Source organism: Gambusia affinis, linkage group LG03 (genome assembly GCF_019740435.1).
Source record: "Gambusia affinis linkage group LG03, SWU_Gaff_1.0, whole genome shotgun sequence".
NCBI lineage: Eukaryota > Metazoa > Chordata > Actinopteri > Cyprinodontiformes > Poeciliidae > Gambusia > Gambusia affinis.
Window position 1 is genome coordinate 8,292,132 of NC_057870.1, and position 270,650 is coordinate 8,562,781.

At 39.9% G+C, this 270,650-nt stretch overlaps 8 protein-coding genes and 1 long non-coding RNA gene across 29 annotated transcripts; 3 read left to right on the plus strand and 6 right to left on the minus strand.

The window, feature by feature from the left end:
• Positions 1-16,503: 16,503 nt before the first annotated feature.
• On the minus strand, positions 16,504-47,596 carry ep400 (E1A binding protein p400). Of its 7 annotated transcripts, XM_044111363.1 has the most exons (55): positions 47,441-47,596; positions 44,292-45,643; positions 43,831-43,938; positions 43,632-43,716; positions 43,254-43,373; positions 41,232-41,611; positions 40,915-41,044; positions 40,751-40,827; positions 40,260-40,445; positions 40,027-40,167; positions 39,872-39,944; positions 39,747-39,766; positions 39,588-39,645; positions 39,415-39,504; positions 37,406-37,516; positions 37,118-37,305; positions 36,853-37,030; positions 36,644-36,780; positions 36,360-36,529; positions 36,097-36,271; positions 35,848-35,984; positions 35,265-35,451; positions 34,868-35,034; positions 34,584-34,771; positions 32,970-33,272; positions 30,266-30,439; positions 29,799-29,951; positions 29,607-29,677; positions 28,852-29,141; positions 28,515-28,717; positions 28,181-28,350; positions 27,707-27,903; positions 27,447-27,558; positions 27,045-27,320; positions 26,857-26,931; positions 26,626-26,766; positions 26,503-26,547; positions 25,548-25,701; positions 25,237-25,466; positions 24,957-25,130; positions 24,835-24,882; positions 24,614-24,750; positions 24,146-24,202; positions 23,987-24,065; positions 23,549-23,716; positions 23,417-23,462; positions 23,227-23,333; positions 22,882-23,083; positions 22,665-22,777; positions 21,258-21,458; positions 19,998-20,154; positions 19,720-19,871; positions 19,384-19,542; positions 19,209-19,286; positions 16,504-17,544 (listed from the first exon to the last, which is right to left on the minus strand). In XM_044111363.1, exons 2-55 carry the CDS (start codon positions 45,609-45,611, stop codon positions 17,236-17,238), a joined length of 9,207 nt encoding a protein of 3,068 aa, XP_043967298.1. In that variant the 5' UTR covers positions 45,612-45,643; positions 47,441-47,596; the 3' UTR covers positions 16,504-17,235. The 7 variants fall into 7 exon arrangements, with proteins under 7 accessions (XP_043967298.1, XP_043967297.1, XP_043967295.1 ...); XM_044111362.1 differs by having other exon boundaries at positions 30,275-30,439; positions 40,751-41,044; XM_044111360.1 differs by having other exon boundaries at positions 25,237-25,463; positions 40,751-41,044.
• Positions 47,597-47,816: 220 nt separating this feature from the next.
• On the plus strand, positions 47,817-49,770 carry LOC122828104. The gene is made up of 2 exons (XR_006370162.1): positions 47,817-48,666; positions 49,621-49,770. It is a non-coding gene; the product is annotated as an uncharacterized LOC122828104 (long non-coding RNA).
• A 70-nt stretch (positions 49,771-49,840) lies between these two features.
• Positions 49,841-64,359, minus strand: ulk1a (unc-51 like autophagy activating kinase 1a). 2 transcript variants are annotated; one of them, XM_044111371.1, is made up of 26 exons: positions 63,885-64,359; positions 63,700-63,792; positions 63,563-63,604; positions 61,896-61,928; positions 61,716-61,752; positions 60,284-60,457; positions 60,123-60,196; positions 59,936-60,037; positions 57,904-57,962; positions 56,703-56,785; positions 56,568-56,618; positions 56,381-56,469; positions 55,509-55,650; positions 55,338-55,398; positions 55,143-55,232; positions 54,813-55,030; positions 53,556-53,656; positions 53,108-53,232; positions 52,821-52,936; positions 52,579-52,677; positions 52,240-52,394; positions 51,970-52,142; positions 51,226-51,344; positions 50,642-50,799; positions 50,395-50,530; positions 49,841-50,294 (listed from the first exon to the last, which is right to left on the minus strand). In XM_044111371.1, exons 1-26 carry the CDS (start codon positions 63,984-63,986, stop codon positions 50,251-50,253), a joined length of 2,676 nt encoding a protein of 891 aa, XP_043967306.1. In that variant the 5' UTR covers positions 63,987-64,359; the 3' UTR covers positions 49,841-50,250. The 2 variants fall into 2 exon arrangements, with proteins under 2 accessions (XP_043967306.1, XP_043967305.1); XM_044111370.1 differs by having other exon boundaries at positions 49,842-50,294; positions 51,970-52,145.
• Positions 64,360-65,842: 1,483 nt separating this feature from the next.
• adgrd1 (adhesion G protein-coupled receptor D1) lies at positions 65,843-103,093 on the minus strand. Of its 4 annotated transcripts, none has more exons than XM_044111367.1 (26): positions 102,598-103,093; positions 102,484-102,520; positions 102,035-102,151; positions 100,858-100,956; positions 100,436-100,558; positions 99,889-100,065; positions 96,291-96,548; positions 95,060-95,127; positions 92,577-92,726; positions 92,408-92,458; positions 91,272-91,392; positions 91,009-91,116; positions 89,766-89,841; positions 88,090-88,231; positions 77,047-77,120; positions 76,332-76,455; positions 73,552-73,655; positions 73,265-73,376; positions 72,569-72,722; positions 70,074-70,140; positions 69,792-69,858; positions 69,595-69,686; positions 69,373-69,499; positions 69,240-69,281; positions 68,597-68,689; positions 65,843-68,504 (listed from the first exon to the last, which is right to left on the minus strand). In XM_044111367.1, the coding sequence occupies exons 1-26, from the start codon at positions 102,703-102,705 to the stop codon at positions 68,409-68,411; spliced, it is 2,787 nt and encodes a 928-aa protein (XP_043967302.1). In that variant the 5' UTR covers positions 102,706-103,093; the 3' UTR covers positions 65,843-68,408. The 4 variants fall into 4 exon arrangements, with proteins under 4 accessions (XP_043967302.1, XP_043967301.1, XP_043967304.1 ...); XM_044111366.1 differs by having other exon boundaries at positions 91,272-91,395; positions 102,598-103,092; XM_044111369.1 differs by lacking the exon at positions 100,858-100,956 and having other exon boundaries at positions 102,598-103,091.
• A 1,775-nt stretch (positions 103,094-104,868) lies between these two features.
• Positions 104,869-114,692, plus strand: stx2b (syntaxin 2b). Of its 3 annotated transcripts, XM_044111381.1 has the most exons (13): positions 105,113-105,286; positions 105,884-106,014; positions 106,179-106,340; positions 106,414-106,488; positions 106,571-106,670; positions 107,326-107,400; positions 107,481-107,554; positions 107,771-107,879; positions 109,561-109,634; positions 109,817-109,954; positions 110,035-110,145; positions 110,254-110,375; positions 114,561-114,692. In XM_044111381.1, exons 3-12 carry the CDS (start codon positions 106,311-106,313, stop codon positions 110,347-110,349), a joined length of 882 nt encoding a protein of 293 aa, XP_043967316.1. In that variant the 5' UTR covers positions 105,113-105,286; positions 105,884-106,014; positions 106,179-106,310; the 3' UTR covers positions 110,350-110,375; positions 114,561-114,692. The 3 variants fall into 3 exon arrangements, with proteins under 3 accessions (XP_043967318.1, XP_043967316.1, XP_043967315.1); XM_044111380.1 differs by lacking the exon at positions 114,561-114,692 and having other exon boundaries at positions 110,254-110,889; XM_044111383.1 differs by lacking the exons at positions 105,884-106,014; positions 114,561-114,692 and having other exon boundaries at positions 104,869-105,286; positions 110,254-110,889.
• rimbp2b (RIMS binding protein 2b) lies at positions 110,266-216,464 on the plus strand. 2 transcript variants are annotated; one of them, XM_044111373.1, is made up of 29 exons: positions 110,266-110,375; positions 114,561-114,689; positions 128,806-128,928; positions 163,764-163,847; positions 172,347-172,436; positions 174,719-174,841; positions 184,836-184,940; positions 187,597-187,647; positions 188,051-188,071; positions 190,764-190,968; positions 191,222-191,370; positions 192,610-192,689; positions 193,352-193,461; positions 193,544-194,416; positions 197,369-197,520; positions 198,563-199,237; positions 199,448-199,597; positions 200,473-200,634; positions 201,931-202,710; positions 205,079-205,187; positions 205,630-205,755; positions 207,104-207,285; positions 208,026-208,194; positions 208,366-208,428; positions 208,994-209,097; positions 209,528-209,554; positions 210,098-210,169; positions 211,165-211,299; positions 214,228-216,464. In XM_044111373.1, the coding sequence occupies exons 1-29, from the start codon at positions 110,346-110,348 to the stop codon at positions 214,423-214,425; spliced, it is 5,277 nt and encodes a 1,758-aa protein (XP_043967308.1). In that variant the 5' UTR covers positions 110,266-110,345; the 3' UTR covers positions 214,426-216,464. The 2 variants fall into 2 exon arrangements, with proteins under 2 accessions (XP_043967308.1, XP_043967309.1); XM_044111374.1 differs by lacking the exons at positions 110,266-110,375; positions 114,561-114,689 and adding an exon at positions 119,003-119,011.
• LOC122828106 (piwi-like protein 1) lies at positions 216,452-223,784 on the minus strand. 5 transcript variants are annotated; one of them, XM_044111375.1, is made up of 22 exons: positions 223,682-223,784; positions 223,379-223,447; positions 223,150-223,243; positions 222,449-222,551; positions 222,079-222,207; positions 221,770-221,984; positions 221,360-221,481; positions 221,199-221,279; positions 220,765-220,962; positions 220,526-220,634; positions 220,210-220,336; positions 219,857-219,974; positions 219,539-219,653; positions 219,271-219,458; positions 219,007-219,079; positions 218,464-218,664; positions 218,145-218,248; positions 217,929-217,999; positions 217,674-217,827; positions 217,333-217,458; positions 217,105-217,252; positions 216,452-216,687 (listed from the first exon to the last, which is right to left on the minus strand). In XM_044111375.1, exons 3-22 carry the CDS (start codon positions 223,216-223,218, stop codon positions 216,571-216,573), a joined length of 2,568 nt encoding a protein of 855 aa, XP_043967310.1. In that variant the 5' UTR covers positions 223,219-223,243; positions 223,379-223,447; positions 223,682-223,784; the 3' UTR covers positions 216,452-216,570. The 5 variants fall into 5 exon arrangements, with proteins under 5 accessions (XP_043967310.1, XP_043967311.1, XP_043967313.1 ...); XM_044111376.1 differs by having other exon boundaries at positions 223,366-223,447; XM_044111378.1 differs by having other exon boundaries at positions 223,349-223,447.
• Positions 223,785-229,566: 5,782 nt separating this feature from the next.
• LOC122828108 (piwi-like protein 1) lies at positions 229,567-240,465 on the minus strand. 4 transcript variants are annotated; one of them, XM_044111384.1, is made up of 22 exons: positions 240,427-240,465; positions 240,136-240,204; positions 239,907-240,000; positions 235,635-235,737; positions 235,273-235,401; positions 234,960-235,174; positions 234,550-234,671; positions 234,389-234,469; positions 233,991-234,188; positions 233,752-233,860; positions 233,435-233,561; positions 233,082-233,199; positions 232,765-232,879; positions 232,497-232,684; positions 232,233-232,305; positions 231,694-231,894; positions 231,375-231,478; positions 231,159-231,229; positions 230,904-231,057; positions 230,549-230,674; positions 230,321-230,468; positions 229,567-229,907 (listed from the first exon to the last, which is right to left on the minus strand). In XM_044111384.1, exons 3-22 carry the CDS (start codon positions 239,973-239,975, stop codon positions 229,791-229,793), a joined length of 2,568 nt encoding a protein of 855 aa, XP_043967319.1. In that variant the 5' UTR covers positions 239,976-240,000; positions 240,136-240,204; positions 240,427-240,465; the 3' UTR covers positions 229,567-229,790. The 4 variants fall into 4 exon arrangements, with proteins under 4 accessions (XP_043967319.1, XP_043967322.1, XP_043967321.1 ...); XM_044111387.1 differs by having other exon boundaries at positions 240,123-240,204; XM_044111386.1 differs by having other exon boundaries at positions 240,106-240,204.
• Positions 240,466-264,514: 24,049 nt separating this feature from the next.
• Positions 264,515-267,489, minus strand: fzd10 (frizzled class receptor 10). Its single transcript, XM_044111388.1, has one exon. The coding sequence runs from the start codon at positions 266,554-266,556 to the stop codon at positions 264,805-264,807; it is 1,752 nt and encodes a 583-aa protein (XP_043967323.1). The 5' UTR covers positions 266,557-267,489; the 3' UTR covers positions 264,515-264,804.
• Positions 267,490-270,650: the final 3,161 nt, after the last annotated feature.

The following is a 270,650-nucleotide window of genomic DNA, read 5'->3' on the forward strand; positions in this document are numbered from 1 at the left end:
CTGCTGCTGTACTGTTAGCTGAGGAAGCTATAGCATAGTTTCAGTGTCTTGAGTTGGCTCCTTAATTCTATTTGTCTCAGAGGGGAACCTCCCCCCTAAACCTCTGACACACATTTCTGAAGAGCTTTGTTGAGCAAGTGAGGGAGGATGGAAGAGCAGTGGAGGGGTGTATGGGCTTGTACTCCCAACTCTGAGTCTGGACAAGACACATAAATCACAGGAACATGTACAGACACACATATGTGCGCAAGTATTGCTATGTCAGTACTTGAGCCCAGTTGTCTGTTTTAGTCTTCCCTGGTTGGAAAACAAATGATAAAGAGAGTTATGGGGTGGATGAAAACAAACAGGAATGGACACAATTATTAAAGGAGAACCGTTTTTAAATGTAAACTGATGCTAGCGTTGTGGATGACTTTCTTATTTGCTTGTAAAACACTGTCAATCTAATGTAAATTACCATTTGTTTAATAAAGGCATTCTGTAACACAGCTGCCTTGCATTACTCTGGTGTAAAAAGAAAGCTTCCATAGTATTATATTAAAAATCCTTTGACTAAGGTGGCACGTTGAAAAATAAGTTCATAAGCTCTCAGAGTACATATATACACCATATGCTGAGTGACCCAACCATAACACCACTAATTTTCTAACAACGCTACAAAGAACTTCTGTCTCCACCAATGAAAATTCACTCTCCTCTGGATGCTGAATGCTTGAAGTGGCTCCAACTAATAGCAGTCCTACTACTTTTTGGTTAATTACACCTTTGAGGATTTTCTGCGAGGTCTGCCAATGATGTCGCAGAAACTCGACATCGTCATTCACAACTCCTTCTGATTGCTGATTGGCCAGGATGAAATACATCCTGAGAAATCAAGCTCAATGGGATAAATTCCAGACTGAGGACTGAAAGGAGATGAGAATCAAGTGGATTTCTAAAGGAATGTAAATCTCTTTTCAGACTTTACAATTCAAAACATGAGCCTTTATCCTAGATTTTCTTCAGTCTACTTTGCCCATGTCTTCTTTGTTGAATCGTTTTCGATTGGCTCATGTACAGCTTGTTTCTGCCACACGAGTTATCGCAGACATAGATTGAGCTTTAGCAAAACGTCCAAAAGTGGTCTGCTAAAGGAGGAGGGTGGCCGCTCTGCCAAGGGAGCCAGGACCAGAAAACTGGTGAAACAATATGAGGAACCACATGGATATAATCAAACTCTGTGGTTACTCTTGTCCTAGTGCAGTACAAATGTGTGAATTCTACACACTTCATCTCAATGCACACGCAAAACGCAAAACAGATCCGCAGCAAAAGAGACAAAGAAATGCATATTATTCCACCAAAATGCACTTTACTCACTCACACTTAGACCCAAGTCAAGTTTTTGGAATGGCCAAACTATGTGACATTTGGTAGCAGATTTTTCACGTCCCATGACCTAATTTTAGTTGCTTCTGCTGTCAGACAAATTGACTCTTGCAAGACTTAATGCTCAACTTTGTGACCAGTTGTCCCAGCCGGGCCTGCGGCTGTACACAACTCCAAATCATCAGCTCTCCACCTCGGTGCCTGATAGTGATCCATTATTGCTCTTGTTTGTTCAGATGAAGCTTCTGAAAATTTAACCATGTTGCCAAGTTGTTGTTTTTTATTGTTTCTTTACCTCCTCCACATCAATCCTCCTCCTCTTGTCAACTATCTCAGATGAGCACAAACGTTTTGAGTTTCAGAAATACTCTTTGGTTTGTTAGGGGGGGAGGGTGGCAATTTTTAGCATTGGATTGACCTCAGGCTGAACTACCTGGAATCTCCTCTCATGGGAATAATGGAAGTTGGAATGATGGATTCTGTAATGGATAGTCTTCTCCAGATTGATGAGATGCAGCAATTACAGATGTCATTTTCCCTCTGCCTCACATTCACAAGTACCTACATGCTGCAAGCCACCAACAATCTAGATTTTCTGTTATGTTAGAGGTACAGAAGCTTCCCAATGCTCATTTAATTTAGTACTGGAAGGCTTCAGGCTGCTACACACCTTCTTAATTCCCTTCAAAACACTCACGCTCTTGGTCATCTGAGGCTGCATGAATTTGATTTCAGGCGATTTTTTTCTTTTTGCGTGTATTCATACACAAAACCTCATAAATAACAGTATGTGTATTTGACATCATGACCAACATTAATGAAGATGATCTAATGGCAAAGCTTGACCATGGCACACTAGCATGCTATCTTCTATTTTATATGGATAGATAGATAGATAGATAGATAGATAGATAGATAGATAGATAGATAGATAGATAGATAGATAGATAGATAGATAGATAGATAGATAGATAGATAGATAGATAGATAGATAGATAGATAGATAGATAGATAGATAGATAGATAGATAGATAGATAGATAGATAGATAGATAGATAGATAGATAGATAGATATAGATAGATAGATAGATAGATAGATAGATAGATAGATAGATAGATAGATAGATAGATAGATAGATAGATAGATAGATAGATAGATAGATAGATAGATAGATAGATAGATAGATAGATAGATAGATAGATAGATAGATAGATGGAGGAGGTGAAGAGATATCCATGAGGGCAAATCTGGACAAGATCAATGGGAGTGACAGGGAGTGCAGGAGGCAGCAGGAGAGTCAAAGTAGGGCAATAAATAACATCCAAGTGAGGCAGCAACTGCCTCCCCCTCCTCCACAGCCACCCCATTCCACGTCAAACCCCCTCGCCCCCCACTGATGGGGTCCCCTTGATTGCTGGGCTATGAGCCGGGAGGGAGGGTGTTTGATGGCCCCCGGCTGTACAATACACTTCTCATACAGGGCCCTCGCTCACCCTTTACTTCCATTCGTCGAACATCCATCTTTCAGCATGTGCGTGAGTTTGTTTAGGGGGTGGGAGCTCGGCGGATGAAGGGTTGGGGGACGGGGAGCATGGGGTGTGTGCATTAACTGAAGGGAGGGGGTCCCCTATGTTTTTTACATCAGCTACCCTTCCAGCACAGACCCATCCCCCAGAACACCACACTATCTGCTGTCTTGCTCACATTTGCAGACCACCAAGCTAAGTCCACTGCTGGGTGGTTTGCACATCGGGCACCTTGGGTGTTTGCTCTACTGAAACAGTAAGACTTTCACATATTAAATATGCTTCAGTGTGGATGAAAATAATTATAAAGTGATACAGGAATAAAATCAATTTGTGTGTAATTTGATTTCAGTATAACTGGAGAGATTAGAGAGATTTGGCCTTAAGTTTTGGAGAATTTTAAAGTAGGGACATTACACCACGATAAACTTTGAGCATCTTATAGTGTCCAACATCAGAAAATGCAAAGAGCAAGGTACAACCATAAGCTCGCCTAAATTGACAGGTCAGACAAGGAGCGATTAAAACTGTGACCAACCAAGTGGCAAAAAGAAAATAAAAGGTCTCATTTTCAGTTTGCCACAACATGTGAAAGACAAATGTGGAAAAAACAGGTGCTCTAGTCAGATAAAGCCTAAATTAACAATGGAAAGCACTGAGAATACTTGGTAGGGGCAGCATCATGTGGAATAGATGCTTTTTGTTCTGCAAAACACTAGAAACTTGGATGGAAGCTCAAGACTTGAAAATTAATGTTCACAGAGTAATTCCACTAAGGGAAAAAAAAGAAAAACTTCACAATCTAGATGTGCAAAGCTGGCAAAAGTGGGCTGAATGCAAATACATGCCACACTTTTCAGATTACAATTTTGCAAATAAAAAATGTTTCTCCTGCTACCTCAGAAGCGTGCACCACATTTGTGTTGGTCTTACACGTGAAATCCTGACAAAATACATTGCGGTTTGTGGCTACAACATGAGAAAATTTGAAAGCTGAAAGGGAACGGATGCTATTGCAAAGAACTGCACCTCCTTTTTGAGCTCCCTGTTTGACAGTGAGGCTAAAGCCATGACTATGGGATATGCACTCATTTCTATCATTTCTCTTGGATGATTCTAATCAACGCCCCATAGAAACAGCAAAGTTCAACAAAGTTCTCCTAAGCTTCAAAACACCTCGCCCTTTAAGCGAGGGGTCAGGTCATGTATTTAAATCATGCGTAATGTGGTGGCGAGTAGCAAACTGAGTTGATTAAATTAAAATATGTCATTTTGTTTACAAAATCTCGTTAGTGGCAATGAGGCTCTTGTGGTTTTATGCTAGCAAATTGCTGCTTCTTATGAATTTTTCCTGTGCAGTCGTTTCCTCACTTCGTTTGACATGAAATGGGAACTAGATAAGTTGAGGGTGACCCTGAGGTCAGGGAATACCGGTGGCGGTTTTCTTTCATAAATTGAATCCTGGGTGACTCTCCCCCCACTACCACAACTCCAACAAAATTTGAGAAAACATAACTTCTTCAAATTTCCTGGTTTTGCCCAGCCAAAGGTAGAGTTCAGACTCAGGGTAACTTGTGATTGACAGCAAACAAAGCCTATCCTCTCTATTGTTTGCCGCAATCAGGGGTCCCTGTACATGAATAAAAGTAATATGAAACTTTCCTTACTTAAATATGGTGCTTTCTGCACCCCTTCTTGGTGCCACCCTGGGTAATTGCCCATATCAAAAAACGGCACTGGATCCAATTGTCTGGAACATCTACACTGTGTTCCAAATTATTATGCAAGTGATATTTTCTCAGATTTTATTAAATGGTCAAAGCAAATGATTTATACTGTAATAATTCAAGTCATGAATTATTACAATATAAATCAAATTTTACTGAACAAAGCTCCCCATGAGAACAGTATTTTTTTCAAAACTAAACTCAAAATGCACTGTTCCAAATTATTATGCACAGCAAATTTTCTAAACATTTTATGGATTATAAAGAACTGCAAACGATCATTTGGAACACGATGTACTCCGGGGAGTTTAGGGAAGATGGAATAATGGATTACAGACTCTTTAAAAATATCTTTTCCCAGATTGACACATTCACACAATATCTGAATGCTGGAAACCAACGACCTGCCAAAACATTCATACAGATATAGAGGTGCACACTCTTACTAATTATCAATTATGAACATCAGCATAGTGGATTTAACCAACATCTTAAATCTAGAAGAGTGTTGTTTTACTTTTTGTTCCCATAATATTATCATCTTCGGTTTTTACCTTTCTTATTACTTACATTCATATGTGAACTGCTATTCCTGTCTTGGAGCTGTTTTGGTGTGAGTCAATGATTGAAAGGAAAAAAAACAAAACTGTTATCACTGGTCATCAAAACTCCCACACACGTCTGACTCACATCGTGTAGTCACCAACCCTCCAGCATCTCCAAAGTTACGCTTCGTAAAAGTGGAAGGCAAATTTTCTCCCAGGGCGATTTGCATTTATTCATCTCCGACAACAAATGTACTGTATCCTCTCCACAGACATTTTGACTATATGTGGGTTTGAACAGTGTGTTTATTTCTCAGGCTCTGTTCAAGCTCTAAGTCTTTATGTCGTTTGACATATTTTACTAGCTTGTTGTGCATCCAGTGAACATCTCTTCAAATCTATCGCACTCTGCATACATAAATATTAAAGATCACTCTGAAGAACCTGCCTCGAGTTACGAAGTGAAGCTGGGTTTTAAATGCCCATTTTAAAAAAGTTACCAAAGTCCCCTTGAAATGTTTGATTTTTATTGCCAAAAATACTCCACACAGAGTATCATAGTTGACTTTTTCACCCTGAATTTGCATATATTTCCATAGAAATTGGTTTTAGAGGGTTGCATGAGATAAATCATTCGCCACCAACACTTTGATCAGTACAGCCCTTTGGTTTCCCATAGCTTGAATTGTTAACTAGGATACAGACTGCACTTCATATTTCTAAAATCATGTTGGCCATAAACTCTAAGAAACGGCACATTAAAAACACAATTTCACCAACTTACAAATTTCTACTTCCTCATGTGGAAAAGGGTCAGTAAGGTCTGATCCAGTTGTCAGACATTTCAATATGGCTGTCAGTGAAATATGATGAGACTCATTTTAGTCTCTTATTTAAAAAAAAAAAAAGGGTCACACTTTTATGGCCCAATGTTTGGCTAAAGCTACCCAATTACTGTTTTGACAACATAACACTAGAATTTGGGTTAAAGATCAGACCCCGTGGAATTTCAGCCTATGCATGTGTTGCATAGGCTGAACATGCCTGAGAGGCAAGTTTGCAAAAAAATAAAAAAATAAAAAAATAAAAAATACACATACCTAATCATCCTCAGGTTTTCCTCAGACAGTTGGCACTAATCCCCCTCCTAGTCACAGTGGTATTTGTTAAACTGAGTCATGCGGTGAGATGGTTTGGGTTGGGAAAATGCCACACCAGAGACAGAAGCTGAAATAAGACAACATCCAGCCTGCAGGTAACACATGACGCATAAAATTCTTCAGTTGTAAATTAGGTCCTTAAATCCTGGCGCTCATATTGGCTCCATCCCTTGTGGTGGAGCCAATAACTTCTGTCATTCAAGTCTGCAGTGTTTGCAGAGCCATGTTTTGTATAATCAGTTTTTCCACAAGATTATTTTTTGGAGTCACAAAACTGGAAAAACGTTTACAAAGAAAGAGAAAAAAAAAATTCCTATGCTAATGAAACAGCCTTTTTATAAATTCCCCAGGGAACATGACCTTGATTTCTTGAAAACACTCTTTAGTCATCAGGGGAGTCAAACTCCAGTCAGAGAGGAACTAGTGTAGTGCAGATTTTTTGATGTGTCCCTAATCCAACACACCTAACTAAAATTACTGGACTACTTTCTCATGCACTCAAGTGCTGCAGTCATGCTGATGACCTAATGATGTCATTCAGGTGAACTGACAGAGAGACACCTAAAAGTTGCAGGACACTGGTGTTTGAGTGAATGAAGGTATTGATTCAGTTTGTTCAGTTTTAAAGGGTGCAGGTTCAATTCTCACTTTTCCCTGTCACATGTGCCTCTAGGCAGCTACTTACCCCACGTTGCCCACCAGTCTGTGTGTTAGTGTGTGAATGTGTGCATATCTGAGAGTGTGACTTTCTCAAAGTGGTTCTAATGTACAGCAGTATGTGCAGTAGGTGTCACTGGAACAACGCTATATAAAGCCAGTACATTTTCCATCTCCATCCGTTTAAATGCAACAATTGAGATCTGGTCCATACATTTTCTATACCAACCTGTCCTTGCATAGGTGCAAAAAGAATAAGTGCATTTAAAAAAAAAAAGAAGTAATTAAGTTATTTGATATCTATTTGCCAAACATATAATGAAATAAAATTGAACTTTCTTGTCCACTGGATCCTGATCTTTCTTCAAATGTAGGAGAGCAGTAACCTGGGCAGGTAGCTGTCAGGTTCCATGTTTTTCTGTGTATTTATTTCTAGTTTCCCGTGTGCCTGAGTCTCTGTGTTGTCCTGTCTATCCCCTTGATTAGTTCCCAGGTGTGTCTCGTCCCCTGATTACCTCATGTGTATTTAGTGTCACCTGTGTCTCCTTGTCTTTGTTGGGTCCTCGTCTCATTTTGGCGTCAGTTCTGCACATGTCAGTTTGTCCATAGATGTTTTCCTGTTGCTACCTGTTATGAGCATAAACCTACGCTCAGCAGTGCTGCCAGGTCTGTGGACTGTGTTTCTGGATTATTGTCAGGATTAAACTCATCATCTACATCTCTTCTGGGTCTGCTGCGTCTACCTCACCTCACACCACACCAATTCTTGACAGTAGCAGCTGATTGCATAGATAGGAGTTATATTAGCCCACTGGTGTTCTAGGGTGACCCACTGTTGTACTAGTCAATAGCTGGTGATAGTATCCACAATAGAAAAACACCACTGATTTGCAGGGATTAGATAGCACGTCCGCCTACGAGTAGCAAAAATCTGCCAAAACTTGAGACCTCCCCTAAAAACAAACATGCATTAACATGCATTAATATGCACAGTGGAAACTGCCTAAGCGCCATCCTTTCCTTCCTTATCTCCACTCTTGGGGGAACAGCCAATCAGCACCAAGGAAACCAAATCGTATATGAAATAGCAATGTGTCTAGATATTTCAGCTTCCCAAGCTATGGTATCTTTTGAAAATTTTAGAAAACAATTGCACATAGGAAAAGTCTCCAAGAACAACTTAGATTTATGTTCCACAGATAAATTCACAAATGGGTGACTCCGGGAATACTGAACCGTGAATAGATGGAAGTCCATTACACTTTCATTACTGCACTGGATTTTATATCAGACATTCCTCACAGCATCAGGGCATTCTGCAGCAGAACCATAGCTTTTTCATCAGAAGCCCTCCCAAAACAGCTACCTGAATAACATGTTGCTAAGGAGATAGTCAAAAACCAAAGCACAGCAGCCTCTTTGTTCAAGCTGGATGTGTTCTGGTGGCTGTAAATAATCTGTCTTTCCAACCAATGGAGAAACACTAGTAGAAGAAAGCAGTGGTGTGTTTCTTTCTTGAATGGGGCGCTCTAAACACTCTACTGCGGTTCAGCTGGCATCCTTTTCAATCAACTCATATCCTCCATACTTTTGAAAAGCCTGCAATGCTACTGCTTCTTGTGTTCTCATTTGGCCTGCAGTCAACCACCCAGCTCCTTCTCTTTCACAAGTCATTTTCTACCATTGCATCATCAAGGGTAATCCTTATCTACATAAGAAAAACCTCTGCAGTAGTCTATTGAACCAATTTTAAACATATTTTTAGGGCACATGTGGACAAAGCCATTCTAATCTAAGGCTTGACTCATAAAAAAATATCATTGTACAAAGACTGATGACATTTATGTCTGTTCTTTGTTCTTGATTGGCCTCATTTGTGGAAGGCCAATGCCTCTCTATAAGCAAAAGAGCGATTCTAAAGAGTTTAGGTGGGCTTCCAGCATTCTGCATTACAGAGGAACATGACACATTCATTTAGATGTCAGAAAATGTTGGTTGAATTCAGCACATTGCATAACTGTGGCTATGTCACAGACAGAGTGCAGCTGAGGTGACATTTCACATTTTATCACGTTACTACAAATTTCATTGTCCACTTTTATGGGACAGACCATCACATGCAGTGATTGTGAGGTAGAAAAGAAATGAAACGTGACCTTTAGAAAGTTTTTCCCAAAGGTTTCTAAAAGGGTTTGCATTGAGGCTCCTTCTTTCTGATACCCCAAATGAAATCAAGTGCAACTAACACCCCTTCAGAAGTCACCCCACTTCATAGAGTTCCCCTCTGTGTTAGGTAAAGTCTCTCAGAAAGACCTAAGGCTGCAGCTGATGGGCAATTAAATTGTGTTTAGCCATTTCCCAAGAATACAGAAGAAGACAATGGGGCTGACAGGAAGAGAAGGGCCACACCTAAAGCAAGGTAATCACCAAGACTTAGAGAAAGAAAGAGAGGAAGAAAAAGATTGCCTATTTAGTCACATCACAAGGGAGCTTGCAGAGAGGAATTAAGCTGCTGAGTGTAGGGAGCTGACAGACGTAGACAGAGAAGAAGAAGCAGATGCAAAAGAGGGAGTAGAAGCAGAGAGAGGAGGCAGACTTCTACTGTAGATCTCCACGGTATGTTCTCAAAGTGCCGAGTGACACTTCCCATCACCGTGTCAAGGGAACTGAAGCGTGCCAGCTTTGGTTCTCTCTCACCCTATCTTGCATGCAGAGCAATTACCACAACTCCCCCCCCCCACCTTCTTCCTTGCAATTCAGTGAAATCAGCCAACAGACCTGTGACTCATCATTTGGAGTAATAGGCCTGTCCCACAACGGCCTCAGGCGCCTTCCGGCTCGTAGGAGGCTTGAGGAGCACAAGGAAATCCCTAAACGCAGCAAAGGGGTCTCATTATGTAAGGCTGGCCATCATATATAACGCCTCCATGTGTGTAATAATAATAATAATAATAAAAAGAGGCGACTTTATGGTGACTTGACGTGAAAGTCGTCGTTGCTTGCTTGAGGGCAGCATGTGGCAGCGAAAGAACAGCTGGCTCCTGATGTGATTTAGTCTTCAAGAGGAAAAAAAAACAAAGCAAAGCATACAAAAAGGACCAACATCTGAAAAGCTGCTTTGTCAATGTGAGCCACGTAAACCATTGTTCCAAGCAGCCTTGTGATGTGCACTAAAAAGGGGGTTGCAGTTGGTTGCTGTGGCAACCTTTCCACGAAGCCAGGCCTTCCTTTTTTGTCCTCTCTCTTTTTCTTTTTTGGGTATTTTACAGTAGTGAGGATCACACACGGGGTCGTCTGCACACTGAAGAGCAGCAAGGAAGATGGTGAGTTTGAGGTAATCGGAAAACTGGAACTTCAAGAGAAATTAGATTGGTCTTACTTGATTTGCAGGTTACTTCCACCCAGAAACTGGGGGGAAACTGTTGGTTTGTGGTTTCGGTATCTTTGTGGGTGTCCTTAAGGTGATCCAGGTTCCAGAGTGAGGTCTTGACTGAGTAAGTTCTGGGTAGATGACGTGGAGGCTGTGGCGGAAGGCGGACAGGTAAGTTCAGGCGTGGAGGAGAACAGAGGAGCGAGCCAACTGCCAGCTGGGTAATCCAGGAATGGTTCATGTTTAATCTGCAATCAGAACCATTAATCTCTGAGAAGCAGAACTATGGAGATAAAAAATATGTGTTCAAGTTAGACAGAAATTGTAGATATTTTTCAGTTTTCAACTAATGAAATAGGTCAGAAAAAGCAAAATACACAAACTGTATTCTTTGAGTTACTTTGAAACATTTTTACAAAACATTTTTGCCACAATTGATGCAAAACAAATGGCGCAAACTGTCCATGCAATAAATGACTTGTTTATAAATCACTGTGACAGACTCTGTTCTACAACCACAAAATAATATTTGTGTCCAACTCAGTCCTGAACATTCAAAGCAAAACTAATTTACACACATTTATGAACTAATTCACACACTCAGATTATCAGAAGAAATGAAAAAGACATGGCATTTGCTTTCACAGTAAAACCAACTATGTAGGCTTCTTTGCATTCGCTGGTGTTTTTCTGTCGGTTTTAAGGCTGAGCTGTCGCGTTTTTAAACGTTCATCTTGAGCCGATCAAGGATCAAGGTGCTGCGGCTTTTACACCTGACACATAGGTGAAGCATTCTACGAAAATTAGCCTTCATAGAGGGATAATATAAGTTCCGGTATAGACAAACCCTCTGGCAAAAGTAACGTCCAGATAGACCATTTTAAATAAAAGGTCCTGCAGGCGATCCTCGACTAGACATAAATAGAGAAATTGTAGATATTTTTCAGTTTATTTATTATTTTATATTTTTCAGTAGACCCTATATAAATAAATATATAAATAAATAAATAAATAAAAAATAGAAAAATTTTTTTAACCTGAGTGCGGCCAACGTTCGCCCCATTTCGCACCGTAAAACACGTAAACCTAGCCAACCTCCACTGATTTAATTTTGACCGTCACAAACTTTTCCGTCTATTCTCAGCTCTGCACACCAATGTGTCCAGGGTAGACTACTTCTTCTAACCTACCGGGTTGAACAGGCAGCCTGTTTTATTTGAGTTGTTTAAATTGTTCCTGCGTCTGCACCCATCCCCTACCGCCGCATATTTTTAAGTACATTATCAGTAAACAACAATAACAGCAAACTCGTAGAATAAAATAATCCTTAACTGATAAAACTTTGAGAAAATTGGGATAGCCAACGTAAATTGACAGCGAAAGGGACTTCAAACTTGGAAAGTGGCGGGCTCACGACTGTAATATTCGGATGAACATCCAGATTAATCCGGTTTAAGCCGGTTTTTCCTTTCGAGCAGTTTTATTGTTGCACTACTGCCCCCTTGTGGTCATGAGAGGTATCGATGTGCTAATTTACTTAACCATTTTATTGTGTTCACACAAAACAAAATGATTTATTTAGCTGAACATGTGACAAAATCATGTTATCTTTAATAAAATTAATTATTTAAACACAGCAAAAATATTGTGTATGTGTTAATTTGAAATTAAATATTAACACAATGAACAACTGCCCTGTTTCACTTTTTTGAGGGAGGGACCTAAAAAGGCTCAAAAACCTGATAAAGCAGTCTGGTTCTGTTCTGGGGATGACTGTGATGGAGGTGACGATGCAAAGAAGGATTCTTCATAAAATCAAGGAAATTATGGACTATTTAATCCCAACAAAGATGCTTTGTTATTAATAGGCAAATGAGTTTGAGTAATTTAGTAGTTCTTTTACTTAAAATTGTATTTTTATATTTATTTTATGTTAGAATTTAAAAAGAAAACAAGTTAAAATTGTGATGAATTAAACATTAATGCAATTTTTAACCGCACATAAAGAGAAACACCACACGTAATAATTGCATCATCCATGTTGCCAGAGACTGTTGTTGAAACGGTTCATCTACGTGATTCTTGGAAAATAAAAGGAGAACACACATTTGGCCCCTTTTAGTTTCTGCGAAGACCCTGCTGGGATAAACACATGCATGGTGGAACGTTTGTGTCACCTTGAATACCTCTCTGTGCAAGAACCTTTTCATTGTTACTGGAACTGTCTGCACTCCGAGGTACTGCTGTCGGTGCTTTCTGCACAAACACACACAAACACAGGTTTGTATTTCTACCCATATTAGGACTTTGCATTGACTTTTATTCATTTTGGTTAAGATTAATGATAAAGGCAGAGACTAAAATTATGCGTTTCCCCCATAGAACCTTTTCACTTCCGATACCGATACTGCCGCCTTGAGTTCTGGCTGATACCGACTTTGATCCGATCTGAAATCGAATCTTACATACTTTAATTACTTATTTGTAGCATGGTATGTTAGAAAAGGCTTGGTCAAGTGATATTATTCAAACAGAGAACAACAGGTATGAGAACAACTGACCTAATTATTATTAACCAGTGGGTCTGTGTGCGGGATACAAGCACTGCTCGCAAGAAATGCTTTCGATGTGCTTATATCGGAGATGCAGGGCGATATAGTAAGTCCAGTATGTGATTTTTGTTTGATCTCAGTCCAATTTCCTATATCAGTATCAGATTGGGACAACCCTAGCCATTACTAGCCTAATCCTAACCCTGACCTTAGCTAAAACCTAAATCACACCTTACCGCTAAACTTGACCCATGATCTTAAACAAAGGGGTCCTCCCATATCAGGACTGGAATTTGGTTCCCATAAGGCCTATTGGTCTTCAAAAAGTTAGCAAATATGCCAGAAATAGTCCTGAGAAGAATAGCTAAACAAGTATCCTTTTCATAAATTTCTATAGCCTGACTCTAACCCTTACATTAAAACCTAAATTTAACACACACTTTATTCCTAAGCCTAGCCCAAAACCAGCACCTTTTCTTCAGGGGCCCAGGCTTTGGATACCACGAGGAGCAGTGGGTCCTCACAATGTAGTATGTGTCGGGAAAAACAGGCCTGACAAGGTGAGAAATGCTAAAACACACACAGACACACACCCATACAGCTTTAAAAGTGTCACTCAGTTCCTTTGGTTTAAGATCAAAGTAAATACTCGGTGCGTCTGTTTGTTTTGTCAAGTGTGTGTGTAGGTGTGTGTATGTGTGTGTGTGAGTGATAGAAACAGTTACCTCCAGCGTTGTCTGCCGTTAGCTGATGTTTGCCTAAAAAAAGTGAGTAAAAGAGCTGAGACAGCGCTCCGATAGCTCTTTCAAGCAACTGCAGTTGCTGTCAGAAGATTTGTGAAGCTACCAGTGCAGAATGCGGTGGTGTTTTTGTACACAGCACCTCCACTCTGACTCTGCACTCAACGGGTAACCGTTTTTGCTTTACAGCGCTTTGCGAATGCATTATTCACAAGTCTTGAACTCTTCCCACATTCAGTCACAATGCAGCCACAGACTCCAGTGTGTTTTATTGGCCTCAGAGGTTTGTTAGAGAATATTAATGGACAAGCAGCATCAAGGAGTCCATGAAACTAGTAAGTCTTGGAGAATTTTGAACTCAAGACTGTTCAGTCTGTCATCTTGAAATGAAAAGCATGGCACAATTACAGACCTATCAGGATATGGCCATCGTCCTAAATTGATAGACCAGGCGAGGAGAGAATTAATAAGAAAAGCAGCCAGGAGGCCCCTGGAAACACTTGGAGACCTGGAGAAATTCATCTCTCAGGTGGGAGAAGCTGTCGACAGGGCTACTAGTACATGTGCACCACATTAAAACAGGTTTGTATGGAAAATAAAGAATGAAATAAAGACACGAGAATTCTCATTTGTAAATTACCACAAGGAGGGAAGGAAACACGGCAAAATGTGGACGAGTAACTCAAGTCAAATTCCAGAAGTTGCAAATTGATTGCAGAGCATGAAAAGTGCTGTTCATAGATACTGTCCATTTAATCTGACAGAGCTTTAGCTAATTAGTAAAAAAGAATATGCAAAATGTTTAGTGTCTATCCAAACCCGGTACAGACAGAAAGTCATATTCAATAAAATTAGAATATGGGTTCTGATGAGGCTGGTTTGTCAGATTAAAACTATCTTAAACATGTATTAAACATACTTTAATTTAAGCCTACATTTGTTTCAAAAATGTTTTTTATTTGGCCTTGTATAATGTTAGTTGTAAATGTCATGTTTTCATTATCTGTAAGCAGAAGTGCATCCTAATGAACAGAAATAAAGGTTTGAATACATCAGTCGGCGGACATAATGTGTTTAGTGAACTGAGTTACTAAAATAAATAAACTTTTCAATAACACTTTAATTTATTCAGTATCACTGTAGTTGCAGCTGAAGAGATGGTTTCCACAACTCTTGACAAATTGGGATTGAATACAAAGAGACAGCAAATTTGCAGTTTGTGCCTTTGGTGTAACAACATGACAAAAAGTTACTCCATACTTTTGGAAGCCACTGTATACAGAACCACTTATTAATCAAGACTAAAAATTGAATAAAAATCTCAAATCTGACCATAGACTTTAAACACACAATTAGTGCTTTTGTATTTAACAATTCAATGCCGTTCTAAAAAAACATACAAACAAACAAAAAAAAATTCAAGCAATTTCTCTGCTTCTGACTAATCTGTTGAAGTGAATGGGTGGAGTGACATCCTGGCCAAAGGAACCAGCTTTGCCCATCTGCTCATCTCTGAGCCCCTTCTTCCACCTGACCTCCCTTGTCTGACTCGTTTAGTTGTGATGGTGGAGCGGCTATGGCGCATCAGCAGAGAGAGAGAGAGAGAGAGGACTCAGGGTGTGCTCTAAGGAACAGATAGGAAATTCCAATGAGCTGGAAAATCAAGGGTAGCAAGGGCTTCTTCAGATAGCTGAAAAGCGGTGAAAGACTGACCCCATGTGGTCAAATACAGAACAGCGTGATCTTTTGCCAACATCATCAGATACGATAGGGTTTTAAAATAAAACTTTGTAAGGTGGCTCTCTTTCATTGAAGAATCTCGAGTCCATCCATACATTTTCTATTCACCCTTTGTCCCTAATGGGGTCAGGAGGGTTGCTGGTGTCTATCCCCAGCTAACGTTCCAGGCGAGAGGCGGGTTCACCCTGGACAGGTCGCCAGTCTGTCGCAGGGCAACACAGAAAACAGACAGGACAAACAACCATTCACATACACACTCACACCTAGGGAGAATTTAGAGAGACCAATTAACTTGACTGTCATGTTTTTGGACTGTGGGAGGAAGCCGGAGAACCCGGAGAGAACCCACGCATGCACAGGGAGAACATGCAAACTCCATGCAGAAAGACCCCGGGCCGGGAATCGAACCCAGGACCTTCTTGCTGCAAGGCAACAGCTCTACCAACTGCGCCACTGTGCAGCCCCCCGAATCTTGAGTCCTTAGGCAGAATAACAAATAAAATACAAAACATGTCCGTTACATAAAAATGACAAGTTGATGATTTTTGTTTATATCATTAAGTGAAATAAACACCATCGGGTGAAAAAAAAAACAGAATTCTTTGCCTGTTCTTCTCTTAATATTTGATCAGTTTTAAAAATTCAGATGATTTCAAGAATAAAACGATTCTACTCTTTAAAAATATTTTTTGTGACATATAATTAAAGAAAAATCTATGTCTGGTGAAGAATAAATTAAGACACCGCCACATCTATTTCCATTTTAAATAGCCATAATTATGCACAGGATGTCATATTACAAGGACATGATTAGGACATTGTTGCTAAGCATTTAGTTTAATTTAAACTCATTTTCTTTTCCTGAGAAGTTAAAGGCTAAAAATAAAGAGTTTTTATGAGTGACCTTTGATTTATAATAGCTGGGAAATTGGTCAATATAATGGATGCTTATTTGATTGCATTTGACAAAATGTAATGTTTATTGCCGTTTCATGTTTTATAGTGACTGACCTGAAATGTGCCGTACAAGATAAAGCCAATGTGTTGTTATAGAGTTTGAAGACTCACAAGACGTTTACATACTTTCAACACTTTAATGAAAGGAAAAGATGAATTTGTGTATAAAAACAAAACACTTTATTACAATTAGGCTGAAAAATCCAATGAAAACACAACTACTTTACAAGTACAAATGTTTTTTGTTGATATTTACAAGGTCTTTTTTTTTCCTTTTGACATCAATTAAAAAAAAAGTAGTGAGAAAACACAAAAACACTAAAGTACATGTTTACAGTGTATTTATGGACATAAAAAAAAAAAAAAAAAAAAAAAGATTAAAGGAGCGACCATTGTTGTCCACTCGATCATCTAGGTGACAACAGAATCGGGCGTACAGGGGACTAATAATGAATACTCTTCCACTAATGGCGAGCTCATTCCCAAACGCAGAATGACTTGATCCTCAGCCCCAGCTGTCTTGTTAGGTCACATATTCATTAAAAACAAGACCAGTGATGTTTGGTGGACTGAGCTGCTGATCGTAGGGTTCATACTGATGTAGTTGATAACAAATAATGTACATTTAAATTAAAAATAAGAACGGATCACTGTTTCATCACTGATCTTCCAGTGCTGATCAGCTATTAGCTCTGAAACAAACCCTAAATATTGATCAGAATTAAACAGGAGGGTAAACAAAGGGTTTGTTGTGATTAAGACAGTGGCTGGTTTTCAGGACTTAGATGTTGTGGGATCTGTAACGACCTCATGTGACCTGCAGAGGAAAAAAACAACAACAACAACAACAAAAAAAACATTTGGAGAGTGGCTTCATAACACGGCATGCCTAGCTGCTCCCCCCGCTGGGCTTGGCGGGCGTTTTGGCCCTCACGCCCCCTTGGCGAGCCTGATTCTTGGTGGGCTGCTGGGCCTGACCGGGCAGTTGTCCGGGGGACTCTGCAGCAGAGGGGGCAGTGGGCAGATGGGCGGGGCTGTGCGGATTCTGCGGCTGGATCTGCGTGGCGGGCGTCACCACCTGCTGTGGGATGATCTTCTGCTGCACCACCTGAGCTGTGGGCGTCCCTGTAGGAATCATCTGAACTTGACCAGACGCCGACGTAGCAGCCTGAGCCAGAGTCACTGTCTGAGGCTGACCCTGGGGTCATGAGACAAACAAAGAGAAGGTCATCGCCATGGTGATGCGGTTCGTAATGGAATTTAGATTAATGGGCCAGGCCAGAATTATTTTGCTGATGGTCGGGTCATAAGCCTGCAATACACACAGCACAGAGAAATCCAAACGAGAATGCACAACATAAAGTTGTGCTCATCTACTTATAGTCTACATGGAGGAGTAGACAGTTGAACCTAGTTGAGGAAATAAAAAAAGTAATAAATAAAACGTGCATGCTGCACCGATCCTTTCAATCACACATCCCACATGATTTGCCCTCGAGTCTCCCTGTGGTTACAAGCGACACGGTGGAGCTGGAAGAGTTTATTTCAATTTTGTCTTTTAACCTTTCTACCAGGATAAAAATCCATTAGGATTAAAAAGCTCTTCTCAAGGGAATCCTGGACAAGAAGCAGCAACAAATACAAAAACTAAAAATGGGAGAACTCACACTGTTTACATAATGGTGGTCTAAAAATGAAAGCAGTAAAATTGTAACTAAAATATGTCTGGTATACTGCAGGCTCAGGCCAATAATTAAAGTTAATTAGTCGGGTCAGTGCATATGGTTTGGATTGGATTTTTTGGGTCCCACCAACACTCTAGTCCACATATGTCAGAGTCAAGGCCCCTCGGGCCACATCCGGCCCGCGGGAAGAGTTTTTACGGCCCCTGGGATGATCTTGATTTATTATTAGAACCGGCCCGCAGACCGGCACCCCGTCTGAAAAAAAATATCTTCCTTATTTGAACTGTAAGTAGTTCTTTAAATGTTCTGTGAGATGATGTACTTACCCATGTATCCATAACAACCGGAACTTTCAATATCCACCAAGTTATTGCTGAAATATACCGTCTATTAAACGAGTGCCCCCCGGATTAATTACACTCTCTGCAGCTGCGAAGTTACCGTATTAACCCGATACTTTCTGGAAAGTGCAATGTCTCCCCTTTCAGAAATCGTTGGAATTTTTCCACTTAGCGCTACGTGTGGCGGAATTACGGTACTGCAAATTTAGATGTGTCGCCGGCGACACGTCCGGTCTAGAAGGATTATTACCACAGCAGTCGTCAGCATAACTGTAAAATTAACTTTCAGATACCCATCAAAAATGGCAAAAAGGAAGGTGGACACTGAGAACCGGCGGTTTCAAACAAGGTTTAGAGTTTATATTTAGAGTTTTTACTCAGTTCAAGTTTAAAAGTTAAAGTTTAATATTTGTTTTCACTGCATATTACTTCTCCTTGATGAAAGTGTTGTTTTTGATTAATAGAGTTTTGCACTTTATTTAATGTATTTCAATCCAATTATATTTTAAAAATATTTCAGTTGTGTCTGTTGAAAATTAAAGATTACTGACAGAGCCATAAGAAAATATTGCTTTATTTATCTGATCATATTGGAATATATTTGTTAGGTTTTCAGTAGGTTCAATTAGGTTCACTAGACTATATGCGTCATTTAAAAAAATTTCAATGAACATTCGATCAGTCTGGCCCTCGACTTGTAGCTAAATTTTTTATTTGGCCCTCCGTCCATTTGACTTTGACACCCCTGCTCTAGTCCGTACTTGTGCTGCTATTAACAGAATACTTCAGGTTTGGGGAAAGTTAGCAGCTTTCATTAACAGTCAGTACACCCTCACCTGCTGGGGAGACGACACAATCTGCTGAATGTTGGCCACAGCCGGCTGCTGCTGCACTATTTGTGGGAGCTTAGCCACCTATAATAAAAAGCAAACTCTTACATCAGCACACACACTGACTGCATACCTGCAAACCTCATGTTTTGTGTTTTATCATCAGACAGCACCAATCTACCTGGATTTGTTGGGCTCCGGCTGGTTTTTGGGTCTGGGCGATGGATGTGAAGAACTGGGTTTTGATTCCAGGCTGGAGTTGCTGCGTTGCTGCGTAGGTCACCTTCTGTTGCTGCTGCGCCGACTGGGCCGCCTGCATCGTTACCTGCTGGGCACCAATCTACCCCCAAAAAAGTCACAGTCAATAAAATACACAGAGTTTAGGTTGACTATTCTAGATGAAGATTTGTCGTACACATCACACTTCTGAATAATCTGACTTTGACGATGAAATAAACAAGACCCTGACAGCGCTGAAGACTGAGAATCCCCTAGTTTGTAGTTGTGGTGTCTTTACCTTCTGCTGAACAGCGGCCTGTCCTTGCTGAGGCTGCCCTGCTTTCTGCTGAGCTGAGGCGGCCTGGATGGCTGCCGGGTGCTGCTGTTTCTTCATCGGAATCAGCTGCTGGACTTGCATCTGGGGGAAGCCGGTCGTCAGCACTGGGGCCCCTAAAACGAGATAAAACCCCCCCCACACAAAACCAAGTGGAATTGATCATAGCAGCATATTTAAACAGAGAATAAAAGTGCTTTCCTGGGGAAAAAAAACAACAACAACAAAGTCTTACTACTCACCAGTTTTCTGTGCTTGATTAATAGCCACACTTAGTCCTGACATCGTCGTCACTGCAGAGACGACTGCTGGCACAGACACCACCGGAGGCTTGGTGAGGGTCACCTGAGCCGTCTGTCCTGCCTGGGCCTGAATCTGGCCCGGAGTGGGCACTCGAGTCTGCACAAGCACAACGGGTATAGCTGTAAAATGTCACCATTACTCTACCAGCTTGGCGTTCTCAATTGAGGAGTCAACATTCCTCAAATGAGAACGGATTGTGTGAAGTTTTTTTTTTTTTGAAAGTGACATGCTGCAGAGGAAAGTATTTGGATTAATTATGTGGATAGACGTGCTCGGGCAAAAAGTACACGTAGTTCTTCTCCCTGATTTTTGTTGCAGCCACTAAAACTTTTTGGCGTAAACATCCAGCACTAACTGAATTATGAACCTTTTATTTTTGTCGCGTTGTAGGCAAAGGAAAAGTAAAATATGATAATGCAAAATTTGATTTTTCTGTACCCCTCCCCTCTCTCTTTTTTTTCATATTTATTTATTTATTTTTCAATAATCAGATATTGACAACAACATTTTTGCATCGCATACCTCACAGACAGAATTTGTAGGTATAGCTTAACCAAAGCTATGCCAAGTAAGCATGGTTCATTTTCAAGTCTATGTGGCTTTACACAAGATCATTTCCTTCCATCTCTATCCAGGTTTTGTTTGTGGGAACATAAAAGGAATGCATAGAAAGAAGAGAGTAAAAAAAAACCCAAACTAACAGGGTCAGAGAGTGTAGCTATAACAGGTGTATCAATGTACAAAACTGTAAATCCACAAAACATTACTTTGAATCTATGAGTTTTGTTTATGAAGGCATCCTTAAACAAAAATCCTAGATTATTTCTGGCATATATTGTTTGAGATATTTTTCTCATTTATTCCGATGTTTAAAACAAAACAACAAAACATTAAATTACCTGTGAAGGTCATTTTTCCCCCCATTTTGTAAATATCTGCCACTATTTGAGCCCATTCTCTAGCAGTAGGTTCTTTCTGTACCATCCATTTTTTTGGGAATTGCCTTTTTTCTAGCCGCTACAAGTATATTTCCACAGGTATCCATCAATTGATTGCATTTTGGGGGTTTTGCATCCTAAAAACTTTGGTTTTTGAAATTTGATGGAATGTTGATTTGAAAAATTTGGTTAAATGCGACCTTCATAGCAGCCCAGTATCTTTGGAGAGTATAATCTCTCTCTTTTTTTAAATACTCTTACCAGTCTGGTCACTTGCAGCGTGTTTGCAGCGAGGACTGCTCCAGGTCTGGCTGCAGCCACGGTAGCTAGCTGAGGACTGGCTTGGCCAGCCTGACCTGGCTGCACCTGGCTGGGCTGCTGGGCCACGCCTGCTTGCGCTCCCTGCGTCACCGCCGCTACCTGCTGTCCTGGCCCCTTATGCTTCTGCATTTTTAATAACTCCTGCAAGCACAAACAGAAACAGACTTAGGAAAAGGCAAAGGATGCATTTGTTTTACACTGAAAATTTATATTTTCACAGAGAAATCTGTCGCACTGATTACAGTGTAGCCTCATGTTTATCTTACTTAATCACATTCATACCACTTTTTTTTTTTTTTCCCCCATTTTTACTAGATATTTCAATGTGTTTTCTTGGTATTGTGTGTAATGGACCATAAATGTGAAACGGAAGGAAGAAACAGTCAGTATATGCGTTTCATTACAGCCTCACGTCTTTCAAGGTTCGTCTCACAGCTAGAGACTGAAAGCTTTGCTCACTTTTCTTTGCAAAATTGATTCAAACAATTTAATTTTAGCTCCGCCGGTATGTTTAGTATCTTTATCCCGGTTAAATGTGTACTTCCATTACTTTTTTTTAGGGTTGTGAAGATATTTTCAAGGTACTGTTGCAACAAGATTCTGCTAAGATCTAAATACTGAATGTATTTCTTTAATATGGACAATACAATCAGAATCACTATATTTCCATTACTAGTAAATACATTCACATGCTAGAAAATTGCTTTGAGGTAATAGTGAAATAAAGAATAATAATAATAATAATAATAAATTAATACAAAAAAGAAAAATACACAATAAGTATGCAGTAGCATCCAAACACAATGATTTAATCTTCTGCATTACACTCCATATGGGTCTTTACAGCTTTAACCCCCAAAGTGCCAAGCTTAAAAGTTGTTTGTTTTTTTTAGCACATAATGGACCTAGCCTGGTGGCAAAAACAAACATTGTCCAGTCAACATACATTTTCACTTATCCATGACGCAAAAAAACTAGGTAGCTACCCGACAGTTGGCTTCAACCACCTCGAGTCAAAGAACAAAATCACAATGACTGCAAGCAACTCAAACGTTTGTCTGAGAAAAGTTCAGTGAGAGAATGAAACCACGTCGAATGAGATTATATAATCCTCCAACAACAAAATTTAAGAGTTGCGATTAACAAATTTGAGGCTAACTTAATTTTTTGCAAACAAATTTAAGATGTTTTGTAATTTCAGATTCACAAATTAAAGCAGACGCCCTGTAAATTTCAACACTTGTCCATATGAAGCTTTGCTTTACATGGAGATAAAAAGAAGTAACATTCAATAACATACATAAAAAAAAACTCAGAATAACCCATAGCATAATGAGGCTAGCGTACCTGAGGTTTGCCTACACCTTTGATCTGAGAAGGAGCTCCCAGGTGCTGCTGCTGTCGTAACATCTGCAGTTGGGCTGGAGTAAGGGACTTTGTTGCCATCGGAATACCTGCTGCTGGAAGGACAACAGTAGATGGGTAAATTCGGCGAAAAAAAAATAAATAAAAATAAAAATCATGCTATGATTACAAAAACTTGAGCACACATCTGTTTTCATACCTGGTGTCACCTGGGGGACCAGTGGGCGGGTCTGTGTCTGTACAGGGCTCAACGTAGTAGAAACTACAGCAGAAGCTGTCACCGGGGTCACGGCTCGCACACCTCCACCTGTAGCTATGGCGACCACTTCAGTCGGGGCAGCGGTAGCAGCGACGGCCCTCTGCTGCGCGTGAACCACCTGGGCTCCAGTCGTGCCTGCAGGCTGGATCGATAATGACAAGGCAGTGAAGAAAGCTCGTAAGGGGCCCCCGTCTATTGACAAAGGTTGGTTTCTGCCAGAATAAAGCCTGTTTGTGTTACAGTAAATTAATTCTGGCGCAGCGGGAACAAGTGATCATGACTCACAGACAGGGTGCCTGGTATGACTGGAGATGCCAGACGTTTACTGGCCTGGAAGGGACTCTGGGGAATCCCAGCTCCTGTGTTCACAATCACATTCCCTCCTACAGTTGCTTGGAGAAACACAGAGAAATTAATTAACTTCAGAAACAACAACAACTGCACTGTAATAAGAAGCATGTGTGTGCCAACATACCAGCCTGAATGGTGGTGCCCACAGTGGCGCTTTTAATCGCCCCGGCCTAAAAAAGGGGAAACATAATAGTGTTAAACCTTGGCTAGGAGTAGAATAATTTGTAGAATAATGTTGACAAAACATGTTTCTCACCAGTACAGCTGCATTGGGCACAGCAGTAGCTCCAGTTACCCCAGCAGCCTGTGGAACCTGAGCTTGGCCGACAGCAGGAGTCTGGGCCTGACCGGCGGCAGCCTGAGTCTGGGGAGCTCCGGCTTGTTGCTGGGCCAACTGCTGAGCTTTCTGCTGCTCTGCAAGGGCCTGCAAACACACACACACACACACACACAAAAACTAAACCAACTGCAAACATCTAAAAAAAACAAAAATAAAACATGGAAGCTAGAGGATGCAATACTCACATGAGAGCAGTGTGGAGGTCAAGAAAATTGGTAAACAAATGTAAACCAATCCTTTCTCCTATTTGTGACTAATAAAGTAGGCAATAGCTAAATCCAAGACTGCAGATTAGCAGTAGCTGATTCTAGCTAGTTTGGAAATAAATAAAAAAATCATTCTGTTGATATTCACCTTTTTCTCTTTGGCAATCCTTTCAGCCCGCTGAGAGGCCACCTGAATAGGAGGTAGGGGCTTATCGTAGCTAATCCCACTGAAAAGAAACATAAGTGTGGATTGGAACTTTTGTATATTCATTTAAAAATAATCTGAAAGCAGGAATATTAAACATACCTCTCTGCTAAGACCGACGCATGTTTGGGATTCTTCTGGAAGGGATTCATTCCAAGCCTTTTAATAATGTGAATAAAAGTACAAATACATTTCAGTATGAAGATTTATTAAAAAAAAAAAATCATCAGAGTTGCACTGTACACAAGTGCCACAACAACAGTAATTCATTCAACTTTACAAGACTACAGTGTACTGAACATAAGTACCTTCTAATCAATTTGAGGATGAAATCTTCTCTATTTTCCCTCAAATGAATTTCTTTAAATGTTGCTCATTACTAACTAATCTTAAAGATATTTACAAAACAAAAAGGTCTAATCCAAACAGAAAAATAAATAAATCATTCCAATTGTATATACAGATTTAAAATGAATTCCATACATGTGAATTGGACCTTATATTTCATAAAATACAGGTTAGATTTTTATGCCAACTGATAAAAAAACAGTCTAATCACTGAACACTTACAGCGGTTTGATAGGTGGGCTCCTCTTACTGGCGATTATTTTCATGAGTTCAAAGCGGCTGCTGTACAGCTGAATCTGTGAGCTGTTGTCATCCTGTGTGTAGATCTGGCAGGTCCGCAAAGGACGGCTGTTCTTAGACTGAAAGTATGCGGAAAGGACAAATGTTAACTCAAGTGAAACAATGACCTCGATTATTCACCCAAAATTCAAAAGAAAGGCTACCTTATATATGCTCTTGGATTTCTTCTTAGGGTTGGGCTCATACACCAACTGGAAAATTAGAGAAAGCGATCAGCAAATGTGAGCAGTCTAGTTTTAAAGCAGGGTGACCGTGCGTTCAGTACCTTGCCCTCCTCTCTAGGAATGATGACGTTCTCGTAGCGGTTACGACACTGTTTGGGTGAGCGGTAGATACGGCTGCAGGAGTTCACCACGTCGCTCACCAGATCCCAGTTAGGTGTGTGGGCAGGAGACACGATTGTCAGATTCAAAGGCAGCTCCAGCAGCTGTTTCACAGCCTGAAGAACAATAGCAGGAGGTTTCATCAGCGTCAAAAAAAGTTAACTTTTTTTTTTTTTCTTTTAAAGTGGAAGCAGATATGGGAGGATGGAGCGCAGCCGTTACCTGAAGCAGAGCCCAGTCCTCACTGATGAGCCACTCTGGGTTATCCTGACCGGCCTCCATGGCAGGTTTAGCCAGTGAAGGCAGCGGCTTGGCAAACGGCGGCTGTTTGATGGAAAAGTTCTTTTTCTGGTCTTTGCCTTCACGCCGAACTTTGAGCATGCTGGCCTTTTCGAAGAGGGAGCGTGGAGGAATGACCGTCTCCCCGTGACCCTTCTTCTTCTTTCTGGCTGCTGCGAGACAAAACGGGTACAGCTGAGATAAAGTGGAACAATTCCACCTATGACCAGCATCCTCTCTGACAGCTGTTTTACCTGAGGGATCCATCTTGAGTCTCTTGTGCTCCTTGCGAATGTAGATAGGAGGCAGCTTGGACTCCGGCATAGGTGTGGTGTCATACATCAGCATCATGACCGAATCGATGTAAATATCATTGTCATCCTGTGGTGGTGTGGGCGGAGTCCAAACCTATGTTGAAGAATAACAGAGAGGGAATAGCAAGGTCATTCTGCGCTACTTTTAAAATAAATGGAGTGAGGGATTTTTTTCTGCACCAATATGCTGAATTGTAAATAGTCTTTCTTATTTAATGTACAATGTACATTATGTCCAGTTCTGGAAGAGTTATCCGACTCTGTTGCACATCCCTTGGCTCATGAGTTTGCCATTTTTATTTCTATTAACTGCACAGTATTTTCTGAAATAGTCTTGTGCAGTATATTATTATTATTGTTGGCATTGTTAATGTTCTTCTTTACATGTTGTTTTTAATACTTTAATGATGATAATGTTTTGTGTGGACCTATACCTGATACAGATGTTACACCCGACATTAGAGGCAGTTTCTATTTTATGAATGCGAAAATAATCAGAATTTTGTGCAATATCTGCATATGATGCAATTCTCATAAGGTGTCATGTGAAAACTTCATTATCAAAGAGTTACAGCAGCCGAGTTTTCTGTCTGAAGTGTAAATATGGAAGTTGACTAAGGATTTACTGCTGATGTTTCTGTAGAGGTTAAAAACAAACACTGTAAAAACTGTGAACTGTAAGAATGGATGAAGGATAAATGTTGAGATGGTTAGAGGGATAGACGTTTTAGCCAACAGAATACTGAGTTAAGTCTAAAACAACAAATAATTTTCCAACAATCATTATGTTGCTTTATTTATTTCCAATTCCTATTTTACATTTTTGCAGAATGTGTGGAAATTCTGTTTTGTCACAGGAACAGTGACTTATATTCCAGAACATCTAGCGTCTTACCGGCATAATTTCTGTATGACCATCGTCTCCATCAAACACATATTCCTGTTAAACACACAGAAAAGATTAGAGTCTCCATGTAGTGCACCACTTCCTGTTTATCTGACAACAGCATCCACCCACCATGTTGTATGCATCTTCTCTGGTATAGGTGAAGAGGTCTTCCTCTCCCTCCATCAGCTGGCACTTCTCCTCCTCCTCCTCCTCTTTCAGTTTCTGCAGTTGCTGTAGCTCCCAGCCTCTCTTTGCACACTCCAACCTCTCCTAGAGGACATAAACAACGTCACACGTAGAAAACATGTCTGTACTAGGTGAACACAAATGTGAACTAAATCAACAAAACATGTCTCGTACCTTAAGAGCGGCTTCATCGTCACCAATGTGGAGGTACTCCAAGTAATGCAGAGCATATCTCTCAATAGGAGTAAGCTGACAGTTGGATAGAATTTTAAAAAATGTGAGAAAGGCAATTGTATTTTAGACAGTTTTATTTCACGGAGCTGAATTAGGTTCCCAAGAAACTTTGAAGACTTTAAAACTACCTGTTCCATGACTGCGTTCAACTCCTCTAGCAGGCCAGGTTCTTCTTTAGTTTGGATCTCTGCCTCTGATGACGATCTGCCTCCCAACTCCTTCTCTTGGGGCTCTCCCTCCTTTGATTGGGCATCCAGATTTATACTGTGCAGAGCCTGGATGTAGGGTCTCGCTACTTTGGGAGAAATAGATTCAGAGGCCGATGGTTCCTGATGAAGCACCACAAACTCCTCCACCTTCCCCCCTGAAGTTGCCTCTACTTCCAGCAGGTCTTGGATTGTCGACTACAGACACAGAATCAGGTCAGTTGTTAAAATTAAACGCTATTAATCACAGTTGCTTCTAAATGGCATTTTGCATTCATTTCTTAACAACAGACTATAAAATTTGAAGCTGAACGTTTGTCTTACCTGTGTGAGGAAAGCCAAACTGTAGTCAGTGCCCTGTGCAACTACTTCTCTTATAAGCTCCTTGGTCCCATTTTTTAATAGCTTCTCTTCAATTGAGTTGCCACTCTCCAACCTGACCAAACCAAAGCAGGAAATAAAAGCAGCCGTTACAAAAACAACGGAATCCTTAAATGCTGCATGTTTCAGCATTTAAATATGCAGCATTGCTGAAGTAAATAGAAAAGCATCATAAACAGATGTTGTTGTATTTGAAAAATCACCTGTATATGTGAATATCCTTGGAACGCCCCACTTTTTCGCACCATTCCTGAGTGCGGGCGTCCATGCTTGGGTTGAGATCCGTGTCGTAGAAAATGATTGTGTCTGCGTCAACAATGGTTCCGACTTCAAAGCAGCAGCAGTTGGTCAGGATGCTGCAGAACACCTGCTTGTTGGTGTTAAACGTCCTCATATTTTCCTGTGGAAACACACAAACAATGAAGGTAACTGGCTGAGAAAAAGCTGCAAGCAACACAACTTTTTCATTTCAAAATGTCAGAAATTTACACGTTTTTTTTATTTTATTTATATAACACATAACCTGTAGAGAGAAATCTGTGACTGATAATAAAGAAAAAGACATAGGTTTTCTCATCTTTGACACCAACCCAAAAAGATATTCATCACACTTAAGTGGTGTAGAAAAAAAACTAGATGCATTCCTTTATTTAGTTGAATGATTTGAGATGGTTTACCTGGGTTTCTTCAAATGTGAGGCTTTCATCAATGCGCACATATTTGAGCTGCCTGTAATCCAGGAAGGCCTCCAAGATGTCTAGCATCTTAAACATCTGAGTAAAGATGAGGACACGTCGACTCTCTGACCTAAGCTTCTGCAGCAGAATGGCAAGAGCCTCCAGTTTACCTTTGCAAAGAAAAATAGATTAATTAATGCTCTTCTTATTTCAGTTGTCAGGTGCATGGTTAAATAGGACTACACTCTCTAAGCAACTTTAAGACGGTTTTGTAATTCAAAAGCGACCCTTCGTGTTTAGACAGATGAACAAAGAGATGTGTGAGCAGACTTACCCGAGTCCATCTGCATTAACTGTAAGTCAGGATGGCCCAACAAATGTCTGGAGGCCAAATGGTGGATGTCTGCACTGTGAGGCTCAGAGGCCTCCAGCATCCGCTGCTGAAAGGATTTCTGCTGAACTCTGTAGGGAACTGAAGGATTGGCCGCATACAGATGAGGAGGCGGAGCTACAGCTGCGGGCACCACACATGTCAACCTACAAAATAATAAGCATGAAATAGTAATAATAATACTCAGAACTGATGTGTGAAAAAAATAAATCAATAAATCAATAAATTTAATCAGCAACAGACCAAAATTAGAAACAGGTTTTAATAAAAGTGGAAATACCTCTTGATCAGGCTTCCGGCAGCTTCATGATGGTTCTCCACGGTCAGCAAAGCAGACTGCAGCACAGACGTGGTACCCACACAGGTTCTCTGAGCCCTAGAACAGCTTTCTCTGCCAACCCACCTCCAGCCCCCAGCAGTCAGGGCGGTGTGAGCAGGTTCAGGACTCAAAGTGCATGTCTGCAGCAGATCGGATCCATACAGCACTCTGCGGTTACAGCGATGCTCATTTGCTTCAAACAAGCGGCTCAAGCGCTCCTTCAGCTGCGGAGTCTTTTCTTCTGACGCCTCCTAAAGATTGTAGTGGGACATGATAAAATAGAATTTATTTTTAAAAAATTAAGGCCATCACAAGAAATAGTTTCTTTGTTTTCTGACAACAGCTTACTTAATTATAATAAGCTAATCTTATAAATAAACCAACTCAACATGTTAGGGGAAACTAACGTGTTGCTAGTTTTGAGTAATACTCTACAAACAAGCAGAGTATTTTCCAGATCCATGTTCCACTTCATATACAAGTACAGACATAAAGGATTTCTTGATGTAAAGGAACAAAAAATTGCGATTACATTAAACATGTTTCCAAAATGCAGAAAATAAAGAGAAGGATTCCAATACTGCTGTCAGTGTTTATTTCATTGAAAGAAAAATTAACTTCATTTTTAACAAAATCCAGTTCCATAGTTTGATTGCGTCATTTATCAGGGCTTCAGCTCTTTTCTGTTATGTGTGACATTACCTCAACATACTCACCAGTGAAGCACTATGACCTCCAGTCGTAAGCTTGGATGGAGATGATGTTGCATTTGAAGTCACACCCAATGCTAATGAAAGAAAGAAAATAACCCAGTGCCATACATTCAGTGTTAATAAACAAAAGGTTTGGGGAAAAGTAGCACTTTTTATTCCACAGGAATGTCAAAACAATCAGAAGAGAAAAGTCACCTTGCTGAGCCGTTGAGAGGGCAGGATGAGGGGTTCCAGGTGTAGCTGCAGCACTAGAGGCAGGAACGGTTTGAGGCATCGTTTGCATCACCATGGAGCCCTGGGGTCGTATAATCGGCTGCCCCGGAGCGGACACAATCTGGAGAATGTTGCCTAAAACAACCACAAACATGGAGGCAATTAAAAAGTGCCCTCAAACCAACAGGAGAGACAAACTTTCAGCTACATTTTTAGCCACAGCTAACTGAATACCAAACAGAAATATTGAAGCATCAATTTAACAGTATTTAAGATAATTATTAAGGTTAATTACTAATATTTAAATGTATAACATTTTTGTGGTAAGATAAAAAAAAAAGAAAAGAAAACATACACACAATAAATGGAAATGGTAAACACAGATTTTTAAAGAAGAAAGCAAAAGAAAATGATGGAAAGATAACATATGACAATGGGATGTACATTACCGAGTGTACCTTGGAGCTGCAAGGGCTGTCCAGTGGTGAGTTGGCGGAGCTGGCTGTGGGACAGAGTGAACTTGTTCCCCTGAAACTGCAGGGTGACTGGAGTCTCTGGCTGCGAGATGCGGTTCTGACTTCCTGTCATGTTGGCCAGCTGGGCAATTTTCACCACATCTCCACCTTCATTGGAAAGAAAAGAACAAACAGTAAAAAAAAGATAATGGTAATAATAATAATAATAATAACAATAATAAAAATATTTCGCATCTACGGTCAGAAATATAAAACAATGTATTTAGTTAGTTGCAAGGTGAAAAGGAGGAAAGACATGCAGAACCAAGGTGAATTAATCAGATGGAAAAAGCACATCTCCTCTCAACAACAAAGCAGCTTGAGATAAAGACAGGGGGAGAAAGTTTGAAATATAACACACAAAACACTTTTTCAAGACAACGCACACCTCAGCACAAACTACAGTAAAATAAAATATCTCACTCTAACTACTGAATATGATGTATATGGATATTTCCATGAATGTTACCACATTTAAGTGTATAATTGTGTAGTTGTAACAAGAAGAAACAAAAAAAAAAAAAAACAAACAAACAAACTCAGAAGTTGTATTCTGAATAGTTCAATAGAAATCTGAAAAATCTATTTTTCATATATCTTAAAACCAGATAAAACCTTCCCTTTCCATACATGGCATTTTTAAGCTATTCTGTGTTTTTTCAAAATGAAAGAAAGAGAAAAGAAAACTGTGTTTTGTAAATTCTTCACCTTAGAGGTAAATAGAATCCATCTTAAAAGGGACTCTGGAGTAAAAACACACTGAAATGTTTTGTTGTTTGGAAGATGTCAGATAAACATGCGTTACCGTCTGACATCAGATGATGCATGCCAGGTTCCTACAGTTAGCTTAACTGGCAACATTTCTTTTTATTTATTTATTTATTTATTTTTACATCAGATGTGGAAGAAAATTCATTCCAAACAAAGATGAAAATCATATTTTGTTCTCCATGAAAATACATTCCCTACCTAGCAAAATAACTTTAGTAAGGTGCCCAAATTCTGACTTGCTGTCAACAATGCAGGCAGGTGCAACATCTTTTGTACTTTAAGTGTATTTTAGGTCCCAATATTATATTTACATTACACATTGAGCTTGCATTTTACCTTAAATGTTTTCTGACCTGTTCTGTGGTGAAATTATACTTTGACTCAGAAGCAAAATAATTGAAAACCTGAAGATTATATTCGCAGCAATCCAAAGGTTATCACATGTACAAATGCTGTGTGTCACTGAAAAAGTCGACAATTTAAAGTGTAAAGAGTTGGATAATCTGCACAGATGCTTACACATGCTCTGCTTTGACATTCAAAATTAGGCAAAAGAAGAGAGGGAAAAAAAACAAAAAGAGATAGCTTTGGGTCATTTCCTAATAGCTTGGTTGATGCAATACACAAAGATATATTAGTAAATAAACTGGGGTGTAAAATATTAAAAAGGAAAGGAGAACATAAAAGGAGTGAAGTGTTTCCTGGACTTTTCTACTTGAGTCATATTTTATTTCTCCTGTCATCGGGATGCAAAATGTTGATGTGTGGGTTCACAAATATAGCTGGACTCATACCGAGTAAGAACACAATGACAACACAGAACAGAAAAGTGTATATAGGAAAAACAAACCAAAAAAACAACTTCCAAGACTTTCAGTTATTAAAAGCCTTGTACTTATTTGCTGGCCATCTGCACTTAATTTTGCAAGAGTGTAGAGAATATTTTAAGATAAAAAAACTTGCTTTGAGATTTTATTCTTTAATTTTTGTCTTTAGTATATTTCTCTCACTATATTCCAAGTCTCATCTCCACTGGGGCAGCTGGACATTAGAAAATTATATGATGCTGTTGTCATTGTTAAATATTGTAATAATGACATCTGTTGCCATAAATGCATTTTCTTCAGTGATCATCATTATCCATTATAATTCTTCAAACTCTGTGTGAGACTTTTTTGTGTGTCAGGTTTGGGCATCTACTCTTATGAGTCCTTTGGAATATTAATGACAATATATTGTGTATTTCTGCAAAAGCCTCACTTTACAAGTCCTGAATTTTTAGTTTTCTTTACACAAAACTTTGCTAAACATTCTCATAACCTTAAAAATCCAAAATAAAGGCATCATACCAGATACGAATTTCAGAACTTCACCTCTAATTATGCCCAGTGTCATAAAATGTTTCCATTTTTTCCCCAGTCAGTGTTCTTTCTCAGTAGGAGTCCAAATGCAAAGATTTTTGTGCCTGTCAACAATTTAAGAAAAAATATAAAATCCTAAAATGATCTTTTAAAGTCAAGTAGCATAGTGACACCAGGTGTGACATACAGCAAGAGGGTCGTATGCAGCGTACATGCAGGTGTGAAGATAAGAAACTGGGTTTGCCAAGACAATGAGATGCTGCTGATATGGCTACAGATCTACAGAGACGCATCTCTTCCATCGGCCTGCTGATGTACGACATCTGAGAGCAATTTCTGCAACAGCGGCGCTGCTGCCGCCATGCTTACACAGAGCCACGTTCTCTGGACTGAACATATATCAGCAGTGCCTCAAGTAAAGGCCTTGGTGTACAGCAGCCAAAACGTTTGTGCTGGAGGTAGGAGGGGGGGGCGTGAATGCAGAGATGGGAGGGCAGGCCACTTACTAGGCAACCGTGCCTGGGCCTGAGATGTAAGAACCAACCTCTGGGACAAAAGACTGGGCTGGATGGCATGGCTGGGGGCTAAACCTGGCCTTGGAACCTGGGTTACTCCAGCCTGGCTGATGGAGGTCATCGAGCCTACGACTGTTCCAGCTAAGGTCTGACCCAAGGCCAACGGAGTAGCTCCCAAAACATGCTGCCCGTTGCCACTGTTCCCAGAGGAGGCAATGGAGGAAGATGCAGTGTTGTTGTTGTTGCTGCTGACAGTAGGAGTAGCCTGGGGTCTCTGAGTAGCTGTTCCAACGGCTGCGAAATACAAGGCAGTGGGTTGTGGGAGTCCATGTTAAGGCTAACCCGATATTTAGTCAAATCATTGAGATCAAAGTGTTTTGTTCTTATCTATACATACAGCAGTGGTGGGCCAACACAGGAAGTAGTACAAAAGATGTTTCTGACAGGCAGTGGAAGCGATTTTTAGTACTTTTTAAAAATATTTACATACATTTGTTGTATAGCATTATAATGCCGGGCACAATGGACACACTCATATTCTTTTGCCCATCTGTTGAGTGGAGCAGTTTCAAAACAAATTTCCCCAGCGGGATAATAAATTAGATCCTATATCATAATATTTAAAAAAAAAAATTTCTTTTCTTTTTCTGTTTTAGGAAATTCGTGCAGATCGAATCTGTCAATTTTTCAGTTAGCTTTGCAAACCGAATAAAAGCCATAAAGATTTTGGAGGCATCAGGAAAAAATACATTTTTATGTATACTGTCCACTCACCACTGCTGCAAGAAAGTTAAGGTTTAGACACAGAGAGGCTCTGTGAAAAGGACAGAAGCAGCTAATAATTTACCTGCAGCAGATAACTCTCTGGGCATCTTCATTTAATATTGATCCAGACTTGTTGGGCCCAAACACTGAAGTTAAGGGGACTTGTACCAGAAAATGCTTTACATGTTACCCACAATTATTCCTATGTAAGAAATCATTGTTTTTTTTTAAAGTTAATAAAATAGTGTCAACATAAACTGCTGATATATATACTTTGTTTTTTTTAGATGGTATAAGCCAACAATGGTCTTGGCCACTCCTGAATTAGCTTTTGTTTGAGCCTCAAGCACCCACTAATCTGAATTTAATCTTAATGAGGCTGCAAGAGAATTATCTGTAGCAGGAAGGACATAAACTGCTTATTCCTTCTACCAAGACCTTGCTTAAACACGCTGAACTATCCCTTTAATAACTTATAATCCATACCAACAGTAAGCCTTGAACTTTCAAACATGCAGCAAACTATGTAAATGCATACCATTGGGTACACATTCTAACGATCATGTATGACAATATCTGCATGGTGTAAGTTTTAATGCATGACACAGTAATCAGAGTAATTTCAATTTAAAACAGTGTGTCAATCATGCAGCATAACACTGCATAATGCACACATGACAAGCAGAGAAAGTTTTATTAGCAAATGGGGATAAAAGCAACGACCAAACATCCATAAGGAGTGAGATGTAGTCCAATTAAAACATGTACTGACAACCAGGGTTCCTCAAGCTGGCGGACTTTCTGTCATTTGACCAACGCTTTCCAAAACAAAAATCTTACCATGAGTAGTTGGCGTAGCTGTCGGGGCAGTAACAGGGGACTTGCCTCTAGCCTGGCCAGACTGGCTGATAGTGGAAACTAAGGTGCCTGTAGGCGGCGAGCTTGTTGGGGGGCGCTGACCCGCTGCATTCCCGATGGCAGCTAATCGACCTTCTGGCTTTGTACCATACTGCACTGGCTGGAACAACCTGAAAAGTGACCAAACCAACAACTATATAGCAATAAGATTACCACATTTTACGATTCCATCATGTCAATGTACTGTAGAAAAGTTTAGCTCGGACCTCATGGGTTTTATTGGACATGGTTTGGGTCTCGGTGGTGGCTCAGGAGCAGTGTAGATTTCCTCTATGAGCTGCTGAGTCACCTTTAGCTTAGGTACTGCTTCTTCTGTCTGGTAACGAGTCAGTCTGTTCTCGTTGATCAGATTGAACAAGGACAGGTTTGCAGTCTAGGATGACAGTGACAAGGCAGATTGAGACATGAAAGGTCAACATGTTGAACTGATTAAAAAATGATTTTTAACCATTAGAAAAGGAAAGAGAAAATTGAAAACAACACAGCAGATAATTAAGCCTGATGTGTTTACACTGAAAGACATTTTTACAGTTTGATAATAAATAACTTTTATAATTGTCAAAGAAGCACTTTTTGAGGATCAAAAGCGACACGAGGGCATACCTGGCTTGAGTCTTTCTCAGTAGCTCCAAGAACCAGTGATGGCACGTTGTACTGAAGAGAAGAGGAGAAGTAGGAGCTGCTGCTTTCTCTGGGCACCACCAACTCAGGGTGGTTACACACTCGCTGCAATTGCATCAAAACTTGAAGCACACTGACAAAATGACCCGACTTCAGTGCCTCTTGTGTCCTGGAGGAATACACAAAACAAGATTAGAAAAAAAAAAACCTCTCCAGAAATCAAAATTCACAAGATGTAGAGCTGGATACTTTCAATCATTAAGGGGAGGGTATTATGCATTTCCCAGAAACATAGAGTCAATGTCTAGGACAATCAAGTAACTATGTAACCTTTTAGTTGTTTTAAAAACGCTGTACATATCAAACGTAACTTAAAAAGAAATTTGACTTTGACTTTCCGTCAGCAAATAATCCCAACATTCCTCTATCAAGCTTTTTAGCAACCATTCTCAGACGTTTTGGCCTGAGAAAAGGTTTGTGTGACAAGCAGCAGCAGTAGCTCTACAATGTGTTTGCTAACTGGTGCTGCCACTATTCTGCAGGAGCTGACAGTCACATATCTCACCCAGGTTGTGTAAGGATGTCCTCGTAGAGAGTCTTCTGTCTATTTGAGAGACGGCACTTCAGAATGTGCTCGTACTTCTTGGGAAGCTGTTTCTCGACATCCCTTTTAGAGCGCCTCAAAATGAACGGCTGGATCATCTACAGAGTAACACAAGAGAGATTGTCATTAGTAATATGTACTCATGGAATATAGATCAAAATCCCATTTGACAGTTTTACAATCAGAAGAACATGCAGCGACATCACACACCCTATGCAGACGGATAACCAATTTGTGGCAGTAGTCCTGGTTCTCGTCTGAGTCAGCCTTGATAGGAAAGTCAGAGTATGGCCTGGTAATTCCTGGCAACAGGAAGTGGATCATGGTCCAAAACTCCTTCAGCGTATTTTGAAGTGGAGTATGGATGAGAAGTATCCTTTGCTCACTGGGAGTCACAGAAATATGTCAGTGATATTATGTAAAAATATCCTGCGAATATAATTTAAAAGAGACAATTTGAACACAGCTAGTACCTTCTGAGAGCAAAGATAGCTTGCCAGTGCTTTTCTGTCATGTTTTTGATGAGTTGCACCTCGTCTAGAACCAGATGTCTCCATCTTTTCTTCAGAAAATGTCTCTGGTCTTTCATCAGCAGCTTGTATGACGTCACACACACATGAAAGCTGTTGGAGTCCTCCCATAACTGGAATTAATCAAATGACATGTTACTATATGAACAGCCACTGGAGAAGGTGAAACTTTTTTTAAAATAATGAACAATGTCCACTATGAGCGTATGAAATACAAAAAGTCTCACCATTCTTTTGTATCTGCGCTCCCTTCTGTTACCCAGGTAGAGGAGAATCTTAAGACCAGGACACCAGCGCTTGAATTCCAGCTCCCAACTCAACAACTTGCAAGTTCTCACTACAATCAGATGGGGTCCCCAAATACCTGTGGAGACAAGTAGTGTTTAAAATGCAAAATAACAAAGAAGAACTACAGCAACTTTGAAGTGCCACATACCCTCCTGGCCAGCTAGGTGGGCCAAGTAAGCCACCGTCTGCACAGTCTTGCCAAGGCCCGTCTCATCAGCCAAGATGCCATTGAGCCGTTTCTTATGAAGGTTTACCAGCCAGTCCACTCCAATCTGCTGATATTCTCTCAACAACCCATGCAACAGAACAGGTGCTGGACTGCGGGTCTAGTGAGACGGAATAGCAACATCAGTTTAAAATAATAGAAACATTTATTTTATTTTTTTTTGAGTGCGGTATTTCCTTTTTCTTACAGGCGTAGTGATTCTGAGGCTGCCCTTTGGCAGGAGGAGCTCCGTAGCAGCTGCCACTTCAGCAATGTCTCTACCAGCCTTCCCATTTGAGTTAGAGGTAGATTTATCTGCACTGCGTTGTTGGTCCATGCTCAGCAGAGAGTCGATTACCACTGCTTCCGGTGGACTGCTTGGAAAACATTCCATTTCTGTAAAAAGAATGGATGTAGAATAGTAAAAAGGGACACCGCTCAGCAGTAAGAATGAAAGAAAATGACTGAAAACCCCAATTTAAGAACAAAAAGGCACCTTGAGTCTCCTCCACATCATCATCGGAGCAAGAACTAGGCTGAGGCCACTCAAAGTCATCAGCATAGGCACCGGCATACTGTTTCTTTAAAGCATCCAAAGACATCGCAGCTTAAAAAAGAAAGAAAGAATAAAATTAACAAAACAATATCAATTGGCTAACACATTTTTGGCATGAAAAATATTAGCATGGATAATACAGTGTAAGTATTGTTCGCTTTTTATCATTAGCATGTAGGCTATTATCTTAGCTTTAGACCAGTAGGGAGTGTAGGCATTAAAATGTTGCTTAATAGGTCTGTTACTTTAAGCCTAACTGGACTACAGCACAAACAAGAATCGCTTATGGCCTACTGTTAAAAAAAATTATTATATTAGGTAATATTACTGATAGCCTGGAATAAAAAAAAGAAACTGAACAGACAAAACCAGGAGGAAAATAAAGCAGGAAGTTGTGTTTCTAGGAGGAATCTAAATTCTGAGACACCCCATAAAAAAGAGGAATCTGATAAATAGATCTGAAATACCTGTGTGGCTCAGACACATAGATACCACTGATAAAACAAAATTACATTTTCTTTTATTATTTAATTTTAATGTGGTAAAGATGGATTATTAAAGTAAATCTGTTGCAAAAGTCGAAAATCTGAAAAATTATTTAAAACTTTGCTTTTGTTTAATTCACATTTAAATAAAGAATTCTTTTTGTTTTTGATTTTTTTAAAAGTCATGTTTATTTGAGGATTAGTAATGGGATTTTATTGAACTAAAATTTTAATTATTAGTATTGATAACATTTCACCAAGATTATTTTATACTCATCAAGGGGAGGAAAAATACATCAGTAAATGGGGTAATGTTTATGTTTTTAGATAAACCTAAAATTTCTTTTGGAAAATGTTTTAATTATTTTGTTAACCTGCTAATTTGGAAACATAAATAAAAACAGACAAAGTTTGATCACCATTTCCAAACCATTTCAGGGGTTGTTGGGATCCAGAGGAATGTCAACAGATTATGTTAGGGAAAAATGGGAGGAAGAGTTGAACACTGAAATACCACAAGAACAGAAATGTGTGAATCAGCGGCTTCAACCTCCTCCTCAAACTATTGGCGTGAATTCAGTTGGAAAAATTTGTTACGATTTTTTAGAGCACCAAAGCAGCAGCTTTATAGAAACCCAAATGCTTCTAAATGCTGGAGAGGATGCGGGGACACAGAGGCAAATCACGCCCATATTTTCTGGTCTTGCATAAAGATCAAGTCTTATTGGAAAGAAGTTTTGGAGAAGATTGAAACAATTTTGGATCTTAAACTTCAACAACCCACCATGTTATTGCTGCTTGCTGCCGTTCCTGAGAGTTGGAACATGTGTGACAAATATTTATTAAAAATCTTCAGTGCTACAGCCAAAAAATTTATCATTCGGAAATGGCTTCAACCTGACCCACCAACGCTAAAGAACTGGCTGGAACTGGTGGACGAAACCCACAAAAGGGAAAAATTAACGTTCATGCTGAGACTGCAAGCGGACCTTTACAAAAAGAGATGGAGCAAATGGACTAGATTTCTAGAAAACAATGACTGAATCAGGTCTCTTGTACTGTCACTTTAAATGCTGCTCAAAAAATCCAAAGATTGGGATGTAAATTTGTATGCTGTTTTTCATCCTTGTCAGAATGTAAGTAATTCTCCTTGTTGTTCCGCTCTGTGTTCTGTATGTCATTGTTTAATTGAAACATAATCAATAAACATATAGTTAAAAAAAAAAACAAAAACAAAGTTTGGTTTTCAACTTATATGGTTGATATAGGTGAATATAAATGTTCTCCATGTTAATCCCAATTCTGCTAAAATGCTTAAGAATATTAACCTCAATATTTAATGTGCAACCGTGGGTCTACCTCCCTCTAACTTTACGACTGACTGGAATTTTAGAAAAAATAAAAACATATATTGATTCAAACAGCACGTCAAAAAATGTTTAATGAGAAATTATAATCACGTACCATCTTTTGCAAGGTCAATCAACTCTGCTTTGTGGTCCGTTTCTCCTTCCATGACTTCCTGTTCCTCTATGGTGCGTTCTTCATCAGTGGCTAAAAGAAACCCAGACAGGTTGTGAATTGTTTATGGTTGTTCTGCTTTTATTTTATTTATTTAGATAACACTGAAAACTAACCCTCTTCGTCCACCAATGAAAAACTTGATTTTCTCTTTCTACCAGTGTTAGCCACCTCCTATAAAATGGAAAAGGAAACCATGAATTCATAATTCATTTTCACATAAAGTTTATCTAAGATGAGACCTACAATGTTCTAAACATCAGGACAGCACCTACCGTTTTATCAACTTTTTCTGCTGTTAATTGACCAGGAGAAAAGGAGAAGCACAGTGAATATAATAAAGAAAGTACACAACAAAACTATTAAATTATTTTACTATAAGTGTTTAAGTGGCTTGTACCTGTTGCTTTTTGTGGGCAAAGTGCTTTAAGCCTCTTCTCATTGATTTGAAACTGCAGCTTAATTTCCACCACCTTAAAAAGGAAAGTCTGTTATTTAGACTGGTATCAAAAGTATTCACAAATAAGAGCAATACATAAGTAAATAAACACCTACCTGCTCAAGGTTTGACCAGAAGAACTCCACCTCTCGGGCAATCGTACTGGCAATATGACGAAGATGAACTTCCCTTTGTTTCTGTGATCTTTCTTCATTTTTCTTCTGTTCTTGATGGTGACGAGCACATGTACGAACAAGCTAGAACAGAGCCACCAGAGGCAAGTTCAAAGAGGCATTTTCTGTAGTCGAATTAAATTATTCTTAGCTTCACATTTTGCTCGGTGTCAAACCTTCTTTGCAGCGGCTTCCTTCCACCTTCTCTCCTGAGCAAAGTCCGCTGCCATCCACTGCATCTCCTCCAGGAGGTAATCCCAGTGGGACTTTGGACGTGAAGCTTCCATAAGCTTCGGAAGCCTGCTGGCTGACCACTGACCCTCCTTCCTTAGCTCGGAAATGCGCTGGTGTACCTGACTCTCCTGAAATACAAAGAGCGCAGATTAAAAGTCAGGATCAGAACCAATGCATCCAGTCCAAAAATGACTGGAGGAAGACATTTGCTAAATAATTGTTTTTTCTTTTATTTGTTTCGAGAAAGAATGGAAATAGAAGTTTTCCAACACACCATCCTGCTTCACAATTACTTTCTAATTATTCTGAAAAATATTAAAAAATTCTTCCAGTAAGACTGCTTAAAAAACTGGAATAAAAAACAGGATATAATGAAGCTAGAGGTTCAAACAATATGAAAGACTTCATGATGCTACAACTTTCTGTAACTCACCAGTTTGTCCTGCTCAACTTGCCTATCCTGGGAGCCTTCTTGTGGGGTCTGAGCGGTCGTGTTTTGGCTGAAGCCGCCTATTTTGACAGAAGAAATTCCGTTGGTTCCCGTCAGTTTAGACGGGGTTCCTGGGTTGACGTTAGAGCCGAGAGGACGAAGAGAACCTGCTGTGTGTGGATTCGAATTAGCAGCAGATGCGGGAGAGGGGACCACGGATGTTATTGATACCGAGTTGGTCATAATTCTCTGAGCAGGCTGGTTCGGATCAGTACCAGGACGAGCAAGTGCCACCGTCTACGGAAATAAGAATATGAAAATGTTCAAATATCTAGAAAAACTTGCTGGCAGTATATTACAACTGAATTTGTCAAACAAATGTAAGTAAATAAAAGTAAATTATGACACAAATGTAAACCATGCAAGGTTTGATTAATCGATCTAGAAACACACACATCAGATTTGATCCTCTACACATACTGACCGCTTGTCCTGGTTGCAGATTTGTCTGGGATTGTTGTTGCTGGGACTGCAGCTGAATATGAACACCTGGTTGCATCTGCTGCAGCTGGGACTGAAGCTGTGTGTGGGGGTTCATGGCAGCCAGCACAGGCCCGCCCGCCTGCACATGGACTTGCACACCGGGATGAGTCGAATTCTCCACTAACTGAGCCTGCTGAGAGAGAGCCAGGGGTATGCTTGCCATCGGTAGGGTGCCTTGCGGCAGCCTGCTGGGTAACTGAGGAGGAGGGGTGTGCAGGCTGGCTGCATTCTGGACGGGCGGTCCTTTGGATGGGTCGTACTGCTGCTGGTTCTGCTTCTGTCCTGCAAGCTGGACTGCTTGAGGAGTAGGTGGCATACCGCCTGGATACATGGCAACCAAAGTATAGAACAAAAGAGTAGTAAAGAGAGCAAAACAAAGAAAGAACGTTTAAAATAAGCCAAAAAGGAAATGTTCACATTTTAGTCTTTTGGATTTTTTTTTTCCTGAAAGTAAAAAAAATAAAAAAAAAAAATAAAGTTTTTTAATAGTTTTCCCTTTAGAATTATTTGAGAGACCCTTAAATCAAAGTTAAATAATTTGAATCTAGTGACACCTGGTGCAATTACACTTTTACCTTTTAAATGGCTGTGTGCACTTTAGGATTCAGAGCTCTTTAAACCTCTGCTTAATGAACTAAACGTATTCATTAACAGTAGAGTAACTACTGCCTGATGATCAGAGCAGAACTAATGAAACTCATACAGCAAAATGATTACAGAAGAATGAAACCAATATGAAAATCTACATGTCTCTCAAATGAAACACTACTTTGATTAATGCAAAACCAAAACACTGCATTTCAAATGCGGAGAGAATGTGGTTAAAAAACTGAAATAAAACTACATGCAATAAGAGGTTTTTAGAGACAAAACAAACTTCAAAATAAACATGAAAAGAACTTCTAAAACATAAAGACAGCAAAAGGAGAGGCGAAATAAAATAAGGAGAGCAGACACTCACAAGTACAGCATATGTTTAGCATGCATGAAGCAATGTAAGTGCAGAAACCAAGGCATCTGGATGCCTCACACAAAGACAAAGCACAAAGGTGAGCAAAAAGGACACACATGGGGTTTTGCAGACAGCAGGCCTGAGCAGAGCTGTGCACACTAAAGCAGCACCTGCCTTACCTCCCTGCACGTCACATCACCTTGCCTAGACGCCATCAACACCTGGCCCTGACACACCCACATCACCACAATCGCAAAAACCTGCGCCGTGAACAAAACTCCTCCGAAATGATTCCCCTCTTACTTAGGCTGAGGGGAAAGAAGCCAAGTCAGAACAAAATGTCATGAGGATAATAAGGAAGGAAACCAACAAAAGACTAAGATGAGATAAAGACACTCCTCAGAGGCTGATGAAAGATGATTCGGAATCCGGTACAGATAAAGACGATGAGACGGGTTTGTGACAACATGGCAATGGGAAACCAAAAAGTGTCGGGTGGATTCTTACAATGGGAAAAAACTCGTGAAATCCCATTGCAAAGTGATAAAAAAACATCCCACAGGGTTGCCACTTTCTGTGATCCACCTCCAAATAAGATGTAAAGCCGTCAGCATGGGAAGGTCTGTCCAAACAAAAATGACAAACAGGAACAAACTTCGGAAAAGAAGAGATGATTTACGATCAGGTGATCAACAAGGAAACCCAAAAAAACAAGGGAAAAGAAATCTTAAGACATGGCATCTTCCCACTGAGTGGCTACTCTTCTTCAGAAATGGATTGTCTTCTTCCCCATTTATCCTGACAAAGACAGCTGGTGCTGGTACAGCTAAGCCTGAACTTCCTGTAGACTGCTGAGAAATCCAGCAGATGGATGAAGATCAATTTGATGATGCTGCCTGGTGTTTGTTTGTAGAAGATAATGTTGGGATTCACTTTTTTTAAGTCTGAGGAAGGGCTTAGGTCCAGCAGCATCGAACAGAACACACAACGGCCTGGTGGTGGCATTCCTACCTTGCGCGGTTGGCATTAGCTGCTGAAGTGGAACGCCAGGTGATCCTAAAGGAGCTACACCAGGATGTTGGAAAATCAGCCCATGGCGACCAACGTCAATCCGGGGCCTCTTAGCCTGATCTGGGATTTAAAACACACAATACCCTCATAACGCAAAAGAGGCACTCGGCACAGAGCAGTGACCTTCCGAAGACCTTACAGGTCACCTCTCCTTCCTCGGTTTAAGCCTTCAACACAGAAGCGCTAGTAGAAGATGCCAAATATCTAAAAGCAGAAGCAATCAGAAGGAGAAAAGAAAACAAACAAAAACAAAGCAAACGGGGGTGGGGGGAAACAAAGCAACATCAGAAAGACAGGAGGCTGCAACTCTTGCCCTACCTGTTTGCACCATAGCCTGTTGCCTCTTAAAGGCATCCATGTCTCCAGGGTTTGTAATGGAGCCTGAAGCTCCCCCTTGATGTACCTGAAAAATAACATCTTTAGGGAATAGGTTGTTTATATCTGATGTATGTGAATTTTAACAAAGTTGTAGAAAAACTATGTAACTAGTCATGAAAATAAATATTTCCTGTGTCACCTGAAACTGCTGCTGGGTAGAGAAAGCAGCAGAAACATTGGGAGGGAGCTGTGTTGCTATAGCAACCGGTGTCACTGCTTGACCATCCTTTCCTGTAACAACTTTTACCTTAAGAAGGAAAAGCAGTGAAAAATGTGTTACTGGGAAAAAATGTGCTTTGGGAACTTGTTCCTTGAAATCCAAAGGAAAGTAAAAGATTTATAAGATTACAAATATTCCAGATGTTTATCTGACTTAATAAACTAAAGAAAGTGCATGAACATAAAGGCTATTGGCTACTGTGTTTACACACCAAAATGGTGGGATTTCTTACATTAACAAAAAAACTAACAAAATCCCCCAGTATTAGACTTGCCGATCATAGAGGGGGGTACACACAAATTGGCTTATTCTGGTCTCTGGCCACCTGATTGGTGAATCTCTAGTGAACACAATCTAAAATTATAAACAACACATGATACCTCGTCATTAATAACCTCCGACTGTTCTTCTTCATCATCCTCGTCATCAAGATCCAAATCGTTCTGTCTCAGGTAAGTATTTAAGGGGTGACAATGTTTCTTCTTAAAGGCGTGATAGTCCATGATATTCCCCTGAAGATGCTGCAGAAAGAACAGTTCAACCATGTACTCTTTAAACACTTCCTTCAGGCTCTCCATCTTCTTGGTGTGGTGCTCCAAGCACTGCTTTCTCAGCTGTGCGACCTCAGGAGTAGCAGGAGCAATTTCCTCTAGCTTCTTGGGAGCCTGCTTCTTAATGGAAGCAGTGATCATACCGGTGGGCGTGAGAGGATTGCTGCTGATCCCAGGCGGTGGACTCGTGAGGGAAGGGCTAGAGGGTGGAATGGAGGAAGGTATGCTGAACGTCGCTGTAGCTGGGGTTCCCACTCCGGTAACCACACCTTGTGCAGTCTTCTCAAAGACGATGGGGCGCCCCAGCTTCCCTTGGATGATGTTGCTAATCTGTGGCGGTAGACTGGAAGTGGTGATGTGTCCAGGGCTGCCCAGAGTGGGGAGTGTCGTACCGGCGGCAACAGGACTTTGAGAGCCAAGATGGTGGATGGTGCCACCGGTCTGAGAATGAGTCTGAGAGAGCCTCCGTTCTCTCACTGAGCCTGGGGCTCCTGTAGAGGCAAGTTGGACCTGGCTGGGTGGGGGGGCGAGCTGGGCGAGTGCCGTCCCGTCCTGATAAACAAAGTGGCTTCCTCCCGCCTGGCTGCCTAAACTGATCTGTCGCACTATCATGCTAGCTTCAACAAACCGTGTGGGGCTTTGTCCACGGACTCCCAATGCTGTAGGAGGAGCCCCTGGCCTTGTGACACCTTGTAAAGAGACGGGGCTATGCTGTGTAGGACTTTGGGGCTGAATGGGCTGGGGCACGGGTGAGGTGACTTGAATGTAGGACGATGGAGCATGCTCAAACCTCCACTGAGATGCACTGTGCTGGAACCCAGGCGATGCTGGATTCTGGATGGGGAGCGGAGTTAGAGTGATCTGCTGATTAGCAGCCAGTCCCACGTTTTGCAATGTGATGTTCACGTTTTGTCCTGTTACTGGGCTACGACTCATGATGATCTGATAATTGGGTGACTGAGGCGCTGAAGGGCTGGCAGCAGAGGAAAAGGTGGTCACGGGAGACTGAGGGTGGCTAACTGTAGCTTGTTGTTGTGTAGCTGCCATAGACGGCTGCTGCTGCTGCTGCTCCTCAGCTTCTGACCCAGAGACAGACTTGGGTTTTTGGAGCTGTCGTTGAATATTCTGTGATCCACTTCCATGGTGCATTGCGTGACACTGTTGCTATTCGTGAACACAATCTATGGAAAAGAGACAACAAAAATTATTTTCACCTAAGGAACTGAAAACAAGGATTCCCAGACGTCTTATTCTGGTTTGCCAACCAAGTATTGACTTGTTTCAGAGTGCACTGCCTGTCTATACAATTAGAATTAAATGGACTTCTTAATTTGGCTAAATTAAACACAATAAGTTACAATTTAATTGTCCAATATATGATTTGCTTGGAAGCAATACAAACGTTTGATACTAATTTAGTGGCAGAGACTCTACAAAGTAAGGAAAATGTCAGTTAAACGTAACCAATATTGTCATCTTGACTTTTATCAATAGTATTGCAAATGGATTTTTTCCCAATATCTTAATGTATCCTCACTCACCAGAAATTATTCTTCAATTAGTTCCAGTCACTGAATTTTCAATTACTGTATGCAGAGTGTTGTCATCTCAAGAACCTATTATCGAGTGCTATTAAAATCAATTGTATGAGTAGCTTTTCAACAAAATAAGCAAATATATAAACTTTAATCTTTTGATTTAAACATGTCTGCCACATTATCCCATGAACAAGAGCACATTTATAGTACCTACTATTTTATTATCACTACTAAGGTAGTGATGATCAAATTTTCCTCTTCTTTATTGCTCAATTATTTTTCCTTCTGAAATATTTTGCCTTACTTTTTTAAGGTATTCTTCACAATGTCAGGCAATATATATATATATTACTGCAAAATCTATAGAAAGAAAAAATATGTCAATGTTCTGTGATAAGTGCTGTGCTGTGAGAGAAATTATAAATGAATAAAAATGCTACACATATACATGAGCTTGGAATAATTTGAAAAACCTTTTAATGATCTTTAAAATTAACAATCAAATCTTTGGAAAATTTTACTAATGTATTTAATATCATTGACTCATGTGACTCAATTATACCTCCAAGTGCTAAACGCAACTCTTAACGATGAAGGAATAATCCTTTTAAAAAATTAAGTGTCCTAGTTAAAGGGGTTATAGAGAATATTCATAACCATGTTGCAGTCAAGAAGAGGCCGCCAAAAACCATACATAATAATAAACACAAAAATAAGGACGTTAATCAAGATGTGATACAAATTATACAATTATAAACTGTATCTCTTTTAGGTTTCCGGAAACCTTTTGCAATGCAATTGTCTGACAATAATATTAGTATTATATGTTTGAGTTATAACCCGTCTTGACACGTTTGTACCATGAAAGAACGGTAGAAAACAACAGCATTCTATTATTCAAATACGGAAGGAAAAAAAACATCCAAACAAAGACGATGCACGTTAACGCATACGATACTACCGATAATGATTTGACTATAGATGCACATTGGGTTTAATTACCGTTATAACATATGCGCCTTGAATACCACTTTTTATAAGTATACAAAAAAGAATGCGCAATTACCAGGCAAGTTTTTTTTTATAGCTGAGGAAACTGACAACTTTAGCCAACAAATATTTTTTGATTGCTTTATACACCCATAACGCAAACATCACCCTCTCCTCTGGGGCGTATCGCTATCCTGCAGCGCTAAAATAAGGGATAAAACAGTCTACTCTAAAATAAAACTGCATACAAAAGTATTTTAGTTAGAACGTAATTAAGCACTTAAAATAAAATACAACTAGCTGCTATAGTTTTATATTTACAACATAAGCTGTCATTCAGCATTTAAAACGACCGTTTCTACGGAGCGCGTGCTAGCGGTTAGCTTGTTTTCGCTAGCAGGCCAGAAGCCATTGAATTAGTACATAAATCATTTAAACACTGCTACTTACACCGTGTGGGCCTTCTGTTTTAGTTTCATGAGGTCTAAGTCATGTTTGTAGTAGGTCAAAATCTTAAACGAGAATTATCCCATGAAATATTCCCAAATGGTCACGGTAGCCGCTTTATAATGTTTTGAAGCTAGGATAATTTCATTCAGCAATATGGCGGCGGCGGCGGCGGCGACCTTCTGTGACCCGGATGTGATAGCATTCTGACGTCAATGAAAATAAGTAGCAAAATAATCACAATTTCTTCAGTTTGAGAGGTTATGGTTAACTTTTAAATCTGACAGGAATTGAGGAAATGCTACTTTAACCGAAGTTAAAATGTTTATTTAAAATAATACAAAAAGCGCAAAAAGATTAAGAAGAAATGGCCTTTATTATCATAGATAATAAATGACATTTATTTTCATCACACAATGTTACAACTAATTTTTGAAATTCTTTCCAAACACTCTTGAAAATAGAAAAGGTAATTGGATAAATTCTTCCACTCCTCTGCTAAAATATCTTCACAAAATACTACATTTTTAAAATCTTATGTCCTTTAAAAGACAAAACCTTTAAGTCAAAATTTGCATTCATCCAATGAAACATCAAAAAGCAACATCAGCAAACATAAAATAATGTGCACATAGACATGAGCAATTTTATATGTAATAACCACGTAAATGACTGCATCGCTACCTGAGTAAACAGATTTGTTCTGGTCAAACAAAACTCATTTTAAAAAGACGTCTAGTGCATTTTATAATACAATGCAAAAATTAGTCTTTAAGACTGACAGTCATAAAACAATTACTCCATGAAATCAAAGCACTTTTTAGTTTCAGTTACATTCATTTTGCCTGTTATATACAGGTAAAAGCCAGTAAATTAGAATATTTTGAAAAACTTGATTTATTTCTGTAATTGTATTCAAAAGGTGTACCTTGTACATTATATTTATTAATTGCACACAGACTGATGCATTCAAATGTTTATTTCATTTAATTTTGATGATTTGAAGTGGCAACAAATGAAAATCCAAAATTCCGTGTGTCACAAAATTAGAATATTACTTAAGGCTAATACAAAAAAGGGATTTTTTAGAAATGTTGGCCAACTGAAAAGTATGAAAATGAAAAATATGAGCATGTACAATACTCAATACTTGGTTGGAGCTCCTTTTGCCTCAATTACTGCATTAATGCGGCGTGGCATGGAGTCGATGAGTTTCTGGCACTGCTCAGGTGTTATGAGAGTCCAGGTTGCTCTGATAGTGGTCTTCAACTCTTCTGCGTTTTTGGGTCTGGCATTCTGCATCTTCCTTTTCACAATACCCCACAGATTTTCTATGGGGCTAAGGTCAGGGGAGTTGGCTGGCTAATTTAGAACAGAAATACCATGGTCCGTAAACCAGGCACGGGAAGATTTTGCGCTGTGTGCAGGCGCCAAGTCCTGTTGGAACCTGAAATCTCCATCTACATAGAGCAGGTCAGCAGCAGGAAGCATGAAGTGCTCTAAAACTTGCTGGTAGATGGCTGCGTTGACCCTGGATCTCAGGAAACAGAGTGGACCGACACCAGCAGATGACATGGCACCCCAAACCATCACTGATGGTGGAAACTTTACACTAGACACTAGACTCTCCTGTCTTCCTCCAGACTCTGGGACCTTGATTTCCAAAGGAAATGCAAAATTTGCTCTCGTCAGAAAACATGACTTTGGACCACTCAGCAGCAGTCCAGCTCTTTTTTTCCTTAGCCCAGGTGAGACGCTTTTCGCGCTGTTTCTTGGTCAACAGTGGCTTGACACGAGGTATGTGGCAGTTGAAACCCATGTCTTTCAAGCGTCTCTTGGTGGTGGATCTTGAAGCACTGACTCCAGCAGCTGTCCACTCCTTGTGAATCTCCCCCACATTTTTGAATGGGTTTTTTTTCACAATCTTGACTAGGGCGCGGTGAGCCCTATCGCTTGTACACTTTTTCTGACCACAGTTTTTCCTTCCCTTTGCCTCTCTATTAATGTGTTTGGACACAGAGCTCTGAGAACAGCCAGCCTCTTCAGCAATAACCTTTTGTGTCTTTCCCTCCTTGTGCAATGTGTCGATGGTCGCCTTTTGGACAGCTGTCAAATCTGAAGTCTTCCCCATGTTTGTGTAGGCTTCAGAACTGGACTGAGAGACCATTTAAAGCCCTTTGCAGGTGTTTTGAGTTAATCAGCTGATTAGTTTGTGGCACCAGGTGTCTTCAAAATTTAACCCTTACACAATATTCTAATTTTGTGACACACGGAATTTTGGATTTTCATTTGTTGCCACTTCAAATCATCAAAATTAAATGAAATAAACATTTGAATGCATCAGTCTGTGTGCAATGAATAAATATAATGTACAAGTTACACCTTTTGAATGCAATTACTGAAATAAATCAAGTTTTTCAAAATATTCTAATTTACTGGCTTTTACCTGTACATACAGGCACATTTTCCTAATATTGCTACACACTCGTAATATTTGGTCATTTCATCCAAAAATATACACGCACCCAAGTGGACATGAAGAAAGATTTCAGACAAAGGCCCACTCTAAAGAACAAATTCGTCATCTGATCTACAAAAACAGAAGCACAATAAAAATAACAAATGGCCTAAAATCATTCACCCAATATGTGTTTAAGAACATAAAGCTGAAAAATTCTCTTTTTGGTGTGATGCTGCAATTACAGATGGGATGGTAGGATAACATTAGATGCTCTTGTGGTCATTTCTCCGACATGGGATCAAAGTGCTTGTGTGTTGAATGAACCGTTTAGATTGAGGGGAGATGGTTTCCATTATGTCTGCAAAGCTGAAAGGCGTCGCTCAATGCACTTCTTACCTGAAAAGATGTGAAACAAATGATGATCACATTTGAAATGCACTCATCTTAAGTCTAATTTAGCAATGTGATAAATATTGGTTTGCTACTGTCTACACACATTTTTCAATGCTGTCAATGTCCTTTTGCTCTGCGAGGATTCGGGATAGTCCCTCCATCAGCAGAAGAGCTTTATTGTAGCGCTGCACCGATGCTGCACCGTGGTGGAACATCTCATCCAAAGCAGCAGACTGAATCTAAATATTGCAAGTACACACATTTGAAGGACTGATATAGGCATCCCTTGATGATCTAGTAATGATCAAATCTGATGTGACATAAGCTTTGGCACTACAAGATGAGCTCACCATATGCACAGTGTGGCCATAGATGAGCTTCTCTGCTGTGAGACTATTGAAGCGGTCCATGAGTTTCTGTTTGTCAAGCAAGAAGGTCTGAAGCTGATCGTTCAGGGAGCGACAATAGGTCACACAGTTCTTGTACAAGTTGTTGAGCTTCCTGATCACTGACAAATAGAAAAAGAAAGTTCTTTTCAATGTTAACATCTTATGCATTGTTCAAAAACATAAAAATCTAATCCGTTTGATCAATTGGTGTGTGATTTAGAGTCTGCAGTCTCTGACCCCTGTGGCGTCTGAAGTAAAATATAAAAGTATAAAATACAACCAGAGATAGTCTATATGTATGCATAATTGATTGTTACGTGCTACAGGTGTAACACCCACAAAGTTTAAAACCAAATTTGACAAAAATCTTAAATATTTTATCCTGGACGATTCTGTCTGCTTTTCTCTTACTTCAACTTCTGAATAAGACAATACCATCCAAATACTGAGATTCTTCCTGATGGCCTTAATCAATCACACTCAAGTTGAAATTATTGGGGGGGAAAATGCATGTGTGACATTCTATTCCATGCCAATAATCTCACCTTGTTTGACTGACGAAGAGGTCTGGAGTTGGCCTTGTTTTATGTTTTCCTTTGCAGTATGCAGTGCAGAGGACAGAAACTCTTCAGCTTTCATGTACAACACCAACTGCTCTGCATAGCTGGCAGCAGACAAGAAATATTTTGTAAAGAGAAGGCTTACCAGCATCAAACCCCTGCATATGCTGAGAGAACATAAATTTTAACTAAGCCAACGTCTGAGACTTAGCTCACGTTGTAATGAAACAAAATGTGAAACTACAGCAAATGTTGTGTTTGGTATATTGTGCAAGTCAGGGCTGAGATACGGCAATGATGTCACACCTGAAGCTGATGCGTCTTAGTTTGCAATTACAACTTGAAATTTGGAAAAACTAACTTCCAAGGCTAAGCAGAACATGCCACGAGTTTTAAGCAACTCATCATATTACCAAGATGTTTGCCTAGAAATCTGGCTTTGAAACGTTACTGTTCGCAGATGGAATCACTAAAAATCTAGGTTGAAATGATCCATTTATGTCTGGCTTTATAGCATAGAAAACCACACATAAATGTGATTTTATGCAATAAGACTTAAAAATCCAAAGCTTCTCAATACTATCTTCTATCTAAACAATTTCCATTGAACAGTTTCCTATAACCTACTTAAAAAATGACTGACCCATCATTCTAACTTTGTACAAGCAGGGAATGGCATCATACAACTCAGGCAGTGACTCATATTTATTAATTTGACATGCTTCTTACCTCCACTCTCTGCTCAGAAGGCTGATCTGATCTGTCACAGTGCTCTGCTCTAAAAAGGAAATATCAGGACTGCCAAAGTCCTCCGGCGCTGGGCCTTTTGAGGAAGCCAACTCCATAACACAGGTGACAAAAGCCAAAGTGAAGCGTAAATCACTCAGAGCATCTGTATGAACCTGCTGAGAAAAGACAGTGGGTATGAAATTCCATGAATACCAAAAACCTCAGATGTCTAATTTGTCATTTTTGTAGACAGAATTTATTCATTTTTACCTCCATCAGTGTATCTTCAGGGAGCTCTGGAGGGTGGAAAATCAGACCGCTCTCTGGGATGGCATCCATTGCTTCAGTCTCACTTTTTCGTCGGCTTCCTCGTTGGAGAGGGCAAGCGTTCAGTATCCAACCGGAGTTAAAGTAGGTGGGAGAGCCTGCAAGTTAGGCAAAATGCAAGTTTCAACAGTGTTACTGCCATGAAGATGGCTGGCAAGAAATCTGAGATGCATATTGACAGTTGCAATGCATTACAACATCTGCTTCATTTACAAACTCCCCAAAGGAAAACTCAAAATAAATACAGTTACTCAGTTTTTAGGGAGGTGAAAAAGCCCCTACATGAGAGCAGGTTTCCCTGGGGTGGAGAACCCATGGCAAAAACTGCAGGAGGCGGACTGTCTGAAAACTGAAAAACTTTATGACATCCAGCAGGTGGAGCTGTGGAGGAAAAAAAAAAAAGAAAAGAAGTCAGATGACAGAAACCCTTAGGAAGGAAACAAGTGAATTGAACAGACAATAACTTAGTGAAATTGATTAGAAGTACATAAACTGGTAGTACTTGTGATATTTTGACATTTTACCTGTTGTATCAGTGCTGTTGTCCCAGCTGAAGCTCCGATCGCATCCTTCTTCAAACAGATTAGCTCCAAAGGCCGCTTTCAGCAGCATGTCGGAAAGCCTGCCGGTGCTGAGGGACCTGAAGATTGGAAGCAGACAGAAACATTGCAGTGCAACACACCAGACAACATGTCTTCAGATAAAAGACAGACTTCCTTCACATATCGACTATTCCAAATGGGTATTTAATTTGGCACAATGCTATTACATTATCATTTAAAATGATTTTTTCAAAATAAAATAAAGATACCTTTTACAGGGACCCTTTTTAATGGCCGGCTTCCTGCTGGTGTTGTTCTGGAAAGCAGGAGATTGATCGAGGCATTGCAGGTTTGACACTGTCCTGGTTCGGTTTGGCTTTCTGGGTTGAACATGCTGTTAGAAAAAAAAAAACAAAAAAAACATCCTAAGTTTTAAAATCAGCCAGATAAGACCTAAGAGCTTTCACTAACCAACTGGTTGCCTATTGATGCACTTTTTTGTTTTTATTGAACATGAGGTAGAGGTTAGATACATAGGCTTGGTTGCATAAATGGGGATGCACTTGTAAGTTCTTAATTTTCTGTGTTATTCAAAACTACTGCCTCTATCGAAGCAGCCGCATTTAGAATGGACCTTTGAGATCTAAAACAACTGCAAAGTTGCATTGGCCAAGGGGATCCTGATAAGTACATGTGTAGAAACACATCACAGCTGACCTTGTGGCTTGCAGTGACCTGTGCATCGGGAGAACCAGTCAGCAGTGCAGTTCTTGTGCTGAGCGGGAAAATCTGCTCAGAGGTCTTTGGGGTCATTCCAGCTGAAGCAGAGAGTATCACATAACTTATCATTATCATTCTGGTTATCAGATGACGAGTGTTTTTCCTCATATACCTCAGACATGACGAGTTGCAAAGCAAGTGCTGTGAAAATTGAATGCGTCAGACTGAACACATGGAGAAGGGAAGATTTTATCACTAAATAAACCTAAAAGTCCACTTAGTGCCATAAATTAGATCTGTCTCTGTGTGTCAGACACATTTGTTACCACCCAAAATGTGTGAACCAAGTTTTCATTTCTGATAAAGATGATCCACAAAACATCTAACAAAATTCCTTTTCAATTATGGAAATTAGTCAGTTATTGCGTCATTGTCTTTGCAACTAACCAGTTATGGTTACCCTTCCAATTACACAAATAATCTGACAACCAGTTGCTGCATTTTTTACAATCATACAAAAAAAAACAAAAAAAAGACAAAACAGCTCAACAAAAATAAATCTGTTTCTTATTAAGAGATAGGAATAATTATATTCCTTCTGCTCTGCTTTCCAAAGGTTTCCTCCAAAGTTCTGTGGGTCCTGTTTTGTTTCTATGCATATCCACATGCATATCCATTTGCTGTATGCCACATGGTTCAGTTCATTTAAAATACTTCTGTTAGCCGATAAATCACTGAACGGCTTAGAACCAAAGCATATTAAAGATCTGCTGTTGTATCAAAGTTCCAGACCACTCAGGTCTTCTGGTTCTAGTCTACTCTGCATCCCCAGAACTGGAGCCGAACATGAATTAGCAGCATTCAGCTTCTAGGCACCACAAATCTGGAACAAACTTCCAGAAAACGGCAAAACTGCTGAAACACAGAGTAACTTTAAATCGAGGCTAAAAAAAGTCACCTGTTTAGAGTTGCTTTTAATTTCAAGTTCCTGGAACATTGATCAGTATATTTGATTTATTTGCTTGCTGATTTTAATCATGTCATTTGACAAAATTGGTTACTGTATTATGTTTTTAATGGTGTAAAGCACTTTGAACTGCCTTATTGCTGAAATGTGCTACACTAATAAACCTGACTTGACAGGTGTCACTGTCGGGGCTTTATGTAACTAACAATATTATTTAGTATATACCAAGTTTGCATAGATCTTGTTACACACAAGAAGAAAAAAAAAATACACAACTGTTCGACTACCTGTTGGGGAGGACTGTTCTGGTTGCGCTCCTCCTTTTGCCAGTTTTGGGAAGTTAGCGACAACACCTGGACACGAAGCTCGACGCCGTCCACACTGCAGCGGGGTTACATTGACCGGTTGCAGATTCTGCGCCATGCGCTGGTAGTTGTGAATTTGAGTTGGGACGGGAATCGGTACAGACGGGCTGCATTTGCGGCCATTTAATGCAACTGGATTGCTGTGTGTGACACAAAGAAATGGGTGGCCAAGAGTGATTTAGGGTGAGATAACTAAGAAAACGAACTAAAAGAAAAACAATATAAATCTAGATCTTCGTAGTTTCCTTTTACCTAACGGGCTTGTTGGGAGAGTGCAGAAGAGAAGGATGTGCTGGTGTCCTTCTCAAAGGTTCAGAACCTCTCCTGGTCAGTGGACACCTCCTTAAGAAATTGGTAAGACTTGCTTAGAAAAAACTTGTGTAGTAATTTCTGACAGTGATAAACTAAATCTTAAATCAGATAACTGTACAATAAGGGGAAACTCACCCATTGATTGTTAGAAAAATTTCAGTGGGAGACCCATCTTCCAGCTCACTTGTGTACTCATCTAAAAAAAAAAAAAAGCAAAAAAGGCAACAAAACACACAAAACTCAGATGAGCAGGGGGGAAAAAAACGAGAAATTAAATAACCAAGATATCTGGTCAGGGATGCTCACGTGTCACACTGGACAGCTCAGCTGGCACCATGACATAATCTTCAGCACATGATGGGGGTCTTCTACAGCCTTTAGTGGCTTTCGCTTTGCTCTGTAAGCCGGTGGCGTCCTGTGTTGGCAGGTGCAGCTCTCCATCGGAATGCTGGGTAAAACAATTAGAGATACACAAAAATATTTGCCGATTTTTTTTTGCTTGATCAGGTTTGAGAAACAGCTGGTACGTCAGAAACCGTAAAGGCTGATCTCTTTATTTGCAGTCAATGAAGGCACCACTCCTAAACCCAATCTTCGGTGTGGAATTTGTTACTTAGGGAAGATTATTTTCTGCATCAGTGGAATGTTTAAAAATAAAATCAGAGAAAGCACAAACGTTGTTAGAAGCCATTTTCTATAAGGCATGTCAACTTTTCCTTCAGGCTGCTGCTTCTGAACATGAACGGCAAGAATCGGAACAGAACATGTTGGATTATGAAATACTGGAAGTGTTTTTGAAAATCTCACAGTTACATGTCTAGTTTCCCTTAATGTCATACATACAAACAATCATGTTTACGGTTTGGCTTAAGGTGGACTTAACTAATCACGCTAAATACAAAAATAAGATTCAAACAGCCAAAAATATCAACTTGAATTACTTGTCTTTGTTTTGAAAATATACTATTAGCCAACTCCTGTAGAGCTGTGCAACATTGCTACCTCTGACACGCTTAAATTGTTACATAGCATCTGTTCCTACTAGAAATAATCAATGACAGAAAGGATGCTTAAGGCTCCTGCATGCAGCTGATATGGCATACTTCCACAGAAAAACAAACAAATCATACGCATTTTTTATATTTTACAGAGAACTTTCTCTTCGTCGGAGAACATACTTGTGGTGAGGCGAGCTGAGATGTGGAGGAGCTGCAGGACGAGCTGCCTGATCCAGTGTTGGTGTAGGAGATTACAGAAGAAGGCGAACCTGTTGAAAAACACGCACCTGCTGTGTTAGGAGCTGAGGTACAGCAGCTCTACTGGCACTACAACAAGGGGTGACAAATCATAAGGCACAGTACGCACATGGTTTTGCTGGCGAACCTGACTCCAAGAAAGGATGGTGGAAAAACTCTTCTGCAAGTGAAAAGATTAACATGCTGTTTGCATAAGTCACGCTTAAAAAAAACAGATCTGGAAGATTAAAAGGAACGGACTTACCAAAACTCATCCGCTCCTTGTGGTTTCTCTGCAGAAGCCCCAGAAGCAGGTGCCTTAGGTTAGCTGAAGTCTCCTTTGGGATGCTAGAAGAAGTTGAAAGTCAAATTTGCTTATTTCATTTCACAATACACTAATAACAAAACAAGAACTGTAAAGCCAAGCCATTACAAAGACTTCATCTAAAGTAATTGAAGCCTTTCTTTTTAAACTGTGTTTTCTGAATATGTGCACTCAAACTCTGGTGCCGAACTGATGTGTGCCTTTGCCGCTTTCCTCATTAATTCAAATGCCCTCCAAAGTATAAATCATAAATATGGATACATTGAGCAATTTTCCTCTGTTCCATTTGTGCATGTTGCCTACACCGTGATAAATATATAAATATTTAGAAAATGCTGCTTCAGTGTGTGCACAAATATGGAAATTCTTAATCTAATTAGCGTCTTCAGCACCACAGCTCTTGGCGACATGGTGTGCACTGTCAGACTGCGTGTGTGTGTGTGTGAGCACGCCGAGCTATGTGAGCTGTGTGGAAAAAGATAGCTGCACAGACCATTAGCTGGCATCTCAGGGCAGGTTATATATAGAAAGAGAAGGAAACAAACTATGCCTCCTCATACAAAAACACAACCCATCTTATCACCCAGCTGTTTCATTGCATAAGATAAGCGTGGCTGTGGGCCATAGACCAGCCAGTAAAAAAAACAGCGTGAACAAAGTAGGCAAACAGCGCATAAATCTATCTGGATGCTTTCCCAGGCTGGAGTTCTTCAAATCCGAGTGTCAAAAAAATATGAGTTCCTGAAAACAGTTAATCAGATTAATGATTTCTAGGTTCAAAGGACACAAGATGTATCATTGTACATCTGTGGAATTTAATAGATCATGGAAAATAGCTGATGGATCCTGTCAGGTGTCTGTATCAGTTTCTTGCGCGTCAGGACTATTTTTAGTGTTGGTGGAGGACTTATTTACTGACCTCTAAATATAACGGTTGTAGCATGTGTCTGCCGACTTGAATGCATTTACACTTTGGTCACATATGCACAAATGTCTGTTATTTATTAGCAAATCGAGTGTGGGGTTCTCAGCGATGTCGGCTCCTATCGTCTTTTCCACTCATTGTGTGGGTGTGTGTGTGTGTGCAAGCACTGGACTGTACATCAGCGTAGGGGGAAAGATCAGGAAGCCACATAGTCACCTGGGTAGCAGAGTTTCGTTGCTTTCATAGAACAGACGGAGCTCTTGTGGCGAACTGGCCTGAACAAACAAGAAAAGTTTGAATTAAAACAAAGAATGAACTACCGTTGAAAAATATCTGTTTGGAATCTCAGGGTGCCTACGATGCAGTACATTCTGATTCTGTGTGTTTTATAACGTCAAGTTTCGATGCGGTTTGAAGAGATTGGAATTTCTTCCATTTTAAAATTGTCCCAGTTTTTCCAACATTATCAACATTTGAGTTTGAAATACTTACCCTGGCAATTTGTTAACATTTTTACAGTAAGGTTGTATCATCTATGCTTCATAAATCAAGGAAAAATAAAAGCTCCAGTTGGCTCCTAACTTGGCAGTATGATAACAGGCCATTCCACTGCGTTTTGGACAGTCAGACTATCTCAGATCTACCTAACAAAAAAAAGGGTCTAAATGCAGGTTCTTTAAAGCACAATTTGTGATGTTCAACACATTTTATTTCTGAAAAATGTATTTAAAAAAAAAAAGACAGTTTGAATGCTTTGTTTAGTGGGATCTGAATCAGATCTAGTTTCTAAACGGTCAACTCGTCCTGAACCTAAACAAGCAGAGAAATTGCCTTTCTGGTTTCTTCAGTGGGCTTTTGGCTCAATGCTTTCAATTGGTTAACGTAAACTCATTCAGGAATATGGCAAAACTGAGTCCAATTAAGACGCAAAAATTCTAATTTTTAGATTTTAGAATTATATAAATGTTTGTAAACCAAAACTTTTTTTTTTTCTAAACTCACGTTTTCTTTTTTCCATATGTATCCAAACATTTAAAGAGTTTGTAGAAACCCTAGACATAATACATTACAATAGAACAGAATAGGATGCTATAAGATTCAACACACTATTTTTGTTAGTCCTTTCAGATTAATTTGTGTTGGATTTAGAGATGGATAACAGTTTGAATTACATAAATAATCCATTACTGTACCTGTACTAATTCTAATAAAAGTATATTTCCAAGGATTTATGTTAGGCATAACAATGCTTATGCACCATCAGTTACACTAAAGTAAATCTGTTAATCGTTAAATATGACAAAACTGTGCACAACCTTCTTACTGAAAATAGCCATATTGGTCACTTGCTTATTATTTGTGAAGTACTAAACAAATATGTCACCGTACCTCATTCAGAATTCAACATAAAACGTTTCTAATCTGATATCTCCAACATAGCTTTGTTTAATTATTGTTACTTTCAATAACAATAATTATTGAATGTGTATACTGTGTACTGTGTATACTTCAAACACAGACATGACAAATTGGAAGGTCTCCCAAGCAAGTGAGCCATAAAAATATCAGAAGCAGCAGCTAGCTACAGACTAGTCCTTGAACTTAACACAACCCAATGACCTCAGAGGCAACCAGAGGGTATAAACTTCCCTATCGACCTCAGAAAGTGGAACAAAAATAGGCGTGGGTGCTAAAGCAAAACAAACAGCCTATTAAAGTGGCACGCATTAAGAATTGGATGATTTAGGCCTATACAGAAACAAAACAAAACTGAGGTTAAACCTGTGCCTGTGCCTAAGTTACATCTGAGTCAGTCTGTAAATAACAGTTTGACAGCATGACTACAGCAGCCACGTGAATAGAAGAAAGTAATAGGTGGGGTTACGAAACGCTGTTTATTCTGGCTTTCGAGAAGTGGCTCATGGCCATTTCCGCATGCCCCCCTCCATAAAGACGGCTCATTACTTGGAAGCAGTCAAGCTCCACCAGGATTTTCCATCTTACAACACTCATTCCGCAGACGTGTTGTTTGTCATGGCTGTGTTATGGATCATCTTGTTGTTGGTTGTGTTACGAAAGGGAGAGAGCAAGTTATGACAGCAGTTAGCACGCCCTCTCTCAAACCCAAAACAAAACAATGACAGGGACCTGAGCGAGGGTTAGTTACCACACACACACGTAAGGAAAGGAAAGGACATTTAAAAGCTGCCATTTCTCTTGTGCTTATGCATCCAGAGGTTTCACTCACATGAAAGGGGGCTTTTCCAGTCAGACACTGGTATACAATAGTGCCGATGCTCCACAGATCAGCCTTGGCATCATAGTTCTGGGACATGATGACCTCAGGAGCCTGTGATCACACAAACATCGTTTACATCTTAAGGGCACAGTGACATTACAACCTGCTGGCACAGGAAGGCCGAGTGAAAACTCACCATGTACATGGGAGAGCCACACAGTGTAGCAGCCATAGTGTTTAACTGCAGGTGCCGTGCAAATCCAAAATCAGCTGGAAGGACATACAGAGTTAGCATGAGTCTACAACCCATTATTGGAAAGACATTGTCAACGCAATGGTATGGGTTAAAGCTATTACCGATCTTAATGCTGGTATTTATGGAGCTGGACTTGCGCCCCTCTGGGTGGCAGAGCAAAATATTCTGGGGCTTCAGGTCTCTGTGGAGGATGCCTTTGCTCTGCATGACTTTCATGGCCTTAGCGATCTGCTGCAGGAATACCCGGATGGTATCCTCACTAAGTGTTCCTTTGGCTGTTAAAAAGAGAGAAATACACGATAGCGGTTCAAATGTGGAACATGCAGAATTTTATTTATTTTATGTACTTCACAGTATTTCATAGTACAGCTATAATTACTTTGCAAATAATAAAAAAAACAAAGGTATCTTATTCTTGAGCTCATACCCCATCTATGTGGTTCCACTGAGGCTCATGGGATAAGGTGGGTGAGGTCATATGGGTCACATGGGGGCTCCCTCAACCTTGCCAAAAGTGCTATGCTGTAAATAGCTATGTGCGCCTTTTCTTGGCATGAACTTAGGAGGTTTGCAGAATAAAGAAGACGAGCAGAATTAAACCAAGGCTGCACGTTAACACCGAGCAGGGAAATTCAACCTCCGTGGTAAAATCATGTTTAAAAGCTCCTGTTGAGAATGTAAAAGCTCAAAAGTCCCAACCTATTGACTAATAGGGAAGTAGCAACCTGATTTCTGTACACAGCCACAAATTTTGTTTTGATTGTCAAATAATTAGCAAAAGGTAGTCGAGATGCCACCAAAGTGTTGTGGCCAATTTAAAACCTCAGCTTTTTTTAAAGCTTTGACCGGCCTAAATAGACTTCCTCCAATTCTGATTCCTCTTTAAGAACCCTAACTAACAGCATTCAAGATGGTTTTTACTCTAGCCGTCCTCAGGCAAGCCATTAATAAATACTTTAATTATTAGCAGAGGTGACACCTCACCATTTCAGCCTGAATGAAACATGACCAATGAATTCACTGGTCAGTACAAAAAGATTGAAATTTTGAGTTTCTATCTTGTTGGATAATCATTCAACAAGGTCAAGGAAAAAAGAAAAATTGTCTAATTCTGGTCAACAACTAATTTCCAGAAAAAAAATAAGTCAAAACTCAAGAAATGCCTACTTAAGAGGCTCAATTTATCAAGGCTAGGTATTTCTTTAAAAAAAATAAAAAAATAAATTAAAAAAACCTGGTAAATTTTCCCCGTAATCATCTGAATCCAAAATATGTTTAATGGGGTCCCTGAATTAAAATTCTAACATTCTATTAAAATGTAAAAGAAAAAGAAATATTGCACATTATTTGCAACAATGAAATTCCCAAAAATCTCAGAAACATGTGACAGTGCTCTAACCTTTTAGTAAAACCCTTCAGAGTATGGAGTTAAAATCCTCCTTTTTTGCTTTGCATTGTAGAATGAAGGAAGACAAAGGGGGGAAAAAAGGTACGTGTGCTTGAGCGTTAAGCTCTGTGTTGGGGTACACTTACTTTGGAGATACTCTGCCAGATCGCCTCCATTGCAGTACTGAAATAATCAAGTCATAGACAAGTCTTAACAGAAGCCTAGGCCCATTTGCATGGTGAATGTAAAAAATAAAATAAAATAAAATTCTGTTTGCTTTTCAACATAAAGATAAATCAGTCTGCACCATTTCAATCTCCACTCACCTCCATTATGAGATAAATACATCCACCCATCTCCTGTTGACATGGAAAAATACAAATAATCAGCTGAATGTTTTATTAAATACAGCTGTAGCAACTTTAACCTGATCAGATGAGTGAACAAACAGACAGAATCCATGTTTGATTAATGGACTGAGATGGAAAATTGGAAATTATACAACAGTCCATCAGGTTCTTAGAAGGCACACTGACAGGTTAAACAACAAGTGACAACACCTCATGTATTAGATGGACCCCACGGGGGTTTTTTTTGGCCTGCCTTATAATAACTTCTTAAAATTCTCGACGGCCATAACAGAGAACTCAGGAGCCTGAAACTAGATCCAGCTAAAGCTGGCGTTCAGCACCGAGCCCTCGAATCATCCAGGACTCTTTCTCGATTCAGCACCCCTCTATATTGCCATTACAAGCAAAAAATAAATAAAAAATCCAGTGAGGCCAGTGAGGCAATATCAAGTGAGGTAGAAGGTGCGAGAAGTTTAGGGTGTCAGTACAACATGACCAGAGGGGAAAGCAACAAGTAGAAAAGCAAGTTACACAATCCAGTTAAAGATACTTTGCCCGGAGTCCCACTTTAACATATGTTAACCACTTGAGAAAAGGTTGAAAGCACCTTATGGTCACTATCTGTAAATAAAAGCACAAGTCTGCCGTTAACCTAGTGTGTCTTTGCTCCATAGATACACTCAGACTGTGTTTTCTAAGCCATTGTTTGACCTGCTGCACCCTGCCATCTGGCAGACATTGTAGGAGATCAGCTTAGCCGTGCCTACTGTCTGGCAGGTGTCAGTAAGGTGATAAGAGGAACGCGCGCAAACAGAGGGTACACTCACATCCAACACATGGTTTGTTGTGCTGTGTAATACGTGCGACCTGTCCAGTTAAATAAAACATGAGATTAGCTGTGCAATAGTCATTACAGACTAAACAATCAATGAAGATAAGGTAGCTTTGTACTTTTAGATGCCACTTAGATGATTAAGATTATAATAAGATTATTATTTTGTGGTGGTTGCACAAAATAAGCAACTAGCAGAACTGGCCAAAGGCATAAGCAAACAAAAAAACTGCTTAGAGCTCCACACACCAACAGAGGGCCCCCAAGAGCAACAAAACTACAAAAAAAGCCAGATTTATGAATGTACGATTAAGAAATCTGTATTATATAAAAGAAGAAAATATTATATCACAGCCTTCCTACACTATTTAGTATTAACGTCAATCAGAATTTCTTCATAAAAACAGATGCTCTCACATATCTAAACATGTAATTCCAGGTACTGTGAATCACGTGGCTTGTAAGATTTAAGCAATGCAGGTTTGGTTGTACAGTCAACCAATAGTCAAGCAATATTATTTTCTTCTTTTGTCTCTTTCCAGACACCATCATTATCTCAAAGGTGTGATGCTTAAAAGTTCACGTAAAGATGAGATAAAAAAATAAAAGGATGTTGAGTTGAGGTGGGTGATCACAGTTGGAAAGTTACCAAATCAATTTCTGTTTAGAGGCCGGTCTGGTGAGGGGCTGACTCTAGCATCTCACATGAAATGTTGCAGCAAGTTTCATCATCTGGGAGTCAAGACTCTAACACAACGTGTTTTTGGAGATGCATGTGAGACTGAGCAGTGATAAGAAACACCATCCTTACCTGATAATCAAGTAGTCTGACAATATTCTCATGTCTGAGTTCCTGGAAGAGGTTTAAAAGACACAACTGTTGTTAAAGGTGCTATAGAGAAGACAGTCACACAAATAAATACATAACATCAGAAAAAATTACATTACCTTTAATATTTTGATTTCTTTTCCAAGCAAAGCCTGCGATTTGGAAAAGTTTTTCTTGTTGATGCACTTTACAGCAACTTCCCAGTGACGTTTCTTAGAAAAAGAAAACCCAACAAAACATAAATAAAGTGAGCAATAACTACTTTCAAGGCTGATCTGAATTTGCCACAGATGGGGAAATTTACCTCTTTGTGTCTGCCTTTGAACACAACAGCAAAGGCACCGTGACCAACCAAGTCTTTCCTGTTGAACTCAAACTTCCCAACAGACTCCATGGATATAAACATGAAACTATGTACAGTACAGTATGTCAGAGAAGCTGGGAGAGAATGACTTTGCTACTGAAGCAGACACTCGCCGGAACACCGGGGAGTTCCATGTCAAGGAAGAAAGATGCCCCCTTCACGTTTCATGTTGGTGGAAATTGTCGACAAGATGACGAAGTAAAGCCGTCAACACAAAAAGTAGTAACAACGTGAAGTAGTAAGCAACAGCGCATGCGGGTAAAATGCAAGCGGTCCACCAACTAAGTTCCAGCCGCTTCTTTGAAACCGTCTCTCGATAAAAAGCCGTCTTAATGAAGCCTGTATGTATGGTCGTTTGTATTTAAACACTGAGCTCACACATTGTTGTGCCTCTCACCTCTCCAACCATCCGCAAGTTATTCTTGCCTCATGATGAGCATGCGCAAACAGCTGAAGATGTTTTTGTTGGTGGTGCTTTCATGGCCATCTCGTAAATTCAAACATTTACCGAAGCTACATTTAGCTGTAATTTAATTTATATGCGCTTTAACCCGTATGTCAAATGAAAACAGGTTCTTACTTAAGATTTAATATACGTTTTGAAAATGTATAGATGACAAGTATTAATTTCTAGTATTTGATTATAAGAAACCTTCAGGTTAAATGTTGTTGAGTCACCCCGGATTCACTTTTATACAGATAGTACCTCTCCAACCTTTTGACATTTTGGATTTTATATGATAAAAGTAGCACAAATATGTGAACTGGGAGGAAAAGGATTCATGCTTTTAAAAACATGAATTTCAAACAAATGAAAATCTGGAAAGTGCATCATGCCTTTGTGTTCAGTATTTTGTAGGAACACCATTGATTGCAGTTACAGCTGCAAGTCTTTGGGACAGTCTATAACAGCATTGTATGTCTATATACTAATACTATTGCTCAATTGTCTTTTCAAAATATCTTTATGTGAGCCAAATTGATGGGATAGGTTCTGCAAGAGTCACTTTTTAAGTCTTGTCACAAATTTTTAACTAAATTTAGGTGTGGCCTTTGACTGAGCCATTCTAATACAAGGTTGTGTCTAAACCATTTTATTGTTGCTTTGATTGTATGTATAGCTATCTTTGTGTCCTACGTGTTTTGCAGTCTCCAATAATCTGTTTTTTCAGGATTTCCCTGGATTTAGCTCCATCTATTTTCCCATCACTCTGACACAGAATGATCCTGCCACCGCCATGCTTAACCACGGGATGGTGTGCTCAGCATGAAGCACATTGCAGGCTCCATAACGCGTTACTCGTTGTCTCATCTAATCAGAACGCCTCGTCTGCGTTTCCTGTGTCCACTGTAAGGCTTGTGGGAAACTCAGAACAACTATCTTGATTTTCTTTTAGCAATAACTTTCTTCTTGTCGCTCCTCCCTGAAGAAGATTCATGGACTGAATAACTAATGGCTCTCCAGCAGTCTTTTTCTATATTTGTGCATCTGTGCAGCTCTTCCTCATCTGCTTTTCTGCTTTTGCACAGCCCATCAGTGATGAAAGGTGCTTTGTAAAATTGTGAAACTTGGATTATTGTTTCAGAAATGTCTTCACCTTAAAGCAAGAATGTGTCAAATTCATTTGCCCCTTTTTTTTCACTACAAAACTATGAACTACAGTGTTTGAAAATAACAGTTATAATCCTAAAAGAAAGAAATGTGTACTTACAGCTTTGCAAAATGCAAGGGATAATGTTAAACTTTTGAAAATCATTGTAAAAATTCTAAATTCAAGGAAAATGACAAATTCTTGACGTAAATATTTTTTTTGTTAAAATAAGATAGAACTGAATATACAAATTAAGTACCATTACAGAAAAATACTACAGGAAAAAACTACTCAAAATCACACAAATGCTAAAATATTTAATTTTATTCTGATATTAAAAAAGTGAGTGCTGATCCACTTACAGTAAATAAGAAATTTAATTTTGGCACAGTGTACATTAAAGGACATTTTAAACAAAGTAAGTATGTAGGAACAAAAACACCAACCCTAATCAGGCTCAACCCTATGCAGTAAAACACGATTCATACTTTCTGTACCATGAAAATCTAGCAAAATGTAGCAGAAATACATTAAAAAAACCACATATTTCACAGAATTTTGTAGGACACATTAAAAGTATTCACTGTTCTTTAAAAAGCATTTGCAATAATAACAATAATAATAATAATATTCCAGCAAGTATTTTTCAAGAAGAAAAACAATAATAAAAAAATAAACACTGTGAACAAAAGTAATTTTGCAGCTATAACAAAGCTCCAAGGCGACACAATACTCAGAATCACAGCAGAAATAAATACAGACTTTTAGGTTCTCTGTCATAGAATCTTCTGTAATGTCACTTTGTGCTGTCCACGAAACTATGTTAATACTGTGTCAACTACATAATTATGTAGATAATTTTTTCTTTGTGATGTAAAATAGATTAACAGCTGGTGTTGCGTTGTTTTAAAGGTATAAAATAACACTATATTTAAAACTAACACTATGTGTTCTTGGTCCTTTTGTCCATGATTATGCAAACAGTTCTGAGAACATTCTGAAAGTTAGTTTCTAAACACAATAAAGTGTGCTCAATTCCTGCCTGCAAATAACAGCATGTGTCATCATAACACCGTTTACTGTACAAACCAAAATCACTTTGATGAAAAGATTAATATTAATCCTGTCTTACCATTGAAAGAAATCTACATTTATTATATCCAACCAATTAAAAGAAAGACTTGATCTAGAAAACTAGTCACCTGATTATGTAGCTCATCATATCCATAAAAATGGTTCTTTTAGGTTCCATCTTGCTCAAGGTAAATGTCTCCTTTTCTTGTTATTTCAATAACACACGCGGCAGAGTTTCATCCCATCAAAATGGTCATTTTTTTGTGAAATTAAAAAAACTTTTCAAAGTTTTCATCCACTGTTAATTTGATTTATATGATTAAGAAAAATGGGAACAGTCTGGTTGCCTTAGTGTGCACATGCTCTGATTGTTTTGATTCAATATCACCATTCAGTCTTCTTTAGACAGATTTAGACAGCATCCCAGAATCTCATTTCTGATTCTGATTCTTTATGTGTTCCATAGCTAAAAAAAAAAAAAAAAAAGTTATTAAATGTTATTCTTCAAATGTAGCAGGAAACCATGTCACAGTGTTTTTGGCCTGTGCGGATGTAAGGTCGGACATCGGCAGCGGTGTGTGCTCCGGTGTCGGGTATTAATTTTTGTCTGGAGGATGTGCATAAGAGAGCAGCAAAAAGTCACACTGGCACCAGAAATCACCAACAATACATGTAAAGGAGAGAAGGAGCTTTTCTTTTAGACGTTTCTTCAGGGTTTTTACTCATTTCTGAACTTTTTCAGATTCTTAGGTCTTCTGAAAGATTAATCTTTTCGTTTGTTTCTCACTCCTTTTACAGTTGGTGAGATCAGTTCTAACACTTTTAAAACAGACAAGATTGATACATTCGCCCCTTTATGTCTTTAGATGTGGAGATCTAAAGACATAAAGGGCTTGTAAAGCTCTGTACACCATGTACCTACTATGGAAAGGGCAGCGCCTCCCATGGGGGCAGCAGCCTTTGGTACATGCCTCACGTTGTTCGTTTGTCTTTTCTTTTGTTCTTTGGGTGGGCTATACTGAAGCAGATTTCATTTCAGTACACTGACGAATAAAGGCTGATTCTAATTCAGATATTTTGTCTTCTGTACTTTAAAAAAATGTGATGAAATGTTATTCTTCAAATGTAGCCGGAAGCTTGTTTTACCTGAACTGACTGTCTTGTTTCTATGCTGCTTAGCAAAGATAATAAGGGTTAACCATTGAATGAATGGGGGCTTGATTGTCCCATTTATGCAGAGTCTGGGAAAACGCTTCACAGTCTGTTTAGGCTTTACCAATCACTTAGCTGTAACTTCACATAATGTAATAAAAAACATATCTGTACATAAGAAAGGAGTGTAGAGTTTAGGCCATTATTGTGAATTTAAACATTTGCAGCAGATGGAAAACATGCTTTTCTAAAATCTATTATTTTAGCAGAAACTAAGACAACACTGTCACAAACATCAGCCTAGTAGCTCATTCTGGTCTTGCTTCAGAAATTTGCAGATTCAGCTCATCTGCCAAACTCTCCACTAGCTACTGGTGTGTTTCCTGCATGTGCCGTGCTGTTTATCTGAGCATTTCGGTTTCTCTCATTAATCCCGTGGACCTCTCCTGAAAAATCAGATTTTTTTTTTCTTTTGCTTTGAGAGCAACACAGAACATTCTGTGTGGGAGAATATCAAGCACAGTCCAACAAGTCTGTTTGTCCTCAAGCGTGAACATATTATACAACTTCAAATTGACTGCAATGTAATGACAGAGTGGAAGAGTGTTTGCCTTTCCACCCAAGTGAGCCACACATTGTTCTCCTGTCACACAGCGGAGAGGTCAAAACGGTTGGCCGAGTTGGTGCTTTTGTCCCATGTGTTCATCTTAGTGGGAGTTACACCCTCCTTGTTTCCATTCATCTGTTTTGTGAGACAGGAAAAGGGAATATTAGGCTTTTAGGAGCAAAACAGTCCAGTTTTGTTGGCGCAAATGCATCAGTGTTGACACTCACAATGTCAGAGTTGAATGGTTTCGCATTGGCGTTTCTTATAGAGCTGCTGGTGAGAGACCAAACCTTGGTTTTGTGCTTGAATGCAGCTCTGACCTGGAGAAAGAATCAGAAACCATGAAGTCCAAGAATCAAAAGTATTAGAAGAAGAAGAAAAAAAAAAAATCAAACTGAGTAATGTTGTAAAAGAGAGACATTGCTGCTTCTTGCTAATAAAATCTTCTGTGATAAAGATATGTCAAAACTTTTCCCTCCTCCTACAAATTTCTTATGCTTTTGCTTTTTCTGTCACTGCTGAATGTTTCCGGTCATCTAACAAATTTTATTATTTTACTAGTGAATGGACAAATGTGCACATGTGTCAAAAAAGTAAAATCAAATTGCCCTTAAACCTAATAGCTGGTTGTGTCAACAATATTCCTGAGAGCTTTTTTAACAAATGCATGCCATTCTTATTTTTACATTTTCATGTATAAATAATATTGAAATGTGAGTATAATTTCCCCTATATTTTTACAATTACAGACTACTTTGTATTTGTCTATCACAGAAAATCCACGTGATTATTACAAGACAAAGTATGAAGGAGTTAAAATGTTATGAATTGCTTTAATATAATACATATACCAAGTGTTTTACCCCATACCTCAGAGTTGAGAAGACAGTGGAACAAGAAAACAAAGAACCCCTACAAAAAAGTTAACAATTAATTAAAATATGAAATTCAAATAGCTTGGCGCCTTTAAAATGAAAACAAGACTGAAAAGCGGAAAACTTACTTGTAATGAGTTAAATACAGCAAAAACATATAAAAACGCAGTCGTGTGTGTGTTGAAGGCAAGAACTCCAAAGATCCAGGAAATGCCGAGTATGGGCAGGAGCACTGCCACTGCTTTGGCTGTCAGCCTTCAAGCAAAGCGAAAGATAAACGTGATTACAGCTTTTAAGTAGAATAAATATGTTGTGCAAGTGAAAGATTCTCATCGTGCAAACAAACTCACTTGACCGCGTTAGCATCTCCGTGAACCTTATAATTCTCCCCACTGATTCTTGATATGATTCTCGTCACAGATATGAGGATGCCTATGTTAACCTGGGCATCAAAGATTTGAGTAAATAAAAATAATAATGCAAAATACACAGGAAATGAGGCAAAACTGTGCTAAACACACACACATATTTTTAAGAAGTTTCTCACCACAATGACGAAAAGAGCAGGTGCCACAAATGCCCAAATGGCTCCCATCTCCAGCGAGAGCCAGCAGCTGAAACAACAAGGGAAAGTTACCAAGCATAACCAGTAAAAAGCTTGCACTGTTTTAATGCAAATTTAGGCATTATGCTGCTAATCTAGACAGTTGTACATAACATTAAAAGCTGTTGTTTCCACTTTCTCTCACAGGTGATGTCATTCTTGCGCAACGGCGGCCATGGAACAAATTAAAGTCCTCACAGTCCCACATGCGGAGGCCGTACTTACTTGACAGTCTCTCCGTAGCTTTTGAGGGCCGACGTCGCAGACACAACACAGATCAGCAGTGGAGAACCTGGGATAAGAGAAAATAACAAAGCATTCACTAATGTAGCATAAGGCATGACTGGTGGCCAAATTTACACCGATCATTTTCTATCAAAAGCATATACATATGCATAAACATATACATGTCTCAAACTGTGAAATGAAGTATTGCAAAATTGAAACATATAATATAACACCACGGCAGTCTATTTATAATAATAGTTAGTTTAAATTAAAGCACTTACTAAGAAAAACAACAAAAAAATGAATTGCGCAAATATCTAGAAAATTTTAAGACGGTGCAAATGTGGCGCTTTATTCCTATTCCTATCAGTCCCTAAAATAAATGTTTCAACTAAAGCAGTTTTTGTTGTACTTTTCCATTTTTAAGACAGTTTGGATGGAGCAGCATGTCAACAAATTAGCAAAATTTTGCTAATTTGTTGACATGCTGCTCCATCCAAAGTGTTAAATAATAGCAAACACAAATATAACCATAAGCGACATATAATTTATAAAAAAATATATACATGAGTGTGGTATTATAAGTAATTTAAATGAGGCTTTGATATAAAGCAGATAAATACAATAAAACAAGAAGTATGTATATTTGCATGTACTTGCTTCTCCTTGCACTGTGTGCTGCGGTTGTCTTAAATGTTAGAGAAGAAGACTAAGTGCTGTGTTAAACATTTAACATTTTTTTCTCCGCTGAATAAATGTACTCAAGATGATAACAAAAAGAGTGGGATCATGCAGCAATAAAAAAAGATTGTATTTTAAGGCCTTTATGCGTTTTTACATGGGATGCAAATGAGTGAAAATGCACTGGATTTACAAATACAACTCTCATAAAACCCACTAATTTGTCTTTGTTTAAAAGATTGTGAATTGTACTTTTTATGATATTTTGGAGAAGAACACACGTTTTCCTCTGCTTTTGTAACTCTGTTGTATTTTGAAGCAGTGCATGAACTCGTCCCTACTTCAACAACTTAATAACATAATAACCTTTCTGATAACAATCTTCGGCTGTCACATTCATTCTATTATTTTGAAAATACTATTTTCTAATAACACACCCCAAACCTGAGATATGTATTAAGCCCAACCAGATGTAGTTTCTATTCGGGACGGACTTTGTGACATATCTGCCAGCGAAACTGAGCGATTAGAAAAAATCAGGCAGAACATGCTGCACAACAGCATAACATAACCATAATTTAAAGTAATAGTAGATCAAGGGGCTTTTACAAGACCATACAATATAACTAACTTGTTATACAACAAGACCTCCATATTACTCCTGTAGCGTTTTTAATCCAAAGAGCCATTTTTCACATCCACTTTGCTAACTTTCCACAATCTTTTAATAAGAAACAACTTAGAATTTTTTTTTTACATATGTCTTCAAGAGAAATTTTGAGGTAATAAACAGGATAGGCACATTTTTTATTCTATAGAATGTTCATAATAAATGTGGAACATTATGTGACAAAAACGTAGACGTTTCCAATGTAATGTCAACAAAAAATAGATGTGGTAAATATTAATGGTACTTTTTGTTGTGGAAATTCAATGCAACTGTGCATTGAAAAACTGCTGAAACTGCATTCGTCATTATATCTATATTTGAAAACTAAACTTTTATCATTTTTAACCAACGTTATTAAGAGTTGTTGTTGAAGATTCAAAGAGCTACAGGTTGCACATCTCTGACATAAAGCCTGCTGCCTTTATGCCTAATTTTGCTTTGTGCTGTTTGTCTTTCTTCATAGCTTTGAGTCCACAGGAAGACTTTAATCACTTTGCATACTCTTAAATCTACAAAACCTCACCCCAGTAGAGCTGCTGCGTGTCCATCAGCACTGAGTCTAGTTTCTACAACAGTTTAATTTTATAATTTTCCGAGAAAATAATGGCTTCTTTTTGTGCACACAAAAGAGAAAATGTTTATTTTAATTGCAGCCAGCAGTAGATTTAGTTTCCTTTCTTTCTTTTCTTTTTTTTAAAATGAGCATTATTTTTTTTGTTTCCATTACAGCTTTACTTCTAGCTGCCAGACAAGTCTCATAATTATAATTTTCAGATAGTCACACAAAAGGACAAACTGCTGTGGCCGGTAGGAAGACATAAAACAGGATTTTGTCACACTAAAAGGTCCAATATGAAAATAATAATAATAATGACTTACACATGATCACCAATCAAAGAATGTAGCTTTATAACACAAATGTCCCTTTCTGTTTGCAAATGTACAGCTCATTTAAAGAACCGAATGTCTTACCTAATATCTTTATTAAATGCAGGTTTAACCATTGACTGAATAATGGCAATTTATTTCATTACATACAAATAAAAGATTGTTAAATATAATGACGCGGGAACTAAAGTCAGTCAAACAATGGGGAAAGAAATCCTTAATATTTGGAAGAAAAGAAAAACAAAAGATCTACCCCATCCAATGCCATAGTAGTAAAAGTGTTTGCTGCCTTCTGAGCCAAACACCTTCACCACCATGCTGTAGAGATGCAGACCCTCCACCAGCATCCAGGCAAACGCGCTCAGAAAGAAGAAGTGAAGCAGGACGGCCATGACCTTACAGGGCAGCTACGAAATGGAAGAAAATCAGAACGTTAATAGTTAGATCCTCCTCTGATTTACCTGTTTATGAATGACTAATAAAGGAAACGTGTTGCCAAGTAACACCGAGATAGTTTGCATATCAACAGTCTAACAGGACCTCAGTAAAACCTCACTATTTGTCACAACTTTTTGATTCTGTTAATGTTTTGATCATCATCCCTCATATTTGTCATTAAACAGTCTTCAAAGGTTTTTAATGTGGAGTTTTCTTAAAAAAAAACAAAAAACTTTTTAAGTCTATACAAGGGCAGAAAAATATAGCTGAGTATGGAAAACACATATTTTTGTTTTCCATGATTCACACCAAAAACAACAAAAAAACATTTGTATAATCATGTCAAAACATGCTAATTCTAACGCTAACTGAAAATTGACTGGTAAACTAGAAAATATAAAGATAGAACTCTGAAGTGGAGAAATAGTAGAAACAGTGATATTTGCATAGATCTATATATGGCATCGGGAGCATCATCTGTAAAGTTAAAGTTGCTGCAGAAAGCACTGACCGTGCCCGGTTCAAAGCGAGCGCTGATGAGCAGTAAGATCTCTGCCACCAGAATGGCGAAGGACAGGTTGGCGTGGATGTGGTAGCGCTCATTGCGGATGGTACTAACAGACCTGCAGCGTGGACACGGATGCAAAAACAAAAGTCAATCTAACATGTTCATAGTTATGTAATAAATTCGTGCAAATGTGGACTTGTATTTATTAATAAGTAATAAGTGTGTAGCTGATTACATAAAAACCTGATGCTTAAAGAAATTACATCACAATATCAGTTGATAATACTCACGACAGAACTGCGAATGTAACCAGAGTGACGGCCAGGCAGAAGATGGAAATTGAACACCCAATATACCCGATGGTTGATAGCGCCATCTTGTGGCCAGGAGTGAGCTGTATAAAGAGACAGATCACTGTCAGCACTGGACAAGACGTGCGTTTTAGCTTAAGCTTAACTAGTGCATCCCTTACACGAAAGACAAAAAGGTCATTGGAAAGGCTTCAATTAGTTTTGCTACGCCTTACAATTAAAGGAAGCCAAAAATGTTTGAAATAATGCTTGTAAAACTGACTCTAATCTGACAGATTACCACTTCATGATATATGCATGAAGATGGGTTTAATCTCTATGATCTGTATAAATTTTGCATATATATGTGCATATATAAATATCTATATATACAGAGAGATTTTTGGCCAAGTGCTCTGATCCTGTTTTGGTGCTCAGGCTATTTTGAGAGTATGGTTTTGATTCTCTATGAACTGTTTACGCATGTGCCTTGTTATTATGAGAGCAGAGGACTCTCAAGCTTCCTTCAGGCGAAAGGAAACGTGGGATGAACCCACTAATTAGAGACTTACTCTAAAAAAGTATAGCATCAAATAGACTTCTGCTGCCTAAATAGAAAACTGGCTCACTTCGCTGCAATAAGAAATCCACTTTCCTCTTTAAGAAGAAGAAGAAGAAGAAAAAAAGAAGCTTATTGTGGATGCTAACCATACTTTCATTGCATGAAGGCTTGCATATTGTAGAAGCTTTGGATTCTAAGGAGTCTAATAGGACACAGTTTAGAGAGCAATAAATCACTGAGAGATTACTGCTGTTCTCATGAGGCACAAAACAACCACAGCTAAAAATGAAGGACAAGTAAAGAATGACATTGTGATCGTATTCAGTTCCTTCCAAAACTACTCACGTCCTTTGGAGTTTATTTCATGTGATAGATCGACGCAAAGTACAGCATAATTTTGAAGTAAATGTGTGGAAAATACTTATATGTTTTTCCAAATTTGAAACATGATCCTGTCATTTTGTCTCCAGTCCCCTCTGTTCTGATCTCCTATGTGAAATCTACTGCAACAACGTTGCTTGAAAATCTGCCAAAAGACTAGTTCTGAGGTCCGCAGTAACTCTGGAGGAGTTGCCGAGATACGCCGCTCCGGTGGTGGGAATCTATTGACAGAACAACTGTTGGTCATGCACAAATTTGGCAGAAGAAAGATGCAAATTCACATGTTACAGATCTGGGGTTTTTTTTATAATTTTTTTTTTTTTTTTTTTTTTTTTTACAATTAGGCACTTTGTGGTGTTAATCAATTACATACAATACCAATAAAATACACTGTGGTTCGCGGTTGTAACATGACAATATGCTGACAAATGTTATTTCGCAAGTCACTGTGGCCTATTGTGGACAATAAAGTGTAGTTGGGGCCTCCCTGTGGGTCTGATGACTGTGTGTTAAGCCAGTGAGTAAACCACAAAGGCCAGTCCAATTATTTTCTTGAAAACAGACTTATTTTTTCAGGAACCCAGAGGATGTGGTGTATTGTTGAATAAGAGTGGAAAGCTGGTGATTAAGAACAAACATTTCCCATCTTAACTGCTTGTTTTTTGTTGTTTTGGTTTTTTTGCGCAGAAAGACACATGCATGCCATCTGTATGCTTATGGATATATTGTATGGAGTGAATAATTTAATAAAAGACTGCGTTCGTTTCAAAACTTTTTCTCGGACTGCAGGTGAGCAGTGTCGTTTCAGTCTTGATGGCCACTAAAACACATGCAAAACACATGTGCTTTTGCAACGAGCGGAAGCTCAGATGAGTGTTTTATTAACAAAGTCATTTGACTCGAGGTGAAAACAATCTTTTAAATGAGTGTTATTCTTGCTGTTTCTGTTGGAATGCAGAGGCTGAGCAGTGGGCAGGTGTTCTCGATCATGGATTACATCTCAGGTTCTAAAGGTTCTAACATATGAAAATGCATGGCAGTTCCAGGAAAATGAATTGAATTGTAAGACTTGATGGTAATAGCTGCCACACAAGAAAGCACGGTGAGACTGCAAAGTTCCATCTGAGCCACTTTTGTGAAGAAAGGGTGCGGAGTGTGTGTGTGTGTGTGTGTGTGTGTGTGTGTGGGGCAGGGGGAAACATAGCCAAAGCACAGATGTCTGATTGGGCAAAAACCAAAACCATCACATCAGCGCCTATAATAATAATAATAATAATAATAATAATAATAATATCAAATGTCAAGCACGGTGTTAGAAGGGTAATGATTTGGGCTTGTTTTACGACTACAGGACAAGGGGTATATGTAGTAATAGAGTCAAATCAAAACTCCTCGGTGTGGCTGTGGTGTTAGAAACCATCTGACGGCTTAAATGTGGTCACAAACAAGACAATAAAATTCAAACAACAGCACATCTACTGCAGAATTGCAGAAGGTTAAATGAATAAAGCTGATGTAGCGGTAAAGTTAAAGTCCAGAACTCAACTTGATTCACATGTGTTGGCTGATGAATTGCAGTCAACAAGTCTGGACCAGAATTTTTATATATTACTCCTTATAATATAGAGGGTTTGCTGCTCTTACTTAGTTTTGACATTTTTGCTTTGGTTTTGGTAAATACACAATGAGACACTAAAGCATCATAATCTTCTAAGGATCAAAACCTTTGATTAAAACAACACTTTCAGGCTAGAAAGTACTTGATTATTAGTATTTAAATGTGGATAGCTTAAAAAAAAAAAAGCAGCTTTAAAGGTCAATTAAAAAAAATGTGTACCTCCAAGTGCACAACCTGCATGAGGATGGCGAAATTGGTAAGATGGTTGCACATGCACACAGAATATGACGAGTTTCCGTCTGAGCGAACACAGCCTTCATTGGACCACACACCCTCATTAGTGCTAAGACAAAAGACAAAATGTGGGGATTATTTACGTAGCAAATGCATTCAGTAGAAAGATTAAAACCTGAAGGATAAATAAGCAGACAGGGCAGAGTTTATCTGAGCACTGCTGGCAGCGTTCACGCAATCTAATCCTGCGTGGGAGGCACGCGCACTTCTATTTGCTGACTGTCGGGATAATTTAATAATTCACATTTTTCATGAGCTTCAGGGCAAAGGGGAGCAAGAGGAGGAAGTCTTTGAATCCAACTCAATCAAACTTCATTTTACAATGATTTATGCCCTTCAAACAGCTTTTTGGATCCAAGTTTTAGAAGGCAATATCTCTGCAGAGGACTGTTGCTTAATATAAAACAGGAACAGCAACACATTTATCACTGGATGTTTTCGGTTCGGATACGTAAAAAGGAAATAGACCTTTTCCAAACCTATGTTTTTTTTTTTTCTTTCTTCTCCATATAATTTTTTTTAGCCCTGCAGGCTGAACCAGATAACATAAAGCAAAAAGAAAAGGACTTGAGAGATGAGATCTGGTTTGTGCTTCATCTAAAAGAGAGATTTAGCATCGAGACAATAGACACAGACCCACCTGTAGTCCAAAAAGGCGCAGTAGAGGAAGACTTTATTGCTCTGATTTAGCATTTGGTCTTGCTGTTCTTTAGTCTGAAAAAGAATGGTGAAATGGAGTGAACCTTTTAATATTTTCAAAATCACAAAAAAAAAAAACCCAAAGAAAAAGGAAAAATAAAGATTTTAAATGTCAAAATATCAAGTGTGGAAAGGGGAGAGTGAAAGATAATTACTTAAAAAAAAACCCTACAAAACATAATCCAGGATGTTGCCTTTTATACAAAAACCAAATGAAAAACAGAGTTTCTCTGCTCGAGCATAACTACAGCAAGAGGAGAGGTACTATGTGAAAATTCAAACACTTGAGCAGTATATAAAAAAATAATCCCTCCGTCCCTCAAGAATCTTATTTGATTTTAAATCACTTTTTCCATGTCATTCCTTGTTATGAGATTTAGAATCTCCTGGGACAGTGAGCTAATGGCTGCAGCGCAAGAATGCGGTAATTGGGGCTTGGCCCTGGTTTCAGGTTCAGACCACTACCCTTCTCAATCTGTAATCTGAGAAACAAAACAACACTTACACCGACTGGAAAAGTGCATACAGCGAAACTGCACACGTCTCCCTATTCCGTACGCTCCAGCTTTCCAAAAATCTGCGTGAGATGGACTATGTGTCTGCACCGTTTCCTGCTGGAAAAAGTTGAGAGTGCGACTGACAAGTCGGGTCGTCTGGTTCCCGGCCCCTGAGCCTGATGCATAGCACCGAAAAAGCACACCACAGATCCTTGATCTCGTTTTGTAATCAAAATGCTGCTCCTATTCTGTCGGTTTTGCCCATGCAACAATTAGTCATCACACTTGAGATGAACGCAACAGACATTCAGCTCATCAATGCAGGTCTGGAGCCTGCAGGACCCCGTCCCTCCATTCCCATCATCACCAGTTGCTGGCTAATTTCAAGGAATTAGCGATATGTAAAAAAACACAAAAACCCCCCCAAAACAACAACAAAAAAAGAACATCAAGGAGAGACAAAATGCAGCTGCTAGACAGTACGCATTTCATCCTCTTACTAAACCTTTGATGTACCTTTGCAAAGAAAAAAGAAAAAGCAAAGAAATCTTTTTTTGATTATACAGAAAAGATTACACAAAGGATCATTGTCACACCACGATGTGTACAACACACCATATGACATGTCGGTCAACAAACAGACCATCACACACTTCCTCTCTAACAAGTGCACATGGTAAACCCGGCCTACTCTTTCCAGTCGAAATCTAAGCGGAGTTCAAAGACCTGATTGTCACTTTTGAGAGTCTAGGCCAGTCTAGGTCCCCAAAGTGGGTCCCCAAGGGGCGGCATCCTGCATGTTTTAGTTCTCTCCCTGGTTTAACGCCCCTGGATCAAATGATGGCACGTTAGAAGGCCTAAGAAGAACATCGACATGCTGAAAAGGTTGTTGGTGCCACCCGGGAGAGAACTAAAACATGCAGGATGCCGGCCCTCCAGGACCGACTTTGGGGACCCCTGGTCTAGGCTCAAATCGCTTCCATTTAAGATAATGCACTCGAGTCCTATGGCCTCAGGATGTACCAGTCGAGGCTGTAGCTGGAGCTCCAGCTCTTTATTAAGAACAGAAGGCCAACAAACACCCGCCCAGGAAATCAACCGGAGCCTCGTTAGAGGAGCGGGACAGGGAGGATAAAGAGAGAGCGAGAGCTAGCAACAGCAGAGTGACAGGCTGATAAAGGAGAACAATCTGAGGGACAGAGGATGATAAATCATTGTCAGAGTGTCTCCAGTGCTTCTGTGTTGTGGTGTGGTATTTGGCAGGCCGTGAAACTGAGCTTCAGTGGCTGGGCTTTTTTTTACTGACCCACCCTGCATTTTCCACAGCAGCGGGTGAAAATCGTGGGGAAAATCTCATTTTCAACTTAACTGAGAGCCACTGTGATCTCGAAAGGCCTCCCGTGAGTGCTTGTGCCTTGTAAATGTATGAATAACCCTTCTTCACATTTTGTCTTATTATAATCACATAATTCAAGGTATTTCATTTTGCCATTTGTTAAGTGAAATGAAAAAGGATGGAGGATTTTTACAAGTAGAAAGTTTACCACAAACCAGATGAGGATGAAATACTTTCCTGATTAGAGACAGAGAAGCTGCTGGGAGGCTGCAAGCAGCTAAAAACAAAGCGACCTTCGATGGAATCCTGTTAAGAGACTTGAACCAGGGCTAGAGGGTCACCTTTGACCCCAAACAGAGTTCAGATCAGAGCATAGTCACATATTAGAGTGGCCTAGTCAAAGCCAACATATAAGTCCAACAAAAGATAAAAAAAATAAAATAAAATGTTAACAAGCTCCAATTATGTCAGAGAAGAGAGGAGATATTTTTAGTTTGTATAAGTGCAATGCTGAGGAAGTGAGATGATTTTAAAGTGTAAGTGCAGTGACAGATGATTCTGCAAAGTATTGGTGTAATCTTTTATTTATCTCAAGTATGCATTACATTAAGTTAATCACAAAAATCACAAAAAAGTTTACTTAAGTTTGTGGTTGAAAAGATGCCAATAAGTAAGAAGAACATGATTCCCTTTAAAGAGTCCCACGGCAATTATATTTCCTGCACTCCAAATTATTCTCATTACCATAAAATACAGTTTATTTCGAGAGCAGTCACAGTTACAGGTAATAAGTAGATATGTTAAAAGAAAAGCAAGCAAACCTCCCAACCGGAAAGAATTAAAAGTGTGGGGGATAATCTTCTACGATACTTCGCTTTGATCAGTGTGATGGCCAAATCCTTGGCCACACTCTGTCAGTAACTTTTATGCATAGTTTATTTTTCATACAAACAACACTTTAGTTTCAATAAAAACATTTATTACTTGATTTGGATACATTTGTTCTATTTGTTAGCGCGCACATTTAGTTAACATATGTATTTATGTCAACTTAAAGTTAATTTTGTTTGCTTAAGATTAATTCTGTTTGTTTTCCCATTGGTACTTACCTGCCTTGGAGGGCCAGACAAACGATGGGGGTTCAGCAGGCTGAAATGCTGATTGGACTGAACCACTAGTTCCTGCTGGCAGAGGGAATTTGTAGTTTCTTTGTTTAGATAAGTTTGTATTTAAGTAAATATTAGTATTTAAAGTTTATTAATTTTGATTTTCATTTAGGTCTTTAGTTTAGTCAAACTTAGCTGTACTGTTATTTGTTTTGTGTTATTTGTAATTGTATTCTGTTTAGTTATCCCTATTGTGTCTTAATTGGTCTGATCAGCCAGTATTTAAACCCCTGTGTGTCATTTCTTTGTTAGGTCAGTTATGTTTGTTTGTGCAGCTGGTTTGTTTACATTTTTGCCTGAGTTCAGTTTTGTTTCTTTGACTTCTTTTATGAGCTCAGTTTATCTTGGTGTTTGTAATTTTTTGGGTTAAAATAAAATAAAAAAAAAATCCTATTTTTATAATATGTCCTGTGACTCCTCCTATTTTTAACTCGGTCCATCACAATCAGATTTTAAACTTAAAACTATGTCATCAATCAAAATAACAGCTACGAATTCAGTGCAGCGGGCAAAGACCTAAATGGGGAACAAATGGCTGCAGAGACAATCGAGCATCAGCTGCCAGCTGAAACAGCTGCTCGGCGATCCAAATACAGAAAACCATGATGCAACTCCGTTGGAGCCACAGTCATCTCTTTGAATCGGGTGGAGTAATAGGCACTGACGGCGCCTGGTTAAACATCTGCTCTTGTCAAAGCTTTTTGCTTTGACTTCCACTGCAGATACGTGTCCCATTATTCAACAAGCAAATCAGTAAAGAAAACACATCGTCCAGCAGCTCAGCTTGGAAATCTGTCTTCTGACCCACCGAGTCTGGAGATTCTGGAGCGACAGAACAGATCTACAACTCTGCAACAGTTTATCCTAAACCTAAATAGATATAAATTCTATCTGCCGTCTCCACAACATTGTAAAACTTGTCTTGACTTAGTTTCCATAATTTGGTTGTCTTTATTTTGATCATTTCTGCACTAAAATATGACAAATGCTAAACAGTCAGAACTCAAATAAGGAGTCAAAATACCTTGTACTACATGCAATGTGTCCCAGATTTAGTCTAACATAACTGCTGGTGTTCATTATTGAGCAATAAATGTAAACAATATCTCTATTAAGAATACAATACAAATTCCATCCGGTTCTTTGCTTGAAAAGGACCTCTGTTGGTTTGATGACAAAGTTTTCTCTCTGTTTCCACCCAGCCAACAACAAGCCGCAGGAGGAGGGAGACATAATCTAACACCAGAGAGGCCTGAAGTAAGACTTGGGTTTTGCTAAGTTTAAAAAGAGGAAAAAAACTACGGCCGCTTGAATGAGATCATGGCATCAGGGGACGTGTGAAAAGACATGCAGCTGTGGGCTCTGCTCACTCTCTGTGGTGGACACTAAAAACAAGAAGACGTGTTGAGTCGCACACGGTGCAAGGACAACTGGGGACAATTAAATAAGTCCAGGAGTAATTCATACAGGCTGGGTGAGTGTTCGCAAAAAAACAAAACAAAACCGCTATTGCTGCAGAGACAGCTAAGAAAAATAAAACTAAAGTTATAAGTGGTGGTCTGGATGCATCAGTTTGCGTGTTTAATTCCCACATGCTTCTTTTTTTAAAATTTACTTTGGACTCTTTCCTAGGAATAACATGCTAAAATTTTGGTAGTTTAAGGCTTTCAGCATCAAGTTCAGCAATAGGGAATTTACTTTTTTTATGTGGGGTAAATAAGTTAAATACCTTATTATCTCCAGCTTAAAAGATCAGTATGTGCAGTGCATTTGTATATTAAATGTGGCGACATTTAACAATATGTTAATAAATTTGTCATATTGGCATTAAAGTTGTCCAATAAGAGCAGGGACAGTCTTTATTGACGGTCCCTTATTCTTCATCCTATCGGTCCCCACAAATAACCTTCTTCCCTGATCTGGAAAAAAAAATTAGTTCAGAACTAGTCTACTTCCCAAAATGAATTTCATAGATGACTCCACTACACAAGTATATATTTTGAATTTTAAAGCAGCTTTGAACAAATGGATCAGACTACATTTAGAGCCATTAGACAGCTACTTGAGTTCTCTTTGACTGGACATGTGACGAAGCAAAAGAAAACTGGTTTGGGGTGGAAATTACAAACTGCATCTTGTTTTTTGTGGTAATAATGTCCCCAGAGTAATTCTGTCCTGGCTGGAGAGCCAGATTATTTTGCGTGAGATGTTTTCCTCTAACCTTTTAAGAAAATGAAATGTTGCATCCACAAACTTACTAGAGCTCGACAAAGACACGTTTCGAATTTTATCATAACAGCAATAAAATATGTCTTACTCAGAAAACCTAATGTCTATTGATTTTTTTCAGAAACAGCATTTGTGACATTTGAGTATATATATATATATATATATATATATATATATATATATATATATATATATATATATATATATATATATATATATATATATATATATATATATATATACTGGGGGTGTTGAGAAAGGGACTATAATGAAAGTCTCTAAATACTTCTGGCAAGTGAGGAATGGCAATGACCAGAGCTCCATCTGCGATTGATCAGTGTGTTGGCTCACACGGTTTGTGTTTCTCTGTGGGTGTATGGATGGGCGTGGGGTGGCTGAGGGAGAGGGAGGCGGAGGAGAGTATTTTGCCCACAAGGTTTAAGTTTAGGCGTGTTCTGGAAGCTATAAAAAGACTGACAAAGAAAGGCACGAGCATTATTTTGACTGAGAAAGCTGATATCAGCAGCTTGAGTACAAAAATTAACTGTGGGTATAAGATAGGCTAAGCGATCTTTCTGCTCTTATTTTGGCTTTTTTTACCTTCTAGATTTCAAGGAAGCAGACGTCTTTATGAACACAGAGCGCTGCATTTTCCTGTTTAATTATAGATTAAAAGTGAGTGACACGGCAAGTCATATTGTCATATTCTGAAGGTCGTAATTGGTTAAGCATGATGTTCCAGGTAAGAGCGCGACAGCAGCACACAAAGTTCTTTTTGGGTGTTGTTAAAACACATTTTATTACACCAGGTTTTAGTACATCCTTAAAAAAAAAAATCAGTTTGAAGGGAGAAAAAAAAATAAATAAATGGTGCAATAACCCTGTTGTATAAGTGTGCACATCTCTCAGCTGAAGCATCTTTTGATTCAGTTTCAGCATTGTGCTGGCAGAGCTGACTTAAGACACAGCGAGGCAACCATTACCATTACTACTATAAGATTTAGCTACCCTTATCAAGATCTGTTGATCAAATCATCTTTCATTTCACCGTACACTGTGGTATGATAAGCCTTTCAGCTTGTTTACACAATGCCAGTGATATTAGGGTGGAGGAAGAGGACCAAACAGTGCTGCATGTCTCTGTACGAGTCTGTTAATGTTTTCCTACAGACGCCAATGCCTCACAATGCTCAATTCTGTTTTCTACTCAAGGTTTCCCAAACGGAACCACAACCACAAACGGCAGGAATAAATCAGTGATGGTGACAGACTCCAATCAACGCCACAGATTAATGCAGTGAGAAAAGCATGTGGGAATCCAACAGTCTTGCTAACGCCTTGTCAGTATGTCGAATCTGCTCCGCGCCATATTAGAGGCAACGGTAACTTAATTCCAACAGAGTCGGCTGCTGATTTGCTCCGCTGAGCTGTTCTTTGAATCAAAAGGGCATTAATCAAGAGAGCAGGGTCGATCTGACATCAACCACATGGCTTTGACCTCAGCTTGACTGAGCACCTGCCATGACGCAAAGTTATTTACAGGTTGCAGATCCCATCAATCTAGTTTCTGTTTTTTTTCCTCCTTCTATCAAAGCAAGTGTCAGATAAAAGACAGAGAGATCTGGACTGTTTATACTGCAGACGGCACACAAGACCTGTAGCTATGGCAGCATGGAAAGACTAATAAGGGAGTTTGCACATTTCTGCTTCAGACTGCCACAATGTTTAAATAGACTTGCTGAGTACTCCTCTACAGAAGCACATTGGATTAAATACAAAACGTAGCTGGGGAAATTGTGTCATGGCAGGACAAATTTGAAGTTAAGCTAGCAAATGCAGACCATAAAGACTAAATCTTCTGAAGAAAAGTATATTTTATAATGTATATATATTATATTCAATTGTTTGGAGGCACATTATCCAGAGTTGGGCTATTTTGTTGAATGGTAGAAGCACAAATATACTTGTGAAAAATAGTTTTTCACAAGTAACATTTTTCTTATGTTGCTTTTACTCCTAAATACAATTTTTTATATATTTTAATACAAAAACAGAATCTTATTGGTGTAGATCTGGACACATGCATCCTCTTTGTAAGGTAACATTCCTGTCGGGCAATTCTGTCACCGTTTAACTTTCAGTTTCATGGTCGGCATACAGTTTTTAGATCTGGACTGCAGCACATCAGTCTTTGAAGTTATGCTGTTATAAGTCTTACAGTTGTGATATGGAGTTGTCCTAAAGGGGGGAAAAAAAAACTCCAGGCTCCCAGGAAAAGCTATCATCTTGATGACAGAAACTCTCTCTTTTAAATTCCAACATATGTCTGAGAAAAACCTTCACAGGTCAGCGAGGCAGTGGATACCGATGTAGCCCAGTATCATCTCTGCTGACAGGTTTTGCAACTTCATCCTTGGTACGCATTAGATGAAGACTGATTGTGTTTACTTAAAGAAAACTGAAATGTAGAGTGATCCAACCAAAGAGCATGTGTCCACTGTACACCTATTTATACAAGATGAGCTCATGCTCTAAGAAGTCGGATGTATTTTTGCACAGAGTTCAGAGATGCATGGCAGTCCACTGTGTCACACAGCTCCAGCGTATATTTCTGGATACAGAGGCCGATTGTGTGCAATGAATATATAGTTTACAGTGCTGTGAAAAGTATTTGTTCTCCTACAAATTTCTTCTGTTCTTGTTTCGTCCTATCTGTTTGTTTCTGATAATCAACACCCATTAGAGCATGAACTGCAGTCACAGAAGCCGTACATGTCTAAGATCTCCAAAAGGAACACATCATGCATCAATCTACATAAATTCAAAAACAGATGAAAAACAAAGCCAGTGCCATCTGTAAGTCTGGAATGGGTTACAACTCCATTTCTGAGGCTTTTGGGACTGTAGCAAAGCATTAATGGGAGCCATATCAGTGTCTGCATTTGTGTATGGTTTTCATCTGGTGGCAGAAAATGTTCCCCATGGGGACGGTAATAAAACGATACAGACACTCGTTATCCACAAAATATGAAAAGGGTGATGAATCTAACTAACAGTGGCAAACCAAACAAGATTACTCAAACATTGCACTGGTGACTCATCCAGGAGATCAGAAAAAGAAACATGGAACATCTAAAGCAGAACAATTATCACTTGCCTCAGTTAAGACTGATGTTCATGATTCATAGATTACAAAATAAACTGGGGAATAAAACGGCATCCACAGGGGAATTTCAAGGCGAAGACCACTGCTGACCAAAATGAACACAAAAGCCATCCAGGCTTCAATTTGATGAAAAATAAGTAAATTTAAAAAATCTCAAAGACCTTTGAGAAAATATTTTATAGACCGACTAATAAAAAAAGAGAACATTTTGTGAAACATTTCAGAAAAAAAAGAGCAACAGTCAAACATGGAGTGGGTAGTATGGTGGTCTGGGGCTGGTTTGTTGCTTCGGGATCCAGACGACTTGCCATAATAAGGAGAACAATGGATTCTGCTCTCTCCCAGCATATTCTGAAGGACAAAGTCCGATCACCAGTTTGTGATCTTAGGCCTACACTTGGACTGACAGTGATCTGAAGCACACTAGCATGTTCATCACCAAGTGGTTAAAAACACTGAATGGTTTGGAAGCCAAAGTTCAGACTTGAACCCAATCGGGAATCTGTGGCATGGCTGCATGCTCAACACTCCTATAATGTGACAACAAAAAAAAAAAATCTTTAAAACAAAATGTTCAAACTCATTGCCAGTTTACGCAAATGACTGATGGCAGATATTGCTACCAGAAGTGGCACAGCCAGATATTAGAGTCCAGAGATAATAAATAATGTTATGTCATGTTATGAATTGACTCTAATTATCTTTGTCATTGTTCGGGTGTTTTTTTTTTTTGGTGATTTGAAACTTTTCAATGTGAGAAAAGCAGCTGTAGTGGGGCTGTGGTGGAAAGTCTCATGCAATATGGCCGACAAGGCGATCCTGCAAGAGGAGCTGAAGTACCACATTGTTTCCACTATCTCTTTCAAAGCTGCAGCAGAAACAAGGTCATTTTTTAAACTGCTGCTATCAGGCAAACATACCAAATCGATAGATTTGATGTAAGTATATTGATCATGATAGTAAAGTATAAGTATTTTTAAATACTTCACAGCAGAAGATGTTCAAAATTACTTTCTTAGACTTCAGCAATATTTCTATAAGAGTATCTATTATCACTGTTGCTGGTCTTCAAATAAATGGCTATAAAAATCACTCAGTGTTGTCGGTTTCTTTGACGTTTTCTGCCCAGAAAACCTGGAAAAAAATCCAAGTAGACGAAGCCGTAATGACTGTGTCTGTAAAACGATCAAAAGAACAGATTGAAAAATTATGTATTTAAATTTTTGTTGGATGAGTCAAACATTCAAACCTTCCTGGAAACTGGAAACTGGAACTGTGGGATTGTCCTGTACTGTACAGACTGTACTGTCTAAGATTCCTCCAAGCCTCCAAGCTAAGAAGGTGATAAGCATCCTATAACAGCCAGAAAACATAAAAGCTCCAAAAATAGTCTCTCTTTGACTCTCTTGACCACAGCTATGAGCAGCAAACCAGTTATAGCATACTAGCTCATTTTTGCAGACATAATCCTGGCCACAACGGTTGTACGCGTCATCACGACAGAACCTCTAGAACGTCTCTACTTGGACGGATGATATCAGCTAAGATCAGGTCGAAATGAGCTGGCACTGAACGTTTCAATCAGCGTGAACACTGAAGAGAAAGCAGATTTATATCCAACGAAAATGGAAACGCCTTAACTGGAATGACAGCTGAACTGGTGAGCGTCGCTCACAACCCCGTGGTGTCTGTTAAAACAAACAGAGGAATCACTGGAACAGGAGTCAGGCCATATAATTACAGCATCAATATTTATTTCACCCAGGGGGTGGGGGAGGCAAACAAAGCAACGTTAGTACAGTTTTATGACACAGCATGAGCTTCTTTCCCGCTTTTATGAGAGAGAGGAAAAGAGGGTATTAGTAATGTACTTCAATAGAAACTGAGAAATTCTTGGGGGACTTTTAAATGAGTTACAACATCACAAGGGTGGGGGTTTTGCCCAACTGGGTTTGATAACTCCTTTATCAATTCCATCGTTTGGCTGGCCTATGCTTATGAGCGCACATCATTAGGGCAAAAAGCACGGCCTGAGAATTTCTAAAACCAGAAAGCAACACGCCACCATGGGAGACAAAGTTAATACAACACACATTTTCTTTTTAAAGAATATAGAAATTACGTGTTTCAATAACATTTGCTACGGTAAACTGGCATGACTTCCTTTGCAAAGGACCTGAAAAAAAATGTTATTCGTAAAAGAGAGGCATTGTTGCTTCAAAGCGCCGCAAGCTTGCAATTCAAAATATCTATAATCAGTTTGCTTTCTGGATGCCACATGCTCTGTGAGGGGAAAAAAAAAAAGAGAAAAATAATTCAAGCAGGCTGAGAAAAACCAAAATAGCGTCCTGCTTCCACGAGCCTCATCCAGTTGTGGACACTCATCTTCTTACATAAGAGAGCGCCATGAATGGAGCTGATAGATTTCATGTGAGCACATCCAACTGCTGTTGCAATAACCAAACCATGAAGCGTCTGACAAGGTGTGTCTCTCGACCGACAGCGTTACTCATTTGGAGGAAGTGTGACTAAGTGAGAAGTAGATGAGTCGAACAAGGAGAGTCTGTGAACGTAACTGGGTTATTCTTACCAGAACGTGGGTGAGGACAATTTTGATGAGCGGTGCTCCAGAATGGTTGACCAACAACGGTGGTAGAGGCTCCACTTTCAGAGAAATCAGGCAGCTTGCTATCTGGATCATGTGATCCTTGTAATCAGCTGCTTCGGTAATCCTGGAGATAAAAAATCAAAAAAACAATACAGTAAAAAAAAGGATACATTTCAATACTTGATAGCTCAACACTGAAGAGTGTTTTGCATTTTAAACTCGCATACTAAAAGTTGGCTACTGACACACGAGTGTCACACACAAGCCCGGAGAAACAGCACAGTTGCACTGAGATGGGATTTTGGCCATCTGTCTTTTTAATGAATTAAACTGACAGCCACCAGTTTTTCCAGCATCATCTGATATGTGACATTATGATCATACCAGCATCAAGGTAGAAGGGAACATTTTCAACCACATAAAAGTCCCACAGGTCACAAACATCTGGAAACGGGCCATAAAAAAAGCATTTATACCCACAGGCTTTTATTTATTTACATTGTCTGATTTTACAGCCATAAATCCTTTTGTATTTTATTGAGATTTTGAGTCAAGTGTTATGAAAAATATATACATAATAACAATAATAATACAAAATTACTATTAAAAATCTGAAAAGTGTTTAAACTCCATTACCTCTATCAGTGTTTGCATTGCAGCTTTGTGTAGCTAGAGACTGAAGGTTTTGCCCAATCTTCTTGCCAAAATAAATCAAATTCAGTTGATCTGAATGGAGAGCATGTCTGAGCATACATTTTTAAGTATTACCACAGTTTAGGTTTATACTTTGATTTGGCCACTCGGTAATTTTTCATGTGCACCAATCTTAGCCACTCTGGCACAGCGCCGGCTGTATGCCGCCTTCCTGCTGGAAGGTGAATCTCTGCAAAGTCTTCTACACCCTCAACTTCTTCCACCTTTGTCCTGTATTTTAGCACCGTTCATTTTCCCAAACAACTCTGTCCTGCTGAAGAAAAAACATCTCGATACCATAATACTTCCACGGAGGTGGTATGTTCATGGTGGTGTGCATTGTTACTTTCCGAGTTACGCACAAGACTTTAACCTTTTCTTAAGTAAGTTGGGTACAAGATTTTGTAGAGGTATCAGAGCAAAGAGGTTTTTTTTTTTTTTTAAAAAAGGAAATCATGTGTATGCTTTCTTTCGCTTCACAATTAAAACGATCAAACTTACAACAGTAAATCTGCCCCCAAAATCTCAAAACGTTAGTGGCTTATAAATACTTCTGCAAGTCACTGTCACATCGATTTTACTGAAGATTAAAGTCGCCTGATTGCTGTGTTGACGTTCATCAAGTGGATTATGACTGCAACAGTAGATATCTCGAGACGATCCAGTGACGTGACAATGACTGAGAGAGTAAGTGGGTGGGTGGGTTCAGATATGGCGTGTTAATAGCAGGGTGTATCAGTCAGTGGAAGCTGAGTGGTGAGATGAGAGATAGGCAAAAAGCACAGATAAGCTCCTGGCTCCAGGCTTCAGCTGTTCTGAGGATCAGGAAGTTTGAGGCCCTTGGGCACGATTTCCCATACAGTTAGCACAAAGAGAGGGGCTTGGTTCAGTTTTCTTTCAAATAGCTTGAACTTAAAAAACAATTCCCACAAGCTGGAGCACAAAAGGTCAGCCCTTCCTCTTACCTCGTCTTGGCCGGGCTGATTTCTTTGTAGTACTTGTGCATGTTGTGGTAGAAGAGGCCAACAATGGTGGTTTGAGCTGAAGACAAGAAGTAGACACACAGAGGCGAAGTGAGAGGAGGAACGGGAATGTACGACAGGATCGCTAAAATGCTCACAAAGAAGGGAAGTTAATTAGCGGCACATTGCCACCGCGTGCAGGCACCAGCCGGCTAATGGGAGAGTTTCACAAGGGTGAAAGGGAGAATGCCACATGGTTACGGGGAATACTTATGAAATATTTTAACGACTTCAGTGGCAGACCAGGAGGTCCGGTGCCCCTCCCCTGACCTTTCCTTCAGCTCGTTCCCACCTCCACACGACGAGATAAAAAGTGAAATTGGAGGAAATTCCTAATGACCCTGTTCCTCTGTTCAAAGGCTGAAGCCCGCTGAGAATGACAACAAGGGCTCAAGTATGTCAAGCAAATGTGCATGAAAAGTTCATAGAAATATTATTCCAACCAAATGCCTCCCAGCAAGTTTCACAGAGGACCACGTCCTGGTCAGTTTCCTTGTTCGGTTCTCCAAAAGAAAAGAATGAACAAAGAAAACACCGTCTGAACACTCCAATGAGTTGCATTCTCAGTGCTCTATTAGGATATAAAAGCTGCCCTTTGAGCATTTTACGCTGCCAGGTATTCAGGCCTATGACTTAATTTGGCCCCGGCTCTCGTGTGTCAAGCAATGACGTTCATTCCTCTTCGATACAAGTTTGTAAATGAATTATTTAAGCTGTTTATTTTTTGTGTTTGCATGCCAGAACACGGCATGCAGGAACACAGATGGAGCCGGGGGAATCCGACCTGAACGCAAAGTCGAAGAAACAACACTTTAATGCCCAGTGTAATTACTCCTCTCCCTCAGTCCACTGCAGGGGCCCGTTCTTTTTAATGACGAAGTGAAGTGGAAAAAAAAAGAGGAACAACTTTTATTTGTTCTGTTTTAAATGAAAGGATAACTACCTACAGTAAAATCATAGGTGGGTTTCTGCAGGGCATTATAAATCCAAACAAAGGCTTTCACCCTAATCCCATTTTAGACCGCATGCAGCTATCAACATCTCAGCTTATTGTAACAAGAACTTCCTAGATTGATATTTTTGTATTGCAAATTCAATGTTAGTGGTCCATTTTAAATGGCAGAGTCTACCTCGCCAATCGGATAAAAATGACATCAAGACATGAACATGTGTTATTTACACTTACTGTGCATTGCAAATGCCTCCCCAGGCACTGAGATGTAATTCTTCCCCTGTGTGGGAAAGCGGTAATGTGGCAGATTGAAGTTCTGTGGCAGCTTCATCAGGGAGTAATCTGTGGGGGGTGGATGCGGGGATCAGAGTTAAAAAAAAAAAAGAGAATAATAAACTCAGGAGCAAACAATAAAACCACTGTGATTTGCAAAGAGAAAGGTTTGGGGAGTGAAAGTTGGTCTATAATAGCAGAGGGAGAGCTGACATCTTTCTGACCTGCAACCAAAGACGTTCCGCCCAGGGAAAAGGGAGAGCCAGAGCTGAACTCCAGCTTGGTCACCATTTGTCCCATCACGATGTCCACTGTCTCAATCAAGCTGCTGACCACGGGGTCGGCCTGCTGACCAATGATTATCACAGGAAAAGGTCAAATTTTGCTGCCTTTCAATGTGTTGCTTCAGTTTATCAGATTTATGTGCGTTTCCTCTATACATTAAGTTGAATTTCAAAGGCAATTTTGTATTTTGTAGTTCACGTTAAAGACATGTCAGCTTTACAAGAAAGCAATCTTATTTGCAAATAATTAGTTTAAAAGCCAATCAGTGTCACAAAAAGTAGTAATATTTGATAAATATGAAGTTAAAGGAAAATGATACATGATTTTCAACATTTCCAACGAGTAAAAATTGGACTCCCACCTGGGTCAATATTTCATAGAACCACCTTCTACTGCAGCCACAGCTGCAAGTTTTTGGCATATATCTCAACTTTGCATATTTACACTGAGAAAAAAAGAGAATGCAGCTCCAACTTCAATTAATTGCTTCAATTGGTTACAATTAGTTCAATTAAGTTTACCCAGGTTTATTTATTAAATTTGGTGAACTTGAGAGTTTAATAAACATGATAAACCAGCGTGGATGGACTTAATTTAGTTACTTATTACAACTGAAGCAATTTATTTAAATTGGATCAATTATCATCTTTTCTGAGTGTAGAGACTGAAATGTTTGCCTAATCTAAGTAACTTTAGCACAGCCAATGTGGTTTGCTAATTTATTTCCACAGATTCTCACTTGAATTTTTTGAATATCAGTGCAGTGAGATTTGACCAGGATAACTGTTGATCAAAGGAAGCGTCATATTTCCTTTAAATATGTTGCGTTAGTAACACCTTTATTTTTGGCAGTGCTGTGAAATAACCTCCTTTAACACTTCTGTTTAAGCGAATGCACTATTAATGTCTCTTACTGTCAGAGTTTCAAGTGCCTCTCATGCCAAAAATATGCAGCATTAAAAACTCTGGGTCACTGACCCGCTTTTGTGTCTCAGCTCTAAGCAACAGTCAGATTGCTTCTGCTATGTTTTGTCGTGTTTTGGACCTTACACAACAACAGAGTGGCCTCATTTACCTCTGGCAATCCTGGAGAAGTCAGAACTTCTTCCACACTTTTGAGAAAAGCCTGGAAGGAAGAGAGCGGACACCATCATCATCTGCACATGGGTGGCCTCTGTGTCTGCGTGTGAGCCTGTTTTGGAAGCGCAGTGATAAGTTTTTTCTTTCGTGCTGTGCTCCAGGACCTGTGTGAGGTTGTCGGCAGCGTTGTGAGGAATTGTCCTGTTGGGCAGCGCGCTGAGGAAGTCCAGCACGGGCTTGGTGCTCGGCCCCTGGGAGCTCTGGACCTCCTCCTGGTGACCGCTGATCACAGGAGGACTCACCTCGAAAGCTCTCTGGGGAGACAGCGCAAAAATAATTTGAAGGGAGTTTATGAATAAACACGGTGCTCAAACATACACAGAAAATGATTGATTTTAGGGGATTACTCTAAGTAAATGCATCGCTGTTTCTCCATACAGTGCATTAGAAGAAGCTGTTTTCGTGACGAGATGCAGCCATTTTTGCTGCATTTTGAGTTTCTGAGTATGTTTTCTACCCCCAAATCCGTCATAAACAGGTCTCTTCTCATGTGTTCTCAATATTTTTCTTTTTATCTATTGACAAAACAAAAACAGTGCCTTGGTGAGTAATGAATTGTTTGTGCATTTTGAAGCGAAAGATCCCCATTTCCCACTCCTGTGACAACTCTGGTGTTTATTTCGATGATTTCTTTCCCTCCCGATGCCTTTTCTTTGTAGCTGCTGCATTTCCGTTTAAGACTCAGATAATGTTGATATTAAGCTGTATTAAAGCTTTATAATTTATCTTGTTGAGTCCAGAGTCACCATTTTGTACTTTTCAGTTTTTGGTTGTTTCAAACTGATGATGACAACCGATGACTAAAACGTGATTTTTCACAATCTGCTCATAGTCTAATGCAAGGCACTGTGGTTGTTTGACCAAAATAAATATTTTCCACCAGCTGGAGGTCATTCAGAGTCGATTTGGTTTGATTAGAGGTCATAATTTGTTAAATTTTATAACTGCTGCCGGCCCACAAAAAGAGAGTGATGTTTAACATTGGGGAAAAAAGATATCTAGAGAGACATTTAATAATGTTTCTATAATTTGTACCTACAATTCATCTAAATACTTGGCCACCAGCAGAAATAAACAACATAAAAAACTGAAGGACATCGTCAGGCAAGTTTACTTGCATTTGGTACAGACGTGTGTAAACATGAAATAAATTCTAAAATGAAGAATGTGTCAAATCCTCTCTGCCAAAGCTTGGATTCTGCAACCAGACGCAAACTCTGTTCTTCAAGTTGTCAACCCACAGAAGCTTTCCCGTTCTGTTTGTATCAGATTGATCAGCAAGAGCATTTTGTCTGACTTGCAAAAAAATGCCAGTTAAAGAATGGGATGCCGTCCCACAGCAGTGTCTGACCAAATGGTGATAAGCATGAGGAGGAGGTGTCAAGTCGTTGTTCTCCTACTGATGTCCCTGCTTGTCAAGTTAGTGAAATCAATCAATCAATCAATCAATCAATCAATCAATCAATCAATCAATCAATCAATCTTCCAATCCAACAGACAAGACCATACGAGTCAGTAGCAGAATAGGCTGTTCAGCATTGGTAGAAATGACGCCCAATCTTAACTTTGGTGCTCAACTCACAAATGCATCTTCCTTACAACTGCGGCTCCTTTTGAAGGCTTTTTTATCGGATGGAATTTTATCTAGAAAACGCTTTGTTACAACAAATAAATCAACCAAACACAAATTTACTGACTATCTTGAATTCTATGTTTAATTACCAATGGATCATTCTCTGTTTAAGCACACCTTAACACACAGGCCCTTAAGCTACTTGGCTGGACACATATTTACCTTGCCACCATGCACAGTAGCAGGATGATAATGGAGGTAAATAACTCTCCAAAGCTTTAGAGAACTGCAGCAAAGTGTGTCATCTTGGGGGGTCACCAAAGGTTCATCTACAAGCCAACCGGCTGCTTGGGAGTGATTGCAGGAAAAGCCTTATCTGCACGACGATCACAAACACAAACTCCCCAGGGACCTAAACTCACAGCGTGCTTTGATCAGATGAACTTTACACTGAGCTTTCTGATAATAACCAAACCAAGTGACATGAACATGTGCAAAAAGACAAGAATAGTGGAGGACTTATAGGTCCTCATCCCCTCCAAATGCCATGAAAGCCTGATTAGATGACAAATCACCCTAAACTGCTTTCAAGGATGTTTTAAGTAAAGAACTGCCAGTAAATGTGACAAAATGGTCTGTCATAGGTACTATTAATAGAACAATGATCCAAAATACATGGCCAAATCAGTACAGAAATGGTTCACCAAGCACAAAATCTACCTTTTGGACCTCCCACTCTCCTGACATAGAAAACCTGGGTTCAATTAAGGAAAAGCGAGGCACCAGGAATCTGGATGATGTAGAGGCTGTTCAGAGAGGAAGAGTCAAATGTTGTTAAACCACTAAGCGTCATCTCACTGGGAAAATAAGGTAAAGTAATGACAGCAGGAGTACCAATAATTCTGTCACTGTGGTTTTATGAGCACTATTAATTATTAACATACAATTTTCCCCCACTTTAATTAAATGTTGAATTTTTCAGTGTGGCAATGTGTTGGTATTAATTACACTTACACCTGTTGCTGCAGTAGTAGGGACATCCAAAGCATTTCCATGCGTTGTAGCAGAAACCACATCTTGACCTTAAAAAAAAAAGGAAAAGGCTCTTTTGAAGTACAAAATACTCACCAGACTGTTGACCTGCATATCTGGTTGTCTTTTTTTGTATTCGTTTCTTTTTTGATATTCTGTTATTTTTGGTGCTTTGGGAACCTACCCAGATCTGGCTGTTGTTCTGTAGCTGGATTTTATCAGCATAGGGCTTACATTTTGATTGCACTCGGCAGCCATAAAAGAACAAATGCCAGATCCTTGCAACCTCTGTTAGACATGAATGATCAAACACACATGTTGCCACTACACAGACTGCACAGGATTTAGATAATTTTTTTAAAAGTCTTTACACTTATTTATTGAAGCCAGCTCTTACAAGCTACTATAAAATGACCATGTTTGGGTGCGCTTTAGGGATGCGAGTCTGAATCATTTCTGCTCTTCTTTGATTGAAAGAAAAGTTAATATAGTAGGCGAGTTGCTGAGAGCTAAAAATAGATATTGTTAGCAAGAAAAGCCAGTCCAGAAATGACCTGTGAATTATATCACTTATAGAATTATTATCAGAGAAGAGGAGAAAGCTCAGAGCATTTTCTAAATGCTTCATGTATCACAGCACAGCAGTAACACTTCGCATATGCAGCTACCAATCACCCTGAGGGATTAATGTGAAACACAAATGAATTAGATTCAGTTTACCGCACATATCGTATTGCGCTGAGAATTTGTAAGGCGGCGCTGGGATTTTCTAATTTGGATTAACACTCGACAGAAAGTTGTTATTTTTAAAAATCTCCTCCATCTCCATTTATGGCCCTCCGCTGACCAGAGGAGGTAAACAGAACCGAAACATTCAGGAGTGTGGAGGTTAGCTCCTTGCATGTTGTAACTTGTCACATTAAATTAAAACAATCTGCCTTCTGCGACTCAACATGCCTCTACACTTGGTTAGATACTTAAAAGGCAGAACTATTTCAGCTGCAGACTTAAATTGTGTGAGAGCCGAGGGGCGTGTGCTTGTGCACAGTTTATATTGTTGTTGTCCGTCACGGATGAGATTTGGCAAGACGGAAGGTAACTTAACGTTAACCCCTGTTAGCTCGGAGTCAAAAGGGAGGAAGCATTTTAATAGACAAAGACTGCATGTGCTGGAAAGACAGGAAATACTTTCCAAGAGAGCACATTGTCCTACCTACAGCTGCTCTGTAATAGAGTTTGATCTGATGGGGAGAAAGGGCCCTTTTCCAGATGGCAAATTCATCGAAAGTCCGCGTTACATAACGACGATGCGCCTTGTTGTTGTCGGTTTTAAGAAAAACGTCAGAACCGAAGTCCGCAGAACTCTCTGAGGTAGAGCCGGAGGGATCAGCGTCACGCAAAGTCCCATTGATGAAAACCTTTAGGCCGTCCTTCTTGGTCCAGGTGAACAGAACGTGTGTCCAATATGGGCCTAAAATAGAAAAAATGGAAAAAAAAAATACTATTTACCGAAAAATTACAATTAAACAGCATTCAATGAATGCTCGCATATATAAAAATACTTTTTTGGGTAGATCTACCTTTCAAAAGGAAGTCTACATATCTTTATTGAACGGTTTATGGCGTGATGGAAAACTAACATCAGCATTAAGTTTATTTCGTAGGGAGTTTACAAACCAAACTATTAAGACAGTAGGCATCAAGGGACAGCAATAATAATAATTTAATGATACAGTGCAAAAATATCACGTCTTGCTGTGTTTCAAAATTGAATACTTATGTAAAAATAATTTGAGAGATCAATCAAAACATTTCTTTAAAAAAACGCTGATGTAAAACAAACATATACACTTCAACAAGTATTAATAAATTTACAAGGCACTGCATTTTTTTAATCATGTACTTTTTGAAGGATTTTAGAAACATCCACCATTACTTAAAGACTTTGAAGGCTGATTGACCAAATAAAAACTAAAAGTGACTCTATGCAGGTTTTACCATTTATCAGAACACATGAACTCGAACCAGCACAGCACACATAAAAATTTAAACGTTGAAAGGCTACAAATCATTCTCTGATATTATGTTTACAGAATTAAAATTTGTGAAGACTTAGCTACTTTCAGCAGCCTGATGATTACAATTCAGCTCGATGGAACTCGGTCCACCTTAAATGATAAATTTTAGCATTAATTATTCATAAAGTGAAGAGAGGCATCATAATTCCAATCTAATGATTGATATTTAACAAAAAGCTATGCTGGAGGCCCCTTGCACTATATCCCATATAGTGGGATATAGTGGGATATAGTGGGACTATATCCCATATAGTGGGATATAGTGGGATATAGTGGGACTATATCCCATATAGTGGGATATAGTGGGATATAGTGGGACTATATCCCATATAGTGGGATATAGTGGGATATAGTGGGACTATATCCCATATAGTGGGATATAGTGCAAGCAGCCAAACGTAAACATGTTCCAGTTCCAATTTGGAGAACCAGGAGAATTTGTTTACTTATTGTGCTAAATGGCCAGACTACCCTCTCATTGTCAAAAAACTCTGAAGTCAGGGAGTTATACAGCAATGTGTGACTGATTAATTCAGATTCAAAGTATCAGAAAAGGTTTCTAATGCAAAGCAATATTGGATTTAGAAATTAGAGTTGGTGAAAAACCTCAGACTTTCCAGAGTTTTGGGAATCTTTCTGATCGTTTCTCAAACTTTATTTGTGTAAATCTTTGCCTTTAGGTTAAAATATAATGCATAAAACAACTTTACCCTTCAAAAATGTATATCTTAACACAACAATCTGAAAAGGCTCTTTAGTCCTTTTATTTTATAAAGTCATATTACAAAATGCTGTTGCTTGAAAACAACATTTACTCAGGTGATACTTATTACCAAAAGGCTGGTCAAAGTGATATCAGCAGAGGCCTTGTACCAGGTTCTCCATCTGCCTTTATAAAATTTGATTTCATCTAAAACTATTAGCGTGGTCACTTTCAAAAGGTTATCAGCAGCTCTATTCTCTGTGTGGTGTACATTTTAATAGGTACAGACCTAAAGCTGAACATTAAAAATTGATGTGGACATTTTCATAATAGACTGGATTTTTTTTTTTGTTGACAAAATGCTTAGGCGAAAATATTAGCATACACTGCTTACAGAGCTCAGCCAACATGTTTTTCTTGTTGATGAAACATCTGTGATTGAAATCGTTTACGCAGTTCATCAACATATGTGTCTTAGTATTTCCCAAAACATTTGCTATTACAAAGTGCAAGGAAGTAAATGAACAACAAGAAGGTCCCACAGGACAATACATTCACTGTGTGAAAACACATCTGCCTGGAGACCACAATACATTTCCTTTTTGCTTACAATATAAACCATATGTGCCAAGACCTCCACCACTTCTCAACTCATTCAGAATTCCCTCTGAGTACCGCTCTATTTTCAGTTTTAATTAAGAAAGTTGCTCACATAACACCCAGGGGTTCATTAAATCACCCTTTTAATGTTTTCCTCGCACTTGTGAAGTGGAAGAGGGACAGCCGACAGATTAGGACATACTGTGCTACAGGTCTGCCATGACACCCTGTGAGAATCAGCCAGCTTTTGATCTTCTGGAACAGCGAATTCAAACCCAGATTGAGTTATGATGCCTCTTCACGAAATGTTGAGCAGCCAGAGCAAAAACATTTATGGTTAAGGCACGGAATGTTACTGCAATAGAAATACAGTTTTTAAATCTGTCCTAACAGGATTGCATGTAAACCTTCTCCCTGGTAACTGCAACTAAGATGTTCTGTTGATTGACAACACATCACAGGTCTAACCCTCCTATTACCATCAAGTTAGCACGGATGGAAAATGCCCAGAGTCCCTCACAGCCATAAAATCAGAGTTAATCCTAGTCGCCTGAATAGAAGTTTTGTCATAAGGGAGGTAAAAAGCTCAGCTATATTTCTGCTCCAACTCAAAAATGATCTCAGGCAAAAGTCTTATGGCAATATTAACTGATACTAAGTTTATGCTGTATGTTTACTCTTTTTTTTTCTCCCCTTCAGGGTGTCTTTTTTGAGGACTCTAGTGTCCCTTATATGACAGTAGGCTGACAGGAAAGGGGGAAGGAGACGGGGGAAGACATGCGGCAAATGTGATTGTCTGCCAGGTCCGGGAATCGAACCTGCGACGGCCGCGTCGAGGACTCAAGGCCTCCAAATGTGGGTCGCGCTATCCCCTACGCCACCACAGCACACCCCTACTCTTAATATAATCCTTATAAACACACCAGCCTTGGAGCTTTCTCAACGCACACCATGAATATGACTGACCCAACATTTTCAAAGTAATTCTAATCAAACCTTTTGTCGTTAGGATTTAGTCAATCTTGAATACTACATTGACAAAATACTCTGGTTGATTAAAATAATAACAATAAAAAAATAATTATCTACGGCAAGTTAAAATTTTTGTTAACATGTCAAGTTCTATTGCATTTTCACACATCGAAATCAAATCTATGTCAGCCAGTCATAATCATCAGGCATAATTTCATCTTACACAGGAAATGGCTGCATACTGCATGCAGCCATTTCCTGATGCACCTTTTTTTTTGCTACGGCAAACAGACTTGCCAAGTCAACATTGAGAGCATATGGTGCCAGTTAAAACCATGAGAACAATAAATCTGTGTAGTTAAAGATCTGATCAAATTAAACTCAGTTCATATGGATGTGTATGAGTCATTTTCTCAATTGGTATTATGTTATAGAAGGAGTATTTGTTTTTGCGGTACCTGAAGTGGGAATTTCCGCTCTCCATCTGTGTTTGTCGTCTCGCGTGTAAAGCTCCACGCATCCCCTGTGAGAGTCTGCAAAGACTGTGAAGCTATTGGAGATAACTTTCGCTCCAGGGGCCACAGCAAAGTTGGAATCTGGCTTTTGGTTTTTCCAAAAAAAGGAGAAGGTCACACCTAGAGAAAGATTGTTTTAATAGATTAAAGATTATTCTAAAAACCTACAATAGTGTATAGCACATTGTAGGTTTTTAATCAGCTCAAAAAGACACACTCCCTTTTTTTATACTTTCTAACATGAAAACTAAACTTATTCAGTTTTGGTTCTTTTAGGATTACCAAAATTGCTATTATTTGGTAAAACTATTAGAGACAATATTTTTATTGCTTTCCTGAAAGCATACTTTTCCATCGTCACAGTAAAATTGTCTTACTTGAAAATGTTTTGGGCATCCTTTCACACGCTTCTCACTAAAGTTTTCTACAATTTTGGCCCATTGCTCCAGACAGAACTGAAAGTGTAACGTGTGAAATGCACTGCACCTACCATCCAGAGCACAGAGATTAAGATCACTGATGCAGGAGTTCTGGTAGTTTCCAAAGTAAAGAAATAGGCCGCCATTATCACAGTCCAGGAAGATACCCTTATTGTGTACTCCTTCAACAATGTCTGTAGCAAAACATAAATTACAGAAACACATTTGCTTCATGATTTAAAATTGTGAGATTAGTAAAACGTTTGATGTGCGTATTATGGTTGTCTATGTTTTTCTGTGTACTTTTAATTTAACCAACATGAGTGACTTCTAACTAACATCTATTGACAAAGTTACAGGATATATGACATACAGTTAAGCTACGATCTTGTGCTGCAAGGACAAACAAGCAAAGAACCAAAAGGTGTGCGATGACTTGCTGCAGTGTGTGATGCACAAATGACTGTGTGAGAGGAAAGTGATGGATTCTCACCTACTATTGCGGAAATGTTAGTGTAGGCAGAGTCATTGGTATACACATAGGAAGAGTTATGGGAAGAAGGGAGCACAGTGTGGTTGTGGATTCTGACAGCTGGACAAAAAGAGAAGACAAAAATCATAATTTCCACCAAGGCAACAGTGACAGAAGAACAACGGGAGGGACGTGCTGCACAGGTATGAAACAGAGTGATGCTGGTGAAGGTAAACACAGAGTGATGCCACACAACATGCTCGCATTCATACCCGATCCCTCTTAAACATTTATGACATTTCACTCAGTACAACTGGCTGGCAAACCTGTAGTCATGGAGTGGCTTGGGAAAGTATTCACACCCTTTAGGCATTTCAGATTTGGCCACATAACAACTATAAACCTCAATGTTTTTAATGGAGTGAAGCAATATTCTAAACTTACATATTGTGCTTTCATTAGTTGCAAGGAGAAAATCATCATGCTTAACTGAACGCATCAGTCAGTGTGTAATTAATCAATTTAATGGGTTTCACCTAGTGAATTGAGTTACTAAAATAAATTAACTTCTCAACTCTGCCCAGCTTTATTAAATATGACTGCATAAAGATGATACTAGAAGCAAATCCTTTAGAGGTTGCAGAAGACTTGAGAATAAGCAGCTTTCCATACAAATCTACACGTAGCCTTAGATACAATAAAATATTTCAGATAAAAGTATACTTTTGTTATTCGAGTGGTTCAGTCAAAGGTCAAATCTAAATTCAATTTGTAGTCCGTAATAAAAGCTCACATTTTCTCTTTAAGATGATACCTGACGTGATTGACCTTGAGCAATTTTGCGAAGAAAAAAAGGCAAACGTTTCAGATAATAGGTGAGCAAAGATTATACAGGCAGACCCCAAAAGACCTATTGCAATAACTGCAGAGTGCTCCAGACTCAATACAAATTTTCATAATTTTATTTCTATAAAGTAACTAAAAACATAATCATACGCAACTTTTTGGCAGTCTATCGCATCAAATCCCAGGGAATTAAATTTCTGGTTGTAGAGTGACAGATTGTGACAAAGTTTACGGGGCGTGAATACTTTCTGCAAGACACTGAATCTGATTGAACAGGCAGGATAACCGTGGCAGGAGTGCGAATGGTGAACAACAAGGGCTTTCCAGAAAGGACCTGAATGTGAACACGTACTTATTTCGCTGCCGCTGACATAACGGGGACTGCTTCCAATCTGGTCCAGCAGCTCATGAATTCCATCCACTGCATCAAGAGGCCAATAATGTGAAGCTGTGGCCAACACCTGCAGGCCTGGACAAAAAGATCACAGGTAAACAAGTGTCCCTAAAGGACATTGTTCAGAGTTTATTATTACGCCAGCGTCAAGTTTTGGACGTTGGTGGGATAAAGAGATTGATGATGATGATGATGAATAAAAACAGCTGCAAAAGCTGTTTATGTGGCAGACCATTCTGATTAACGAGCCATAAACAAATAACATCCCTCCATAGAAACAAAACACTAAAGCACATTGTTTCCTCAAGTCATTGTATATAGCCCAACCAGGATGTGGTCATTTGATATGTTGATCCGAAAGCAAACAAAAGTGTAGCACAATGTGCATTTGGAAAACTTGCCACTACCTGCATGATTCTCATTTGGCACCACCTGAGCACAGACCTGCAAAAGATAAATCTGATGTTTAATAAAGTCTGACATGCAGAAGATGAGCTGAATGCTTGAAGTAGTTATCTTACCTTAAAGCATAAGACAAAAGCAGTAAGAAGTTGAATATGCAGACAAAATTCCATTGCTCTTGAGGACTGTACAATGTTATCTTTCTGAAACAGCCTAATTCCCTTCATAAAGATAACTCCAAGAGCAGTTAGTCATTGTCTCAGGATGAGGATAAAATAGTCCAGGTGTCCAATCCTATAGGCTACAATAAAAGTTCTAACAGTAATGTTTTAAAAAAGGGCCCAGACTAGATAACTTGAGGAAAAAAAGGAGCCCACTTCACAAATTATTGTGTCATAATAGCAAGTTCTGAAGCCAAAAGTCCCACGCAGAAAGTTACAATCCGTCATCCACACATTCAGCTGCTTCTTTAAGTTTCTGCGCCTTGCATCTGGAAACAGCGAGGTGTAGTGGAGCTCAGCGGGAGCGCACTGGCTGGCTGGACTCTACGTGGGAATTGCAAAATGTGATGTCATTGTTGGACCCTCTGAGAAGGGGCGTTCAGGGTGTGCGTAAATGGAGGGATTTGTGCGCAAGTGAAGATTGCGTGGCAAATGAAAGAGCTTAGGTCAAAGTTTTAGACACACGAGTGCGTACAAAAGAAGTGGATTTATTTTCTGTGTGAGTACAACAAATTATGTAATATTTTTTGCAGCCTCTACATAAAAAGCGCAGAGCTATCGAAATTAAAGCTTAAAATATTCATCCATTCATAAATATCGCAAAGTACGTCTGACGTTTCACATCCGAGTGAATTTGCATATTTTCACTGTCATTTTGTAGCCACGTGTTACCACATCTTCAATACTACTGCTGTTTGCTATCCGTAAACAGCTTCATTTCCTTCTAATCTACCATAGCCTACCATAAGTGGTTTTATTTGTCTGTATAGTTTGGTATTTCTGATTGTTTTATATAACATTTTATATAATCGTGAAAATACTCAGTTGTCATGTATTATTTAACCGCATCGTTTACCTCGACGAAGAGCTACAACAAAAAAACCTGACTCATAAGCAATGATTTCAGTGCATAAGAACGAGATGGTTTGATAGGTACGAATCAGCAAGAGGAAGGGACGAAATGGTAACAAATAAGTGGAGGTCTGAATCGAAAGTGTCTCACTAACGGAGCCCAGTAGGACTCACCATAATGCCTCTGAGGACCCTACAGCTGATAGAAGCAAGTTCTTGCAAGTAGAAGAAAGAAAAAGTGGGGTAGAAAATTACCAAAAAGTTAAAGGTACGAAATGACGCAGGAACATGGAACATGGAAAGGAACAGCACCAATAAATAAACATATAAAAAATAAACAAAACTAAAAAGGACTAAAGGGAAAAAGAAAGACAAACAACAAAACATGACACCGTGACTTTTATGTGTCAACAAAAAACCTGTATTTGACTATTACTTTAGATTTTGAAACTTATGTTTTTGTTTTTAGATTCACAATCGACACCTGCTCCGTCTCCCAATCTTAAATCCAAATCAAGGCAAACAGTGCCACCTTGTGGTCAGGTAAATAATACATTGGCCGTTTAATCCAATCCAGTCTTGCACATTTATTATTTATTTATAAAACCTTCTCCTGTAACTCGACTGGTGTCCTTGCAGCTGAGCTTTAGAAAAAAAATGGTTGGGTTCACGTTGTTAGACCTATCAGACACAGTTCAACAACAGTGTATCTTTGTGTTTTTATTTTGTTTTATTACTTTTTCCTCTTTGTGCACTGCTGAAATTCAACCACTAACAAATGTATGCAACAATTTGCATACATTTTTGAAAGATTTTGATAATGAATTAATTACAATTAGAAACGCCTTAAAAAACCTTAAAAAACTTAACATTTATTTACATGTTATTTAAATGGTAGGCAAATTAAATAAAGTCAGATTTATTGTTTATATTTTATTTAATGGAAATACAAACATCTGCATAATCAGTAGCTCATTAATATATAAATAGCAGGTGTTTGACATTCATTCATTCATTACCGTCTTGCTTATTCTACATTTAAAATATATAAGCTTAAAATAGTCTTTCAACATTGCAGTCATTAGTGTGACGTCACAAGGTGTACTCACTCTTCAAGTTCAGTGGGAGATTGGTGGCAGCTTGTATGAAATATTTTCATTTTGCGTCTAATGCGGGTCGTTCCTGACAGCAGCGATTTTGTTCGTGTATCTTATCCTTGCACACTGGTCAAGATTTCAGACCTATCTTTTTGTGATAGGTCTGCAATGAGTAGCCCATGCACTTACCTACTAAGATGGCGCGGATCATTTCCGGTTCAGATTTGTGGATTCTCTTTATCACAGCTGATGCCAATTAAAAGCTGCGCGGAAACTTAAAACTTAAATTCCTGGACTACGGCCCAGCCGTAAGCATGGATGGATGGAAGACTATGCTGACAGTCCTTAATGTTCTCACTGCGTTAAACATTGCTCTAACGCGTTTATGTTGACATTATCCAACATCTAAACAGTAAATCGAACATGAACCGGAAGTGCTCTTTTCTGGATCGCATTGGCGGAAGTTGATTCAGATACTGTTGCTATAGAAATCGCCAAGTTCTGTCTTTTCAACTATCGCGTCGGACGTGTCAATAAGAAAAAAAAATCGATTATATATACAACAAAACAACAACAACACATTACCTGAGCAACGACCGAAGCAATTCAGCTCCGCCAGCAGCAGAGTTCATCCAGAAGTGAGAAAAACCCAGCATTTATTTTGATATTCCACTTACCTTATCGGCAAGCTAATTTGCATATTAGCTAAATATTTAGCTTGGACTTACGTATTTAGTTGCGAACTAAATATGTAGTAGCTAGCATCCTAAATATTTAGTTATCAAGAAAATTTAGTTTGAAAATTAAACGTTTAATTGACAAAATATGTACTTTCGGTCTGAATATTTAGTTTGCAAAATAAATATTTAATTTCGAGCTAAATATTTAGATTGTAAACTAAACAGTTGGCTTGTGAATTAAATATTTAGTTGAAATTCTGCTAAATATATGAATAAAAAATGGTGAAGATGTAACTTTAAACATATATGTATATATTTCTATTACAACTCAGAGTTGTTAATTTTTTATTGTGTAATTTTTCAAACGGCACCACGTCGTTTAAGCATAATTTACTAAAATAGAATTTAACCGCTTATAGATTACATTCATAAACTTCCTTGCTTGAACAAAATTTGTAAGGATTTTATTACCCAATATTTGTTGACCTCCAAAACAAAATGGTTTTGTTGGTCTATTTATCAGTTTTTGAGGGGTGACTTTTATTTGTGCTGTAGACGGAGTGGTGTGCGTTGTGTGGAGGTGGGGAGTGTTGTTTCTATGTACCTGAAACCGAGCTGGGAAAGGAAGCGTATTCTCGGTGGGGCGGTATTGTAGATCTGTGGCGGATTTCAAGCGTCGTCGTGAGGTAAATATACTCTACAAAAAAATAAATTAAGAATGAAAACTTACAGACACATTTTAATCGGCTGTTTTGCAAAGGTGCCGCTTTAACCCACTTTGAATACCAACTTCAACATCTCTGCGAGGGTTGTCTTGTCAGAGATCTTATCAGTTGATCTTTCCCGACAGTCACCGGAGCTTCAGTCCTAGGAATGGTGGGCCTGCTGTAAGACCACACATGGAGGTTTTTAAGAAGGATTGGGGTATGTTTCGCTGAAATTACCTGAGAAGGAGATGCAAGGATCGGACTAGGAGAGCGTAATGAAGGATCGTCTGGCTGAACTGGCTGCTGTAAGTGCTACCTCAGCTTGGGCGGCACTGCAAGTTGTACAAAAATGCATTCTTGTTTTTAAATTTTTTACAGAATAAAAGTCAAGTAGAGGAGGTTGCTGTCACTGAGGACTGCAGTGATGGCTTCATGGAGAGTTATTTCAGGAGTGTAGGTGTGACTGGATGCTTATTAAGATTGGGCTTAACTTCACACAACAATGAGTAATTTATCTGCTTTTTCACTAATTAAGGTGGAGGAAGTTAGGGGACTCATTGATAAAATCTCCTACCAAGTGGAGGAGGTGAAGAAGCTGCACAGCATGATTCTGTCTGCACCCAATCCAGATCACAGTAAGTTTTTTGTTTGTTTTTGTTTTTACACAGGTATTTAAAAATGCTGTGTTTGTTTATTCGTATGTTCAGTAGACCTTAGTATTTTTGATGATTCTTAAGACTGAAGTAATCAAAACTATTTTGGGCTCAACTGGAGTTTTTGGTCAACAGATTTACTTCGCTTCTGGATAGAAATAAAAAGCTTGTGGAATGGAAATCTGTGAGCAAAAAACAGCCCCAAACATCTGAGGCCGTTATAGGTTGAGGTCTCACCTGTCATCCTGTGGAAATATTTATCATAAATCCAGTAAAGCCCTGTATTTACCTTCTGGAGATTTCTGTCTGAAAAAAATTTGTACATTTTGATTTTAAACAAATGATAGGAACCCTGAAAAAGACATGAGAGTCTTCCTGTTGCATAAAAGGGAGAACAGCAAGACAATCCATGACAGATTAAAATGTCTTGCCATCATCAATATTTGTTTATTGATAACTGGGGAAAAACCCAGAAGTTGTGCATTTTGACCCTTGCTATGTTATCTTAGGATGGTTGCTAGGTGTCAGTATAAAAATAGAGGAGATTCAAGTTGTACATAAAGACAGTAATTCAGTATGACACTTTCTTTCCTTGCCCATAAGTACAGCCTAATGTATTTCCTTTCTGCATGTGAAGGTACAAAGAGTCAGCTAGATGGACTGACCAACGATATCAAAGGGAGTGCCAATGTGGTGCGAACTAAATTAAAATGTGAGTTTAGCTGTGATTGTTGCACTTTTCTGTCATGTGTTGTGTGAAGTCAGTTAATGCTGTCGTCGTTCCTGTCCTAGTCATGGAGCAAAATATGCCAAAAGACGACGTCATTAGCAGAGCTTCTGTCAACTTCAGGATCCAGAAAACACAGGTCAGACAGCCAGTCGATGGATGGATATGTGAAAAAACAATTACATATCCTGTGTGGCTTCTTTCACACCCATTGAGCTATGGCACACCATAATTTAATAATTTTTGGCGGAGCATTTCTGAAAGCATAATCAACCATTTAAATTCTAAAAATCTCAATGTGAACCACTTTTGGGGAATCCTCACTTTCTACCTTTTCTACTTTATCTCTCATCAGCACTCTGTGCTGTCAAGGAAGTTTGTGGAAGTCATGACTGAATACAATGAGACTCAAGTGTCCTTTCGGGAACGAAGCAAAGGAAGGATCCAGAGACAACTGGAGATAAGTAAGGGACTCGTATTTGATCTGCATTCTCTGAATGTGCATCCTTCATTGACATATGAAGTACAGAACAAAGCATCAGCTTCATTTCCTGTTGCAACTGCATGCAAACTTTAGATGTGGTGTTTATATGAAAACTAAGTGAATACAAGTGGAACAGAATTTTTTTAATGTAAGCAGAAATAAAATATTTAAGAAGACTTATATGGTATATATTCCTGTACAGTATAATTTGTACACTACGAGCTATACAACATGCAAACATTTAAAGTTATTAAACAGCTCCCAGAATTTCATACTGAATATTTGACTTTCCTTGTTAGAGATAACAGTCAAATCTACACTTTTATCTCCATATTTACAACATAACAATAATGAAAAGTACATAATAGAGCTGTTTTCCTTAGTCCCTGTGGCTTTAATGATAGGCTCCATGACTCCACACCGCAGACAGAAGATACTGATACTGGAGACGTCTCCTGTGTTTAGGTTGCCGGGGAAATGGGCAGAGGACTCCGAGTAACCTGCGCAACAGAACACACACACGCACACACACAGTCTTCAATCTCTGCTCACATAGACTTACACAGTTTATTTAAATCACCCCGAATGGACAGAGTTTGTACTAGATGACAGGTCGGGCTCTTTGCTCTCTGTTTTTTGCTCGGTTTGTGTCCCTGAGGAACAGGCGTTGCAAGAGGTGTGACACAATAAGCCCCTGCACAGCGATCTCGCTCTCTAGGGAGAGTGTTTCACAACAGGAGGCAAAGCTTTCTGTTTGTAGTGTTTCAGCTGGAGCTTCTTTGTGAGCAATGTCAAGGTCCTTTGTACCTAAAACTTTATCAGTCTTGGGAAGAAATAGAACCTCTACTGTTCTGTCAGAATTACAAGCGCCAATAAAATCTAATTAGAAAGAAAATAGTAGCAAGTAAATGAAATAAAATTTTGTTTTTGTTGTCCACAGGATATCAGCAAAGCGGTATGTTTCTTTAGACGTTAGGCAATCAGATAGCACTTGGGAGTGGACCAATGCCTGACATTCAGCCTGAAGCAGTACTTGTTTAAGAAATCACTGTAACTCCTGAAGCAGCAATGTCTCTCTGTTGGCCTTTGTTTAGTCTCCGTGGTAAATAATTGTTTGTTCTGACCCACTTATGACAATCATCACCACAACTTTCATTACTGCTTCCTACAGCAGCAGGACGTAGGTTTCACAGCAGACCTTTATGGTCTGGACAGAAGGATGTTAGCTGCCAGCACAGATTACATCCATCTAGATGTTAGAGATGTTGCTATGGAGTTGATCAAAAACAAAAACACAGCAGCCTCTTACTTGTGTGTTTGTGTGTTCTTGTAGCTCTAAATAAACATCTGTTATCCAAGGGGTATACTTCAGTCACATGTTTATCCCCAGCAGTCATTGTGAAAAACAGTCCATCACAGCTTACTTACTTACTGATTAATAGACTAAATAAGCAAAACTTAACCTCAAGTTGTTATAAATATCTATAAGCAATTTGTAGTTGTAGTTGCAGTTTCAACTGAAAAAAAAAACAAACAGCAACATGGGGACACATTAATATATCATGTCAGCATTGAGGGATCACTGAAATCCTTGTTACATTTTTTGGTGAGAGTTGAGATTGGTGATTTTTTGAAAAAGACTTAAATTATGTCATTTGTAGCTGGAAGAGTGACCACCAATGAAGAACTGGAGGAAATGCTGGAGAGCGGAAATCCATCAATCTTCACATCTGATGTATGCTTGTTAATTCATACTTGTGTCTTATTCTGATTGATTTAAAGTCTGTTTCTCTGATTTGGCCTTGGTGAGATCAGTTGGCTGGATGGAGGTCTATATCAGCTGCATTTTCTTATACAGATAGTAAATTCTTTTAGCCATGTTTCAGAAACTACATAATATTTTTGTTTTCCCTACAGATCATTTCCGATTCCCAAATCACTCGTCAAGCCTTAAATGAGATCGAATCCCGTCACCAGGACATCATGCTTCTGGAATCCAGCATCAGGGAGCTTCATGTGATGTTCATGGACTTGGCAATGCTGGTAGAAACTCAGGTATTAGCTTAGCCGGACACTTCCATGTCACAATGCCTGTCAAATATTGTCATTTTAGGGCTAATGCAAACTTTTAACAGGGGGATATGGTGAACAACATTGAGAATAATGTCTCTAATGCAGCTGAGTATATTTATCGTGCAAAAGAAGAGACTAAAAAGGCAGTGAGATACCAGAAGAAATCACGTAGGGTAAGTGTTCTTTTTATGTCTAACATAAAAACATGAAATATGCAAGTTCAAAGAAGTTATGTTCAATTGCAAAATATTTAAAGTTTTTATTACTACTTTGCTTTGCAGAAATACATGATCCTTGCCTTTGCCCTGTTGATCCTTCTTGCTGTCATCGCACTAATTGTTGGCCTGTCTGTTGGACTAACTAAACGCCCTCAATGAGGCCTGTTGTCACCATTGCACCATTGGTAACAGACACACCACATCCACAAACTTCAGTTTTTTGAGCAGAAAATTAATTTAGCCATTCATTTTTTTAAAGTAAAGACATGTAGTGTCTTGGTAAAAGTAAGGATGCAGCAATTAAAGATTTGCATCAAATTTCAGAGGTAGGAATTTTTGTTTTTAGTTAATTTTCAAGTTTACTAATTCACATTTCTCTTTAACTGCAGTCAAAATAACTTTTCTAGCCTTCCAGCCCTGTAAGATTACAAACTGCATACTTTAGGTTCCCAGGCTCCTTCATTTCTGTCAGGGAATCATTTCTGAAAGACAAAAACAAAAATCACTTGGAGATGAGATTTTAAAAGTCTAAGATTTGTGATTAACATAATTAACATAACAAACAGCAAACTGGAGTCACTGTCTGTATTCCATAGAGATTGCGCAACTTCACCTTAACTCTAATATTCCTACAAGGCTTTCAACATTTCCAGTATTGTAAACTCAAAGGAATAAAGTAGCATATTTGCTGTAATATGATCAATGGTTCTGGTATCTAGTGAAGCTGGCTCCTTGTCAGCCCACTGCTTCTCTAACTGAACAAAATGTTCAAAGACAAGTGTGAACTGATGTCCTGTGGCAAGTGCTTCCTATTGAACTTGATAAAATCAAACAACTGCAGAGGAACAGAACGGCATAGGGGCAAAATGAGCAGCACCGTCCAAAGTGTAGCTCTTTCATCCTAGTAAGTAAATGAACAAGTGCTATGCCTACATAGAAGGTACAGCTTTTAATTTGCTGCCTCTGATTTCATTTTCAAACACATCACTATTACCAAAATAGCTAAAGTTGAGTCTTCTTTTAGTTACAGCTTCCACATTGAGGAGTGTTGTTATTAATTTAACCAGTAATTCTTAGATAATGTGTGTTCATGAGCGCGTTTAGGATTTTGGAGTTTCAGACTGGCCAGTCACAAAGCTGAACAACCAAGTTCTCTGTTCATTTCTGCTTGAAAAGTTTAATGAATTTCTAAGTACTACTTTCTAGTGCTACTTTTATGCAACAGTGACTGATTTCCCCATTTGTCCTGATTTTAGTAGACATTTCTCTACCTCGTCTTGTTTGGAGGATCCTACTTTTACTGTTACTCTAAGACTGATGGACTTCTTGGTTCACAAGATGTCAGGAAAAACGCTTTGACCACTTCCACCATATGATTACCCTCTTCCATTTAGTACTATTACACAAGATTCATTTCCTTAGTACAGAGAAGTAAGTATAATGTAGTGCAGTTTACACAAGATTCAGATTTCTGTTTGACTGCACTCAAAATACCTCTTATAGCCTCTCTGCCCTTTGTGAGCGGAAACTGTTTTATTTAATTTTAAAAGGCTCAAACGTTGTAATCTTCTTGTCTAATGTTTTAATGTGAACTTGTTTTGTTGTCTGTCTTCTTTGTATGTATTACTTCTGTATGTTCATTCATTTTAAGACAGTACGAAACCATTATGACTGGGGTGTACTTTTGAAATAGAAAAATACATAACTTATTGACCTTACATGGTGTGTAATGACTGAAATAATCGTGAAAAAAGTGATGCATTAATGCAGTACTCTTGGAAAATTATTTCAGGAGCACCCATTTGAGTTGTTCTGTATTTTGTACTGAAACTAAATAATTGAATCATTTGTTAAAAATATTAAGAATAAAAGGTTTGTGCGGAATGATTTTTTTTTTCTTTTTCATTGTTATGCTGATTGAATTTGATTAAAGTAAACATATGGGCTAAAACTGCACAGCTTAAAATTATATATATATTTGTATTTCCGTGAAACTAAGTTTAACATTAAATGAATTGACTCTCATGGTTGGTCCTATATATGTCTGAGGTTTTTTGGCTTCAAACGTCGTGTTTGATAAGGAGCCAAACGTATCGTTTCTTTAGTTTACTACCACCTGATTATCACTGTATCACTGCACAGGATCTCCAATTATTTTTCTTGATTGGAAGCGGATGGTTATTATGAATTTAGATAAATTACTTGTAATATGTTTTACATTTTCTTTAGAAATCAGGCGTTCTATCGCTGTCTCACTTTTATATCTGTAATAAAGAGTGAAGCTGTAATGAGAAATAATGAAGGTGGAGCGTTAGGATTCTTGGGTTTACTTCCAAGTATATTAGAAATAGTGCCTGCGAGCAAACAAGGACTCCCCTTATCCACTTACTTAGTCCTTGTCTCAATCGAACATTTTCCAAATAATCACTGTTATAATTATAAGTTCACTATGGTAAAATCAACACTGTAAATGCAATAGATAGTCTGAAAAATATTGTAGCTTACAGTTTAATTTATGTTATGACAGATTATGTTAAAATTAGACATCAGGTTCCAGTATTTCATACATTGTGCATATAATATGTCAGAGTTTCGGAAAGTACATGGTTTCATTTTTGAGTTTATATTTATTTAAAAAATAATGACAAAGTGGGATTTGTTGTGTGTTTTTCCACAATTTGGGCTATCTTTACATCATTTTGAAATTTTACACAATATTCTTACAACCTTGGAATTAAAACAGGGGGTACTTTAATTTTCTTTGCCATTAGTTTACTCTCAATAAAATTTCCCAAACAGAAAACACACGAAAAACTAGTTTCCCAGTGCTTGAGTAGACTAGGAAATCACATCTTTACTAAAGCAGATAAGATTAATAATGCAGATAAATAGACATTTAAAGGGTTTAAACCTCTGGGCCCCTGCAAAAGTAATAGAAAACACCTAAGGAACATAGACAAGAACATTATTATACAGAGATGCAGACAAGTACACAAAAAAGAGCACACGCATGTTGCAATATATGAAGCATAATGCATCTTTTTTAATAGCTTATTTTGTTTTTTAATTTTATAAGTCCTAACAATGCCACTTTCATACTTGACTCCTCTGGATCTTCAAGATCTTACTGCTACAAGATTCAGGTTAAAATTTTGACTTGAGGTCTTTTTGCTTGGAGTTTGCATGTTCCCTTTATAGATGCGTTGTTTCTGGGTTCTCCAGTCCAACGGTATGTGTGTTAGGTTAAGTGTGGGCGTGTCTGTTCAAGTCTCTTTGTGTTGCATAGACTGGCGACCCGATCAGACTGCACCACGCCTCCTGCCCCACTCTCCTGCATGGATTAGTAGGTTTAGATGATGGATTGTTTGATGTTTCCACTTTGCCATGGAGATTATACAAGAATATTTTTGTTCACTTAGCCCAATGGACACATTTGTGCAATAAGATCATTTTCATCTCTTCTAATTGTGGCTCTTACGAAAAGAAGTAACTAAGCAAATGTTTTGTTAGGACCGCTAGAGTTTATTTCAGGTTAATTAAGTAAATTAATTATAATTTGTTAGGTGTCTTTCTAACATAAATGTTAAAACTGAATCAAAGGTTGCATAAAACAAACTAAGGCAACCAGGTCATAACCTATTTATTTTTCTCAAATAAAAATTCACCGGCTAGTAATCTATTCTGCCCGGGGTATTTAACAAGCGGTTTCCACAGACGACACAGTGGAAGCTGAATTGTACTGATGACTACTTGACCACTGTGCTCTGTTCTGTGTCATTAGTTCTCAGTCAGAATACACCCTGCATCTAGTGTGGATCAGAATGACAGTGGAGGGTTTAATTTTAGGATCCGATCCAATAAAGAACCTAATCTTTTAGACAATAAATTGAAGCATGTATAAAACTAAATAAAAATGTATAAATAAAGTATATTTCCATATTTTTCTGACTTTTTGCTATAATACACTATTGTCTTGTTAGCGTGCAGCACAGGAAGCTTTAAAATAAAATCTGAAACCCTTTGACCGATGACCATAAGAATTTATTTCATGCACTATCCTTCACATCTCTGTTTAGGATTATTTAGGATGTAGACATCCTTACATATCCCGTGGCAGCTGTGCTATCTTTTGTGTCTTTTTGTGTCTACAGTAATCCAACATCCATTATTATGTAACTCTGCAGAATACAGATATTTATAATCTGAGCATGCTGGAGTTATGACATCATCCGGCACTGCTAACCATGACCAGCGATGGGGGAAGCATGCAAACCGTTCTGTCATGTTGGGTTACTGCTCTTCAAAAACAGGAAGTATCATTGAGACGTATAATGTGACTGATAGGTGGCTTATCTGCTGTCATGTACCAGGGGACAATGGGCTGTGAGAAGACTTGCGCGGCGGAGAAACTCCTGAGACCTCACAGGGAAGTGGTGGAAAGCCAGAAACAGAGGTTAGCCACAGCAAAGAGGAGCAGTCGGATGAGAAGCACTGATAAGGTGGGCATAGTGTGCTGTTTGTCAGTGTGCCGTTTGGTAAGCTTTCAGAGGAAAGGCTTTGACTGAACCGGGTCTGCGCACCGCCAGGATCAGCAACAGTTGATGCTTGAAGCTGTAATCAGGATTCAGCGACCGCTCTTCATTTTCGACAATCTTGCCCAGATCAGACTTCTCAGCACATCTGGTTCCCTACTAACGTTTGACTAACTTACTAACCATAAGCTGCATTGCATTTTTCCTGTACTTCTCCTTGTCACTAAAAGATTACCCAACATGTTATTATGTAATGTGCATTAAAAGAAATGTATTATTAAACAGAGATCTTTGCCTGTGGGCAGATTTGACACGTGAGTAACAACTGTGTGATATGCATGTCCGCATTTCTAACAATTTAGGAAATGTTTAATAACTGATAGTTTAGAAAATAAATTATGTAATTGGTACTAGGATCCAAGACTATTTGTGTTTGCCGCTAAGAATATTTCCACAAAGGTTAAAAAGAAAAACTGATTTTCTTTTTTGATTTTCCCCCTCAGAGAGGACTGTATTAATAACTACACAAATTACTATAGAATAAATAGCACAACCATACTTCAGAGTCCGCACCGAGAATCATTAGTACAGGCTCTTTCTTATTAAACTTTAAGTTCCTAGCTTGCAGATTTTGTGTGTCAGTTATTCATGCACACTTGGAGTAATTTTGTTAGGCTGGCCACTCTTTCATATTTTCCCAGCTTGAGGATAATGGCTCAAACTGTGGTTTGCTGAAGTTTCGATAACATAAGAAATAACTTTGTGATCCTTTCCAGACTGATAGATTATTGACTTCTCCTCGGTTCTTGACTCCTTAGACGAAGGCATGAGGTGTTGGTTTGTGAACTCCTTTAGCCTACTTCATGTTGTGACACATGGTATAATTAACAGATTTATATTTCAGTTGGTTCGGTAGTAATCCATCCTGAGTGTGACCAGAGAAATTGAACCAAGAAAATGTAGTTGTTACATCATGGCGTTTCCAGACAGGGCCAGGTCGTTTTTAAAGCTTTTTTTCCTTAATAAGTTGAATGAAACTGAATCATTATTTGAAATCGTTTAGGTGGGGAGGAGGCTTTCTTCACAACCTCGTATAAGATTGGGAAAATCTTGGTACTTGATGTTGAGGCGGAGGACCTCAACATGACATCCTTAGTACATAGAAGTGTCTCGTGTGGATTTACTAAGACTCCAAGAAGATCCTTTCTCAGAGGGGATGAGGCATGTGGGACCGTTCTGTCACTGGTACAGCATGGTGCCCTAAAGTCATACTCCATGTAATCCTACACTACGGGGAGAGGAGTAACACAGGTTTATTTCTCGATAGCACTGACGGAGTTGGTCCTCTTGGTTCCACCAAACACATACATATTTGTCATCAGATATGTTGTGCAATAGAAATCTAATGCCTAACTGAGCTCTTCTGTTTAGCTCTATTTCTCTCCCAGATAAAACCAAAAACACAGATACTACTGTCGGGTCTTCTGTAGACTTAGTTTTACCTTCCCATAGACATTAAAACTGAGTGCTGCTGCCTTTCCCTTTTTTCTATCTGCTCTCTGAAAAAAATCAGATGGCTAGTTTGGCTGAGCTAGTTTTTGCTGAAGGCCATGTTCTGCTTAATGGGAGATGTTTCTTCCCACTGCTGCCACATGCTAGCTCAGGAAGAGAGCCAGTTTGAGCCGCCGCAGTTGTTTTGGCTTTCTTAGCGAGCATTTTGCGATCAACTGAGTTAGACTGCATAATAAAATTACAACTGAATTCTGCAGTATGTAATTGAATCTGAATCTGTCCATCTGTATATTCACCAAATTACAGCCAATTCAAAACATTTCTGTGCTTTGGTGGTAATCTTAGCACCTAAAAGCATGAGCTACTACGAGGTAGGCAGCTGTGTTTGGAACATAAGCTACAAAAGGAATAGAAAAGAGGCTCAAATAATATATTAACTTCTTTAAATCTGTGTCATTTTGAACTAATGTGAGGTGAAACAGGGAAGTCTTGATTCGTTCCTGCCCCATAACCTTGTTTACTGTGTAAAACATGCAAAGGTTATTGGGTACAATTGTCTAAATAGTCTGAGAAACTTACACCTGTTTCCATGAGTAGAAGAGAGTTCTTTCACAAAGTTACGTGTACGAAACCTTTGGAATTAACATTTGCCAAGTAATGGTAAGACAGCCAAGTTCTCCACTGCGGCAGACAGGTTGCTCGGTTTGTCTTTGGGCTCATGTTAGATGGCACATTCTTGTCTAGATATGATGTACAATTTGAGTGGAATAATAACACATTATATTATTATTACTAATAGAATCACAGGTAGAGTTTTCTGAATGTGTCATATCACTGTTCTTCAGAAAATCTAACTATGTGCAGATGTACATGAAGAGAAGGGGTAACGGACACCGTAAGAAAAAGAACAGAAAGAAAAAAGTTTTTTAATCGACTGTCTTCTGTTCTACCTGTCTGGTGCAGTTCAGATCAGCAATTTTACTCTCCTCTGAAATGAGGATGAAGAAACTACTTTTACTTTCAGAGTTAGTCATTTTATTAGATACATGTTGGGCTTCAGTATTATTAATTTTCAGAACACCTTCAGATGTAAGCCCAGCTCTTTCTTGTTTCCGGACTCGGCTTTTAGTTAATGTGAGTCTTTCACTAAAGGGAATGTCAAAGCAGTTGTTTACACCTCCAGACGTGTCTAAGCCAGTTTGGCTGAGGCAGGCCCAGAGCTGCTGCTGCGCTGCCCTCTGACATCCGTTGACAGCTGTCTGCACAGGTTTAGATCCCTTTTAACATTCGAAGGTAGTCAGGCATCCACTGCAGTACTATTTAAAGAATCCATTGAACTAACACAAGTCCAGCAGCAGCATAGCTAGCTGTGACGCTACGTGCGGTCACTACTGTCCCACGGTGAAAAACAAACTAATTCTTGAAGATAATTCTGTTTATTTATTATTTAAAAAAAATGTGGAAAAAACCCCCCAACCCTGTTTAGTCAGAACGATAGAAGAAGTATGAATATCCCAAGACGTTGCTGAACGCAACCATTATGGTTGAAACATCAGGTGTCCTTCCTGGTAATTGTCAGAGCTCAGCATCTTTTTTGATAAATGTTTACACCGCAGTTAGAAGACATGCGTGGGAGGCTTTGGCATCAAAGGTGTACCTAGTGTAGTATGTCTTTTAAGAGGTGCTGCACAATATATGCTCTCGACTGGGACTATACAGATTGTCCTGCTGGAGGGAAAGGGAGAGTCATAAAGGGGCAGCTGTGGTTGCTAAGCGTCCACAATCAGCAAAGTGTGTTTGTTTTTTGGGCCCTGTTCTTCCTCTGTGCTTTTTTGAGAGAAAAATGCAACACCATCGTCAGCCACAGAGGGCAGCCACACTGTACATGATGTTCCTCTCTGCTCCATATCTAAGCAGTTGGGGAGAAAAAAAAAAACCCACACTAGGATGGTCAAAATAATCCCCTTTAATACCCTTCTGCACTTTCCTGATCTGAGATTGGATGGTAATGATGTTACTGCTGTTTGTGATAGCTGATTGGTCTGGACCACTGTGCAGTGAGTGAGGGTTTCACAAGCTCAGCCTCCAGGGAGGTCTCTGTGGCATAATGACCCGTGACGAGGCAAGGCACTGTCCCGGTGTCGGTTTGCAAAAAAAAAAAAAGATCAAAAATATTTAAAATCCTAGAAGGGAAGGTGCTGCAACAGAATCAGGAGCATATACTGGGGACAGAGGGGTGCCTGAGGAACTTATGTGACCTTGTGAGCTTAAATCCTGATGGCTCATCGACAGCGGTTGATGGGGCAGTGCGTTGAAGAATGTTCCTGGGAGCGTTCATTAATTGGACTGTTTGTGACTGCTGAGAATAAGACGGAGAATGACCAGTTCTGATCTAAGAAAAACCAAAGGCGTCCTGGAGAGGGAGTGCTGCTCTGTGCTGCTGCGCATTGCACTGCCTCTGCACCCCTGCGTGCTCGAGTCTGTGTGACTAAGCGTGCGTGTGTGTGAGAAAAGTGATAGAGAGGGAGAAAGCAAGGGGGCGTGTTGATGTGTGTTCTCTGCTGCACAGCCTCGGTAGTGTGAGCTGAACGATGCTCGCTGGCTGTCTCTCTCTCTTTCTCTCTCTATCTCTCTCCTTGTGCTTGCCTGGCTGTGCCTCTTTCTGCCGAGCACTGATGAACCATTTTATGCAACATAGCTGCCATAGCCATCGCTGCTTTTCCGTCCTCCCAGTACATTAGGAAACACATGGCATTTCATCGCCACTTTGTGCAAAGGTAATGTACCATCTACTGTCTGCTGTCAAGCCGTGTATGTTTCGCTGAGCCTCGGATTGTTGTACTGACTCTGCTGCATGTTCCTCGCGGTGCTGGCGCTGGTGTAGGGAGAGGGATGCTCAGAACATTTCTTAGTGGCAAAGGTAATTGAAATGCACCCTGCTTCCTTGCTTACACTCATAGCCTACTTTGGTATGCATTTCTTGGGAGATGAATGAGCCTGTTTTGGTCTGTGCTGTGCAGGAATTGCAGGCTTGACAGTCTACAGAGAAGCCAGAGGACACTGGATATTATTTGCAAGCAATAACTCATTGCCTTTTTTTTTTTTTTTAAATCGCTTCAAGTCTCCAACAAAATGCTGCAGCGTATGGAAAGAAGCATTCAATTGTAATTGCAAGTGCTGTTTTTTTTCTTCTTTTCTTTTTTAGCTGTATCTATGTGCGATGAAGCATATTTTTTTGATGAATATATTTCAAATCCTCAAATAAAATATCAGTGTTTTTACATCTTGTGGATGCTAAAGATGTGTCAGTTTTAATATATGCAAAAAGGACCAAGACTGGGGATATTAAGGAGAACTTTCAACTAAAACTGAGCAAGTTGCTTGAATAGATAGTATTAACCAAATATGCAGGGATATCCATCAAAACTGGGATTTATAGGAGCTCACTGTAAGTCATCAGCTGATACTATGTTACTGGTGTGTAAAAGTGTCTGGATGAGTGTGCTTGCACCTCTCTGTTATGATATTTAATAGCATGTGTTGTAAGGGGGCATTTAGGTTTAATAAATGTGTCTGTGTACATGTATGTTTTACCAATTGCTCCGGAGCTCACTTTGCAGTGATACTAGGTCCTATAGATGGCAGCCATGAGAATGAATTAAACAAGGAGTGGAAGTAGACAATCGATGCCGAACTATTCATTTTTTATTTTTTTTCTGTGGAAATAAACATTTCATGTTTTCTCGCTGCATGTTTGCACATACAAACAGTAGTTTCTTTTTTTATTCCAAGGTCAATTACTTAAAAGGCGACCACAATTGGGATTGTCAGTCCCGTCTCGCACCTCCGGATATGAAAGAGTGCTCCGACGCTCGCCTCCCATTCATACTGTAGCTCATCCTGCCCACCTTGACAAGCAGGCATGGCCATTCATCATTTCAACCATTACCCCTGAGGTGCTAGCAAGTGGCTTTTGTCTTCACTATGCACAAGAGACAAGCAGTCATCTTTCAAGCTCAAATTTCTTGTCTCTTCAGTGAGTTGAGGGCGGGGGATTTAACTAGAGAAAGTTCTGTTGAACATATTTTTTAAGTTGTGGCTCTTTTCGTTCCTTCTGTCCTCTGGTTTTCCTAGACTATTTATTTTTAAGCCTGTAAACTTTAGGAAAATCATGCCATAAATTTATGATAGACTCTTGTTTCATAGTTTAAAGTTTACATAAACAACTCAACATAAACAAAGTCAGAGCTTTTTACACAAAATGAGTGGTTGAACTTGCACCAGAGAAAAGTGAGAAAATTCATAAACTTTAAAATCTTTGGCACATGTAGAACATTCACCAGAAGGTATTAGGTTGTGCCATCACTAATGGAGCAGCTAGTGGAGTGTCAGGCATTTGTTGGAGGTTTGCTAGACACAGTTGATCTCGGATAGACTTGATAAAATGTATTAACAGAGCTTGATGGAAGTTGATGGGGTGCATGAGGCTAAGTTGTACCTGACATTTAGGGCAAACATGAAAGGCTTCTGTTCCCCCCAAGATGGGCTGACACCAAGGGAGTGTGTCAAGCATTTATAAAACTTTGTTGCAAGCTTACTTAACCATTAAATCACGAGAACTTTGGGTGGACTTACAACAGCTGTACGACTCGGCTCTCGGTATGAGTTGCTCCTTATTTCCTGACCCGAGGGGCTACCACACGCTGCTGACCAGCAGTCTGTCCCAAATCTGTCATCCAATTCATCTGATATTGATGATGTTGTAATCACTGCTATACAGTCTGTTTTGTATTCAGGGTGTAGAACAGATATATATTAGGGCTGCAACAAATGATTGTTATTGTTAGATTATTGTAAAGATACAAAAAACAAATAATTCAATTATTTTATGGAAAGAAAATATTTTATTGCCTAAATAATGCATTCCTTTTGTGAACACTTGATCTTTTGTAGCAAAGAAGGCATTTGCAGCTAAAACAATACTTATGAAAAGCGCCACCTTGGTGTATTTCACACTTTAGAGGCCTGTATTTACTCGAGGTGGACTCAGACCTGACGTCCATCAGACACATCTGCAAAAGGTACATCTTCACGACAGCGGACTTGTAGTCGGTGACGCACTGACTCGCACCGGAAACTGCTTGGGAGGAAACAGTATTCACATGAGCACAACTAGTCACAAAAAGTCGTAGTGCCATGAATACTGTCAAAGGCCAGTTTGACAGCATTTTGGATATTTAAAACCAAAAACTAATCAATAATTATTGAACCAAGTGAAGCTAAACCTATGCCACTTGAGAAATTTTAGGTAGAACATACTTACAAAGGTGTCTTTTTTTTTTTAAATCATAAATGCAGAATATACACATTTTTGTACAGTTTTGGCTTATTTACTACTCTTAGTGTATTGCTTTTTCAGCAAATGTCTTTATAATATATATTCCACACATGATAGAACCCAGCCCCACTCAGGGAAACAGCAAGGATTAACTGGTATATGCAAAAGATGGATATTTGGATGGACTCTGCACTGTATCATAATGATACAACTCATTTATGTCCAGGACATCCTCAGCATGTCCCAGCTTCAACTACGATAATGCATCTTAGCTGGATATTACTTCTATACTTTGCTCATAAATGACAGCAAAGCACGACAGCCTTCTTAAATAGTCGAGCTTTTTTGACACAATTTCTCCTTTTATCCTGCTGCTGATGCTAAAGAACATATTGCAGCAAATAGCACTGGCATAAAAAATAAGTATACAGAGATACAACTGAAACATAGTTGCTCATAACAGCAAATGACAATCAGTAAAAGTGGTCTATCTAGGAGGGCTCAGGTACTCGCATAAAGTCATTGCTTTGCAGCAATCCTTTCTTCTAAACAAGCATGTGGCAACAGTGGAAAGGGACGACCGGCTTTTAATGGAGAGAACCCTTCTGGAGAACCGTCCTCAGTATCTGCGGTCATATCCTCGATGAAAAAAAATAAATGTGGACACTCTTTTACAACAACAAAGTCAGAGTACAGGACACAGTGTTCACTGATGATTAGAATACAATCAGCGCTCCCTCCGGTGCCGAGGACACCCGTAGAGCTAAACACGGCTGTTAAGTGGAGGGTTAGCAGTGTGGGTAAGGCATGGCTCAGCATGGTCCTGAGTGACTGAGGCTACGCTGTAGTAACAGCTGGAGCAGTGCTGCTGCTGGCGCCTGGATGTGGCCTGGATAAAGCACGTGACCCTGCCACAGTGTGAGGCATTAGTGATATGAACAGCCGGGTCCACAGTGGTTGTTACATAACATCGTCTTCACTGGGAAATCTCTGTGAAGATGACTTCAGGAGACTGTGACCGCAGAGTGAAAGTGCATTATCATTGTCAGCATCCACATCACCGGCTCCGAATGCTGGTCTGTTCTGTGCATGGCAATTTAAGCATTTGCCTTTAATGTGTCTGTAGGGTGTTTTATTTTATTTAATCAGAATTTTACATACATTCTTTGGCTTCAAAGCCTCTAGGTTTTATCATGTCTACTCACATTTTATTGAGTGCTTGTTCTTGCCTTCTTGTAATTGTGAATATTGCTGACATCACTTAAGGTTGAAACACAGCTTTCGACTGAGACATTTCATCGTTTACTCAGTCAAAACCAGATATTTACATACTCTATGCCCCGTCCGTTTTGTTTTTTTTTCTTGCTGTGAGGCACTAGAAGAAACTAAACTCTAGATATTTACATACTCTATGCCCCGTCCGTTTTGTTTTTTTTTCTTGCTGTGAGGCACTAGAAGAAACTAAACTCTTCTTGATTTAGCTGAGCTAGAACTACAAATTAGCTGTGACTTAAGATGAAGGCTCTCACTTCTAATTAAAAAGATTTTCTTTGATCCTTTACTGGTCTATTGCTACTGGAATATAAAATAGAATTTGTTGGTCTGGGAAAAAAAAGATATAAATGCACGTTACATATTTTTATTGGAGGTAAGCTCAAAAGTCCTCAAGGAAAAAAAACAAAAACAGAAAACAGGAAATCTCATCTTCAAACATATGGATGAATGTAACAGCGCAATGTTGACTGAATGTTGCTGCCTCTATGATCCTCCTGTTTGTTTTTCACATAGGGAGGAGAGTGATTTACATTTCAGTCTTTTCTATGTGGAAGAGATGTGTTCCTGTATTAAAGCGTCTTTTAATGTAAGATTTATGAGCTCTTTAAAAAGCTGCTTTTTACAGTTTCACTTAAGATTTTGGCTGTGCTCTAGTCTGAGTTCCTGGAACAGATGCTTCGGAGCGTTTTATGTCGATTTCTGCAGGTGGGAATGAACCGTTTTCTGGTTTCACAGTGAGATACAACTTTAGCGAGTCACATATGCCAACAGTATGATAGAAAAGTGAGGATGTGTATTGATAAAATCAATAGATTATTACAGATAATCATGGAAATGTAACTACAGTGCTTTGCAGAAGTGTTCATACTGGGCAGTTTTTTTCTTATTTTGTCACAAAAGCAAACATTATTGTGTTTTATGTGACAGTGTGCAGGACAATGATACAAGTCAAGGATTCGGTTTGGAGAAGTTTAAAGCAGGAATAGGTTTTAAAACGACAACTAAAGGTTTCAACATTTCAAAGAGTTTATCCAATGAACCATCTGAAAATGCAAAGAGTGTCCAACAACTTAAAACCTACCAATACCTCAGCAAGAGGAATGTTCAAATAATCATGATAACTCTGGAAGATTTACAGATATCTGTAGCTAAGGTGGAAGAATATTTTAATACCACAGTTATTAGTCATTCACCCCACAAATCTTGTCTTTAGGAAAGAAACACAAGAAGAAGGAAGGAAGCAAAATCTTATAAAGTCCAAAACGCAGTTTGTACGGAGCAATGTAGGCCACACAGAAAACATGTAGAAGAAGGTCCTCTGGGCAAATGAAAACAAAATTAAACTTTAGCTATAAATGTAAAATGCTGTGCATGTGTGGAAAACGTCCCCTACACACCACTCTAACTACACTATACCCAGTGTAGTGTGAAATGGTGATGGCAGCATCATGCTATGGAACTGCTATTCTTTAGTAAGGATAAAGAAAGGGCGGTAGAGTTGATTGGAAGAGAGTTGCAAGGTAAATACACAATCATCCTGGAAGAAAAAGTGTTGGAGGCTGCAAAAGACCAGAGCAGATATTCATCTTCTGTCAGGTCAATGGCTGTAAACATACAGGTGGAGCTACAATGGAATAGTTTAGGCCAAAGAATAATTATGTGTAGAACGACCCAGTCAAAGTCCAGACCTAAATTCAACTGATGGTCTATAGCTTTGATAATTGATGTTCAGCTTTGTTTATCTTACTTAACCTGAGGTACTATTGGCAAAGATTGGCAAACATTTCAAACTCTAGATGTGCAAATCTATTGGAGATCTAACCAAGAAGACTTGTAGATCAAATTTAGCTGAAGGCTGTTTTATTTAGTCCTGAGTCAGGAAGCCTTACATTTGATTACAGACCAACTTAGATATTTATTTATTTATGAGAGTAAAAGATTTTCTTCTACTTCACAATCTCGTGCTACTTTGTGTTTGTCTCATAAAATTCCAACGAAGTCCTTTCCCGTTTGTGGTTGTAATGTGACAAAATTAGAAAAAGCTTAGGAAGCATGACTGCCTCTGCAAGGCAGTGTGCAGAAAAGGTAGAGTGGTTTTTGAGTCAACAGGTTTGTTTTTATGTTTGTTCTTGCGATTTGAAGCTATGTTTGAATTTGCTCAAATAGGTGGGCCAATCACACATGAAGGTGGGGGCTGGGGATGATTATGTGGATCTTGCCAAAATCCACAGGCACTGACGATTATTTGTCAGGATTTGATTTGTGATAAAACAGCTTATCTCCATGGGTTTAATCTTGGAGTCTGTGCCTGCCTTTGTGCTTATGCTAAAGGTTTAGGTTATTGTGTCTGCCCCCATATTCACGCTGTGCTTCACACAGCGTCAGACTGATTTTAAATTAACATCTTGCTAACTTGCTGAATTACCGTCCTTTCATATGCACATCAGCAGGTCCTGCATTGTTCCATTCACACCGCTTGCAAACACAACAAAGGAAGACTATTCTAATGCGTGGCGTGTTTGTTGGACACCACTTTCAGTTTTCATGTCCTTAAATCAATTACATTCTGCTTTGTGTACTGTCCACCTCATTGGAGGTTAACTGCCTGCTTTTTGATGAAATGTTATTGGCAGGCATTGCAACAGACACACTGTGCCAGTCAGTTGAAGTCGTTGCACACCTCTGCTAATACTGGGAATAAATAATGGGATGTAAAGTGGTTGCAGAATTCTCCATTATTTATTTATTAACTTTTTTTTTTTTTTTTTTTACGTCGGGGTAAATTTCATTCTATTAGACCAGAAAAGTGAAATTTTGCAGCAAAAACAAAATATGTATTTGTCCAGTGGCCTCTACAACATAGTGGCTTCTGTTGTGCAGTGATTCGTATTTGTTGGCTCGCTGATAAGGTACATTATGTTACAGGTCTCCTCAGGTTAGGTCAGTAGGCTTGCTGCCCAGTCCATTGTCTCCATGCTGGCCCATCAATGAGCAGGGGCGCAGGATAATTGCATAAAGAAGCTGTAATAAGGGGAATTGGATTAGCTTTGCCCTAACAAAAATAAATTAAAGAGGTTATCATGACATGTAGACTCCTAAACAGACTCATTATAGCTGCTCATCCAAATATAGCGTAATGCACTGCATCATTTGCTGTCAGTTAAGCACAACAATCTAGCAGGAGTTTCAACAAATCAATAATCATTGTTGAATAATGATGATAATGCATTTATCCACCGGGCCGGACTAAATCGTTCGGGGAGGAAATATTTCTTACTGCGCTTTCTGACTCAAATAATCTAAAACTTTTTTTTTATAGACATCCATGTTTTTTTGTGCTAAATGTTTCATTACCCACACTTTCCAACATTAAGGATGTTTGGGAAATAGAAAGGCTTATGTATTTCTTAAGACCGTGCATGGATAACCTTTAAAATGTGTTTAGTCAAAACGGAGAGAAGGGATCAATAATCTTCAAAATTCTTACTAAAACCTATCGGACATATAATCTGTTTACATCAGAAAGGGAAAGGTGGAATAGTGAAAAAATAAAAAAGGGGCTCAAGAATAAAATGTGGACTGAACTATTGTTGATGAGTTCATAGCCTCTTCCTCCTTCATGTGTATTTTAGTTGATTGTACTTTATTTCTCTTATAAGTAAAACTTGTCTGCAAGTGTCACAGCAATATATATATTCAAGTGTCGGTTTAGCTGATTATTATTTCAAGCTGTCATTTAGATCTTGGAGATTTGTTTACATTTTATAAATTTATTCTGAAGGCAAAACATCCTGTAGTGAGTTTGAATTAAATAACTTTTTTGTTTGTTTTGAAACGTATTTATAAAAAAAAAAAAAAAAAAGCAGTCAGAAATTGCTAACTTTATACTAATTTCTTCTTCTAGCATTTAACAGTCCGTTTTGAAAATGTTATTAATGGCAATGAACAACAAAAATAAATAAAATGCAAAATGATATTGCAACACATAAATAGCTGAGGAAGATACAGAAACCTGCATGCAATAAAAGGTGGAGCTGTTCAAAGGCACAGTTGTTGCTTTGAGAGCCTTGCCTTGCGGCAGGGTAAGGTACAGGACAAAAACACCCCACTTCCAGATGTCTTCCTGGGTTAGGGAGAATCTAGCGCTGCCCCTGCCATGAGAAACAAACACTAATTGCCCACTGGCCCCTGGTTGGAGATGTGCAGCTGGGGACAAGCGGTTAAAAATAGCATCACTTGTTCCCATGAGTGGCGGGCACAAAGCAGCGCAGCATTAGTATTCAGCATTAAAACACGGCAGGGATTTAAAAAAAAAAAGAAAAAAAAAAAGGTCATCTTCTGGCCATGGTCACAAATGTTAATGTTGGGTACCAACTTAATACAACAGACTGGGGGAGTGGGTTTGTCCCTCCATAGCCAACCCTACTGAACCACTGTCCTCTGAAGGATCCCAGGAAAATATCGCATGGAAGCAGCCAAGGGAATGTCATGACATCCGTGTTGTTTTGCTTGTAGCTCAGCAGCATCCATGCTTGTTAGATGAAGTGCTTGTCTCCACGCAGCGGTGGCCCTTTACACTTGAGTCGAGTTACAGTTCTCCTTCTATGACACAAAAGCAGCATCTGGTTCCACCTGATTGGAACCATGAATAATTTAATAGTGGGCATTATTATTTCCAGTCAGCACCACTAGCGTGGCAATAACAAGCGACTTAGGTAGTGCTATCAACCTCCATCGCTAAGTGGTTGAACACAGAGAGAGAATGTTATTTTTACCTTGCTGGGATCTTACACTTTAGTGGGTTTGTGAGTATCTGGTTGAATGAGTGCTTCAGTGTTATTTTTAAGTAGTACGCTTTGCAGTGTTTGTTGGGTAAACAAAGCTGTGCTAAGCACTGAGGAGAGCTAATACAATCAGGATAGAGGCCACAATCTAGTTACCCTGATGCCACTCACTGAAAGCGTTACCAAACAAAGTTCTCACGGGACAGCGCTATTATTTGATTTTTATCACTTGAAATCTGCAATTAAATACTGTATCAATAAGTTTTTTGTTCATCTATCTAACTGAAGCTATCCATTAAGGTGAAAACATATTTTGTTTGCACACCTCAAGTTGCTTGGTGTCAAATCACTTCACTGCTTTTGCTGAAAAATCTGGGGGGACCAGCATGAAATTCAAGTTCATTCTTAGTAAAATGAAGATAAGTTTGAATTTTAGGGTTATAAACATCGGGTAACAAGTCGCCGGTCTAACACGTGGCAGCATCAAAATATATGGGACATCAAAATATATGAGTGTGTGTGCATGCACACACACTCATACTTAAGGGCAGAGACCAATTAACCTAACATGGAACCTGGAGAGAGCCAGGGCATGCATGGGAAAAAAATACAGGCTAGGATTCAAACACATCAGCTTCTACTTTTTATAATAACACAAGTACAACAAGATATTAACTTTTGATTACAGAAGTTTTAAAACAGTGACAATTTGTGCTACTTTAGTTATTAGGCCATAATAGTCTATGTTTTATTTTCACTTCAAATTTTCCAGTCAAATTGATATTTTCTGTGAGCAAGGGAAAAGTGTAGCAGCCACTTTTAAGTAGACTAACCCACAGTGCACAACAGGTAGAGTCAGTGTGGCTCTGGAGCAACCTCTGGTCATGCTAACACTTTCCCTAGCATGACTTTAAAGTGATGCTAGGCCATAGAAACAGTACGGTGGAAAAATTCTATCAGTTTTGAAACTGCATCTCGTTAAACATTTTTTACACCTTGATGAACTCAACTGACGGTTCACGTTTCCAGAATAACCTTAAAGTATAACAGTAACATCAGTAATTCAGATGTTGTTTGCAAGCATATATGCGTTACACAACGACAGTTCTTTTCTATGGATTACAGAAACATAACCAGTGAGCAGTGACTGACTTCATCCTTGTGATCTTTTCAGCTGAAAAAGGATGTTTTGCCCCTTCACTGTGTGGACAACGTTCATCCACTAGAGGACAACAGCAGAGCTCCACAACCACACCAAGAGTCCCTGAATCACCAGAAGCTCCATCAAACGTTACTGGTGAGTACTCTGTGTGAAAGTGAGATAAAGGCTTGTTGATGCTCACTATATCATGGGCTATTAGGGGCAGTTGGAGTCTCCACTGGAGGCATTCGCCTTCAGCTTTTTTCTGGATTAATTTTGCTCTCCCTTTAGCTGGTGAACCACAGATAATCTTGCCTTCAGTAGTTGGGTTAATTTTAAAATGAGCTGTGCCTACTTCTGTTTATGTTCTTTGAATCCTTCCTGGTACTGATTGAGGTCAAATTTGCAGATTTCCTGTAATTGTAATTTCCTATATAAGATAATATAATGTACTTGCATACAAGATAGCTATGATCGTCAGTTTTGTACTCAAGGGTAAACTATAGATGAAGGTGCTTGTTGTTACCACACACTTATCGACCACTTTAACTGGCTTGTACTGGTTTGACTGCCATTTTTACTTTAGGACTACCTTTTCTTCAAGAAACCAATTTGTTGATTTCAGTTTTGTGACATTGTACTAGTCAGCTGAATTAGCCGTAAGAAGATGGGTTCACTGCGGTCATAAAGGCATAAACACAATCAACAACATTGCTTAGGTAGGCTGTGGTGTTATTCTCAATAAAATAACCAACACAACATTACGTTACCACGTCCAGCTTTACGTATTGATGAAAGTTGAGGGGAATCCATGCATATTTCTGTCTCATCATCTTAGTATTCATCGGATCAGGCAGTGTTTTTTCAGTCTGTTGCTGTCTATTTTTGATGAGTCTTTGCTCAGTTTAGACTCACTTTTCTCTCATTAAATGAAAGGAGGGGCATCAAGTGTGATCTTTAATCAGTCTCCTTAAAAGTTTAATGAGTTGTATGTTCAGCGATGGTCTTCCAGATGTTCTGGTTGTTAAAAGTGGTTATTCAAGCTTCTATCGTCACATCTGTCTCCCCATCCCACTTTAAACCCTCTCACCATGAAGCAGTTTTTTTTTTACAGGATTTCTCCTCACTTTCTCTTTTTCTGACAATGAACCGAAGAGATGGTTGTTCGTGCAAACCCTTATAGATCAGCAGTTTCTGAAGTCTTTTACTAACAAATATGCTGCATTCAAACTTATGTAAATCTGATTTCTTCTTCGAACTTCAGCAAGTTGCTTGCATCACATATAGATTACTTAATGTATTGAATTGCTTCTTTCTGCTTCCCGTAATTCCATGTGTTGTTATTCTGACCCAGTAGCCATGTTGCTGAAAGTTTTACGGATGGTAAATGAGTTTTCTAGCGCTTTTGCAGGCTTAAAGTATTTCAGGGATTCCTTGGCGATGTAGTCCCACATAGACTGGTGGTAATTCAGCTGATTTCTCCCAATGTGTGTAGACCAGTTGTTTAAATAATCTCTGTTAATTAGATTCCAGTGCAGCAAAACAGAACGAGCTGAGTATTTATGTGTGTAATTGTGCCCACGAGGCTGCTGGCCCTCCTTCCAATGTCTCCTCAGCACTTAGCAGACTGTTATGCTCATGTTATGGGTGACATCTTTTCACTAAGCCATAAACCGAAGCTTTGTTATTAACAGTTTTTGTGTGTTGATTCACAATGGAGCTGACATTTGCTAATGGTGTGATGAGTTTGAGGAACAATTTTGGCTGCATGGTTTCCAAATAACAAAGCTGTTGTCTCGGTCACAAATTTTAATGGCATGTTAATTAAGATTAGTTCAGATAAAGGCAACAGACAAAGGAACAGATTCTCAAAAGGCTTGCAGATCCCTCAAACCTTCTTGTCTCGCGCCGAGAGTGTGACCCCCTTGCGTTAAAGTCCGCCAGCTGTAGTCTGGTGGGGTGTGAGGTTAGCATCAAGTACCGTGATTGTTTACATAATGATGGTGGTGTGAACCTTATTTTTAAAATTTCTGCCCACTTGTGACAGAGCTGCTTGATAATTAGCTTGTCACCATGTCTTGAGGGTTTCCTTGGCATTTCAGTCACGCGCAGCAGCATGCTCAAAGCAACTGAGCATTGCTAGAAATAAAGTGGAAAGTAAAACATTTGTATTCTTATTCCCAAAGATCTTTGTATGATTTCACATGAAGATTGTTTAAAGACTTAATGATTAATGAGACTTATTTAGCAGGAATCTTTGACCATAGTAGACTACTTTCAGACCTCATCCACTGGCACATATGTATCATAACATTAGAAGGAATCTAATATCAGACAAAAATCACCAGTTCTTTATATGTCTGATTCTTTAGAGGCAGACAACAGATACATTTTAGTAATTTAAAGTGTGTGTGAGAGGCAGTGATGTCAGGTCCCTCAGGAATAAGAAAAGAGATGATGACAATAATGAATTCAGAAAAATCTGTCACAGCGTCAATAATAACAAATATTACAAGGTCTTATGTAACACTGAGTGAGGTGATTATGAAAAACTGACGGAGTCGGGGACTTCTTCAGAAAACTCCATTAGCCTGCAGCACTGGTATTTTATGACAGAGATGCAATCAGCGAACTTCACATGCGTTCTGTTGATGGTGTTTTCCTTTTGATGCAGCTGACTGTCGCTGCGCCGTCAAGTTTGTGAGCAAACGTTTGAAGAAAAAATGCTGGTTCTAATAGAAGTGATGCTTTCAGTCTGGGCACAAAAGAAAATCTGACTTTATCTGAAAACGTAAAGAAAATAATCCAATGAGTTTCTTTGGTTAAGCACATCTACCACAGGGTTCTCCCCAGTGTATCATAAGCCTGGTGGGCCACCAGGCTTTACTTGTGCCCCCACCAGGCTAAGCATTGCTTATTTTTTAAGACTTTATAGTTGGTTTTCAGGTGTTAATCTTCCAATCTTCTCATAATACATAATTATCAAGTGATATTTTCAAATTTCCTGTCAACTTTTAAAAAATTTTAACTGAAAAACACGACTGGCCCACCTAGTACCCAACCATTGTCCTTTGCAAGTTGTCTGGGGGAAACCTTGCACTTTCTTACATACATTTAGCTAAATTTGTTTCGCCAGTGTATTAAACTGCTGTCACACAGTTTAATACACTGGCATTTTGAAAAATTTGAGTTAAGTGAGCAGGAGCAGGAGGAACTGATGGGAAATTTCCAGAACATCAAACTTCATATATTTGAAGTATGTGTATCATTGTGATGTACTCCCGTCACGGCAACCAGGGCCGGCCCAAGCCTCCAAGGGGCCCTAAGTGAAATTTGGTTTTGGGGCCCTCTAGTTCTGCTAACAATATGGACTGGCTGCAATCAGCAGCCCGATCATTAGGTAATTCACACCTGCTATTAACTTATTGCATCTCTGATAGTGCTGTTTACATTATATACATGCATTATATAGGACACATTTATTGGCCAACTGATTTATCGACCAGTTGATTTCTGGGCGCCGATTTCGTTAATTCTGGGGGATCATGATCGGCTGATACTTACATGTGAAGCCCATCTTATCTCCCAATCTTATCTTTGTCAGCAAAGGTTTAAAAATCAGCCTCTGTTCTCTTCTGCTCTGCAGTGAGAGGTTTGACTGACAGACCGACCCACCAGGTCAGGTCTGAACATTTGCAGTTAATATTCACCCCACTGTTGCCAAATCACTGACTTTCTTGCCATATTTAGCGACATTTCAGACAAAAAAAAAAAAATCCTATCAGCCAAAATCAAACTCAGCTGGTGAATTAATTTCTCTTAAGCGTTACTACAATAGCTAATAATGTAATTCATACCAGGTGAGTCTCATCGATGTAGCAGCTATGTAACCTGACGTAAAAACATTTTGCTAGACAATGTCAAACATCGAGAAGTTTTTATTATTGTGAAATTGTGTGTTTTTGATATTATAATGGCATAGAAATTATTACAAAAAAAATAAAAAATCAGCTCCACTGAGGGGGCCCTAAGCGGCTGCTTAGTTTGCTTATGCCTTGGGCGGGCCCTGACGGCAACCATTTTGTTTAAATATTCAGTATCCTTGATATAATCTATCACATCAACTAAATAGTTGACAAATACGCCTGACTAGTTAAAAAGTTGCCTGTGCTAGAACAAGAGTTTTCTGCACTATTTCAAAATAGGAACATTTATTCAGGTACTGATACTTTAGGCCGGCTAGTCGTAAAATCTGACAATTACGTGGATCGTTGGGGTGGAATAATGCCCGAGCAGGATACATTTCTGTGATGTAGCCATCTTGTTTTATTTTAATTCAGTTTACAACATTTACTGGGTATCTACTCTATGAAAGACCCAAAGTGGTCAGATGAATAATTAGCTGAAATAATTAGTAAAAAATGGCTTTGGTTTGCCTTTCAATTTTAGTCATTCAGCATCCTGATGGGAGGGGAAGTGACTGACTGGCATCATTTGGAGTTAATTAAAACGAAAGAGTCTGACAGGCTCATAAATAATAGTGAGATCTTTCTGTGTCTGTCTGGGGATCAGCCAGAGGGGTCGTAAGACGGAACAATAATGCAGAGAAATACAGATCACATTTACCTGGGACTGATTTATAATCTGCATTCTCATGTAATTTACACTTATTAAAATTCTGACATGTTCCTCCAAGTTCTACAAAAGTCATAATTTTCTTAATAGTGTATATCTAAAATATTAAATTGAAACTGCAGCTTGGGAAACTGAAAAAAAAAACTGGGTGATATGCTGCTTGATGCGTTATTGGCCGGCGTTTGCAATTTTAAGCAGCCAACCGGTTGCTGCATTTATTTTCCTTGGCACTGACTGGCTGTACCCTGCAAGAGTGGAAGTAATTAGGACTGTAGATATATGTTTGTGCAGTAGGACTAAGACTGTTTCCACTGTGCGTACGATATTAATGCAGACTAAGGTATATTTGGTCTTTGACGTATTAAAATAGGCAGTTAGATTGACAGGATTTTAGCTATTCACTGTAGCTGTAGTGTCTAATCCCTGTAAATACCAGGGGTCCACTGTACAGGAAATTATTTGAGTCTTCATACTTCAGCTAAAATAAAAAAAAAATAGCCACTTAATGCCCACTATCATTTCTCTTGTGGGTCATTTTGTTTTTATTAGAGGCTGCAGTAAGACTTGTACACTTGTGACTGGAGCATGAGTGTTACAGAGTCCCATGCATTGTGCTTTTGCAAGTGGGGAGAAGCATATGGAGGCCATAGGTGCTAAAGATGCATAACAAAAGAACATCAACTATCAAGTGTGAAAACACCCATAGAAAATCCTTGTTTTGCTTTTAGACCTAAAAAACTGTTAAAATACAGATTGTAAAACACAAGCTCAATTAATTGCTTCACAGGAAAGCTCTCACTTTCATCACTTGCATTTTTAATGTAGTCTATTTCTCCGGAGACATAAAGTTCATCTTATTTGCTTTTTCATTACATCTCGTCTAATGTCAGTGTAGTCAGATAAAAAAAACCCAAAAAACAAAGAAAAATATTTGATGTTTATTATTTATTGTTTTGGAGTAGATGAGCAACAAGATACAAAGCAAAGCATAGTTTTTCCAGGAACAGGTTCCCTGCTCAACTACAAAAACAAAGAATCTCTTTGCATCATGACTGAACACTGACTTGTGTGGTAAAAATGGCAATTTTCTCAGGGAGTGTAGAGCACAAGGGGAAGGAGCTGCTACGTTAGTGAAGTGACGAAGTATCTATTTATACTGAAACATCCTTTCTCAGACATTTTCTATATGTGGGTTGCATGAGCAGATTTGCTGTCTGTTGTGAAGATAATTTAGCAATTTAGCGGCTTGTGTTGTAATGTGATATGCAATGCTTGGCAAGGCGATTCTCCAAACACCATTTGCGAAACACGTGTTTCTCTTTCTCTCTGCTTCATTACTGTGCTCTTTATGCTTCACTTGAAAATTGATATGGAAGCCGTCTCTTTTCGGGGCTTATCGTCGGAAGGGCTTATTTGAGCTGCATTCAGTTTGATGGCAAAGTGAATAATCAGGCCATGAACCTTTAACAACCAGGTCCCAGTATGGCAAAGTAGAGACATCATACAAAGTTAAAAATATTGAGTGTAGTTTAAGTTTCAAATTTTGCACATTTCAGCAGCATGCTTTATGTCATGAAATACTTTTTACCATCCCAAATGCTTGTGCAGCACAAGATTTACTGGCAGTGTCTGTACCTTATCATCACCTTTATCACCTTGCATACATAACTGCATTTCTTGAACTTGTGATAGATGTGATAGGTGAATATGAAGTGGTGCATAATTGTGAAATGACAGGTAAATCATGTCTACTTTGACACTTCTTCTTCTTTTTTTTTTTTTTTTACCAATGCAGTTTCTTTGCTGCAACTGCAAACAAACCACATTTGTTTGCAGTTCCAGTAGAAATTTTTTCGAGGTTCCTCTCTACCACTTTTGCACATCTGGAGACTAATATTTGGCAAATATTTTGTAAAATAGCTCAAGCTTAGTCAGATTGAATAAAGTGTGTTTGTGAGCAGCAGCTTTTAGGTGTTAACTGATTCTGAATTGGATTTATGCCTAAACTTTAAATACATACGTCAATATGGTTTGGTCCTAAACCATTACATTGTAGCTCTTCACGTTGGAAGGGAAACCTCAATGTTGTTCTCAAATTTTTTTTTTCAGCCTGTAACAGACTTTCCGTCAGGATTTGATGATCTATTGTATCATCAAATCTGTCCAACCTCCATGTTGCTCCTGAGGAATGGCGAGGAATCACCATGTTAGCATGATAGCATACTCAGGGTGGTACTGCAGTGTTGGTTTTATGTGACTCATAGCAAGTCAAAAGCTGTTCAGTTGTGGTCTGTCCACACAAGAGCACCATGTCAAACTGGATTCCTGCAACTGCTTTCTATTATTTCCCTTCAACTTTAAAATTATGTACCACTTTTATTGTTCGGTTTCTTAAAATCCTAATAAAAGACTCTGAAGTTTCTGGTTGTAATGTGACAAAGTTTGTGGAGTATGAAAACCACTGCGAGGACTTTAGACTTTTTAAAAACATTGTTTTGTTGCAGCACACCGTACACTCTTTGTAGAGGGGTTATGTTGTTTTATTTATCTAAAACAATTTAACGACTGAGTAGAAAGCACCCTTGCCAATAAGGTTGGATTGTAGGTAAGTGTTTGTGTTTTTGTGCATGTATCAATATTGGAGGCTTTAAGCGCTGGGGGCAAACCTCATGTTTACATCACTTGTAATGAAATTAGAGCTGCGTGGCGCCCACACTACGGGCCTTCACTGATCCTCTAATTCAATTACTCCCCTTATTAACGCTCAGATGCTGCTGGCTGACCCAGGACCACATTCTTCCCTTGCTACGCACCATTCACTCAACAGCTCCTTTTTTCTTCTCTAATGAACTGATTAGTTCTCTTTGTTTTATTGATGCACGTGGGTTATTCAGGATTCTGCTTGACAGCAGAGTATGACTATCTATCCTGAAGCCTCCATTGTCAGGATGACACAAAAATCTTCAGAGGATAATATCAGGTTCTGATGATTTTGGGACATTTGAGAAAATCCAAGTAACTGAGATCAAGGGTATCTGTCTTGTGGAACAGGGACTTTCACTGTCACTTAAATAAGCAGAGTTTTGGGTTTTCCTCAGTTCAATCAAGGGTGTACGTTTTTTTTCAATGTATGTTTTTATAGAACTGATGCACATGTTCACGAATACATTGACTGTATGGAAAATAAGGTGGCTGTATGAACCAGTAATCATTCATGGAGATGAAAAACAAGAACTGAATCCTGTTCATAACACATTATTTTTTTCTCACAATTCCATATTTGCATGTTCAAGGTTTCCCCCAGAAAACTCGCTAAGCCCGGTGGTTGGATGCCAGGGCAGTCATTCATCCAGCCGCCTGTCGTGTTTTTGAGTTAAAAAATGTTTAAAGTTGACAGAAAATTTGAAAATATCACTCGATAGTCATGTGTTATTGAAAGTTTGGAAGATTAATACCTGAACACCAACTATAAAGTCTTAAAAATGCAAACATTTTGAAAAGTGTTGTGTTCTGTGTTTTTCTGTATGTTTATTTCTAGTTTCCTGTGTGTCTGAGTCTCTGTGTTGTCCTGTCTCCCCGTGATTAGTCCCCAGGTGTATCTCGTTCCCTGATTTCCTCTTGTGTATTTAGCGTCACCTGTGTGTGTCTGTCTTCGTCGGGTCCTACGTCTACGTCAGTCTGTGTACGTCTGTGTATGTCGAGTCCTCGTATCGCCTGTTGCTACCTGTAGTGAGCTTCAGCCTTCCGCTCAGCAGTGCTGCCAGGTCTGTGGACTGTGTTTTGTGTTTTTTCGGTTCCATTAAACTCCTCATCTCACATCATCTGGGTCTGCTGCGTTTGCCTCACCACCACCACAACACCACTCCTTGACAGAAGGACCCGACCAAGCTGAACGGTGAGGCACGCAATTACCATCATGGACCCAGAGGAAATAAAAGAATTAACGGAGACCATACGCGAGTATGAGGCTGCCATGTCCAAGCCGTACGCTGCTACAAGACGGCTTGGATTCGCCATCCGTTTGGGTCTGCTGCTGGACTTCTGGGTTCCACGTTTTCCGCTTCCTGAGTTGGTGGCATTACAGAGGGAGGCAGAGTGGGAGCGTGAGGCAGCGCTAGCTGTCATGGCTGGAGAACCGCTGCCTCCCAGACCCAAGACTCTGTCCTCCCGATCCACCACCCCCGTTCCGCCGTCTCAAGAGCCAGCAGCAGACCCTCCGCAGCCGGAGCCGCAAGCAACACTTCCGCCACCCGAGCCCGTTCCTGCCGCCGCTCCAGCCGGCGCACCCGAGCCCGTTCCTGCCGCCGCTCCAGCCGGCGCACCTCCCGTTCCTGCCGCCCGCTCCAGCAGCGCACCGGCCCGTTCCTGCCGCCGCTCCAGCCGGGCGCACCCAGGCTCCCGTTCCTGCCGCCCGCTCAGCAGCGCGCACCTCCCGTTCCTGCCGCCGCGCTCCAGCAGGCGCACCAGCTCCCGTTCCTGCCGCCCGCTCGGCGCACCCAGCTCCCGTTCCTGCCGCCGCTCAGCCGGCGCTACAGAGAGTGCTTTCCCCGAGACTCCTAGTGCTTTCCCCGAGACTCCTAGTGCTTTCCCCGAGACTCCTAGTGCTTTCCCCGAGACTCCTAGTGCTTTCCCCGAGACTCCTAGTGCTTTCCCCGAGACTCCTAGTGCTTTCCCCGAGACTCCTAGTGCTTACCCCGAGACTCCTAGTGCTTCCCCCGAGACTCCTAGTGCTTCCCCCGAGACTCCTAGTGCTTCCCCCGAGACTCCTAGTGCTTCCCCCGAGACTCCTAGTGCTTCCCCCGAGACTCCTAGTGCTTCCCCCGAGACTCCTAGTGCTTCCCCCGAGACTCCTTGTGCTCCTCGTCGCCGCCCCCGTGTGGCCCCAGAGACTCCTTGTGCTCCTCGTCGCCGCCCCCGTGTGGCCCCAGAGACTCCTTGTGCTCCTCGTCGCCGCCCCCGTGTGGCCCCAGAGACTCCTTGTGCTCCTCGTCGCCGCCCCCGTGCGGCCCCAGAGACTCCTTGTGCTCCTCGTCGCCGCCCCCGTGCGGCCCTAGAGACTCCTCGTCGCCACGGACGGCCGCCGGACAGCCTCCGTGGTTCCCGCCTCCTGCGCCGCGGACGGCCGCCGGACAGCCTCCGTGGTTCCCGCCTCCTGCGCCGCGGACGGCCGCCGGACAGCCTCCGTGGTTCCCGCCTCCTGCGCCGCGGACGGCCGCCGGACCGCCTCCGTGGTTCCCGCCTCCTGCGCCGCGGACGGCCGCCGGACCGCCTCCGTGGTTCCCGCCTCCTGCGCCGCGGACGGCCGCCGGACCGCCTCCGTGGCTCCCGCCTCCTGCGCCGAGGTCGGCCCCCTGACCTCCTCCGTGGCTCCCGCTTCCTGCGCCGAGGTCGGCCCCCTGACCTCCTCCGTGGCTCCCGCTTCCTGCGTTTCCACCCACCCAGTTGGGTTTGTTTTGTTTTTGTTTTTTGGACTTTGGACCCTCGTGTCTCCGCCTATTTGATAGGTTGTTTTTCGTTTTCCATAGACTCTGGCCCCCCCTCCAACACCCCACCACCCCCCCCGGTGTATTTAAGTTTTTTGGGCGTCTGGGAGCCCCCCCGTAAGGGGGGGGTACTGTTGTGTTCTGTGTTTTTCTGTATGTTTATTTCTAGTTTCCTGTGTGTCTGAGTCTCTGTGTTGTCCTGTCTCCCCGTGATTAGTCCCCAGGTGTATCTCGTTCCCTGATTTCCTCTTGTGTATTTAGCGTCACCTGTGTGTGTCTGTCTTCGTCGGGTCCTACGTCTACGTCAGTCTGTGTACGTCTGTGTATGTCGAGTCCTCGTATCGCCTGTTGCTACCTGTAGTGAGCTTCAGCCTTCCGCTCAGCAGTGCTGCCAGGTCTGTGGACTGTGTTTTGTGTTTTTTCGGTTCCATTAAACTCCTCATCTCACATCATCTGGGTCTACTGCGTTTGCCTCACCACCACCACAACACCACTCCTTGACAAAAAGACTTTAATAAATAAGCAATGTTCAGCCTGGTGGGGACACAAGTAAAGCCTGGTGGCCCGCCAGGTCTATAAAACACTCAGGGAAACCCTGCATGTTTACGTAACTCCTAGATGTTTTCTCAGTAATAGTTTGCCAGTCATTTTTCATAATGAAACCTAACAGTGCTTCATCACTGCTTCCTGCCAACAGCATGGCGTAATGGCTCCACATTGCATCACATAATTACATCACAATCTACGCCGGGTTTTTTTTTTCTGCTGGCAAACAACTTGGTGATTAGCCACCCCTAGCTCACGTACATACTTAACAGTAAATACAGTCAGCATTTGTTTTGTTTTCTCTGCACCAGTGAAAAGCTCAGTCAAGAAACAAAGCAACAGTATTCGTCAAAGTGTTGTCAGAGTCCTTGCTTGGTCTCCTCCCAGGTCAGGTGTGTATGAGCTCAGCTGACACCAGCCGCCTTCATGTGCAGCCTGGCCTATCATGATAGCCACATATGCAAGCGTCACTTTATACCTTTTATCCATTCAACAGCACCGTGGCTTCCCAAGGTAAAGCCAAAGGTTCTGATGTTGGAAAGCGTGCATATTGTGACTCAACACCAAATATTGTGCATTGAATATTGAAATCATAGAATATTTTTGAGCTAAACTAGCTGCAACTTTAAAAACATTTGCTTCTTATCTCAGATTAAAAGCTGGAGGAAGTCCTTTTATATGGATTTATCATGTGTTTGCACAATCACCCTGTTTTTGTGACCCTCCTGAGCTTATGCATGACACAATGGAGCTAAATCATCTTGTGCCAATATTTAGTCTATCAAAACTAAGTCACTGCCAAGTTTCTCCATCTCCAGGACCTGCATCGAGCTTATTAAATTTTCAATCTGCTACCGGCTCTCTTTCTCGCCTCACAGGATGAATGTGGCCTTTTAATAATGTAACCGGTTTTAACAAGATTGTAAAATCTTCATCTAACTTTCATAGACTCTTTTAGCAAAGTGACAAATTCACAAGATGGCAGAAATTATTGTGGCAGTCCATCAACCATTTGTATTTTTTCTTTCTCCATGTAGATCTGAGTGATTTGCCGAAGTTTACAGCTTTCTGCAAAGAAGTTGTTTGCAACTGCGTCTTAGAAATAAAATAAAAGTATGACATAAGACATTAAATCACACTTCTGGAACCTAGGAGTACTTTAAAGGTCGCTCCTCTTCCTCATATCTAAGGTACATAAGTTACACAAGTCTATATCCTGAAAACAAAGATCTCTTCAGGTGCAGCATCTGCCATGTAATGTTTTTTTTTTATTTTTATGAATTAGTTTGTAGTTGACGATTCCTCCCCTGTTTTTACACACAGTGTGTGTTTCGGTGACATTAGTCGTCAGGTCTGGGTCAAGGCAGAGTGCATGTGAACGCCTCTAGCTGCCGTAGCGTGCACGCTTCGGCCTCTCAGGCATTGTTTGAGTAATGTGACCTTCATGGGGAGATTAAAATATGTAACAGGCGTACATTGATTTCTGGATTGGCCGCTGGTATTTATGGACACAGTCAGTGCATAAATATTGATACTTTTGCTGCTCTGGAGGGAGGAGGATGAGTTTGTCTCGAGAGCCAGCAGAGGGGAAACAAGTGAGAATAGAAACAAGGATTTGTATCTGATGTAAAAGTACAATTCATAGCGCATGTGATTTGGTAACCTAAATCAGCTTGTGACCCATCAGCTTTAATAGGGTCACTCTCATTACAAGGTGGCTAATTACAATGCCTGTTATTTATATCACTAAGCTTCAATATCTAGTAAACGAGGCGCTTCAAGGAGTAGTTCGTACCTACATGAAGTTAAAACCCGCCTTTTTGTCTCAAAGTGCTATTTATGGTTTTTAAAAAGGTGTTTTATGATATTTTTAGTCAATGTTTATTTCTCTTTTTGTTTTTATTCGTGTTGCTCTTTTAGTTCAAGCTTATCTATTGACGTGTCTTTCAGTGGTTACTTTGAAAAGGAGATGTTTTAAATTAATCTCTTAGTCATGGATGGTTACCTGCTTGTAACTTTGTGCTGGCCTTATTGCTTTGCCTGAAAAAGGCATCACAGGCAAGGACATTAATGCTTCTTATATGAATGCAATCTAATCAACTATTTATTGAATCATGAAGAACTTCAAGGAGAGAGAGATGCTCAGTTGCTGTGAAGAAAGCTTTTATGTCTAAGAATGTCCACCGAGTGTCTCTTTGTAAGGAGTTAGCAAAGGAGTAGGGCTACCTCCAGTGCAGAGCTTGCTCAGCTATGGCGCCATGCATGATTGATCAGATCTGGCCAATGATTCAGGAGAAGCTTGGCGGTGAAGAATTCACTTTACAGCGAGATGTTAAAGAAATGACACAAAGTAGCTCAAAAAACGTCAATACTTTGACGTTTTGGCTTCGTGGCCATTAGACGCCTTACATCCTCAACTCAGTCAGGTGTAGAGATTTCAAAAGCTTCTTTGGTAAAGAGATTCTTTACCAACACATAATCGGAAAAATCTGCAACCAAACCCCTCAAAAAACGACACATATTAAATATTGTGGCTCTATTTGCCAGAGAGTAGAAAAGGACCGTATAACTAATTGGACTGTTTTCATTATTTACAAAAAATGTGGTTATTTATAGAAAACATGTCTGGTTGTTTTTTTGTTTTTGTTTTTTTGTTTTGTTTGGATATAAAGTATTTGGAGGTTGCTAATTGACCAGAGTCAAGTACCCGTTAATTAGAGTGGTGTTGGGGTGAAATTAAAGGCCGAAGAGAGCTCCCAGCATTTCTCCTAGACAGAGAGAGGCTCGAGCTGATAAGCAGACATGTTATGAGCTTCGTTATTGTTTGCTGCAAAGCCCTCTGCTGTTTTCTCAAATTTCCCTCCTGTTGCAGTTGACAAGTTCTTGTTCATCAGAGCATTTTGCTCTGTTTTTCAGCATTTTTATTTCGGTAAGCTTGTTGTTGACACTCATGCCTCTCACTACGTTTTGAAACCGTTTTTGAAGTTTTGTTCTTAGGAGGTTCCTCTTGATAAGTATTAGGGGCAAACGCTTCTGACAGTCTAAGTGGAGATGACTCAAAGTTGCATTACGTTTTCTTCAATGAAAAGTGAAAAAAAGTGGCTGTCAGGGGCATCCATGCAGATTCCTTAGATCAATCTTCAATCTCTGTTTTTGTTTGTTCACTTGTCCTTTTAGTTGTTAGAGTTTAGGTCTTTTGAAGTGATGTTCTGTATTGTTGTTATTAGTAATAGATCCCATTCTGTAACTTGGACTGAAATGTGCATATTGATAGGATACAGCCTTGAATTGAAGTGATCATCCCAAATGAACAGGTATACAATGGCATTCAAAATGCTGTGCAAATGCCTGTTACAGTCCAAGTTACGCTGCACCCTTTGCAGACTTGGAACAACTGATCAGTTCCAGTTAAAGAGGACTGATGCTTTGTGCAGTTTCACTCAACATAACTTTAGTGTAGCAAAACTTTGAGTAATGTCAGCTGAAATGCTCTTGTATCCTATGGATGTAAATCATTTACCAATTGCCTTAATTTGCTAAAATTAGCAAAGATTGGGGTCTATGTGACCCAGCTGTTGGCCATTTAGGACTTATTTCTAACAAACCCACAGCTTTGTGACCACTTCTTCCTTCAGATAAAAGAACAATTAATGATAACGACAGTGTATTCCTTCAAAAAAAATTCCAACTAACCCTTCTCTATTTTCCAGATTTGTTTTAGTTTTCCTATCAGCAATAAAATGTAGCAAGGGATAAGTTTCACACTTGCTATTTGCTCAGGTCTCTCTCAGTATTTGAGCAGAGTTGAAAACGGGTCACATCAAAGTGACGGACAGGGAGCTACTGAAATCTCTCATTGTGAACTGGATTGTAATTGTTGGAGGAAAAAATCCCATAAGATTATTAAGAAAAATCCACATTCATTAGATCAACTATGTACACCCGAACATACAACTTTGCAAACATGAAAATATGAAAATATACTGCAATTGAAAAAAAGTGGCCACATCGATCATTGGTGATACGGCTGACAAAATCCTAGAGAAACAGGTGAGTTTTTTTTAAGGGCAATGATACTGATTAGTTAACATGTATTGTTCTGGAACTAGATTCATTAACTAATATTAGCAAACCTTGAAACCTTTTTTTGCGACTTTTACTTGAATTATAACAAGAGCGTTTCTACATACCTGTGGAGTTTACTGAATATGTGGAATAATTTAATCGGTGTTGTTTGTGATGCTGTGCCATTGGCTATCTGCAGCTACCTATCCACACTCTGTAACTTAATACAAAGGGTTGGATGACAGCGAAGCCTTCGGCTGACGTTCGGGATCACGTTGCAGGCTTTTGCTGCAGTTTCAGAATTCAGTGAAGACTAGTTCGTCGAGCTTCAAGGCGCAGGCATAGATGTGGAAATCTGTCTCTGGCTACCCGAATGCGAGCTGGATATGAGGGAACTAGTCTTTAAAGCTTGCACATACTCTGTGTGGGAGAAGGTAAGGCCATTCTAGAGAGACGACTTAGAGAAATGATTTGCTATAGTGCTGAGGTTTGTGTTGCATTTAAGTTAGGGCTTTGCTACTTACTCTACTGAAATGTTGAAAGTTTTGATTTGGTAATAAACTTATTTGTTTGAGGTAAAAAGTAGTAATATATGCAAAGTTTCCATGTTTAACAGACTTAACAGCAGAGATGGAGAGCTATGCCTCCTTGTAGTGCAAGCAGTCAGGAGTTTTCTTACCCATCCTGGAAGGATCCTGAATTAGACGTTACTACGAAAGAGACATAATAGCGGCAGATGTCAGAGAAAGGCAGTGAAATTTATGCCAGACGGTTTCGGATGATTCTTTTGTATTAATAATGCCGGCAATTAGCATTTTTAGTTTTTCATAATTAATGACTTTTTGTCATAATGTTCCAACACAAAATGAATTCCACACATCCACTTTCTCCTTTTATAGCCCGTCAAATATGAAAATGTTTTGTGTGGATTTGTACGTGTCTGCACAATATTGAGAAAACATTTGGGTGTCATTATTGAACGTTGCAATGATGTTAGTGACTCCAATTGTCCCATATCTTCATTGCCTCACAAAAAGAGCAATGAAGACCACTCTATACTACACTCTATAAGTTTTACAGCTGGTTTCAGCTCTGGAAATATATCTGAGATATATGTAAGTTAAATATACATGAATTAATATTTTGTATGAAAATCAGATTGTGGTTTTGTATAATTATTTCTAAAGAAACAACTCTTGCCTATAGAGTTTTTTTTTCTGTTGGCACTCTAGTATGTAAGTGTGCAAACTCAAGCTAAAAATGGAGAAAAAATGTAAAAAGTCTAATGAACACCCATTAAATAGCAGATATAAAATAACTTAATACACTGTTAATATTATGTATTACATGTTATCAGACGAATTATAGAGGGGAAAATAAGCAATTATTAATTCAAACTTTGGGGGGAATTATTTTACATGATAATAATAGTTAGCCAATATAAAGTTTCAGTTTCATTTTAGAGTCTGACATGCGGCATTTAATGATTCTGTCACAACAAGTACTGCTCTCAACAACCATTCTAACACAAATCCAATATAGAGGTTTTCATTAAAAGTATTTTTTGTTCAGTTTAATTCAGCCGATGATCCAGCCATCGACTACAATCTTAGTTACTCATGTGGCCCCTTGGGAAAATGAATTGCCAACCCCTGATATTTATATTCAAGACACAGAGAGGAAGTTACAGTGAAAAGCTGATTTTGATTGAACATGAGCTGAATGATTGTTGGAAGGATTTCACAGCTAAAATAACAAGAAAAATGTAACTAATGTAACAGCAGGGTCCCAGTGTCTTACTGTTCTTTATTTATTTTTCTTCCTGTGATTGGAATTTTTTTTTTCAGGGTAAAAGCATGGCGAACTGTGGAAGGTTGGCTGAAAGAATTAGACATTACATTTATTCTTTACTTCCTTTGATCAGACAATTGCATGAGACTTTTCACACCCTCCTCGTGGGTGACTAATTTGGAGCTTCTGTGCTGCGAAGAGATAGCAAGGTCTTCCTATAATGGGATGAATGTGCCGTCATGTGTGTCCTTTCACATTGTTTGACATTTGCGGAGGATCTTAACCCTGGTGAAGGAAAGGGCATTTTATGTCTCCTTACCACATCGCTGCCATAAGCGCCGCCTTTGACTTAAAGATTCCCTCGCTCGACTTTCTCTCTGCGCGCTGACGATGACTCACACTCCAACACGCCCTGCAGAAATCCTCTCTCGTGCTCTCAACACACGGTGGGAGAGAGAGACGGGAAGGAAGAGAAAAGAGGGATGCCACTTTCATGTGGCTCTAGCATACAGAGCACCAGTTCTTCTGTTCAGGTGTCCTGATCTACCTGTTTTGCAGGTTTAGGGAATCTGTTATCGATCATCATTGAACCCCGTGGTTTTCCACAGGGTGGGAAGTCAGTTGAGCTACTAAACTCCAGTGAATTTTGTAATTTATAAGTGCAACTAATTTGGCTCAGTTTCAGGGGTGCTTTTTCACTTGCCTCAAAAAGGAAAAGTAAAAACCAATGCTAGTTTTGTTTTAGCAGCAGGAGCCGAGTGCACTGAGCGTTTTAGTAAACGCTGCATCCGTAAAGAGGGGAGTGAAAACGCTGCCATTTATAGGTTTTCCCTCTGATCTTCTCACCTTAGGCTGCTCTCCAGCACGTGAGTTAATACTGTGGAACATTTTTAGTGATGCTGAGGTCCACCCTGCACGTGCTGCACTGCCTGAGGTCAGCTGGCTTTGGGCTTCTGGCTCTCTGGAAGCAGAAAAAGACCAAGGAGACGGAGCGTGATTAATTGTTATATATGTGCAGCCGAAAACACAACAGGCCGTCTGCCGCCATCTCCCAGAACACCGCCCCACAGGGCTGACAATTACATAACAGGGGCCGTCCGAGCTCCTCAATCGCTTTCGTTTGTTTTATTGCATGCTAATGAGGCTGCATGGTCTGGTTAGTTGGATGTCGAGTGGGATCACGGTCATTGAACGGTTTCAGATTCTAACTGTGCAGTAGGTCACTCCTCTCTCTCACTTTCACTCATGTCCCTTACAGCTGTGAGGTTTGGTTGTGGTTAAAAGCAAAATAAATAAATTAATTAATTAATTAATTTAAAAAAAGCTGTGTCTCCAGGCTGGTTTAGATTTAGGTGCCACTCTGTGTGTGTGTGTGTGTTTTCTTTTTCTATTTTAGAAATTGCTTTTTTTTTCGTGATCTGTTTCAAAACATGGCCGTCTCATTTTCTCTGCGTGTGTTTTCATTTAAATAACTCCCTCTATCCAGAGGGCTTGAGTGGTCTCTTTGTGCTGAAGCCTTGTTTGCTTTGCTTGAGATTGCATGGAGAACCGTTATACAACCCCGTTCATCAGCCGCCGGGCTGCCAGGCATGAATGGGAGAATCCGTACAACCACTCTCCCCCTCGTCTTACCTTTGTCTAATGTGCACATCTCATTCTCCATTTCATCCTGACCTTCGTTTTTTTTTTTTCCTAGTGCATATTTTAAAATACAATTGTGGTCTTTCCCTGACTAGATTGCATCAGCAACTCTGTAGGAGGGTTTGTTGGATTTATGGTGTGTAACTAGGTCAGAGCAAAGTTGAGTGTGAAGGCATGGAGGCCAGTGGAAGAAGAACCAGTGATTTGTCCTTTGTTGTCAATGGTCTTACTGCAGGCTGTTGCTCTTGGTAAAGCTGAGCAAAAGGTTATATTTTCACAAGATTCTGGTACTCTGAGTACACACACTCAGCAGTGCTGTTTGTTTGCGATTCTGTTCCGCTGGTGAGGCTGGTGAGGCTGGTTTACCGAAGAGTTTATTGGTGGTTTAATTCGCAGCGTCTAATAATATGGTGGCAATCATTCCTGTCTCATTTACAGTAATAATAAAGATGATGTTTGTATTCTTAATTTTCCATCCATGGCCACAAATTCCAGAGTTTGTTAGAGAATGTTAGTGAGCAAACCGGATCAGAGAAACGTAGCAGACAAGCCAAGAATGAAGCTGTGGGTTTGTGGATAACAGCATTTGATTGTAAAGCAATATTCTAAGCTCTGAGCTTCTCATAGAGCACCGTTCAATCCATCATCTGAAAATGGAAATGTCATGGCACAACTGCAGATCTCCCAGGGGGGTTGGCCACCTAAGGTAACAAGCCAAGCAAGAAGAGCAGTAGAGAATTGGTTTATGTGGCAAGACTTCAAAATTGGCATTCGCACACATTTTTAGTGAGTCCAACCAAGCTTGAAATTTTTTATTTTTTTTTGCAAAGATAATGGGCAGAAACTGTAATCTCTACATGTACAAAGTTGGACCATGTATCATTTTACTTCTTCCTCCTCATTGTGTACTACTTGTCAATGATTCATCATATGAAATCGCAGTGAAGCACATTGAAATGTGTGGCTGTAATGTGTCCAAATATAGACCCTTTCTAGGGCTGAGTACTTCTGAATTCGAAGGAGTAGTATTTAATTTCTTGAAATAAATAAATATTTGCCTAATTTTTAATGACAGTTTCCTTTCATTCTGCAAAAAAGAAAACGTCCATTTCTGCAAAATGTTGAGCAGTGCTGGATTTGTCCGATGCATTGGACAGCAAGGCAAAATGTTCCTCGCGTGTCTGCACAACTGACTATACTAGAGAGAAACACTGCCCTTGATTGGCTTCAGGCTGGCCTACACAGGAGAAACGTAGCCAGGCGAATGAATGTCAATGTCAATAAGGCTGATCAAGAGGTAGTGGAACACAGAGACGGGCTTGTTGTGGCTGCTTGAAGTGGGAAAAGTGAGAAGAGTGAGTCACCTAATGAGCCAAAGACAGCGCAGCGTCTGTGTTAGTTGGCAAAACTGCAACAGTAAACAAGCATTATTCGTCTGTGCCTGCAAAATGACATGAAATTATCATATGCAAAGCATTCACTAGAGATTACCACCTGAAGATGCTTGGTGACAGCTAGTGTCGTTTTTTTTTTTTGCTTTCAGACCTAGACTTTGATTCCTGTCTGACATTTTAGATACAGAATTTTGATTGACAACGTGTGTCTCACTAACCTGGAACCATATTTGTGCATCAGGACTTTATTATTTACAAAGTAATGAGTGTGTAGAGGACGATACATGCAAAGAGTAAGTAAAACCAGTTGAAAGTAGAGCTCTGTTTTAGAAGAGTACTGCAGAGAGCAGGTTTTTTATGACACATGTTTTTACACATGATCCATGAAAAATGGAAATGCATGGCAGAAATAGCATGTCATCAATATTTCAGAGACCTCTTAAAAAATCTCTTGAATCATGTTTTTAGAGGAGCTTATTTCCTTTCAAGAGAGAGCTCCCGTTAGTGCACGCACAGCAAAAGAGAAAGGCATTTTGTTTTGATACTTTAACATCATGAATACATTGAAATAGACCAAAACATGAACACATAAAGGAGTAAAAGTAAATCAAACAGAATAAAAGTTGGTTCCTTGCATTTGTATTGGCATTTTTGTGCTCTCAATGAGTATTCAGACAAAAATGCTTTGGATAGCAATAATGCATATTAATATTTTTTTTCTGTAGTTTTACATACACAAACTGCTTGTTTTGTGTTTAAAGATATATTTATTTGGATGGCAGATTGATGTTTAGTTCCTTGTGGCATACCGAGTGAGAGAATAAGTAGATTATATAGGATTTTTTTTCTTAAAACTAGTGCTTTTCTTTAAAAACTGTCAACATGTCACATGTTCATTTTAAACTGCAAATAAATAAATAAAATAGACAAGAAAAAAATAAATATTCCCAGCTTGCATATTAACAGGTAACCTTTTGTTATCAGTTATCACATTGGTCAATGTTTTTTGGGGGGATTTTACTTGCTGGTCCAGTTTGAAAATTAACCTTTTTAAAAATAATTAATAATTTATAAAATATGTCATTAATCATAACAATTCAAGCTTTTAATAGCTGATGCAGATAATTAAAGTGTGAAATATTTCTGTCTGTCAAATTCACCCATCAAAATTGAGTGGTGAGCTCATGGGTTTGGCTAACACTGGATTTATTGAACTTCACTAGCATGATTTAACGATCTGCATCTTCAGTGTTGTTTCCTGATTGTAAAATCTCTAGCTCACAGAAAACCTCATCAAAATCTTCCATCTGCCATGAATTCAAAAAGGAGGCTAAATTAGTGGAGTTCAATAAATTACTATTAGCCTCACCCATAGGCCCGCCCACAACGCCATCTCTAGCCCCGCCCACAACCTCGCCCCTGGGCGAGTTTGACAGAAAAAAATATTTCAATGTGATGCTGCAGGAACAGCAACCATGAAATAATTAAACGCACATTTAATTAATTTTCTGCATCAGCTATTAGAGCTATTATAAGTTTGCTTTTTAATAATTTAATGACATATTTACTAAATTAGTAAATATGAAATAAATAACTAAGGCCTTTAATTAAACATTTATTTATTTCATGGTCTTCTAATTAATAATTGAATCATGTATTTATTTAATTCATTTTGTCCCTTTTAATCTTTCGTAAAAATTGAACTCAGCTTTGCATTTTTTTAAATGTCTTTCTTTTCAACATATTTTTATACTTTTTTGGAATATAACTGTTTAGATTATGTTTTGCATCAGAAGTCCTCACCCTTGTCCAAATAAAACAGAGTTTTTTCCAGGCCTCCAGAATAGTTGAATTGGCTTCTGATTTGATGGTGATGGAGTCGAGTGATTGACTGTTGCTGTTTATCCTTCCTGGAGTGAAGAAATCAAAGTCCTGACAGACCTGCTCTGATCCTTGGATGGGGACCAGCAGACATATTGACAGCTGAGTCTTGTGAAGAACCGGCCGTCTATTGCAGCCCCTTGTTTATATGCTAACACCGGACCGAGCCTGACAGGGAGTTGTTTTATTTTCTTTTCAAACAAAACTCGTTAATGAATGTGGCTGACTGATAGCAACGTAACAGGCAATGATGTATCATGTACAAATTACGTAACATCACAGCATTCAGCAAATTCACAAGCTTATAATTAATTTTGTCTTTATTAGAAAATTTGATTTTTTCTTTTTCTTTTTCCACTTTGTCACTTTTCCCATCCTGCCTCCTGTTACAGCAACTCGGCTTGCCTGTTTCAAAAACAAATTCACGTAGTTTAGATTCCACCTTTTATTTTTTCAGATGTATTATGTTGCTATTGCATGGTGGCATGTCTCTACTTTGGATTAAGATTACTTTAAGCTGGTCTGTTTTTTCTTGTCACTCCATTCTTATCCTCACCTTTACATTTTGCACCTACTCATCAAGGAGTAAGGCATCCCAATTTTCCTACTACAGTCAACATCTTCACTTTTGTGTTTACTTTATTTTAACCTCTAACCTGTCACAAAGACACCTGTGTCCTCCTGGGACCGTTTCCTGACATGTTAGTGTTTTTTGGGGGTGACAGCTGAGGTCAACAGAGTTCTGTTATACTTTTTTTATGTTGTCTTTTTGCATGCTATCCTCTTGACAGAGTTTTGCATTTAGCTGTTGTTGTTTTTCTAATTTGGGACTGTGAAATGCTTTTATAGAAGTTTTAGCGTACTTTGAATCCTTGTTTTTTCTGAAAAGTAGCATATTAGGATAGCACTTGTCCTGTAGGCAGACAGCTGGAGATAAATTTCTATAGACACAAATACATGATCCTGGGATCCTAGGAGCTATGCTGTCTGGGGCTTTATGCCCCTGGTAGGGTCACCCAAGGCAGACAGGTCCTAGGTGAGGGACCAGACAAAGTGCAGCCCGAAGACCCCAATGATGAATGTAAACTTTGGATTTTGTGTTCCCTCGCCCGGACGCGGGTCACCGGGGCCCCACTCTGGAGCCAGGCCTGGAGGTGGGGCACGATGGCGAGCGCCTGGTGGCCGGGCTTTTACCCATGGACCCCGGCCGGGCTCAGCCCGAAGAGGAAACATGGGTCCCCCCTCCCATGGGCCCACCACCCGTGAGAGCGTGGTGGGCTCCTTAGGGGCAGGGCCCCGGGGGTGATTGAGATCCGCCCGGAGTTCCTTACGGCTCAGGATGTTGTAGGTAGGAGCCAGTTGAGGTGGCTCAGGCATCTGGTCAGGATGCCTCCTGGACGTCTCCCTGGTGAGGAATTCTGGGCACGACCCACCGGGAGGAGACCCCGGGGAAGACCCAGGACACGCTGGAGGGACTATGTCTCTCGGATGGCCTGGGAACGCCTTGGGATTCCTCCGGAGGAGCTGGTGGAAGTGGCTGGGGAGAGGGAAGTCTGGGCCTCCCTTCTGAAGCTGCTACCCCCGCGACCCGACCCCGGATAAGTGGAAGAAGATGGATGGATGGATGGAAAAATACATCCAGCATAAATCCATTGCTGGTCTTGCATTTAATCCGGTTGTTAAAGTACGCCACACAGCTTTGGTGCAGCAAACTTTCCAGAAAACTGAGGCACAGAGAAACTAGTTGGGGAAACGGAGCCTTTACTCTTATCACTTTTACAGGTTTTTCCCAGTTAGAAATATTAAAATCCAAAAAAGGGGGATATAAACCTCCCTGATTTGATATTTTTTTCTGGTAAATTGTTGTAGCTGAAATTAAGAATGTCTTGGTTTTTATTCATAATATTAGTTTGTGATATTTTCTGCAAATTTTATAATTGTCCTATTATTTTGATCAAACTTCATTTTTATTTTTTTGTTTTATTATTCATCTATCTGTGATGCTGTGGTTGTTGTAAAGCACTTTGGTCCGACGAGGCTGTTGTAAATATGCTATATAAATAAACATATTTAACACAAGTCAGAGTCAAATAAACTTTGACTTTGACAATAATGAAAGAACTTCATTCATGTAAATAAGATGTACCATTCTCTAGCAACTTAATTTCTGTATTTTGCTCTAGTAGTCTTTATTAAACCTCTTGCCTTTTTATTTTTCATGATCTTTGCCCACACTAAACACAGTCCACCTGTATTACTTTAGAGCGAAAGATTTCAGACAGCAGGTCCTGTGTTCACCACTTTTGGCTGACCAGTAATCGAGGATTTTGTAAACTGGCCATGATGGTTAGTGTTTATCCCCCCCACACCCCTGACCCCCTCCGACCCCAATTGGGAGGCAAAACGTCTGTTTCTCATGTGACCGTGCCAGACTCTCGTGGTGTGAGAACCTTACTCTTTATCTCCTCCTGAGCACCACCTGTCTCTCATTACTGGACACAGGATCTCCGTATCCACAGCCTAATTCAAGAGCTTCGTACACGAGACTCTGTCTGGCTTCACCGAGGCCAAAAAGCCAGCTCTGGTGCCTCATTATTAACAATTAAAATGGGCTCATTCTTATTCCTTTCTCTTGCATTAAAGAGCCGTAGTTGGACACTAATGGTTCGAGGCTGACAGCAGCCTTCAGCAGACGTTTGAAAAAGGATGTCAAAGCCTGGTGCCTCTTCCTAAATGCAAGGATCCGTTGAATTATTTGAACGCCAAGCTTCTGCGCTGGTCTTTGATAAATATTTGCCTTTCACAAACCGTTATTCTGAAAAGGAAGTTTTCACTCATAAAAAAAAAAAAAGAGTGTAGAATTTATGTGTTAATTAGATTTAGTGAAGGAGAGGAAACTGGATGATCACCAGCTGTTAAGAGATGCTTAATGAGTTGAAAGGCACTGAAGACCTGTTCCCTGCACCCAGTGTAGCTCCTCCCTGCAGGATGGAGCAGCATATGTCTGTGGCATTGGCACAGGATCAAAGCGGGAGACAAGCCACCTCAGCTGGTAACAGCTCCGTTTCTCTCATAAAAGCCTGAATTATCTCTGCGTGGAGCGCCGAGATGCTTGGATTGGTAGAAACCAGTCAATTTTGTATAGCTGAGCTTTCAACCGGGGAAAAACTAATAAACAATCAGTTTGCTGCATCAATGCTGTAATAATCTCACATCACCACCAACGGTGAGTCACAGTGCGAGTCTCAATGGCTGCTTTGGTTATTTCATACATTTCCATAGCAGAGAACCTGGAGAGAACCCACACATGCACAGGGAGAACATGCAAACTCCGCGGGCCGGGAATCGAACCCAGGACCTTCTTGCTGCAAGGCAACAGCGCTACCAACTGCGCTACTGTGCAGCCCCATAGCAGGTTAATTAATAGCAAATACATATTTCACCTGATGACAAAAACAACATTCTTGAGCATTGAGGGGTTCATTCCAGTCAAGAACTTAAAACTGCACATACCTTGAAATTATCCATCTAAGTCTACCTTGACATTTAATAGGTCAGTGATTGTTTATTACTAGGGACAACAGGATAACACTGGATCAGTACAAATAGGACAGCATGTAATATTTTGTGTTATAATCAGCTTATCTGGTGGTATGCCCAAGTGTGTAGACAAACAGCCAGTCTGGTTTATGGAGAATGAATGTGATCAGAGCAGGTTTGTCAGGTTCTCTCTTTTTTTATTTACTCGCGGGAAGACTTGCCCTAACAGAGGAAGTCAGGAGATAAGAACAGTCAAATTAGTCGTGAGGGTTTCTAATTGTGAGGTGAGCGAAATCTGGTCTGGTTACAGCATAATAAATTATGTCTATCTTTTTATTTTACAATATAAACTAAATATTACAATAAGAAAAAAATGCAACCCTTTTTAGCCACATAATTTATCTATTTTCTCGGTTCATATTTACCTGTTTTTTTCTGTTTCAAAAAGCTTAAATGTGAAGCTTTATCACTTTGATTTAGTGATAATTGTTTACTTGCTTACCAGTGATACACACAGTATGTGCAAATTAAATAAACTCAATATGTGCTAGTCGTCTATTTGCATGTTTTGTTCCAATTCAGACGTTAATGTTGAGCTCTTCAGGAAAAGAAGACTGTCAATAAAATTCCACCAAGCATTATGTTCGCTAGAGAAATGCTCCAGTTTCCAATATGAGCTTTTTAAAATTTATATTCACCTTTTGTTGGTTTTTATGGCCAAATGGATTGTCCATTGACAATCAGTTGTCAGTAGAAATATACCACTTAGAGAGAAATACTCCTAGAATTGCTGCCGAACGTTTATGTAGGCCGAGCGATGGGTCAGGGCAAAACACATTGAGTGAGCAGCAAGGCAAGTTTATTTGTATAGCACATTTCACCAACAAGGCAATTCAAGGTGCTTTATCTGACGAGATGAAAAAATAGGACAGCAAACAAACAAGAAGGACGAATAAGCAGGCATATCCAGTATCCGTACAGAAACATTAAACAACTGAAACATTCTGTGTTAATGTTTAGATTTTTTTGAATGTCTGTTTTCACACAATCCCTTTCTGTCCTGATTTGTATCACTTTTTAAAGTTGCAGAACATAATGTTGCACTGCGGACTTAGCTTTGTCTGATTTGGATATTCCTAGATTTCAAAACTGGACATTCTTTAAAAATAGTTTTTAATTCTGTATTTTTCCTTTTTTGTACAATAATTGTACAAATGTTGGCAAAAAAATAATGCAAAAAAATAGCAAGTAGGTGCTTGGTTGAAATTCCCACATGGTGTCTTCCAGCACGGAGTTTGTGTGCCTTTCTGGTGCGTGCGTGTCTTTTCTCCGGGTACTCTGGTTTCCTTGCAAAACATTAGTTGAGTTGGTCACTGGTTTAAGTTTTGTGTGAGTGCCTGCTTGTTTGTCCTGTGTCTCTGTGATGTCTTGTAAAGGTCAGGTGTAGCCCACCAACCGCCCAGTGGCATCTGGAGATAGGAACCAAGGACAAGTCGGTGTAGATAGATGGTAGGATAGAAACACAAAATCACACCTTTTCTGGTAGTGCACCCTAACACTGAGTCACATCTGAAGAGGTATGTTAGTAAAATTTAAACATAACCTCTCAAGAGAAAATTGCTTGTTGAGTTTTATAGGTACAGTATATAACCATTTTTATGTCTTTGAAGCGGTACACCTAAAAAAAATCTTTTTGTCAGGATTCCCTCTTGCATTTTTTCCACTTGTTGTTGACTTTGAGCATTTGCCAAATTTACAAGCTCTTTACTGGCATTATTAATAACAAATTCCATAATCTGGTGCTTTTGGATGCAAGGTTTAACATCAGACCACTGATCCATCGCTATTTCAATTTCAGTTGATTTTTTAAGGCCATTTTATTTAAGTCAGTCCGACCTCCTTGACATCTTTACCCTCTCGGGAGAAATGTTATACATGCATATATATAATATGTTATTTACCAGAAGTAATCATCTTCAATTTCATTCTATTTTATATTTTTCATAATGATAATTTAACTCCTGTTGGTAACCAAAAGAGCCCAGTTGTTTCTATGAAACACCGCCGGATGTACAGGAGTCTCTTTAAAGACAAAGTGCTACAAATCACCACCATACCTGAGTTGCAAAAAGTCAAAATCTAAAGTATACAGCATGACACAAAAATCATAACTTCCTCCCAACGCATGTTTTATGGTGAGCTGCGCTGCATGGTTTATGAGTTGCTTCGGAGCCTCCTCCAGAGCAGAGTCAGAATAAAAAAGATGCATATTTATGAGAACTGTCTTGTGTTACAAGCTGTTTACTGCTCTGCCGTGAGAGAGGAAGGTTACCATGTGAACTGAATCACAGTCTGTGGAAGGCTTGCCAGCAAATCCAGCTGGGGATGAGTAAGCCTCTGTGTCTGAGTGGGCAACGGTGTTGGGCTTCATGCATTTGCTCAGTTGCAGCAGTAATCATCATGTTCTCAGCGGCCCTTAAGTCAGCGAAATGGCTTCAGCTATGCATGAATATAAAACCTGTTTATTCTCTGTAACGAGGTTTTCTCTGTGTAACACGGCAGCTTCAGACTCAGCTCTATCACTGGGAATTGAATGAGTATCACATCACCACACCTATTTTTACATACAAATCTATTGTGGATTGTTGCTTCATCTCTACCCAGGTTCAAGTCTCATCTGGCATCTTTGTGTTCATGGAGTGAGATTATCAGATTTACAGTCCTTCTTCTTCAATATGTGGGCCTTCTTTTTCAAATTAACCTTGCCTCGCTGGTATTAGAACAGTTTATTATCCCACTGTACCCTCCCTTGCTCTGCAGATGTCACTAGATTTTAGTCAATCAGTTTATAATTGAGCTTTGAGGAAGCTGTAGACTATAGTTTCACATTCTGCTTTTAAAATCAATGTCCTGATTTGTCCCTCCATAGCTTTACCCAAATTATTTAACTTTTTTAATATTTCCTTTCATTTTTTCAGCATCTTGGGAAATTACCCATGCACCATTAAAGCCACACACGGCATTTTATTAGGATTTCATGAACAAACTAATGATTGATTTAGAAGGAAAAGCATTTATATTAGCAATGACGTGATCAGAATTTTGTTCTAATTCTCCCCTATTATGTTTTCTCTTTGAAATATAGCAAGATATGTGGCCAGCATTTTATTTTATTTTTTTTGGAGGCTTGGTGCCATGACAAGAAATTAATTATTTACATTAGGAGCAGAGGAAATGTCAAGCCATTGGTGCAAGAGAGTAATTGGTGTAAAACAGTGTTTATCAAAATTTTTTAAACCAAGATAAATGGTTAAGATCATATTGTGGTGATTACTGTTCTTAGTGTTCGCTTAAACAGCATCCTGACACTTCATCCTTTCCACTCCTTACACTCAGGAGTGGAAAGCTCAAATGAATAAGCAGAGCAACTTGGCAGCAAAACATTCAGTCGCTATCTTATGTGCTCACCTACTCACTTCAATGAAAATGTCTCAGCAAGTCTAGCTAGTAGCTTTCTCTTGTCCCAGGCTCTGTTTTTCTTTGACTACCGGCAACAAACTGTTGCTCTTAAGTCTGGCCAGTGTCTGGATCAGCCTAAAATAATCTCAGCATGCTACACTCACACCAACAAATTTTTGTGCCAATTCACTTTCAGGCAAAAAAAATAATTGTGCAGTGTTTCTCCAGCTTAAGTCTTCTTAATCGGTAATTGCATCCACACTGAACAGTGTTGTCAGCATAACGTGGTATTTTTGAGTTTACCACCAGGCAGTCTGCATCGATGCGTTTTTCTTGTCACTCACATTTCCATCCTAATATTTAGCAAGTATTTATTTTAGTGTAGTTTGTACTTATGAACACAAGTTGATTCACTGTCACCGTTTTCTGATCCATCATTAGGATTTTCATCCGTAATGTTTGTTATTCCTTTAGTCCTGTGCACGTTTGTGTCTTTAGTAATGTGGTTGTCGAATGTGTGGGAGTTGGGGGTCTTATTATTTTCTGAAAATATGTTAATTACCATTCAGTCTGCATTTTGTTGCGCTCAGATTCACATGTTCACACGGGCAAGTATTTTACACTTGCAGACAGCTGATGTGTGCTGTAATAGCACCATGCAGGAGCCTGTGTCTGCACACAGCTAAAACCTAAGCTGCACTGATTATGTAACTCATGCTGCCATTTCCAATAATTTGAACTCGCAAGCGCTTACACCGCTGGACTAGATTACTGTGTGTCTGGGCCAGGAGTGTGTGCACAGCATAGACATATGCTAAGAGGAACTGTCGTCTAGGTGTTTTTTTGTTCTATTAAAGGGAGAACATCCTGAAAAAAAAAAAAAGAAGAGTGTGACGCTGCATTTGTCTCGTCCTTCCTGCAGCCTGGTCAGCTTGTAGGAGTTTAACCACAGACAAGATACATAAATAAAATATAATAGGAGGATGTTTACCTTGGAGGATTTAGAGAAGTAAAAATCATCTTCATAGCATATGCTCCAGCTAGAGGTAGTAATTTGTAAAGCTAACAGTTTTCTTTTTAGGTAATCCTTAGTTAGGATGAATGTCATGCATGGATATTAAGAACACTGACTTGAAATGGGAAATATTTTTGTCAGGACATTTGTCCTGACATAGTAAATAAATACTACATTTAAGTTAAAAGTCATCCAGTAGAATCGATGTGTATTGTTTGCCCCTCAGTTGTACTCAATGTAATTGGCGTAACTGAAAAGCCTGTTTGACGAGCCAGTCTTTTGTGAGCTTCTAGAGTTTAATATGCAGTCTGGGTGCTTTCTTTTTTCTTTTTTTTTTATACTTTTGATTGCCATTGTTAAGTAGTATGACAAATAAAGTCACAGACAGGCTTTGCTGCTGTAGATTCACAGTGATGGTATGTCATTCAATATAATCTTATTTATTTTCTTAATGAAAGCTTTACAATACAGATGTCTATTTATATCTGGTGGACATGTAAATAAAATGGAAAAATACTATAAATATTGTACTGATAAACTTAAATTGATAATACAATCCTTGTCTGCCAATTTTTAATCAACACTTACATGGCATCACTTTTTGGGGTTTACGTGAAATTCAGTGAAATTATATTAACTCACAAAACAAACAAACAAAAAAAATATGTAAAAGGTAGCATTGATTTTATTTCACCTGAAAGGTTTCTGCAAGTTCTGGCTAAAATGTTAATCACTGACAGAGATTTTTTAAATGCATTTAAAACCTTCATCTATGTAAATGTCCTAGCTGGTCACTGCGGCATGTTCATAGAAAATGTGGAGAAAATGATGGTGCATTCAGATGCACCATAAATTCTGTGCTGTGTTAAGGAAAACCTGGACACGCAATTGAATTGAATATGAGACATTTCCATGTTGAAAGTTGTGTGGCAGCTCTGTTAAAGTCTACTTATGTGATGTGTTTATTTAACACCAAAGAGTCCCGCTTTTTAGTTTTATTATAAATGTCTGAGTTATATCCTGTTTGTGAAGAACGGCCTATTTTTGTCAAAAAGCATTTCTTTCTGTTTCTGTCTAACCCATAGGCGGGCTTATTACAGCATCCATGAGTACCCGTCATCCATATTCAATGCAGTAAGCACTGAGGGAGCAGGAGAGAGAGAGAGGGAGCATAATGAGGTTACCCGTGCTCATTAGAGATTATACACACAGCTTTCCCAACTCAGAAAGATCAAAAGGCTGATCACTGAGAGTAGGATGGGGAAAGCCTCTTGTGTCAATTATTCATTGCAGAAATAATAGCAAGACGCATCAAAAACTCATCCTATCAGGATGTTGCTGTGGAGTGAATCCACAGTGAAGCCGTCAGCAGCAGAAACAGTTAAACAGCTCGAGTATTTTCTCCATAAAACCCTCCAGGGGGTTTTCTGAGGAACTGTCCATGGTGCCGGTACCAAAGTCAGCCATGTTTGTAGCTCTGGCTCCTCTTAGATATGTTTAAGTTATTACATGAACATGTTATCAGCAATTTCCCCACTGTAGTCATAATTGAAAATCATTATGTTCTGTTATTGAAGGACTTCTAATTTGAAGGGGCTTCTACAATATTTTTGACAAAATACGGATTTTCATATGAAATGGATTATAAAATGTTTCTGCATATGAGACATGTATGTTAGCTACGTGCAGTTAATGTGCCACTGTTTTGGTTACATAATCGTTGTTTCTGATGTATGCAGATTTACATACGTTAATCAAAGGAACACATGACTAAATGCTTTGTATTTGATTTTGTTGCAGTATTGAACACAATTCAAATGTAACATTGGCAATGTGGACGGTTAAACAGGATTAAAGTAGGGGGAAAAAAACACAAGACACATTATCAAGAATGACTGGGAAAAATGTTAATCATTGTCTAATATTATCTAATATTGTCTAAGCTGCTATTAAATAACTCAAACTATGTTTTGGAAGAGCATAAAGAGACTAACCAAAACAGACCAGGGAACAAATCAAGGAAATCAGACAATTATAATAATGAAGAAAGCCGCGACCATACTTTAACAAGATCAACAAAACCTGCATAAGTAAAGGCAAGATTGTGGAAATCCAGAGAAAAAATATTACAGAAAACATTAAAAAAAACTAACTATAAGCCATAGGCTAAAATCTCAGAACTAAATTGCAAAAGTACAGAAGCATAGATTTCTCTGGCTGCACCTCTCATGGATGCATTTGCATTAGTGCCACAGAGGCACAAATGCTAGACACGGCCTAAGGGGTTGGTCTTTTGCATCTGTCTTCATCTGCTGTGCTGTAAACGCCTCTTCACTTATACAAGAACTCATTACTCACAATGGCAGCCATTTGAATCTTTTATCAGGGAGATTTTTAATTGAACATTGGCGAATGTGCTCCAAACAAATGGGCCTCAGCAAAGCCTGCGAGTGGAGTGTTTGTATGTGTCTGTATGTCTGAGGGTGCACGAGCCTCTGCCTGCACAAAAGGGTGTGTGAAATATTCATCAGTGCCATAACTGACTGGTTCAGAAAATTGTGCATATTAGATATGAGCCCACACAGGAGAGGGCAAGCAAGCTGTCTGTGGAGGCTCTGAGTGATTCACGTGCAGGAATCTGCTTAAAGGTGCATTGTTAGCTTTCATTGGATTGTGCTGGTGGGTTTTTTTCTCCGGAGAAGATATAAACATAAAAACAATAACACCTGAAAAAAGAGAAGTATTTTCTGCCTTGCAATCACAACCATAAATGTGGCGTGTGCGAAAACCGCGATGAAACTGCTCCCCTTGATCCAGTGGGACTGGGACCAAACAGCTCACATGGGTTAAAACAAAGGATGAATATGGAAACACTCCATGTGGTCCTGTGGGTCTGGTTCCATTCCCAAGGTCCTGGAAACCATATTAGAATACATGACAACATAACCTCTGAAGTAGGGAGACATGCGAAATAAAAATCTGACAATAGACAGAAAATTTGTGTTTTTGCTGTATTTTGACAAGATAAAGATTAAAAAATTATGTCCAGAGATCAGTATCGGCAAATATTTTTAATCTTTTAGTATTTAGCGGTATCGGCCCGATAAGTAAAACTGACCGATCATGAAAACCAATGTGTATTTTCATCTTGTTGACGTTTATTTTGGGGATGATGATCTATGTGGTGTTTTTTATTTCTAGTCTTTGTGACAGTGATAGTGACGCATCACAGGTTTATGAGGGTATTTAACTGAAGGCAGTGCGGTCATTTTGTCAGGATAGGGAAAGATATATATCATCTATGATATCTGTCATTGGGCAAACCTAGCGATATTAATATCTCGTAACATGTTGTTATCGCTCCATCCCTACAGAGAACTAAATGCTGTCCTGTAATAAAGACATTTGTGGCATCATTGGTTACTTCCTGACATCTTGACATGACTACTCCCCAAATGAATCAATGAAAATCAAAAATGGGATGTTTAACGTAAAGGTTAATTTATCTGAGGGACTTTAAAGCATTGCTACCAGGGGGACTAATACATGTATTCGGCAGGTTTATAAAACCTAAAGTACAGATGATAATCAGTAAGATTAACCTTAAAATGACTGTAACCACAACTCGACATTGTCTTTACGTCTCACTTTATTGCTTGAAAACAGAATATTGTTTATTTCTTTTTATCCGATTGAAAGGTTTAAATGTTAACACAGCATGGCACGGTTAATCTGTAAGTCCCGCTACGGGACATGGGGGACTTAATGTCTCTTAACGACAAAGACTCGAACATGCAAACTGTCAATAGCCTGAGCTCAGATGCCAGAAGGGTGTAGACAGAGTCAAAGGGTGTTTCCCTTCATTCACCGCATACTGTTCTCTGACCTCATTGCACTCTATCTTATTAGATTTCCTTTTTTTATATTTTGCACTTGTGAATTGTGAAACCAGCAGATGGAGCAAAAATGAAAATTTCATCCATTTGAATGGATTCCAATATCCCGCATTCAGAGTCCAGTCAAGCTGTGCACAATCACGCGTTCCCACGCGCAGCATGTATTATTTGCTGAGGGCTTCTGGTGGCTCCAGTGGTGCCTATTTTAGTCTTGCTCAGGGGCACGTGGCGTTCTGCTGCTGGAGTTTGTGCGCATGTGTGCACCGCTCACACACACACTGACACAGATAAAATCCTGTTTAATATTAGAGTTTAATCTTGGAACACTCAACCTCAGACTCAATACCGAATGCGTGCGGTTAAAAATAAAAACCATCAACGTGAACTTCTGGTGATGTAACTGTGTTAGAAAGTCACTCTATAAGATACAAACGGGCTGCAGGACCTCTTGACGCCATTTAATGACATGCAATAATATGTACAAACCTGCTGAAGATAAAACTAACAAAACATTCAATCAGGACCAGCTTCAGGGTTTTTCCAAACAGCACTTATAGATTGGACAAGCCGTCCTCTGCAAATATGCTTATACAAATGAAATTCACTTATACACAGGGAAGCTAATTTCTCTAACATTAGTCAATTTTACTATGAATATTAGTGTTTTGTAAAGAAAAATGAGGAAACGGCTGTTTTTTCCCCTCTTGCTTATTTCCTCTTTCTTTATGCTTTTTATATGATGATGGCAAAATTTGTTTACATGGTGATTTGGAGCTGTTCTTTTTTTAAAGGCCACCTAAGACTGAATCATATTTCTACCTGAATTATAGCATTTACAAAATTTCTATCTCGCAATTGGTGAGTTCAGCACCGTCTTCGCCTTATGTGGAAAGTGCCATTTTGTCCTGTTGTAATGCCAAGTGAAAGCCAAATTATCAATTTTCTGCTAAGATAATGTTCTATTTTTTTAATTCTCACTCATATTAACATGTTGAGATGTTTAAAGCGGATTCTTGGATGGTTGTTGTAATTAAATATTTCCTTTTAATGAATGCTTCACAGTGAATTTGTAACAGTAGAGTGAATTTGATCGGGTATTCTTTCTGAAACCTAATATTTTGAGTGTGGTTTAACACCTGGTCAGTTGTTGTTGTTTTTTTGTTTTTTTTTGTTTTTGTTTTTTTGACACACACTCAAGTTCCCTTTGGATTTGTCGAAACGTCTCCACCAGAGTGTGTTTTCAAATTTACAAATGTTAACATTTGTTTTAGATGAGGCCAATTTTTTTGCATCGGTTTACCCTGAAGGAGCAGCAACCGCTGGTTCTGTATCTTGTGTGCATACTCACATATGGGGTCAAATATAAGAAAGCTTGCATTACAAGCATTTCTCTTTATGACCCTGTTACTGATCATAGTCCACATCCTATATTGTCTTTGTTTTGTTCATTAATTTTAAAGATTTGCGGTCTCCTTTCAGTGTTCTTTCTGTCCGTCTGAATTGAGCACATTTGCATATATTTCACATATACATAACCTAATTACCAAGAGGTCCTGCTTCTATTTTCATACTGATGTGGCTAAAATCTTCCTTTCCTGACATTTATCCTCTTCCTTTTTCTTCTTCTTCTTCTTCCTCTTCTCAGGAGACTGAAATCAGCACCAGAAGGAAGGAGTGTGAGGCACTCGAAGCAGAGGTGAAGAAAAAGAATCAAACATGTCAGACTTTGGTAAGTGCTCCAAAAATATATCCTGGCCTCTGAATGAAAGGATGATGGTTAAAATTGATTTCCACCCGAGAGCCTTTCCCCACTATCTTCACAGCCAAACATCCCTGCAGCGAGAGAGTGAGAGAATGGGTGACAAAGATAGCTTGGCTCTCAAAAGATAGTGGGTTGTCAGAAATGACAAAAAAAACAACAAAAAAACACCCTAATCAGAAGCATTAAATCTAACCTGGTCATGTTATTGTTCATGTTTGTTGACGTTCACATTGTTCAAGCCAATACTCGGTTGTCACTTTGTTGGTTTCTTTTGTACACACAACAAATCAAGAAGCTCCACACAATGCCACTTTGCAATATCCAGAGGTACGCTGCAATATCTGTGTTTTCATACCACTGTAAAAGGTCAGCTGTGTTGCACTGCTTGTGCATTTTCATTTGGTGTTTCTTGAAGGACGCTTTCTTTACAGTGCCCCAGAAATGTCACTCCTGCAGCTGGAGTGGCCTTTACTCGGTACAAAAGCTAAAGGGACCAAACACAGAAAAGGAGAAAAAAAACAAAACAAAACAAAACGGTGGAGAGAAGATGAAAGAAATGACTGAACTGCTTCCAAATAGCTGTTTCCTGTTATGAGGCACTGTGGCTGTGATAAAGCAGTCATTATTTGCTTGAAAATATGTTCAACAGCATGAGCCAGATCCAAGAAAAATGATAAATGGTTCTCTGGACTTAGAGGTTTTAATTGAAACTAAGTTGTATGGTTTAAGGAGAGTCGTCATGATTGACGTGTCTGGATTTGGATGATTATTCAAATCCAGACACGTTGTTCTTTAATCCCCTCTTAATTGTATTGACAAACCACTTAATTCAACTAAAACACACTTTATTTCAATCCCCTGCTTATAATTCACTTACAATATCTATACTTTTTATTTATTCTTTAAATTTAAATGAACTACAAATTGTGAGGATATTAAAGACAAGAAGTATTTCCTTGCACTAAGTTTATATATACTGACAGTGAAATATATTCAAAAGAAATACTGTTTTCAATGTTTAGGCAATGTATAGACATTAGACATTTTATGTTTAGACATTTTACGCTTCCAACTTTTTGGAACAATATGGAGAGAGGCACGTCCTGTTACAATGTGACTGCACCACAGCATAATAATAATAATAATAATAATAATAATAATAATAATAATAATAATAATAATAATAATAATAATAATAATAATAATAATAATAATAATAATAAAACACCTTTGAAATAAATTACAGCGGACACTGTGGCCCAGGCCTTCTTGTCCAACATCAGTGTCTGACCTCACAACTTTTGGAATGATGGTTGGCAGTTTCCATAAACTCACTCCTAAATCTAAATTCCCAGACAAAAGTAGTGATGCCACCACTAGGCTAATGCATTCAGCCCATTTTTGTTAGATTTCTTGAAATAGCATTTTAGGAATTTTTCTAGACTTGTTATTGGAACATTTTAAGTAAAACAAACCAGGAGGAAACAGTGGTGAACCGGTGTTAGGACCAGGATGGCAACGTCTCCATGATGCATGTGGGGAGTGAGGGCCAGGCTATGTGTCAGATTCAACAGACTAGATACTGTAGCTCAGATTAATCCTGAATTGTGGATGGACAAATAATGTTACGTCTTATTGCTGTGTGTAAAATGAATGAAATCCCCAAAGAACCTCTAATCTATTTTACAAATAATAGTGTTCTACAAATACATATTTAAAGATGCAATGTGCTGTTCTTTTATTCCTCAAAACTCTTTGAAAGAACGCAGTGACTTGTTCCGATCCCAGCTTGAGATTGAGAGAAAATCGTACACAGTCAAGTGGACGGATTGATGCGATCCAAGATGGAAGTGGTATTTGGGAGGGAAGCTCCTTAAGTAGTCAGGTTGGGATCATGTTTAAACCTCGAGTCGATAGTTTAGGTGGAGTTACTGTTGCTGTCAGTTCAGAGAGCTTAGCAGGACAGAAGCATCCCTATCCAAATGGGGACCGCTGATCAACGTTAATCTGAGAGAAAACATGTGGGCTCCTGTAATCCTTGATAAAGGTTGGTTCAAAAAAATTGAACATGCTTGAAACTGAAGTAGGAACAAAATAATGCTGGATTATTCCTATGAAAGGTTGGAGCTGGAGGGATTGAGCAGTAATGGGACTATTTGGTCCAACATCATTTCAGTTTATATACTCTTGCTTCAAGCCCTTTAGATGAGCTGTCTTTGTGTGTGGCTCTCTGCCCCAAATAAATACTCCATTAGGACTGTTTTCTTTGCTGACCTCCTCCGACCTTCGCTACTCACGGCAGCCAGCGTGTCTCTCCTCGCCCATTGTCAGCCTGCTGAGTCCAGGGGAAGCTACCCGAGGGACAAACTGTCCCCACATGGTGAGCAGGACTGACAGGCTGGTCTCCACAGACTGCAACACGGCTCTGAAGCCTTCCTGCACCTGGCACGGCGAACAGAGACACAAACACAGACAAGTCCAATGAAGGAGATTGGGATGGCAAGCTGACAGTATTGTCACTTGCAATTTGCTCTAAACTGACTCGCCTCCCTCCTTGTACGAACAAAACCAAGCACTTCACCCTCTTTTTTGAAAGATTTTAACAGTCCATTTTATGAACACTGACAGCTACTATATCAATATACACCATTTCTTTAATATTTATTTTTTTCTGACTTGAGTGCTGGAATTCCAGGGTCAGTAAACGCCTCCTGGTGATTCACCTCAGCCGTCTTGTATATAAACACGCAGAGCGAATGTGATAAATGACAGTAAACACCGTCACCGCCATCTGGCACCTCCACCTTCCCGCGTATCTGATGTTCAACCATCGGCCGTCACATCATCAGCCTCGGCTTGCGTTTGAAGCCTGTTGCCACGGTGACAAGCAGCAGTTTTGCCAGCATCACTCAAATATGTATCATGTTTATTGACGATCAATACAAGGGCAGTCGGCCAGCGGACTCGACAGGATCCAGTGTGTCTCTGTGACGTTTCCCCGGAGTAGCTGGGTGAAATACCTGGAAACACTAATAGCTGTAAACAGAAAAAAAAAAAAAAAAACAACTTCCAGAAAGGGCATGCCTGGCATCTGTCATTGGTTTTATGTGCTAGGGAAATACAGGAACATCCTCATATGTATTCCACTTTATTTAAATGTTCCAGCCCTCAGGCGTTTCTCAAGATTAGTGTACTTGTGGAGGACAGGAAGGCTGAAACATTGATTAAATAAAGTGGAATACATATGGAGCTGGAGTGTGTGATGCGCTCCTCTCTCTTCGTCTGTTACAGCTTTGAAACAAAATTTGTGCGGAGGCAAAAATGTGAAATGTTAAAGTGGAAATACAGCGACATTCTCAGATGCATTCCACTTGATTTAAATTTTCCGGCCCCCAGGCTTTTTTTGAGCACTGCACAGAAATGCAATGTATGATTTGGGTTGGTTCATTTTCAGCACATTTATTAATAACTATTACCTTTGTCGGTTTCAAAGTGACCATTGTGGGCTTTTGAGTCATTAACAGAGGGGTGCCAACAATTTTGTCCGTGTGTATTGTTTATTTTTCTGTAATATATATTTTTTTAAATAAAATACTCATAAATTGTCCTTTATTGTCACATTATTTGCGCAGGAACAGGCATTCAGGTGGATAGCTCAACTAGTTAATAATTAAGAGGTACTAAGTTGGAAACTAACTGGTGTTGCTTTTTTGTGTGAGTCAGTTTTGATTAAAACAGGTCTAAACAGATCAAATTAAACTTAAAAATATTACTAATATTACTAAATCTATCTATGTATCTATGTATCTATCTATCTATGTATCTATCTATGTATCTATCTATGTATCTATGTATCTATCTATCTATCTATCTATCTATCTATCTATCTATCTATCTATCTATCTATCTATCTATCTATCTATCTATCTATCTATCTATCTATCTATCTATCTATCTATCTATCTATCTATCTATCTGTTTTTTTTACATTTTAAGATGCATTTTCCAACAAAAATGAAAACACCACTCACCAGGAGTACTATATTATTGGGTTTTAATGTAAACACTTTCTCAAGACACTGTTGTCGTCTTGTTTTCTCTGTCAAGCAGTCACACTAATGTTGCTACGCCAAAGTTGCCCGAGACTGCATCAATTTGCTTAATCCGCTGTCAGTCTCTTGGAGTGTTTCCCAAACAACGACTGGACCCGGAGAAGCATATGGACTTACATTATTTAATGGTGTTGCACAAATTGCATCCTGACACAAAATGAGAAGGTTAACCTCTTCCACGGCAGAATCTGAGTGGACTGACAACATGCAGCTGATGAGGCAGATTGATGTTGCCTTTAGCTACTTCACTCAGTAACACAAGCTTCGTTTGGTAAAGAAAACGGCGACACACTTAATGTTCTCATGTGAAGATACAGATTGTGTGAACTCTGCGTTTTATCTTACCAATTAAATTTCGAATAGTAAATATTAAGAAATGGGAACAAGTATGAAGATGTGTGCTATGTAGCTATAAACTAACTGCGTTTGACTTCATTTGAGTGTCAGATGGGACATCTTTCTTGTCCTAAAATGTTCCAATTTTTATGCCTCCTACTGCACAGCTACCTAATGATATCAAAATGTAAAGGTCATCCGCAGGAAAGAGACATGCATGACTCTTCCTTCATTTACCTCTCTGACGCAAATGGCTTTGGTTAAAAATAAAGTCAAGAAAGCGACAGCTGGCTGCACCAAGAGCAAATGATGAGCTCTCCCATACTGAACAGAGAGTAAGTGGGTGAAATCCTTGGATTGCTCACGAGTTAAATGACAGGGTTGATTCATCTGTCAGGCTTATCAAAATTAACCATGCTGCTGTCTCGGACCAGGTTGAGTCACACAGTGATAGACAATAAAATGGCCCCTCTTTGCTTCAATGTATTTTTTCTCTATTGTATATCAATCATGTAGCTATTCTGCCTTTAACAAATAATCTAAAATAATAAATAACATAAACCCAGATAAAGTGAAAAATTAATTAACCTGTGTTTATTCTTTATTCTTTTTAATTTCATTTAATAATGAGGGTCCATCTGAGAATATGATATGAGTTTGTGGGGTGGGAGTTCATAAGTTTCTTACTTCTTCCTACTCCTTTTAGAGCGTGTTAAGATTGTTGCAGTACAAAAATATGTGTCTTTTGCATTCCTTGTTCATGTGTGTGATTTTATACTTCTATCATGTTTGAAAGAGAGAAAGAAAGAACGAAAGAAAGAAAGAAAGAAACAGTCTGGGAAACATTTGGAATTTGATTTTATTATTTTCCAGGTATTTTGAGATAAGTATGGAAACAAAAGTATGAATATGTAAAAATGTAGCTTTTTCCAGACTTTATGCCCAACGCAATTATATAAATGTAGCGTTCCGTCCTTCACTATTTCTTTATATGCTTTGCCCCTTCCTTCTTTTCTTCCATGAATTTTTTTCTTTGTGTCCTTCCTTTCTTCCTACCTTCTTTGCTTCCTTCCTTCCCTCTTTCCCCTAGCCCTTTCTTTATAACTTTCTTTCTTTCATTAGGTTCTTTATTTTTATTTTTTTCTCTCCACAACTGAAACTGTCTTGTCTCCTGGGTTTCATCATCTTCATGATGACGTTTGTTTTCTAATGTATTTCAAATTGTGATTAAATTAGAATAGACGCTATTTACCAGCCAGGTGACTTCAATTAGTTTCATTGCACTTTATCTAGAAGCATCAAACTAAAGGTTGCTGCTGAATAGATAGGCATTATTAGATGTTTTATTTTAAAAACCATGCATCATTTTCGTTCCACTTCACAGTTTTGCACTTCATTGTGTTGGTTTGTCATGTAAAATTCCAATCCAACAGGGAAACAGGCTTGTGAAACATTCAAAGGTTTCTGTGGCAAGAGCATATCTGCAAAGCAATGCACAATGAAGATTTTTACTTTTAGTAATGGGACTTTTGGATTGGTTTTAAAGTACCATTATGTGTGTGCATTTTCTTTTTCTTTTTTTGTACACTCACGTTGGTATTCAAACAAATGTGCCTTAGTAGAAAATCCCAGTTTTCCAGCTGAATAATGCAGCTCAGTGTAGGCTGCAGCGCTTTCTGCTTGGTATTTGTTCCATCTGTGGGCTCACAGACTCTCCACAAAAGACGTGTCTTGCCAAGGGATTATGACTTACATTGATCTGTTTAACGCGTTAACGTGGCAACAATATAGCACAAAGGCATAGCTGATTTTATTGACACTTTTTTTTCTGTGGCAAATCACACATCAGAATTTCTCCACGACCTCAATGATGAGTAATCTAGTAATTCGCAAATGAAACCAAAATCTGTAACACAACTTGGTTCAGTTAAGGCCAGTGTTTCAGTGATAATGATGACCATGGCTCAGTGGGTAGAGTAGACAACGGTTGTAAGTTCAAGCCACTTATCCCAGGGTTGCCTGCCAATCTGCATTTCAGTGTATAAATTGTTGTGGATGGGTAAATGTGGCTCTGGTGTAAAGTGCTCCGAGTGGTCAGTATGACTGAAAAATGCTGCATAAGTTCTCTCAATTTATCATTTAATGACTCAACTGTAGAAAAAATACTGGGCAAAGAAGCATGGAGTCCAAGGTGAAATCCTGTGCTGACCAAAGGAACACAAAGACCTCTATCGTCGTTGCCAGAAACATCTTGATGATCTCCGTGAGATTTGGAGAAGAAGAAAAAAATCGTACCATCAGTAAAAAGCATGAGGTTTAGTGTGAATGTCTGGGGCTGCTGCGCGTCTTCTGGATAACTTAATTAATGCAATTATGAAATTGCTAAAGCAGCAATCCCTTTATGATTTTGATCGCAAGATGACATTGGGTTACACAACACCCAAAAGTTCACCTCTTAAAGGCAAAAAATTACAAAATAAACGTTTACACCCTCCTAGTCAAAGTCTAGCACTAAATCCAATTGAGATGTCCTTGTATTACTTTATTTGATTTGTTTGTGCTCAAGAAAACTCCAGTATGGCTTAATTAGAACTACTTAATGAACACGAGCTGGTCAAATGTCCTCCATAATGATGTAAAAGACTGAATGCCAGTCACCACAAACACATGATGGCCTGATGTTGCCATAGAGGGCGACAACAGCAGTTCCTAGATTTACGGGTGCAATTACTTTTTCACAGAAGAAAAGGTTCATTTTTAGTGTGTGTAAAAATGTTCAATGTTGGACATGCTAATTTTAAGGATGAAATTATTTTATGAAAACTGTATTTTGTATTTTTATTCTGGTTATGTTTGTGACAATATGTTTATATGAAACATTAATACACAACAAGAAAGAACAAAAACCTTTTTTTTTCGCAGCACTGCAATGTAAAGTATACGTTTCTTTGTTCAGCTTTGGTAACTTTTTATTCTTCAGTATCGACACCTGAAAGACAAACACCTACAACGATTGTTATTGACTCCAAAGTGATGAATTACCGGCAGTGAACACGAATGCCATTTAACACATGCAGCTTATAGAAGAAGCACTGAAACAAAAGAGAACACATCTGATCTCAGACGTGACTTCACATGTGTGTAGTCTTCAGGCTGTTTACTTGGTAGTGCTTGTCCTTGACGACGTTTCTCCTCTGTCGTTTGCCTCTGTAGAGATTGTACGAACACCGGAAGCAGACAAGTTACACAGCTCTGTAAGGGTTTACGAACGTCACTCACAAATCGCCACAATAACGAAGCAAAATGTTTTCATCCGTCTAACAAGTGTTCTTCCGAATGGATCTACCTTTTCATGTTCACTTTAATCCTCAGTTCAACTCTGAACTATCCTTCATAAGTTAAACATAAGGCACCAGGAGCAAATCCCGCCATGGCAGGCCACGAAGGGGCTCCGTTATACAGTAAATGTATCATGCATGAGCCTGTGGGTTTCCTAGCTCCTTACAACAACAACCCTCGGCTGCTGGAGCTGCAATAAATTGCTCGTCGCGAAGAACCCAACAGTTGACACTGCAAATTGCTTCCACGGCACACTTCACAATTGTTGAGTGAATGTAATTAGTTTTCCCCTTCCACAGTGAAGAGATTGTTTTCTTTTACTCTGCACTGGGCACACATGATTTGAAAAAGTTTGGTACGCACGTGTAAGAGCAAAAAAAGAGAAAAGCTCTGAAGACCATATGTGGTTCGTTTTGCAAACAGTGCTGTACGTTTAAAATGCTCACATAAAAGCCACTTGGATGACAATATAATATTTCACTGCTGCGGTGACGCAGATGGCAGCTGCTTCTTTTAGTGATTCTTTCCTCCACAAACTACAGAACCTGAAGCAGTCTCCTTAGATGAATAATGCATGGGTCGTTGCTGACAACACGCTTGTTTGAGTGCATTCCTCTTGTCTAATCATGGTGACTTTTCAGGTTCTAAGAGCTACTTTCTTTCTGACTCCTTTACCTAGGAGAATGAACTTCAAGAATTCCTGCAGGAGAACAAGCACTTGAATCTTCAGTGGTTCAACAACAACCACAAAGCGTCTGAGTATGAAAAGGTAAGAGGTGAAAAGGCTTGGCAGAGGTGCTTAAATACATCTTCGCAGAGCTTTTAGCTTGGCACTCGGTTCTCAGTGTGTTTTTCTTCGTAGATCATGGCCTTCCTCTCTTTGCTTTGATGCAGCGTGGACGCTTCCTGGGTCTTACAAGAACTTAGCTATATCCAGCATTCTAGTGAAGGAAATCACTGTAGGAAGTGAAATGTTGTTGAGATATTGACACCCAGTCGAAATAGTTTAGCAAACAGAGACCTGGGGCCTTTCTATGAGTAAGGCAATTTACTGCAGTAGTAGCTCAGAGGCAGGTGTTTGCCACTGAGGTTAAATGTTATTTTACCAGGATATGAATGACTCTGGGAGCAGCGTTCTTATATCAGGCTGATATTAAAAGAAGCAGGGCGCAGTACAGTTCATGTCTTGTCCTTTGCAAACACATTTTCAGTCAGGTTCCTGTGGTCGGAAAGGTCCTGCTCGTAATAAACTGGCTTTAACTGAATCTGGTGTAATTTGGATCAGTGTGTCATGGTTGTGTCAGGTCTGATGGGTGGGTTAATGTACACCAGTTGGTTCGTGCTGTGTTGTGGCACTGCAGACAAGCAGACTTAATAGTCTGTGTTTTGATTTGTTGGTGTTTGTACAGTTTATCTCCTTGAGGAATCATTAGTCATTCATGGCTGCTCTGAGGAAGGGGTTTTACCACATTACAGCTGCAGGAGCTACTCAGCTCAGTGGCAATTAGGGCCCATTAAAATACTCCGTCCTTAGAAGCAGTGAAAACACTGCACATTTGTTCAAACACATTTGTTCAGTTTCTTTCTGCGCACGACGTTATACCGTCTCTAAAGGAAATGTTTGCTCAAAAAATTATTTCAGTGAATTGTGTCTGAATCACATTATCAGACAATGATTTTTCACATACAACGCCTTGTAAAAGTATTCACACCTCATCAAAGTGATCTTTTTTTTTGCGACTTTATAGCGCCACACTTTAATGTATTTTTTTATAACTTTATTCGTTAACTCGTTAATTCGTTAACTTTATTCAGATCAAAAGATGATATATGGTATTATTTTTTTTCCATAAAAATAAAATCTGAAAAGTGTAGTATGGATTTGTAGTCGTAATCATTTGCATTGATATCTCAGTTGGTGTAAAACTTGTTTTGCACTGTCCAAAAGATCTCAAAGTCAAGACCTACAATTACCTGAAAATCAGCAGGTTTACAGATTTGTTTACAGATTTCTTCTTTTCTTTCATTCACTCGTTTTTTTATTCAGTCATTTCGAACAATTGAACATTTAAGCAAAACACTTTAAAACTAATTCAACAAAGCTTTAGCTCGTTTGAATTGGAAACCTTTTCAGTTTCTAAGCGTGCAAAGCTAGAGAACAAAAGACTTATTGTAATTGGAGTGAAACATATTTGTAAACGGTAGGGGGTTGAATTGATCCAAACTGCACTCTTCAGACACGTATTTGTTAAAAAAAAAAAAAAATGTATGCACTACTTTACTTAAATGAAAATTGTGACAAAATTGTGGAAAGTGATGTTTGAGTATTTTCCAAGGGACGTTTGCTGGCAACAGGTGAACAATTATTTGTGTCAAAAGCAGCAGCTCAACTTTAAGCAGCTCTGCCTGTGAAAGAAAAGGTGTGAGAAAGAAGTGGAAACAGAGATAGAAATATACAGAAAGATGAATGAGGAGTTTTGCACCTGTATGCCTGCCAGAGGAGAGACTTTGTCAGTATCGTAGCATTTAGCCGTGCTTGATAAAGTCACAAAACAATTCAGGTGTGAAGATGATCTGGCTAATCCTGTAGTCAGTTGGTTCCATAACAAAAAGCATGTCAGAAAAGAAAAAGAGTGAAAGAGCTGCGCAGTTATCGATTTGTTGTAGGTTTTTAACTACTGAGAAACATCCTGATGTTTTTATCTCAAATAGCAAAGCAATTTTAGATATACAATATGTGAGTTTTTATCATTTTCATCCTATTTATCTTTAAAATTCATTGAAGAACTTGACTGCGAAGAAAGAAGACTGACACACAACAGCTTAAGCACATGGATTGCAAAATGGTTTGTTCACAAATTCAAAATTGAAGAAAGAAATTAAATGACAACGCAATGATATGAAACGGGGATAAGGTTTGACAAACGGATGAGTCGGCCTTGAACTGTTCACGAAACCGTAAATTGCTGTCTAGATCAAGAATCTAAACATTTTTGCCTTTGGACTGTCATCTTCCTCTGCCTTGACTCTTGACTTGTTCCATCTGAACAGGTGAAATCAGAGTATGCCCAGCTCAAAGAGAGGCTTGGTGTTGTGACGCAGGAGAGAGATTTAGCCCTGTGGGAGAGGAACCAGCTCCAAGGCAAACTGGAGAACCTAGAGCAGGTGCTCAAGGTAAGAAAACACGACCCGGGTGATGCCGCCATCTGTCCATTCTGTGTCCCCTTCTAGATCTTGAAGTTCATTCATTCTGGGATTTTGATGCAGGTGTTTTTATAGCGCCTACCTCTTCTCCAGCCCCTCCTCTCCTACCTGTGCCACTCTAGCCTCCTCCTCTATGGTTTCTAATGTCCTCGACATGTCTGTTGCCTTCCAGTGTCGTGTTGGGAAGGTCTGACCTGGAGCTGTGAAAGAGCACAAGCTGGGAGCAGTCTGCCCTCTTTTTTTACCTATGTCACTCTTATGTTGTCCAACTTCACTGGATCTGTTGCTTCCTCCCTCCCTCGCCCCCTCTTCCACCCCCTGCTAGATTTCTAAGGTATCACTGGTATGGCCTCCTGTTTTGGGAGCAGCCTGAGTTATTCCCGTACTGAATGTTTCATGTCAGTGGCTGTGCTTTTGTCTCCCTTTATCGGCGCGATGTTTATCGGACATAAAAACCCCCCCAAAAAAACAATCACGTGGCTTCAACAAACAGCACTGTGGAATGTGATTTATGCATGAGGCAGGATGAAGAGTTTGGCTTTATGATGAGAGGGGGAGGAAGAAGAAAGACAAAACCTGGGTCACCATCCATGATGATGATGTCACCTATAAGTTTGACGAGATTGCCGATTTTAGAACCCAATTTTCACTAGCATGAAAATGTCATTTGCTTCTTTCACCTTACCGTGTCAACGGTTTTCACATTTTGGAAGCAGTGATGCGACTAGATGTTACAAAGTTTCTAGCATTCAGTCCCTTCTTTGGATGGCTTCTTTGGTTGAGATGGATGGTCACAAGCAAGTGAGCACGCTAACAGAGTTTGTTCACCCTTTTAATGTCACATAAAAGCCTCCAGATTGATCATTTAAAAACAAACCCTCCGAGGACAACTTTTAAAGACTCCTGTTTAACAAGACTTTAAAGAGGCATAGTGATGCATAAAGGGGGCAGCAAACCTGGAGGTCCAAGTGTATTTGCACTGCCTTGCAGGATTATTTATATCCGCTGAAAACCTTTTCACATTTTGTCACGTCACAGCCACACACTTCATATTATTTTTTTGAATATTAGGTGATTGACCACCATTTTGGTGTATAACTGTAGAGTGGAAGGTAAAAGTGAATTGGAAGCCAGGATGCGTCCATGTTCAGCTGCCTTTACCCCGAATACCAGGATATACAATCCAACCAAATGCCTTCAGAAGTCGTCTAACTATCAAACTAAGTCCTCTTGTTCTTTGTAAGCCTTAGAGCACATGTGTGAAACTCAAGGCACGTCTGCCAAATCCGGCCCAGCGTAGCTTTTTATGTGGCCCTCTATAGACTAGACATTAAGTCTGCTTAAACTGCATTGATTTGATTGATAGCATAAGTCTGCTTAAATGTTATGCTATCAATCAAATCAATGCCGTTTTTATCCGTTTACTGCCAATTTATATCAATCAGTCCCTCCAGTTTCTTGCAAGTTGTCGTGGAAATTCACGCAGTCAACAAATCGCTGCACTCTTTTGTGCTAATACATAATTGGGAGTTTACTGCAGATTTTTCTCATAAAACTGTCAAAAACTTTCTTACTTGTACTAAACAGATGCGTCAGCCTTCATTGATGTCAGATTATAATCCATAGTCTATGCAGCGAGTAACAAGATGTCGTATTTACAGTCATAAATAAGCGCAAATATTTCCAAATTAGTACCACAAATGCTTTGATTTTTATTGCAAAAAATAAATAAAAAATCACAGAAACAATCGCAAAATTCTGGAGGGACTGAAACAATGTTCAATATTTTTTGATTTTAAGAATTCATTAATATTTTTAACAGTTTAACAGGTTTTATCCTTACATTATGGCACAACCGGCCCCTTAGAAGCATTTATGAACTTGATTTGCCCCAAAACAAAAATGAGTTTGGCACCCCTGCTTTAGAGGTTTGTTAAGCATAATTAGTGAACAAACACAGTTAGGGTTGTAATGAGTCCTCGAATAATTCGAGTACCTCAATTATTAAAATTCGTCGAGAAAAATTGATTGATTTCTAAGCTTCGTTAAATTATGTTTTATTGTGTTCTGTCCGGGTCATTATTTGTGTTGGGCAACACTCTCACTTCCGCCTATGAGTTGTTGCTAAGTGCTAGCAGCATAACGTCCATTTTTCCAGGTTTTTATCGTTTTTTTGGGAGAACAATAAGCGTCCTTAAGTTGACTGGCGCGATGCTTAGAGTACACAGCCTTTCTCCTCCTGGGACTGCGTGGTGACTATTTCAAAGCGAGCGGTGGGAAGAGCGCTGCAGTTGTACTTATACAGGTGAGCTGATAAACTGAACACTGCGGGCAAATATCTGTCAAGTCTCCCTTTTTGGCTGGGAAATCTCTCCCTCTCTCTCTCTCATTATCCGATTACTCGGTAAATCGTAAGAATAATCAATAGAGTACTCCATTGCTAAAATATTATTTTTACAACAGGCCTAAACACAATTATGAAGACCAAGGCAGAGTAGAGGTTTTTGGGATGCATACAGTTTTTCTCAGTCAAACTACTTGTTCAATCTTCAAATCACCAAAACAGCCGTTTCTCATACATGTGAGCAAGTTACAAATGCTTTTGTACATCATGCAAGTAATTATGTAAAATTCTTTGCTTTTTCCTACACTGTCAATTGCTTTTGTCATGTTAATCAAAATGTGTTATGCTGGTTTCTGAATTGGCTCGACCTTCACAGCAGTTCAGCTTAGGTTTATTGTATAAGTCTCAAGTTGCAAAAGGCTTGTCATAAAATGTCAAGAATATTTCTAGACATTTCCATTGGACTTTATTCTACATCTGACCTGAACTGATAAATTTCTCCCAGGTGAACACTGAGTTTCTCCAATGTACATGAAGCATTAAATCGCCCAACGATCAACCAGGTGTCTGCAATAGATTGAAGGTACATCTCATGTACTATCAGCTGGTAGGAACACAGTGGATATAGCCAGAGCACAGCACAATGTTACATTGTTACAAGGACAAGGATTTGGACAGGGTCAAGAGCCAGAAAGAAGAAAAAGAGAAGAAGAAGAGGCTGCGGCAGAGGAGATAGGAGGCAAAACAGAGGAAGAGGAGAAGAGGCTGAGAACATCTGTTAGTTAGAGATAGAAAGCATATAAAGACTTCACTGAAATTTCTACAGCACTGCATGTACAGTCTTCCTTACGTAGATGGTCTTACGTATGTTCCTGTTGCTACTTTAGATTGTTTTTCTTTGCGCCTGCTTTCTGTATCATAGTGACACAATCTGTGAACAAATGACAGTGAAAGCATGTCCAGCCATAGATTACAACAGGACACCCCCCATAGTACACTGTTACATTGAAAACGTGACTAATCAGTTTGACTGTCTTGCCCGAACGCAGTGAAACAAGTACTTGTCATTCTGAGGCACTGAAATGTTCACTGACACATATTCAATTTTGAGAGATTAACTAAGGATTTTGAGAAATAAACTGGATTTTGCAGGTAATTTATGGTGTTCCCTTTCAGTCGATTCACTCGGTACAACACATAGAGTATGGGATATCACGCCCTGCGTGGCCCAACTGAAGACACCTTTAATCACGCCGTAAGGCAAATGACGTGTGATGATGGGTGGCAGGCCCCGCCTGCATATAAATACACCCCCATCACAGTCATTATTCAGTTCTTACGCTCTTCACCTCGCTGAGAACACCTGACTTCCAATCCGTGCTTTCTAGCTGCTGCTAGATAGCATCGCTCTTGTTTTCTTTTTCAAAACTAGCTTAACTGCTCCTGTTGGTGTTAGCTACTGCTGCCTTCTGGTTAGCGTGTCTGCCCGCTGAGCGCTAGTTGTTTCTCTGGTTTCGTGGTTCGGGATGAGCACGAAGCACAAAATGGCGAAGCAGAAGTCTTCCGTTCGCCCCTGTCCTCAGGAGTGCGGCTTCACGCTTCACGAAAAAGACCAGCACGAGGCATGCCCCGTCTGCCTTGGAATTGTCCACGCCAGAAGAGCGTTGTCAGAGCCGACCGCTTGTGCTTTTTGTAGCCAGCTTCGGCGCTCCACGCTTGAACGGCGGGTCAAGTTTGTGCAGAAAGTGCTGGGAGAGGCTACCGTGTCACAACAAGACCCCTTGCTGTCCGAGTCTAGGAATCCGGTTTCGTCCGACTCTGACGAGGATGAAGGGGCCAAAGCTTCCACTTCCAACTGGGCAGCCCCTGCTTCCAGCTGGGCAGACCATATGGAGTATGTGGACGGGTTAGCCGAAACCGTACAGGACGCAGCGCCATCTCATTATCACCTCGAGGCTCAGGGTGATGATGATGTGCTAGACATCGGCCTGGAAAGTCACAGTCTTTCGGAAGATGATGACGACTTTTCCGCGGGTCAGTGTCCATCTGCTGCCGCTGCATCCCCGGTGGGTCAGGACGACACATCGTTCCTTTCCCTTTGCCGTCGTGCAGCTGATAAGTTAGACGTCGAGTGGCCCACCCCTCCTCCTGCTCAGAAGGTGTCCCGTTTTACTGGATTCTACCTTCCGACGGAGCCAGCTGCGGTTAAAAACCGCCTGCCCATGTTCCCAGATTTTGTCTCGGAGCTAACGTCGTCCTGGAACAAACCGTTGTCCACGCGTGTTACAGTGCCTGGCTACGGGCAGTATGTGGACCTGGAGGGTGCCGACAAAGCGGGTCTGGTTAATTTACCACCGATGGAGGCGTCCTTGGCAGCTTACTTGGCGCCATCATACAACCATGGTGTGGGCGGCTCTGCCACCTTGCCCTCAAAACAATGCAGGTTTTCCGCATCCCAGTTGGAGAAGACCTATCGCGCTCAAGCAACCACTGCTCGCTCCCTGAGCTCGGCCACCATGCTTCAAACTTATCAAGCTATGTGCTTGTCCGAGCTAGGAGCTCAGATGCCTCCTGATAGCCATCTGATCCCCCTCTTAAATGAGATCAGAATCACTGCTGATTATATTCTTCGCACATCCCGCTGTGCTGCGCTCTCACTGGGGAGGGGGATGGCTTCCACAGTGGTTGCTCAGAGACACTTATGGCTAACGCTTTCTGACGTTCCCGATAGGGACAGGGCCATATACCTGGATGAGCCGGTGTCAACAGATGGGCTTTTTGGGCAGTCCCTTGATGCAATCCAAGCGAAGTTCGAGCTTAAGAAAAAGCAAACTGAAGCTCTTCGTTGCATCATTCCCAGACGTGACGCTAGGTCCAGGTCCAACATGAGCGCACGCAAGCCGGTGACGACACCGGCACCACCTAAGAGAGTAGCACCCCCGGCAGCTCTGAACACTACAATTTCACAGCCGTTGAAAAAGCATGCTCCCCGCCAGTCGGCTTGGAGCAAAGGCCCCCCTCCGGGTTTTCAACGAGATTTGACGTCTCGGAAGAAGAAGCCTCAGTCATCCTAACGACGTGAGACGGCGTGACAACAGAGAGGCATCAGAAGCAGGGAGACCTGATTGCCGCCACTCATTCGTTTATGCGCAAAAGGCATCTTGTTTGTTCTGTTCAGGGTTCCAGCCCCAAGAGGCGCTGCGTTTTCCCAACACAGTCTCCCAAGCACAACACCCCAACGCACATACAATTTGCACTCTCAGCCCCAGGTTTAAGTGGGCTAAATGTTTCTCAAGAAACGAGAGAAAATGTTCGGAATGTTTGTGTAACTGTTCCACATGTTTCAATAAAGAGTACAATTCCTTTGCCAAAAAATCTAAATCAAAGCACTGTGTGCCACAGCGTGCGCAACAGTCAAACGGAGCTACTCCTCTCCATTCCAGCAGAGGGCAGCACCTCCCCAACAGTGCATCAGGTCAGCAGTCTGGCTGCACGCGTACCCTTTTGGCGCGCATGCGCACTTTCCCCATGGATAGAAAGGACCGTTGCTACGGGTTACCGGTTGCAGTTCCGGATAAGACCGCCCAGGTTCCAATCAGTTATAAACACAACTGTGGGGACCGAAGCAGCCAGAGTTCTGAGAGACGAAATAAACACGTTGTTGGCAAAAGGAGCAGTGCGTGTGGTTCCCGCTTCGGAAGCAAAAAGAGGTTGGTACAGCCGCTATTTTGTTGTTCCGAAGAAGGGAGGTGGGCTACGTCCCATCCTGGATTTAAGAGTGTTAAACAAGCACCTTCGCAAGTTCAAATTCAAAATGTTGACGCTGAGGCAACTTTTGAACGCAGTCGGCCCAGGCGATTGGTTTGCAACAATCGATCTGACGGATGCTTACTTTCACGTAGCAATACACCCAGAACACAGACGTTTTCTGAGGTTTGCTTTCGAGGGAGTAGCGTACGAGTACCTGGTCTTACCCTTCGGTCTGTCTCTTGCCCCTCGCACATTTACGAAAATTGTGGAGACAGCGCTAGCCCCTCTCAGAGAAAAGGGGATTCGCATTCTAGCTTATCTGGACGACTGGGCTTTAATAGCCAGTTCCAGAGAGCAGGCTGCAGAACAGCTGCCGCAGGTGCTGTCCCACATTCAAGCGCTGGGTTTCGCGGTAAACTTTCAAAAAAGTTCACTGCACCCGAGTCAACAGTTCTCATTCCTGGGGCTGGAAATATGCTCCCTGTCAGCTCGAGCTCGTCTCTCAGAGCATCGTGTGACCGCATTTCATCGATGCCTAGCTCAGTTTCAGTTGGGGTGCAAACTGCGCTTCCAGACTGTCTTGCAGCTGATGGGAATAATGGCCTCCATGATCGCAGTGGTGCCACTCGGACTGTTGAAAATGCGTCCAATACAGCGGTGGACACGCTCTCACCGGCTGTGCACGTCACGGCACCTGCACAGAAGGCTGACGATAACTGCTTCTTGCATGTCAGCCCTTCGCCCATGGAGAGAGCCCGGTCTGCTATACCGTGGGTCTCCAATCGGCAGGGTGTCCTTTCGCAAAGTGTTGTCCACAGATGCCTCTCTGAAGGGGTGGGGGGCAATATGCGATGGCGTTGCGGTGAGGGGGGTCTGGACATTATCCCAATCCAAGCTCCACATAAACTACCTGGAGTTGCGAGCTGTCCTGCTAGCTCTGAGGCATTTTTGCAAGGTTCTGATGAACCAGCATGTTCTGATAAGGACAGACAACACCACTGTGGTGTCCTACATAAACAGACAAGGGGGCACTCATTCACTTCCCTTGCTGAAATTATCTCACAGACTATTGCAGTGGTGCAGCATTCATTTTCTGTCTGTCAAAGCAACTCATATTCCAGGGCACCTGAATTTGGGGGCCGATCTGCTGTCCAGGGGAGGCCCACTGGTGAGGGAGTGGAGACTACATCCATCCGTGGTTGTACAGATTTGGCAAAGGTTCGGCAAAGCTTCAGTGGATCTCTTTGCCACCAAAGCCAACACCCACTGTCCCCTATTCTTTTCCATAACGGATCACAGCGCTCCACTGGGAGTGGATGCCCTGGCTCACCCATGGCCCAATGTGCTTCTGTATGCATTTCCCCCAGTGGAAATGATTCTGCCAGTGCTAGAGAGAGTACGCAGATGGGGCCTGTCCTTGATTCTGGTGGCCCCTCGTTGGCCAGCAAAGTCATGGTATGCAGAAATAATCAGCTTGCTGGTAATGAAGCCCTGGAAACTCCCCGCCCGCAGGGATCTCCTCTCCCAGGCAGGGGGGGAAGTATTTCATCCACACCCAGAATTGTGGATGCTACATGCCTACCTGCTGAGAGGTCCAGCTTGTTAGCTAGAGGCCTTCCTTTGGATGTGGTTGCAACCATTCAGAGCTCCAGAGCAGCTTCCACGAGGGGTTTATATGCCTATAAATGGCGTGTTTTTGAACAGTGGTGTCACAGCAAAAACATTTCTCCCTTCCAGTGCTCCATTGTGGATGTTTTGACATTCCTACAGGAGCTAGTGGATAAAGGTCTGTCTTTCTCCACAATTAAAGTTTACTTGGCTTCCATCTCGGCTTGTCATGTTGGTCTTGATGGAGGGACACCAGGTGCTCATCCCCTGGCTGTGCGTTTCTTAAAAGGGGTCCGTAGACTGAGACCAGGGATAAAATCTAATGTTCCTTCCTGGAATCTTACTGTAGTCTTGGATGCTCTTTGTAGCACTCCTTTTGAGCCCCTTGAGTTGGTTGATTTGAAATTTCTATCATATAAGACAGCTCTGCTTCTTGCTTTGGCGACTACAAAACGGGTTGGGGACCTGCATGCACTTTCGGTGCACCCCTCTTGTGTTCAGTTTTCAGCTGATGGTTTAAGGGTCACCTTAAGACCAAATGCTGCATATCTCCCTAAGGTGATTCCTTTGGATTACAGCACAATGACCATTGAGCTTTCTAGTTTTTATCCCCCTCCTTTTGCTTCTGAAGAGCAAAGAAGGCTGCATTTTCTGTGCCCAGTGCGTGCACTGAGACTTTACATCAATCGTACTCAGAATGTGCGACTGTGTGATCAGCTGTTTGTGTGTTTTGCCAATCCAGCTAGAGGCAAGGCTCTCTCCAGACAGAGACTCTCTCATTGGGTCGTGGAGGCTATTTCTCTGGCTTACAACAGCAAGGGCCTCCCTTTACCTCATGGTGTGAGAGCACATTCAACCAGAGGTGTAGCGGCATCCTGGGCCCTTTTCAGAGGGGTCCCTGTGAGTGACATCTGTGCTGCAGCCAGCTGGTCTTCACCGCACACTTTTGTTCGGTTTTATCGTCTGGATGTGACAGCCCCTTCTGTGGCTCATTCTGTTCTTTCTGCTGGGTTGGAGGTTTCAAACTAGCTCAGTGTTTTTGTCTTAGGTTTGATGGCTGCTCCGCGGGGCGTGTATATATGTCCCATACTCTATGTGTTGTACCGAGTGAATCGACTGAAAGGGAACGTAATGTTATGCATATAACTACTGTTCCCTGAAGGAGAGGAACGAGGTACAACACCTTTTTCTGCCCCGCCAGTCAGCCTGGCTCGGTGAAGAGCGGCCATCGAACTGAATAATGACTGTGATGGGGGTGTATTTATATGCAGGCGGGGCCTGCCACCCATCATCACACGTCATTTGCCTTACGGCGTGATTAAAGGTGTCTTCAGTTGGGCCACGCAGGGCGTGATATCCCATACTCTATGTGTTGTACCTCGTTCCTCTCCTTCAGGGAACAGTAGTTATATGCATAACATTACGTTTTGCTGTTTGTGCAAGTTGTTTTTGAGAAACGCACTTGCTGTTTTGCCAATGTCAAAAGTTACCGTATTTGAGAAATGCACCAAAGCGACAGAAAAACCGTGTTGATAGATTCTGTCAGCTGCTTCGCTGGAACGTTCCTTGGTCTTCATGATGTTGTTTGTTCTCTAATGTTTTCCAACTAACCTTTGCATAGCGACGGGATTATTCGGATCTTCAATTAAAGACCAGCTGACTCTAATTACTGCCATTACTTGCTGTTCAGGTGACGTCTGAAGGCATTTCAGTATACTGGATTTTATTTAGGGGCAAAGGAATAAAGGGGGGTTACCATACAAAAGCAACACTTTTCAGATATGTACTAAAAAGTAGAAAAGCATGTATAATTTCCCTTCCACTTCAGCTATGTGACGTTTTCATCTAAAACTATGAGGTCCATGGCTGTAAGGTGACAAAAAGTGGAAAAGTGAAAAAAGGGGTGTGAATACTTTTACAAGACAATGTTGTTTGTTGTTGTTTAAAATGCAAAGCATCTCCTGTCTTCTTTCATAACCTAAGTTCATTCAGATTTATTTTGTTGATCATTCACCCGCTCACATGGGCTATTTCACGAATGAAGGTTCACGCCTTTGTTATTCTTCAAAGATTTAGGCATCAGCACCTGGCCTCTGATCCACTGTTAGTCATGTCAACCTCTTCATCTTCAGTAAATACGGAGTTGAAGATCTGAGATGCTTTTTTTTACAACGTCACTGGATTTTAGTCCCACTAACAGCAGCCCTCTCTACTCCCCCTCTTCCCCTTCTGGCTCTCCATCCCTACGTCCTTTGCGGACAGCATATGCGTGAGGCTGCAGAGCGAAGGCAGCAGCTAGAGTTGGAGCATGAGCAGGCCTTGGCTGTACTCAATGCAAAGCAGCAGGAGATTGACCTTCTTCAGAAGGTAAGAGAAGTTTGATTGTGCAACACTCAGCGCCAGAGGACTGGGCTTTTTTTTTTTTCTGCTTTGATTTTAGTATGTGTTACGGGTCAAAGAGCATTTTTAGTTGAACACCGTTGGAACACATACTGCTCAGCAAAGGCAAAACTTTCCTAAAATCCATCCATTTTCTAACAGCCTTGTCCCTAGTGGGGTCAGGAGGTGCTGGTGCCTATCTCCAGCTAACGCTCCGGGTGAGAGGCGGGGTCACCCTGGGCAGGTCACACTTCCCTAAAATACTCCATCAATACATTGCAACTGTTACCTGTCTCGTTTTATCACCAAAACCCCCCAATAGTTCATCCTGTTTATCACTCCTTGGACACTCCTCCTGTTTGTTACACGCACGCTCATTGGCAATTTGTAACGTAGAGTAGAAATGACAGAAAATAATAAAACAAAAAGCCTTTCTCGGCCATTTGATGGTCGAGTTTCCTCTTCTGTGCACTGGAGCCGACTGTAATGTCAAAGCGAACCCGGCAGTCGCTGAGATTGCTGATGGTGTGAACGTGATAGGAATTGTCACCAGTGCCATCTCTAGAAAAACAGTTTGTACCACAGTGTTGCCGTGGCTGTAGCGCCCTAACTTCACAGTCAGCTTTTTACAGGCTGTAGCTCTCAGCTTTTTTTTTTTTTTGTTGTTTTTTTTTCCCTCTCATTAACAGAAGCTCATTATGGGCTTATCTTCCTTCAGACACGGGCTGCTGTCTGTGTTCTCCCAAACTGATGGACTGCAAAGGAGATTTATCGTACTGTAAAGTCCACACATGTGGACTTATATTCACGTGGAACAGATGTTTGTAGCTCCCACAAAGAGAAATGTCATGTATTCTGCTGTGTTCCCCCACAGTCAGTGTTTTATGTTATGCAAAGCTCATTCCTCTTGCAGGCATAACAGAAGTGTCGCTAATTACTTTTAAAAACATAAAACTCAATTGAATTAAATCTATGTTTGTTTGCGCAGAGCCTTAGAAAAGGCAAAGCAATTAATTTCAATTACTCCACATGCTCAATGGTGACAGAGTGATTTTTCAAAATAGGCAATTATCCAATAACAAATGGAACGCAAGCAACCAATGTAAAACATATAACCGGGGCTTTGCAGATATGTCAGCAGTCTATCAACACACGTCATGATGTATTTAATGTGAACAAAGAGCGGCGTTCTGCGCCGTTTCTGTTTTCAGAGAAACCAGAAATGAAACGGTTTAGATGTGCGAGTTGTAACATTAATTATACAAAATAATCCCATGAACATTTTGTCCCGCGACAACCGCAATGCATTTGACTAACACAAAGTAGTGAAGTAGCATAATTGTGAAGTGCTAGTATAGGTATGAGTTATGTTACGCTTTTTAAAAGCAACTCTGAAAAGTGTGGCGTGTATTTGTATTCGACCTTTCTGAGTCAACACTGTCAAACTTCCTGCCAGCTGCCATTACGTCTGCTCGATCTCAGCCGTACTTGATAGACAGTGCCTCTAAAGGATTGTCAAAGATTTTCCATTGGATTTATGTCTTGAATTTAGCTGAGCCAATGCGACACATCAAAGTGGTCCAAGCCATTCCACTGTTGCTCTAGCTTTGTTTGACGTGCTGCTTCTGAGAAGTCTTCTTCCAGCACAGTATTTAGTTTCTTCCATTGTCCTTCAACTCTGAGCAGCTTCACCGCTGAGAAAAATAATCACCCAAATCATAATGCCACCACCGCCATGCTTCAATTCAGATTTCATTTGTTCAGTGTGACATTCTTAAGGTCGCACTGAACCAAAGGTTTCGATATGCTCTGATCCGATCAGAGCATATCGAAACCTTTGCAGCATTCTCCTACATGTTTGGTGTGATGGATTCAGCAGAGCTCCTTAAAATGTCAAGCGATGGGACGCTGTTCTACAACAGAATCTTGATATTATCTCCTTAAAAACTTTCTCCCAGATGTGCCGGCGTTGCTCTTTGGTCTCCATTATGCTGTTTGTTCACTATTGTTCTCTAACAAGCGTTGGAGGCCTTCGCCGAACTGCTGAACTCACACTGAAATTAAACTAAATTAAGTTAAATACATGCAGACTCCTTTTCCTAATTGGGCGACTTGTCAAGGCAGTTGGATTTTAATTAAGGCTGTCAGAGTAAATGGGAGTAAATACAAATGCTCAGCACACCTTTCCTTTATTTGTGAAACATGTTGAAAACCATGTAAAGTATTTTTTCCTTCTCCTTCAAAATTTAACACTGCTTTGTGTTTTTTTTTTTGTCCAAAAAAAAAAAATCCTAATAAAATACTTAAAATGTATGAGTATTTATGCTAGGCCACTGTATATTCACTGTATTGGAGAGACTTTTTTCCTCTTATAAGCAGATTCAAACAGGGAATTAAGAAATCTCCAAACATGAAAACAGTAGACGGAAAAAGTAAGATCTGAATTATCAATTTAATTAGTAACCTGTTAGGTTTTATTGGCTCAGCATCTGTAGCAAAGTAAACTCTGTAACTCGTTGTCTTGTTGAGTTCTTGTGCCTTTAAAATGCCTCTATGCTGTTTGTGAAAGCCTTTCTCTGGTTTAAGTGACATTAAACATCAACAAAGAGTGCTACATGAGTGAACTGCCCCCTGTGTTTCCCAGGCTCAGGTTGAGGCTAAAAAGGAACATGAAGGCGCTGTCCATCTGTTAGAGGTGAGCGTCTGGACACGGGGGTGGGGGCTGGCTGTGTGTTTTTGTGTGGGTGCTGCATGAGAATGTTCCTCCGTGAGATCAAGTTGTGGGTAATTTTCTGATCTTTACTAAGTCACTTTAAAAAAACCTTGATAATCGTGCTATTTCTTTCCTCAAATTCTATTTGAATGTATATTCATATTTAGTATTTTTTCATTTGCTTTTGAAAAGAAAATATGCGCTTTGGATCCATATACGTGACCTTTTTACAAGTTTGGCTATATGTTAGCATGAAGCAAGTTGAAATGTTTTTATATATGTTTATATATTAATATAATTTCAAGATATGTGTGAGTGATCACATATTTGATTTCTCTCCCTGCATCTCTTTTTACTGTATGGGTCTATGTTTATGCATAAACAGAACCACTTGGACAGCATGCAGGTATTTCATAAAAGCTTTTATTTATCTCCTTGTGCTTTTTAGAACTACATTGGTAAAATACAATAGGATACAACAGACTCAAAAAAAAACACACCTCAAAAACTGTCATTCAATGTGGGCTGGATTTAGAAATTAAGCATTAGATGCTATTTATCTTATATATTTGCTAAAGTTAGTGGTGGGGGGGAGTAACATAAATCTGGTACAACCAGATGAAAATTGTGAGGTGTCAATTTTCAAAAGTGTTCTGAGTTTCATTTGAGAAATCTTTATTTGGCTTCACTCACTGAGCTGAGGCTCATATTTTCCTTCAGAGAGCGTTTACAAGTGGAAACTCAGCCTTCTGCATCAGTATTGCTTGATCATGAAAAAAAATCCAGGCACACTGAATGTTTTTTTTTTTTTTTCCAGCAGGTTATTGTTCACAAACGTCACTTTTATAAGAGTAAAATCCTAATTGTTTACATGTGAATGCAAAAAGTATCTTGTGCAGCCCCTTATTTCTTTACGTATTCAGATCCTTGGAGCCTGACTCATCTCTTCGTGCTGTCTTGTTGAACAGCAGGTTAGATTTTGTGATGTTCTTTTGACAGCGCAGCACTTAGCAACAAGTTGTAAACCTTCAAAGGATGAAGAAAGCTCTTATGGAGAAAACAGTGATTCATCTATATAGACAGTTCATCCAGAAGTACTTCACCTTTTCCACATTCTCATGTTAAAGCCATATTCTGAAACGTATTCGATTTCTGTTTTTATACTTAAAACATATCACTTCCTATGTATTCACAGCCATTAGTCAAGCTGTTGATACACATTGCATAGCAATCACAGCTTCAGGTCTTCTAAAACATGAAGCTATAAATTTGACACAGCTGTTTTTGGACGGTTTCCCCCATTCGCTCAAACCACCCTGTTATTACCTTCGCTGTTTGCTTTGGTTTGTCGTCCTGCTGGAAGAGAAACTCCAGGCCCAGTCTGAGGTCAAGAACACTCTGAACAGGTTTTATCCAAAATGTTTCTACATTCCTACGAATGTCCTGCAGAGTCTCGAGTTTCTGTGAAGAATATTCCTACAGCCTGATGCCGCAAACAACCGTGTTTCACTGTAGGAATGATATTAGGCATATTTTCCCTCCACACATGATGCCTTGTTTTTAAAGTTAAATCTGTAACTCATCAGACCAGAGAATTTTATCTGCCGTGGTCGGAGTCCGTCAAGAACGTTTTTGGTAAATTGGATGGATTGTTGCAGAAATGTTTGTCCTTCTGGAAGGTTCTCCTCTCCCACAGAGCAATGTCACCATGTCGTTCTCGATCACGTCCCTGAATAAGACGCCTCTCCACTGATCCCTCAGTTTAGATGGCCATCTAAGCTCAAGGGAAAGTGCTGATGGTTCCAAACTTTTCACATTTAAAAATGATGGAGGCCACAGGACTCATCGGGGTGAAGATTTGTGCCTCGATGTAAATCGGGTTCAGAAACTTGTAGATATTTTATTCATTTATTTTCTAAAAGAAATGTCTTTCACAATAAGGCTTGTAGCTTTTTCTGTTGTCCTCTGGTTGTCCATTTTGCTACATTACTACACGAAAAGTGTTAGTTCCATTGAAGCAATATTTAAAGAAATAGGGGCTGATTCAAGACTTTTATCTGTGGCAGACTCTAGAAGCTGAATATTTTGGCAAATTATAAAATTAAAATGAATTTTCTTAGTTTCTGGTGCATTAACCTGAAATCTTAAAGAGAGTAAAATAATGCTACATGTTATTTTTTTTTAATGGCATGTTGAACGTTTTTCTGCATGTGTGTGAAGAATGTCTGTTTCTTGATTTGACATTCTCTCTTAGATTTGTAGAAACCTCACTGTTTGTCTTCATGTAGCATGCTGTTTGTGGCATGTGTGTGATGGTCTCAGCGTGTCCAAAACAGCACTAACTGGAGCTGTTTATGGGGAAAAGTAAAAAAAAAAAAAATCAAAGTGCCTTAAGGTGTGTCTTCAGGTCAGACCGCTGAGAAATGATTGCTGATAAATTTCATCATTAGGCTTGTGAAAACGTGCTGCAGTGCCCGGACTTTCCAGGAGTCGGTACCTCAGCCTTTCCCGCCTTTTCACGTATATGAAAGCAGCTGAAATTTTTCTTATTGCATTTTTCTGTTGTGAAGACCACGACCAACAATATTTAAGGAGACGATGCATTTCTCTATCAGGTATATGTGGAATAAACGTCTTATTTGGTCACTACCAAATGCATTTTTGATGTTTCACTCTCAGGTTCAGATTGTTGGTTTTGATCTTCGCACCGTGATCAGCTTAATAAGAAAAATGTAAATTTTCATTCTCCTCGTCCAGATTTATTCAAAATCACTTAAAAGTTGCATTTTCTGTGGATTGTCCTGGTTACTTGAGTTTTTTGTTCTTTAGTGCTCCGTATCGTGTCACTTGTGGTGTGACGCATTGCAACTGCTCTTATCAGCCCAACATTTAATACCACTCAACATTTTATTTGCATGCATGCATTGCTGTTCGGCATGTGCAACGTTCAGAATAATGTCGGCATTATTTTTGTACCCGTCTTACTTTTCTCTTTGTCTATCCCTCCCTTTGACCTTGCCTCTTCGTGTGTCCACGTCTGCCTGCCTTGCTCTTTGTCTGTTTCTGCTCTTTGACGCTCCTCCGCCCAACGTCGTCAGGCCAAAGTCCGAGAGCTGGAGGAAAAATGTCGGTCTCAGAGTGAGCAGTTCAACCTCCTCTCAAAAGAGCTGGAGAAGTTCCGGCTTCAGGCTGGGAAATTTGACATCCTTAGCACTGAACCCTTAACTGTGAGTGAGTCTCCAGGGTCCCCCAACAAATCCTTATCACAGCTCCTCAATGGATTGGCTGCTCCAATCGAGAAAGGTATGGAGAAAATCTGTGAATTGGTTTTTATTGTCATTTCTCTTTTTAGAACTTTGGACTGCTAACTATCTAATAAATATACACGTGTAGCTGTATTGTTTGCACTCAGTTTGGTAAAAAAAAAAATAAAAGAAAGAAAAGAAACGGTTTCCAGTGTCAAAAGATTAGCTGGTGGTGTATTTATTTTTCCTTGCACGTTGCGTTGTTGTTTATTGCTATGAGGATCTGATGAGAAGGGGTGTTTGTTCCACAGTCAATGAGGGTCCAACAAGCAGGTCTTTGATATCCGAATTCATCCGACCACTCCAGATCAGTGGAGACAAGCCCGAGCTCCTCTCCGTCAAGCCAACATTCCTTAGTCGCAGTCAAGCCAGCAGCCCTGCACGAGCTTTCCTCTCTGAGGTACCCGCTGGTGCCCACTCTGATCCGCCGTGGTCCTTTATTGAGTGTCTCTCTCTCTCTTCCATTCCCTGTCTGCTCTCCAAAGCGCAAAAAAAAAAAAAAACAATTAGGACAGGTCTGATCTGAGAGCAATGACGAGCTCATCAGTTAAACCAGAGGCTGTGGAGATGGAATTCTAGAGATTGAAAAATAAAAGTCTGTGCGTAATCCTTACTGCAAAGCGAAACTGTGGTTTTCTCTTCATCACTGGAAACCCACAGCTGCAAAAAAATCTTCCTGCTGATGGGACGGAGATCTTTGTGCAAACAAGACTAACATGCAAACTGTCACAGCATTGCTCTTCAACTCTTTTGCAAGACAGATTAATGCTGGCTTTCGTTTTACACACCTCAAAATACAGAAAAGCACCATAAAACAGGATGTGGCTTCTTGGAAAACTTTTCACAATAAATTACAGCTTTGCCAATATTTGAAATGATAAAACTCTCAGACTTTTATAGATAGATAAATGATGAATTCATTTATTGTAACTGTGCAGGAAGCTTTTGCTGCTTTTTTTGTTAGTAACAATAATTGTTTATATTTAAGTTCTTGTCACACACAGCCGTGTCGCTCTTGGATCAGCATCTCTGTTTTCGGCTGGTGTCTCCCTTCCCATTTTTAAGTTAAGCAACAGTCTAAATGAACAGCCAACACGCCAGCACAGTAAATACTTTATTTTCTTGAGGTTTCGAACACCTCTAATTTTTTTTGTCTTCTTTTATTTATTCTTTTTATCTGCTTAGTGAAAATCGCTTCAGAGGAGAATGCTGTCAGCGCATTCTGTTAGAAAAACCTGATCAGTGACATACCAACCTCCTGTCAGAGCAAATCAAGTGTAAACGCTGCTAATCCTGGCCACAAGTGGATTTGTTAGTGTTTCAATACTTTTATTTTCCAGACATTTCTCTGCTATCCATAAGTGCTGTGTAGCTGGCACTCACTTTAATATGTGTTACTGACAAAGAAAAGAGTGTGAATATCCACACGCCATGGATCCATTAGGGTATATTTTTTTAACTTCTTCTCCGTCCAAAACTTTATTTCAATAAAAACTCTTACACCTGCTATCATACTGTCACCCATTACATAGCGTATAATTTTCTCTAAACGTGTTTTTTCTGGTTTTCTGGTTGTGAAGTGAAGGAGAGCTCACAATGGAGCAGAAAACATGATTATTTGTCTGTGATGCTTCTTCAGATGGACAAAGGGCTGAGCTCAACGGCCAGGTCCAAACCACGTTTCACAGGGAAGGTCCGTCTGTGTGTCGCCAGATATAGGTTGGTAATGTAGAAGACAACGTTTCGCAAGCCTTTCGCAGTTCAGCTTTTTATTTAAACCGGAGGAATTTTTGTTCAGTCATTTTAGTTTTAACAAGGAATTTTTGCTTCCTAAACTCTCAGAATCTTAAAAGAGGAAGCAAATGTCATGGAAAGTACTTATAGTAAACTCTAACTGCTTTATTAGTGTGAATGACCTGAGAATATTTGCAGAAGATATATTTTAATTTATATTATCTTATAATTTTTAAAATGATTACATACACAAGTCAGGCAGAACATTATGACCATCGAGTGGTGAAGTAAATAACACTGATTTTGTATTGATCATGGCACCTGTTTGTCGGTGGGGTCTATTGGACAAAATGTGAATATTTTATCCTCCACATTTGTGTTGAAGGCAATACAAATGGGATGCCTGATGGAGAGTATTTGCAAATCTGCACGTCTTGTGAGGTATGCCTAGTCTGCAGTGGACAGTCTATTCCAAGTGCTCCAGGAAGGATGAGTGATAAAGGCTTGTTGATGCACAGACCAGACTAGTCAGGGTGCCAATGCTGGTCATAATCTTGTGCCTGGTCATAAAGCAAACCAAGGGTTAAATATGTATAAAAACATCTCTCTAATTTGTCTTGTTCTATTATTTTTGTTTAATATTCTAGTTACAATCCTTATGATGGGCCTAATGAGCACCCAGAAGCAGAGCTCCCCCTGGTGGCAGGGAAGTACCTCTATGTTTATGGAACAATGGATGAGGATGGCTTTTATGAAGGTTTAACACTCAGTAAAATGTTTTACTCTTTTCTACTTTGCCACACAACTGTATGACCATTAATTAATTTATTTATTTTCAGGAGAGCTGCTGGATGGACAGCGGGGGCTCGTCCCATCAAATTTTGTGGAATTTGTCCAAGATGACGATACGCCCTCTGCCCAACACAGGAACACTGCGGTTAAAGAACCAGGCTACCTCAACCACAGTAGCCTGGGGCCTCCGCGACATTCGAGCGGCACCGGAACAAGACCGAGCATAAGCAGCCTGCTCTCTGACAGTAAGCTAGACTGTCCAAGCACCAGCAGCTTGGGCATGGACCTCCTGGGCTCCTCCAGCAACGGGACCGGAACCTTGGACGTCAGTATTGATGAGGTCGGTGAAGACATTGTGCCTTATCCCCGCCGCATCAACCTGATCAAACAACTAGCCAAGAGTGTGATTATTGGCTGGGATCCTCCTGTGCTCCCACCGGGATGGGGCCCAATCAGTGGCTACAATGTACTGGTTGATAAAGAGGTCCGGATGAGTGTCCCCTACGGGGGCAGGACAAAGTCTCTAATCGAAAAGCTCAATCTTGCCACCAACACGTACCGCATTTCCGTGCAGAGCATCACAGATCGGGGCCCATCAGATGAACTCCGCTGCACTCTTCTTGTGGGGAAGGATGTAGTGGTGGCACCATACTACCTGCGGGTGGACAGCATTACTCAGAGCTCCGCTGAGCTGTCTTGGATGCCCAGCAACAGCAACTACAGTCACACTATCTTCCTCAACGGTGCAGAGTATGACATGGTCAAAGCTGGGGGCTACAGGTACAAGTTTTTCAACTTGAAGTCCATGACAGTTTACAAGGTGAAGGTTGTCGCACAGCCACATCAGGTGCCTTGGCAGCTTCCAGGTGATCAGCGGGAGAAGAGGGAAATCTCTGTGGAGTTCTGTACTCAGCCTGCAGGTCAGTCTCTGACACATAAACTCGCAGTATTGCTAAGCAAAGATTTTTTGGGTTTGTCACATTTGCCTGTATTGCCATAACGTCCTCTGACAATGACACAGATTCTTGGTTGCAGAAATGGCATTGCTGGTTGAATGGCTAGTTTCTCAGCACAACAACATCACTACCATACTGATTTAAAGTCCATGTTTAAAGAGAATGTTATGCCCTGATCAAAAACAGAGCACAGGGCATGGAGTGTTGCTTCGATGCTTTCATGCATGCTAATCTCCCTTGGCAACCATTCAGCTGTCCAAAACTCCTGGTTGGACCTAACCCTGCCTTTGAGGATGAAAAATCCTTGGATCTGCAGTTTCTAAGCTATGAAGCTTCTGCCTCACAGAGCAGCCCTCTCCCGCGACTCCCCCAATCAGCTCCTTCAGACTAGCAGCAGCAATTAGCAAACACCTGGTGAAGCTGTGCATCTACTGAGCTCATTATATGAGCTGCTTCTCAGTGCAAGACTTGTTAAAGGGTTAATAGAGGAGTGGTCTTGTGATGACTTCCTGACTGCGGAATTTCAGACAGAGCAGGAGTTTTTAAAGAGACAGAGACCCAATTTCAATGTAATAAATTATTAAATCAAATTTCCTTTAAGTCATATATACAGCATATTTATAACAACTAAAGGACACATAGTTGCTTGATTGTGCTGTAAAATGGCACAGTGTAATTGTAACATATAAAGCTCCCCCTTTTAAACGTGCATGCCACTTGGAATCAGTAAAGAGATCCTGAAATGAAAGCAGACTTATTTCCCCTACTTTAAATACTTATAATTAGGTGCTATTCAAATGCAAAACTAGCTTGAATACCCTTTCTGGCTCTAGCTGGGTCTCTTTTAAGGCTCAACCTGAAACAGTTCTCCAGCTTTATAGTCCCAAATTGCTTCAGTTACTCTTTACTAGAATTGCCTAGTATTAATTAGTGTTTAGAACCAGCTTAAGAAATGCATCTTATGTGCAATGATTGTGTTACATAATTTCAATACAACGGCAGCACTGCAGATTCTTCAGAATTTAAGTGTGCATTACAGATTTGCAAAAAAGGATCAGTTCTAACGCCTGAACTCAGATAGTTTGATGGATGTTATTGAGATTTGCTTATCACACAGCAAGCTCTCCAAAGAGTTTTGAAGATTTTTTTTCTTTTTTACTTCCCTGCTTGCTGTGTGTGGTGGCAAGATAACTATGGGTCGTCGTCTATTCCTCTGTATTACATTGTATTTATATCTCAGGGAAAAAGAATGGCATGGATTACCAATTAGGAATTAAAACAAGTCAAATATACATCTAAAACGTGGCTTAATTCTTATTAGTTTCAGTGAATTATAATGGGTCTCAACAATGTGTTACTATTTTATTAGAAACAATTATTTCTTAGCATGGGAATGCTACTTGCTACTAAACATATACCAAAATCAAGGCTTGTTGTAAAAACTTCAGTGTGAGATTTTGCTAATGCAATAAATGATGAATTTATCTTAAGACTTTTTACTCATCTTCACCAGTGATGTCTACAGTTACTTACTGAGATATCAGTGCATGCAGAATAATCTAATCAGAAGGCTTCAGAGCCAGAGGTCGTACCTGCACGGCATTGAAAACAGGACTTTCTTACGGTAGGCTTAGATCTCTCAGACTTTTCTTCCACAGGGCTTTTCGCTGCATTTCTGTCACCAGCTGTCTGGCTGTGGCAAAGCTTTTGAGAGGGAACTCAATAGGAGGTTTCTTCTACACGACCGCAATGTTTAAATTCAGCATAATCATTCAGATGCGTTGGTGTGAGTCACTTCTTCGAGGCAAGTAGGAGGTCAGCTTATTGTAAACACAAGACTATAGGACAGATATAAATCAAGGCTGGAAGTTGGAGCTGGTATTTGTGCTGGCAGCTGATGCAGCTACATGCTGAGAGTTCATTAACAGATCTATCTATTGGATGTGTTAATTAAAGCCACCTGAAATAGCGTGAGTTCGGGTGGCGGAGAGCTGTTGTCAATATGAAAGACAATCTCTTGAAGCCCTATGTTAAGCTTTTACGCCCAGCATGTGTTTTTCAAACAAGCCACTTCATTAGTGCTTAGTGAAACAACATTTTTGTCGATATTAGTCACTCGGAGCTGCAATTCATTGCCTGTACGGGAAGCAACTGTGTGCCCGCAGGTTTCCAGAGTTTGTGAAAGTGGCTGGAGGGACGTATTTATTTAAACTCTCATTTCAGTTTAGCAGAGGACCTTGTTGTTTATGATATTGGCAGCGTGAAAATGACAGGAGAAAATTGAATCTCCAAGCAGTCGCTCTTCCTTTTTCCGCGGCTGCGTCGTCTGCTGGCGGGAAAAGTAGAAACGCGATTAGAATGTGTGGATGTAGGCTGTCAGTCCCATCCTGAGACTCTCACAGCTGCACATTGATGCATGGAGATGCTTCTCCACGACTGCCGCTGCTCACTTCCACTCCAGGTGAGCAGCAGCACTGCACAGATGGTACGTTATTTAGTATGCAGCCAGAGCTGACAGATTGTGGAAATTGCTAACTGTGTTTCTCTATGAAAATTGTCAGCAAACTCGGGCAGCGAGATATCGTTTTCCAAAGAAATGATGGTTGAGTTTTTGCTAACTTGATTTTTTTTTTTTTTTGTATGTAACGGCTACAGTTGAAGTGGAAAAAAAATGAAGGCTTATACAATTATGTTAAAATTATGCACTTGATTTTTACATTGACTTTGTAGAATGTATGCATTCGCATAGATACGAGAATATCCTGCAAAGTAGTTTTTCATTGTAATTATTTCAGACACGTCATTCATAATATTCTCTTTAGAAGTAAGAGCAAAATATGTAACGATTGAATTAGTTTGCACCAGGTTTGATCAAATTGACTCAGATCTTTAACCAGTGTGTGTCGTCCTCCTCAGGGCCCCCTCTCCCTCCCCAGGAGGTGCAGGTCCAGTGTGGCCAGACTCCAGGGGTCCTGCAGGTCAGATGGAAGCCGCCTCCCCTGACACCTTCAGGAACCTCTAATGGGGCTAGTGTAATTGGCTATGCTGTTTGCACAAAGGGACAAAAGGTACCTTTTCTTCGTTAGTCTATAATGCAGGTCGTAGAGGCTGAGCTGCTTTAGCTTCCTCAAGGGCTCCTACTGTGGGTAGATCTCTGTTGCCATCTCCTGGAGGAATGACTAAATGTTGATAACTCAGTCTCTTGGGAGCAGAAAAAAAAAAAAAAAAAAAAGACATGAATCCACAGAACAGTCTCCATCAGTCCCTGCTGTGCTTATTATTATTATCCCCTTGACAGTTACTGGTTTGCAATTTCTGCACACTTGTCTGATAACTACGATGATAATTTATTGCAAGCTTCGATTCTAGGAGAAGAAAGTCCATGAATTACATATGCTTATTAACTTTGAATTATGTGGTATAACTTACTGAGGGAGAGAGGAAAATCCAGGAAACTGTAAAATTCAACTCAATTGCTGCAATTACCCTTTGCCCTGGTTACCTGTTTTATGTCCAAATTATAAGATTTAGCCATCATAGTAGAATTATAAAACCTGCAAAAATCACGGATGGTTGAAAGAAAGGAAAAGAGCTCTGGAAATGTTTGTCCATGTTCTTCTTTCTGTAGATATTCATACCTGCCAAAAACCAGAATCACATTTTATACCTTCGTAGACTTTTCCTTACTGTGTAGGAAACCTTCTGTTACATGATAGATAACTTCTGCTTGAACTTTAAACCTCTGCCCTCAACAAGTTTATTGGGGGTTTTTTTGGCAAAAATATCCTGTGGACTTCATTCCTTCCCATGCATCACTCTAGCTGTAATGCGATCTCTCCGGATTTAACTGGAAAAGATCTATGAAAGACGGAAGTTCATAGAGTTACATTTTATTAAGCCTGAGAATAGAACAGGATTAGAAGTTCTCAGTAGGATTTACAATTTGGTGTTGTTTAAACATATTCAGTGACGCTGATAAATCAATTATGCATGATTTATTTTTATTTTTTTACATATACGAATCTTTAATTATCTACTAGAAACGTGTTCTTTGAAAGCTGCAAAATGTGACTCACCCACTGGTTTAAAAACTCTTCCTTTCAAATGCAGATAGCAGAGGTCTTGTACCCCACAGCCGACTATGTGAGCGTGGATTTAAACAGGATTCAAGGCCTGGAGGCCAGAGAAGTAATTGTAAGGACGTTATCAACCCAAGGAGAGTCCCAGGATTCCCCGGTGGCCATGATCCCACACAACCTCTTGGGCTCTCCGCGCCTCTCCCACAGAGTCACTGCACCTCCCTCTTCGATGCCCCATCCGGTGCCACAGCCTCATCCAGTACACTCCCAGACCCATCCTCCTTATCCATCGACATATCCCCCCAACCACCCCCAGCCCCAGGTGCAGCCTCTGCCCCGAGCTCAGCCCCACACGCTGCCCCACGCGCAGCCGCACTCACAGCCCGTTTGTCACCCTCCTCCTCATCATCCTCAGCCCCACTTTCAGCACCACTCCATACCCAAGTCGAAACCATTAATAAGTGCCAGAGAGCCAGAAACCAAAGAGCACGAGGTGGGCCTGCGCCTGGCCCAGCCGTGGGAGCGCGCCCCCTCTCCGCTGCCGCCCATGCACGGAGCCAACTTGGAGCCTCCGCACTTCCCACCACGGCGATCCCCCTCTCCTCAGAGGATCCTGCCACAGCCTCAGGGAGTCCCAATACCCAACACCATCGCCAAGGCCATGGCCAGGGAAGCTGCTCAACGAGCGTTTGCTGAGGGTAATCGGGTGGGTGATTGACTCTGCAGAGCTGAATGTTTCATACAGATTTATTTAGAAGTCCTTTACATTAGAACATTTCAATAAGTTCTTATTCAAAATTATGTTCACATGCAATATAAAAACATAGAGCACTGTTTAAAGATGTGAGCATGTGTGCATATTTTCTCTATCGGCTCTCCTCTTTAAATTCTGATAGTGTACCGGTGCTATTGACAGGTCGAGAAGCGCAATATCTTCAGCGATCGAGGTAACGCCTTGCATCCACTCAACTCAGACGAGGAAGAGGACGGCTACGACTCTCCGCATGCAAGACGAAAAGGAGCCTCAGTTGACGAATTCCTCAGAGGCTCGGAGTTGGGCCGACAGGTACCTGTCAGAAATTCAAAGCTTTGCCCGTCCATCTCTTCTCTGTAGGAGACTCGTTCAATGACTCGTCTCTGACTGATTTTTCGAAAGTTTTGTTTATTTTTGATCCAAAACGTGAAAATAGAAGCAGAAAAGTCGCAACGCTTTCATGTACCACATAAAATAAGAAACGATCTCAAATACACTCATCTGATTTCTCAGTGCATTTGTTTTTTAAATAAATCACTAGATTTTTAGTTGGAATTTTATGCTCCAGTAATTTGGAACAAACTTCCAGAAACCTGCAAAGCAGCCAAAACACTGAGTTCTTTCAAACACCTGTCTTTGATTCATTAACAACTGGAACGTTGACCAATATATTTGGTTTACATTTGCTTGATGATATGAACGATGGCATTTGACAATAAACTAATGTTTATTGCTTGCTTCATAATTAGTTACTCTTTTAAGTTCTTATGGTGTTAAGAACTGCTTCGTTGCTGAAATGTGCTATGTAACTAGAGTTAACTTAACCATGGTGACCATCACACCTAGACTTGCATGCCACTGGTTCATAATGAAAATAATAACTTCTGTGTCAAATAAATTGTCAAACTCACATTTTATTTGGGTGTAAAGGACAGATCACAAGTTTTTTGTGTAGCATTAATGTAACATTTTTATCATTTCTTTAGAGTTTTTCCTTAGTCAACTTTAATGTTGTGTTGAAAGATCCATTTAAAGTCATTATAAAATAAAAAATAAATAATAAATAATAATAATTTCAGCACATACTTCTTACAATGTCTGACTAAAAGTAAAAGATGGTCACCTCTCTCCTTTATTTATTTATGTATTTGTTTATTTATTTACTTATTCATTCTTGGTTTGTCTAGCACCACCATCATCACTACAGCCACAGTGAGGAGTACCACACAGAGAGTAGCCGGGGCTCCGACCTGTCGGACATAATAGAGGAGGACGAGGAGGATCTTTACTCCGAGATGCAGCTGGAGGAGGGTCGCAGGCGCAGCATCAACTCTCACAACACGCTGAAGGTACGCATTTGACTGCACGCCTGCCGTCGTCAGACGTTGAATGAAGGACGGCGTTTTTAGGGAGCTGTGGATCCATCACCTGCGTTGCATCAGTGCAGTCGGTGGCTTTGCCCGGCTGCACTCTTCATGCCTAGAATCAGCCCAGCCTGCGGCTGCACGCCTTCTCTCTCCTGTCCTGCTTCATTCATCCCAGGCTGATCTCATGGAGATGGCTTTGTGGGAAAAAACCCCCCCCAAAACAAAACATGCATGTGAGAAGTAGAGGAGCGTAAACTAAAAGCACAAGCTTTTTATGGTTTGCAACGCCCTTTGAAGCTCTTGGTAATGCACCCAGGAGGCTCTGAAAGTAATAAAGTGAAATGCTGAAGTCTGAGACACCAGTGCAAACTATAATGTACTGAACTGTATCACGGTCATGGCATATCGAGCACATACAGGAATCTCATTTAAGTGATTACTTAAATGGAAATTTTCACTTTTGTTTGCGTCCATCGTGTCTGGATGTCTAACCTCAGCGTGTCCATGGTTGGCGTACGATCCTGTCTCTTCATTCAGTCTGTGAGTGTGTGGATGCACAGTCTGCCATCATGACAAGAACATTGAGCCATGAGAGTCGGAGTCACTTCACTATCTGAATGCTTTAAGCTGATCAGTCTTTACTTTTACTGCTATGGGAACTCAAACATATTCAGGTCTGGTTTCTTTTCCAGTTAGAGCACCCATACCGTGTCTCATTCTGCCATCCTAATCTGCAATTAAGTTTTGTCCTTTCGTTCATCCTCATTAACTCTTTATTGTAGAGTTTTTCTTTAAATATTGTTCCAGGACGAGCTGCAGATAAATGAGATGAATACTTTTCATCTCAAAAATATTTGTATATTCCATTTCGTAGCTACTTTCATCTTCTCGTTTGTCTCTGATCCGTGGTCCTAACTTCTTCCTGGTATTTCACATTGTCCACATCCGTGTTGTTCTTTTAAGGTGTTGCTCCATCTTTTGGGTCTCCACAGATTCCTGTTCAGAGCATGCCATTTCCTCTTCACGGAATGAGACTGCATGTGTTTCTACATTGCCACAAATAACTAATTCTGTCTTTATTTTGTCTTTTTCCCCCCATTTGTTCTATTCACATACTATGTTGTTTCCTGCCTGTTCTAAAACCTTCAAAAAACTTTCAAACTCCCACACTCCATCGCAAAAAAAAATAAAAATAATAATAAATAAACTGAACCTTTTGAATCGAAACCCTGAATGAACTATGAAATCATGGAACGTTACCTCCTGGTCATGACATAGGCATATTACAGGCGTCAGGACTTAGCTGAAGAGAGAGACTGTTGGGATCTCCAGAGGGAAGTGGTGAAGCAGAGGTCGCTCCGCAGCAAGCGTCTGCACAGCATCCCGGAGGTGGCCGAGGAGGAGTCGGACAGCCTGGACAGCATGGGCCAGCATCTGAGCTTCGAGGAGGGCAGGCGGCCGGGAACGCCGCAGACTCAGCGGAGGATGTACCCCCAGGAGAGCCACCACGTGCGCGACCACCTCACCCCGGGCAAGAACAGCCGTCTGCAGCGCCAGCGCTCCTCCCCTCGCTTCACCGACGGCCGCTACGGCTACAGTGCGGACGACCGCAGCTACGGACGACCCAACCGGCAGAACACCAAGAGCCCCGACAGCGGCTTGGACTGCGGCAGCGAGGAAGAGGGGTCCCTGGGACGGGGTCACCGAGGGTATTACGCCCACGGGAGCCCCATTCGGGGGCCTGTGCGCGTCATCCACTGTGAGGGCCCGGTAGAGAGGCGAGCCCTGGCGATGGGCCGTAAACGAACTCTGACCCGTCAGTGCAGCGTAGAGGAGGAGTTCTCTGATGCCCCGGTGACTGCTGCCAAATCGGTACACACGGGCGACTTTAGGAACAGGGAGCACATGGGGTCTGGTCGGGAGGTCGGGCCACGAAACTACTCCAGGGAAGGAGCCCTGAGCGAGGGCAGGCTGAACGAGCTGGACAGGGTCTATTACAGCCCCCACAGGGAGGCTAGAACCCAGTCTCTGTCCAGGCTCAACCGGGACCAGCCGCTGGTGTGTGAATCAGAATTTCTGCCGTATTTTCTATCAGCAAGCTGCAACCTTTCTTTTTTTTTTTATTTTATGTAAGCTCCCCCCTTTTTCTTTATCTTTTTTTTTTTTTTTTTTGAGTTTGCCTTCTTGTTTTTGATTTCTGGACGAGATGTCATGTTTCATGGTGGGTCTTATTTGATTTCCTGTTTTTGTGTGAATTACTTTGTTTGTATTCAGAACGTCCGCTGATTTTGGAGTAACGTTTTTAATTACCTAAAGGCCATTTTAGGTTTTGATTCCTCATGTCTTTGCGGGAAAAGGCTCCATTTGAAGGAAGGTCTCTGTGCAGTGCATGGGGGACGTGCTGCTCATGCCTTTTCTTGCTTGCCTGTGCCTTCTCTCTGCCAGCTGCCGCCTTCATATGTTGCTGTTTTCGTCCCTCTCACGAGAGCTGCAGCCATAGCGCTCCATCCTTTGTTTGGAGTTTTATGTCAGCATCTCTTGCCTTTCATTGCTACACATATGGGGGGGGGGGGAGGAGGCTAAGTCCAGACTTATGCTTCCTGAAGGATTTAATTTTCAATCCATAAAAATCATTTCTTCCTAGAGATGCACCAGTCAGAATTTTACAACCAATTCTTTCTCTGTTTTTTTTTTTTTTTTGTAAAAGTTTGACCTGCTGGTATGAACTGGTTCTGATTTCTACTTATGAAATCTCTTAAAACTGTTTACACCCTTGTCACAAAGGTAGCTTTTAGTGATTTAAAAAAATTTGAATTTTATTTCTGTCATTCACTTAATAATGTGACATATCTACTGTACTGTATAATTCAAGTGGAAAAGCAAATTTATTAGAGCAAAGAAATGGTAAGAAATAAGGTGTATCGTTCAGTCCTCTTGAGTGTTTATATATATATATATATATATATATATATATATATATATATATATATATATATATATATATATATATATATATAACCTTATGACACATTGAAGACAGTCATCAAAGGAAAAATGAAATGAAAAAATTAATCTGTTTGTTACCCAACTAGGTTGCAGCATTTCTTCATTTGTAAAGTCTCCCTTTTTATTTTTCCTCTGAATGTGACATCATCTGTCTTGAGTTTTATTTCAGTTGAATTGTACAGGACAGATGTGACATGTGGAAAGAGTTTTTGATTTATTAATCATAAATTCACTGAGACTTACAAAAACCCAGTTTCTTAAACAGGAGCGTGTCCATTTTGAAGACATAGGAGCGACACTGAAATGATTACTTTATGTGTGCGGTCATGTATTGGTCAGTGTTTATTAGGACTCAAATTTCACAGGAGTAGTTGTTGCAAAACAAAGACAAAAGATTATGGAGTTTACATTTCAAACTGTGTTTAAAACCCGACCTTAGTGAATAACACAGTTAGCTTGTTAGCATTACTCAAACAGGTGCTGGGGTTTCGTCAACACTGCTAGCTCTACATCAGAAATGATTATGTTCCTTTGCAGAAGTCAAAAGATCGTGGCTTCCTGTTATCTTAAAGTGTTTCTCTCTCTCTCTCGACCAGAAATTACCACAAATTCTTGTTGTTTTCGCTCAAATGCTAGTTTCCTTTTAGATACGTTCTTGCATCTCTGTTCATCCTCCGACACTAAATGGCTGACCCTACTCAGTACTGTCAGTAAGCTCGGATAAGGTGTGTTCACGATTGAAAAACGGTGGAACATTTGACTTTCTGTAGCTGCGATCACCAGTCAGGGCTGGTCAAGCTGTAAATTGCTCAATTCCAATCGCTCGCCAATTTGTCGGTGCATCTCTACCTCTTGCTTGTGTCTTTTACTTTGTTCAGTTCAGCAAAAACACTCCTCATAACTTTTTCACATGTTGTGATTTTAGTGACCACCTGTAGAAGCTGGCTGCTGACCAACAACGTCTTTATTCATTTGTCAGTCAGTGTTACTTTTATTTCTCTCGTCTGTATTATTCCAACCTGTTTCTTTTTTTTTTTTGCAGTCATTTCATCGAGAAGCTGACATGCACAGAACAAAACAAACCAAATTAATGGTCTTTAGCTTCACATTTAACCCTAACTGAATTTGAAGTCCACATCCTTGTGTTTGGGGTTTGCTTGCTTTAATTGTTTTAATGTTGGGTTAATGGATTTCTTTGTCATTTTGTTATTATTTTTGCCTCCTCCCTAAGGACAAATGGAAGATATATCATTTGCTCTTATGGTTTTTGTAGCTTGTTTGTTTTTTTTTTTGTTTTTTTGTTTTGTTTTTTTAAAGAGATTGTGGAATTATTCTTAGTTACTTTGAATGTTTTATTGCCTTGATATTGTTGACGGTTTACATTTCTGATACCTTATTTCTTTATTTTTTGTGTCCTAAGATTATTGGCAACTCACCGTCACACGGAAGCCCCGATCGCCTGGACCACTCAGGGAGGAGGCCGGTTCACATCGGCACCCCTCCGCAGCGACGACCCATCCCATCCATTGGTTAGTGAGGTCACCACATAAGGATCTCCACCTGCAGGGCGACTGATGTTTGTGCTAGTTATACCATGTGTCTCCCCCCCCCCCCCTTCTTCCCCCAGCAGAGCATCTCAACCCATAGAGCTTTAAAAACATATAGACCATTTGTTTCTGTTGGGTGTTTGCGCGCCCTGTAGAAGTCCATCCTCATTTTGCCCGAGAGGTTATCGCAGACACACTCTCTAAGCCTGTTTTTCTTTTTTTTCTTTTTTTTTGTGGGTTAACATGTTTACATGACCGTCCAATCTGCCCTCAATGCAAACATTGCTGTTTTACACCCATAGCCTCCAGAGTGAAAACCTTTGTCATCCTACTGTCTCAGCATGAGTGAATGGGCCGTGGTTCTGAGCGGAGTGTGTGAGTGGGGGATCTCTGATCATAACGTTGTGATTGGTGTCTTCTGTAGAGATCACCATGGACAGTAACAGTGAGGGGAGTGAGGGGAACCTCTCACCCGTCAAGGAGGATGTTTACTATGGCAGTGTAGCTCGGCGCAGGATATGGCGATCTTTGTCCTCAGAGGATCAATATGGTATGTGGCGCAGCTTCTCCTCAAGATGGCAAAAACACCATAACATTGCCAGACAAGGCCAAGAATCCCTAACGGAAACAGGCAGTGATGTCATGATGGCCTTTATTCTGTGCAGGACAGTTAGCTGCTGTGTTAGCATAGCTTAGCTGAGTAAAGCTGACTGGGGAAGACTGGCCACTTTTTCTCTTTGCTGGAGAATGACTACCCCTTTTCTGTTTGTGCCCCTGCACCTGTAATCCCCACGAACCCTAACACACCAGCTCTTCCCATTCACCTTCCATATCAAAGCAACTCTCCGCCATAAGACAGTGTACCTCCTCCTTCCCTCGACAGCAGCCATCACCTTTTCCTTCTCCCTCCCACCTTTATAGGGGAGCAGATAGCTTCGTATGTTCATTTTTGCATGACCTGTCCCCCTTCGCTCCACTTTTTACAAAACAGTGAGAAGGAAAGCCGGTATTGAATGAACTGATGCACTACTGAATGACTTGCTTCGACCAACTCTCAATTGTACATTCATTAACTCCGCTGCCATCCAAAACAAAGAACCATTTGGCATCTCTCACATGACACAGCTCAGTTTTCAAAGTTACTAGTTAGTCAGACTTCCTATCTGCCATTGAAACATTTAACATGGTTATCCATGAATTGCTTGAAAACCTGATATCGGGTTCATCCCTTCCCCCTCACTGTCCCTGATATCTGCGTTGCTACGAACCACCGGGGCATTTGATTTGTCACCTCCCACGGGCGCACGCCACATCCTGTCGCCTGTCCTCGGCTGCATGCTGCTTTTAGACGTGGCCTACGTGCTTTACATTATGCCTGCATGTGGCGCAGGAATGCTCCTTCTGTTTACGTGTAGTCCCAGTAAAAAAAAAACAAAAAAACGTGCATGTCGATCAGCCTCTGTGAGATAAGGCAGTGAAACAGCAATGAACAGTACTGCAGTGTTACTCGTGTCTTGATGTGTCATTCCCTTTGCACCCCGAAAAACCAGCTCGTCCTCTGTGTGTTTGTGCTGTAAGCGTGCTTTGTGGTGTTTTGGTTACTGACACAGCAGCAAGCAAAGATGTGTGAACTAAGAACCTTGATGTGTTTTTTTTTTGTTTTTGCTTCTTGAAAGTAGTCTTCTGTAAGTGTCTGAACACAACAGGGGTTTAATTATTCCAAATGGAAACGAATAAAAGCTTCATTACGGCATTCGACCTCTGGCTCTTTCTTCACACGTCTCATTACCCGGTCCCCCTGTCAGCCACAAAGAGATATCTCCTGCTCTCGTTGCCTCTGCAGCCCGCGCGGCTGTATAAGACTGGTAGTAGCAGCAGAGGCCTCCTCTGTGTTTCAGACGGCTACGGCGGACGCAGGCACAGCCGGGGACGCCAATCCCCGGATTATTTTGAGGAGTCCGAATCGGAGGACCTGACCAGAGTGTTTGTGGCTCTGTTCGACTACGACCCTTTGTCCATGTCTCCCAACCCGGACGCCGGCGACGAGGAGCTGCCGTTCAAGGAGGGCCAGATCATTAAGGTAATGGCTTCATCCACATCTCAGTCATTTTGTATGTCATATAGAAAATGATCGAATTTTATTTTGGCGATTAGATTATGCTGAATGCTTCAACATTTTCGTGGGAAATTAGCTATTGTTTTTTTTTTCCATGTTAGTATTAGAAAAGTGCATGATGAATCGACCCCGATTTCCTTAAATTTGGGAGATCGGAGATTGGCCAAAGGCAAAAGAAGTTGTTTTTTTTTTTTTTTTTAAATCAGTATCGGCCAATATCGGAATCGGCGGGTCAGCTCGCAGAGTCCTACCTGGGTTGAGCAAAAAGTAAAAACAGATCAGACTATTTCTCGAGGGTCCAAAGTTGTAGAAAACAAGACCCAGATTGTAGAATGAGAAGAGAGCCCAGGTTTCTCAGTGTCCATTGTGAAGCTTCCACAATCTGTGATGATTAAAGGAGCCATGACATCTGCTGCTGTTGGACTGCTGTGTGTTATCAGGTCCAAAGTTGGAACAGACAACTTTGGACTTGATCCCCCACAAATCTTTTCCTCCATGGTCCAACAGAACTTGGTAACTGTCCACACTGCTAAAAGCACCATTGCTTGTTTTAATCCCCATTAGATTAACTTTTAATATTGCAAATTATTAGATTGAAGGATTCAAAGATTTTTCTTCTGTAGATAGGCGCTTTATCAGCACTAACTTCTCTGTGTCATCCCTTCTTTTTAATGCCACCTTCCAAATAAATCTGTTTTATTTAGATATTTGGCAATAAAGATACGGACGGATTCTACAGGGCAGAGATCAGAGGTCGTGTGGGGTTGATCCCCTGCAACATGGTCTCTGAGATCCAAACAGACGACTATGAAATGATGGACCAGCTCCTCAAACAGGGCTTCCTTCCACTGAACACACCTGTGGAAAAGTTAGGTGAGGTCGATTTTGGTTTTCTTTTCTCCCCGTGCTTTTTCCGCCCTCTCCTATGCTCTGCTGCCATCTGGCCGACTCGACGCTGCTGCTAGCTTGCCTTTTACTGACCGACCTGCCTTTTACTTCCTCTGTTAATCCCACCTAAATATCATTTTCTTCTTTCCTGTGAAGTGAACTGCGACCGTTTTAAAGATGGACGTTCAATAAATCGCAGGTCCAGAAAGTCCAAAAGAGGTTTGTGTGCACTGAGACACTCCTCTGCCTCTTCTGTGCTGTTTCCCCCCCCCCTCTCCTTTTCATTTCCCAACCATTAAATTCCTCCTATACCGGCTGCTTTAAGCTGTTGCTGACTAATACTTTGTCACAGTGTTGTTTCCTTTAATATATTTTGCTTCTTTTTGGATATATAAAAAAAGCATACATTTTCTCTTTAAAGTTTTGTTTTTGGCCTTGTTCAAACACCTTTGTTGCTTCCATTTATTAAAACTTTTTGCAGTTAGCAGGACTTAATGTGTTTTATGTCAAAAATGTGTTTAATTTTTGACAGCGTGAAAGTATGAAAGAATCATATGTAAGACAAGAGGGCTAGCATATCCTTCATTTGGCGGGCATATCATCATTAGCAGGACAAAAAAAATAGATTACATCATTTAACAACCTGATCTATTTTCTTAGACGCAAACTGTAAAGAAACGAGGGGGAGGCAGCTCCGCGATGATTCAGTGTACACAGAGTGGGAGAAAGCTTCAACGTTCCTAAAAACAAAACCTTTACATTGCCTCACTCTTCTTCTCCACAGAGAGAAACCGACGGAGCGGCCGTCAGTATCCACTGTCGACGCGGAGGATGGTGGCCCTGTACGACTACGACCCCCGAGAGAGCTCCCCGAACGTTGACGTCGAGGTAGCGATCTCTAGAAAGTCACAACTTTACTTTTTAAAACCTTTTTTTCTTTTCGAAATAAAAAGCAGGAGTGGCGGGGGGGGGAAAATGCCCAAGAAATGAGAAAATTCTATTTTATTTGCATGTTTTAGTTCGTAGCTGCAAGAAAACAGCAAATATGTTGGATAATAATATCATGTCTGTGTTTCTTTGTTGGGTTTCTCCGCATATAAAAGCAGATATAAGTAGCCGTGTTCCTCCCTGGATGATGATAAATGGCTACGTTGCTAGATGTGTTTTCTGACAGAGCGTACGTTCACAGCTGACGGAGGCGTTGACCTCCGTCGTTGTACTTTGGGTTGTGAAAATACTCTCCCATGCTGTTTCATTTGGCCCCTCCCTCTTGGTTTCACTCACTCTCACCTTTCTATTGGCACTGCCACCGACTCAGTATGAAGGCAGCAGACTGAATGAGGAGGTGAGTGAGGGTTGATGCTACCGTCTACTGTGTGTGTGTGTGTGTGTGTGTGTGCGTGGGCGTGTGTGTGTTTCCTCCCTTGATTGTTGAACTGCAAAGGAAGAGGTAGGCGTCGTATGACAGGCCACGGCCCTTTTGTCCTTGGTGATCATAATTACCACCCCCCCACCCCCCTGCATCTCCCTCTCCTTCGGTTTGCTCTTTTGTGTCGATCTTTTCTCTTCTTTACTTTATCGGAGACGTGTTTGGTCTGTGTGGTCCCGTTGGCCGGCTCCGACAAAGCGTGTTTGCGATCCTGTCTTCAAGTTCCAACGTCTGATGCATTTGCAGACGTGCAGTGGTCCATTCACTGAGGCTGAATTGACAGACTTTAAGAATGCATCACGTTGATTTGGAGAAGGAAGCACAACATTTCAAACTCATCGAACCCCAGTAGACTTGGTGTTTCTCTGAACGTCTTAGAAAAAAAAGAAAGGAAAGAAAACGGAGTCTGTGAGGAGCAAAGGTCGACTCTTATCTCAAGGTTTCTTCTTTTTTCGACAGGCTGAGCTGACTTTCTGTGCCGGCGATGTAATCACAGTTTTTGGTGAAATAGATGAAGATGGTTTTTATTATGTAAGTACTTCATAAATGTATCGCCTTGCTGCCAAAAACAAACAAACAAACAAACAAACAAACAAAAAAAAAAAAACACAAATTGATGTTCTTCTATGCTGCTGGAGTTTTTTTATATAACTATATATATATATATATATATATATATATATATATATATATAGTTATTGAACAAAAACTGAAAAATTCGTCATTAAGAGTCAGTGTCTTGGTGAAAATACTGCTCTCGAGTCGCCACGGTGACCGCTGTGATGTGTAGCTGTAGGTTGTTTTGATATAAAACTAGACCAATAATTGATCAATCAATTCTGAAGGATAATTCATTTAGCTGCCGTCCACTGAGACATTTAAACAAGCGAAGACCTTTTGCATATATTTTTTTTATTAATACTGTTTCACATTAATCAAGTCATTTCACCTAATTAATCACATTGATTTCAATTTCCAAATGATCTAATTGAATGAGAGGAATGCGCTACCTCTAACCCTTAGAGGATGTTCATATGTTGCATTAAAGTGAAAATAGAGGTGATGAAGTCATTTCACGTGTTAAAACCAACAGTCTACATTTCAAAAGGTTTTCATTAGTTAAATCTGTAGTCCAGAGAAAGTGGTTATATAATTCCTAGGATGTGCAAAAAAAAGTTGTCATTTTGGGTTTGTTTCTAGTTAGTTTTTTTTTTCTCCCTTATGGTTCATGACACCAAAAACATCCTCCCTCATTTGCAACACCGTTTATTTTTATTTCATGTCTGCTGTTAAAGGAAATCATTTGGTTTGTTTTGAGTCTTTGCTATTTCCTCTGCTACAGAGCAAAACAACTGACTATACGAGAGCTCTGTTTGCATTTTCTTTACTTTTGCATGCATTTTTGTATGACGCAAAATCCGCATCAGTCTCCCATCTCGCCATTTGAGCTCTCTTTAAGTCACTGTATCAGAAATGCGCAAACGGTCGCAGTGGCTGGCGTCTAACCGCTGCTGTGTGCTCCGCAGGGCGAGCTCAATGGACACAAGGGGCTTGTTCCTTCCAACTTTCTAGAAGAAGTGCCTGATGATGTAGACGTTTTTCTCACTGACTCCCCATCTCGGTATCCCCAGGACACTCCGGCGAGGATAAAGACCAAAAGGGTACATGCTCCTTCGCAGTACTAGCCCTCTGTCATCCATTTGCTCTTTTCTGTTCCCTCTATCTCCTCCAGTTCCGTGTCTGTGAGTGTGTGTCTCTCATTGGTTAAAAGGGATTTCTCACTTCGGCGCATTATACTGTAAATAAATAGATGTTTAAAATCTATGAGGGGTGGGTGGGGGATCAAACAAAAGAATAAACTTACAGAGGTACTTTTATTTTTCATTTTTTACTACTGTGAAAGGGTGTGCACTGTATGATCAAAGGAAATACTGTATTCATAAAGCATTCTCAGAGAGAGTGAGCCGAACAGACACACACTCCTCCTGTGACTTTTTACCCGCGTCTCGGGGGGGTGGGGGTGGGACAACAGCTAACAACTTTTTTGCAGACTCCCGTGTAACATTGTAACAGATGCTTTATGAATATATTCTGTGTTTGACCTGATTGATTTCTATTAGAGTAAATAGTTTTGTTGTACTGAAAGATGATCTATGTAGTCTGTAGCTCAGCATGGTATAATAGTCCAGATGCATGACCCCTCGAGCATTTTATAAAAAAAAATAAATAAATAAAAAAGATTTCAACTCTAGCATAGTACAACTTTTTGTATCTACTCCTGAATGCCTTGTTTTGTAAATTGCTTTCTTGTAAAGTAGCGAGCGAAGGTCACTTAGCTTATGTTACCGAACAAGAGAATCATTTCAGACGTAATTATTTACTAAATGTAAATAATGTGACGTTGATTTCTTTGTGTTTAACAAACGATGCAACTGTTCGAATATTAATAGGTGTCATTAGATATTTCTTTCCACATGTTGTACTTTGCCATTTTCGTAGTGCTAACTATTGAAATGCCATCACCATATATACTTTTGTTTGTTTTTTTTTATTTCTTTTCTTCACCTGCTTGGCAAAACAGAAGAAGAGTGTTCATTTCACACCTTAACGGCTCTGTTTCCGTCACGTAAGTGAGCAACTGAGGATACCAAGGTTACGCTCTCCTCATCTAACGCAGATGGCCGGGGTATGCCTAGTTCCTGGTACGGACCACGTGCGGCCTTCATTCTTTTTGGACTTGCACCGCTTCTAGATGGTTCAGCAGACATCTTCGCTTCACCAAAAAACAAATAAAAAAAAAACAAAAACGCAGCTTTTTTTATTACACGGACACACTTACCCTAGCCAACGCATTAGACAAGGAGTGTGGTATCTTCAGTTGTTTCTCTGAGTGTTGTACATTACAATGTCCGTCTCCTGCAAAAAAAAAAAAAAAGTCTCCTGCTGTAACTCATGATATGCTGAAAGGCTGTTCTTGCACAATTGCACTGTAAACAATGACAAAAAGAAAAAAGAAAACTTTGCGATTCCAGGAACAACAAATAATTCGACTACTAACAGTGCAGTCTAGTAGAATACGAGACCTAAGTAAAACCTATCCTGATAAAATCAAACATTACTTTTTTTTTTTTGTGGAAGCAAACATCTAGGAACATCTAAAAACAAATAGGTTTTCTCTGATTTACTTGAAGTGCACATTTATGTTCAAAGTGGAAGGCCTTTCTGTTTTCGGCAAAAACATATTCTTGTCAGTAGGAAATTACACACACAGGAGTTGTTTACCTGAAAACAGCTGCTGATCCTTAAAGGACTCCACAGCCAAAGCAGCTCTATGGTTGTTTAATGAGTACCTGGGTATTTTCCTGAGTTCTACGATAGTTTTGACTCCAAACTTTACCAACTGACCAACACATGCAGAGTTCTCAGATTTAATAACTTTTTTTTTATTCTTTTTTGACACATTACACTGACACTCTTTTAAAGATTAGCAAAAATCTCACATAACAATAAAATAAACCAAAACATTATTTTCCGACATATGGCGTTTTGCCTTATTTTGCAAAACTGCATAGCTCAAATTCTGCAAATCGTAAACCGACTGCGATGACGTGAGCTTCGGCTTCAGAGATGTGGTCTCTGTCTCTGTGTGGCGCAATAAATCTCCACCATTTTGCTTTTAGCATCTGAAGCCGCTTGTAATTTTTTATATGGATGTGTGGGTTTTCAGTGGGTAACTTCAATCGTGTGATGTGGCAAATCCAAAATAAAGAATAAGATATCTACGTAAGGAAAGGTAATGGAATAAGAAAAGAATTCTGGAAATTTACATTTTGTTTTTTGTTTTTTTCCAGAATTTCCGTATTTTTACAGAAAAAGATTTATGAAAGAAAAAAAAAAAAAAAACCTGACGTCAAATTAAAGTGAAACTGCTGTCGCTGAGGAGATAACACTGTATGTTAAAATACCTTTTTGCGGAAAAAAGGCGCCTAATCAACAGAATCACCTGAATAGAAGACACTGTGTAGACTAGGTGTGAAGTTTCATTTATTTATATTTACTGCACTGCAAATTGGAGTTCGCCTCGACGAACGTCTCCTCTCCTGAAGTGCAATTGAAAAGAGCCTTTTAGCTCATGATTACAGAGCAGTAATGGTGACTAGTAGTATCTTTGTATCTCAGTTGTACCAGTATATATTTATATTTAAGAGGCAAGAAAGTGGATGTGATATCAATATGCCCCAAAATGTAAATCTGTTTGTTCTTTCATAGTGTTTCTTTTTTCTTGTTTTTTTTTTTTTCCTTTGAGAAAATCTCACCTTTATGTGAACGTTAGTTAACTCCATCCTTAAATTGTGACGTGTTTCTATAGCGACATCAACAATAAATCTCACCTGGCAGAGGGGGTGGGAGGGGAGGGGGATGTTTATCCAAGTGCACAGCACAGCGTCCAGGGAGGTAGACTTTAGAGCTGTATGGTGGCCCTGCAGAGACAGAAAGGACTTAAGAGAAGGTGGGGGAGTAGTGACTGTGGTGTGAGAGACGGTTGGCTGTTTAACACCCTCAACTGTCCCTTACGGGTCTTCCATTAGGTTCCTTTGGACAAATCGGGTCCGCACAGAAGAGCACCCTCTCCCACAGTGCGTCCACACATCCTCGACTCTGGCCCCGCCACCGTGGGGCCCGGCAGTCCCTTCAGGGCCCCTATGGACATATGCTCCTCCAAAAAGAAAAGGGGACTGCTCTCCAAAGGGAAGAAACTATTACAAAGACTTGGCGCTGTAAGATAATCTTTGGAAGTAGAGGCATCCACTTATATTGTAAAAAAAAATATAAAAATAAATAATAATAATAAAAAAAACATGAAAAACGGTGCACAGGTGGCATTTGCGAGCTTAGCAAATGTTTTATTCTTTTACATCTGCTGTATTTTAGACTATTTGTATTTTGTTATGGGTTTAAACTCCATATTTTCATTTCATATTATGGGCCCATGACCTCAAAGTGTTGGGAGACATATTGTGCTGTGCTGCGTACCTCCACGTCTCCGGCTGGTTGCGAGGACAGAGCCCAGAGCGTTCTGCACATGCTCAAAGCCTTGCATTTTATTAAAAAAGATAATAAAAAAATAAAAAAAAAGGAAGAAAAAAAAGACACACGGGTCAGAGTTGTGTGTCTGCATTCAGAAAGCAGAATGTCACAAACAAGAAAACGAGGGCTAAATTACAGCTTGTAGTTCTTATGTAATCAAATGCAGCACGTGGAGCGTGTGGATCGGAACCGGAAGAGAGCAGCCAGTTGACACATGAGGTTTACGTGCTTTTTACTTCAGCACATTCCCTCCTGACTCCCCCCACCCTTCAGAGGACACGCAAAAAGGTGTCGGGCTCGTTGTTAAAAAGTTGGGGCAAATCAGCAGGAAAAAAAAAAAAAGTCTCTCTTCCGCTCCATTTCAACAGCTGTGGCAGTGCCGTGCCTCTCCTCCCCCACAGACTTAGAAAACAAGCACATTCTGTATCTACTACAGGGTCTCTGCAGTAAATACCTGTTGATCAAACCTCCATGTATTTGCCTTATAATCGCACAATGGTTAGTGATATGTCGAGCAGATGTTATTCCTAACTTGTTATGCAGGGCGAGTCCTGTTTTCTACAGAGCTGTCAGATTCCCATGTTTAAAATAAAATAAAAAAATTCTCCCTTCATAGCAAATTCTAGACTGATTAGTGAAGTTGTGCCACCATATTGATGCAGCGCAAAACAATAGGATTAGTTTGACAAAGGAACCCTTAGGATTTTATTTATTTTTTTACATTATCACTAACATTGTGCAGCAGCTGATTTCCTGCATGCAACCGTTGGACTGTAGGTTTTTGTTACTTAACAGCAGTAAACTACGAGACACAAGGCTACCTCTATGATGCCCTTCCCATCTCTCCAACTGTGTACTTACACAGCAGTCTGTCAATGATGCCTGTTGTATGTCTCAAATTCAATAGCTGCAGGATACAAGTACTGTATGTCAATATATATTCAGATATCTACACCGTAATGTAGTGAATGTACAAAGAATTGAAAGCCAATGTATTATCTGAGCTGCCCAAACAGGATTGTGCAGACGTCCGACTTTGTGCATGAGCTGATCAGTCCGTCTCCTCCCGTCTCCTTGTGCCGTTTTTTCCCCCCATTTCATCCTCCAGCACATTTAAAGTTGAGCCTGTTTTCTATATACAAGAGTTAAACTGCCAAAAAAAAAACAAGAGAGAGAAAAAAATAAGAATGTATGCAAAACATTCTAATTTTCTTACAATTTTCGGCCAAGCAGCCATGATAATCTACAGCAAACTTCTGATCATCCGTTCCTCTTTATGGACCATGTCCACAGACATTGCTTTTATTTGAGTGACTGCAACTCTTTTTGTACTTTGTCCATTTGTAAAATTGTTTTTAAATGTTTATACTTGATTTTCAAACTGCCTTTTTTGTATATTTAAATTTCTAATCAGACAGTGCAAGCTTTCCCCATGGTGTCTTTAAGAGCATATTATGTCTGCAATCGTGTGCTAGCTTTCTGAGAAGAAATTATCAGCCTATACTGATGGTTACAAATTATTGTGTGGGTGTGCATGTGCAATCTTTTTTAAAAAGATAAATAAATTTAATATTTTTAAATGGTTGTGTTTTGTCTTGAAATGACAGATTACAAACACCAAAGTGTCTGAACATTTATTAACAACCAACGTAATCCTGAACTGTACTATTCTAACAGTTTTCCTCTTGACAGTTTTTTTTTAAACACACAAAAAACAAAACTGTGTAACTTAATTACACATAATATGCAGGACCACATACAAACTGCTTTTTTTTCTAACAAAATCACACACTCTTATAGGAAACTTGAGCGAGTGACAAAAACACAAACAACAAAACGGTCCTTTAAAGATAGAAAAGGTAGTCGTCAAGCTTGACGCTGGGCTGCTTGTGAATGCTCTGCCCAACCAGGAAAGCCAGCTTATGGCCGTACTGGCAGGGAGCAGGAACACGGATGATTCCCTAAAGCACAAAACAAGAGGGGAAAAACAAACATGAGCTACAAGAACAAATCATTTATGACATTTTAAAAGGATTAATCATATGCAAGATTTAGCATGAGCTTCATTACATTATAGGTGTAGGAATATAATCATGTTAGGGCAGATTGTTTTAGCTATAATTACCTGAACCTGGAATAAATGGGTTCAGGTTTTATCCAACTTAAGATATATAAAACCTGAACCAGTTTTAACCAACAAGAGATCTGAATCAAAGCTTTAGCTGGCAGGAACATCCACATGTATAATCTCTTTATAAACTAACCTGAATGTCGTTTAGCCTTAACAGAGCAACTTGATTAGGCTGAGAAATTATTTAAACTATCAGAAGGCTATTTCTCAAAAAAAAATCCTTTAATCCATGTGTAAACCAGCCCACCTGCCAGTTGTAGTACAAGTGACAGAGCTTGTACGTGAGCCGCTGCATGTGGTCAGGCTTCAGTCCGCTGGTATCGTAGACGACGTTGTAGTGAGTGGGTGAAACGCTTCCTGATCTGACAGACTGGCTCACGATGTAGAAGTCGTACCTGGTGGGGAGAAAGGAACAGCTAGTTTTATTTTCCCACTACAGCATCAACACATACCTAGAAGGACAGTTGAAGCGTACCACTCTGGACGGGTGACCTCTGTGTCAATGACGGTGCCAGGTGGTGGGTTGGTGAACTTGTCGCCGATCATGGTGAAAAACCTGCTGCTGATGCGCTTCTTGACCACCACCACACTCAACTTGGGTCTACGAGGAGATGAAGCTCATTATAAACACAAAAAAACACAGGCCAGGTTTTAATGTATGCAGTAAATGTTGCTCCGATAAGCCAGCTCTGTGAAACCATTCCCTACAAAGTATGTAGGAACCATGATACATTAGTTCAACAGAGGAAACCACTGTATAGTATCTCCAAATGAACAATGCATTAGCTTTTGAGGAAATTTTTTTAACAAACTTACTCATAGTTCTCCCCGAGGGACTTGATGGAGTCCATCATCTGAGCCACCTCGTAGTTGACGACACTTTGCAACTGGCCGTCTCCTACTCCATCCCGATACACAATGATGCGATTCGGCAGGCAGTTATTGAACTTCAGGTAGTCTTTCAGGGCACCTGGGTAAAAAAGGGCAGTCTTCTTTTAAATATACAACAGTTTTATAGAGTACAAATTAGTACGGTAGAAAAGTGTTGAGCAGAAAATAAAAGAAACCTACCAGTCAGGGCCATTTTCAGTCCATCCATTATTTCCTGACCTTTGTGCTGCAGGACACACTTTGAGTACCATCTTGAAGAAGAAAAAAAAATGCAAAATGCTGCTAAATGACTGAATACAAAGATTAAGGCATCTTTAAAATGCTTTAATCTTTATAAGGCGTTTAAATGTTAAGCCCAATTGAAGTGAGTATGATAAAGCTGGATCAGTTGCTCACCTGCTCATGGTCTGGTTGAGGCTGGCCACCAGAGCACCGATAGACCGCTTCCCAGCAGACGTGTCATGGTAGCAGTCAATGCCCACAATCATCAGCTGTTTGAGCTGCATGAATCATTTTGGTCATTCGGTGAAATATTTAGACCAAAGGTTAATGCTAATCTTAAACACAAAGCACTAAAACCACTAAGCTACTTTTACCTAAAACTAAAAAACATTACAAATTAATAATGTTTCTGAAAGAAAAACCATAAACCCCATCAACACATCAACACGAAGAAATCAAGAGGCAGGAATGTCAAAAATGTTCCTGGACTTACAGGGATCTCCACACTCCACAGCTCTCCTCCCATTTTGCAGGCCATCTGCAGGGCGATCTTCGTTGCCACAGTCATGAGCGCCTGAGGTCGGCTGAGGGTGCGGGCCACCACACACTGGCTGGGAGTGGGACAGTCCACACACAGGTACTTCTTAATGCTGTCGTACTTGTCCTTGTTGCTGTTGGGAAGGACAACCACCACCTAGAAATTGTAATTACAAAAATGAAGTTAGAATGAAGATTTTGACATTTTTAAATTTGTATCAATGCAAGTTTAATGGAGCAGTATTGTGCTGTATACTTAAGGCAAAAACGTTCACAATAAAATTATTTGCAGTCTACATAATGACACATTTTACAACACTTGACAGGAGTGGGCTTAAAAAGTAAGTCTAATAAAAGAGTATTTAAGAATATGGGTCTATAGTCATATTGCATACGCTCTGCATTCAGGCCCATTCAATTAATAGCAAATGTCTAACATCCTCTAATTTCCTCTATGGGGGATTAATAAATTTATATCTTATCTTATTCCAGAACAAACCATTTGAGTCTGTTGTCCCACGTTTTGCTGCAGAGCTTTGAGGAGAGATAGTTGATTGTCTTCAAACTCAATTCTGTATAAGAAAGAAAACTAGGTTAAAAGAAATAAGAAATTAAATGGTCTTACTTACCTTGCAACATTTTAATAGTTAAAAATCGAGTTAATTGTCACCAAACATTGACGCTATTTCACAACATTTTAGAGGGAACAAAATGTGATAAATGAAAATCTAAAGTAGAAACATTTACAAAGGGTTGCACTCACATTATGGGCCGTTGCATCCGGATGCCGATGGGCCCGGAGACTTTGTGCAGGGTTTGCAGGAGGGACTGCGCTTCATTGCTGTTACGGCGGGAGTGGAACAAGAACCAGTTTTCCAGTGGGGGAGCACTTATCACAGGTATCCCACGCATCTCTCTGGACCAGTCAGCTGATTGGGGGTTGTAATCATACTAGAGGACATAACAGTGATACATAAACTCAAGATAAATTCAATTGATTCTAAGGGCAAAGTTCTGGGTTGGGAACATACGGATCTTGGTCCTTGGAAAATCCTCTCTCCTCCAAGGACTCTGCCAGTCAGACTCAGAAGTTTCTCGTCAAAGCTGAGTCCCCATTTCGACATCTCAGACTGCGCATCAGCGTTCCTTAGAGGTAAAAAAAAAAACAACAACTAAGTTTGGGAACATGGCTGACACAAAATTTGTGGTTTTCAGTTGAAATGTTAACATATTGGTATAGAATTAAGGCAATTTTATAAAATAGCTTTAAGGTAATTTTTTAAGGCTTGGAATTATTGCAATGTCTGATGTGGTCATGAAGCATTTAAGCCGACTTTATTTCCACCTACTTGTGAATGCTTGTTATAAATCTGTTGAGCTGTCTCTCCCTCTGGTCTGGGTTCAGTCTGGTGTGCGTGCTCAACTCCTTCATTATGGTAAAGTCATTCCGCATCTTATCAGTCAACCCTGTAAAACATGATTCACTTTTTACATGTTCAACATTTTCAACAAATTATGCATTGCATGAATTGACTAATCAAAATCATCGGCAGAATTTTCAGCAATCACTCAATCACCAAACATTATGCAGCACGGCCAATGAAGCTTTACATAGTTGCAAATACATTTTCACTCCTGTAACAAATGAAACAATACGTCTTTCTAATGTTGCGGTTTAACGGTGACTATTCAGCAGGTCCACCTGTGAGGTAGCACAGTTCTGGCACAAGCAAAGCCGGGCCAGGAGGGGGCGCTCCAGAAGGGCCCATCTTCTTCACATGGCTAACCAGCAGCACCTGGTTCGTATCAGTGATGTCCAGACCGTATTGCTACGGAAAGAAAAGATCCAGAGTGGAAAGGAAAAGAATCAGGCTGTTTTAAACAATTAATGTCAGAAAACATTTTTTTGTTTTTTGTGGGTGCGTCTTTACATCAAAACCAGAGCATAAGTGTCTGGTGTCTACATTAGTCACTGTGCATGTGCACCAACCAAAAGCATTTTGTGTTTTAACGCTTACGTTCTTGTAGTAGTTCTTAAAGGAGATTTCGGTGTCTCCTCTAGTGAAAGTGTTGTTGGGAGTGTGATCCCAGGCAATGTCATCAACCCTGTAGGTTTTGTTGTTGTACCTTCAAATAAAAAAAACATTATTTAGAAAGCAGGTCTTGGAATATATGCAAGATATTTATAATAATTCCAATAGAAGCCGCTTAAAGTTTAAAAACATGGAAACAACTTTAAGGATGCGTCGGGTCCTACTTTGTGAGAACAATCTGGCCAATAAGCTCCTTGGAACAGATGTCAGTGTAGCGTTCTCTGCCACACTGCTGCCTCAGGCTGATCATGAGGTCGAGCACCGTGTCACTACGAAGCACCTTGTGGCTCACGTCGGTGCACATCATGATGGAGGACTCATAATTGAGGATGGTGGTGGAGTACCCCGGCCAAACTGTTAGTCTAAAAACAAAACAAAAAAGCCCTGGTGATGTGAAAGAAACTTTAAAACTCTTTTTTTCCACCTTTCTTTAAACATGTATTAAACATAAGACAACATTCTCCACTTAAGGACAAAACATCTGCTCTGCTCTTGTCAGTTGATTGCATTGTGACTGATAAAAATTTACTTTACCAATCTTGAAACATGTTGATTTTTAAAAATCGTAGGCAGAAAAAAAAAACAACAACCAACATACCTGTGCTGTCGGATCTCATGTGGCTCATTGGGGTTGTAGTAGTTGCGTCCAATCTGCTGCATGTTCAGAACTCTCAGGATCCTGTGAAATTCAATGCGATAAATGAGACGACTACAAGTTCTCAATGAGGCTCCTGATGTTATTTTACCCGTCTGACCTACCGTCTGAAGATGAGGTTGTAAAACTGAATGCACACTGGTGATGTGGGTGGCAGCTCGTTTGTCAAGGTGACGGTTATCAAAACCTTCTCCTTATTCCTTGTCTCACTGTAGAGGACAGTTTCCTGAAAAAAATTCAACAAATCATAAAAAGAAAAAGCTAAATAATCCAATAAACAGAAAGCTCATACAAGTGCAAAAATAGGACAACAGCTATTTAATATTACTGTAAGAGCACATTCTTATCCTTTACATGACTGATGACAGCACAAACGGTTTAACTATTTTACTGAAATCTGAAATATTCTACTAGTTGGTTTAAGCTTTTCGATCCGCAGAGGCTGACCCAGTTAAAACCATTAAAACATCTGGAGGAGGTGCTAGAGGTAGAACTGAAGAGGCTCATGCTGTACCTTGCAGTGCAGTCTGTGAGGCAGGAAGAGCAGAGCGCCATCGAAGTTCCGAGCTGTACCAAGGACGTCAGAGTGCTGGAAGAGGAGGGCTGATCTCAGGCGCCTCGACTCCATCGGGGGTTTGAAGTCCACGTGGTACTGATACAGAACCCACTGAGGGCGAGACAGGATCCGGAAGAAGTTTGCAGTCAACTTGATGGCGGCACCGGATGTTCCTGTAGGAGTGTGCACACATATGACCTTTACGATGTTCCTCTCACCAAATATATATATATATATATTGGTATACGTCTGTGGTAATGGACTGACCAGTCTTTGAATCCTTCACATGTTCCATCGCCTGTCTGGTGTATACTCCTATATCATGGAAGTCCCGTCGGCGTCCACCTCGTTCTCCAAGCTTCACTTGCTGAAATCCAGTTGAGATCTGCAGAACAGCTTTAAACAGAATTTAAACTGTTAACAAAAACGGTGGGACAAAACTGACAGTTAATCCAGAGTGCAGTGCAACCGGGAAGTATCCGCATTTTATCAAAATACGGAAAAAGTGAAGCTTCCCAGATGCACTGTAAATGTAGACTGAATTGTTCAACAGCCATAAATCTGTCAAAAGTTAAGACTCCCATATGCTTTTTACATTTTAATCCCCCATTTCCAGCATCTACAAGCTTTATTTTACCTTCTCTGGCTATGGCTCCAGGAGCACCCTTCTGTCTGCCTCGGCCAACCAGCTCGCCCTCTGCTGGAGGGGGAGGTGCTGGTGCCACCTCATGGGCCTGGGTCTGCAAAAGACCAAAAGAGTAAAAATAAAGTTTCAAACGTGTTACAATTGTGTTGAGGACTGGAGTTGGAGATGCCAAGTTTAATAGCTACTGTATTCACATACCTGTATACAACAAATAAAAAAAAAAAATCAAGTAATTTGATTTGTGAAAATGTGCTTAAATAGCCAACAAGGTCTGGATTCCATCAAAAATAATTTATATTTTAATTCCAGAATATGTAAACATGCTAATAAGATAATTCTTCAATTACAATATGCCACACAATCTAAGGAGCTAAGATTTTTTAATATAAGCAGTTTCAGTAACAACTTCTCAGGTACTAATGTGAATTTTAACTTTCTTATATGTATATGGATACATATATATATATATATATATATACACATAGAATATGTAAATATTTTTTACATATTCAAAGTCATTTTCATATTATGGACCATTTTCTAAATAACATGTACAGTGTAAAATTTTCCCAGCTGAGTTTTTTTTTTTTTTTTTAATGGGAGTCCTTTGAATGGGTCTCGACTAAAGGTGGCCTGGATGCCAAAAGAAGGCAGCAATGCAGCGTGTATTTAGAAAATGAGGTGAAACTTACCGCTCCGGGCGTTGAAGTCTCTTGACCACGTGCTCTGCCTCTCGATCTTGCTCGTGCACGACCGGTCATTTTCGGTTACACTGCAACGGCACAACTGGTAGAGAAAAAGGGGATTTCTTTCGCTTTTTTTATATTGTGGATGAGGAAATTCAAAGCACACTAACGAACAACTTGATGTACTTTACTAACAAAAGCGCACTAGTATGAGTCGCATACGAAGATAAGGGACCTGAAGGGAGACGAAGACCTCAGGGTTAACTTCCTGCTAGCTCGCCAGGTGCAAGCTAATTTTTGGAAACTGGAAAAAAATAGATAAATAAATAAATAAAAAAGATAAACATAAATTTACTGTACATTAATGTATGTTATTTCAAACATATTTTTGATTTAACAAATTTCTAGGCAAATTATTGAAAATTAAATTTTGAATTTTTTAAAAAAATAACTCGGCAGGGAAGTTGGTTTAGAAAGTTATTTGGTCATTGTCGGTATGTTTTTGTTTGTCTCTTGTAATCTACTAAAGTTTACTTACTTTTTAAATAATTCTTCGCAAACAGAAACGATTCACGCAGATCCCATCCAGAATCGAAAAGACTAAACGTTGCTGCTAATTTGCTTTAGTACTACAATGAAACATATATTAATACGCCGCTTGGATTTAATTTTCCTTGTAACATGCCTTATAACTAAATATTGTATCGTTAGCTATGTCTTTCTTTTAAAAACCATAACAGAGACTTTACATGAGGACTTCTGAAGACATAAACACATGTAAAGTTTGGGAACTAGTTTTCCAGGCGGATTAGTCTTTTCAACATTTTGCAGTTCTCTGTTGGATTTTTAAGTAGTTGCTGTCGCTTTTATCGCCACTAGATGGAGACAAAGACAAGAAATGACTAACAGTCATACTTTATTGTAGCCAAGGCACACAAACTCAATCTAATAGAGGTTCTGATGAAGCCTAGAACGCAAACAAATGTTTGTGGCGGTACATAATGTAAAACAAAGTGACTTTAACACTTCGTAGCTAATTCATAATCTGTTTAGCTTTCTAAATGCATCTTAGTGACACTCAATATATTTGTCAAAATGTCACTGTATGGAAAAAATAATAATCAAGATTGAATTTGGTATTAAGACATCTTATTCAAGGCCATACACTTCAAAGACGGAAGCGTGACCTAAGATTCTTAGATTTAAACCAAGACCCTATTTTATTAAATTTTTTTTTATTAGGAGAATTTATTTTATTTCAGAAAATGTTTAACACATAAAAAAGTTAACTGAAAATTTCTAAAGAAAGTGATGGGGAAAAAAAATTACACAATTTTATAAAGTCAAAAATGAATTTGAGGCTCTTCTTTTAAGATATGCCTCATCATGAGTTATTATTTCCTGACAAACTTTTCTACTCTGCTCTACATTCGACTATCTGAGAGAGAACTTGGCACCTCAGAGGGCATTTTGGGAGGATGTATGCAAGTCTTTCATGTCTGAGATCTAAGAGTGATTACATATTCAAACCTGAGGGACGATTCTAGGAGGACCTGCTTTTGTTACTGTTTACCTGCTGGAAGAGGACTAAGGGGAGATGAAGCAAAAAGGCATTGACTGGAATGTCATCAAGCCTGATTATTGTGCAAAAGGAGGAAACATATATAGAGCTAAAGATGGGCAAAACATTTCCCTTAGCACATTTTGGGAATGCAGCAGTTGGAGACATGATTCAACACATTGTGCCACCACAAAAAATGCAGCACTGTAAAAACTGATATAAAGCAGGGTGGGTGAGATCTCTTCATAAACATCTCTATTCCTAAAAAAAATAAAAAATAAAAAATAAAAAAAATATAACCACAAAGGCTTGTGGAAAAGAAGAAAACAGGGCCAGTGAGAGGACTGCTAGCTTTCTGAGAAGAAATTATCAGCCTATACTGATGGTTACAAATTATTGTGTGGGTGTTGTCATGGAAAAATTACTATAAGGTCACATTTGCTGGTCATGTCATATGATATGCTTATGAACTATCACCAAAAGAATTATTTGGGTTTCATGTAGAAGGTTAGAAGTTGTTTTTCCACTACTGCGTCAGAACCAGACTATCTCTCCCTTTGTTTAATTCTTTATCGTTGGTATAAAACTCATGTGTTGTCTCTGCCTGGGAGAGCTTAGCAAGCTTTTCATCCAGACCTGCTTCATTACTGATTGTCCTACAAGCTCTCTGTATTGTGCACAATATATGAATAAACCTGACTGAGTGATTTCACCTGAACAGTGCTTGGAAATAGAATTTTTTCCACGACAATTTGGTGCCGTGACCCGGATCCCTCGACTGGACATCCGAGGACGTCGACGAACAGCGTTAAGGCGCCAACCTGGACTAAACACCAGCCTCAAACCTCGATTAGGATTTAAGAGAGAAGAGGGCTGTTGGTCGGCTCCACGGATCCAGCGCTGGGATCAACGAACTCAAAACCACTGTTATCAGGTGGGATACTCACTCAGGCTAACAAATTAATTTTACAAATTCTAAATTATAAAATCTAAAATAGTGAAGGATCCGATAAACCTTTCACCCTGGGGAATAGAGATTGGCGTGTTAAGAAAAAAACGTTGGGTTAAAGTCCCACGAGAGAATAAATAAAAGAAAAGAAAAGAAAAGAAAAATATAAAATAATAAAAAATTAAAAATAAAATAATAATAAAACAAACAAAAAATAATAAAAACATAAGTGTGGGGTGAATGTCCCCTCGACAGCCGGTTTTTAGACCGAGGAAATGATAATGGGAACCACTAGTTTCTAGGCTGAAGGTCCTAGTTAAAGCCCTTATCGGTGAATAAGGCAGGTATTTTCTTCAGTTTTAGTTTTTTTAAATTAGGGGAATTAAACCTTTAGAGAATCCTAAAGACCTTAATCGGAAATAAAGGCCCCTCTTAAAGGAGTAAGAGGCAGAGCGACCACAAAGCTGATTTGTTGGATTCTGCGAAGACGTTTGCAGTCTAAAGAGGATATCCCACCCAATTCAGGAAGAATGGGTCTACGTGGTTCCAGAATGCAATCTTCTCCTCAGGGTGAATTGTTTGACTATTTGATAATGAAATTTAAAAACAAAGAGTGTGCTTGGTGTGAATGAATGTGTGGAATGATTTTAAATGTGGAATTTTCCCTGCAAAGTCAATTAGAAGCAGAGAAAAACAAATAAGGAAAGAAAATGCTGAACATAAATATTTAGTGGATAAATTACTGGCCTTCATATTTAAAACAAAATTTGTTTCGTTTGATTTTTTCTCTCTTTGAACAAAAATGATTTTATTTCTTAAAAGTATCAATCAATAAACTTATTTATAAGGGACCCTTTCTTACTAAAGGCATACTGGATGGAGATTAAATGACTAAAACTATATGACCATGCAAAAGGTTAAAATATGATTCATAAATACATACTGTATGTATAGAAAAAACAAGGAAGGTAACAAAACAAGCCCTAATCAACTTCTACTTGCTTCTCTTTCTCTCTGTCTGAGCCTCACTGCAGTGCATCTGACCTCTGACCTCAACTCCTCAAACCTGTCCTCCCATGGACCGGATGCTGTCCCTTCTACAAAACCAACTGATGAAAGTGACCAAGAGAATCAAGAAGATGAAGAAGACAAAGAAAACCTCCATCACATTCAGGGGACGACTGTCAGGTCTCCTGCTGGACATTCAGACTGAAAACTGAGTGCAACTGAGCTTTAAAATCCTCCACTGGTCTGAATCAGTGTGGAGAAAGAAAAGATAAACATGCTTCTGAGCTGTGACAGAAGAAGACGAATAACTGTTTGATGCCTTTTTCATCTTTGGACAACATGGACATTGACTGAGGGACGATTTGGACAACCCAAAGAGCCAACACGAGAACCAGTTGGACAGACAGGAAGCCGGAGGAGAGAGAGACGGGGGAGGATTTCGCTGCAGCGATGCCAGCAGCAGGAGTGGAAAGGGAGCGAAAATAAAAATAAAAGACATTTAAGATAAGTTATACACACACATACAGCCACTGCAACGAAGACTGCTTGCTACTAACCCTGTACACATTTAGAAATTAGTGAGAAAGAATGTCTTCAAAAGAGTTTTGTGCCCCTGTTATCTCTGAGTCCTGAACAGAAGAACCTGTATTAAAGGTCCTTTACGGGTCCATGAGCCATAGATTGAGAAACTGTGAAGGGAAACTGTAATAACTGTGCTTCTGTAATGAAATTATGCCATTGAAATATAACAAATAAGATGTTGGAGAACATTTTAACCAAAGCTATGGTTCTGAAAGAAAAGTTTTAAAATAAATAAATCATTTAAAAGCTGAACTGTTGCAGACACAGATAGTAAATATAATGTTATCAATGAGAATTACAAAGTGGTCCTATATAAAATACTGGTGTCCCTTGACTTTCCTTTCTTTTTGAAATTCTATGCTGTATTACATAAAATATTACTAATTTTTTTTCCTTTTGTGTTAAGAATTACAAAACCTTGCTACTGCTGTGTTTATAATGTTTTGGTATACCATATAATATTTGGTTGCGTTTAAATTGAACAAAGGAAAGTTTCTATAAAATACAGCTGTGATAAATTTGAACTTAGAGGTTAAAAGGATTTTGTTGTCCTGGAACTACTAGTTATGAAAAAAACTAAATAATTTAAATAATTAATGAAGCGCTTCAGCAAAAACTTGATCAATTGGTTGATATGATCCTAAATTTCTACCTTGATCTTCACTAACTGAAATCATCTGACTAAACCTGACTTGATGCAGTTTGTTGATGGTTCTGCATAATGTGACCATGCTACTGATCTAACCTTGTTTGCTGTTTTGCATAAATCACCTATGTTTGGCTCCATGTTCAAACATTTTCCTGCTAAAACGTCTGTGCTAGTAGCACTAACTGATGCATGAAAACTAATTGCTTGTGTGCTATTATTCTCACTGATTCCAAGATTCTTATTATGTTGTCTTATTGCTAAAACTTGTCCACTATGCTTTGTCGAGCCTCACAGACAGTGAAAACCTTCCTTCCATTTCCTGCCAAAGTGCTGCAGCCATCAGACCAGTTGACGGGTTGTGATGAAGGATTTTCAGAGGAAGGACTGGAACTCCAAATGCTGGCAGAGGCCGTTCCAGAGGATTTTCCAGGTGTAACTGGTGACCAACACACCTGCTGAAGTCCAGGAAGGAACAACCTGAATCCACACCAACCACTGTGAAGGACTACCTGTCTGTAATGTGACTACGTCACAACTCTAAATCTGAAACAACAACAGATTGGTGTTAAGTGCTAGTAACCTCTGACACCCAACATTCCAGAAGAGGAAAGAAACGGAATGAGGGAATATGGAAAAGATGGAAAATAACAACAACCATTGGTTGCTTTTGTACGTCAAAAGGCTCCCCAACCAAAGAACTATTGCTGGTCCACTGGCGAGTGGCCGAAGTGGGGAGTGAAGACTGAAATAAATATTTAGTAAAGATCCTGAGAGAGAAAGAAGAAAAACAAGGACGTTCATTACTCATTGTTCCAGTTACAGACATTTGTGTTGGTTATTTCTAATATTTCTTGTTGTTGTTGTTTGTTTTCTTTGTAAATGTTTTAATGTTTGTTTTTTTTCTCCTCCTTAATTAGTTTTGTATTATGTTTTTATTTTATTGTTTCTTGGATTTTTATGTCTTTAATCATTGGTATGATACCTCCTCACTTTTCCTGGACAGAACATATACAGGGCCGCCTCCCTGGCAAGGAGGGGTTGCAAGATAAGTTTTCCTACCCAACTCAGAGAAAATATTGTTATGGAGTAGACAAGGTTGCTGCCGGTAGGTTTTTCGTATCTTGCGTATATGTTCCTTTTGTTACATCTTCCAGGATAGTGTTGTGTTATGACTGAGGAGGGAAATGTGTTGATTAATATTAAATATTTTCATATTTATTTATAATCAAAAGGGGGGAAATGTCATGGAAAAATTACTATAAGGTCACATTTGCTGGTCATGTCATATGATATGCTTATGAACTATCACCAAAAGAATTATTTGGGTTTCATGTAGAAGGTTAGAAGTTGTTTTTCCACTACTGCGTCAGAACCAGACTATCTCTCCCTTTGTTTAATTCTTTATCGTTGGTATAAAACTCATGTGTTGTCTCTGCCTGGGAGAGCTTAGCAAGCTTTTCATCCAGACCTGCTTCATTACTGATTGTCCTACAAGCTCTCTGTATTGTGCACAATATATGAATAAACCTGACTGAGTGATTTCACCTGAACAGTGCTTGGAAATAGAATTTTTTCCACGACAGTGTGCATGTGCAATCTTTTTTAAAAAGATAAATAAATTTAATATTTTTAAATGGTTGTGTTTTGTCTTGAAATGACAGATTACAAACACCAAAGTGTCTGAACATTTATTAACAGCCAACGTAATCCTGAACTGTACTATTCTAACAGTTTTCCTCTTGACAGTTTTTTTTTAAACACACAAAAAACAAAACTGTGTAACTTAATTACACATAATATGCAGGACCACATACAAACTGCTTTTTTTTCTAACAAAATCACACACTCTTATAGGAAACTTGAGCGAGTGACAAAAACACAAACAACAAAACGGTCCTTTAAAGATAGAAAAGGTAGTCGTCAAGCTTGACGCTGGGCTGCTTGTGAATGCTCTGCCCAACCAGGAAAGCCAGCTTATGGCCGTACTGGCAGGGAGCAGGAACACGGATGATTCCCTAAAGCACAAAACAAGAGGGGAAAAACAAACATGAGCTACAAGAACAAATCATTTATGACATTTTAAAAGGATTAATCATATGCAAGATTTAGCATGAGCTTCATTACATTATAGGTGTAGGAATATAATCATGTTAGGGCAGATTGTTTTAGCTATAATTACCTGAACCTGGAATAAATGGGTTCAGGTTTTATCCAACTTAAGATATATAAAACCTGAGCCAGTTTTAACCAACAAGAGATCTGAATCAAAGCTTTAGCTGGCAGGAACATCCAAATGTGTAATCTCTTTATAAACTAACCTGAATGTCGTTTAGCATTAACAGAGCAACTTGATTAGGCTGAGAAATTATTTAAACTATCAGGCTATTTCTCCAAAAAAATCCTTTAATCCATGTGTAAACCAGCCCACCTGCCAGTTGTAGTACAAGTGACAGAGCTTGTACGTGAGCCGCTGCATGTGGTCAGGCTTCAGTCCGCTGGTGTCGTAGACGACGTTGTAGTGAGTGGGTGAAACGCTTCCTGATCTGACAGACTGGCTCACGATGTAGAAGTCGTACCTGGTGGGGAGAAAGGAACAGCTAGTTTTATTTTCCCACTACAGCATCAACACATACCTAGAAGGACAGTTGAAGCGTACCACTCCGGACGGGTGACCTCTGTGTCAATGACGGTGCCAGGTGGTGGGTTGGTGAACTTGTCGCCGATCATGGTGAAAAACCTGCTGCTGATGCGCTTCTTGACCACCACCACACTCAACTTGGGTCTACAATGAGGAGATGAAGCTCATTATAAACACAAAAAAACACAGGCCAGGTTTTAATGTATGCAGTAAATGTTGCTCCGATAAGCCAGCTCTGTGAAATGCTCTTATACAATTTCCTACAAAGTATGTAGGAACCATGATACATTAGTTCAACAGAGGAAACCACTGTATAGTATCTCCAAATGAACAATGCATTAGCTTTTGAGGAAATTTTTTTTAACAAACTTACTCATAGTTCTCCCCGAGGGACTTGATGGAGTCCATCATCTGAGCCACCTCGTAGTTGACGACACTTTGCAACTGGCCGTCTCCTACTCCATCCCGATACACAATGATGCGATTCGGCAGGCAGTTATTGAACTTCAGGTAGTCTTTCAGGGCACCTGGGTAAAAAAGGGCAGTCTTCTTTTAAATATACAACAGTTTTATAGAGTACAAATTAGTACGGTAGAAAAGTGTTGAGCAGAAAATAAAAGAAACCTACCAGTCAGGGCCATTTTCAGTCCATCCATTATTTCCTGACCTTTGTGCTGCAGGACACACTTTGAGTACCATCTTGAAGAAGAAAAAAAAATGCAAAATGCTGCTAAATGACTGAATACAAAGATTAAGGCATCTTTAAAATGCTTTAATCTTTATAAGGCGTTTAAATGTTAAGCCCAATTGAAGTGAGTATGATAAAGCTGGATCAGTTGCTCACCTGCTCATGGTCTGGTTGAGGCTGGCCACCAGAGCACCGATAGACCGCTTCCCAGCAGACGTGTCATGGTAGCAGTCAATGCCCACAATCATCAGCTGTTTGAGCTGCATGAATCATTTTGGTCATTCAGTGAAATATTTAGACCAAAGGTTAATGCTAATCTTAAACACAAAGCACTAAAACCACTAAGCTACTTTTACCTAAAACTAAAAAACATTACAAATTAATAATGTTTCTGAAAGAAAAACCATAAACCCCATCAACACATCAACACGAAGAAATCAAGAGGCAGGAATGTCAAAAATGTTCCTGGACTTACAGGGATCTCCACACTCCACAGCTCTCCTCCCATTTTGCAGGCCATCTGCAGGGCGATCTTCGTTGCCACAGTCATGAGCGCCTGAGGTCGGCTGAGGGTGCGGGCCACCACACACTGGCTGGGAGTGGGACAGTCCACACACAGGTACTTCTTAATGCTGTCGTACTTGTCCTTGTTGCTGTTGGGAAGGACAACCACCACCTAGAAATTGTAATTACAAAAATGAAGTTAGAATGAAGATTTTGACATTTTTAAATTTGTATCAATGCAAGTTTAATGGAGCAGTATTGTGCTGTATACTTAAGGCAAAAACGTTCACAATAAAATTATTTGCAGTCTACATAATGACACATTTTACAACACTTGACAGGAGTGGGCTTAAAAAGTCTAATAAAAGAGTATTTAAGAATATGGGTCTATAGTCATATTGCATACGCTCTGCATTCAGGCCCATTCAATTAATAGCAAATGTCTAACATCCTCTAATTTCCTCTATGGGGGATTAATAAATTTATATCTTATCTTATTCCAGAACAAACCATTTGAGTCTGTTGTCCCACGTTTTGCTGCAGAGCTTTGAGGAGAGATAGTTGATTGTCTTCAAACTCAATTCTGTATAAGAAAGAAAACTAGGTTAAAAGAAATAAGAAATTAAATGGTCTTGCTTACCTTGCAACATTTTAATAGTTAAAAATCGAGTTAATTGTCACCAAACATTGACGCTATTTCACAACATTTTAGAGGGAACAAAATGTGATAAATGAAAATCTAAAGTAGAAACATTTACAAAGGGTTGCACTCACATTATGGGCCGTTGCATCCGGATGCCGATGGGCCCGGAGACTTTGTGCAGGGTTTGCAGGAGGGACTGCGCTTCATTGCTGTTACGGCGGGAGTGGAACAAGAACCAGTTTTCCAGTGGGGGAGCACTTATCACAGGTATCCCACGCATCTCTCTGGACCAGTCAGCTGATTGGGGGTTGTAATCATACTAGAGGACATAACAGTGATACATAAACTCAAGATAAATTCAATTGATTCTAAGGGCAAAGTTCTGGGTTGGGAACATACGGATCTTGGTCCTTGGAAAATCCTCTCTCCTCCAAGGACTCTGCCAGTCAGACTCAGAAGTTTCTCGTCAAAGCTGAGTCCCCATTTCGACATCTCAGACTGCGCATCAGCGTTCCTTAGAGGTAAAAAAAAAACAACAACTAAGTTTGGGAACATGGCTGACACAAAATTTGTGGTTTTCAGTTGAAATGTTAACATATTGGTATAGAATTAAGGCAATTTTATAAAATAGCTTTAAGGTAATTTTTTAAGGCTTGGAATTATTGCAATGTCTGATGTGGTCATGAAGCATTTAAGCCGACTTTATTTCCACCTACTTGTGAATGCTTGTTATAAATCTGTTGAGCTGTCTCTCCCTCTGATCTGGGTTCAGTCTGGTGTGCGTGCTCAACTCCTTCATTATGGTAAAGTCATTCCGCATCTTATCAGTCAACCCTGTAAAACATGATTCACTTTTTACATGTTCAACATTTTCAACAAATTATGCATTGCATGAATTGACTAATCAAAATCATCGGCAGAATTTTCAGCAATCACTCAATCACCAAACATTATGCAGCACGGCCAATGAAGCTTTACATAGTTGCAAATACATTTTCACTCCTGTAACAAATGAAACAATACGTCTTTCTAATGTTGCGGTTTAACGGTGACTATTCAGCAGGTCCACCTGTGAGGTAGCACAGTTCTGGCACAAGCAAAGCCGGGCCAGGAGGGGGCCCTCCAGAAGGGCCCATCTTCTTCACATGGCTAACCAGCAGCACCTGGTTCGTATCAGTGATGTCCAGACCGTATTGCTACGGAAAGAAAAGATCCAGAGTGGAAAGGAAAAGAATCAGGCTGTTTTAAACAATTACTGTCAGAAAACATTTTTTTTTTTTTTTGTGGGTGCGTCTTTACATCAAAACCAGAGCATAAGTGTCTGGTGTCTACATTAGTCACTGTGCATGTGCACCAACCAAAAGCATTTTGTGTTTTAACGCTTACGTTCTTGTAGTAGTTCTTAAAGGAGATTTCGGTGTCTCCTCTAGTGAAAGTGTTGTTGGGAGTGTGATCCCAGGCAATGTCATCAACCCTGTAGGTTTTGTTGTTGTACCTTCAAATAAAAAAAACATTATTTAGAAAGCAGGTCTTGGAATATATGCAAGATATTTATAATAATTCCAATAGAAGCCGCTTAAAGTTTAAAAACATGGAAACAACTTTAAGGATGCGTCGGGTCCTACTTTGTGAGAACAATCTGGCCAATAAGCTCCTTGGAACAGATGTCAGTGTAGCGTTCTCTGCCACACTGCTGCCTCAGGCTGATCATGAGGTCGAGCACCGTGTCACTACGAAGCACCTTGTGGCTCACGTCGGTGCACATCATGATGGAGGACTCATAATTGAGGATGGTGGTGGAGTACCCCGGCCAAACTGTTAGTCTAAAAACAAAACAAAAAAGCCCTGGTGATGTGAAAGAAACTTTAAAACTCTTTTTTTCCACCTTTCTTTAAACATGTATTAAACATAAGACAACATTCTCCACTTAAGGACAAAACATCTGCTCTGCTCTTGTCAGTTGATTGCATTGTGACTGATAAAAATTTACTTTACCAATCTTAAAAAAAAACAACCAACATACCTGTGCTGTCGGATCTCATGTGGCTCATTGGGGTTGTAGTAGTTGCGTCCAATCTGCTGCATGTTCAGAACTCTCAGGATCCTGTGAAATTCAATGCGATAAATGAGACGACTACAAGTTCTCAATGAGGCTCCTGATGTTATTTTACCCGTCTGACCTACCGTCTGAAGATGAGGTTGTAAAACTGAATGCACACTGGTGATGTGGGTGGCAGCTCGTTTGTCAAGGTGACGGTTATCAAAACCTTCTCCTTATTCCTTGTCTCACTGTAGAGGACAGTTTCCTGAAAAAAATTCAACAAATCATAAAAAGAAAAAGCTAAATAATCCAATAAACAGAAAGCTCATACAAGTGCAAAAATAGGACAACAGCTATTTAATATTACTGTAAGAGCACATTCTTATCCTTTACATGACTGATGACAGCACAAACGGTTTAACCATTTTACTGAAATCTGAAATATTCTACTAGTTGGTTTAAGCTTTTCGATCCGCAGAGGCTGACCCAGTTAAAACCATTAAAACATCTGGAGGAGGTGCTAGAGGTAGAACTGAAGAGGCTCATGCTGTACCTTGCAGTGCAGTCTGTGAGGCAGGAAGAGCAGAGCGCCATCGAAGTTCCGAGCTGTACCAAGGACGTCAGAGTGCTGGAAGAGGAGGGCTGATCTCAGGCGCCTCGACTCCATCGGGGGTTTGAAGTCCACGTGGTACTGATACAGAATCCACTGAGGGCGAGACAGGATCCGGAAGAAGTTTGCAGTCAACTTGATGGCGGCACCGGATGTTCCTGGAGGAGTGTGCACACATATGACCTTTACGATGTTCCTCTCACCAAATATATATATATATATATATATTGGTATACGTCTGTGGTAATGGACTGACCAGTCTTTGAATCCTTCACATGTTCCATCGCCTGTCTGGTGTATACTCCTATATCATGGAAGTCCCGTCGGCGTCCACCTCGTTCTCCAAGCTTCACTTGCTGAAATCCAGTTGAGATCTGCAGAACAGCTTTAAACAGAATTTAAACTGTTAACAAAAACGGTGGGACAAAACTGACAGTTAATCCAGAGTGCAGGGAAGTATCCGCATTTTATCAAAATACGGAAAAAGTGAAGCTTCCCAGATGCACTGTAAATGTAGACTGAATTGTTCAACAGCCATAAATCTGTCAAAAGTTAAGACTCCCATATGCTTTTTACATTTTAATCCCCCATTTCCAGCATCTACAAGCTTTATTTTACCTTCTCTGGCTATGGCTCCAGGAGCACCCTTCTGTCTGCCTCGGCCAACCAGCTCGCCCTCTGCTGGAGGGGGAGGTGCTGGTGCCACCTCATGGGCCTGGGTCTGCAAAAGACCAAAAGAGTAAAAATAAAGTTTCAAACGTGTTACAATTGTGTTGAGGACTGGAGTTGGAGATGCCAAGTTTAATAGCTACTGTATTCACATACCTGTATACAACAAATAAAAAAAAAAATCAAGTAATTTGATTTGTGAAAATGTGCTTAAATAGCCAACAAGGTCTGGATTCCATCAAAAATAATTTATATTTTAATTCCAGAATATGTAAACATGCTAATAAGATAATTCTTCAATTACAATATGCCACACAATCTAAGGAGCTAAGATTTTTTAATATAAGCAGTTTCAGTAACAACTTCTCAGGTACTAATGTGAATTTTAACTTTCTTATATGTATATGGATACATATATATATATATATATATACACACATAGAATATGTAAATATTTTTTACATATTCAAAGCCATTTTCTACGGAAGAGGATTAGGGCCACTGAAAAAAAAAATTATGGCCCTGAAAAAAAAAAAAATCTCAGAATTTTTATGTAAAAAAAAAAAAAAAAAAAAAAAATTCCGGGGCCCGAAAAAAAATAAAAATAAAAAATTCCGTGGCCCTAAAAAAAAAAAAAAAAAAAATTCCGTGGCCCAGAAAAAAAAAATCTCAGAAAACAGAATTCTGATTGATGGACGCCAGCAAGCAACCAGCTTCAGAACCACGGACGCGAGTTGTGGCGGACAGCTAACGTTCTGGAGAAAATGTCTGATTTAAGTGACTTTTTACGTGCCAGAGGAGTCCCCGAAGCTTCTATTGCACTGACTAATGGAAGAACAAAAGGTGAGTAAATCAAATGAGATAGTTTGGTGTCTAAAGCCGAACGGTTATGGCTAGTTGTTAGCATGTTTGTTAGCTTACGTGGTTATAGGAATAAACTGATTTACAAAGTTAAATCACACAGATGAACAAAGGATGTAACAGCTGTTGATTGCTGGAATTGTCCAGTAAATGTTTGGTGCGTTTATTTTATTGTTCTGTTTGAATGTTTTACAATGAAACTAAGGTTAGCTGAATGTCAGCCACCTTCTAAATAAGATATCTGCTGTGTTAAATTGTGTAACTTTTAGTTCAGTGGAGGACAGAAACTATGGTATAAAGTGACATCAACGTCTATATATGCAGTATTTAAAAGGAAAATGCATGACTTGCACCAATCTGCGGCTGGCTGTAGATCTGATCTAGGATCTCTTCACCAATGTAAAAGGTCACTTTAACGTTGATGTGCAGAGTAAATAATTATCCTTTCTCATCTGTTTGTGTGCAGATTGACTGGGATGTCGCAGCAACGCTAGAAAATTATGGAGACAGAATCGCCACCTTCAACTTCTGCTAAAACAAACTGGTCAAAAAAATAATCTGAACTTTGTTGTTGCTTATGGTAGAAAACAACTGGGAGGCCTCAAGAGATCCACTTATTGCTGCTGATTTGTACATAAGGTTAAGAAAGAAAAGTATTTAGCAACTTTCAGTGGCATAAAAAGAATTTAAAAAGTGTTGCTGTTTATCTCGATCATACCATTGGATAGTTTTTGCAATTTCTGATAGGTGCCCTCTACACAGGTCTTCTTGCACTGCATCTAATTAGACATATTGTCTGCAAGCAAACATAAAATTTTTGTTTTCATTCTGCCAGAACATGAAAGTGTATTGTTGTTATAATTTAAATATAGAGTTCTGCGATGACCTGGTTTTTAAGCTGCTACTGTGCTGATAAAAGTTAAACATACAGTTTGAGTGATATGTTTTTCTTTCCCAATTCAGTTTGTTTTGCTTTCACAGTTATTAGAAGGAACAATGCTAATGCAAAGTTAATTATTGTTCTATGATAATCAGTTTTGTACCAAATGTATGTTTTTAAAATGAGTATGCTACTTCATGAAAATTTTATTTTTCTTCTAACACAATGCTGCTCTGTTAAATTAAAGAAATTGACAATGTATGTTTGAGATGTGATCAAAATGGCAGCACAGCAAAAAGGATGTCATAAATTTATAAACCTGTTTTCTGTGAAAAACAAATGAATTTCATTGTGTTTACCAAGTGTTTGCATAGTACAATTGATTACAGATATTTAGGAACAATTGATAAAAAGTCATATGAAATTGTTTTTCTCACTGTCTTTAATTATAAGAAACAAAACCTTTCTTGTTTTTTAGGGTTTCATTTGCTCTTTCTTTGAGAGTGGTCAGATAGGAAAGTGAGTAATACGAGAGAGGAAACTACGCAACACAGGTCATCAGGTCGGGACTCAAACCTGTGATGTCCACGTTCAGGACTGAGGCCTCCATACAAGGGTTGTGCTTTTTCAACACACCACCCCAACTTTTCTTATTTTAAGTTAGTTAAAATTAACAAAATTGTATTTGCTAAATTCCATAAAACATACGAACATTTTTTAAGAGTTTTTGTAACTTTTCAAATTCAGCAGTTTATGTACTTCTGATTATTAGACCTGTTCAAATGAAAAGCAAGCTTAATTAACATATTGAAAACCATAACAGAAAAGTATTGGGTAAAGTAACATTTTATTAGCAAAATATTACAAAAACATTTATTTTGCTATTCCAGCTGGTAATTATAATTTTATAGTTCTCTAACAATATTTTTCTTGTTACCGTTGAAGGTTTCTATTCAGCAGCTGGAGATGTGAGATCAAGTCAAGATGCTTTTGGATGTAATAAACAGTTATTCATTTTTTTGTGGCCACTTCATTGTATGAGTTGAATCCAGGGATAATAAAAGAAACTAATCTCAGTCAAAACTGAGCTACCAACAGAAATGGCTAACTAAATGGCTAATTATTTTTTTAAACAAGAATAATAATGGTGTGTTACAACGAGATCAAATCCAGTGCAAAATCTCAAATTTTTGAAGCTTAATGTCATCCAGCTCTCTTATGAATCTTTTGAGATGATTCTCTACTTCCTTTTGATTAGGAGTTAAATCTGCAGCAAATTTCAGTAGCTGACAGACTTTTTTGGAAGTTGGTTGCAGGTCTGAGAACAGCTTTGTCAGTGCCTCCGAGCTGAGGGACAGATGTGGGTAGATGATCTCCCTCAGTAGTCAATGGCGAACATTGGTTTTTGGACGAGCTCTTTGTGAACTATTTATTTCATCAAGGATTGTAGGGAGATAACAATTTTCCAGCGTTGCTGCGACATCCCAGTCAATCTGCACACAAACAGATGAGAAAGGATAATTATTTACTCTGCACATCAACGTTAAAGTGACCTTTTACATTGGTGAAGAGATCCTAGATCAGATCTACAGCCAGCCGCAGATTGGTGCAAGTCATGCATTTTCCTTTTAAATACTGCATATATAGACGTTGATGTCACTTTATACCATAGTTTCTGTCCTCCACTGAACTAAAAGTTACACAATTTAACACAGCAGATATCTTATTTAGAAGGTGGCTGACATTCAGCTAACCTTAGTTTCATTGTAAAACATTCAAACAGAACAATAAAATAAACGCACCAAACATTTACTGGACAATTCCAGCAATCAACAGCTGTTACATCCTTTGTTCATCTGTGTGATTTAACTTTGTAAATCAGTTTATTCCTATAACCACGTAAGCTAACAAACATGCTAACAACTAGCCATAACCGTTCGGCTTTAAACACCAAACTATCTCATTTGATTTACTCACCTTTTGTTCTTCCATTAGTGCAATAGAAGCTTCGGGGACTCCTCTGGCACGTAAAAAGTCACTTAAATCAGACATTTTCTCCAGAACGTTAGCTGTCCGCCACAACTCGCGTCCGTGGTTCTGAAGCTGGTTGCTTGCTGGCGTCCATCAGTCAGAATTCTGTTTTCTGAGATTTTTTTTTTCTGGGCCACGGAATTTTTTTTTTTTTTTTTTTTTTTTCGGGCCACGGAATTTTTTTTTTTTTTTTTTTTTCGGGCCCCGGAATTTTTTTTTTTTTTTTTCTGGGCCATAATTTTTTTTTTTTCAGTGGCCCTAATCCTCTTCCGTAATTTTCATATTATGGACCATTTTCTAAATAACATGTACAGTGTAAAATTTTCCCAGCTGAGTTTTTTTTTTTTTTTTTAATGGGAGTCCTTTGAATGGGTCTCGACTGAAGGTGGCCTGGATGCCAAAAGAAGGCAGCAATGCAGCGTGTATTTAGAAAATGAGGTGAAACTTACCGCTCCGGGCGTTGAAGTCTCTTGACCACGTGCTCTGCCTCTCGATCTTGCTCGTGCACGACCGGTCATTTTCGGTTACACTGCAACGGCACAACTGGTAGAGAAAAAGGGGATTTCTTTCGCTTTTTTTATATTGTGGATGAGGAAATTCAAAGCACACTAACGAACAACTTGATGTACTTTACTAACAAAAGCGCACTAGTATGAGTCGCATACGAAGATAAGGGACCTGAAGGGAGACGAAGACCTCAGGGTTAACTTCCTGCTAGCTCGCCAGGTGCAAGCTAATTTTTGGAAACTGGAAAAAAATAGATAAATAAATAAATAAAAAAGATAAACATAAATTTACTGTACATTAATGTATGTTATTTCAAACATATTTTTGATTTAACAAATTATTGAAAATTAAATTTTGAATTTTTTAAAAAAATAACTCGGCAGGGAAGTTGGTTTAGAAAGTTATTTGGTCATTGTCGGTATGTTTTTGTTTGTCTCTTGTAATCTACTAAAGTTTACTTACTTTTTAAATAATTCTTCGCAAACAGAAACGACTCACGCAGATCCCATCCAGAATCGAAAAGACTAAACGTTGCTGCTAATTTGCTTTAGTACTACAATGAAACATATATTAATACGCCGCTTGGATTTAATTTTCCTTGTAACATGCCTTATAACTAAATATTGTATCGTTAGCTATGTCTTTCTTTTAAAAACCATAACAGAGACTTTACATGAGGACTTCTGAAGACATAAACACATGTAAAGTTTGGGAACTAGTTTTCCAGGCGGATTAGTCTTTTCAACATTTTGCAGTTCTCTGTTGGATTTTTAAGTAGTTGCTGTCGCTTTTATCGCCACTAGATGGAGACAAAGACAAGAAATGACTAACAGTCATACTTTATTGTAGCCAAGGCACACAAACTCAATCTAATAGAGGTTCTGATGAAGCCTAGAACGCAAACAAATGTTTGTGGCGGTACATAATGTAAAACAAAGTGACTTTAACACTTCGTAGCTAATTCATAATCTGTTTAGCTTTCTAAATGCATCTTAGTGACACTCAATATATTTGTCAAAATGTCACTGTATGGAAAAAATAATAATCAAGATTGAATTTGGTATTAAGACATCTTATTCAAGGCCATACACTTCAAAGACGGAAGCGTGACCTAAGATTCTTAGATTTAAACCAAGACCCTATTTTATTAAATTTTTTTTTATTAGGAGAATTTATTTTATTTCAGAAAATGTTTAACACATAAAAAAGTTAACTGAAAATTTCTAAAGAAAGTGATGGGAAAAAAAAATTACACAATTTTATAAAGTCAGAAATGAATTTGAGGCTCTTATGCCTCATCATGAGTTATTATTTCCTGACAAACTTTTCTACTCTGCTCTACATTCGGCTATCTGAGAGAGAACTTGGCACCTCAGAGGGCATTTTGGGAGGATGTATGCAAGTCTTTCATGTCTGAGATCTAAGAGTGATTACATATTCAAACCTGAGGGACGATTCTAGGAGGACCTGCTTTTGTTACTGTTTACCTGCTGGAAGAGGACTAAGGGGAGATGAAGCAAAAAGGCATTGACTGGAATGTCATCAAGCCTGATTATTGTGCAAAAGGAGGAAACATATATAGAGCTAAAGATGGGCAAAACATTTCCCTTAGCACATTTTGGGAATGCAGCAGTTGGAGACATGATTCAACACATTGTGCCACCACAAAAAATGCAGCACTGTAAAAACTGATATAAAGCAGGGTGGGTGAGATCTCTTCATAAACATCTCTATTCCTAAAAAAAAAAAAAAAAACAAAGAAGAAGAAAAAAAATATAACCACAAAGGCTTGTGGAAAAGAAGAAAACAGGGCCAGTGAGAGGACTGCAAGCTGAGTGGTGTGAGGCTGAGAAAGGTGCACCCTGCCAGGGACGTTGATGAATGCGCTTCAGGCTTCAAGCTCGCCCCGCAGCCTCCAGCCGTGTGGATTCCACGCTTGCGCTAATCATGCTCTGTGAGATACCACGGCCCAGAGCTGATGAAAGGGAACACGGAACACGGTTAGTAGCTCAAACCGGCTGCACTTTCACAAAACACACAGCTTTCACAAACATGTTTCTGTGTCGATTTGCCGCGTCTGTTTTCAACCTAATTTCCTGGTTTAATCATTAAAAACAAAACAAGATCAAAGCTTCCGTTTTACATAATTCACAGCGACTCCATTAAGCTTGAACTCTTGATTGCAAAACCAGAGCAAGAGGGGATTCCGGATAATAAGTATCTACCATAGCATGATATCTGTAAGCGGGTTATGGAAATTAGATTATTCTCTTCCCAACCATGGAACCTAATCTGCTCCGCATCAGTGTGTTTCTCTTAAGAAGACGCAGGCGGTGCATAACACAAACATCATCATGGGCTCCTAAAGCTTTTGAAAAATAAGCTATTAGAGTAAGCATGAGGTTTAAAAGCTAATTATGGCACTTATACAGTGAAACTTATATACACTGCAACATTTTTTTCTTGAATTTGTTCTTGTAGGTGTACATAATAGTTGTTACAAATCTTTTCTTCCAAAAGTCAAATTTGAAGAGGGAAAAAAAAAAATTAAGAAGAATTGGGTTACATTTACCATTTTAGCACCAATAGCAAATATTTGGGAAGAGCCCAAAAATAAATGTATGTTTTGAATCTCGTACACAAAACTTTAGGAAAACTTCCCTTTTAAATCTCACTCTTTTTTTTTTCACAAAATCACCAGTGACACCTCTGCTTTCAATACTTTGAACAGCCCCAACTTAGCAAACAGCACATGGTCATCTCCAGCAATATTTCATAAGGGTGGAGAACCATTTCTCTTTACTCGAGGCTCTCTGTCCTCTCCTTTACTCACCTCATAGGTTTCTCATAGGGATTGGATCCAAAAGTTGAGATATTCATCGAAGAAAGTCATGTTGTGGATCAGCGTCTTCTGGACACATCTGATGTCACATCTGAATGTAGCAAACAATTCTGTTTAAATCCTAATTACCCTTGGGAAAACTCCACACATTTCTGTTTGTGATGGTAGGACAGAGAAGCTATTTATGCAGCAAAACTCCCAGTCGGCATGTGAGAGGGGACAGAAGGAGAGGGTGATGGTTGCTATGGACCTTTGGGGGATTAAAGATGCTACTAAATGTCTTACTTACCTTGGCCAGCAAGTACAAGGTGCAAATTAAACAGAATGAAAAGTATTATTAATTGAAAGTTCCTTGGAACTCTAATCAATTAAGTCAATCACTTAAATATAGTTTAAAAAATGAGTTTATTACATTTACCTCAGCTATTATTCTTAAGATTATTATTCGTAGATGTGTGGACAGTCAGTGAATGACTGTCTTGACACTGAAGGCTTTATTTTATAATGAGCTTCAGTGTGAGACTAATGCTAATGCGAAAAAGTTTCATTTGTTTTAGAGCTTTTTCCCATCTTTGCCAGGGTTTCAAGCAAATAAGATATCACAGTGTATCCCGGACAAAAGCGAATCCATAAACACATATTTTGAAATAAAAGAATAATACATTTCGTCTTATAATCTATAAAAGGTTTAAAGAAGTACAAAGAAATTACATATTTTCCAGCTATGAGAGGACACTTCATAGTCATGCTTTTGGTGCTCCTCATGTGCACTGACACTGAAAGACTGTTAAAATGATCCTTTTGTACACACGTAATTTTTCAAACTAAAGAAATAGTTAATTTTACAACATCTAGAAACTTTTAGCAGTAAAATAAACAAATTTATGAACACATTTTTTGTTTGAACTCGTGACAGGTTTTCTTCACCGCATGGTGAAGTGAAGTCAGTTTCCGTGAATTCCTACCATTGCAAATCGTCCACAATGGTAGTTCCCTGTTGTGAGCTGATGACTCCCGTGTTTGGGTAGCAGTGACATCATTTGGCAGAAAACAGATCATAGTTTATAGGCGAAGGGAAACATAAACAGTGAGATACTGAGATAACGCTGCACTGGAGCAGCGATTTGAAGAGGTTATCCAAAAAACAGTACTCATGTTGTACATACATACATATATATAGCTTGAACCTTTTTCCATTACAGTCACAACTTCCTCCACTTTAACTCTGACTATCTTTCATGTCCCTGCTGAAGAAAAGCGTCCCTAGAGCATGATGCTTTCACCACCATGTTTCACTGTAGAAACGGTATTTTTGACGTGATGTCCGGTGTCAGTTTTCCTTCACACATAGGAATTTCCATACAGAAAAAAAAGTCCACTTTTGGTTTCATTTAAAGCACTTACTTCCACATGCCTGTTGTTCCCCCCTACATTTCTATGAGGACAAACTACAAACGAGATGTTTAACGCTCCTTTTCTCTTGCAAGGCCTGACCCTGCTTGAAGCTTCTCCACATTGTGACCTGTCAGCTGAAGTTGCTCCATTTTCAAGATGCTGTCTGTTCTCTGATGTTCTCTAAACAACCTCAGAGACCTTCACATAGAAGCCGTATTGCGATTAAATTACAAGTACGTGGACTCCTTTCATCGGGTGTCTTCCGATGACAGCTGATGACACTTGATTTTATCGAGCGGTTTTAGTTTAGAGAGGGCTAAATACAAAACAATTAACATTTAAATCCAAGCCACGGTTGTCATTCCATTTTATTAATGTGTTTTTCTAAATTGAACAGCATATATTCACAAAGTAAGCAAGTACATTTAAAATGGTGAGTTGCTTAAAAGCAACCCTTCCCACAAGCCAAAGAAAAAAAAAAAAAAGATTTTCCAAAATTATTTACTCTCTTCCAAAGTTTTCCTGCAAACTTGAGCCCCAAGGACATAAGGCTCACAGCTTTGTTTAGTTCACACAGTGCTTGGCAAATAGTCCGCTTCCTGCTCATTTCAAAACAAAATCTAGCAACTCGTGGCCTTGGCTTGTAGACTTTGTGTGCACAGAGACAGGAAGTCTGCGCAGAAACCGATTATTTTCATTTTAAAACTCACAAATCCTTGGTCCCTTGAAAATCCTCTAAAATGTGGGAGAGCAAATGTTTGAAAATAAAACAGATGAAAATAAGAAAGTTGTTCTCAATGTTTCAACCTTGCTATTATGTGTCTTTTCTTTCTTTTTCTTTTTTTTTTTATCTCCACCCTCCACCAATTTGTGGAGACACCCGAAGTCAAGTTGGCTGGACAGGGACGAGGCTGACCACAGAGGCAGAAACCCCTCAGAGCTGGCCTCAGTCAGGAACACCTCGCTGTGATCTCTGGAAAAAGTCAACAAGGTTCGGTCCACAGCTGGGCCACAGGAGAACAGAGAGGAGGCACGTAGCAACACCCTCCTGCTGGGTCGCTGGGTCTGCGAGAGAGCGCACTGTACTCCTGCGATGCAAAGCATATGGCCAGACAGGAAACCACCCTCACAGAAGCAGCCTCTTAATTTAGCACTCGCATTAGTTTTCTTCTACCTCAGACAATAATGCTAAATGTTTAACCCCCCCAGCTAAGAAGGCCACACCATCTCTTCCTTGCAGGCTACTTTGCAGATATGCAACCTAAAGGAGATTAAGTTGACTGCCTGCGTCACTGACACTTCCCAGAAGTTTGAGGTTCAATTTTCGTTCCGCCTTTTTTGCTTAAATCATTGTGTATGAACAAAGGTGCAGCGAAGCGTCTACGGCAAAGAATCTAATAAGCGCAATGCGGGAATAAAGCAGAGGGGAGCAAGCATCAAAGGCAGCCAGGCACAGCATGACTGGCATCAGGCTGAACTTCCAACCTAGGACACTCAGCATGCTCTTCAGCAATCGCCCCCTGTGGACTAGTCCTGGGCAGTAATTAAAACCATCATTCCGACTGCCTCAGTATCTCATTAGCCACAGGACCTTAAGCTTTCATCCTACTTCTCCGAAAATATCACAACTCCCCACCAGCAAGGATGAGCCTCACCAACCAAATAAATAGAGCGTGTCTCCGCATTCTTCAGTTGTAAATACGGCTTTACAAAACAGGTAAATCCTTCTTGTTGATTAAAAGTACCTGTTGCTCTACTGGAAAATTTGTTTTTTTATTTTTAATTTTTATTGTTTTGCTTTTGTGTAATTTTGTTTTCGGTGGCGAATGCTTCTATTTGCAAGGGAAACACGGGTGGGGGGGGGATTAAAAAAGAAGAAACGAGCACAAACTGATACATTTGAAGCTCCCACGCTTTCGGTATCAAAGGGAGGATTTGAAGTGGGTGAGGATCGGTTGCAGTGGTCAGATTTAGCACTTTGGCTGCGGATGAAAAGAAACTCTTTTCCCATGTTTAATTCAGTATGAGCCATGACTAACTCATATAATATACCGGGCCTCTGAAGCCAATCACCTGCTTTGTGTAGCCTGGAAGAGACAGAAATGAACATGTCACTGGATTCTGGAGAGGATGTATCTAAGCACTGCCTTGCTAGTCGGGAAGATGTGTTTTGATAGCTTTATGTTGTTCCCGGCTTTTAAATCAGTTCTTCTTCCATTGCAGCGCTGCAGATATTCAACCCTCAATCCACTGCATGTTATTAACCTACTTGGCATCACCGCTGAGATGATTTATTGCTTTCAAACGGCGGCATGAGGACAAGATCTCAGCACGAACGTTGCGATGGTTACCGGTATCGGAGTTTTGCAGAGGTCCAGTTTTAAAATGCTATTCATGCCACCCAATGTTATTGTAATGCGAGAAAAAGGGTTAGAGAATATGATGCAAAGGGTGACACAGTGATGCTCCATTCCCACCTATTCTATTGCTGCACACCTCCTGTTACCTAGGTAAAAGAAAATATTTTTCACTTCTTGTGAAAAACATGGACAATCGCGATGTTGGCATCTAAGCATCACACATTAATTTGAAGCTGTTTTGAAACTCCGGTGAACATTGGTGTGGCGGTTAGCACAGGAGTAAAGCACACAACCGATGTACGGAGGTCTTAATCCTCTAAGTGACCGTCATGTCACAGGTTCAAATCCCGGCAAATTGAGCTTTGTCACATGTCATCCCCCCTCTTTCAAAACCCACTTTCCTGTCATTTCAACATCAGGTAAAGGCCACTAGAACCAAAACAATCTTTTATAAAAAATCTGTGAACATATGAGCACACAGGAAGATAACCCAATTAACTCATGGTTGAATCATAGTTGGACATTTCAGAGCTTTGCGTTTAGTGAACGGTGTGGCTTTAGTACTTGACATGTAACTTGGTGCAGTATTCTCTGAAATGAGACCTCAAAGAGAGTTTGTATGAATGTTTGAGTACAAGGTGGCGTACACAATCTGGGCCGAGTTGTAAAAAGTCAGATATTGATAAGACGGTGCGGGAGGTAAATGTGCAAGAGCATGGATGGCATGTTTGGTGCTTGCCCCTTCACGGCCAGTTTGGTGCGTTAACTATACTTAGCACAACCAACTCACACTAAGTCTTACATCCCTTAAGCCATTTTATTCACTACACTTTTCTTGCACCGGGTTGGATTCCTCCTGGCTTAAGAAAGACAGAAATAATCATCAAGGTGTCAGAAACATTCTCAGAGATTTTGGTCCATATTGAAATAATAGCCTCACACCATTGCTGCAGATGTGTTGGCTGCACATCCATTAAAAAAACCTCACATTCCACCACATCCCGAAGGGGCGGACTTGAACTGAGTTCTGGTGACTGTTGACGTCAGTAGATCAGAAGACTAGCTACCATGTCCTCGAAACCAATTTGAGATGATTTATTCATAAAGAGCTGGACTTTAACAGGGTCGGCTCATTGAAACAAAACTCAACTGATGGGTCCAAAGTGTGCTAAGAACTCCCTCCCTGTGAGCCTGTGTGAAATGTATCCAAAGTTTCAGTTTCTTAGCTAAAGAAACTCCAAAGTTTGACATGTTTCGTTTTAATTGATGGTATTCTGTGTGCCTCGCTTGTGATACGTGGCTTTTGGAGCCACTGATGCCTTTCTATCATCTTAAACCTGTCTGCCCAATCTCCTCTGACCTGTGACATCAACAAGGCATTTTTGTCCATGCAGCTGCTGATGGTTGTGCATGAACATCCATGTAGATCAGTAATTCCTGAAGCATTAAATCTCTTTCTTCCCCACTCGGTTGCTCTCTTTGAACTTCAGACAATTCAATTTACCTCCTCTGCATAAACGCACTCAGTTGCTGCCACATGATTGGCTGAGTTACTTTTTGTGCTAACAGGCATTTGAACAGGTGTTCAATTCCTGCTAAAATCGATCAAAACCAATAAAAGAAACGTTTTAAATGTCACATTATTTTAACAGTTAATGTAACCAATATGTTTAATAGAAAATAAACCCCATTGTCTTCTGTTTTAAATAAGAGCAATTAGATCATGTTTGTTTTCGAATTTTTGCGACAAACCGTGTAGTTTGCCACAAAAATGCTTACCAAGAGCATCACCGGCCCATCCTGAGCGGCGGCCCGTCTGCGTTTTGAACAACACAGATGCCGAGTGTGTCTCGGGCCGCTGCATCTGAAGTCACGTGGAAGCGCTTATGCTTTAATAAAGTGTTTCTCAAAAATGATTCTCTGATCTTGCATTAAAGAGCTGCTTAAATAGTTTCAGGAAGCCACACCCAAACACACAAAGCTGGATCAGTCAGTTCCTGAAGAGTGCTGTTACATAGCCTTCGCAAATATGCCAACCACTCCTCCTCCGCCTCCTCCTTTCCTCGCAACAGTGCGCGCATGTGTGCCTTTCTGAAGCGGACTCTCTCCCTCATTCTGGTTTTGCCATGAGAAGTCTCTGATCTTTCGGTGACACAAAGCCTCGCGTCTGTCGAGGACGCGCTCTCCACCTTTGTCTCCGTGTTTACCGCTCATTTGTGGACAACAAAGCATTGTTTATGGATGCGTGTTTCTTGTTTTTGTTGCTTTAGAAAGGCCACAGTGCCACAAAAGACTGGTTCCACATTTCCCTTTTGCTGCCATTATGAGTCAGTCCCAAATTAAAACCCAACCAGAAGCTGGTTCTCAGCCAGACTCGGCTAACTGACTCTCTCCCGCTCCGTTTCTTTGAGAAGCCTTTGATGTTAGCAGGGGGCTTTTGCACTTGCAGTGATGGTAGCGAATGATACTTTAAGCGATTCTTTTTTATCCAACGAGCTTAATGAAAGATTAATGGGTTTGATATTTTCCCTTGTTTATATTTTATTTAAAAAGTAAGCCGGGGTCCTTGGAACCTGTTAAAAGCTTCTTGTTAATGACTTTATGGCTCAGTGGAAGTCCCATTTTGGTCTTTGACTTTAAAAACAACAAGTGATGATTGTCTTCTTTGCAGCATTGGCTTTCGGGTAAAAAGTGTTGACCTTGACTGCTGTTCTTTTGTGACAGTCTGATATGAACAGATCATACTGGAGCTCCAGCAGAGGTCATGATCATTTCCATATTTCCTAATTGAGCATACATTGCAGGCATGCAGACATTGAGAGATGGCATCTTTCTGATTAAGTTATGATATTAGATGATGGGAAAACAGTTTTAAGACTTTTAAAAGCATATTCCTTTATTAACTTAAAATTTTTTATGCATTAACTGACTGTGACCATAACAGTCATTTCCAAGCTGTCATGGCTTGGATTGCTTTTATGTCTTTTCAAACAATCAATCAACATTTGTTGACTTCAAAGTACTTTTTTTTCTTGCAGTTTATTATTAGATGTATAGTATACTACTTTATTTACATGGATGCAAAGCATTGCTAACATATAAAATCCAAGAAAAGAAAAATAAAGATATGAAATTTAATATGAAAAATATTTGAAAATGTTTTACTCCCTTTTTAATTTTATTTATATTCATTTTTGTCATTTTTTTGTGTGTTTGAAAAAAGCTTAGCTCTGGGTTTTGATGCGTCCCTACCTGACCAGGTCCTTAAAAAAGTCAAAGGGGCAGTATCATGTAAAATTGACTTTTTGAGCTTTACATCACGCCATAATGTTGTTCCCTCACCAAAAACATGAGTGTTGCCTTAATTCATTCAGGTATGTTTGAGAAATCTGTTACTCTCCTGTTGCAACCATTCAGCTGCGCTAAATGCCTGAGTGAACCTAGCACCGCCATCAAGGCACACCTTCTCCTTGGAGTTGTAGCTTCTGCCTCACAGAGCACTCCTCCCACACGACTCCCTGACTCCTTCAGACTAGCCTGAAGCAATTAGCAAATACCTGCTTCTTTTTTTTCCCCCCTCCACGGGTCTTTTGTGGGCTCTAGTGTCCCTTATATGACAGTAGGCTGACAGAAAGGGGGAAGCAGAGGGGGGGAGACATGCAGCAAACGTCTGCCGGGTCCGGGAATCAAACCCGCGACCGCCGCGTCGAGGACTGAAGGCCTCTAAATGTGGGTTGCGCTACCCCCTACGCTACCACAGCACGCCCCAGCAAATACCTGCTTTAACTGCACATCTGCAGAGCTCATTATACGAGCTACTTCTCAGTGCAATGCTGGTAAAAACCTTCTGAAGAGGTCAAGAGAGGAGCGACGCCACGAGGATTTCCTGAAGGAGGAGTTTCAGAAAGAGCCGGATTTTTTTAAAGAGACAATCAGGATCAGTCAGGTCTCTCTTTTACAATTGCAGCTAAACCAGAACGCTACTGCACTGTCTTTTAAACGGCACAAATAAACAAAAAAAATGAACTCTCACCTGCTCTGTCGACCCTTCATTGACAGGCAGTGCACCAAACTGTCTCATCACAGATTCTCAGATCAGCTTCTGTTAGTTGTACCAAAATGTCCAGAGATCAGGGCTTCTCTGTTGTCGCTCCAAATTTGTGAAAAAGTTGCCTTTAAATATTACCCCAGCTTCTTCTGCTGCACTTTTTGGGGTTCTCTTAGCAACAAAAAAAATACTTCTTTTCAGTGGTTTTTGAAAGCAAATTCAGACACAAAAAGACACACAAAATTAGTTAAAGTTGTATTACAATGACATCTATAATATCGTATTACTTATAGTTGTTTATTTTGTTTGGCTTGCAAACATTACACGGGTTGAAAATGAAAAGGCATAATAACTGTATATTAACGTTAAACTTCTAATTTGTGGGCATACTCGTGTTTTTCTGGGGAAATGTTTTTGCTAGCATTTTGCTTATTTTTCAGTATGGATGTGGGAGATGTGGACTCCCAATAATTCTACATGTAATAGCTTGCAAAAGTTTCACACCCCACCAATGTTTACACATTTTCTCTCATTACACAAGTGTGCCCTGCAGAGGTATTTTAATGCCCTTGCTTTAAATGCAATTAAGCAGGCAGGACACATCCAGAATATGTGAGGTCCACACAGTGTCGCGCTGAGTGAGTGCAGAGCAGGAGGAGCAGCAGGATAAAAAAGCATGGCAGAAACAGGGAAATCATGTCAAACAGTAGTACGGGTTTGGTTTTGTTTCTGTCTAGGACCAAAGAAAAGCTCACTGTGTGTGTTACCTGTTTACAACTAAGAGTGTTTGCTAACTAACCAAAATCCACTCTAATTGTTATGCAAAACTTTGAAGGGAAGCATCTTTACCAGGAGGAAAATCACAAACTATGTTTTTTTTTTTCACCCCCAGACAGCAACTTTTTCCTGTTAGTTGACACAAAAGTAAATATGTATACAACATTTACTGCAATCCTGCTTGAGACTCATTTGAAAAGAAAAATAATTGAAAAGTGGAGGGGCTTGTGGCATCTCAATCCCCACTGATGAAAAATTATGTTGCTGTTTCATGCAATATTTAGGACTTAGTTAAGATTAAAGTAATTGGATATGGTTAGGTGTAGAAACAGCTTTTTTAAAATGACAGAAAGGGCAAGTTAAAGTTAGAAAAAAACAGAAGTGAGACTCCATATTCTCATCAACAATTATGTGATGCGTCCGGGTTTCTTTAGTACATAAATGGGCCTTGCTAAGACAAGCATGCCAGACCAGGCTCAAATGTAAACATGTTGTTCTTCATAATTAAAATCAAATTATGATTTTAATTTGAGGCCATGTTATTTGTCTGTGAGATTTATGTGTTTTGAAAGACATCTGCGTACAAAGGTAATTCTCTGTACATGTGGAAAAATGAATAAGTCGTTATTTGCTTCAGATATAAGAAGATATATTTGCTTCTAACTTCAACACACTGACATTTTACTGGAATAAAATTATATTTTATGTTATTTACAAAAGAAGAGAAATGTAACACCATCCACCCAACCATGCATCGATTGTATATTCCTGTTTTTTCTCGTCTTGTGATTGCTGCCAGGGGTCAGACTTCAAACGTTTGAAAAAACTAAAATTAGGTGACAATGTTTGAATTTATTGTAGGTTTTTTCTTATCCATACAGTTTCAAAGCTATACATACAGGCTCACACATCCATACCAATGTTTGGATAAATGCTCTTAGCAAATTAGAGAGAAATCCCGTGATTTTTGCAGCCATCATCAAGCTTCTGGGATGATTCAGGTCCAATCTTTAAGGACTGCTCTTGACAGAACTGGCAAAGAATGTCTTGGGTTTATATTTTTTGCCAGGCGGGAGCAGGATATTTGAACATAGCATATGCATTTTCAATAGGGATGCAAAGCTTTATTAAATAAAAAACAAAGTTTGCCTATACTTTATCCATTGCCAAATTGATTTGGGTCTGTTTATGATTATTGTCCTGAACAGCCTATTCTGCTAGATTTAGCTGTTATTCAAGTTGTTGGTTTAATTCTTAGTTTAACTATTTGGACATATTCCTCCTTCTTCATTCTTGCACCCATTTTGTGCCAAGCTGGCCATGAAACTCAGGATGATGCCTCCACCATCATGCTGGTATTTTATTCCACTTTGAATCCATCTGAATGTACATCATTCATCAATTAGTTCAGTGTTTTATTTTATTTTATTTTAAACACAAAACTTTTCTTCAGAAGGCATTTGGCTAGTCATTGTGGACTGCTACCAAATACAGTCAAGCTTGAAAGACGAGTATTGAAAGAGCTTTTTTCACAGTCGGCATTCTTTAAATTCATGTTCATGTCAAACTATCTTCACTGTAGACAGTGTGTGGCTTTTGATTTGCAAATGGCCTAACTGGTTTCCTTTCTTCTGGGTGTTAAAAAACAAAACAAAAAAAGCAGTAATCTGAAACGCACATCAAAGCTGGTTATTGCATTGATAACGCAGGCAAACATGAAGTTTCTGGAATGATACTGAAATAAACCCTATTGGAAATTTGAGGAGTACATACAAAAGCTGGGTCTGTGTCTGGAAGCTAGCCAACGTTCAATGAGTTAGCTACCATTTCTGCTAAGAAGATTGCTCAAATAGCTTGAATTCAAAGGTGTTCGCTCAATTGTTGATTTCAAACGCTCCACTGAAGTCCTAAATTAGCATAAAATATATCAACCCGTTCTCACTCCCAACTCGTCATATATTGACGCGTGGGACGTCCTTCCGCGTCACATATTGACGCGCGGGGTACCCCTTTCGCGTCAATATGTGACGCGAGGGGTTTTACCTTATGCCTTACCGTAATTTTTTCCCTAAACCTAACCAATTTGCGGGGTTTTGAAGTGTCGGCAGTGTTTGCGAGGACCCTTCGCATGAATAATCCATGTAAAACATGCGACCTTCCGAAATCGTCAAATTCGTCAACATTTTACGGTGAAGGAACCTGCCCAAGTCGTTACATATTGACGCGAAGGGACTACCCTTCGCGTCAATATGTGACGCATGGTCCGACGGCGTCCCAACTCGTCAATATATGACGAGTCGGGTGTGAGAATGTGTTGAATATATATAGATGACAAGTATGCATAAAGCTCTCAGCCTCGAATGCCTTTGTTGCATAGAAAGAGAATAAATAAGTCATAAACATCTGGCAGTATTCTGCAAACTGTCACTTTGCCGTCAGAGCGTCTTAGGACTTTGTCCACTGAGCCGCATCTGCCATGTATAACCTGAGCAGTGTGTGTGTTAGGCTGTGGTAGAGCTGAGAGGGAGGAAAAAAAGTAAAAAAACAAAAAACAAAACACACACACACACACACACACAAAACAAGAAGAGACCAGGGGGAGCATTTGGGAGGGAACAGTTTGCTTCTGAATGTCAGGGGCCTCCATTAGCCCCGAGGCTGGCTGTCTCCCCATCTCTCAACTTTCCCTGCCCTCTTAGCTTGGCTTCAGCCTTTCACTCTCCCACCTCCTTTCCCTGTGATTTATGCCTAACCTCTGTAATTACAGTGCCAACAGCAGCAGCCTTCAAGGTTCAGTTGGGGTGAGGCACAGACATGCCCCATCACCTCGGAGCACAGACTCGCCAGCTCGGCCGTTTAATGCCGCAGCAATTTTCCTTTCACCCTAATCTCCTTGACACTGGCTCTAGGGACATATTTGTGTGACAACGGGAGATTGCGAATACCGACTGCCAAACACGTGTCAGTTATTTTCAGACTGAAGACACGATGAAGTTAATGAGTGGGTAGGTTTAGCAAATCAAATTAACTTTTGTTGAAGGATTTTTGATCATATCAGGCAGCCATGGTTTGATTTTGCTGAACAAACCTGAGGATACAGGCTGCACATGTCGTCACTCTTCATTTGGAATTACGGCAACAGATCACACTTAAGCAGGGTGAGACGTAGCTGAAAGTTTTTTGGACCTCCAACTTTGAGTCATTACCTGACCTGACACGTTCATAGATATAAAACTGTCTCAGTTCCCACCCAGACAGGGGAAATCGATCTGTTGCCAGGCAAGTTTTGGTTTTTTTTTTTGTGGGGGAGGAAAAAACTCCTTGCATCTACCATGCTTGCTCCTCTTTGCACTGTATGTGTACCACGCGGATGTCCGTGACACACTGGGCATTGTCAGCGTTCAGAGAGATTTCTTTAGTGGCCCCCCCAACCCCCCGTGGAACAGCATGACGGAAAGTCAGAGAAAGAAAAGAAAAGAGGGAATGAAAGGAAGAATGTGCCCACATGAAGTGTGACATAGTGCGGACGGACTCATGTGCTTGCCATGACAACCATGCAGGGGGACAGGGAGGGACGGTGGTGGGGGACCCCTGGCTTTTTGGCGAGGTACAATGTGCTGTCTTAACCTCGGTGACATCCCCGTTGTCGACAGGTCAAATGCTTGAATATCAATGAACTGACTGAGTGGCCCTCAAAGTGCTCCTCAGGACTGTCCAGCTCACTTTAGAGGCGCTCGGTGTCCTGCCTGACCTCCGCTGACCTGCTTTGAGTCTCTTGCTGCATTCAGACCAGAGTGACTGATTCAACGGGGTTAAACAACACTCAACCAGAGCGCATGCATTCCTGCCTCCTGCTTCCTCTCAGCCCAGTCCACGTATTGAGGGAGCTGGTGAATCCCTCTCGGGGTTTATGCAGAGGTTAGGACTCAGAGAGCTGGTGAGTATAGCAGCGTGCGGAGTGGCATTGCACACAGGGAAACCTAGTGGGCTTGCTAAAGTTGGTCTTTCCTTGTATGTCCTTTGTAATATTTTGGTTCATTTTCTTTGCAAAATAATTGAAGATGAGGCAGATAGCATTTAGAGCATCTTTGAATCTTAATGTAAAATTTTTTTTATCACAAGTTCTAAAGTATATTTAGATCTGGACTTTGACTGGGCCATTCGACCACACGAATATGCTTTTCCATAAATTCAGACTGCCAAAAGGCTCTACACAGTGACTAATAACGCCGGTCAGCAATATTATATAGAACCGAGCAGTGTTCTAATGTATAAATTGAATAAACACACAATTTACATAAGATCTGCAATTTAATTAAGCAATGACAATGATAGCACCAGAAATGTTTATATTTATTTATTTACTTATTTATTTATCTTATGTGCGTGTGTGTGTAAGGCATCAGGCTGGAACCATTGTGCTTTTTAAAAGTTCTTTCATCATTTTCAAGAACATGTCATCACTCATCATACCAATGGATTAAATGTAAAAAAAATGTAAAAAAATGAAAGCTTCTGTATTGGTATGAACTTGACAAATACTTCTCTACAGTTGGATACAACACAGTCGTTGCCAGATGTACAAAGAAACTTGTAAAAACTGCAATCAGAGCAGAATTCCTAAAGCAGCAGCACCCAGCATTTCATCCCGGCCTACATTTATTCACTAGTGCCGCTAACCGCCTGCTTTTCTCCTTTGGAGAACAGAACGGATGCTCCCCTTGATGTTGCTTAGTGAATCTTTCTATCCCAGCTCAACGCCTTGACCCTGAGCAATGATACGATGCAAAGCTAAATTTAGCTCTTTATATTCATACAGTTGCTAATGGGATTACTGTAATGCAAGCGTTCGTAAACAAGCTATTGCAGGTGTTCTGCTGCAAATACGAAGCCACATTGTTGACATGCCACCGTGGAACCATCCTTACCACAGCCTGTGATGGCTTTGGCCCAGGCCTGTCATACTGCAACTGTTTTATGAGCCAGAATATATATATATATATATATATATATATATATATATATATATATATATATATATATATATATATATACTCTATTTTTCTTTTATTTGAACATTCCCACATCTGTTCTAAAACTAACAAACAAAAAAAAAAACATCTGACATGAAAAATGAAGCAAACCCTTTCTAGAACTTCCCCAAGCCATAATAGCAAAAAAAAAAAATAAAAAAATAAAAAAATAAAAATAGAAACAACACACAATTGTATGTTTTTCAAGTTTTGACAAGCTAATAAATTCAAACAAACCCTCCCCAGCCTCCAGTCTCGAGTCAAGAGCTCAGAAGACAAATTTTGGTGTGAAATGAGGTCTCAGAGCCAGAAAGGCACAGTAAACAAAAACGGCGGTTGGCCAAAAGTGCTTTTTTCCCCCTCTTTTACCAAGTTTTCCGACTGCAACTCACAGATTGGCCCTTGAAGTGGGCTGTTATTTTCCACTCAGCCCAGATAAGTGGGTCCTGACCCGTTCCTTGGGCAGATTAGTCGCTTCTGCCATCACTCCCATTACTTTTATCAGGACCAGACAATCTCGTCTGCCACCAGTGTCCAGGAAATCCAGATTCTTCAAGCAGCCTGTAGCCTGATTACTCCAAGGAACACATGTACTATCAGATACAGTTGCAATGCCCAACAATGGAGTTGTTTATAATCTCCCCAACTGTTCCTCGGCGCTTACCGCAAATTGCTTCCAGCCCTGTCACTTCATAAAGCAAGCTGGGAGCAAAACGAGATATAGTCCCGGACAGCTGTAGCCCAGCACATGTTATGTGTTGTGTGTGCCCATTCTTATTAAGTTGATGTCTCAAAGGGGGAGACAAAAAAAATAAAAAGATACTCTGCATAACTTTTGGCCACAAAAATGTGGCAAAACACAAACATCAAGCTGATAAATGGTGGAATTAAGCTACTTTGTGCTTTGCTTTGAACTGTTTACTTGTGATCTAAACTGCTTCTAATCTCTTAATCAAAACCATGATTAATAAGCTGAAATGTCAAAATACTTAAACACACTCAACATGTTGCTACTGTTAGTGGAATATAAGCAAATTAGTCTACATTTAATTAGCCAGGCTCATTTGAACTCTGTTTTACTTTGTCATCAAGTGCTTTTGTACGCCCTTTGCGATGCAGAGTCTTAAGAGTTTAAAGCACTTAAAGGTTTTCAGATTTTGCTGTTTAAGAACCACACATTTCTTTGGGAATTTTTGTAATAGACCAACATAAAGTAGTACAATATCATGAAAGAAATACTTGGTTTTCAAAATATTGCGATCTGAAAAGTGTGGCGTACGTTTGTCTTCAGCCCCCGTGAGTCTATGCTTTGTACAAGTGCGAGTCTCTAAAAACCCTCCTTTACACATCCAGACATTTTTTGTCAATTTTTTTTTACAACCCCTTAATTGTCATGAGGACAACAGAGAGCTCTCAAAACCAAAACGCGCATTATTTTCAGATTACGACAATATGATGAACGTCTTCCTGTCAGTCTATTGGATTTGACTTTAACGATGCAAAATGTGTCAAGTGCCAAAGGATGTGATTACTTTTCTCTGTTAAGTTACACTTAAACAAATCTATGTTTTCTTTTTGTACATTTTGTTCTTTTCTTGACTGGCGCAAATGAAGAATGTAACTTCCATACTTGTTTAAATATCAAAGTGTGGCTAAATGGTTTTTATTGTATGGTATGTTGGATGAATACCAGACACTGTACAGACATTAAAGTGTCTTCTAATATTACTCTCCCTAATGCAATAATTATAATTCACATATAGTAACCAAAAAATATAGAGCAAATTAGCAGCAATTCTTTTAGAGTTAATGCATTCTGATACATCTTCCTGTTTTATCTACAAATGTGTCAGCTCATATCTTGCTTTTCCCCCTGTCCATTTAATGGAGTTAATATAAAAATAGTCAAGTGCCATGCAATAGCGTCAGCTAGAAAAGCTGGGAGGTTTTCTCCCAGTTTATGTGACAGCTGATTGTGTAGCTCCCATTGATGTTCTCCCCCTCTGTGCCATCTTCCTTTGTTAAGTTTGCCGAGAAGAGGCTTTGAACCACAGGCATTTTCTCTCAGTGGCATTCATGAGCTCTGCCAGATTCCTCATCATCCGTTATTTTTTTTAATTTCTCTATAGCTCCTATACTGCCTATAAACCCCACACACAGAAACATGAACACATACAAATGTGGACAATCTCACGCTGTGCTTGATTCCCCGCTCCAGACGTGTTTCTGCCTTTGTAATATTACTGAGAAGCATTAATGTTTTTATTTTATTTTATTTTTTTTTTTTTTACATAAACTCAAGCATAAGAATTTAGGAGTAATCTCTCTTCTATATAAAATATATCAGTGGCATGGAAATTTGTTATCATGTATGACGACCTCATTTGAATCTAAAACAAGAAATTGTACATATTTGCAACCGTGGTGTGTAATATTTTCCGTTTAGATATGATATCTTGTGCAAAATTCACGTCTTCTGGAGAGCAAGAACATGATTACTAAAGCTGTGTGAGGTTCCCTTATCTGAATAAAATTTTAAAAATATTAATTTGTTTATAAAAAGAAACCCCCCCACAGGCCTCACTCCACCTCTTCACGGACAGGGAAAATATAAAATGGTGTGTGGAGGAAAACTACAAATGCATATCACATGCGATCCCTACTGGAATACACAGTGGAGGCTGTATCATGCTGTGGGTATGTGCTTCCTAAGAAGGAATGGGGAAGCTGGTCAGAGTTGATAGGAAGATGGATGGAGCTAAATGCAATCCTGGAAGAAAACCTTCTCAACTTACAACTTGGGCTGTGGTTCATTATCCAGTCAAAGGCCACACCTGCAGCATCCTATGCAGAATCTTTGGCAGAATGGCAAAAGTTGATATTCACAGATACAAAATCAAACTGTGCTTGAGCATTTAAAAAAAAAAAAAGTAAGAAAATTTCTGTTTCTAAATGAGTAAAGCTGCTAGAGATATAACCCAGAACACTTCACGTTGTGATTGCAGCGAAAGATGGCTCCAGAAAGAAACAATTCAGAGAATTTTATCATTTGAAAGAAAAAAAATCAAAATCATTCATTACTTCAGTTTCATGTTTACTCAAGCGATATCTTTTTGTTGTGAAATGTTGTTTAAATACATTTGCATAGCAATGTTTTTTATTTTATTTTTTTAATTTCAGCTGAGACAACCAATTAAAAAGTTGAGCGGCATTCATCAGGCAAGATGTTTCACTTGTCAAAATTTCCAAGTCTTATTTTTTAAAATTATTTCCTAGTTATCATAAAAAAAAAAAACCTTTACATTTTGCTGATTTCCCCTCTCTCGCACTGTTCTCCACTTCATCAGTTCGCACCCAGTACCCTGCGAAACGCCAAACGAGGCAAAACCGAACACGAAGAACATCAAACCAAGAGGAGGAGGCTGCACATAAAGAGACATGTCTGAAAAGGAGCGGGAGCCGGCGTGCTCCGGTCCTCAGAGGAAGTGCCGCTGCAGAGCCTGCATTCAGGGGGAGTGTCTGTTTGCACAGGTCTGTGTCAGTTAACACTAATCTGCCTGATCTCCACCTCAAAGTCACTCGCTCCTCCACATGCAAATAAACATATTCAGGCTTCTTTCAAACCAAAGCCACTATGAAACACTTGTTTGATCAGCAGAGGGCCTGTGACCCAGATCATTATGGATTTAAAAAAGAAAGGGGAGAGCATATTGTTGCCAGGGTTTTATGTAATTACTCTCACCTTCAGCATGTGACTGGGAACAATTACCTCCAGATCAGACTGATGTGTTGGGAGACTTTGAGCTATTATTAGTGTGTCTTGTTGCAGACTGCGCACACATACTATGCTCTTTGCCCTAGATTCAACACTCTGTGTGCCTATTCAAAGCGCGACGCACAACTCACGCACAAAACTCACCATTTATGGACCTGGACGTCTTACGGCCGCTTCTTTCATTTCACAAAAACCGCCCTTTGAATCAATCGGGGGCCGGGGCATGTGAGCAAACCCGCCCGTCCCGGAAGACCAGCGGCATTCCTTTGTGCGTGTGTTGAGCGTGTGACATTGAGAGGCTGAGCGTTGCCTTCAAACCAGACAAGCCTCAACAGGCAAACAGGTGCTGCAGGAGCAGCTGAGGATGAGGACACGGGGCGTCGCCTCAGAGTCAGATCAAAGTGAGGTTGTCTCAGTTGCCAGTCATCCCCAGTAGCTTGATTTATGCCACTGTATTGGAGGCCTTCGTGACGGATTGCATAAAGGGACATGAAACCACACAAGTTCCCCCCACACATCCTTGCATACAACGACTGAAACAACAAAAGGTCAAAGCCACGCCCCTAAATCTGTGGCACAATGGCCGCCAGCGGCACTTTGGCTACCTTGAAAGAAACTTTGGGATACAGAAGTCGTTACATACAAAAAGGATGATGTACTTAAGCAGAATAATAATAAAAAGAGAGAACCAGGAACAAGTGCTGGTGGTAAGAGTCACACTGACCATCGCAGTCAAAAGTTGGATCTTGGAATGATGTATTTTCCAATTAATAATAGTCAAATGAAAAGTTAGAAAGCCAGTAGGACTTTCTAAAGAATGTATCCACTAACACCTCAAACAACACAAACTAATAAAAAAGCTTGTTTTGTTTGTTAGCATATCAATTAATTTTTTCACTAACTGAGGGTGCACAGCACGATTATTTGTAAGATTAGTAAGAGTAAAGTAAGTAAAGTAAGATTCAAACATCAAACAAAACATTTTTTCACTGCAGTTATGGCTAATGGTTGAGTATACAAGGCAGCCATATTGGATTTTGAGGTCATTTTAGGGATCTATTTGTACATTTTACAAGTTACATCAAAATGCATAAACATTTTACGTCTTTTTAAAGAAACAGTGCATATTAAACTGATTTTGTCAACCATTGTAGGAGTATGAATGACTAAGAATATTTTTTCATATTTCTGCATAATACCAGCGTAAATTGGAAAAGTTAGTGTTGAAATGTCTTTCAAAGTGATTACGTTTTTATAAAATGGACAGGAGACATAAAAGCAAACTCTGTAGTAAGTAATTTTTATCATAATCTCTCAAGAAAGTGATATTTGAAAAAGAAAACTGGGCCAGAGCTATCCTATTTGAGCTGTAAAATCATTTTATTATAAAATGGCAAAAGGTAAACTGCTGCCTATCTATGTGATTTTTTGTATTATTCATTTATTTTCCGTCATATGTTAAAGCTAATTGAAGTATTTGTGGTGCCTACGTGTGAGCTGGTTTCACGTTTCATTTACTCTGTAAGTGTTTCGCAGTTGTTCAGCATTTTTTCACTGTGGTTGCTCATGAACAAAAGAACATAAAAACCTGCTCCTCCTCCCCAACTCTACCAAGTTTGTCTGGAAGTGTGCCCTCGAACGAAAGTCTGCTCAGGGCCTTTTAAAATATTGGGCTGGCTCTGGCATGTACTGTTGTGGTACTTGTCATAAAAAGAAAAGAAAAAAAAGTGAGAACCACAGGATTCAAGTCATTTATTATTATGGAAGCAAGGGACGGATTATGTTTCTGTAGGACTTTCTCTCAAGAAATGACGCAGTTCTGCAAAGGTACGTGACTGGGGAATAGGCAAAAACATTGTCTTCAGTTATCAATTAATGATTAGCAAAGAAATCTCTTTCATTCAGAATATTTCACTTTACACACCATTTAGCTGCTTTTTTCTCTTTAGTTTGGTAAAAAGAGAGAGGTGAATTGACATGCTGCAGATGACTCATATAAATCATGGGTACCTGATTTATATACAGGTTGAACTGGGATTCCCCTCATTCCTCCTAAGGTAACATCTTATTTGATACGTCCCTGGAAGAAGCCCAGCGTGAAACTTTTTTTCTCCTAAATTCGTACCAACCCACTGAAAAACACTCCCATCTCGATAACGTTGGGTTAACGAATCAACATTTCTACTTCTAAAAGCCCAAGCACAGCTGAGAGAGGGAATTAAGCTGACAAAAATAAATAGAAATAGTGTTATGCCCTTGCTCTGAGCAGACTTTTGTTTCTCCCTCCCCCCCTTTGAAGAGAGGACAAGAAGAGAAGTGAAGTCCTGGAGAGGGGTGGTAGCTGTCATTTAAATTTACAGCCTCGCAGACACCTCGGGGGCTCTTATCCAGGTGGCCTCTGTTGAGGCTCTCAGAAACGCCGCTCACACCTTTTCTGCTACGCAGAGTATCAATAGACACTGGCTGACTTTGATTCAGCCTCACAGAGGTTGTGAGTCATGTGCTTTTTGACTGTTGAAACTGGTCGGGTTGACGCTGGAACTTGAATGCCCTCGGGGACGGAGGAACACTACTCCTCAGAAAGGTTAATAAACCAGAGAGAACCCTCTTTTTTTCTTCTTCTCTTCGTCTTCAAGAAAAGGACGTTCGAACATCAAAAGCCCAAAACGGGTCCTACCTTCTGACAAACGCTCAGTGTCCCTGCACATTTTTAAACCTCGTGTAAAGAAGAAAAAAAAAAAAAACGATGAATGAAGCCTCCCTGCTTTTCTGACAGGACCACAGAAACAACCGCCGTTACGTGAATTCAAGACCAGACTTGTGGCCCCTCAGCAAGCGAATCAGTGTGACGATACCAACATCAACTTATTTAGTTTATTTAATCCCTGTGGATAACTAAAATAGCTGCTTTTAAACAATGCTCGACACCTTTTAAGACGTCACAAGCACTGATAAGAAACGACACATTCAGCTTTAAAGTGTTCCTCCAACTTCAGACACTCTAATCCCGTCTTGAGAGACATCAGGGAAATTGTTTAATCGCTTAACAGATGCGGATGAGTCGATAAAAGAGAAACAAAGGTGGGAGAGAAAGAAATAAGATTTAAATTAAAACTGTATTTTACTCTGATCCAGTAAGAAACTAGAAAAAAAAAAACCTAGAAAGACGCCCATAAATGTCATAACGAACGAAAAATGTGATCCAGACAACGGGAAACACCTTTGTAGCAGTCATCCATGTTGTTAAGGATTAAAAAATAATTTTCAACATCTAAAGGAATGCCACTTATCCTGACAGGAGGATGATCCAGATTTATTTGGAATAAGGGCTTTCTTTTGTTTTGCCATTATGTTGTGTGATATTAAAACATGATGGAGAAATTAAACCGCGTGTCTCACGCAGAGAACAAAGTAAGGCCGCACTCAGCCTTTTCTTCTTTTTTTTTTTCTTTCGATAAGGCCAAAATTGAATGAGTACAAAAGTACAGCAGTTTCTTTTTCAAACAATCGACAACTAGAATGGAGATGCCACTCTTTGCCTGCAGCTCATTTCGGAACAATGTCCTATTTTCTACAAAGTAAGGCAAGATATTCAGCTCAGAACTGTCATTTCTGTTTCAGAGAGCCAGTGTACATTTGGAACATTTACCAGATAGCAAAAATAGGTTTTTGGAGGCCCTCATTAACTATGTTTGTGGTTATTCTTTTTTTTTTTTTCTTAAGAAAAAGGATAAAGGTAATCTTTTAAGCAAAGTATAAAATTATTCTGAGTGGCAGAAGCAGCAGTGAGCTTTTAAAGGCCATCTGATCAACAGACACTCAAATAGAGATTCCAGCTTTGCAAAACCAATGAAAACTAGTTCTTTTTTTATTATTAATTTTTCTATAAAATATCAACTTTTTTTTTTTTTTAGAAACATATACAAACACTCCTTTGCACTATAAAACAGCAAAGAAATGAAAAAAAGAACAACAACAGAAGAAGAACACAGTGGACAAATATTGTTTCAATATCGAGTGCTTGATTAATTTATGGCGAGGATTCGCCTCACAATGGGTGTTTCATAAGGATCTCGAGCGCCTTTCAACAGCTGCTTCCAGTCCAGTTCAAACATATATGAAAACAGGCTGAATTTCTATGAAAAAAAGCCTGGAAACAGCACTCATCTCTCTGACCATTTGCCTCCCTTGTGTACTGGGGCCCTGACATTGTCTGTAATCTGTCACCAACAGTACAAGTGTCGTTTAGCCAGAAAGGAAAACATCTATTGCACATTATTCAAGTAACGCCGTGGCACATCCAAACTGTTTACTCCACTCTTTTTGTCCAGGAAATAATAAGATTTATTTTTTTTTGTTGTTGTTATTCCAAGTTCCTCAAAAGAACAAGCGAGCGAAGGAGTAGCAGATATTTTTTTTTTTCAAACAAAGGCTGCTCTTGTTGGGTGACACTGCAGAAAATACAACCCCCCCCTCCAAAAAACCCCCCCAAAAAACAAAGAACATATATGTTCTCAATGCTTGAGGCATAAATAAAACATGAACCTCTGTGGTTTTAATGGCTCTCTGGATCAGTCTTGCTTTTAGGGTTTTAAAAGTTTGGGCTTGCTTCACACGCATGTCGGGGGCTGCCGCGTTGGCTCGTACTTGGTGTTCTGCCCTTTGAGGGACGGGTGAGGTTTGATGTAAGGCCTGCTGCTGGTGAAGACGCTGGCTGCCTTCCTCCTCGTCCTCTTCTTCAGCTTTTTGCTGAACACGTTCTGCCACGACTGCAGCGTCTTCGAGGTCCAGATCCACATACCGCTCGTGATGCCCACCACCAGCAGCATGAAGACCTTCACCATGAAGATCTCCACGGCGGGGATCGAGGCCTTCATGATGCACTCGTCCGACTCCGGCCCGCTCCTGTCCACGCACTTCTGCTCCTCCGCGAGGATGCGCCAGTAGTCCATGTTGAGTCTCTCGTAGAAGTAGCAGGCGATGACGCAGGTGGCGGGGACGGTGTAGAGGACGGAGAAGACGCCGATGCGCACCATCAGCTTCTCGAGCTTATCCGTGTTCTCCCCCTCGGTTTTCATGATCTTCCTGATGTGGAAGAGGGCCACGAAGCCGGAGAGCAGGAACGACGTGCCGATGATGAGGTAGCAGGAAAGAGGAATGAGCACAAAGCCCGTGAGAGCTTTGACGTCCATGCTGCCCACGTAGCAAACGCCCGTCAGTTCGTCGCCGGCCACCTTCCTCATCACCAGTATCATGATGGTCTTTATGGCCGGGATGGCCCACGCCGCCAGGTGGAAGTAGCTGCTGTTGGCCTCGATGGCCTCGTGGCCCCACTTCTTCCCGGCAGCGAGGAACCAAGTTAGAGTCAGGATAACCCACCAGAGGGAACTGGCCATGCCAAAATAATACAGGATGAGGAACACTATGGTGCAGCCGGTGCTCTCTAGGCCCTCCTGAATTATATACTGCACGCCATTGTCTCTGTCACAGGCTATCCTGTCAGCTCCCACAAAAAGCCGAATGAGGTAGCCCACGGAGTAAACACAGTAGGACATGGAGAGGAAGATGATCGGCCTCTCGGGGTACTTGAACCTCTGCGGGTCGATGAGGAAAGTAAGCACGGTAAAGGCACTGGAGACAAAACAGAGGATGGACCAGATGGCCATCCACACCAGGGAGAACTGCTTGTCTCCCTGACTCCAGTAAACATCCACTTTGGGGCAGCACTTAGGGGCACAAGTCTGGCTTTTTTCCACAAAGTGGAATTTGCCGGGATTACACGTCTGCTTGCTACCGCTGTCCTTAAGGTGTAGGTCCTGCCCACTCAGAGGTTGCTGCGGCCTAAAATCTGGAGGCTGAGTGTGGGACACTTTGGGGGGCTCGTCCGATCCGTTGTTGGGTGCCTCCATGCAGAGGTTGTTTGGGTCATTTTTGGTCGGAAGGCGCGAACAGTCCAAAGAGTCGGGCCAGGGGAAATTAAACCTCTCCAGGATCGGGGAGCACTTCAGCTTGACCTGCTCGCACATGACCCTGCACGCCGGGATGGGGTTGGACACCTGCTCCGTGCACATGGGAGCATGTAGCGAACAAAGGAAGAACTTGAGGTGACTGTGGCATCCGAACTGGATGAGCGTTGCGAACTCCTGCAGCTTCAGCGCAGCCTCTTTCTGATCATCATGACCCATGAGGTTTGGCATGCGAGTCATATTGTAGCCAATGTCCTTGCACATAGGGATGTTGATGTGTTGGCATCTTCCCTCTCCAGACCAGTCAGGATCTATAGAGCTGATGGAGGAGCTGCCCCTACTCCACAGCAGCAGCAGCAGCAGCAGCAGAGGCACTGGGATCACAACTGAACACATTCTCCCTCCTCAGCTTGAAGAAAAATGCAGTCAACTGTTCAATGCAACCAGAAAAACACAAGTTTCTCTCTCTAAAAAAAAAAAGAAGTCTGAACCGAAACAGAGCAGGTGCTGCGTAGAGAAACTTACTTAACTATCCACTGCAACATCATCCTCTCCTCAGCTCAGAGTTGCAGAGTTGAATGAAAAGAGAAATCCCGCGATGGGTGTTTCCTGGCTGCAAGCGCGCTGTCAGGTCCATGCTCTCCCAAAACGTTCACTTTGGCGGCTGAAGTAGCCCCCTCGTTACTTCTCTCTGATACCGTGCATGAAATTTCCCCATGCGCTCTTTTTTTTCTTTTCTTTTTTTTTTTTTTTAGTTTCCTTTCGGTTCGGTCCGCTGCCACGCTTCCTGACACTTTATCGGCATTTAGGTGCTCCTCCGCGCCTGCTGCAGTGCGACTTCGGTCCGTGAGCAACAACTTCCCAAAAAAAAAAAAAAAAAAAAGATAATAATAATAATAATAATAATAATAATAATAATAATAATAATAATAATAATAATAATAATCAGTTCCAGCCCTTTGTGCGAAGCACTCTAAATTAAATAAGTGAGATAGAAAGAAAAATCCTCCGGGAAAATGTAAAGTGTTTTCCAAGAAACGCAGGATTTACACTCCTCCCCCGGTCAGGCGCTCGATGCGTTTGGTGGCTGTGCTCGTCTGAGCTGGTCGGAGTCTCCGTCCCGGTCTAACCTGCCAAAAGATCCGCCTTCAAAGACAGCTGCTTTGCATAAGAAAGATGACACTGACACGCAGATTATTTTCAAATCGTGCGGAACAGCTTGTTCATTGCAGCACTTTTCCATGCCTCGCTGCAAACTTCCTACTCGCTCTGTTTGTTTGTTCTCTGCAAGAAACTCAGTCAATAAAATGATAAAAGAAACGTTTTTATTCCCGGTTTTCCTTTATGTTTGTTTCGCAGAATCCCGAAATGCTGCGCAGCATGGATGCGCACAAGTTCGAGGGCGCGCCGACTTTAAAGTTTAGGTGGAAACTGCTAGTTTTTAATAATCCACACACAGTGCCGGATGTGAGAGAATCCAGGTCCCTGGGCTAGAGACATTTTGGGTCCCCAAACCAAACTTCTCTTTTCTTTTCTTGTTCTTTTTTTTTAAAAAAATTAATATTTTAAATTGCTTTTAACCTTTAATAAAACATATATACCGTGTAATTTAAATGAAAAACAAACAGATGCATTAAAGAATATTTTATGAATAGAAAACAATTGCAGTTCATATAAGTATGCACACCCTTAAAGCGTGTTTTAATTATCTTAACTTGGCTCAATTGGCTTGCAAAAGTTATCAAAATCTATGAGACATCTATTTTCTACAATCTTCAGGAGGCCCTACAAATCTTCTGTCAGATTGTGTTCTGAACTCTGGATAGGCCATCCAAAAACTTTAATTGTGACCTTATTAAGCCATTTTATTATCGACTTGAAAGTATTCTTCATCCACCTTGACAAGAAAAAAAAAGTCTGCAAAAGGTTAAAGATGAAAAAAAAGTAACTCTATGGAATAGTGTTGCCACCACCATGTTTCTCTCTGGGTGTGATGTGTTGTTTTTATACCAAACATGCTTTTTGGCTTTGTGACCCAACAACTTAAGTTTGTTTAAATGTGGTTTCATAAGATTGCACCACATTATCCTACAAGATTTTGGGAGCTTTTATCCAGGCCTGAATGTTTTCTTTGAAAGAAAAGACTTCAGTCTTCAACCCTTCTCAGTGCAGACTTACAGAGAATAAACACGATTCTTGTTATGCGTAGAACAAAGAAGTGCTCATTTGAAATTCCTGCAGATTCTGTGATAAGTCTGTTCTTAGAAAGTTATTTGTGTATGAGAATCCACATGCATCCATATAATTTATAATTTGGGATGCTTCTCTGTGAGGAGAACTGATTTTTCATAATCACATTTTTATTTAGTTTTTTTTTTTTTTTTTTACAAAAAAAACCAAAAGCCTTGGCAATTTGTCAGGAGTGTGGAGACTTTGGGGATCCATTATATCTGTAACACAAAATGTAAACATATAGAAAAACACTCTAGACAAATAAAAAACAAAACTTATGATACAATCGAATTCAAAAATAGCAACCTGAACAATAAAGCTCAAAACAATTGTGAATACATGTAAAATGATAAGCATGTACAAAGTTTGATACAATTTGAGATAAATAGGACAAAAAATAAAATAAAATAAAATATTTTTGAGCATGACCAGGATCTTTTGGTGAAAACAAACCTTTTCTTGGAGATCTAAGTTCCAAAAGGCCTGCAAGATAAAAGCTCATCTGACAATTAGAGGTGGAGCATTAATGTCTTCAGCCATACAAAAACAAATAAAATATTGCAGGCTTTTGTGTTGCCACATAAAGCAAACACTGAAATACGTGAAAAAGAAAAGGAAGATGTGGAGGACGGGCCCATGGCGTGTTACTACGTAGATCCAGTATGGCAGTGCCGAGGTTTGTGTTTGTGATTCCATCGTTTTCCAATAGTTGAATTTTTTTAAAACAAAATCTCAAAAATACGACATTATTCCCTACGGGAAATTAAACGTTGTTGTACTTCACATTACCCAAGTTTCTTCAAACAGTTATAGGTGGTGATGGCTGTGGGCAGGAAGGCTCTCTGGTAGCCGTCTGTGTTGCAGCGCCTGTTAAATAAACCTCTGACACGCTGTTGTTGCACAGCAGTCTCATGAACAGGCTGGTCAGGACTATCTGTAATATTCTTCATTTCTTGAAGAATCGTTCTTCGTCATTTCCAGAAATTCCAGCGTTCTCACCAGAACAGAACCAACCTTTGTTTTTAAGTCACTAGCTCTGATGCTGCCACCACAGCAGATGGCAGACGACAGTGCAAACCTCCACAACACATTCACAGAAGAGACTTCATTTTTTTTTTTCTTCTTTTTTTTTTTTTTCCTTAGGTGTAAATGCACAAACAGATGCTAACATTTCCTTTTATAAATAGAAAACAGAACAGTCTAAGAGCTGAAGGACAAAGCAATATGTCATCATAGAGGCAAACATTGTTCTCCCAGAGAGGCAAAGCTTACATCAATAATTCAGGAATTGCTTAGCCTTTTTTTTTTTTTTTTTTTTTTTGTAACTGTTGAGATCTGTATTTTCATCAGATCTGGACACTGCCTTTGTGGTTTTGCTTAGAGGTCCACTTCTGCAGTTGTGATTTATTTATATGATGTGATTGACTGACGAGGCAAAAATATATCAGGATAATAATGTAAAAGAAGAAAAAAAAAAGATAATTATATGATGACGATGAAGTAGAAGAAACAGGAGGAGTTTACCCTTGATTGATTCTATGCTTATCAATATAAGGAAGAAGAACATATGATCTCTTAAGAACCTTGTTCCATTCACTCTGCTGACAACAATCGATCAACATGTGGTCACTGTCGGGTCAGCAGATTTTCTTCCTTTATTTTGTTCCTTCAAGGAATGTCTTTTCAAAATAACTGTGTGTGTCAGCTTATTTCTAGTCAGTGGGGTCCTTTCAGTGAGTTTGCAGGTTTCCCCTGTGTCCACGCAGGTTTCCATGCACGTTTTGTTGTAGTGGCATGTTTTTTCATTTTTTTACCCTTCCTTTGAAAAGAGCATGTGCTGCTTCGTCTTTGTATGCATCTTGGTTCATGCATGTGTGTCACTGAAATAGAGTAAGACATGAAAAAAAAATTTAAAAACAGACGAGAGCATACGGTCAGGAATTTAAAAGTCATACAGGTCATGGCATTAAGAATATGACGGAGATTTGAACTTGTCGATGAATGGAAGTGCTGTCAGTTTGATTTTCAAGTGTACTTTTTTCGCTAACAAATGCACAATGACAGCAAATAATAAAATAAAAAATTGGGTGACAAATGTGGAGGTTCCTGAATTGAACACGGATGAAGAAAAAAAAGACTGTAAACTGGTTTATGTGTACTTAAGAAGTACTGGGATCAAACTGATCCAGTTTGATTTCAGTACTAATTATGACTACTAATTACTGCCATTAGTAATCATAACGGCAGCAGAGCCACTT

Excerpts from the sequence above, each read along its gene's own strand:
- ep400 (XM_044111359.1), bottom strand. The coding sequence starts at position 45,611 with ATGCACCATGGAAGTGGATCACAGAATATTCAACGACAGCTCCAAAAA. Across the intron at positions 35,985-36,096 it reads TGGTTATCCGTCTGCATAGG|ATGATCCAGCCGTTCATTTT; the intron begins GTGTGTGATGTC and ends GTTACTCTGTAG. Across the intron at positions 24,203-24,613 it reads AGCCCACCTATCAAACCGCT|GCTTGGAATGAATCCCTTCC; the intron begins GTAAGTGTTCAG and ends CATTATTAAAAG.
- ulk1a (XM_044111370.1), bottom strand. The coding sequence starts at position 63,986 with ATGTTTATATCCATGGAGTCTGTTGGGAAGTTTGAGTTCAACAGGAAA. Across the intron at positions 57,963-59,935 it reads CTGGAAAAGCCCCCTTTCAT|GCCAGTTCGCCACAAGAGCT; the intron begins GTGAGTGAAACC and ends TTGTTTGTTCAG. Across the intron at positions 56,470-56,567 it reads AGGTTCGCCAGCAAAACCAT|GTTCGCCTTCTTCTGTAATC; the intron begins GTGCGTACTGTG and ends GTTTTTCAACAG.
- adgrd1 (XM_044111366.1), bottom strand. The coding sequence starts at position 102,705 with ATGAAGGGAATTAGGCTGTTTCAGAAAGATAACATTGTACAGTCCTCA. Across the intron at positions 76,456-77,046 it reads TGCGCCTTTTTGGACTACAG|CACTAATGAGGGTGTGTGGT; the intron begins GTGGGTCTGTGT and ends CTTTTGTCTTAG. Across the intron at positions 73,656-76,331 it reads TGCAGGTTGTGCACTTGGAG|CTCACTCCTGGCCACAAGAT; the intron begins GTACACATTTTT and ends CTCTTTATACAG.
- stx2b (XM_044111383.1), top strand. The coding sequence starts at position 106,311 with ATGAAGGATCGTCTGGCTGAACTGGCTGCT. Across the intron at positions 109,955-110,034 it reads CAATGCTGGTAGAAACTCAG|GGGGATATGGTGAACAACAT; the intron begins GTATTAGCTTAG and ends AACTTTTAACAG. Across the intron at positions 110,146-110,253 it reads ACCAGAAGAAATCACGTAGG|AAATACATGATCCTTGCCTT; the intron begins GTAAGTGTTCTT and ends TTTGCTTTGCAG.
- rimbp2b (XM_044111373.1), top strand. The coding sequence starts at position 110,346 with ATGAGGCCTGTTGTCACCATTGCACCATTG. Across the intron at positions 110,376-114,560 it reads TTGTCACCATTGCACCATTG|GGGACAATGGGCTGTGAGAA; the intron begins GTAACAGACACA and ends GTCATGTACCAG. Across the intron at positions 194,417-197,368 it reads GTTCTGTACTCAGCCTGCAG|GGCCCCCTCTCCCTCCCCAG; the intron begins GTCAGTCTCTGA and ends CGTCCTCCTCAG.
- LOC122828106 (XM_044111375.1), bottom strand. The coding sequence starts at position 223,218 with ATGACCGGTCGTGCACGAGCAAGATCGAGAGGCAGAGCACGTGGTCAA. Across the intron at positions 220,337-220,525 it reads TTAAGAACTACTACAAGAAC|CAATACGGTCTGGACATCAC; the intron begins GTAAGCGTTAAA and ends TTCTTTCCGTAG. Across the intron at positions 219,459-219,538 it reads TTTTCCAAGGACCAAGATCC|TATGATTACAACCCCCAATC; the intron begins GTATGTTCCCAA and ends TATGTCCTCTAG.
- LOC122828108 (XM_044111384.1), bottom strand. The coding sequence starts at position 239,975 with ATGACCGGTCGTGCACGAGCAAGATCGAGAGGCAGAGCACGTGGTCAA. Across the intron at positions 235,738-239,906 it reads AGACTTCAACGCCCGGAGCG|ACCCAGGCCCATGAGGTGGC; the intron begins GTAAGTTTCACC and ends GGTCTTTTGCAG. Across the intron at positions 230,469-230,548 it reads GAGGTCACCCGTCCGGAGTG|GTACGACTTCTACATCGTGA; the intron begins GTACGCTTCAAC and ends TCTCCCCACCAG.
- fzd10 (XM_044111388.1), bottom strand. The coding sequence starts at position 266,556 with ATGTGTTCAGTTGTGATCCCAGTGCCTCTGCTGCTGCTGCTGCTGCTG.